At 51.9% G+C, this 280,739-nt stretch overlaps 6 protein-coding genes and 1 pseudogene across 26 annotated transcripts in view; 3 read left to right on the top strand and 4 right to left on the bottom strand.

Annotated features, from left to right (window-relative positions):
- CAMK2A (calcium/calmodulin dependent protein kinase II alpha) overlaps positions 1–58,979 on the bottom strand; it is a 65,572-nt gene extending 6,593 nt beyond the window's left edge. Inside the window, exons 1-17 of one of the 2 annotated variants that reach the window (XM_026008688.2) lie at positions 58,451–58,979; positions 42,017–42,111; positions 35,077–35,136; positions 28,138–28,192; positions 27,191–27,256; positions 26,998–27,070; positions 24,008–24,110; positions 22,599–22,682; positions 22,374–22,468; positions 21,001–21,123; positions 20,539–20,622; positions 19,020–19,062; positions 16,552–16,592; positions 11,897–11,929; positions 10,852–10,900; positions 4,228–4,303; positions 1,700–1,794 (exon numbers count right to left, since the gene is read on the bottom strand). In XM_026008688.2, coding sequence (XP_025864473.1) covers positions 1,700–1,794; positions 4,228–4,303; positions 10,852–10,900; positions 11,897–11,929; positions 16,552–16,592; positions 19,020–19,062; positions 20,539–20,622; positions 21,001–21,123; positions 22,374–22,468; positions 22,599–22,682; positions 24,008–24,110; positions 26,998–27,070; positions 27,191–27,256; positions 28,138–28,192; positions 35,077–35,136; positions 42,017–42,111; positions 58,451–58,512 — 1,237 coding nt within the window. In that variant the 5' untranslated portion in view covers positions 58,513–58,979. The remainder of the gene's footprint in view (positions 1–1,699; positions 1,795–4,227; positions 4,304–10,851; positions 10,901–11,896; positions 11,930–16,551; positions 16,593–19,019; positions 19,063–20,538; positions 20,623–21,000; positions 21,124–22,373; positions 22,469–22,598; positions 22,683–24,007; positions 24,111–26,997; positions 27,071–27,190; positions 27,257–28,137; positions 28,193–35,076; positions 35,137–42,016; positions 42,112–58,450) is intronic. The other variant, XM_026008694.2, reaches the window with a different exon arrangement.
- Positions 58,980–65,139: 6,160 nt separating this feature from the next.
- ARSI (arylsulfatase family member I) lies at positions 65,140–71,812 on the bottom strand. Its single transcript, XM_026010627.2, has 2 exons — positions 71,106–71,812; positions 65,140–67,438 (listed from the first exon to the last, which is right to left on the bottom strand). The coding sequence occupies exons 1-2, from the start codon at positions 71,423–71,425 to the stop codon at positions 66,031–66,033; spliced, it is 1,728 nt and encodes a 575-aa protein (XP_025866412.1). The 5' UTR covers positions 71,426–71,812; the 3' UTR covers positions 65,140–66,030.
- A 49,019-nt stretch (positions 71,813–120,831) lies between these two features.
- Positions 120,832–158,648, top strand: TCOF1 (treacle ribosome biogenesis factor 1). Of its 12 annotated transcripts, none has more exons than XM_026008659.2 (28): positions 120,921–121,157; positions 123,618–123,673; positions 126,543–126,688; positions 130,324–130,397; positions 131,150–131,336; positions 131,947–132,017; positions 133,722–133,952; positions 135,198–135,407; positions 135,624–135,845; positions 136,009–136,176; positions 136,338–136,520; positions 136,691–136,942; positions 137,033–137,242; positions 141,166–141,303; positions 141,466–141,651; positions 141,724–141,915; positions 142,077–142,217; positions 144,335–144,445; positions 148,610–148,796; positions 150,067–150,200; positions 151,665–151,778; positions 152,123–152,360; positions 152,834–152,916; positions 153,359–153,518; positions 155,346–155,897; positions 156,413–156,510; positions 157,487–157,530; positions 158,166–158,648. In XM_026008659.2, the coding sequence occupies exons 1-27, from the start codon at positions 121,050–121,052 to the stop codon at positions 157,511–157,513; spliced, it is 4,479 nt and encodes a 1,492-aa protein (XP_025864444.2). In that variant the 5' UTR covers positions 120,921–121,049; the 3' UTR covers positions 157,514–157,530; positions 158,166–158,648. The 12 variants fall into 12 exon arrangements, with proteins under 12 accessions (XP_072612987.1, XP_072612989.1, XP_025864444.2 ...); XM_026008651.2 differs by having other exon boundaries at positions 152,831–152,916; XM_072756885.1 differs by having other exon boundaries at positions 120,926–121,157; positions 135,624–135,719.
- Positions 158,649–159,297: 649 nt separating this feature from the next.
- Positions 159,298–167,996, bottom strand: CD74 (CD74 molecule). Of its 6 annotated transcripts, none has more exons than XM_026008593.2 (9): positions 167,652–167,996; positions 163,941–164,113; positions 163,672–163,751; positions 163,081–163,143; positions 162,323–162,418; positions 161,924–162,011; positions 160,712–160,903; positions 160,169–160,231; positions 159,298–159,909 (listed from the first exon to the last, which is right to left on the bottom strand). In XM_026008593.2, the coding sequence occupies exons 1-8, from the start codon at positions 167,726–167,728 to the stop codon at positions 160,182–160,184; spliced, it is 819 nt and encodes a 272-aa protein (XP_025864378.1). In that variant the 5' UTR covers positions 167,729–167,996; the 3' UTR covers positions 159,298–159,909; positions 160,169–160,181. The 6 variants fall into 6 exon arrangements, with proteins under 6 accessions (XP_025864378.1, XP_025864387.1, XP_025864395.1 ...); XM_026008602.2 differs by having other exon boundaries at positions 159,298–159,759; positions 167,652–167,949; XM_026008610.2 differs by having other exon boundaries at positions 159,298–159,467; positions 167,652–167,949.
- A 17,753-nt stretch (positions 167,997–185,749) lies between these two features.
- On the top strand, positions 185,750–186,515 carry LOC112928738 (glutathione S-transferase P pseudogene; annotated as a pseudogene).
- A 3,886-nt stretch (positions 186,516–190,401) lies between these two features.
- RPS14 (ribosomal protein S14) lies at positions 190,402–197,373 on the bottom strand. Of its 2 annotated transcripts, none has more exons than XM_026008580.2 (5): positions 197,073–197,373; positions 194,462–194,612; positions 193,125–193,286; positions 191,521–191,597; positions 190,402–190,520 (listed from the first exon to the last, which is right to left on the bottom strand). In XM_026008580.2, the coding sequence occupies exons 2-5, from the start codon at positions 194,608–194,610 to the stop codon at positions 190,453–190,455; spliced, it is 456 nt and encodes a 151-aa protein (XP_025864365.1). In that variant the 5' UTR covers positions 194,611–194,612; positions 197,073–197,373; the 3' UTR covers positions 190,402–190,452. The 2 variants fall into 2 exon arrangements, with proteins under 2 accessions (XP_025864365.1, XP_072612984.1); XM_072756883.1 differs by lacking the exon at positions 197,073–197,373 and adding an exon at positions 196,494–197,064.
- Positions 197,374–218,691: 21,318 nt separating this feature from the next.
- NDST1 (N-deacetylase and N-sulfotransferase 1) lies at positions 218,692–278,637 on the top strand. Of its 3 annotated transcripts, none has more exons than XM_072756882.1 (16): positions 218,692–218,829; positions 247,647–248,546; positions 253,947–254,441; positions 257,360–257,447; positions 258,860–259,014; positions 259,641–259,826; positions 261,527–261,655; positions 262,453–262,635; positions 263,619–263,715; positions 264,935–265,058; positions 267,158–267,332; positions 269,450–269,620; positions 270,285–270,394; positions 272,127–272,229; positions 273,236–273,351; positions 278,412–278,637. In XM_072756882.1, the coding sequence occupies exons 2-16, from the start codon at positions 248,034–248,036 to the stop codon at positions 278,419–278,421; spliced, it is 2,655 nt and encodes an 884-aa protein (XP_072612983.1). In that variant the 5' UTR covers positions 218,692–218,829; positions 247,647–248,033; the 3' UTR covers positions 278,422–278,637. The 3 variants fall into 3 exon arrangements, with proteins under 3 accessions (XP_072612983.1, XP_072612981.1, XP_072612982.1); XM_072756880.1 differs by lacking the exon at positions 278,412–278,637 and adding an exon at positions 273,974–278,253; XM_072756881.1 differs by lacking the exons at positions 218,692–218,829; positions 278,412–278,637 and adding exons at positions 219,009–219,151; positions 273,974–278,253.
- Positions 278,638–280,739: the final 2,102 nt, after the last annotated feature.

Here is a 280,739-nt window from a genome sequence, read left to right as displayed (position 1 = left end):
TGGAGCATCAGAGTTTGATTAATCAAGGGGAAAGGCAATTTCCTTCTTCGGAGCTTTTTTGGGGTGCTCTTGGGCTCTGGTTGTCTATAAGGTACAATCAGATTGGGTGCAGGCAGGAGAGAAGTTGTCCAGCTGGCGGCTGCTAACATGCAGGTGAGAAGAGGCAGCCCAGGGCAAGGATGGGGAGGGGTGAGTCAGGACTGGGTTCTGCCACTGACTTTCCAGGTTCCTTTGGATGAGTCACTTTCTCTCTCTGGGCCTCAGTTTCCCCTTCTGGGTGAGGTAGAGTTGGACTAGATCCTTTTTCAGTCACTTAAATGCCACCTTTGGTTTTGCCATCTACCTGCACTTCCTTCATTAAAATATTTCCCTAAATTGGGGCAGCCCGGGTGGCTCAGCGGTTTAGCGCCGCCTTCAGCCCAGGGCCTGATCCTGGAGACCCGGGATTGAGTCCCACGTCAGGCTCCCTGCATGGAGCCTGCATCTCCCTCTGCCTGTGTCTCTGCCTCTCTCTCTCTCTCTGTCTCTCATGAATAAATAAATAAAATCTTTAAAAGGATATTTCCCTAAATCAATACACCTCATTAATTTATGTAAATTGTTTTAAAAGAAAACTGTCTAGTGCAATCAAGAATGAACAGCCAGTATCACAGAACACAAATTTAATCATGAGTCCAGCATAAATGAAATAAAGTTATGTAATTCTAGCTCCATGCTCTTGCCTGCAAGGGATCTGAGCCTGAGACTGCTCTCTCTTTGATGAAGAGGGAAATTAGGAAGTGTGGGAAGAGGTGTTTAACGAACGCCCAGCTGAGCCTCTGCTCCTGACGAAGCCAGACGTAACGAAAGAGAATTTAGAAAGGGACCAACTTCCTCACTGTGCGAACCAGTGCCGTTTCCACATGTGCCAGAGATCATCTTTGCGTCGGCTCAGCGGCACATGCCTCCCTTCGGGGTACCCCTGGGAATGCCACCTCTCAGGGCCTTCCTCTCGGTCCTGAGCTGATAAGTCTAACCTGCACGTGCTCTGTTTCGTCCCTGTCTGACCCCTGGCCAAGGCGAGACGTGGACACAGGCAGAAAGCACTCTGGGTCAGGCCCAGCCTCAGCCCCCTGACAGCCCCTGCTTGCAAAGCTGCCAGGGTCTCTCCCACAGAGGAGAGGCCGAGGAAGGACAGACATGCGGACAGAGACCTAGACAAACAGGCAGGGGCACAGCAGTGTGAGCTCGGCTCTCCTCCTCTTCCCAGGACTGACCACCTACAGGCCTAACAGCCCACCAGCCAGCTTGTGGCCAGTTGGACAGTCAGGGTGGCCCCAGGCATCTAGATGGCTGTGATGGGGTGCATGCCCAGCAGGAAGGCTCTCTCATCCGTAAACCGGGAATAAAGGCCCTCCCCTCGCCCTCCCAGGGGCAGGGGCAGGGGCAGGGGCAGGGGCAGGGGCAGGAGAGGGCTGGGAGGGCTTGTCACACTTGTCCCAGGTCCCCATCCTCAGCCCCAGGAGGGACAGCTGGCAGTCGGACGGGCCCGGGTTATGAGAGGGAACTGAGATGGTACCAACCCCTGTCCACACGGGATCTTCCTCTTCGCTGGCTCCTGAGCTGCCCCGGGGGCCCTGCCCGTCACCCTGCTGTGCCATCCGGCAGGACATGGAACGCGAGCAGACAACAGGCACCCCAGAGAGAAGGGATTGCTCACGGTTTTCAAAATAGAATCGATGGAAGTCCAGGCCCTCGACCAGGTTCCCCAGGGCCTCAGGTTCGAAGGCTGTCATCCCAGGGTCACACATCTTCCTGGGGGAGGAAGTCAGAAGAAAGAGGGGTCGGGGTGGCCTCTTGAGGCCACCCTCTAACTCCAGGGGCCTAGACTGGAGGAGGGTGGGCCTGCCACATTGGAGGCATTGTGCCCACCTCACAGAATCAGTGGAGCCACTGGGTTGGAGAAGGGCTTCCAGACTGTACCTTGAGGCACCCACCACCCACTTGTGGGTGCCCATTTAGAACTAGGAAGCCTGGCTTCCAGTCCTGGTCCTGCCACTCACTGGCTACGAGGCCCTCAGCAGGTGGCTTCACATCACCCAGCAAGAGTGCCACGAGGGTCGTGAAGCTTTGTGCGTGCGTAGCCCTCAGGCACTGGCTGGGCTAACTCGGCCCCTATGCTCCGCTCCAAACCGCATCTCCTGGCCCAGGACAGAAGGGCCAGAGGGGCTTTTCCCAGTTTGCTTTCCTGGGGTGGGGTGGGGGACAGGTGGAGGTAGAGAGGACCTTTCCTTCACATGAAAGTAACTTCTGCTCTCAGAGCAGGCACGTCCCTGGACAGGTGCATTTTGCTTCTTTAAAGCTTCTCCTTCTATGGGAGCCTCAGTTTCCTGTTCTGTCACATGAGGAAAATAGCCTCCCAGGAAGTCATGCTTGGGAGGAAGCCGTATATTTCCAGCACAGAGTTCCCTCCCAGGTGTCCGCCTCTTAGGAAACCTTGGCAGCCAGGCCGAGGGAGGAAAATCTGCCTCCGCCATCCCCAGGCCTCTGGGATCCGTGGCACAACACAGACCCTGGTAAAATGACAATGAGGTCCAGGACAGGAAGGACCTCGGGAGAAGCAAAGATCCCACCCTGGGGGGAGGAGGGAATGAGAGGCCCTGGAGGACAGGCACCCACGTTGTCTGAGCTGGACATTGTGGTGAATGCAGGGTGCTCTACCCCTGCTCTTCTCTGACTGTCCTGTCCACGTGACCTCAGACAACTCAGCACCTCAGACTCTCTGAATGGATTAGCTGGAGGCTGGGAGCTCTGCTCAGACCGTATGAGATGCTCAGGACCCTTCAGTTCCAGAATCCTTCAAGGTTGGGGGTCTGAGCTCCAGGTGTCCGGGAGACTGGATGCCCTTCCCTGGAGAGGCCCCTCCCCAGGAGGTCTCTGGGCCCCCTGACTCTGAAGGGACTCAGAGGTCCCCTGCTCCAAATCCATTATACTTCTAGGGATACTGAGGCCCCGTGAGTGAAGTTTCACAGGGCCAGACTCAGGATACCTTAGGCTCCAGAGGTCATGGCACGGGGTCAGAACCTAGGGTAGGCTGCACAAGCCAGAGAAAGGGACATCACAGAGGTGGGAGGGGGGGCCCCAGAAATGGCACGGTGAGGGGTGGGAGGTTTGGGAGTCCACAGAGGCCACCTCTCTTTCCCTCCCTCCTGGCTGTATCCTTCCAGAGATATTCTCTGGCTCTTTCCGCGGCTGATTTAGCTCTTTTGAGGGCTGGCTGCAAGACCCGTTTCACGGCATGCTTCTGTGCTCTTCTGCTTTACCCAGGTGCACACGTGCACACACACCTGTGCACACCTCTTATGCACACAGTCACAGACGTGCATGTGTGGACAAGTGCATGCACACACGCGTACATGCGGTCTCAGTCTCACACCTGTACCTTCCAGAGTCTTTGTTCCTCCGACAGAAGCAGTGGATTGCTAGGGCTTTGCCACCTGCTGCTGCTGAAACCCTCCCACAATTAAAATGCACCTGGCCTGCAAAGCCTTTGGGAGACAAAGGCTTCCGGAATCCTCGGCTCTCTGGGACCTGCTTCTGCGCCAGACCAGGCAGTGTGTGGGTGGTCACTAGAGGGCGCTCCAGCCCAGCCTTTGCACACAGCCGCCCCTTGAAAGGCTGGTCCAGGTGGGCAGGGGACATCTCATACCATCTGTTTCATTTCATGTTATTTTTGGACACCCGCCCTTATTCCCCCAGAGGATTTAAGGTTCTGTTTTGAGGTTCTTTGGCTCACCCCTGCTCACTGGAGGACACACCCTATGGATTCCTGCCTGCTCCTGCCCACCTGAGGTCAGAGGCCCGAGGAGGTCCAAGGTGAGGAGCAGGCCCATGCAGCAGGTCTGAGGAGAGGCCCGCCTCCCTCCCCTCCTTCCCCGCTCATCTCCTGCGGAGGCCCATGCTGCGGTAGGGAAGCAAAGGAGTTTTGTTGGAGTTCCTCCTGGGGAACAAGACATGAGGAGGAGGACGAGGAGAGGGAGGACCGAGATACAGAGAAGTATTGTGAACAGAAAGCTTCATTAAAGCATACAGTCTGAATGCAACACAGAAATAATGAGTTCAGTCTGACTCACTGCACATGCAGAGGGAGTGAATGAGGGTCAGAGATGAGGACCCCAAAAGTTAGCCGTCAGTGCCCCCTGCACAACAATCCAGGCAGGACATGCAGAATGGACCCAGCCGACTCACGTGTAGGACTCAAAATCTCCATTGCTTATGGCTTCAATCAGCTGCTCTGTCACTTTTATAATCTCCTGTTTCCGCACTGAAAGGCAGGAGGAGACACAGAGAAATGATAGTAATAGTAACGAAGCACCAGCTACCATTTTCTGAGTCCCTGTCATGTGCTGGACCCTGAGCTGGGACCTGAGGGCCTCGTAGAGACGGTCTCAGTCAGCCTCACGTCATCCTTGGGAGGTAGGTAGCATTGCTCCCATTTCACAGAAGCAGAAACTGAGGCCCAGCATAGGTGGGAAAAGACAGGGAAATCCCCCTCAGCTGCAAAGGGCAGAGCCAGCGTCCCCGTTGGCAGCTTTCGCCTCAGTGAAGCAGGCATGGCCGACGTTCTGACATTAGGCCTGATTTGAAGCCAGGCTGACTCCAAAATACTCTTCTCTGTCCCTTTGTTTTGCCACCTGAATCAAAACCAGGTCGACAGTGGTGGTTGTCACTAGCAGCCACAAAGCAGGGGCTCCCTCTGGGCCCACACTGGGGCCCCTAAGGAAGGTCTTAGGGCTGACTCATCCCTTAGGTCTGGGCAAGCTTTTTGCTCCATTTGGGTGCCTGTAGGACTTGGGCACTGACTGAGCGGTTCAGCACTTTCTAGGCATAACGAATCCCAGTTGCTGAGACCTGGCCTCCCCCATCCACCCCTGAAACACGACGAATAGCTGGTCTTTCTGGTAGAGGTTTAGGTGTCAGCTTTTGTATTCAATGTGCGCTGCTCTGACCCCAGTTTTCCCATCTGTGGAGTGGAAACAGCACCACCTCTCATCCCTTCAGTGCCACACCCAGACTTGAGCACCGGACTTCACGTCTATCCCACACAGGTCCCCTCAAGCTGTGCGACAAGGACACAGGGCTGTTTCCCGGACCATCAGGTGGGGACAACGGCACCCCCCTCCCAGTAATGGGGTAATGTGGGATGAGGCAATGTCCACACAGCGCCTGGCACCTAGTAGGTACACATTTTAAGTGCTGCCATTTCCTGCCTCCTCCTATACAAGTTGCTACACCTGCTCCTCACAGACACCCCAGGAGGTTCGCGGGGCCAGTGCCCCTCCAATCCGATGCACTAGGAGATGGAGCCGGGTGTCCTGGCTCCCAGCAGAACTGTCCCACCAGAAGCCTCATGTGGTTCCCTGGAGCAGGCTCTCCCCACCATAGCCCCAAGCTTCACTTCAAACCCAGGCAGCTGGCTGGCCTCCGGAGCAGCTCTGGTGAGGTCCACGGGCACGCTGCCATGTCTCAGTCTGGGAGGGAGGGAGGGAGCACGCCTGGCTGAGGCCCTGTGCTTGACCCTTTCCTCACCACTCCCAGGACCACCCCACCCTGCCTGATGCCAGGGAGCTCACCGCAGGCCCAGATGCACACAAAATCCTGCACCATCCAGGCTGAAGGAACCTTTGGGGACCAGGGACTCAGCCTCCTTTTCAAACTATGGGGGTAATGGAGGCCTAGCAAGGGGTTGACTTGCCCAAGGACATAGACTGTCTTGATGCAGAGTCTGGCTCCCACCCCAGGGCCCTTCCACAGGACTCCCACACCCCGCATGCCCCCTGACAGGTTAGGCCCATACACTTGTCTGTTTCCCAACTCAGATACGTGCTCCATGGAAGCTGGGCCATGGCTGCCCTCGTCCCACTGGATACCTGGACCAGGCCTGGCCCCCACAGGCATTCATCACTGAAACAGCAAGTACACCAGGCATTGTGCCATGCGCTCAGCCTGCAGAATCTTGAAGCCTCACGGCACAACTTCATGTGGCTGTCACTTCCATGTCAGAGATGAGCAAACTGGAGGGGAGAGCGGTTGACTGGTCTGCTGTCATGAGCTGACCCCCCAAGCCAGCGTTTGTGGCTCCAAAGCCCATCACACACTCCTCAGGGCAGGGGCCCTGTGCCCAGCATGGCTCTTGGCACACGTGGGCGCTCCGTAGACACATAGGTCACCATCTTCAATGTCAGTAGCACAGTGAGGGGCTGAGTCTTTATCTCCTGGCTTTGCTAAGATTTGCCAGGGCTGGGAATGAGCCTGTCTTGGACTACGAGCTCGGCTGGCTAACTCCAGGGCCTTGCCTGGGGCGGGGGCAGAGGAGGCAGGAATGAATGAATCACTGGGTGGACTGAACCAGGGCCTGGGGCTGCTGTCTTCACACTGTGTGCTGGAATCTACTCAGTTGCCAGGTGGTCTCTGTCTCTAGGAGCCCAAGAGCCTGGCCTGTTGGCCGACAGGAGACGCCTCATTCCACGCCCACGAAGACTCGAGGTGATGATCCAGAGCGGGTCCACATGCTCCTGGCAGGTCATGGGACCTGCGCCACCTCCTTGCTTTCCCAGCACAGACTTCGAGATTCCTTCCAGCCTGACATCCCACGCACCTGTGCTTAATTAATGCCCTAACTCTTACGGGCTGCAGCTCGCTGCCGCCTCAGAGGCTAGGAAAGCAGCATGGATTCTGGAGCCGGACTCCCTGAGTTTGGATCCTGACTCTGCTACCAAATAACTGTGACCTTGGGCAAGGTATTTGCTCATGCCTCAGTTTTCCTCTATGCATAACGGAGCTTCTAACAGTACTTACTTCGCAGGGTGGTTCTGAGGACTGTTAAGGATGCATCAGTAGAAAAAAACGAACACATACATGGTTCTCATAAGAACCATCTATTGTTCCAAGCCCTTTCTATCAACTCATTTATGTCAATAATGATGCATCGTATAAAGCATTTAGGGCTGTGCCTGGCACTCCGTGAATAAGAGCCATGATCATTATCATCTGGAAATCTCTGAATTAGAAGTTCTCTCTGAGGACAGCCTCTGGTCTCTAGCCAGGGCAGGGATGTTTCCCAGCAGCCTGATATGCAGCCTGACATGCTGTCTGGCATCTCTCTCCCTTTTTACCCACCTCCTTCTTCCTCTAAGTCAGACTCTCCCCTCTGAAAGCCCATTGTTATAATTCTCTTCCCCGTTCTGCCTTCTGGGGCCCCAAGGTGTGCACCTGCTTCCCCAGACCCTATGCCCTCCCCCTCTACTAGGTTTCTCTTTCTAGGGCTGACAGCCTACAGGATTGGGTTTGCAGAATCTGACTTAAGCTGGCCATCCACTCTTTGAGGGTCCTCAAGCTATTTAAATGCCTCAATGTGGCTTGAATACTGCAGAATATCAGGTCTGGAGGAGCACTCTATTCCCTCCCCAATTCTGGACACTATGCCTCTATCAATGCATCCAGAAACAAGGCCTTAATTGGCTGTGTCTTTAGCCACTCAGGACATCAAGTCTGCCAGCAGTGGGAATCTAATGGGCAGAAATCTCCCTATCAGCTTCATCTCTGGGACAGAAGATCTGGGAATCTGGTGCTCCTTAGTTCTGGAGAAAATCGCTCTGGTTTTGGGTCCCTCCCTTGCCCTCAGCAGTCCTGTTGCTGTGTGAGAGATTCATTCAACAACTTCTCGGTAGCCACTTCTGGCATTTCTCATCTGCCAGGTGAGAAATGCCAGGTGCCACTCCCTTCAATCCAGGAGTGCTCCCAGACAGATGGGAAAGCGGAGGCCCCAGAGAGGTTAAGGTACTGTCTGAAGGTCACACAGCATGTTGGGGCTAAGATGGGATCGACATTCCTGACCGGTATTTTCCCAGAATGTCTCTGCCTAGATTCGGCAGCTCTTTGGGTTGGGGAGGAAATTAATTTTTTATGGAGCTGACCAGTAGGAGGCAGGAAGTGGGAAGGAAGCCTAGCAGAGCCCTGTGCAGCTCAGAGGGCCAGAGTCCTGTGCAGTAAGCCCGAGGTGCTCTGAAATATTAATGTCTCTCTCTGTGCTCAGGGGCAAATGTTCCCTAGAGGGTGACATTTCTAATTAACTTGAATGTTAGGTCAGAATCCACCCCACCAGCTGCTATTCTCACTTAGTGAGCAGACTTAACAAATTAACACCAGAAAATGGTTTTTTTGAAACTTACTCTGAGGCCTGAAGAAGCTAAGAAGCTGAGGCACAGAGCTCCTCTCTCCTGCCAAACACAGGGATGAGCTCCTGGTGGAGCCTCTTCCATCAGACATGCCTTTTACATGTGGGAGACTGAGGCAGGGAATGGGGATCCTGGTTCTGCCATTACTAACCTGGATGCGCCTGGGCCTGATTTCCCCTTTCTGGAAAAGGGGCACAGCTCAATGAACACTTTAGACTTCACAAATTTCCCCATCCTGATCTCTCTAGAGCAGAGGATGGTGACAGCAAATGTGGGGCCTCAGGGATGCCACCCAGAGCCAATACTCCAGGTGGAAAGTGTCTTCGATGGGTCATATTTACATTTACAACACAGACAAATTTTGCATACCTTTCCAAATATTTCTCTAACATATACCATCTGTCTTAAAATAACCTTTGAGTAACATGGATGCTCCATAAAAATTTCATGTGGCTTCCTGTCATTCAGCTATAAGCTCCAGTTTGAAAAAAAAGAAATTAAAATGTGTTAAACCATTACCAGTGCCAAATACTGTGAGACCATTTTATACGCAGCCTCTCATTTCATCCACACAGCAATCCTGAGACTGATACTGTTGTCATCTCTTTACTAAAGGAAAATTGTGGCTCAGAGAGGTAGAGTAAGTTGTCTAAGGTCACCCAGCAAAGGGACTGCAGTGAAGAAGCACAGAGCCAGTTCACCTCTATGATCCCTGTCTGCTCTGAGACCAGCATTATGAGGCCACAACGAGTCTTTTCAAAATCTCAGTGCCTCTGTCACAAGGACAGAGAGCATCAAATATGGGGAAAGTCTTGGATATGCCGTGTCTGGAGCCACCACAAATCTATGGAATCAGAGTCCACAGGCACAGGGCTGGGAATGTGGTTGGAAAACTGTACCTGAGGGACTTAGAATGCACACTTGACCCCAACAGGGAGTTTTTCTTCAAGATAATCAGTTTTTAAAGGTTGTCCCTAGGGACACTTGGGTGGCTCAGTGGTTGAGCGTCTGCCTTCTACTCAGGGTGTGATCCCGGGGTCCAGGATCAAGTCCTGCATCAGGGTCCCTGCAGGGAGCCTGCTTCTTCCTCACCCTATGTCTCGGCCTCTCTTCTGCGTCTCTCATGAATAAATAAATAAAATTCTTTTTAAAAAATTAATAAAGGTCGTCTCTGGTGCCATCGTGCAAGACCGATTTGCTCTAACGCCAGGCTGTGGTGCTAGAGTGACCGCCCCCGCGCCCTGCTCAGAATGACCACATAGGGACACACACAGGGTGAGGCCGAACTTCCAAGGCATCTGGGCAGAGTCAGGAGGTAGTCACGGTGTTCAGTGTGTCAAACTGCCTTTAAAGGTGGAACTGCAACTGTGTGCAAAAATAGCTGTTACGTAATAATAAAATGCTCTTTGCCCCTCCATTGTACTCTTTTAGGGGCCAACATCTAAACAGAGAAATGTCTACCCTGGTACAGCTGCAATCCCTCCAGGTCAGTGGTGCCTTTCTAGGTTGGAGAGACTCCCCAGGTGTCTCCCACACGTGCTGAGTGTGAGACACCCCCCACCCAGCCCCGCCCAGGCTAGTGTCCCTATCCCATGGGACAAGGACGGCGGGTGTCGGCAGAACCACAGGACATCACTAACTCACCCAAGGATTTGGTGTCCCCTGAGCAGACAGTGACACTCACCCTTCCTCCCCCAACTCCAAGCATGCTTGCCACTCACCGAAGCCTTTGAGGAACCATTACCAGGTGGGCCCCGGAGCCACACTGCTCCAGGATTCAAATCCTGATTCCACCCTGTGAGGTAGGGGACCTCGGGCCAATTTATACAACCTCTGTTTCCCAGGCTGTAAAACAGGCTTGATCACAGAACCTACCTCCCAGCTCAGGTAAATGTAAAGCGCACACCAGGTGTTCCACAAAAGGCAGCACTCTCCGTGTCACCGTCCTCATTCGTTCTGCTCTTAGCTGGTCATAGTTATCTGGGCTTTTGCTCCTTCATCCATCAGAAACCCTTTGGGGACTGTCAGCCACTGGCCACAGTAACCCCTGCACATCGGGGTTGGTCTTGGGCAATGCTCCTTGTACCCCAGTCAACTGGATTTTCTGAATTTTTGCTTTCTCTTCCTTTCCTATCATCACTTCATGTTTCTAGGATCAACTCATTTTTTAAATTAATTAATTAATTAATTAGTTTTTAAAGTAAGTTCTATGCCCAACCTGGGGCTTGAACTCACGGTCCCAAGATCAAGAGTCTCATGCTCCACCAACTGAGACAGCCAGGTGTCCCTAAAATCAACTCGTTTTTTGGAAAATTCAAAAAGAAAATGTACATACCCCTATGACACATCTGTGACTTGAATATGTCATTTTCCCCCAAAAAAGTGTACTAAACTACCTACATCACCCCACAATAAGAAAAGTCTATGTGCACACCACTGGTGGACTGAGTACCTCACGCAGGGAAACAGTGCCCTGCAGTGTGCCCAGTCTGCAAGGGGCTACAGCCGGGTCTCTGCGGAGGAGCAGGACACACGGTTGGCAGGCACTGGGGCCCTTTCAAGCCGGAGCTGTCAGTGAAGGGGGCCTGCCAGGAGGCCCGGGGGGCCCAGACGCTGAAGGCAAGGCCCCCCCTACCTTTGGTGTCTTCATCCTCAATGGTGGTGTTGGTACTCTCTGAAGATTCCTGCCAAAGAGAACACAGGAGCCGGTGAGGCCCAGCTGGCAAGCGGGACGAGGCACGGCCAGTTGGGGGGGCTGCCCCTGCCCCAGTTGCCTGATGCTGCGGCCCGGTTTCTGTAAGCCTCACCGGCTCTGCCATCCAGATGCTGCACTGAAAACCCTGCCAGACTTCCGAGCCTAAGGAGGGGAAGGGCCCAGCTAAGCAGGTGGCTGGTGGCAGGGGGCGTGGATGAAGGGATGGATGCAAGGAGAACCCTGGCCTTTCTGGAAGGGCTGGGAGGGCTCCCCGGCCCTGTCTGCTTGAGGGAGCAAAGAGGGGGTGTGGAAGAGCAGAGAGGCATATGGTGGCCACAGGACAGGGAAGGAATACACACACTGGCAGAGAGGAAGAGAGAGAGGTGGGGAGACCCAGTGTGAGAGAGGCTGGGCCTTTCAGCGGGAGAAAAACCACACACCTGGGGGAGACAGCCATGGGATCAGAAGAAGAGGGATGTGGGCCACCATGCCACCGCCGGAACCCCTAGACAGAGGCAGGGGCTGGTGCCTCCTCTGCCACCGGCGGGCCCTGGGTAGCGTCGAGAAGCTCAAGATGGGCCTCTCTGGCGCCCACTCCTTTGGCCAAACCAAGCCCCCCCTCCCCACTCGCCGCAACTGGCACAAATCAAGCCCTGAGATGAGTTCCAGAGCAGAGGGCGGGGAGAAGCAAGAAGCCAAGGGCTGGACGTGGGATGGGCTTCGAATCAACCTGCGTACCTGAGGGCGTTCTCTGGTCTACCTGCCAGGCTGCTGGTCTGGGCCATGGAGTGGGAGGTGTCAACAGAAACACGCAAACAACACGCACACGCAACACACATGTTGTCACACAAGGCACACGTACCAAGCATGCCCTGAGCACCCTCTCCCCCGCCCCGGGTTCCCAATGCAGCCTGCAGGAGGGAGGCAGGAGCGAGGGTTCGAGGCCCAGCATTTTACCGGCGTTTGGGAGACGGCGGACACTCACCATTAACTGAACGCTGGAACTGGACTTTCTTTTCTGGAAAAACAAGGAGAAGAGATGGGACAGGAAAAGACACAGAGTGAAAACGGCAGGGAGCAGAGAAACGGCAGGGAGCAGAGAAACGGACGACAGGGGGAGGTTTGGAAGGATGATGGGCCTCAGGGTCATCCTCGACAGTCCCTCCCTTGCCAGCATGGCACTGGGGCAAGAAGTCAGGGCCGTGAGCAAGAGCTGCCCTCGCAGGGCTGGTCCTCTCTCAGCCCGAAGCTCTTGTGGGGGGGCCTCATGCACAGCCACCTGGGGCTCACCATCTGACCAGCAGCTCCAGGCCGAGCCTCCCCTGGACCAGGGCTTCCTCTACACCAAGCCCTGATGGCGGAAACAGATCCTAGGTTTTGGATGCCAGTTGCCTAAGGCCTCTGGAAGCCAAAGCTCTGACAGGACAAAAGGCTGCTCAGGTCTTGAGATGAGGCCCAGTGCCTCCTCCTAGCCTCCCCATGTGTCTCTACTGAAAGAGCCCCTCTCCTGGTTTGGTTGACTGTCATAGTCACTTGGGAAACTTGTCGAAAAGAAACATAACAAGGCCCCCTCAAGGGGTTCCATAACTAGATCTGGGGTGGGGCCTGGGCATCTGGATTTTAAACAGTATCCCCAGGTAACTTCAAAGCAGGCCTGGGTGTGGAAACCAGTCCTCTAAGTGGCCTTTGAAACCCTGCCTGTGGTCCCAGCTTCCCGGCGACAGGCCCGTTCAGCTCCTGTACACTGATCGAGAAACTGAGGTATGGCCAGATGCACAGCTGGGCCCTGCCATCCCTCCTAGTCCAGCTTTTGGAGGATTTGCAGCTTCGTTTGTATTATTGGCTGTGGAACCAAGGGAAGGAGAGAAAGAGAGAGGACACCTGCAGACTGTCTTCTCGTTCTCTCACTCTAAGCTGGGAGTCGTAAAGACCAGCCCTCAGGGAAGGCTGCGGGTCTAGGACTGGCCCTTGCATTGCACGCATGGGAGGCGGGGGCCCAGAGCCAGGCAGTGACCGCCCGAGGTCTCCCAGCTAGCCGGTAGCGGAGCAGAGGCTGGAACCCCCGAGGGCAGGCTTTCTCCTCCATCCAGGCCTCCAGGCTCCAGGCCTGAGTGCTCTGCACAGGCTCGTCCTTCCGGACGCGCTCACCTCTGAGAGGCCTGGAGGCTGTTCTCTTTGCTGTGCTGTGGGGGGAGGAGCAGGGAAAGGACCTGAGATGCCCTCAGGGTGGGCCTTTGCCCTGGGGGAGGCCCTGGCTATTCTCCTTAGGTCTAATTCTGGGCCTTCTGACTCTAAGATCCAGAGCCTCTGAGGGCCAGGAGCCTCCCACAAACATAGCAGAAGGGGCTCACTGGGCGTTGCCTGGCGTCAAGGCTCCGGGTCCCTACATCTGGATAGACAGTGTGAGTCCCACCGCCAGCAGCCTGCAGCCAGCCCTAGGTCGGCCTCACTTCCGGCCGGGCACAGCGTACGTAGGAGGGGATAAGCCCTCCCAGCTCGCCGTCAGCAAAAACCTGAGGAACACAGGGGCCAGGGTTCCAGGCGGGACACGAGGAGGGAACACAGAGCAGAGACTGCATCAGATTCGAACATACAGTGACAGGATGGGACATGGGGGAAAGGGGTCACGATGGCACGGATGGGACACCAACAGGGGGCAGTGAGTGGGGTTGAGGGGTGGGAGCAGTCGGCTGCTCCTCAGAGAGTAGGGGCTTAGAGGTGGCTGGGAGGGGGCCGTCACTCCTCAGTAACAGAAAGACTCCATTTCCCTGGATCACGGATGATGACGATACTAATCATAACCCCATACTGACCGGGGTCTTTCACCAAAAGTAGAGTCACATCTCTCAGAACCATGTGGAAAAGCATGGTTCTAGGGTCAGCGAAGCCGGTAGAAATAGAGTCAAAATTAGTCTCGAAAGCCCATAAAGTACAGTACTCTGCAGCTCTGCTCTCCAACCAGCCCATCTTCCCTCCAGCAATCACTGGGCCTCCAGCTAAGCCTCCGACGAGGTTGGTGGTGTCTCTAGGGACCAAGCTGTAAGAAGAATACGCACTTCCCCATGGGGGCTGAACATGGATAGGCTAATGGAGGGCCTGGTGGGACTCCCCAAGGCTCACTCCGGTGCGAGCCTTACTGGCCCCAGCGAACACCTGCCATTCTCCCCTCGTACAGATGACCCAGGTGCACAAAATCGATGACCCAGGTCTCCAAAGGAGGGGAAGATGGGACTCTGCAAACCCACGGCTTCTTGGCTTGAGGTCCAGCATCATTCATAGTGAAATACACAATGGAACCCCCTGCCCAAAGGGACATATTACAGGCCGGGCTCCCCAAATCCTGGTTACTGTCGTCTTCCAGCTGGACTTCCCTCCTTCTCCACCCCCATAAAGAGCAAAGAGACGGTCTGGCCAGGAATAGCCTTTGGGGAAACTATTCTTCATCCACACCTGTGCCACCCTGAGAAGTCACTCGGGGTCTGTTCTGCTGCTGCAGGAAAGAGTGGCTTTCTCTTCTGCTGTGCCCACTGGTAAGCCCTGCAATGACTGGCCAGAGTTCCACCACGCTTGGTGATGCCCTTGCCTTCAGGTAGCCTCTGCCTCCTAGCCTTGCCTGGAGAGGAGCCAGAAGAGAGCTTCACCCCAAGACCCAGCCTGAAGGAGGCCCTGACCTCACATCCAGTGGCTGCATGTCAGCCCTTGCCAGGGCCATACCTAAGAGCCAAGCAGATGGCGTAGCCCACCCTCTGCCCCCTCCTCCTCCACTGATCTGGGCCACAGCACACTGGCACCTGTGGCCTCTGTCCTATACTCTCAATATGATTTTTTTCCTGGGGAACCCAGCACCCCCAGTGTCTACACACTATGGCCAAGAGGGCCCCAGTTGCTCCAAACTGGGCCAACCTCAAATTGCACATTCCCCCCATTACCCTTTCCAATTAGACAGGGGATAGAATTTGACTCATGGGTAATCCAAAACAGCAAGTAAACCAGAGCTCAGTTCTGGACTCCATCATAGGATTTGGGATAAGCGTGGGTTAACTTTATAAACTGGGTTGGCTTTAGATCTGTGTTGCCAAATACTTCCTTGATCAAACTTTGTTTTCAAGAGGAATCTTACTTGAAAGTCCAATCTAGAAAACAGAAAAGACAATGCTGACTAGCATCTCATGAGCATGTATCCCACACCAGTACCCCTGCTAACTCCTCAATGCCTATTATCTTCCTTCATCCTCACAAATAGCCCTGGGAGGTGGGAATCCCTTTTACCCCCATTCGATGGAATGAGGAAACACAGGCTCAAGGGATTCAAATAACCGGCTGAGGTTTCCAGCTCCGCTAAGTCCGCCCTGGCTCCCTTAACCACTGCGAGGTCTGTAACACGGAGCTGCTCTGGCTGTAGTGGGCGAGCGAAGCCCAGAACCTTCTCTGCTCAGCCTCCTTACTATCCTATTCTACCCCATCCGCTGCCAAGGGTGCCTCCCCAAAACGTTCAGACTCCAAGAAGTTCAGTTTGAAAACCACTGACTTTGGCTGATAAACAAATAATTATGTATTCTTCAAGTACCCATGATGAGAAGGAAAAGGGATTAGAGAGAGTTTTATTGCCTTTTTCTTTTTCTTTTCTTTTCTTTTCTTTTCTTTTCTGTTTTTAAAGCTTAAATCTTAGAAATCATGAAGTCTACCCCCCTCCCACCGCATCCGTTGTACCTATGAGGAAACTCAAGCCCCTGGAAGGCTCAAAGCAGTGGGGAGGCCCAAATCCTGCCCTCAGCCAGTCACCCAGTCCAGACCCCCTCCCATGCAACCCCCAAACCAAAGCCAGTGGCCTGAGACCATAAATAGCACTACAATGAAGCCATGAAGCCATCAGCCCACCTGGGTGGCTGTGTTTGGACAGCATCCCACACCTTCCAGCATCCTGGGCATAGCCCAGCCCTGAGGCCCTGGCCAGTCAGGGCTCTGAGCCCAGAAAAAGGCAGGGTCTCAAGAGAGGAGAACCCACAAGGCAAGCCAGTGGCAGGGGAGAAGGGAGGTGCAGAGAGGGGGGGCAGGCCCCAGAGAGCAGAGGGAGGAGAAGAGAGAGGTGGGAAGGAGGGGTCAGCAGGGTGTGGAAAGAAGTAGCTCGGGCATCAGGGGTGGGGATGGAGGACAGGCCTGGGTCGGGGGAGGAGGGGACTCTTGGCACTGAACCGGCAGGCCTTGACAGGGGAGGGTGGGTGTCTCTGAATCCCAAAGCCAAGAGGAGTGGCTATCCTTCCTCCATGGGCTTTGTGGGTTGGACTGGGGTGCGCACGGGGTCAGGGGTCACGATCAGCTCTGTCTCTTCATTGTACCCTCACTTTCCAGTCCTCCCATCCCGGAGAACCACAGAGATCTCCTTCAGACCTGCCCCTTGCCTGGGCGCCCACCCTATCCCCAGGCCACCTGCCTCGCCCATCTGCTTTAACGCGCCCCCTCCCCCTCCTGCCCCCGCCAATCCTGGGGACGGCCCGGGCCACACGACGGACGACATCTGCCCCATCTGCCCGGAACACCATGGGCAAGGCCTGGGCCTCGCCACAGCCCTGCAAGCCAGGCCCTGTGGGCGGAAACGCTGCCGCCCGATGCCGGCCCTGCCAGGCCCCCCGGGGGGCTTACCTTCACACCATCATTCTTTTTGTTTCCTCCACTCTTCCCTCCTGCGAAGGAGAAAAAGTAGAGGGTTACCAACACCAGGCAGGGCACCGAGGCCCACAGGGTGAGGAGCAGCAGCATGGGCGCCGGCGGACGGCACGGAGCCGCCTCAGCGATCCGCGGGACACCTCCTCCTCCTCCTCCTCCTCCTCCTGCTCCTCCTTCCTCCCTGGCGCCGAGGCCTGGGGGTGCCCGCTAGGTGGGCCTGGGCTCCCCGCTCCTCAGCAAGCCCCAGCGTGCCCCTCGGGCCCCATGGGTTGCAGGAGGTGACCGATGCGTCCCAGCCCCGTGGGGTCAGTGTCTCAGTCTGGGGATTCCCTCTGGATCCCGGTCACCGCCCGGGCTGGTGGCGGCCAACCCGGAGGCCTGGCTGCCTGGCCCGGGGCTGGCTTCTCCCTCCCCACCCCAGCCCCGCTCTAATTTTAGCCCCACGCTGCTGCCGAGGTCATGTGTCAGCCCTGCCTACTCACTCTGGACAGCTGCGGGCCTTGTTTTGCCGGTGAGGAGAAGCAGATGCCCCGCTCGGGGCCCACCCTGCCAGAGCACCCATCCCCTCCAGAGGCCTCCTCCCCTCAAACTTCAGAGCCCCGCGGCTGGGCTGGCAGCTCCGTGGTGGCTGGGAAAGGCAGAGCAGCCCTCGGGAGGCCCCGCCTCTGTCATTCCTCTTTCTCTCCCTCCTTACCTCCTGGCCAGAGCCCTTGGAGAGGGCCGCACACGGCCAGGAATTGGCATGGATGCCCAGCCCTGCCTAGCGTCTGGCATCTGGCTGCTTCAGACCACAAACAATTGCCTTACGTTAAAGGAGACGGGGTATCTCTAAAGTGCTTAGCACAGCACTTGACCTGTATGCAGTAGATGCTCAGTAAATGTGTAGCCACTGTACGTCCTCCTCCCGGTGGCCTGGGGATGGTGAGCCTGGGAAGAGGGGAGGCACGGGACCTGGATGCCCCAGAGGCTCTCAGGGACAGGCTCATGCTGGCCCAGCCTCCCAGTCCCCCTCACAAGTCCACCAGTGACCCTTCCAGGCAAGTTTCCCTCTTGCAGAGTAAATGCGGGGGTGGGTGCCTCTGGATCCCGAAGCTGAGAGGGATGGCTGTCCATCCTCTGTGAGCTTCGTGGGCCGGGCTGGGGTGTGCAGTGGAACAGGGGGAGTGGTCGCCCCTCAGCTTCAAGGGGGCCCTCTCAGCTCCAGCCCACGACTGCAGGACTGCAGGTTCTGTGAGGTCACGTGTTCTGAATTTCAAGAAAAGACAGAAAACTGGGTTTTTCTGTGAAATCTCATTTGTAATTGCTGGGGACTCTTTTCAAAAGCACCACTGTTTTAAAAACACCTCTGGTCCCCATGAGCCCATCAAGAGATGGAAACTGACCCACGGGCACCATTTTGGGAGCTCTGAGTTTCCAGGGGCACTTCAGATGTTAAAAAAAGATTCTGACTGTCTGGGTGGCTCATGTTTCAGTCGAAGGAACTGTAGGATCCTTGTCTGGGGAGAATGCGGTGGGGCGAGCCCAAATCTGAAGCTGCAGAGTTCTCATGCCTCTGGGTCTCATTCTTCCAGCTGGTTAATCTGGCAGGTAAACTCCCTGCAAAGTCAGAGCTTCCCAGACCGACCCCTTGCTGTGGAACCGGCCACATGTCCACAGCAGCCCTAGCTGGCTGGCCCAGCAGCCCCAGTCAGAGGGCCCCTCGGGTGAGCTTTGCTATATCTGCTCAGCTGCCCTGTCAGCTGTCCGGTCTCCCCAGAGAGAAGCCTCTGGCAGGGGCTGGCCTGGGTGCTCTCCAATGTGCCAAGGGGAGCTTCTTGCTAAGCCATGACACTAATCCCTTCCTTTTTCTCTTTGGGGCTACACGCTGCAGGTCGTTGGGTACTCCCTGTCTTAACCAGTCGGCTCTGGCCAAGGCCAAAGGCTGCTACCCCGGGCTCTCTGATGACCCATCTTGCTTAAGAGCACTTGCTCTGGGGTGGTGCAAAGCTGTACTGAAAGCAGGCTCTGCCTCTCTCTCAGGCCCCCACTGCCCTGTCACAAAGGCCACCTGGGTGAAAGCATGGAGACTGTTGAGTACAGGGCTCAGTACCAGCAGCAAACAGGAATATTGCTACTCCCTGGCCCTGGTTCAGTCCTCCCTGGACCTATACCCCAATATTCGGGAGGTTTCCCTTCGGGCTGGCCCAACCTGAGAATCCCAGCACTGCTGGGAGGCTGGGGAGCCAGACTCAACCTCTAACCCTTCCTCGTGGGCCTTTGGCTTGCTGACCTTTCAGCTCCCGCCATCTCTGGGTGCAGGGGACCCAAGCCCCCAGTCTTAAAGTCCTCTGTAGCCCTCACTCTTCCCAGGCTCCTGGCCTGAGGCTCCATAGATATCCGACAGGGCGATGCTCCCAACAGACCTGTGCAGGATATATTTGGGACTCTGAGGTCCTACCACCTACCAGAGAAGTTCCTGGTAGCCAGCATAGTTGTGAGGATGGCTCCCTGCAAAGATAAGGAGGGGGGTGGGGGACAGGAAGTTGGAGGGAAGAGAAGAGACAGAAATGGGGAAGGGGAAAGGAGGCAGGTGCTGCATTGAGACACAAAGCCAAAGCCCTCTGCCCTGCTCATCCTGTTGCCCTCAACCCATGGCCCAGAGACCATCCCTGCCTCCCTGGGGAAATCGGGGTGAGCCAGGCCTGAGCTGGCACAGCTCCTGGGACAGGGCCATCCTAGCAGCAGATATTAATAGGTTCCAGTGACCTGGCCAGAGGTAGTAGAAGGGCTCGGAGACACCTGTTGGTGGGGACTTCTAAAGGCCAAGGACGATAGACACTGCCCTCCTGGGGCCACCCTCTTCCCCCTCCACCCAGGCACTCAGTACCTTACTTCACCACTAGTTCATCTTCCCCAGGGCTCCTGGGCTCACAGCCATGGACGGTTGACATGAGAAAGCCTCTTGTCTCAACAAGGGGCCCAAGGATGGTCCTCCTGGTCCTGGTGCTGTCTGATTTAGACAGTCTCTGAGTCTGACAGCCCATGATTTTAGGACATTTTGAGATACCCTCTGTGACCATTCCCCGTGGGGAGGTGGAGTGGGACTTAGTTCTCCTGGCATCAGGCTGCCCACCACCCCCTTGGCCCATGTCTCTTCCGGAGCCACCATGTCAGGCCTGGGAGCAGTTGGTGAGAAGGTTCCCAATGAGCTGGGGCCTCAGGATCTGTCACTCAGCATTCTGACAGCTTCTCTGTTCCAGCAGGCTGGAACCCCCTCAGTTGCTCTTCCTACCTGCTCATGGGGTTCCTGGCGAGGTCTAGGCCAGGGGGGTACCACAGCCCTGGGAGCACATACAATCTGCTTGAGAGGCAGCTCCTGGCCAACCTGGGTCCCCTTGAGGCTTCCTCTGGGCGGTGACCCCGTCCCCGTCTCTTGGCTTGTCCTCTCTAGTGCTTGGCAGCAGGACCTCTTACCCATCCCCCACCTCCCAGTCTCCTGCCCAGTCCCATCTCACCGCCTAGAACCTCTCACCAGCCATGCTGAAACACTTAGAGGCCCCGTATGGGGTCAAGCTCATGCTCCCAGACTTCTGCATGAGCTTTTCTCTCTGTGGAACATCTGCCCACTCTGACTCTACGTGGCTAATGCCTGCTTATCCTTCTGGACGTCCGCCTAAGTGCACCTTGCCCAGCAAGGCTTCCTGGGATGCTTGCCCTGGTCCTTCCAGACCCGGCTCACGGCCCTGCTGTGGTCACCAACAGCCTCAGGGCGTGCCCCGTCACAGCACTCACCACTGCCCCTTAATGTCCTGGTTCCTTGTCTGTCCTTTCCACCTGCTCACTCCCCAGCCCAGAGAGTCGGTGCTCAGTAAGTGCTCGTTGACTCAGGGAAGGAGAGAACTTGTGAGTGAGTCTCTCGGCCCCTGTGGAGACCCAACCAAGCTATGCCATGTCCGAGGGCCATGGAGGGCGAGCACCTGTTACCTTCAGTTTTCTCCTGGCGTTGAACTTCTTCAGGCAGTCCACGGTCTCCTGTCTGTGCATGCAGGAGGCCACGGTGGACCGGTGCTGGAGGAAGTGGGGAGAGGTGTGTGAGTGGGAGGCAGGCCCTCCCAAAGGCCCTTCGGCAGGGCGTCTTACAGAGCTGTGGTTGGCATCTTAGGGGGGACAAATCTTTGTTCTAGGGGACATTGTAAATACGGCAGGTGCTTGGCATCCCTGGCACCAGACATTCCATGCCAGGAGCACCCCCAGTCAGGATGCCAACACAGAAGGTCTCCCATTTCCACTTCCCCTTGAGAACCAGAGCAAGGTAGCATCTCCGGATTAAGCCACCTTGACCCTATACTGGGCCTGAGGGGCCAGGGGCAAGGCCAGGATTCCATGGAGGTCTGGACCCTGGAATCTGGAGGCGCTCCTGGTAGGGCCCTGCCGAGGAAGGCTCACCGAGATCCAGGGGTGCTTGAGGGCCTCAGCGGCCGTGATGCGTTTGGATGGGTTGATGGTCAGCATCTTATTGATCAGATCCTTGGCTTCCGGGGTGACGGTGTCCCATTCTGGTGATGGGAACTGGAAGGGGCAGAGGGGCCAGGTTTGCCCAGCCTACCCCAGGCCACCCCTGCGATCCCCCAGCCCCTGACTGGCAGGGGAGCAGGCAGGGGTCCTACTGCCCATCCACTGGGCATCCACAACCAGGAGGAGTTGGGATCCTCAATGCAGGGGCCCCTCTGGAACCAGAGGAGGGTCAGGGTCCTTTGCCCCCAGGACAAATCAGAGCAGCAGCCAGAGGGGAAGGAGGCCTTCCTCTGTTTTCCTGAGGCTGCGCCTTATCTGGGGAGCAGTAGGCCAGTGGTTATAGGCCAGACTTCAGAGTCAGAAAGCTTGTACCATGAGCAGCCTGGTGGCTCAGTGGTTTAGCGCTGCCTTCGACCCAGGGCATGATCCCAGTCCCACGTCGGCTCCCTGCATGGAGCCTGCTTCTCCCTCTGCCTCTGTCTCTGCCTCTCTCTCTCTCCCTCTCCCTCTCTCTCTGTGTGTGTGTGTGTGTGTGTGTGTGTGTGTGTGTGTGTGTCTCATGAATAAACAAATAAAATCTTAAAAACAAAAAATAAGGCTTGGTCCAAGTCCTGGCTCTGCCTCCTGGTGTGTGATTTTGGGCAAGACATGTGACCCTCAAGCTGTCCCTAAAGATATGAGGGTTCAATATGATATAAAACACATAGCACATGGCTTGATAGAATCAGCCTTATTGAAAATCAGCATAGCTCAGTCATTAGAAACACAGACACTAGAGCCGAACTGCCTGGGTTCAAATCCCAGCTCTACCATTTCTTAGCTATGCTGTGCAGGCAGTTATTTAACCTGTCTGTGCCTCAGCTTCCCTTTCTGTAAAATGGGGGATAATAATCTTATTTATGTCATAGCTGGGTATGAGGATTAGCGCTGATAATGTAGAAAGCATTTAGAAGAGTGCTGTGTTAGCTATTATTATTTGTGTGTGTGAGAGAGGGAGGGAGAGAGGGAGGGAGGGGGTCTGGCTTCTGGGGCCTACCTTCTACCACTCACCCCACTTTGGTGATGCTTCTGCCCTTTGGGGCCCCAGGCTAAATGCCATCACACCAAGGCCCAACCATGAGGTGGGGTCGTGTGCCGTCAGCCCTCAAACTCCACCCACCCTACAACTAGAGGGTGGCAGGGGGCCTAAGTGGGTTGGGAGGGCAGGAGGGAGACAGCTTAGGTCTCTGACCTCCCTGGTATTGGCTTTCACCAGAAGGGACACAAGGGACCACAGGGAGGCCAGAGAGAGGAAGGACACTCACATCATAGGCGCCAGCTTTGATCTGCTGGTACAGGCGGTGCTGGTCTTCATCCCAGAATGGGGGATACCCAACCAGCAGAATGTAGAGGATGACCCCTGGGGAAAGGACCAGGAGAAGCCTCACCCTTCTGTGAGGAGGAGCGACGAAGAGAGGAAGAATGGGAAAGGAGAGGGCACCCGAGGGGCAAGCACCCAGGATGGTGAGAGGGCTTTGGGATGGACTCACCACAGGCCCACAGGTCCACGGGTTTCCCATATGGGTCCTTCCGCAGCACTTCTGGGGAGAGGTATCCCGGCGTCCCTGCGAACCCTGCTCCCCAGACACACAGACAGGCAGACACACACACAGAGGTTGGCATGTAAGCAACCTAGAGCAAGATCCTGCTGGAAGAGGGATGGGGTTGCCCTGGAGATGGGGAAAACACTCCCCGCCTCCCAGAGTGGGTCAAAGGCAGGAAGCTCTGGCCTGGCAAGGCAGCAAAGCCTCTAGACCAGGGTGGACAAATACACAGTGCACCTGTCACCACCCCCACTCCAGAGCCTATGGCAGAAGTCATGGATTAATCCCAGAATCCTTCTCGTGGTGTCCTGACTCAGCATCATACACTTCTAGCAGCTCTCCCGCAGCCACTATCGAGTGCTGGTGCCACTCTAGACAAAATGTCCTTGCCATGCCCGGAAAGACTGAGCAGAACCCTTGCCCGCGCCCTACCCTTCTAGGAGCTGGGCCTGGGCTAGCAGGAGGCCTGCCCCTAACTCTGGTTTTGCCCTATGTCCCCTGGGGAGGCCTCTTTTCCCTCAAGGCTTCAGTTCCCTCATCTGTCAAATGAGAGATTAAGGATTCCTCCTTTTACTACCTCCCAGCAGTGTTTCGAGGATCACTTGAAATAAACGGGCACCCAAAGTACTTTAACAAGTAATCATAAGAACAGGCACTATTTATTGTGTGTGTGCTCAGCATCGGGCTGAGCATTCCACACCTGGTCTCATTTACTCCTCACACAGCCCTGAGGACCCACTGTTATCACCCCCATTTTACAGATGAGCAACGAAGCCTCAGCAAGGTGAAATGACTCGCCCCAAGTCACACACCTCCTGAGTGGCATAGTCGGAACTTGAACCCAGAGCTCTGGCTCTAAACCACTGATCAATAGCACCCACCAAAAAGTTTTCCTTTTTGAAAAGAACTCAATTATGTCAAAATCTCAGAGTACGCTGGCTCTTCTGAGCTTAAAGGCTGGCTCTGCCGCTTTTAACTTCCCATGAACTCTTCCAAGTTTCTTAGCCTCTGTGTTCCTTGTTCGCAAAGTCGGGACCATCGGCTCTGGCATGGCACCCAGGGCGTTAGGGGAACCCATGGAAGCCCCCAGCCAACACTGGTGGCATGTGCGCATGCGGAGAAGCCGTGTACTGTTTTGATGGTAACCGCATCCCTGCCCCTGACCCCCATGGAGATAGGATGGGCAACACCCACCGACCAGAGGCTAAATGCGGTGGGACCTCTGCTCCCCGAGCCCCGGTTCATGCAACAGTCATCTCCTGCCTGTCCCTGCTGGGGCAGGGGGGCTCCTAGAGCTCAACAAGTCAACACAAGGCTGGTCCCTGACACCCCTGCCGTCCCCTGCCCCCACTCACCGAACCATGCCTGCTGCTCCCCTTCTACCTCTATGGCCAGGCCAAAGTCCGCCAGCTTCACTGCTGCGCCCTTGAGCTTGGAGGCCAACAACAGATTCTCCGGCTTCCCAGGACCAGAGAAAAGAGGGAAATCGGGGAAGAAAGAGCCAGAGGACAGTGAGCAGATTCAGAGCCTCACCTCTGGGGCCCTGAGCCTACAGGACACAGAGGGACAGCCCAGAGGTACCCTGACCCCACCTCCTGTCCAAGCCACAGGACCCTGAGCTTCAGCCCCCAAAGAGGGGAACACCCTAGGGCATGCAGGACAACCTGCAACAGGACAACCCTTTCTCTACCACCCATCCCCTCCTTCGCCTCTACTTGGTTTGAGGCTGAGGCTGATGCAACGGCAGGGAACTGGGGTGGGGGGAGCCACCACCGCAATAAGGAAAAAGGAGTGACATTTATTGTGCCGCTACTGTGTGCCAGCCACGAGGTTGAGTAGTTTGCATATATCACCTCACTTATCACCTCAACAACATTATTGGCATTATTATTCCCGTTTTCCACAGTGGCCTCCTGCATTCCCTGAAACTGTCATGCTTGCTCCCATCTCAGGGCCTTTGTACTTCCTGTTTCTCCTGTTTGATCTGCTCCTTCTCTGAGTTTCACAAAGCTGGCCCATTCTCTTCATCTGCTCCTACCTTCATGTCACCCCCCTCAAAGAATCCTTCCATGACTAAAGGAGGAGCCCCCAGGTGTCCTCTGTCTTAGTGACTGATGGTTATGTTCACAGATATCACAATTTGTAAGTTTTTCCCCATGTGTCTATGTGCTTGTTTATTGACTGTCACCTCTATAGACAGTGAGCTCCTTATCTGTCTGTCAGCCACTATCACCAGCACTTAAGGCAGGGGGCAGCTCATAGCAGGCACTTAATAAGTATTTGTCATACGTTTAAAGATGAGGAAACTAGGGCAGCCTGGGTGGCTCAGCGGTTTAGCGCCGCCTTCAGCCCAGGGTGTGATCCTGGAGACCAAGGATCAAGTCCCACGTCGGGCTCCCTGCATGGAGCCTGCTTCTCCCTCTTGCCTATGTCTCTGCCTCCTTCTCTCTGTGTCTCTCATGAATAAATAAATAAAATCTTAAAAAAGAAAAAAAATATGAGGAAACTAAGGCCCCCAAAAGTTGTGACTTGACCAAGATCACACAGCTGATAAGGCACGGAGCCAGAATCAAGGCCAAGTCTGGCTCTGGAGCCATGTTCTTAACCATTCTGGGCTGAGAGATGGGGGCCCCATACGTGCCACCTGGCCTCTGGGGACTGGAGGACAGCTGTCTTCTGCTGGGTGTGGAGAACAGGAAATCCCCTGCACAGGCCAGAGGGGAGTCGAGGTGAATTCTGCACCTGGGTAGTCCTAGCCTATGACCCGGCTCCGCCACTTCCATGCTATGGAACTTGGGAAAACCATTTCACTTCTCCGAGCTTTAGATTCCTCTCAGAAAAGTGGATAAAGCCCACCTCATGGGGTGGCACATGGATTAGTCATGATAATCCACGTAGGGCACTTGTCAGTGGCCCACACCACATGCTCCATGAGCATTAGCACGGCTTGGGGTGGGAGCATGGGTTCTGAGTCCCTGGAGGCAGCTGATTTCCCCTGACCCTCCCTTCCCACTGGGACTTCTGAGAGGGGCCCCACATCTGACCTCTCACTGCCCAAAGCTAGGCAAGACCCAAACAAATATAGCTCCATCTGCCTGTCGTGAAGGCCTCTTTTATCCTCTGGGGACTGTGTTCCCAAAGTGTGCTGGGTCTTGGTAGCCGCCCTGTCCTGATTTGATGAATATGCCACTAATTAATCTATCCAGAGTGGCCTAAATTTGTGCTGCCTCTCCTCCTTCCTCCTCCCGTGCAGGGGCTGTAGCTATAATGGGAACAGGCCCTCTGGGAGAACTGCCCTGCCATCTGGCCAGGACCCTCTTGGAGGGCACACTTGCCTCCAGGTCTAGACTGAGCCCTAGGGAGCTCCCCTGTGACAGTCAGAAGTGGGTAGGGGTTCTGGGCAGAGCACTGCATCCCAGAGATGGACCTAGACCTTCTGAAGGATGCCCAGGGGGAGTGTCCAGAGAGGGTGTCCAGGCTGAGGAGGGCCTGGAGGTCCCGTCCAGGGTGGGTATGGAGGTACAGCCTGCAGAAGACTTAGGAGGTCCAACAAAGCTGCCCAAGTGGCTCTGGGGCTGCTCTGGGCTGGAGGCTTGATCTGTATGGCCACCCCAGGAACAGGATCTGGGCTCAGAAGGCCGGGCTCCATTCCTAGCTTAGGCACAACCGAACTGCATATTCTTGGGCAAGTCCCTTAGGCTCTTTAGGCCTCTGTTTCCTGCTCTGACAATTGGGGGTAATTTGTGAGCTACCAGGCTCAATGCCTTGAGGCTCAGCCAAGAAGAGCTAGGAGTCCGTGCTGACTCCAGGCAAGGCCAACCCTCGGTCACACATCTGCTTAGGCCTGTCCTTCTTCTCCTTCGGGTGGGAAGAGGAGGAACCCTGAGGGCCCCAAGGCCTGTTTTTCTTCTCCCCCCACCTGCCAGAGACCCAGAAACAAGAATCACAGTGCCTCTGTGCACCAGGCTGTGCACAGGCTGTGCTGTCTCCTTTGACATCCTCGGCAACCCCAAGCAGACGTTGCTATGGCAACCCCACTGTAAGGATGCTGAGGCCCTGCCACCAGAGATTGGCCTAGCTGGGCCCTGGACCCTGCCGTAGCTGGCCTTGGCAGCCGAACTACATCTTCCCTGGTCTGGCCCAAAGCACATGGGCCTGGGAGTCAGGAGATTGGATCCCAAGCCTAGATACTCCTCCCTGCACTCTCATCTAAACAGTGGGGTAGATATTCCCTGCCCACCCGACTCAGGGGATTTAAAGGCCCCTGGCTTCACAGGTGGAGGGCAGGGCAGGAGGCAGAGGGGCAGGCTCCTGGGTGAGCCGCACCCTAGGATGGGTCACTCACCTTCAGGTCCCGGTGCACCACACCCATCTGATGGCAGTGCAGCACGGCCTCCAGGATTTGCTGGATACAGTGGCTGGGGACAGAGAGGGAAGGGTCCCCGCGTAAAGGCAGGCATATCCTGGGAACCTGGGAAGCCAGTAAGGGAGACACCCCGCCCCCCTGCCACCATTGCCAGGCCGCACCTGGCACTCACCTGGCATCAGCCTCACTGTAATACTCCCGGGCCACGATGTCCTCAAACAGCTCCCCACCAGTAACCCTGGGGAGATAGGCACAGAGTCACCCTCCCACAGAGGCTCCACGTATTGCCTCTTCTGGAAGAGTCTCCAGGAAGCTAAGGGTTGGGGGTACCCAGGGACCTCGGAACCTCAGACCAAAGAGAGGAACCCCAGGGACCCTGGTGGGGGCCTCCTGCTACAAACCTCTTCCTGACTCCAAGCTGACCCTTCCATTGACTTCCCTCCCTCCCACCACTTGCTCTGCTCTCCCACTGGGTCCAGGCTGGAGTTAGGACAAGGGCTGGAATGCTTAGGTTCCTTAGGCTCCTGGAAGCCCAGGCACTGGGATTTTTGTTGCTGTGTGTTTGTTTAATAAAATTTATTTTTTAGAGTATCTTTAGGCACACAGCAAAACTGAGCAGAAGGCATGGAGATTTCCCATATACCATATACCCACACATGCAGAGCCTTCCCCACTATTAACTGTTTTTTTTGGTTTTTTTTTGTTTTTTGTTTTTTGTTTTTTGCAGATGGGACCAGTGTCTTCATTGAGTTTCTCTGCCAACCCAAGAACCTATCATTTCATTGTTTTTCATTCAGTTGACTGGCTTTCAAAACTTTAAAATTACTCCAAAAGGAAACTGTATCTTGCCACTAGACATGGAAAGCCAGCACCATTGGCCACAAATAGAAACAAAATGATGTGACAAGGAAGTAACAAGTGTGTGTTGGCGTTTCAGGGAGACCCACCTGCACTGTTTGGGTGGCAGGCCTACCACATTCGGGAACCTTCTGTCTCAGAGGAGGGAATTCAGCCCAGCAGGGGGGGCATTTGGGAATCAGGCCAAGGGACCCAGCTAGGTCATCCCTGCTCAGGCTGCCCCTAGTGCCCTCGTACATCCCAGGGTGGGCCCAAACTCACAGGTCGAAGATCAGGTAATGATGTCCCTCCTCAGAGATGCTGTCGTGAAGCCGGACTGTGGGAGGGGCCCAGGCAGCCAGTTAACCTCCAGAAGCTGGCTTCCCGCCCGCTCCTGCCCTCTCACCTCACCCCTCCAACGGCCAACATTCCAATTTCCCAGTCACTGAGCACAGGCTAGAGGACAGGCACTTTGACAAACGCCAGGTGAACGAATGATGGCTCACTGACCTTGGGCATCATCAGAGGAGGCCCAGGTTTCAAGATGAAAGACCCCTCCCTGCTTTGGTCAAAGTCTGGCCTCTTCCTTCCTCCAACCCTCAGCCTCCTTGCTGGGCAGGCTGGCATCATGGCAATAACCTGTGGCTGGGGTCTCTGCCACTTGCTAGCTGGGTGACTTCAGGCAAGTTGCTATACCTTTCTGAGCCTCTCATTTCTTCCCTGGACAATGAGAATGAAACTCCCGGACCTGCAGACTCATTGTGAGAATTCCATGAGGCATAGTCGGTGTCTACCCAGTGCCGGCCTGAGGGAAGAACCTGCTGTGCATCCGGGTGTGAGATAAGCGAGCCCGTGGAGGTGGGGGGACAGCGGTCCCTGAGTTAGGCGTGCTGAGAAACTGTCACCTCTTCATACCTCATTTACCAAGAACAGAGCTCCCAAAATTACCCCTGAGATTCTGGAAAGAAGGGCCCAAGGCCGGGGGGCTGATTCTGGGGGGTTGGACCCTGCCAGCCAACTGCATTTTCTCCTGGGACTGCTTCACATCCTTTCCTGAGCCACAGCCTAAAAACGTCCACAGAGTGGGGTGTGTGCTCAGAGAATTAGGATACGTTGCACAGCAGAAGATTACGCAGCTGTTAAAACAACACGGCAGTTATGTATCTCCCGGTTCAAAATCATCTCTGAATTATGTTGTTTGGTAAAAAAAAAAAAAGCAAAGTACAAAACAGCATGAGTAGTACTTTTTTTTTTTAAAGTTGTGTTTAAGCTTATGTCATAAGCTTCTCTGGAAGGATACAAAAAAGGTGGGCATTGAGGTACCTTGGGGAGGGGAATAGGGAGAGTAGAGGTGGGGGGTTGATGAGACTATGTTTTCACTGTGAGCCCTGGTGCCATCTGAAATCTTGCCATGTGCATGCATTTCTGACTCAGTATTGAGTCCTCTCAATGGCTCATGGCTCTCCTATCTGCACATAAAGTTTGGAGAAGCAGGTATCAAACACACCAGAGTAGATATCTACTACGGGAGAGGAGAGAACATGGCCAGAGATGGAGAAGGATGGCAAGACAAATTTTTTAATTTTTTATATTTTAAAGATTTTATTTATTTATTCATGAGACACAGAGAGAGAGGCAGAGGACATAGGCAGAGGGAGAAGCAGGTTCCCTGCGGGGAACCTGACGCAGGACTCGATCCCAGGACCCTGGGATTACGCCCTGAGCCAAAGGCAGATGCTCAGGTGCCCCACAATTTTCTTTAAGATTTATATATTTAAGGGCTGCCCCAAAAAAGATGTTTTAAATATATTTTATTCTTTTTTTTTTTATTTATCTATGATAGTCATACAGAGAGAGAGAGAGAGAGAGAGGCAGAGACACAGGCAGAGGGAGAAGCAGGCTCCATGCACCAGGAGCCTGACGTGGGATTCGATCCCGGGTCTCCAGGATCGCGCCCTGGGCCAAAGGCAGGCGCCAAACCGCTGCGCCACCCAGGGATCCCTATTTTATTTTATTCTTAAGTAAGCTCTACACTCAATGTGGGGCTGGAACTTATGACTCCGAGATCAAGAGTCACGTGCTCTACCAACTGAGCCAGCCAGGTGCCCCTATTTGAAATATATTATATGTACGGGTTTATTTGTTTGTTTGTTTGTTTGTTTTTCTGAAATATATTGTAAAGCAAAACTAAAAAGCAGGTTCCATAAGAGGACATAATATATAATCTTCTTTAATTTTTTAATCAACACTTTAACATAAAAAATTTCAAGCTTCCACTCAAGTGAACACCCATGTACCCACCACTTAGCTTCTATCATTAATCTTCTCTTATACTTGTTTTACTACGTTTGTAACCATTTCCTCTATCTATTAATCTATTTCAATTTTTTAATGCATTTCAGAGCAAAAGTAGGCTTGGTTTTTGACCTGTATATGTGTGTGTTTTGAAATGAGCATCCTGTTTATTCTGTGTGCCGAATCTGGCAACCCTGTATTGGTACCCTGGCCAGGTTCCCTCCTGTAAGAGGGTACAGCCATCCTGCAGCTGCTGGGAGAGCTGGCTGCTAACCGCTCACAATTACCCCCCTTCACTGGAGAATTGCCCCCTGTGGCTGGAGCCACCTAGTGTACAAGGTTATCTGCAGCCTTTGGCCAATGACTGACGTGCGGAGGCAGGGTCAGTGCAAAGGGCCAATCTCCTTGCCTTAAGGAGGGACAACCCCTTAACCTGATATGTTCCAGAGGCTTCCCCACTGCACCCTGTACACACACCTGAAATCAGGTCAAAGTTAGACTTGACCTCAGGCCACATCCTTGGTCAATTCCTTCCCTTTTTCTATCCTGCTTTACTCCATCCCTTGCAGGTCTCCCCTGGAAGCACAGCCTCACTAGATCACAAGCACCTGAATCCCTGCCTTAGGCTCTGCTTCTAAAAAACCTGGCCTGAGACAACATGTATAGAAACACTTGAGAAAGCACAGATATCATATATCCTATGGAAATATGTATCATACAATATTAGCTCTAAGCGGCAAGGTTATAGAAGATACTTTAAAAATTGTTTTCTCACTTATCTACAATAAACTTGCATTATTAGTCTATCAAGATGAAGTTTTTAAAAAGACCCTTTCCCTGAGGTACCTGGGTAGCTCAGTAGTTGACCGTCTGCCTTAGGCTCAGGTTGTGATCCCGGGGTCCTGAGATCAAGTCCCACATCGGGTTCCCCGCAGGGAGCCTGCTTCTCCCTCTGCCTATGTCTCTACCTCTCTCTGTGTGTCTCTCATGAGTAAATACATAAAATCTTAAAAAAAAAAAAAAAAAAAAAAAAGTTCTGTGACTTCTGCCTAAACTTCAAAAAATAAAAAAATAAAAAAGACCCTTTCCTTGGGGAGTGGACTCCTTACTGTCTACTCTGTTGTAGGCAGGCATATATGTTTTTAACATCTCTTTCCTGAGTGTGAGAAGCTCCAAGAAGCCAAGCTGTGACCAGAATCATCTCAGAATGGGCTTTTAGAACAGGGTCAAGAGCCATTTGAGAAGAGCTCCATCAAGACTAGGGTCCTTGATCCACCCTCTGGCCAGAAGCCTCAGCTCCTTTAGAGAAGGTTCTCAGGGTTCGTAGAAATGGACAAAACTGGGGAGAGGGTCCTTTGGTGCTCTCACTCAGATGGTATTTTTATGCTGATTCAAAAGGCTGCCCCTCCGCCTGGTGGCTCAGTCAATTAAGCATCTGACTCTTGATTTTAGCTCAGGTCATGATCCTGGGGTCCTGAGATCAAGCCCAGTGTCAGGCTCCACACACAGTGGGGAGTCTGCTTCAGGATTTCCTCTCTCTCCCTCTGCCCTTCCTCCCCTCAAATAAAGATATAAATCTTAAAAAAAAAAAAAAAAAAAAAAGGCTGCCCCTCTAAGCATCCAAGCAAGGGGAACACAGGCTGGATTCCAGCCCCACCTGCATAAGGGCACTGGGGTGAGCTTTAGTCGCTGAGAGGTGACACCATCACAGCCCAGAACCCAAGAGACAAGACACATAAAACCTCCCCTCCCATCAGTGAAGGCTACCCTGAGAAAGAACTCAGTCCAAAGCCGAAGAGGAAAAGAAAGATTCAAGAGCCACCACAGGGTATGAAAGGGTCTCACCACCTCGCAGAGATTGACATGCCTGTGGTCATTGAGCTATGCTGCCCGTTTTTGACTTTTTAAAAATATTGCCATAGATCCAACAAATCTGTAACCTAGTTTTCATGTGTATAGCTGGGCTCACGAATTTCTGACATTCCTTTCATATTTCCAACAGTGATGAGTTTTTTTCTTGGAAATTGAAGGGTAATGCTTGTTATTGTATCCACTGCCTCCTGACAGCACATTCCTGATGTCCACTTGGGAAGCTAAATGGAGTGGCTGGGAACCTGGGCTCTGGAGTCACTCTTGCAGGACTCACCTCCAGCTCTGCCTCTTATAAGCTGTGTAACTTTGGGCAAATTAGATAGCCTCTCTGAGCCACCTTTCCTACCTAGGGTGGTAACACCACTGGCCTGCTTCGTGTGTGTGTGTGTGTGTGTGTGTGTGTGTGTGTGTGTGTGTGTGTGTGGCGGGGGTGGGGTGGGGGTTAATGGATGATGCTCGTAAAGCCCTCAACACAGTGCCTGGCACCAGGAAGAACTTGACAAATGGCGACACTGTCATCTTCATCACTGACCAGCCTCACTTCACGTGCCCACCCCACATCACCTGCTAAACTCTCAGGTTATCCTCTGTTCCCCGGGGTGGTCTTGAGAATCGGTCCTATCAGCAGGTGGTGATGGTACGGAGTGTGGGACACTGCCCCTGTCCCATGTGCACAGTACAGGTGGACCCTCCTGTGCTGAGCCAGGGCCTCCCTGACCTGGTCCACTTTGGGCTGGGCAGCGGCCAGGAAGCCTGGCTAGGGTCACCAAGCAGGCTGACTAGGACTCAGTCTGGCTCCTCCTGGCACAGACTTGCCTCTTGGATTCTGTGTCCACAGCTGTACCTCTTTGCCCTTCTTCGGGCAGATTATAATCTACTTAGAAGTGGGATGCTTAGAGCCTTGGGAAGCAGCACCCTCCAGGGCCCTTTCAGCCCTGTGATAGCTTTGGGGTTCATCCCTAGATCTTCCTGGTCTGGGGCTCAGCTCTGCTCTCTACTTCTCGGTGCATCAGCCACCCCACAGCCACCCCCGCCCCGTCCCTGCTCATCCTCAGCCCCCAGCAGAGACCTCGGCATGTGGTGGGGCCCCAGATGCCCTTGCCATAGGTGAAGGAAGGAGTGAAGGCCTCAATGATGGTGACGTCGGTAAGGCGGGTAGCTGCCATTCCTGAGACTTTACCACGGGCCAGGCTTGTGCTAAGTGCTTTCCTTGCAATTTCTCATTTAACCCGCCCAACAGTTGTACAGGGTGGCTGCCTACCATGATTACCCTCATGAGCCTGTGCACGCTCAAACACCTGGTGAACAGCAGAGCTGGCATGGGCCCCAGGTGCAAACCCATTCCCTCAACCACCATGTTAAATACCACACCCCAAACTGGTGACTCAGAAGAATGAGAATCGTATGAAGGTTACATTTTCAGGTAAGGTTGTTTTGTGGAAAGGTGTAAACTAAGGAAAAAGAGGAACAGCTTCATGACGATAGAGCATTTACCTCGGGACTGTCACAGTGCTGTGCTCTAACTAATCACAACCCTATGAGGCGAGTATCATTGCCCTTCTCCAGATGAGAAAACTGAGCTTCAGAGTGACTCAGCAACATGTCCGGGGTCACACAGCAATTAGGCCACAAACCCCCAGGATTTGAGCTGCAGTGTGTCAGCCCCAGAGCCCATAAGGGACCGCTCCCCATGTATAGCGGGGGTGGGGCGGTGAGAGGGAGAAGGAGGCAGCATTGACCTGAGTCAGCTGCAATGTGCAGCAACACACACACTTACACACACGCCCTCCCCGCCTCCGTCCTCTGGGGCTGACAGCCTTTCTAAGAACCATGGAACTTGGTAGTCGAGATCCCTCACAATGCCTTCCATCACACAGCTGGGCAGGTGGAGGCCCCGAGCAGGACAGGAGCTGCCCAGGGCCAAACAGTGAGTCTGCAAAGCCGGTCAGGGATCGGGGTGCTCCCCAGCAGCCGCCTTGCTGCCCCTCCTCTGATTCTGGCCCTGGAGCCTCTGGCTGCTGTTTGCACAGTTCTGTTCCCCTCCCTGGGCACAGGGAAGGGGAGGTGCCTTTTGGGTATAAATAGCAGATGGAGATGCTTCTCTCCAGCAGGAGAGTTAACCCTTGGGGCTCTGGGCACAGAGATGCCTCCTTCCCAAGGGCAAAGGCGTGGTGGCTGTCAGAGTTGGAATATTCCTTAGAGAACACCTAGGCCTTGCTCCTCAAAACATGGTCTGTGAACTAGCAGCGCTAGCATCACCTTGAAGCGTGTCAGACGTGTGAAATCTTGGACCCCACCCAAACCCACTGAACCAGATCTACCTTTTAACAAGATCCCCCAGATTATGCAGAAGGCATCTCCTTGTGAAGATGGGGGAAAGTGGCTCAGAGAGGGCAGGGCTCCTACCCAAGGTCACACAGCCATTCCCCGACAGAGCTATATCTAGACTCTATTCTTCTTCCCGTCCCCACCCCACCCCCTCCAGCCACTCTGCCTCAATGCAGAACCTTGATGGGCAGGGATGCAGACCCCCCAGTCATGCATGGGGGAGGCAGGGAGGCAGGCAGTGATACATGGTCAAGGCCCGGCCTCTCCCCTGTGGGCTGTGCTCACTCTACCCCTGGAGCAGGGGCCACCTTGGAGCCTGCCACTGGGGGCAGGGGGCAAGCAGGCCGCTGGTCTAGGTAGGTGGGCAGGCCACAGTGCCAGGCTGACTCGGCTTGGGGTAGGTTTGGGGAGTAGGCCACTATGGTCAAGGCCAAGCCTGGCCTATTTTCGTCTCTCCCGGAGCTTCAAGAGTTTTCCTGAAACAGCTTTTCTGAAGGAGGCTGCTGGCAGCGTGGGCTAGGAGGAAGGGCCCCTTCTTCACCACCCCCCCACCAAGCTGGTCTCTGAGAAATGTGGAGACCATTAAAGGCACCCCCTTTCCCATCACTCCTGCCACCATCCCCAGAGAAGAGAGCAGCTGCCCTCCTAGCCCCAAACGCCCACCAGCTCAGGCAGGGCACAGGGCCAGGCTCTACCCACACCCCCCACTCGTCCCCCACAGCTCACCGATGTTGGGGTGTTTCAGCAGGCGGCAGATGCGAGCTTCGCGCTCCAGCTTCTGATGGTCTGAAACACAGATGCCCAGGTGAGTCCCAGGTGAGGGAGGAAACTTTACCCACTCCGCCCCTGCCTCTTCATGGTCGCTTATGATCTGTACACCCCAGGGCAGCCCCTGGGCCCCATCTGGGTAAGCTCGCCTTTCTGGCCGGGCCCCTGGGTTCTCCAGGAAGGCAGTGGGATGCAGCAGAGGCCTAATCATGGGGAGCAGGGTGCAGTGCCTCAGAAAGTCCCTTCCCCTCTCCAGGCCTAGGTCTCCAAGGCTCTCAAGTGAGGTGCCTCCCTGAGCCCCATCCACAGAGCCTGGAACACCCCCTCACGGCAGGTTCCTGAGGCCCCCGCCTCCAGCCCTTTCCCTCACGGGGCACTCCAGCCAGACTGAACTGCTAAATGACACTTCTCCAGACCCACCCCCTCAGCCCTCTCGCTTGGGCTTGGGGGCCTTCACCCATGTGGTTCTCTCGACTTAGAACTTTCCCTCTCAACCTCCCACCTGTCCTTCACTGGCCATCACTCACTCACTCCTACCTATTCTAATATACCCTCTCCTGGCAGCCTGTCCCAACTGCCAGGGTGGTAAGGGCCCCTCCTCTGTGCTCTCAGGGCCCCTGGACAACACATGCTACTTTGTCTCATGGGTATCTTTACCCTTAGGGGCAAGAATTTGGTCTCTTCTGTACCCCTGGCATCTTCCCAAATGCCTGACACGTAGTAGGTACTCAAGAAATAATTGAATTAAAGAACAAATCATTGAATGATGAACCTTTCTAACGGAGTGCATATTTTCTCTACAGGAGAGGAATTGTATTAATTCACAGAGGCCACCTCCCTTACAGAGGACTCCAGACCAGGGACACTGAAAGCCCCAAAGAATCTGCAGGGTACAATCTGTATGTGGCCGCATCGGGGCTTACCCAGAGCTCCCACACCTGCTTTCCAGGACTTTTGTCCAAGCCCCCAGAGAGAGAGGCCTTGTTCAGGATCTGACCCCATGGTCTCCGACTCTGAGGCTGCTGGGAGCAATCCTACTCGTGACCCTCTTCGGTCCTCCCAGTGACCCTATGCTGTGAGCACCACTGTCCCCATTTTATGCACTTCTCAATTTCCCTTCTGGTGCTTTTCTCACAGTTTCATAGTTAATGCCCTAATTTAAAAAAACAAAAACAATACAAAGGGAGCCCATAGAAAATTTACCATGTGCCAGGCACAGTGCAGAGCACCCATATATCCATCTCAAGGTCTCACAACGACACTTTTGAGGGAGGTGCTATCACATTCTGGCTTCACAGAGGAGGAAAGAGAGGTTCAGAGAAGCTAAGTACCTGGCTCTGAGTCACACCTGCAGTGATCAGAGGAGCCACACTTTGTACCCAGGCAGTCAGACTCCAGGGGTGAGCTTTCCTGTGCCTCTATGCCCTGACTCATCGCCACCACCTCCACCTGCTCCCAATTTCTGAATGGGAAAATCGGGGCCCCTAGGAGGGAACTCACATAGACATTCAGAAGCAGAACCAGGACAAGAACTCCCGTCTCTAAAGAGCCCCTTCAGAGTGGGCAGCCACCAAGGAGGGCAATAAGGACGTAGAGAGCCCCAGGCCTCGTCCCCAGGCAGCCAGTTTTCCTTTCCCCCTCCCCTCTATTAGAGCAATCACTGGCCATTCTTCACAGGCTGCAGAAGCCAAGAGCAATCTTGAAATGTGGCTTTTTTGTCAGCAGAGCAGTTAAGTTCAATCCTCTTTCCATAGAGTAGAAGCTCAACTCACCAGCTGAAGGTGGGCTACAGGCTGGGGAAGGGGAGGATATGGGGGACATGCCCCTGGCCCCCCTCCCTCCCAGCCTCCTTCCACATCCTCCAGGATAGCAGGTTGCCAGTTCCCACACAAGAGGGCTGCCGAGGGCTCTCAGCGGACTGAGGATGGCTGGATCCCCCACTGGCCCGACACCCTGTCCCTCACCCCACCATCCCCAGCAGAACCAGAAACCAGGCGGGTCAAGTGGGGCCTATCAGAGGGGGTTGGGGGCCTTGTGGCCCAGGTTGTACATGCAGGGGATGAGAGATCCAAATGCAGAATTCTGATGTTTTCGCTGCCGTGTGAAGTCACCCAGGAGCCCAGTTAAGCTGACAGCATTGAAAGGACGCGCTGATCACAGAGCCCCAGACTTGGGCCTGATGGCCAGCCCTCGCTGCTGGAAACGCCAGGAGCTGTTTTTATAAACCTGGCAATCATCTTGTGCATTGTCCAATCACACTGCATTGCAACTTCCAGTGCTAAAAGCATTAATTTGTTGAATTTATGTAAACATATATGTTATCCAACAGTTTTTGTAACTCTGAAATGTTTTCGTTTTCTGACATGCCTCAAAGAAAGTAAGGACTGTGTTTCTCTTGACCTCTGAGGCCTTGCTCTGTTATGTAGGTAAGGAAACTGAGGCCCAGTGATAAGGAACAGCCCCGTTATCAAAGTCACTCAATAGGGTACATTAGAACCCAGATCCCTGGGGCGTCTGGGTGGTGCAATCAGTTAAGCGTCCAACTCTTTGTTTTGGCTGATGGTGAGATCAAGCCCCGCATTGCTCTGCACTCAGCACGGAGTCTGCTTGAGGTTCTCTCTCTCTCCCCCTCTCCCCTCCCAGCCGTCTCTCTCAAATAAATAAATAAAAATAAAAAATAAAAACTTAGAGCTCTGAGGAACTACTCCTAGATGCTCCCCTGACTCCAGCCAATAGTCTTCTGCAGCCAAAGACATCTTATTAAAATGTGAATTAGATGCTGTCACTCCTCAGCATCAAACTCCCCAATGTATTTGAAATCCAAACTCCTCACCACAGCCAGCCAGAACCAGCTGGACCTGCCTCATCTTGGCCTTGGAGCTTCAGCCACAGTGGCCACCTTTCTGGCCATAGGCACACCAAGTCCCTTTCCACCTCAGGCCCTTTGCACTTGCTGGGCCTTTTGTCTAGAATGCTCTTCTCCTGGGTCTGCTCATGGCTGCCTCCTTCTCAGGCAGGTCCAACACAACATCACCTCCTCAGAGAGCTCCCTTGGCTTTCTTATCTAAGTGTCTCTCTGGCCCCATCACTTCCCCACTACCCTGTGTGGTACCTCATTGCTACCTAAAGTTACCCAGCTTATGTATACGTTTAATGTTCTTTACAGTCTTCCTCCCTAGAGAACAGGTGCAATGAGAGCAGGACCTTGTCTGTCAGTCACTGCCATACCCCAGGGCCCAGAGACTCTAAGCAGCTTGTCCAAAGTTCCATCACTAAGCAATGGCAGAGCTGGGATTTCAACCCATGTTCATAAATAAATGCTATCCTATATTGCCTTCCATTCTCATAATTAATTGATGAAGCAATCCATTCAGCTCAATATAGTCCCACAATGGTGAAAGGCCTGATGGATGCCTCCTGCCCAGGTACCTGGGAGGATTGCTCTGATGCCCACTATGGTGCCTTGTGAACCTTGTCCCTCCTCCTTGGGGGCGGACCCAAGAGCTTGGCAGTCAAAGGCGAGTGAAAGTAAGGTTCAGTAAGGTTTGGAGTGAGGCTCCTAGGTGCAGAGAGTGCCAAAAGGGCCGGGCAAGACAGAGTAGAGCATGAGGGCAGTGCCATTGGACAGCCTGGAAGGCTCTGCCTGCAGGGCAGGGGCAGGGGGAGGTTGCATGGGGAGCCCTCCAGCGGGCAGATGGGCAGTGGGGCTCTGGCCAGAGGCAGAGTAACCAGGGGAAGAAACAGACCTTCAAGTCTTGGAAGAGGAAATGTCCCCACCCTCTAGAAGGCCTCAACAGGGCTCCTGATCCTGGGAGGTTGGAGAAATAATCCCAAGGGCCAAGAGTGCAAGGCAGGGGTAGGGAGTAAGATGAGGAAGGCGGGAAGGATCTGTCTCCCTGCCCCCTTCACAGCATGGACCTGAAGCTCAGGGGCAGCCTGAAGAAGCTCATGCCACGCTTCTCAGCCCATGTCCTGGGACTGGTTGCCTGGGAGCAGAGGAAGTGACCCCTCAGCACTCGGTGGACGGTGGGTACCATGGAGGCCTCTGTACCCCCTGTGACTCGCTCCTGGCTGCACCATTCGCATCCACGTGCCCAGCCATCCCTAAAATGTTAATGATCTTTGTGTGCTGGGTGAGGATCCGGCTAGGAAGCCTACAGAGCCCCTGGCAGGGAGTTATCCCTGAGCTTGGACTAGCTATCATAACCGCTGATGGGATTTTTTAAATGCAGGAGCTTGGCCTCACCTATTGACTCCAACCCTCCAGGGTGGAAGTAAGGCAGCTGCATTTTTTGTAAGGCTCCTTGAGGGGATTTGGCAGGGCCTGAGACAGGCAAAATTTTTACTTTCCATCCCATGCCTTTGACTTCTTGGAATTGTGTGTACTATGAGCCTTTTATTTAAAAAGAGTAGTTTTAAAATACATGCCAAAAAATCTCTTGGGTTGGGGAGCCACTCAGCAAAAGAAGAGGCTGACCCGGGCTGGGGAGGGGAGCCACAGCTCCCTGGTGTGAGGGGAGGACTGACACCCCGGGTGGGCCAGGCCCCCACTGGGAGCTGCCAAAGTCACCGGGAGTGCCAGCAGGAGAGGCTTAGGGTATGTTGCCAAATATTCAGCATCAAAGTGCTCCCCACCCCAGGCACCATGAGTGGCAAACAAAGAAACCTGCTAAAAGCAGCTCTGCTCCTCCTCTCCCGCTGAGGGGAAAAGCGTTGGCAGTTGGCAGACTTCTTTGAGAAGGTTCCCCTGAGAACCTCCCCACTCCCACCCTTGACACTCACCTAGGCCTGAGCCACCTCTCTTGAAGGATGTCAAAGCCTCTACAAATTGCCGAAGACAGAGGACTTGGTGATTTCCTCCTGGCACCGCCCAGTCTATACTGCCCGAGGAATGCTTAATCACCTTCCAGAAAAGAGGCAATGCCCCTTCCATTGTCCCCTGTATACATCTGTCTCTATCTGTCACTGTGTGTGTGTGTGTGTGTGTGTGTGTGTGTGTGTGTGTGAGAGAGAGAGAGAGAGAGAGAGAGAGAGAGAGAGAATATGAGGCGGCGGGGGGGGGGGGGGCGGTTTGCTCTGAGAGTGCAGTGAACTGGCCCAAGAGCTCCAGCATCCAGGGAGGACCTTGGCTCCTGACCCTTCCTCATTTTGAAGCAACCTCAACCAGTCACCCCAAATTGTGGCTCTCATCTTGCCCCAGCTGTATCGCAGTGGTTGGGACATCTCCTTTGATCGCTAGAGACATAAAGCACAGAGAAGGCTCCAGACTACCACTTGTCACACAGTAAGCAGGGCAAATCCCAGCATCTGGACCTAAGGCAGAGCTGCGGCCTCCCTACCCACCCTGGCTCCCTGCCTGCTCCTGGCTCTGGCTCCAGACTTTTCCACAGGTGTCGTCCTTCTGCACCAGCTTTCATGCTGAACGGGTGCCATTGTGGCCCCAGGCCCCCAGAGAACCACCCTCCACACACCCAGCCTCTTCGCCCTGTAGGACACTGGCTGCCTATGGGGGAGTTCAGTAGCTACAAGGAAGCGCTGGGCTCCCAGAAACACTGAGCCAGTGAGATGAAAAGCAGCAACGCCGTCCAACACGGGGCCTGCTGGGAAGCCTGCGGGGGACCGTGTGAACATCCTGTACCAGCCTCTGTGAACCCCACACCTGCTGCGCCCCAGCTCAGACACAGCTGCCGCCTGTGCCAGGTAAACACCTGGACACTATGCCATCCCCGCATGTGATGTCTCCCATGCTGACCCTAAACCGGCAGGATTTCCTCCACCCCAGGGGGTCCCCGAGGCAGCTTAGACACTCTTCAGAGCCGGAATTGGATTTTTGAAGATAACCTTCCCCAACTCACTGACCGTGGTTACTATCATTACTGCTCTAACCACATGCCAAGGGCAAGAATCAAGGCTCCTGGGCAGGCTTTCCAAGTTCCAATAACCACCCAGATCACCAGGGTATCTTATTAAAATGCAGATCCTGATTCCTTAAGTCTGCCAACAAGAATTTGCATTTATAACAATCCCCTGATGATGCTGACACTGCTGGTCTTATTACAACTTCCAAACTGGAATTACCTGGAGATTTTTCCCAAACCCAGGTCACACCCCCACACTGACTAAGTCACAACTTCCAGGGGTGGGGCCCAGGCATCAGGAGTTCTTGAAGCTCTCCAGGGGTTCCAGGGTGAGGATGGGTTTGGGAGCCACTGTTCTGGGGAATATTTAGGGATGAGACAGCAGACTGGGGTGGCTGAAACAGAACGTACCTGGAGTTACTGGACAGTGATAGAGTGCTGAGATGTGTTAGGTGCTGTCCTAGGTACTGGGTATAACAGGGAATGAGACCCATCCTCACCATCTTGGAGCTTATCTTCAAGATGCATGTTAAATACGGGATCAAGCCAGTAAATGGGATAAGTCCAGGTTGGGGTAAAGCCACAAATAAGGTAAACAGTAATGACAGATACAATGAGGGAGACACCCTCAGATTTAGGGATCAAGGAAATCCCTCAAAGAATGTGACATTGAGCTGAGACCCGGAGGTTGAGAAAGGGCCAGCCTTGTAAAGAGCCAGGAAAGGGAATGGTGGGTGCACAGGTATGGAGATGAGAAAGGAAGCAAGTGGCAGAAGGGCAGGGAAAGGAGTCCCACCTGGCACCTTACCCTTCACCTGAGTGGGAGAGAGAGCGAGCCTGGCCTGAGAGGCTGTGACCTCCTGCCTAGATCCCCCAAGGAAGGAAAATGGAGGGATCTGTTCTCATAATACCCACAGGAAGAATGATCTCTCCACTGCAGCATCACCTGGGGACAAACCCAGGTCCCGGTTCGTTCTAAACCAAGGTGTAGAGGGAAGAAGTGCCCCAGAGGGTGGGCACGGCATGGATCTGCCACCTACCTCTGGCTGAGAGCTTTTTGGTGTTGATGATCTTAGCAGCATACTCCTGGCCAGCCAGCACCTTCACACACCTGCGTACCACTGAGAAGGCTCCCCTAGGAGGACAGAGAAGGCGAAGGAGGTAAGGAAGGGTCCAAGGGAAGCATTGCTAGGACATGCCAAAGTTCATGCATCTGTACCATGCTAGCTAGGGAACCCTCCTGCAGGGCTGCTCAAGCTCCCAGGGGCTGCTGTGGCCTGACTCTGGGACAGGGCAGGGCTGGAGACCCAGGAGAACCCCTGCTGGCAGATTACGAGGGCCTTGGCCTCATGAGAGATGAGCCTCCCAGGGTTGTAATAAGTTGGGCTCACCAAGTTCTAAAACATCAGAATCTTCTACCCATTTTCACTTATTTTCCACTGTACACAGTGTTCTGCTTTGACCAGTCAGTCTTTATTCTTACCTTTAAATTTCTTATTGCCAAAAGAACGCATTTTATGAGAAAAAAAAAAAAACTCTTCAAAGCCAGTTATGCCATGCCTTGCACAAAATGTGGTGAAATCTAGAAAAGAGTGTGTGTTATCCCTCTGTTTATTCCTGAACAGAGGGCAATGAGGGCACTGCGCACTTCTCACAAACTTTCTAGTGAACAAAAGGTGCCTATTCTTTTTTAAAAAATAAAATAAAACATAAATATTAAAAAAATAAAAATAAAACATCAGAATTACGTAGTATCAGAATCACAGAATCCAGGTCTCTGAAAGATTTTAGTTTTCCATTCTTTGAGTAGGTAACACATCAACATGGTTCAAAGTTCAAAAGATACAAAAATGTAGATAGTAAGAAGTCTCCCTCTCACCCCTGTACCCTAGTCTTCAAGGTCCCGTCCCCAGGGACAGATGGCATTATCAGGTCCATGAGCATCTTTCCACAAATACTCTCCCCCACACAACGGGTATGGCACCTTGCATGCTGTTCTGCACCCTCCTTTTTTCAGTAAATATTTTGCCGGTACTCCTTCCATACTGTAATATGAAAAGCTCCTCATTATTTGATGTCCTATAATTTACCTCACCAGTCCCCTATTGATGGGCAATTAGGTTAGTTCAGTCCATATTACAAAAAGTACTGCAATGACTGATCTTACATGTGTGCATTAGAATTACGTTGCCCATACGTGCATGTGTCTGTGGATAAACTTCAAGAACTGTATTATTAGGTCAAAGTGTAGGTATTATTGGTAATTTTGATAGATGTTGGGAGATTCTCCATCTTAGAGGTTGTACCAACTGACTTTCCCTAATATGTGAAGGGACCACCTCTCCCCTTGTCCAAGGTGTGTTATCAAACTTTCTTATCTTTGCTAGAGAGACAGGTGGGAAATGGTGACTCAGTGTATGCTTGATCGTAATTCTCCTACTGAGTGAGGCCGAGCATCTTTTCACATGTTTTAAGAGGCTCCTGGGACTCAAAGTATTGGTGGTTGGAAAAAAATTTGGGGCGAGAACTGTGAGTTTCAGTGCTTACATGGGTACATTGATTATTGCCATGTGGAATGTGGCCCACTTCCCAGATTATTCAATTTTTCTTTTTTAAAAAGATTTTATTTATTTATTTGAGAGAGAGAGAGAGAGAGCATGAGTGAGTGGAGTGAGAGGCAAAGGGAGAAGCAGACTCCCTGCTGAGCAGGGGACCTGAGGTGGGGCTCAATGTTGGGCTGGATCCCAGGACTCCAAGACCACGATCTGAACCAGAGGCAGCCACTTAACCAGTTGAGCCACCCAGGCTTCCCAGATTGTTCAATTTTTCAATAAAGCCTGAAGTCTGGCTATTTATGTGAAATTTCCCAATTTTTAAATACTGGCATCTTATTCTAAAAAAAACAAAAACAAAACAAAACAATTTGACCATAGTGTCTCATCAGAAAACCAAGTGTGAGGGTGAGATCTCACATCTCAGAACTATGCCATACTTCCTACCTCAAAGGTCATCTGGTGCAACTCCTTTATATCACAGAGGAGGCCCCTACAGAGTCGGACACTGACTGTAGTCACTGCCATTAGCACCCTAACCGCAGACTAACGGCAAGAAGCAAGTGTGTGGGCAGGTTTCCTCAATTTTAATGTGTATATGAGTCACCAGGGTGTCTTATTAAAACACTGATTCTGATTTCTTAAGTCAGGAGTGGAGCTCAAGACTCTGAGCTCCACTGTAGCTTAGTGTAGACGGCTTACATAGCTAGCCATGGGCAGGGCCAGGCCTAGAACTCAGTATTTGCACTCCCCCACCAGGGGAGCCTGCCACATCTAGGTTCCTGACACGGCCATGCCTCATCACATCCTCCAAACTTTGATGCCCTATCCTGAACACGAGGGCGGGTGCAAGCGCAGGAAGCCTGCAGGCTGGCACAGATGCCCTCTTTGCACACACCCTGGCATGGTGTCCCTCGTTTCATGTCTGAGCAGCATGAATGGAGCAGATGGAAAACTGGAGAGGGATGAGGAAGAAAGAGCCAGGTGGGTGCATGAGACCAGGAAATGTCAGAAAGCACTAGAAAGCATTAGACTATCCACTGGCACTAGAATTCCTGGGCAAGTGGATAGCCTCACACAGCAATGGACATTCCCTGGGGTGTGCACCCTTGCTGTCCTTCCCCCACCCCACCTGCCCCAGGAAAGCAGCAAGACCTGAGTCCCCCTCCCAGAGGAGCTTCCCTGTTAAGGACTCCCTCACCAGTGCTCCCAGAGCACTCCACCCGTCCCTATCTCCACCCTTCCCCATCTAGCCCAAGATCCTTTGGGATCTCTCGTCCTGTTTGTCCCTCCACCTGACAGTAAGTTCCTGCGGGGCCAGGACTTTGACTTTCTTCTCCACAGCCCTGTGCCCTGGTGCCCAATGTCTGCTACCAACCAATAGGGCCTCCATGAATGTTACTTGTAGAAGCAAGAAGCAGATTGAGTTCACAGTGAGAAACATAATGACACAGGGGAGTGGATTTTACAACAGGGTGTTGGGAATAGGAACAGGAATCTGAAGAAGGTAGGGCATAACCGGTCTCTCTCTCTCTCTCTCTCTCTTTTTTTTTTTTTTTTTTTTTAATATTTCACCTACTAATTCATGAGAGACACAGAGAAAGAGAGAGATGGGCAGAGACACAGGCAGAGGGAGAGGCAGGCTCCATGCAGAGAGCCCGATGTGGGATTCGATCCTGAGTCTCTAGGATCAGGCCCTGGGCTGAAGGCAGCGCTAAACCACTGAGCCACCCAGGCTGCCCTACAACCCATCTCTCAAAGGCGCCCACCGCACCCAGACAGGGGGATGGACCTGAAGGCCTTCAGGTTCCTGCCCAGCTGGAGGCCACGATTCCCAAAGGGCCCAGGGGAGAGAGCATTTGAAGTGGCCCCTTCTGGGAAAGGTTGGAGAGCTCCCGTGAGAGCAGGAGCCTGGAAGGAGAGGGGCTGTAAGCTCCTGAGAGCAGAGGCTGGGTCTTGCCTCACTCCCCAGCAGCTAGCCCATGTTCGGTCCAGAGCTGGAGTTCAATTAACGTGGGATGGAGGGATGGAGGGGTGGTGGGAGGAAGGCAGCGAAGGAAGAATGGATATAATTTTTCCACTAAAGAAACAAATTTTAAGTAAAAAGTAAATAATGAAGTAAAATAATTCCATTCCAAGCAAAGATCTTAGACCAATGGTTATCAAACCAGCTGCTTTGGAATCCCTGCGGGGATATTAAAAACAAAACAAAACACATGCCAGGGCCCTACCCAGACTTAACCAAACCAGAACCTCTGGGCAGGGGCACAAGGGATCTGTATTTTTGTTTAACACATGGTCCAGATGATTGTTTCCTTCCCGCCCGCCCTCTGGGGAAGACCTGCTAGATGCCCTGACATCAGCACTGACGGTGCTGTCACACGCCACTCTATGCAGGGACGCCTGACAGCCCCATGAAACTGGGCTCTGCCCAAGGAGCTGAGGACCTAAGAGCCACATCTATAAAACAAGAGAAGGAACATTTGCTAAACTTCCTTCTCAGAACACAATGCCAAGCTTTTGTATAAATCTTAGCTTCTAACTAGGGGTCCCTTTTTTAAAAGATTTTATTTATTTATTCATGAGAGACAGAGAGGCAGAGACATAGCCAGAGGCTCCCACGGGGAGCCTGATGCAGAACTCGATCCCAGGACCCTGAGATAATGACCTGAGCTGAAGGAAGATGCTTCACTGACTGAGCCCCCCAGGCACCCCTAACTAGAGGTTCTAACTAGGTTCTATCATGGGGAGGGAAGCTCCAGGGACCATGTACCCACTGAAGGACATCCTGTGCCTCTGAGAGTAGGTATGTGCATTTTTTTCTGGGGCAAGGATGCATAGCTTTTAGCAGCTGCTCAGAGGGAGGAGTTTATCAAAACCAGTTCAGAGCTACTGATCCAGAGGGCACCAGCCTCTCAGGTACCCAGAATGTATCCTCCTTTTAAATGTGCACCATAAGCTCCTTCTCGACCACTGCAGCACTGCAGAGCTGGAACTAGGATCCCCATTTAACAGATGGGGAAACTGAGGCCTCAAGCAAACAGGAATACTCCTAGTGGGTCTGTGAAGAGGATCCAGGTCCCCTGCACTTGTTCTTCTGACTTCACCAAAGGCAGGAAAGTGTGACCCTCAAGATCAGGGGGTTCTGGGCTCACAAAGCCCTGTAGTCTGATTGTGACATCCTCAACTGTGATACTGAACTTGACACTTCACCTCTGTTTCCTTCTGCAAAATGGGGGCAATAATAGCATCTTCCTCCTGGGTTTGCTGGGGAGATCAAGGGAAGTAACACAAGCGAAACACTGCTCACAGTGCCAGGTACATAGAACATGGGGCGAGCAAAAGACCCAGGTCGGGGAGCCCCTCTTTCTACCTATGCAGCCTCAGGTCTCCATCCACAAGTGGGGAGGTTCATCTCTGCCTGCCATAGTGCTGGGGGTCAAGGGGATGGGGGCAGGGGCAGAGGAGAATCTGCAGCAGAAATGAGACTAACCTCCTCTCTCTTGTAGCTTTTGCTTTAAAAAGGCCTATTTCTGCATTACCATCCTGCATGAGCAAGTGGCCACAGCCTAGCAGCCTTGGCCAAGAACAAAAAAATCCAGCCTAACCCTCCCACAGCCCTGAGATGACCAGGTGGCCTGCAGGTGACCAGGCAGGAGTTTGGAGACAGCACAGGGCAGAGAGGAGAGGAGAGCAATGTAGGGAGCTCAGGGTGGAAGGGACTGATGGGGTGTGGAGAAGGGGTGGTCCTGAGAGAAAGGGATGAGGTCTGCATGTGGGAACCCAGTGTGAGTGTCCCTGGATGGGTTCTGGGAGGGTCTACGAAGGTGTTCCTGGGTTCCAAGGGGTCAGGAGGGCATGTCTGCCCATGGCTGTGCATGAGCGGCCCAGTAAGTGCCCTGCGTATGTGATTCCATGAGGCTCTGGGTGTGGCAAGGCACAGGTGCATCACCCTGGGTATGAAATATCTATCCACGTCAGCAAGCAGGTCACGGAGTGTGGGTAGGGAAGGGTGTGTGTGAGAGACAGACAGACACTGGAGGACCAAAATCTCAGCCCCCAGCCCTTGCTAGGATGTCACATGGGCCTTGCTTTCTTTCTTCCGCAACATGGGGGTGCGGGTGGGAATGAGGCTAAATAGTACAGACCGCTTTTCCATCTGTAATATTCTATACCAGGACATTCTGTGATGGTGGAAATAATCTGTGTTGCTCAGTGTGGCAGCCACTAGCTTCATATAGTTATGGAGCACTTGAAATATGGCTAGTAGGACTGAAGAACTGAATTTTTGACTTTATTTCATTTGAGCAGCCGTATGTGGCCGGTAACCACCATACTGGGTAGTGAAGCTCTGTGAGGATAAGAACAGGCCCCCCCAGAGTTCAGATCGTGGTGCAGCCACTTACTGGCAAGCTACTTAACCTTCATAAGCCTGTAAAATGTAAATCAGCATAGTACCCACCCTGTGCAGTTGTTTCAGGGATTCAATGAGATATAATAAGGTATGCAATGGGTTTAGCACAGTCCCCGGAGTCTAGTAAATGCTCAAGAAACAACGCCTTTTATAGGCATCATTATCTACGAAGTGATGAGAACAGCTGGCATCATCAGAAACAAAATGGACCTTGTTTGCCAAGCTCAGGGAAGAGGAAAGCCAGGGGAGGAGGTGGTGGGGGCCTCGGTGAGGAGGGGAAGGGGCGGCTCCCCTGTGTGTGGGCACTTGCAGGCACGGAGGCCCCGCCCTGCCCTCCAGCAGACAGATGGAGAGGGCATGGGGAGGGTGGGTCCAGCACGGCTGAGGATGTGGGAACGTGCTAATGGGCCGTGAAAAGCAGATTCACACTGGGAAATTGCTTTCTGGCTGCCTGGCAGTCCCGGTGTCCTGGGAGTTGCTGGCTGTCAGCCCGCAAGGGGGCTCACCACTCTCTCTGGCCAGTAACAGCTCAAGATGCTGACATGGAAGCCAGGTGAGCACCGGAGCATCCGATGGGGGAGTTGGAAGACCTGGGTCCTCACCCAGCTTGGCCACCAGCTTGCTTATTCTCTGGCCCCTCATTTTAAAGATGGGGATGAGGACCCGCAGCCACACTTCCTCCTGGGCCATTTGGGAGAAGTGTCTCCTGCACAGGGATGGGAAGAGTTTCCTGCTACCCAAGACTGCCTCTGGCCAATTTCCTCTAAAGTAAACCTCCTCACCTTTACTCTGAGCTGCCCAGAGCCCAGGGCAGACCCCTGGGTCTCAGCAGATGGAAGACTGTTTATGGGGGCCTTCTGGAGACAGCACAGTCACCAAGCCCACCCTCCTCCACTCTGGACTCCTTAAGGATCTGATTGTCCGGGGTTCTGACGATTATTAGGGTCTTCTCTTCACTGGCCGCGTCCTCACACACACACAGGTCTCCCTTATTCTGAACAAACAAAAAAACATCCTGCTCCCCCAGTTTTTAAAATTAAAAACCAAGAACCTTTCTCTCAACCCAGCAGCTTGGTCCACTTCCCTCCTCCCTCTTTGCTGCCAAACTTCCAGAAGAAGTGTCCGATATCTGCTGCCTCCTCTTTCCACCTCCCACGCTCCATGAACCCACCACAATCTGGTGCCCACCCCCGGGCTCCTTGGAAGAAGCTGTGCCAGGCCTGCCCACCCCATGCCCCCCCAGCCCCTGCAGCCCCAACGGGCCTGATCCACTTTGCCAGCCCCACACCAGGCAGCAACCGGCCCCACGGACCTCAGACTTTGAAGCCTGTCCTCCCTTTCATTTCTAGGTGGCTGCACTCTCCCTGGCACCCTGCCTTGCTTTCCCTACCTCCTCTCCCCGCCAATCACTGCTCCCCGTTCTCTCTCCAATGCCCTCTTACCACTTCCCTCCATCCCCACCACCTGGGCATCAGCTGGGAATCCCCGGGGAGGCTCTGGGTGGTCACGAACACACCTAAAATTTAAATGAAATGATTCTATGTCTGTGCATTATTCTGGGCAGAGGATGCATATTTTCCATCAGCTTCACAAAGGTTTCTGTGATCCCACTGCCTCTGCAAATGGTAAAAGCCACGGACCATCACGTAAGATTGAAATCTGCTTCTCTACAGCCCTTTCTCTCTCCAGAATTCCAGTCCTAAGTTTCTTTTTTAATTTTTTTCCCAGTCCTGAGTTTCTAGCCACTCACCATCTTGCCTGGATGCTACATGGCAGGCAGCTCATAATCAAAGTCCGGTCTCCTCAGGAAAGTCTCCCCACTCTCGATTAAGATACCTAAGCATTCTACCTCTCTGAGACGAGCTGGGGTGATTCCAGAAAGTTCCTGGTAAATGCAGGCAGACCTGTTATCTGTGAGAGGATTACCATCCTGAACCTCTTGATGGTCAGAAAGTCACAGCCCAGGTTAGCTGATCTGATTACTCAGCAGAGAGCAAGGCCTAGGGGTAAGGAAGCCAGAGCAGAAGGAGTCAGAATGCTCTGGGCTGGCCCCCAGAGCAGCTCCACTGAGGGGCCAGGGTGTGGGCCATGTGTGGTTGCATGAGGAGCTCCTGTGCCCAGTAAGATCTTCCCATTGAGGTCCACCCTTTCCCCATTTCACAGATGAAGAAATAGGCCAAGACCTTGAACCCAGGACTCCCAACTCATTGTCCATTGCTGTCTCCAGTACCCATACTCTCAGATGGGCTTTAGGGCCAGAGGGGTCTGTGGGAAATAAGATACACATTCTGTAGGTTGTTGTGAGTATGCGTTTTTCAGGGGGAAAGTGCCTGTGGGTCCTATGAGATTCTCTGAGGGCTCCTAGATTTCCAGAATAGTTAAAAAGCTGGAGTCAGATTTGCTGAGAAACAAAAGGGATATACTGTTTCCACAGCATTGACCTTCGAGGGCTTTGAGCAAATCCCTTCACCTGGTTGGCCTAAGTTTGCCCATCTGCGAAATCAACTGTGGCTCATTTTTAAACCCGCTCTCTCTTTCTTCTTATGTATTTCTTTTCAAGCAGCAATGCCCTTTTATTTTTTTTAAAGATTTTATTTATTTATTCATGAGAGACAGAGAGAGAGAGAGAGGCAGAGACACAGGCAGAGAGAGAAGCAGGCCTCATGCAGGAAGCCTGACGCGGGACTCGATCCTGAGCCTCCAGGATCACAACCTGGGCAGAAGGCAGGCGCTAAACCGCTGAGCCACCCGGGCTGCCCGCAATGCCCTTTTAAAATAACAAACAAAACATAGCTATGCAGGTCCCCAAATGGCAAGTAAATCAGAGGACATAGAGACTGTGGGAGCTGGAGACCCCATTTGTTTGTTTTTTTCTCTTTTCTTCCCAGTTCACCACAGCACTACTGCCCAGAACTCCACAAACTACAACGTTTTACAGCCAGAAAATTCTAGGGCCTTATTACTGTAACCATACTTCTCCCTCCTCCCATCCCCGGCTGCAGCCACCCACTGCCAGGCTTGAGAAGATGCTGCGGGGACTCAGTGTCTTTGAGCTGTCCCCCACCCCACAGGCCTGCCCTATGCCAACCCAGCAGAAGTCTCGTGGGGGACACAGAAGGCCTGGGAACCGGAAGATTCTGTTTGCTGCAGGGAACATTGAACCAACAGAAGTCCCAACATATTTCTTGTTTTGGCTGCGCACAGGTTTTCTTGAATGGGTTACAAAAAGGGAAATTGGAAAATTTTCAAAGACCTTGGAGACAGGACCGGAGGAGACAGAGCAGGGGGAACACGGAGGGTCCGCTTTCTTCCCGGGCTCCATGCACCTGCGCGCCCTGAGGGCTTTCAGAGGCCCAGAGAGAGAAGCTCCAAGGGCATAAAAGGGCCAAGCGCCAGACTGGAAAGGGGCTAGAGTGCCCTATTCTTGCGTGTCATTGGCTTGTGTGACTTCGGGCAGGCCCTGGCCCTCTTGGGCCTGAGTTCTCCATCCGTAAGACAGAAGAGCACCCTTCACTCCAATGTTCTCTGTGAGACAGGATATTCTGGCCCCTAAACCATCTCCCACTTCATGCTTACGGCATCGCACCGGCGAGGGCAGGAGAAAGATGGGGTGAGGGAGGACTTGAGCGGGCGCACGCCTGCTGTCAGAGCGCTTCCTACCTCCCGAGGCCTGTCCAGCTGGGAAGGGGGGCGGCGGTGGAAGGGGAGCCCTTCTGATAATTCGGAAGTCCTGCCTGTGCAGAGCTGAACTCTGCCTCCCTGGTCCTCTATACACTTTTGGCTCTGCTCAGGACATGCCTGCGGAGAGGAGGGGAGAGGACACCCCCCACCCCACTCCACGGGGTCCCTTCTTCCCACTTGAGTCCTCAGCTCCTCAGTTTTCTCTACTTGACTTGGCTCCCAGAACTTTACCACCCTGCCTGGCCCCCTCTTAGAGTTAATATAGAAACAGTTTTTAGAATTCCTTCTAGGCCCTAAGCATCCAAAAGTTGGGGGCAGGCTGAAGAAGCCTAAAAAGAGTAGGACCCCCAACTTCCCCAGGGCAGATGTGCTCCGTTAAAGTACACACCTCAGAGCCTTTGCCTTTGCTGTTCCCATTCCGAGGAACACTCTTCCACCCTCTCCCTTCTCGTTCATTCTGATTCAACCTCCAGCTCCCCGGTGTCACCTCCTCAGGAGAGCCTTCCCTGATACCTAGTTGTGGTCTCTGCATCTCATAGCTCCGTGATTGTGCTCATAGTCCTTATCTAGCATTTAAACAATAACTTCGGGGGATCCCTGGGTGGCGCAGCGGTTTGGCGCCTGCCTTTGGCCCAGGGCGCGATCCTGGAGACCCGGGATCGAATCCCACATCGGGCTCCCGGTGCATGGAGCCTGCTTCTCCCTCCGCCTGTGTCTCTGCCTCTCTCTCTCTCTCTCTGTGACTATCATAAATAAATAAAAAATTTAAAAAAAAATTAAAAAAAAAAAAAAAAACAATAACTTTGGGCAGCCCGGGTGGCTCAGTGGTTTAGCACCTGCCTTCAGCCCAGGGCCTGATCCTGGAAACCAAGGATTGAGTCCCATGTCGGGCTCCCTGCATGGGACCTGCTTTTCCCTCTGCCTGTGTCTTCCTCTCTCTGTGTGTGTCTCTCATGAATAAACAAATAAAATCTTTAAAAATATAAATACATACATACATACATACTTCTGGGGGCACCTGGGTGGTTCAGTGGGCCAAGCGTCCAACTCCTGATCTCAGCTCAGGTTTTTTTTTTTTTTAATATTTTATTTTTTTATTCAGGAGAGACACACAGAGAGAGACACACAGAGACCTAGGCAGAGAGAGAAGCAGGCTCCTCGTGGGGAGCCTGATGCAGGACCTGATCCCAGGATCCCGGGATCACGACCTGAACCAAAGGCAGATGCTCAACCACTAAGCCAGCCAGATGCCCCTTAGCTCAGGTCTTGATCTCAGGGTTGTGAGTTCAAGCCCCATGATGGGCTCCACGCCTGAAGGGATTTAATTAATGTCTGCTTCCCACTGGGCTGTGAGCCCCAAGGGGCAGAGACTACATAAATCTTGCCTGTGGCACCTCCTGGGCATGGCCCAGGGCTGGAAGCAGAGAGTGGGCTCAGGAAATACTTGTTGCATAGATGCAAGAGTCACAGACATGTTTCTCCTTTTACGTGACCCAGAGGCCTTCAACCATTACTGGCACAGGTGCCTTGGGGGCAGTCACACCCTGCAAGGACCTGGAGGGCCTGGGCTGGGCCTCAGCAAGTGGGGCTTGCTCTGGGGGCTGTGCCAGCCTGGCCTGGGGTGTCAGAGGAGCTCAGAAGGGCGGCATGCATGCAGGAGAGGGTGGACTGTGCCACAGGGACCCACACAGAAAGAGGGAAAGGCAGGGTTGGGGAGCATGTCCTGTGCTGTTCCCACTCTGAGGAACATGCAGAAGCCCAGTCAGCATCATTTTGCTTTCCCTGTACTGGGGGGTAGACTTGTGCTGGATGCCCTGTGTGTGGGAGCCAGTGTGTGTGTGTGTGTGTGTGTGTAACAGGATGCAGGCATTGCATCCCAAGGCTCTGCCCTTGCCTCCTGAGAAGGCCAGGTCCTCGGACTGCAGGGCTGCTGGCAGCAGTGTCACTGTGTGCTTGTGCAGGGAGGCAGGCGGGCAGGAGGGATGCTCGGCAGAGTGTCAGTGTGTCTCAGCCTGTGTGGGGGTGGCTGTGCGGGGGTGGAGGGCTGCGGCATGCACCAGAACATGTGCGTGCCTGCCGCTCGCTTGGATGGCTTGGAGGGGGAGGAAGGAGAGCCTGTCCCCTTCCCTGTTCCTGCCACCCCACCCCCACCCCACCTTGAAGACCTACCCCCACCCCCCAATGCCCCGACTTCCCATCCTTGGCCTTTGGCCCCTGCATGTGACCTGGTCCCCTACCTCGACTTTAACCTCTCCCTCTGGCCTGGGGCTATTTCTCTCTGGGTGGTGGTTTCACCATCCAGGTTATAAATAGACAGTGGATTGGTCCTTCCAGTTCTGATGTTCTGGGAGTCTAAAGGGTAGCACCTCTAATGGGGCATTTTGGCATCTGCAGAGTTATTCTGATCCCCATTTCACAGGTGGTAAAGTTGGGATCCTCACAGGGTGGCCCAGTCAATTACAGGCAGAGTCATGATTAGAAAATAAGCCTCAGCTCAGCATCCTCTTATCCACAAGGCATGGACCCCTCTTCCCTAGTAGCGTTCCTCAGACACAGCAGCAAGAGGGGTCCCTCTCAGGAGCTATCTCCCGCATACACAGGGTGCTGGACACCTGCACCCAGACCCTTCCACCTTCTCAAGCCTCAGCCTGCTCCTCTATCAGATGGGCAAGTAAGCTCTCTGCCCCCTTCAGAGCTAATGAATGGAGAGGTGCCCCAATGGCCACAAAACTCTGTGAATGTGAGAGGCTACTAGAAGCAAAATGAAAGCACACCCTCGTCATTGGGTGGTATATGGGTGCCCAGGTATTCTTGCTCCCCAACATTACCCCACTGAGTCTCCTGACAGCTCAGCCAGAGAAGGATGGGATTGCTGAACACATCTGGCAGATGTTAGAGCTCGTATCCTATGAGAAAACCAAAACACCTGGGACCCTGGGACTTCAGTGTGGGGAGAACATCTGGGCCCCAGGTCCCCCAGCCCAGGCCCAGATCTTGATATACACCTTCGGGGTAAGAGCGGGCAAGAGGCCCCGGAGCCAGCTCTCGTCCACCCTCGGCCCCCTGGGCGGTCCCTGGAACCCCCATCCCCAGCTCAACACTGCCCTTGAGTCAATTTCAGATCCCAGTTTCTAGAGAAAGAGTGGGCTGCACGCTCTCCAGTCGCCCTCCCTCCCTCTCCCTCTCTCAAGTAAAATCTCCTTCCAAGGCTTTTTCTGTACAACTCGGTGATTACACAGGCTGCAGGGCAATTCTCTGCCTCCCTAACCTCTCCTGGAAGTGGGATGTAAAGCCCAGAGAATGTCAAAGGCTGGAGGAGGCCTCCTCCTTCTCTGCCTCCTGGAACTTGACCCCTTCCCCCCTCCCATCCTGGCCTTCGGAGAAGGTGGGTTGTGCCAGGAGCTTTGGCGCAGCTGCCCAGACCCACTCTGACCACAAGCTGCCATTACTGCAGCCTGCCTCCGAACAAGCTCCTGTGCTCCTAAGGTCTGGCTCTTTATTTCTCTCATCTCCTGGGAGAAGGGAAGGTGGGGGTCAGGGAGGAATGAGTGAGCTAGTCTCTGAGTTCCACTTCAACCTTCTAGGAGACCTGGAATCAAGACCCTGGCTTACCTAAATCACATGCTGCAGTGGGACCTTTGTCCCTTAGCATCAAGGGCCCCCAGAAGCCCCTGTCCAGGGCCCGAACTCTGGACCACACCCCACCAAGCTGGCTGCCCAGCAGGTGAGAGAGGTGCATCTGCTCTTACATCCATAACTAGCCCTATCCTGGGTTCCTAGGAGGCCTGCAGTCACAAGCCAGGCCTCACTGAGTAGGATGCCAGGAAGCCCTTGACAGGCACATGCCCTGCTCTCCAGCTGAGCAGCCTAGGGCCCTGCAGAAGGAGGGCCGAAGGCTCCCCTGTCAACTTGGCAGGACCGACTGCCCGGCCCTGGAGGTAGGCTCCTGGAATGGGGGCTCAGCTTCTGCGTGGTGACTGCAGTGTCCCAGCCGGCAGGGACTATGGGTTCACAGTTGAAGGCTGGGCCCTGCTAGCATCTTCCTGGCTTCTCCCTGCAGAAGAGGAGACGGGTCGGGCTCCTCCCCCAAGCCAGGCCAACTCCAGACAAAAGGTAAACATGTGGCAGGCCCCAGCTGCAGGCTTCAGCCTGCCTAGCCCTCTGACAGCTATGATCCCAGCAGCAGTTCCTGCTGAAGGCCCACTGTGTGCCAGGCTTGTCACCATATCTTCACGCGTGCCAGGTTATTTCATCCCCACATTTTATCTCCAGACCACAGGGGGAAAGGATGCCATCATCTGGCCAGCGTCACAGAGATATGGGTGGCGAGCTCCAGAGCCTGGGCCATGTGTTGGGTGCTGCCCCTACCTGCCCCACTGGGTGCCTGGCCTAAAGCTGCCGTGTAGAGCAGGTGCCCCGCTGCTCAGCGAAGCACCCTGGCCTTTTTAACCCGTCGGTGCTTTTTAACAGCATCAGAAGCGTGAGGCCTCCTTCTTTCCAGGACAAGCATCCTTAACCCTAGGCCCATCCATTGCCTTCCTAACGTCCTGCAAGCTCCTGACGTTGCCCGCAACATTTTCGTAGGCTTGTGAGTTTCTCTGGAGAATGTAGACTTCGACTTTCATCAGATTCCTGGAGGAGTACACGACCTAAAAAAGGTTAGGAGCCCATACGGTTCTAGAAAGAAGAGGTCTGACATCGATCAGACATGGATCGGCCAAGCCGGCCACCCTCGGTTTCCTGTCGTGGTCACACCAGGGCCCCCTGTCCCCTGGAATTCTTTCCCTGCCCTGGTCCTGGCAGGCAGTGGGGTTGAGAAGGCTCGCGAAGGCTCTCTGCACCAAGTCGCCCCCACAGGACCCAGTCTTCATGATATCCTTCTCCTCTTGGGGCAAAACATCACTTTTATTTTCACTTGAAGTGCCTGAGTCACATCTCAACTCCATTTCACTGCACTCTGTGACGCAGCCCTCCCAGCACCGAGCCTTGGTCATCCCCTGAAAGGCAGCTCCCAGCTAACCAGGGAATCCTTGCATTCTGGTGGGCACTGGAACCCCACTGAGCAGGGTAGCACGCTCCAGCAGACAGCTACCGCCCACCCTGGCCCCCAGCACAAAAACACACTCAGAGACACAGAAAGTCTGAAGACAAGAGTGACCACACGTCTGCACATGGGTGTGTGTTTGTACAAGGGACCTGGTGTGTACCTGTGAGTGTCAGGGTAGCCTGCTATGCGATTGTGTGTGTGTGTGTGTGTGTGTGTGTGTGTGTGCAGGCAGTCTACTGTACACAGCCGCAGGCCCACCTCCCACACATATGCAGACACCAGCATGAGCTCACACATGCCTTCAACACCCACACTCCTACCAGAGCCTTTGGCCCAGGCCTTAACACGCATGCACATAAACCTTCCTGTGTGCGTGCCCCCCCCATTCCTCATACAAATGTGCATAGCCAGACCCTAGAGGAACACTACTGTGCCCAAGTCCCACTCAGGCATCCTTGCGCAGACATATTTGCACATACCCAGACCTCACACACATTTTTCTGCTGACATGCACACAGCTCTGAACTGCCATACATGTGTACACACAGTGACGCATATTCACACCTTCACTCCCATGCCATCCGGCCAATGGTACCCCTTGGGTCACTTGCACATATTCACACTTGCAGGCTTTAAACATGATGCACACACCGGCACCTCCTCCTGGTGCACACACGTGAACTTGCATACTCTTTCATAGCACGCAAGTGTACCCTAGAGTCAGTCCCTACACAGCACACATCAAAATGCACACCTGCATGTACATATCCGGACCTCACACTGGCAGCTACTAACAGGGCCCCTCTCCCCTGCACCCCTGCTGCTAGAGCAAGGACCACCCTGGGCACTGGAAACGCTTTGCCCAAGGGGCAAAATCTGCCTCACAACTGTACCCCTACCCTGATCCATCTCTGGAGCCTCCACAAACCTAGCTGGGGGCATCCAGAGTGTTCTCCTGATGCTCCACAACCTACTGGACTATGCAAAGGGGCTCTTCTGTTCCCCCATCCTCCCACCTTTCTCTCCACACCAGTCATCAGGGGCATAACATGAGCTCTGGGGTTGGACAACTTTGCCAGGTACCATGAGCCCCTGCAATAGCAGTGCTCCCCCCAGCTTGCCTGATTGCCCCTCTTTGCCTCTCAACACCTAGGAAGCCCCATCAGTCACTCGCTTATTCACCCCTGCTGCTGTACTGATGCCCTCTCCAAGAGAAGCTGGGGGAAGGGAAGAAGGGAGGGAGGGATGGAGGGAGGGAGGGAAGAAGGGAGGGGATGGGTTTTCAGGAGAAGTTGGCTGCTCTGCACCCACACCGTAGGTGCCTAAAGTCAAGAGGGACTACCTGGGAGATGTGAACTCTCTCCCACCAGAGGTGTCCAAGTTAAGGCCAGATGGATACCTCAAGAGAAAGTCAGCAGGGGGTTCTGGCCCTGGACTCAGCTGACTGGGAAGATCCCTCTCTAACCCTGAGTTTATGAAAATCTGTGTGTGCCCAGTCATGTGCTCTCAGGGATGTGAGTGTGTGTATGTGTTTGTATACATGCGTGCACACTGGCATGTACCATCAACCCTTCACCCCTACATGCACACTCACCCGGCCGGCCTTGGCACATCTGTGCACCCGCAAACATGCCGACACCCAGCTCTGGGCACTCTGCACAGTGTCCCCAAATGCATGCAGCCTTCTCCCTGTGTATGCACAGGAAGCACGCAGGTGCACACCCCCTGCCCGTGACGCTGACCCCCTGCACCCTCCAGAACTCTCTGAGGTGCAACTCACTTTCCCAGTTCCTCGAAGAGCTGATACTCTTCTGTGAAGCGGGTGCAGGTGATGGTGGCCATCCTGGCGCTGGGCGGGCAGGCGAGGCGTGCGGCCGGAGGACCAGGACTGGGGCTCTGCTGCTCTGCTCCCGGAACCGGGGGCCACTCGCCTGCCTGTGCTGCCGAGTGCTAACCGAGAACCAGCTTGACTGACGAGCCCGGGGCTTCTGAGCAGGGCACTGTGGCTGCTCACAGCCTCGCGAGCCTTCGTCAGCATCCAGGTCCCCATGGCAACCACCTCCGAAACGCCCTGTTCCCGTTGCCCGGGTAACTGCCTCCCCAACACCTGCCTGCCTTCCACTGCGAAACCTGCTCCCGGACGCCCTGGCCCTAACCACACACAATACTGCAGGCCCATGTGGGCCCAGGGCGGGGGGACCCGGCACCCCCGAGGTGATGGACTGCAGGAGGGGCTTGGGGAGGGGGAGAAGAAGAAACTTAATCTACAAGTGATCTTCTCTCTTCCCACCTCCCCCACCTCCAACTGTGGGTCCCTTGTAGCAGACAGGATGGGATTAAGTGGGGCAAAAAGGCAGTTGCCATGGTAACGGCCAGTGGGTGCCACATTCTGGGATGGTCCCCAGGAAAGACAGGATGCAGTTACCCTGGCAACTTCATCTCCTCTGGAGAGACAGGTATTGCCCCGTTGCCCTGGCAACAGCCGGGTTCTAAGGTTTACAGGAAGCGATGGCTAATTCATTGGGATCTCTCTCCCAATGGATCACTGTAGTCTGTAACTGTCTCTGCTCCCCTCTATATTTTGTTCTTGCCTCTGCCTCTGTCTTCCTTATGTTGCTCCCATTCTCTGCCACCTTGTGCATCATGCTGGCACTCTAGCTTGAGCGACAAGTGCAGAGGGGACATCAGGATTCTGGAGGGAAGTGCCCTGCCTGCCCGCTCACCCCCACCTCTCTCCTCCATCCTGTGCCCCCAGAGGGACCATGGAGATCTGGCCTCCTGGGGCTCATGTCCCAGTTTCTGCTTGTGCTTCAAGTCAAGGTGAAAGAGGCGGAGGCAGCAGTGGGGAGGGAAGCATGGCCTGGCATGGAGGGGAGTGGCCATGGGCCTGTCCTGAAATCCTCATTCCCATTCTCCCTGCCAACTTCCACTCTTCAGGACAGCAGCCAAATCCATGGCCCCAAGATCTCACCCAAGCCCTGGGGGGTTCGGAAGGAAAATGGCTGGAGTTTAAGGATCTGAGTTCAACTCCAGCTCTGACGTTTATGAGCTGTGTGACCCTGGGAAAGTCACTGCCCCTCTCTGAGTCTCCAGCACCCTTTCTGCAAAAACAGAACAAAGCTGCCACTGCAGAGGAAGGCTGTGAAGAAGGAGTGGGCTAAGGGCTGTGGAAGCCTTTGGGAAGTATGTAAACATGAGGCCTCTTTTTAGTTTCTGGAAGAGGAAATGGAAGGTCTAAAGTAGGACCATGACCACCCCCATCACTCTAGCTTGGACTGAGAATTTAACAGCTCACCAGGCTGAGGTCTGATGCCAGCATTTACCCACAGTGAGCCCAGGTGGGATAAAAGGATCCAGGATCCCAACCCTCTGAGTTGCTAACACACCCCCTCTGAACCTCCAGATTGCCTTCATGGTCACCTCCTTTCCTGGACATGTTGTCTGCGTGTTGGTAATCCCCAACCCTAGCAGGTACCTGGCTCACTATGTTAGGTCCAGGGGCCCCCAGAAGCCTCTGGGTACTCTCTCCCACAATTTTGCCCCTCTTCCTGGGCATCAAGGGTAAGAGAGAATGATAGAATGCCTCTCCTGAGGCAGGATGCAGCCACTTCTTCCCTGGAGAGAAACGGGAGGGAGGCCGAGGGGAAGGAGAGGCGAGCTAAGGAGGAGGGGTAATGGCTTAGCCACTAATTGCACCATTACCACCTTCAGAAAAAGGAAAAACCACTCAGTTTTGTTTCTGCGCACAATATGCTTCCCGCTCCTGCCGCCAACGTTGCAATTCAGAGGCAGAGAAGAGAGGCCTTTGCTCGGGGGCTGCACAGCTGGTGGGAGCGGGCTGGGCACAGAAAGCCTTTCTGCCAGAGGTGAGAGGCAGATGCGGGAAGTGGGGGGAAGAAGGACTGCACGGCCACCTCCCCCCTAGACCCTCTAGCCCTTCTCCGGAGACGGCTTCCACTTGTGAAGGTGTTGCAACAGCCCTTTGAGACCACTGAGGCCACCTCAGTCATTGTCCGGGAGACTGGAGCAGGACTCTACCATCTATAGGCTGTGGGACTTTGGATGAGTAGCCTAATTTCTCTGTGCCTCAGTTTCTTCATCTGCAAAATAGACTTGATAATATTCCCTACCCCCAGGGCCGGGTAGGATGAAATGAGATGAGCAGATGATCACAGAAGCTGACACACTGTAAATGCTCAGAGATAAGAAATTATTACTATTAAGAGATTAAGCCCTGCCTCCTCTGAATCCTGGAGGCACACACCACCATCCTTGTTCCTAGCCCTTGTTCCTAGCACCATTCTCTAAGTCCCCACTGGAGTGGAGTTCCTGGTTTGAGCATCACCTGACCCCAGCCTGGTCCACAGCAATGCCTATGGGACAGAAGACTGGGGCTAGAAAGACAGGGCTCACGAGATCTCTAGCTCACTTAACGTTGCTTTAGAAATTAACACATAAAACAAATGGCAGATGTACCCTGAGGCTGTATTAATGGGAACCTGAAGTTCTGAATGGAGGAGGTGATAGTCCTGCTCAGCAGGGAGCTGGCCTGACCACCCCATTCCCAGCTCGCCCCATTCCCAGCCCCCACTTGTGAAACGAAGCAGTCTCAGAAGCCAGCAGAGCACCTGGTAGAAGGTTAGGAGGTCGTGCCCTCAGGTCTCAGGAAGAGGGTGGGGCGGATGAGAGGGACGGAGGTTAATGGCCAACTCTCTCCCTGTCTCTGACAGGGACCATGGAGGTGGTTTATGTGGCTTCCGGGGGCAAGGCCAACCAGGCTCCAGACCACTCTGTCCTGCCCCCCATCCCTCCCCACCCCGTCCCTCTGTCTGTCATCCTTCCTCTATCTCCTCTTTCAGCTCCCCTTTCTCCTCTCCTTCTACTCTTTCCCACTTTCCTCCTTCCCTTGAGCATTTTCTTCTCAAGCCTCCCTATCCTTCCTGTTCCTTTTCACCTCCTTTCTTATTTCTACCTCCCTCCCTCCTGCCTCTTCTCTCCTTCCCTGGCCTAGACCCTGTGCACAGGAAGGGGGACGGGGTGGGGGGCAGGACAGGCAGGACCTAGTGGCAGAGATGACTGGAGAGGAGGAGGGATAAGACCAAAAGGTCTCCTTGGCAACTCTCACTTATACACACACCCCCTTGGAACCTTGGAGAGCTTAACTCAGGGGTGTGGGCACTGCCTCGGACAAGCACCCCCATCCTGAATGTGGCTGCAGCCCTGCACACCAGCTAATTGACTGCCTCCCCTGTGCCTGCAAGGCTGGCAGCTGTGCCTGGTGGTGGCGGGCAGTGAGGAGCCAGGCCTGCCTCTGGGACGCGGAGAGAATGAGCTGATGATTGCATGGGGGCTGTTCCTGCCAGACGCCCCACTCCCCAGGGCCATGGCAGGCATGCGAGCCAGCACGTGTGCTCCCATCTGCAACAGGCGTGAGGTACTCAGGAGCTGGCCTGCAAAGCCCCAGGCTAGTGGCCAGGGGTGGGAGCGCTGGAGGTTGCTGAGCACAGTCCTGACATGCTAAGATAGGGCACGTGAACACAAGCTATACCCATGTATATGGGGTGGGAAGGAAAAGACTGGGACCTGGGCCAAGTTCCTGGGCCATGGTGGCAGTGGGGGTACTGGGGGGAAGCAGAGCCCTGGTAGCATTGGGACAGCCCACTCACATCCCACCTTCCAGAGCCCACACACATACCCACACGCGCATGCTCAGGTGCCTCAGGGTCCTGCAGGGCCTGGGCAAGTGCCGCAGAAAACGTGCCATCTGAAGGGTCCCCACGAGGCCTGTCCCACTAAGGGCAGTGAGCGTGGGGGACAGAATCGGTGAAAAAGTGGGCCAAGAGAGAAGGGCTCCTGCAAAGGGTCTAGGTGGAGGGTGATTTGGTTAATTAATGGCCGTAAGTAACGCCAGGCTTATACTTGGGAGGGAAGTCAGGGGTCAGGGAGCTGCACCACGTAGGAGGCACTGCTTGCAGAGCAGAGGGAAGCAGGGAGTCAAGGGACCGAGGGCCATGGCTGCTGGACCAATGTCACAGCACAGCAGAGCCTGCATCAGAGGACCCAAGTTCAAATCCAGCCGTTGGCTACGGGTATTCATGGCAGGTCTTTTCCCCCTGGGGCCTCCACTTCCTCCTGAGAAATATGGGGACAAGATGTTCCTTCACTGACTCCAAAAATATGAAAAATAGTTATTTCTGCCTTAGAGCCAGGCCCTGTGCTCAGCATTCTGCACAATTTATACCTCACAATATATATCTGTGCAATAGGTTCAGCCGCTGCCTATTTTGCAGAGATGTGACGGGACTTAGCCATGTACAGTCTGTGTGACTTCTACACCTCCGACCTGTGTTCTTTGGCCTGCATAAAGGCTGGAAGGGCCCTGACAGATGGAGACCAAGGCCCAGAGAGAGGAAGCTGCCCTCCCTTGGTACCAGAAGTCAGGGGCAGAGTCAGGATATAATCCAGAATTCTGGACTCCCAGAACAGTGCTCCTTCCCTTCCCTTGCTCTGCCCACCCTCTTTCTGGCACTGCAGGCCTAAGTTCCAAGGTAGCCAGGAGGTACCAAGCGAAAGGAAGAAACACTGTCAGGCCCAGGATGGGGCTCAGAGCCCTGCCCCTCCAGTCAGATCTGGGGCTCCCTCCTGGTTCCCTGGAGACTCATCATCCCTCTCCAGGTTGGATAGGGACACCCCTGGCTCTAACCTGACTGCCTGACCAATCTGCTGCCGTCTGATCCAGCCAAGTGGGAAACTGAGGGTCAGTCTGGCATCTTTAGGTTCCACTCCATCTGATCTGTGACCCAAGGGGCCAGAGCTGCCTCTAGACTACCTCCCTCCCACCCCACCCCACCGCAAGTGGTACAGGCATCTGCCCAGAAATGCCAGCCAGGGGTCTTATACAGAGTCCAGACCCAGGTACTCTGACTGGGGGGAACTCGGACCACAGGAGGCAGGAGGAGGTGGGCAGGACCCACGCTGTCTGCTGGAGAGAACAGAAACCACAGCAAGCAGACTGGGCCTCTCATCATAACACCCTAGTCCTGGTGGCTCCTTACCCCAAAACCTTCCACCAATCTCAGCCCTGGGCCAGCTGCCCACACCCTGGGTAGGCAGGCTTGGGGAGGGCTGGACTATGGACCAGGTTGCAGGCTGAAGCTTCAGTGGGGCTCCTGGGCTGTCTGCTGGGTCCTGGGTTAGGTAGGACTCTGAGCCAGGCAAGCTCTAGGCTGGCTTTAAGATTAGACTGCACATCCTCCCAGGCACAGCCCCTAGCCCTAGAGCTGGACTCTCTATGTTTGAAGCCAGGTTAGCCATAGGGGGTAGGCCTTGGCATCTAGGGAACAGCAGAAAGGGCCTTTTATGGTCCTGCTCGTATGGCCCTAAAGGGCAGGGGCCCAAGAAGAGAAGCAGGGTTAGAACTTGAAGTCAGGCCACGTAAGGCAGGCCCAACACACCAGTCTCAGGAGAGGCTTCCACTCAACTGTTGCAAGCCCGGAGTTGCAGGGGAGCCCTGGCACCATGCCATTCTGGAAGGGCACAGCCCATACAGCCGGGAGAAGCACTCAGTAGAGCTGGAGTACCCTGGGTAATGGGCAGACTATGAACAACCCATCTGTGGAATATGCTGGGCCTGGGACACCATCCCCATGGACGACTTCTTCAGGACTTCCCTCCTAAGCAGGCAGAAATGCCGGGGGTGGCTGGAATCCAGAGACCTCAGCCAGTCCTGGCCCCTGCCCCCCACAGCCCAGGCCTCAACATCCTCCAGGGGTGGTCAGGGTTGGGGGTGGTGCAGAGGATAGGCCCGGGACACAGACAGTCACCTCTGCCCTGCCACCCCAGGCCAGACTCGCTGCTGGGCTCAGCTACCACTGCAGAGGGCATGCAGCTCTGGAACCCGTACCCAAACCCCCTCCACTGCACCGCACCTACCCCACCCCACCCGTCCTGCTCATCCACAAGCTGACGAGTCCTAACAGGCCTCCTTTGCCAGTGACAAAAATAACTATTTTCAAAATTCACAGCAGGGCTTTCGCCTACACACGCTGCACCGACTGGAACCTGAAGGTAGATGTGCAGGGTGCAGCGTGTGCATGGAGGCGCGCTGTGCAGCGAGCAGGCCCTGAACAGCCCCCCCCACCCCTCCTCCCACCCCTCAGCCCATGCCCCCCCAACACACACACACAGGGGTCCCCAGAATGACCAAGAAGGAAGGGCTCTTAAATCATCCATTGTACACAGGGGGACACTGAGGCCCAGAGAGGGCCTGGGATTTGCCAGAGGTCACACGGTGGGCCTGTGGCAGGACTGGATCGGAACCCATATGTTCTGCTTCCTGGCCAGACTGCTAACCTCCTCTCCCATTCGCTGAGTCAATGGTGAGCTCATCCTTGCCCTCAGGATGCACACATGCGCGTGTACACAGGTGGCACTCCAGACCAAGCTCACAGACCGCACTCCAGCCCTGGCTTCCGTGTGACTGCATTTTAATCAAGTTAACGGGCTCCTCCACAACCCTTACCTTAGCCAGTTCTCTACAGCCCTGTGAGGTAGGCAGAGCAGGGGCTAACATTCCCATTTGCAGATGGAGAAATTGAGGCCCAAAGGGGAAGGATTGGGTCCAAGGTCAAAGCAGCACTCAGTGGCCTGTTGGCCAGGGCCTCTTTACACAGCTGTTCCCATCACCCTTGATCCTGCAGCAGCTAACAGCCAGGTCAATTCTCTGGGTGCTGGGGGCCAGAAGGACAGCTTTCCCCAACATCCCCCAGTACGAGTCTGGCCTTGGGACTGGCCCAAGCCATGGGAGGACCAGGAAGGGCAGCCTGCCTCCCTAGACCTCCACCCTCAGCACTCAGAGGATCCCTTAAGAGTGGCCAGATTGCCATGTCTCTGCTAGGGGCCAGGCCTAGAGAGCTGCCTCCACATAGCCCCTCACCCAAACACCCAAGCAGTACCACAGAGATGCAGGGTTCAAGGGTGAGGCCTTAAATGAGCTGGGAGGTGGCAAGGTCAATGGGAACTCCATCATGGCCTCAGGTACCAGGTTCACACAAATGGAGCCACCAAGTCATTAGAGCTCATTTACAGATGAGGAAACTGAGGCCTGGAGAGCTCACACGGGCCACTTGAGGTCACAGAGCAAGTCAGTGGAGAGCCAGAGAGCCAGTACCTGGAATCCAGGTACCCCAATCTAGTTTATTCTTCCCCAAGTCAACTCCCCACCCTTCAACTGAGAGGCACTATATGCCCTCCATTTCCCTGCAGATGGGGACTTGACCTCAGACCCCTCCGTGGGGAGGGGCAGGGCCAGGCTTGAATGGAGAAGTTCATCTAGGGGGAGAGATCCTTGCCTCCCTCCCATCAGATCCTCTGGGACATTAGCCTGGTGTTGAGTTTTCGAAAAAAGGATCGAAGCTTGCAAATCTTGCATTTTTTCTTGCGGCGCCCTCGGGAGAAGCTTCGAGCCCTGCCTGCCTCTTCCTCCTCTTCCTCCTCTTCCTCCTCACTGGCCCAGGGCCCCCACGCACCCCCATTGAAGTCGGGATGGGCCCGAGGATTCTCGGCGGGGTAGCGCACAGGGATGGCTGTGCGGTTATAGTCCACCAGACGGGCCAGCAGGGCCCGGACCACGTCGGGTCGCTGGCCAGCCAGGTCCTCCCGTTCGTAGGGGTCGGCGCTGATATTGAAGAGCCACACCGCCTGGCGGGCGCTGGCCATACGCTCGAGGTTCCACCAGCTGCCCGGAAAGGCGGCCAGCGTCTGCGGCGGGATCCAATCTCCGTAGCCGGGGTCCCCTGTCAGCAGCTTCCACTCGCCCACGCGGATGGCGGCCTGCACGGCAGTGTTCCAGATGCCAAAGCCAGCCTCCAGGGAGCCGTGGCGGGCGTGGTTGTAGAGTGGGTCAATGTTGTGCAGGATCTCTGTGCGCGGCGAGGCCCGGCCCTCACTGATGGCCGGCCACACGTCGTAGCCGTCTAGCCCGTCAGCCGCCGAGGCGGTGCCACCTGCCAGACCCACCAGGGTTGGGTACCAGTCAGTGATGTGCACCAGCGCCCGGCTGGTCCGGCGCTTTCGCTTGAGCAGGGGGCTATGGACGAAGCCAAGGCCGCGCACGCCACCTTCCCAGTATGTGCCCTTGCGTCCTCGCAGAGGCCAGTTGCTGCCCCCCGAGAAGGTCTGGCCACCATTGTCACTGGAGAAGATGATGACGCTGTTGTTGTAGAAACCATAGCGCTTGAGGGCCGAGGTGATGTTGCGCACTGCTTCGTCCATGCAGGTCACCATGGCTGCGTACTTCCGCCGGGCCACGTTGCCCATGGTGCGGTAGCGGTACAGGTACTCACGAGGGGACTGCAGGGGCGTGTGCACCGCCTGGAAGGCCACATAGAGGAAGAGGGGCCGCCGGGGGCTGTGGCTAGCTAGGATGTGGCTGACACGCTGGGCATAGAGCATAGTGGAATACTGGCCGCTGAGCCCCCAGGCCACGTTCTCGCCCTCGTGCAGGTCAAAGCCACACACCCCGGGACCATCACAGTTGTCATAGGTGTAGTAGTCCACATTGCCCGTGAGCGAGCCCAGGAAGGTGTCGAAGCCCCGGCGGGTTGGCAGGCACTCCTTCCGGTAGAAGCCCAGGTGCCACTTGCCCACCATGTGGGTAGAGTAACCTGCCTCCTGCAGCTTCTGTGGCAGCGTCACCTGGTCCAGAGGCAGGCAGTTGGGCTGCCGAGGGCGGATGATGGAGTGCTGAAGTCCTGTGTGGATCTGGTACCTGGGTGGGGAGAGGGCACAGGTGAGCCACAATCCACTGCTCTGGCCAACCAAGTCCCACTTCTCTCCCTGAGGTGGGCTCTGGCCCCAGCACTTCCAGCAAACCTACAGTAGCCAGCAGATCTCATCACGTGATAAGCACTTCAAATGCATTATCTCATTGAATCCTCGAAATCAATTGAAGCAGGTATTTACCGTCATTTTACAGAAAAGGAGATTGAAGCTTGGGATGGTTTAAACCACTCACCCAGGATCACGCAGCTAGGAAGATGGGGAATTAAGAGTCGAACCCAGGTTAATCATGACAACAAAATAGTAATAGCTAATACCAAGCACTCTCTGGGGCCCAGCATCGTGCTACACTCCCTTATATGAATTATCTCACCAAATTCTCACTGACCTAGGAAGTACATGCATATCATTATTAATCCCATTTTCCATTAAGGAAACTGAGACTCAATAAATTAAGTCACTTGTCCAGTGATTCAAACAATAAGTAACTGGAGCTGGGATCTATATCGCAGGTGGTCTTCAGAGACTTCAGAATCCCAAAGTTCTAAGCTACTAACTTGCTCTGGGGCCTAGAGCAAGTCCTGCTCTCCCAGACAAACTCCTACTAACTCTTCAAAGCCCAGCCCAAATGTTCCCCCTCTGTAAAGTCTCTCATAACTCTCTCAAAAATGAGTCACTCTTGCTTCTGGGTTAACATTTAGTAAACATGATCACTGTCCTACTCGGCCATGGAGTTCTCCTCAGTTGTACATGCTCTTGGACCCAGTGATATGTAATGGGGCTGTCCTTTACTCAGCTTTGTATACTTGGCATTCAGTGGATATCTAAAGGATATTCAATGACTTATGGAATGAATGAATGAATGGAATGAATGAATGAAACAAATGAAGAATGGCACTCAGAGGATTTTAAAGGCAGAAGGGACCCAAGTCAAATTCTATTTACCTTGTCTTAAAAATACAGGTCCAGGGGTGCCTGGGTGGCTCAGTTAATCAAGTGTCTCACTTTGGCTCAGGTCATGATCTCGGCAGGATCCTGGGATGGAGCCCGAGCCAGGAGTCAAGCCCCACATCAGGGTTCACACTCAGTGAGGAGTCTGCTTGTCCCTCTCCTTCTTCCCCTGCCCCTCCCCCTGCTCATGCTCTCTCTTTCTCTCATTCTCTCTCCAAACAAATAAATAAAATCTTTTTTTAAAAAAGAAAAACACATATCCAGAGGAGGGGAAGGGTCCTGCTCAAAGTCACTCAGTGATCAGGGGCAAAACCAGGACTTGAACACAAGTCCAAGCAGAGTCTGAACAGACTGTTTTCCAGCACATGAGGCTGCCACATATCTCTTGCCCCATAGTGGCCTCGGTTTGCTCATGTAATGGGGTGAACTGCGTAGAACTCTGAAAACCTTCCAGTTCCCAAATTTTATTAGACCAGTTTTCATGTGCCTACCTACCAATCCATGTGGCCCCTGGATCTGGGTCACTCACCCAGGCTAATACTTTGAGGCAGGAGTGAATGGTTAGCAGAATTCTGCATTCCTCATCTATTCATTCAAATCCCTTCTGTGGTCAAGGCCCCCATGTGATCTGCTTATGGTGTCCAGCTTTTACTCAAGTCTTGAAAGCCCAGAGTAAATAAGAAGCCTGGAACTTCACAAGGGTCTTAGAATCCCACACCTTTTTCTCACCCCAGGGGAATCCAAGTTAAGCCAGAACCAGAATACCTGACACCTTTAACCCAAGCATGAGAGTGAGCTCTCCTGTTTTTGGTTTCCTTATCTTAATTAAAGCTGTTACCATTGTTAGGTATCATTAACTACTATGGTCGTTTTCTATTTGCCACATATATTATTTCATTTAATCCTCATCAAAAATCTACAGGAAGATTATGATTATCCCCATCCTACAGATGATGAAAGTGAGGCTCTCCAAAGCATAGAAATGGGCCCTACTGCAGACGACAAGCAAGCAGCAGCTCCAAGCTTTGAACCCAGGTCTACACAACTCATGCCCAAAACCTCTCGGTGGTGCTGGCTCCACAGACCTCAATCAAGCTAACGAATGATTTAGATTTAATACAGGAAACACCCTACGGCCGGGTAGCGGCGGAGCCTCTTCTTAGGGCTGGGTACCACGGAGCACTGGTTTGTAAAGTGGGTGGGCCAGCTAAGAGTCACCGAAGCCTGTCTGCAAGTGAGTAACATGAGAAACACCGGTCTCTCCAGCTTCACCAAACACGACTGGATGCATTAACAAACACTAATGAGAGTAGTCAGCATCAGTCAGATGGAGCCAGCTGCAGGGGGCGGAGGGCAGACGCTGCCCAGCCACGCTCGGCTAACTTCACAGATCAGGGGGTTGGAAGGCTGCCCTGCTGGCTGCTCATTCCCCTGCTCGAACTAAAAGTCACCTCTTGGGAGAGAGACGCTAACTTGTGCACAATTCTTGGGAATGCAGATTCATCTTCCCTCCTCTGGGGGTTAGTCAACACTTGGTCTTCATGAACCGCCACCACCAACGCCCCCACCCACAGCACGTACACCAGCCCCTCTTGCACTTCTCCAGTTCTCTCTCTGTCCTGGAGCTGAATGCTCTGTGCCCGAGTGAAGGAAAAAAAGGTACCTATTTGACTCCCAGCTCTGGGACCTCTGCCAACCACCTGGCCTCTCAGCCCCCTCTCCTCCAGACCCTAAAGTTGGGGAGAGGCATGAGTAGGGCCCTCCCTGACTCCATGCCTCAGTTTCTCCCACCTAGGAAACAGGGAGAGCCAGGCTCTTGTTCCTGAGATCATACTAATGGCTTTTGGGTGGAACTTAGAAGAAGGCATGCCTTGGACCCCATCCAAGGAGGATTAGCTTCAGCCTTGCCAAAGGATTTTCTCCTAAGTGGCCAGAGTTTGCCTTCCACACCCCCACCTCCTGTTTCCCTGCTCTTTTAATCCTGTAATCCCGTCGCCTTGCCTGTGGACAACTCCTTACAGAGAAAGCAGCACGTCTCTTTGCGGCTCCCAGCCAACTCGGGAGGATTCCGCAGATGAAAAAACAGAGGCTTGGAGAAATGAAGTAACTAGCCAAGGCTCCATAGGTCACGGCATCCTGTGTGTGTCTTTCTGCACCACCTATACTTCCTTGGTTTCCTCTCCATGCATCCATCAATTTGGGGACCCTAATCCCTCTGGTGACATAGAGGCTGCCATTTATGGACAGCCAAGCAAGCTACACACAACTCATCCCATCCTCACCACTCTTTTCCAGGATTAAACACTGCTCTCCACCCCATTTATAGAGAAGTTAAATGAGTTGCTCATGGCCTCAGGGTCTGTAAATAGAAGCAGCCTTAAAACTTAAGTGTCAGAGATTGCCATGTTTCTCTATTTCTCTAACAAAGGGATGACCAGATGTCTCCTTCACATGGTGTGTAGTGTGTGTCCTAGAACATGGGAGGGAGGAGACCTCAAAGATGATCCAATCCATTCAGTGTACAGTTGGAGAAACTGAGGCCCAGAGAGGGCAAAAGACTTAACTCATGATCACACGGGCCACTGGGGACAGAATTGGCCGGGTCCTGGTTTCCCAGGTCCCATACTGTGGACTCAGAGGAAACCTACAGACCGGATTTATTTGGGGCTCCCTCCGCCAGCCCCAGCAGCCTGGGTCATGCCTACCTGCCAGTGAGAAGTTGGCTCCGCGAAGGCGTGCAGATGGGCTGGATATAATAATTCTCCAACTTGACACCCTCGGCTGCCAGCCGGTCCAGGGTAGGGGTCTCGATATCTGAGCCGTGGTAGCCCACGTCGTGGTAGCCCTGGTCGTCGGTGAGGATGAAGATGATATGGGGAGGCTGGGGTGGAGGGGCCGAGGGCTGCTCCAAGCCGGGCTCCCCGGGCCCGTCGGCCACCAGGCTCGGCTTGGCCCAGTCCCAGGACAGGTAGCCGAAGCTGAGCAGGCTGACCAGCGAGAGGCCAGTGAGGGCGTGCAGCGCCATGCCGGCCCGCGCGTCCGCCTCGCGCGCCCAGGGCGCACGGCCCGCACGGCGCTGGACGGTGCCGCGGCCCGGGGGGCGGCTCCGGGCTGGGTCCGGCACCGGCGGGCGGCCCTGCGCGGCCGCAGCGGGGCGCTCCGGGGGGGTCAGGCCCGCGCCGAGCTGCCTCCCGCCGCCCGCGCTCCCGCTCCCCCAGCTCAGCCGGGCCAGCCTGAGACGCGGCGTGGCTGCTTCCCAAAAGTGCTCTCCACCATCCTCCGGCTCTCCCCTTCCCACTAGCCCTCGAGTGCTCCCGCCTCCTAATTTCTCTCGCCTCTGCTTTCCCTTCCTCCCCCTCCCGACCCTCCGGGCCCCCAGCCCGGCCTCTCGCCCCGCCCGGAGTCCCGAGAACAGTCGGGCTCCCCGCAGGGAGGCGGGCAGGACCCCGACCGGGAAGGGGAGGGAGGCTCGGGTTGGGCGGGCCTGGGGGGGACACCGCGGGAGAGAATGCGAGAAAGTTGTAACATCTGCCGGGGCTGAACCCCAGGTGGAGGGGCGGGACGTGCAGCGGCGGCTCCGCCCCCGGGCGGGAAGCCCAGGCCCGGTCGGCCCTCTGGCTCCGGCCCCCTCCCGGCCCGGGCCGGGACAGGGAAGGAGAGGGGCTGCTTGGAATTCAGTGGGACGACTCCGGCGCGGCCCGGTCAGACGGTCCTCCATCCGACACTCTCAGCATCTCTGCGTGCCAGCCCTGGAAGGGACGCTCATAGTTTCCTATTCCAATCCTGTCTTTCTACAGTTGGAGAAACTGAGGCTCTGGGATAGGTGGGAACTCGTGTAAGTCACAGGGCATGTTAGTAGCTTCTTCCCTGGGGCTCAGTGGCTGCTAGAGTGACAGTAGAGGCAGCAGTGGAGAACGGGAACGACTTGAGCAAGGACCTGGGGCTGGAGAGATCTGGAAACTAGATTCTGGCCTTTGCCAGCTTCTCTCCCGGTGTCCTCCCCTCCCCCTCTTCATTCTGAAGACGGAGGCTAGAGCGCCAGCGCTCAAATCCAGGGGTCAGGGGCTGTTGAATGCATCTTGTATCCACAGAGTCCAGAAGCTCAATCAGCACATGTTGCACGAATGAATGAATGAATGAATGGGCCTCCAGCATGGGTGCAGGCCAACTCCCACCCGAGGAAATCTCCACAGCAGAGAAGGCATGCTGGAGGGACTCCTGGGCCAGGCAGGTATCATAAAGGAGTAAAGCAGGGGGATGGCCCTATTGCCAGAGGAAGCAGGGGCTACAGTGAGCCAAAGACCACAGCCTTGGGTCCAGCTGACCACTGTCATGCAAGAATGCAGACCAATGTTTCCAGATCTCCTGATTTTCCAAGAACACCAAATCCAGATTATTATGAGAAATATTCCAACTGTTAAGTGCTAGCAACTAATTTAAAGCAAATGTAAGCGCTGCACGGGCCAACTCAAACCTGAGTAATATGTTAGGCCGTCGGGCGCCTTTTGCAACTTCCACTCTACTTCATTGTTTTCCCAAGTTTTACTAGGCTACATTTTTAAATGGGAAAACTGAATTAAACAAAACCAGTTAGGCATCCTTACTACCAGGACTTCAGACGTCGGATATGCTGACCTCCAGGAGGGGAATTGGCAAAGCTGTATTTTCCAATTTTATTTGACCAGGGCCCTCCTTTTCACAGGGCTTCTAGAAGGGCCGGTGTTTGGGGTACTTAGGGAAACAAAGACTGCCCAGGTGGGTCTTCTCTGCTAGCATCTTTCCCCTGCCAGCATTCTGTCATGATCCCTTCCCTCTGCCTTAAAACCACTGTGTGTGGGGAAAGAAACCAGACCTCCAAAATAGCAGCCCGAGTGAATCCACATTTTGAAATGAGGGCTGCGTGGGGCCGGCCGCTCCTGTTTGCTCAAAGCCCCATATTTAGGGTGACCAGATTTATCAGAAGGGAAAACTGAGCCTGTTGTTCTGGCAAAGGAAATGTTGAGGACAGACAGGAAAAATACAGCCTCCTGAGGGAAACGCTGCTAAAATGGTGCTTCCAGAGGCTTCAGCCTGAAGGCTGTCCTGGGGGTCAAAGTGGGACAAGTCACAGGAGGTCAGATGGACTTGGATTTTTGTATTCTTTGCATTGTCCCAGACCTCCATCAGGAGGATGTGGAGAAACAGCACAGGGAGAAATGGCAAGGGAGGTGGGGTGGGGATGTAGCCTGGAAGAAAAAATGTCTGGGTGGGGGGGAAGCTCACAGCCTGCAGATCTCCTGGGGGCAGGGGGAGGTGGGGTTGAGGAAGGGGGTTAGGGAGCATCCTAGCAGAATTTCTAAGAGTTCGAGACTATGGGCTCTGACATCAAACTGCTAGTGTTCAAATCCTGCCACTTATCTGGGGCCAGGCCTTGGGCAGATTATTTGGCCTCCCTCAGCCTCAATTTCTTCTTCTTATAAAATGGGATAACAATATACACGAGACACACTACAGTGTTCAGTAAAGTGCCAGCACAGAGTAAGTACTCAATGAATGTGAATGATTATGATGATTGTTTTCTGTGGTTCAGGGAGAAAAGACCAAGTCCTGTGGGTTGACCATTACTGGGAGGCAGATTTCAGGCCAATTTAAGGGGTTACTTTTGTAGGAAATCTGTCAGCTTTCTTAATCAGAGGACGGCAATGATGGGTGAATCACCGTGTGGAGAGAAGTAGGTGGCACTCTGGGGCCCAACTCGTGTTCCCCAGTATTCATGTTTAAGGGCACCCTCAGTACTCCCCCAAACCCATGGTGGCCTCAGGGGGCATCAACCCCCTCTAACATTCTAGGGAAATAACTACTAACCCTCAACTCTTAATGCCATCACACAGCAGGGCTAGGCTGGAACATTTAAGCCTGATGTTTCCAAAGGCTCAGGGATGCCAGTGGGGAAATAAACAATGAGAACGTGAATCCAGGTCATATCGCTGTTGAGATGTGACTCACTCATCTTCCCTTTACAGGATGCCTACCCACCTTCTTCCCTGGGATAACATCTGTCGGCCCTACTGCCACCCAGATGGACTCAAGAACTCCAAAATGCCTCAAGTTCAGTCCCAATAGGTAGGTCTCAGAGAAGCAGAAGTTCCCTCTTGAGCTCAGCTAGCTTTTGCAGTTTCTGTCTCAGGACCCACCTGTTTCCAAGGAATGACAGCAGGAATATCTGTCCCCTAGAGACCGGGGAAATCTGTCCCCTCATTCACACAGGTGTGTGCCTCCCCTGTCATTCACAAAGAGCAACTGCATTAAAACAGTGCTAGAAATGTAACATCTGCACATGAAATACAGATCAGATACGGCAGGGGTATAGTGTTGTTAACTTCCCGTCAGATTTCAGAAAGCACTGAGCTCCCCATTACTAGCACAATGCAAGAAGAGCAGAAAGTGCCATTTATCTAGGAGGTTAGAGAGATTCCAAATTAAATTGGGGAGCAAAATCGAAAGACTTTGAAAGTTCTTTCCAACTTGAAAATGTTATGATTCGGATTATTTATCCACAGAAAACTTGTGAGGGTGCAGAGATATAAAAGTGAAAAAGTGGGTGAGTCTGTTTTGTGACTTTGTCTTTCATTGCTATGTGTGGGGTAGGTGTAGGTGTGTGTGTGTATGTTTGGCCATCTTTGAGCTAAAATTAACTTAGTACAGATATTATTTTCTTCTGACTTAATTGACCTTGGCAAAGATCTTTTTTTTTTTTTTAAGATTTTATTTATTTATTTGAGAGAGAGAGAGAAAGAGAAAGGGAGCATAAGCAGGGGGAAGGGCAGACAGAGGGAGAGGGAGAAGCAGACTCCCCACCAAACAGGGAGCCCAAATGTGGGACTCATCCCAGAATCCAGAGATCATGACCTACCTGAGCTGAAGGCAGACACCCAACCAACAGAGCCACCCAGATGCCCCGACCTTAGCAAAGATTTTATGCACAGGTTATGCATGCATGCATGTTGTCCTCTGGAGGTCAGTTTGTGTAGGTGGGGCCAAATCAAGGATCCAAAAGGTAACATAGAAGGCCTCTGAACAATCAAACATGTCACAGAGTTCGATCCCTGGACTCAGAGGAGAGCTTCTCTGGCCTTCCTCACTCCAGGCCTACTGACTCTTGCTTTGTGTGCAATTCTTATAAGGCTCATGATTTTGTTTCCTAGGAATATTGGAAGCAGTTCAGAAGGAATGGATGAGAAGGTGGCTTGAGGCACTTGCCTGTTTTATAGTAATACAGCTTCACAGTGAAAACATCAGGGGCAAACAAAAGAATACACAGAAAAATTGGACCTGTAAATTCCCAAAGCCTGGGATTTTGGTGCCATTTGGTGCAAAAGCCAAGAGCTGTGTCCACCTGAACAGATCTGGGGGCACCACCAAATCACAGCCAAGCCACAGAAGGGCATGAGGCATCATCCTTCAGTGTTTAAATTCTGTTTAAGATCCTCTCTTCAAAAAGGCTAGAGAAGGCATCAGGAATGTTTTAAGGTTTCTATCCAAGATGGTTACTTTGACAGGTTCATGGTGTAAGCTCAGCTTCCCCTGTAGAGCATCCTCCCCAAAGATGCAGGCTCAGGCGGCAGTACTGGCTGCAGTGCATTCCGCTCTGCGTTCTATGGTGAGAAGGATGCCAGCGCCCTGCAATGGTGCTGGATGGACGTCAGGCTCCCCAGAGGCAGGCCCGACTCCTCCCCCTCCTGCCTCTCCTCAGAGCCCATGGATAACAGCATTACATTCCCTGCACTTTAAGCTCCTCGAGCCCCGGGAGCTGGAAAGGGCATGTAGCGTGTGGCACCCAGGAATGAAGCACACCAAGTGGGAGCACGAGATTCTGCTTCTGCACCCTTGCCAAGAGTTAGGCCATATCCTCCTAATGAGCCATTTCCTGATTCGAAAAATGCCTCCACAGGATTTCCTGGTCGTCTAGTCTAGTGGCCACTGGTTCTCACTTTAAGTCACACACTCGACTAGTGCATCATGAATTACAATAAATCAATGATCAAAGGTAAGGTCAGAGGTGTCTAAGAAAGCCATGCTGGCCGCATCACAGAGACTGTATTGCCCACCTGGATGAGCTATGCTCCCCAGTGGGTGCCAAGGGGGCATCTGATGCCTGGTGGTTCTTGCTAGTCATTATTTGGGCAAAATGGTTCTGGGACGAAGAGCATTTTCCTCCTTGATGCTGGTGCACCTCCTTTTGCATTTCTGGAGTGGGGTGGGGGAACACACTCCTGACCCTTGCTTCCAGCCTTCTCGGCCATCTCACTGAGTCCTCATGTTTTAGCATCGGGATCTCCATATCAGACATCGGAACCGAGAGTGGCAAGAGCCAGGGCACCGTAGTCGCTTGCCTTTAACCCTTCACGGGGCCCCAGTCCTGGGCATTTCAATGGCTCCTTTCTCTGGCGCTCAATGAAACATTCTTCCGAGCAGATTATTGAAAGCAGAGCTCTAGGTCCACAATGGGCGCTCTGTGCTCACAGCCGCTGCCCAATCTGTTTGCCCAGCTCGACTGCGGCCTCGCCTCTCCGCACACTCCCGCCCTCCGCCGCCCGACCCCGGCCCCACCTCGAGGCCAGCTCAAAGGGAAGCCGTATGAAAGGACTTGTTCTCCACCTTCTCAGAAGTTCCCGCCTTGGCCTCTGCCAGCCTTGGGAGGAATTAGCCCGATGGGACCCAGGCCTGCCTCCGGCCCATCCATCCGGGGCTCTGCCCACTTTTATATCTGGAGATTTCTTTTCTTTTTTTGAATATATATTTTATTTATTTATTCATGAGAGACACAGACAGAGAGAGACAGAGAGAAAAGCAGGCTCCATGCAGGGAGCCCGACATGGGACTCAATCCCGGGACTCCAGGATCACACCCTGGGCCGAAGACAAGGCACTAAACCACTGAGCCACCCAGGGATCCCCCTATGTCTGGAGATTTCTGTCCTCACTGGTCAATGGGTTTCTCTCTCTCTCTCTCTCTCTCTCACACACACACACACACACACACACACACACACACACACCAGGTGGGACTTTCAGAGAAAGAGATGAAGCCCCAGAGAAGCAGACTGAGATCTGGGGTCACTCGGCTGATCCAGAGATCCAGAGAAGTAGAGGGGCTCCAAAAAGCGAGGGTGCCAGGCTGCCCACTAGCATCCCCTCCCGGGTTCAGGGAAAGAAACAGTTCCCCGAGTGAGAGCCCTGGAGTTGATGGCTGTGCTCCAGCCTAGCCCTGCCATTTGCTAGCTGTGTGACTTAGCTACCTGAGTCGACCTCTTAGTGCCCTGGTTTTCTTATTTGTAAAGCAGGAATAATTATAGTAGCTACCTCATCAGGTTGTTGTAAGGATTACAACAGACAAGGCACGTGATGCTCTTAGCATGGTGCCTGGTGTCTAATCAGCTCTCATGAAATAATAGCTGTTGTTATTATTGTTACTATATTTAGATTCTATTGTCATTGTACTTAGTCTATTCCTACAAGTGCAGAGCCCTGGGAACAAAAATCAGCATTCCCTTGATCAAGTCCTTGTTCTCTTCCAAATTTTTTTAAAGATTTTATTTATTTATTCATGAGACACACACAGAGGCAGAGACATAGGCAGAGGGAGAAACAGACTCCATGCAGGGAGCCCGATGTGGGACTTGATCCTGGGACTCCAGGATCACGCCCAGAGCCAAAGGCAGATGCCTAACCACTTAGGCATCCCTCTTCCAAAATTTTCAATGGCTGGCTACTCACTGCCTATAGTAAAGGGCTCGAGCTCCTTGGCTTGGCTCTCAGGGGACAAAAACTTGATTCCCTCCTTCATGGTAACAGTCACTAAAAGTGTAAAGGGTGGGATCCCTGGGTGGCGCAGCGGTTTAGCGCCTGCCTTTGGCCCAGGGCGCGATCCTGGAGACCCAGGATCAAATCCCACATCGGGCTTCCGGTGCATGGAGCCTGCTTCTCCCTCTGCCTGTGTCTCTGCCTCTCTCTCTCTCTCTCTCTCTCTGTGTGTGTGTGTGTGTGTGACTACCATAGATAAATAAAATAAAAATTAAAAAAAAATAAAAAATAAATAAAAGTGTAAAGGGTAAATGGGTCCTCTCGCTGCCATCTGTGACTGTCCTCATCTACTATATTTGGAGAACCTGGCTTTTAGCATCAATATAAGGAAACCCTGCCTGGCGGGAGAAAGATGCTGAATCAATACCAAATTGAAATTTGGAGGTCGTAATAGTGCTATAATAGCTTGCTTTTAGTGAACACCCACTATGTGCCAGGTGCCGTGTGTGACCATATTATTTCACTTAATTCTCGTGCAGGCCTATGGTGCAGGTAAAATTATTACCATTATCTGCATCTTCCAGATAGAGAAACTGAGAAGCAAAGAAAGGGTAAGTAATTTGCCCAAGCTCACACAGCCAGAAAGCTATGTCCGAGCCAGGATTTGAACTGGCTGTTCAAACACCTGTTATATTGAATATGCCACGATTCACTCTCCTGTTAGAGACCCTCAGTCTGTCACAAGGCTTCACATACAGTTCCCCCTGTGCCCTTCGGTTCCCCCTGTGCCCTTCGTGGTTAGATGCCAACTCTCTCAGTGCTTTGGCATCCCCTAGGGGTCCCTAGGGGTCCTGGGAGGCACCCTCACATCCTGGGTAGAACTCCACTGCTTGGCCACTACTGGCTTCTGGGCCCATTCCCTGCCCTCCTCATTCTCTCCCTGAGGTCCCAGTGCCTGCTCCAGTGGCTTTGGGACATCCCGAAGTCCTCTGAGGCAGAGGCTTCCCCTGGCTGCCTGTCTTCTAGGAACCAGATGTCACCTGTCAGCTCTGCCTCCCTGTGGAGCACTAGCCAGTCTCCCAGGGCAGCAGTCTTGCTGGGTTTTTCTTCTAAGGGACAGTGCAGCCCAGCCCCCACTGCCTCCTGGCCCTGGCTAGACAGCTCCAAGCTGGGGATGCTCACTAATGACAGGGATGAGGCTTGCCTCTGTTCCTATGGCAACTGCTGCGCTCCACTTAGTCAATCACTTTTTGAAGCTCCTGCTGGTGTGAGAGTTATTTTGCATAGACATACTTAACTCTTAACCAGGAACTCTGCACTGGGTCTTTAGATCCTTCCAGATCGCTTATAAAGTTGATTTTCTCTTTCCTCCCTTTGTCGAAGTCCCTTTATCTTTAAAGCTCAGCTCAAATCCCACCTCTTCTAAGAGACCTTTCCGGGTCTCTCCCTCCCCGTGCGCCTCCCCAGGTGGAGTCAATCTCTTGCTCCCCACACTCCCCTGGGGCATGTTTATGGCTCTCTTAGATCACAGTCTTCTGTTTCACAGTTATTTATGTGTCTCCTTCTGAGCCCCTGGTGACTGATCAGCCCATAGTAGGTGCTAAACAAACATTTGTTTGAATTTATTTGAATTTCCCTTTCAGGGTTTTAAAAAATTACTATTATTAACAGTACAGACCATTACTAATAATCCCTATGCTTGTAAAATTATTTACAGTTTATATATAGCTTCATGCTTGAGGGCACTGCTTTAAACCCCAGCTCCACCCTTGCTAGCTCTGTGACAGCGTACAAGCCTTGTAACTGCTCTCAGCTTGCTTCTCATCAGTAAAACGGATTGTTGTAAATATTAAAATAAACGTGTAAAGAGTTTACTTAGCACAGGGCCAGATGCTTGTGATGCCTCAGTAAAATGTTAGTCATTATTATAACTCATGGTCTCATTTGGACCCCACAAGAGCTCTAGGATGAGAAGTGCAGGGCTTTTGTTAGTGTCACCAAGGGCATGTGAAGAGGATGAGGCTCCGAGAGGGGATGTTCTGCCTAAATGTTCAGACCTTATTCGAGTGCTGCAGTGGGTACTTGTTGTCAGCTGTGGGGCCTTTCCATCTCCCCTTTCCAGGTCATGGAACCTGGATTTCCCTTTGCAGAACTACTCCTTCCTACTGGTGGGTCCACTCTGAGGCAGGCTTGGATAATCAGTGTCAGATGTCCCTAGCCACAGTGATTAGTTCAGGGATGGGCAAGGGGACCCAAGTCTGAGACTCACTTCTGAGATTTTTGTTTGAATTTCTGAGAACAAGATTGTCTCTTTGCTGCTGGACTGTAAGCCTAACTCTCGGCTAACTCTAGGGGCTAACTCGAACAGAGAGGAAAGCCAAGTGCAGAGGTGAAGACAGATTCATTATATTGTCAGCTGAGCCGAGGAATCCCAAAGATACAACAACCCCTGGACTTTGGCAGTGGGAACGGATACAGTCCTTCTGTCTCATGCCAGGTTGTGTTGGTATCTGCCATTTGCAGCTGAATGAGTACCAACCATTGCAAATATACTATGTCGTCCACACAGAGATCAAGGATCTCTCTATTCCATTCAATCACATGACAGACACTTCTGGAGTACTTACTATGTGCCACCTACTTCCCCGGGCTGACACTGTAGGAATGGATTAAGACAAAGCACCCAACCCTCTTGGAGCAGAGGTCCATTGTCATCCCTCTTGACATAGGAAGAAACCAAGGCTCAGAGAGGAGGACACCCCCAAAGTACGTGTCCTTCAAATGATTCAGGGTGCCATGGTTCCAGATGAGGCTGGGTAGGAGCTGGGGCAGGCAGCTAGGACTGGCCAGTCACTGGTACGAAGGACTGGTTTAGGAATTCATGAGTTTTTACTCATGCCATGTCAAAGCAGGAAGGTTCTGGACCAAAAGCAAGAGGTTGGATACAGAGGCTGAGACTCTAGTCCCCTGGGTCCAGGAGTCTGGACAAGGGACATTTTCCTAGGAATAGTGTGGCTCTGAAATCTGATTTGGTTGATTCCCATGCTCCTGGCTGATTGGATAGCCTCTCCTCTTGGGCTACAACTCTGATTAATAAGGTCTCTCTAGCATCAAGATTATCCTAGGAGGAGGCTGCTTCTTCTGGGATCTTTCACTATACTTCTCAAAGGGAAAAGCCCACTTTCCAACCCAAGCTGAGGCAAGTTTTTCTCCTCCATCTGATGACTCACCTCTGGGAGAGCCCAGTCTCTCCAGGGCTGGGCCCCTGGGGGAGGTTGTGATGTCTAGAAGTTGGATTTGCTCTCAGCTTGCTTTGTTTGTCTCTGACTCGTCTGGATCCTGCACAGGGTCTGGCATATAATAGAATGAATAAGTTTTTCTTAAATGGATGTTTGTGGAGTTTTGTTTGTTGGTTTTTTTACTCATAGCAGAGTTTAAGATGCCCATCCTGAGGCAAACTGACTGTGAAACTAATACAGTTTAAGCTTCAAGACCCTTCCCTGGCACAGGCCCCACTCTAAGCTCTGGGAGGGGCCCTAGCAATGTGTTCACATGGTCATGTGCTTCTGTAAAAATTGCACAAGTCATTTTAACTGTAATCAGTTGAGATCACTCACTTTTTCCACTCTGCCCTCCTTACTGTCAGACTTTCCTTATGTCAGATGGCTTTAGAATGGCCGTGGCATTTTTTGGGATCTGGCTAAAGGGAAGTTGCATTTAGTTTGCATTTTGTGGCTGTCTAGGTTTTATGAATAGTTAAGTCAGCTATTTCAGGATTGAAATGTCTTGAAGGACCCCCTTGCTGTCTACTGAGCCCACTTACTTGGCATAAAGACACAGAGGTGAAGGCTCAGAGTTGCATGGTGACAGAAATGTGACCTCCAGGACCTGGTGGCAGAACTGTGTGTGCTGGAAAGGAGGGACAGTTTGAAATCCAGGAAGCTGGAAGCGAGGCTTCCAGCCTAGTAGATAGTTCTTCCAATGATCAGGCCTTTACAATGGTAAGCAGACTTGGTGCTCAGAAATACTTAGACAAAATGGAAGTTATTCCCTGTCGAGAATATTCTCTGTAAGACAATGGATACAATGATAAATGTACCACAACCCTCCCTTTCTTTTGTGTTGTTTATGGCTGAACTGTGTCCCTCTGAAAAGGTATGTTGTTATCCTAACTCCTAATACCTCAGAATGTGATCTTATTTGGAAATAGGGTCTTTATAGAGGTAGTCAAATTAAAACAAGGCCCTCAGAATGGGCCCTAATCCAGTATAACTGGTGCCCTTATAAAAGGAAGAAAGTTTGGATGTAGAGACAGGCACACAGGGAAATCCCAGATAGTGATGAAGGCAGAAATCACGGTGATGCTTCTACAAGGCAAAGAATACCAAAGGCTGCCAGCACACCACCAGAAGCTACAAAAGGGGCCTGGACCAGATTCTTTCTCACAGCCCCCAGAAGAAACCAATACTACCAATATCTTGATTTCAGACTTCTAGCCTCTAGAACTGGGAGACAGTACATTTCTGTAGTTTAAGCCACCCAGCATGGTACTTGGTTATGGTGGTCCCAGTAAACAAATACCCATGGAAATAGAAGTTGCCAGAAGACCTGTGTCTGTAGACCACAAACCTGGGGCAATAGCACATACAGTGAGTACATCCAAGTGTGAAGTCCCATGTTTCATGCATTCCAACAATCACAAATCAAAAGGAAAAATTCAGTTAACCATGCAAGAAGGAAGAGCTAATTATCTTTCCACGAGTATACCTAAAATGGCACCTGTAGCTTCCCTCCATCCTCCAAGACCTACGCTGTTTCCACCATCTGGAACTTTCTCTCATTGTCCGCAACTAGGACTTCCCTACCTCCACCCCCAGAGCCTCATCCTGTTACCTGTGTGTGCTCCCCACATCATATTTAGAAAGCAACCAGCTGGGCTCTGCTCCTATGGGCCCAGATCCCAGATTTGAGATTCTAGAGAATTAAAGGGTAGAGTGGCCTGAACCCCATCCCCCCAAACCACCCTTCCTCATCACTTTTCACTCCTTCCCTGAGCCCAGAAAACCAAATCAGAGTTCTTTCCTCTCAGACCCTGAAGGAACAGTGCCTTCATGTTTGGCCCCAGGCGAGCATTCTCAATTACTCTGGAAAGGCCATCTAAACATTGGCGATTCTGCTGGGTTTTTCTTTCCACCTTTTCCTCCTCCTTCCCCTGGCCTGGCCTCCAGCCTCTCTTCCATATTCCCTGCCCCACAGTGTCCTCAGGGGAACCCAGCCCTCTCTTCCCCTGCAACCCACTTCCCACCACGCTTACCACCAGCCTGCTCTCTCTTATCAGACGACCAGCCCCAGTTGTTTTTCTTAGACGTCAGTCTGAGGCTCTTGGCTAAAGATGTAGGGAGAAGCAGAGGGAACTCCAGGGTGGTTGGGCTGCAGGGTCCAGGCAGGGATTCAGTGGCTCACAATGTACAGGGTTCTATCTAGAGCACCTTCGGGTACAACTTGACTCATCAAGATCCTGGACTCAGCACTGAGAAGAGGGGATTGACCAGGACCCTTGGAATGACAGAAACCCAACTTGCCAGCTTAAGGCAAGAAGGGGGAGTTTTTTGACTGGTGGAGCCAAGTGGAAAGAGATGGGGAAGAGTGGGACTGCTGGGATGACTTGTGTTCTTCCATTTTAACCTTTGTCCCTCTGTGGATGTCACTTTTATTCTACCGGGCTCGCCAGGAGGAAACTCAGAGACACTTTATTGGCCCAAGTTAAAAAGTCCCAGAGAGCTCACACATTACTGATGGGGATGTTCAAAATGGTCAAGCCACAGCGAAAAACAAAAGTCAACATAGAATTGCCTTAAGACCCAGCAATTCCACTCCTAACCATATGCCCCCAAAGAATTGAAAATGAGGACTTAAACGTATACTTGTGCACAAACATTCATACAGCGCTATTCACAATCGCCAAAAGGTGGAAACAGCCCAAATGCCTTTCAGCGGAAGGATGGGTAACCAAATTGTAGAATATTACTCAGCCATAAAAAGGAATGGAGATCTGATGCATGCTACGGTGTGGACGAGCCTCAAAACCAGTACGCTGAGTGAAATAGGCCAGACACCCAAGTTCCCATGTTATATGAGTCCATCTGTGTGAAACAGCTAGAATAGGAAAACCCATAGGATGCAGATTGGTGGTTGCCAGAGGAATTGGAAAGAGGAAATGTAGAGCAACTATTTAACTGGCATGAGGTTTCCTTTGAGGTGATTGAAAGGTTTCGAACCAGATGTGGTGCTTGTACAACATGGAATTGAATTGTTGACTCACTTTTAGAAAGTTAATTTTAGGTTGTATTAACTTCACTGTGATAAAATTTAAAAGCTTCAGAGAACTCTCTCGTTGGCTTATCTTGGGTCAAGTGCCCAACCTAGCCAACCAACAAGGATCAGGGGTGGAATCTACAAAGACAGGGCAGCTCTCCTTAGGGTCACATGGTTGCAGTTGGGCAAAGTTACATTTCCTGAAGAGGTGGGAGACAGGGCACTCTTCTGGGAAAATGAAACTTCAGTTTAATAAATGAAAGAATGGCCAAACATCAGGGCTAAAAGAGAATCTGGAATTACACTGTTTGGTGGCTACTAGTTAAGTATGGCCCTTTAGATTTAAATTAATTCAGTTTCTAAGTGGCACAAGCACCTTTCAAGAGCTAGTGGCTACAATATTGGACAACATAGATATAGAACTTTTCCGTCACTGCAGAAAGTTCTATGGGACAGCAATAATCTAAAGGTAATAGAGTCCAACCCCTTCATTTTGCAGGTGAGACAAATGAGACCTGAGGAGGAGGGGACTTACATAAATACACACAGCAGTTTAGGACCTTGGCCAGAACCAACACTCAGGCTTTTTAACTCCTATCCTGATGATGTGCTTTCCCTAAGGTGGCGCACACTGTGGTGTGCTATCTCTCCTCAGGGGGTTCTCAGCTTCATGGGAGAGGAGACATGCTCACAAGAATGACAGGGCAGCCCTTTTCATTCCTTTCACTGATAGTATTGAGAGGCTACGGAGGGCCAGGCACCCAGTCACGCCGGGAAAAGCAGTGTACGCCACAGAGAGGATGATTGGCAAAAGGCCACACAAACGTAGGGGAAATGGAGATGAAAATTTTTTTTTTTTTTTTTTGGAGATGAAATTTTTAATTGGAAAGAAGCTCTAATGTCTTTCTGTTTATAAAAGCAACATGCTCGTTGCATGCAATTTAGGAAGGCTTCAAAAATATTAAGGAAAAATAAATATCACCATAATCTTCATGACTCAGAGATTGTCATGGTTAACATTTTTATATATATCCTTCTAGGCCTCTTTTTTCTCTGCGTTGCCAATTATAGACACATATATATGGATCAAAATGCATTTTATACGCTTTATTCTGTCTCCTGCTTTTTTCGCTTAATATATTTTGTACATTTTTTATGTAATCAAATGTAGATTCATGTCATCATTTTTAACATCTGTGAGAGATGAATTTTGAATAGAAGGTTCTGCAAGGCTACTTGATGAAGTGGCATTTGACCAGGCCCTTGAAGGATCAGGAGGCAGATAGTAGCCAGGGCAACCTCAGCAGAGGAGGCAACCCAGACGAAAGTCAGATCAGTCCCCTCTGCCCACAAAGCTGGCCATCGATAGATGAGGGGATCGAGGCCCAGAGGCAGAGCTTAATTCTATCACGGTCACGTGTGAGTTGGTGTTAAGGGTGAGATTTGAGTCCAGGACCCTAGCCCTTCATCCACGGCTTCAACATCCACAAAGTCCAGCCCAGAGTCCCCACCCCCACCCCCACCCCCATGAGCACTTGAGGTCCTGTACCACCTGGTTCTTGTTCCCTTTCATTGTCTTAATGACAGATGACAGCCCATCATGGATCATGCCGTGCATCTGCTTCATGCACTGACAGGGAAATTGAGGCCCACAGGAGGAAGGGCTGTCTGGATCACCACACTAGAGGAGAACGATCACTTTCATGGAGACAGCCCGCATGCATGTCAGGCCACGAGCTGGGGTCTGGCCTCCAGCCCACCTGGGGACCCTCTCCTCTCCTCCTGAGGGCTGTGCCTGCGCCACCCTGAGTCACTGTGAGCCCGCTGTGAGTCAGCAGCATTCCTGGGGGCTGACAGCACTGCAGTGCGGCCGCGGGCCCTGCCTTGTGCCTCGGTGAGCCTGGCACATTCTCCAGCGAGGCCAGAGAGTCAGCCAGATGAGTGGCCTCGGGTCACGGCCGACAGCCTGGGAGCTGACCTGTCGGGGCCTCAGGGATTTGAATGACTCAGAGAAACCCCAGCGGCCTCTGTGCTGCCTGGGAGCCAGGCTCTGACCCCACACGTCCTCTCTGAAGGAGACTGGGGTGGAAGGCCCTGGCCACTGTCCCAGCTGGGAGAGGTGGTGGGGAGGCAATGAGAAGATTCTCTGACACCCTCTCTACCCAGATTTGGGCAAGTCACTCCCCACCTCTGTGTGCAGAGGAGGATGTCAGGAGCACAGGCTTTGCCATGAGACAAGCTTGGGTCAGGGTTGAAGCCCCAACTCAGCCTCCGGCTCACATGTGACTGTGGCCAGTTACTTAACCCCGAAGGCCCACAGCAGGACCAAGTGAGAGTGCATGGAGGGCACTTAGCACAGGGCAGGACACAGAGACGACGCTCAAGAATTGGTAGCTATTTTTTAAAAGTTTTTATTTACTTATTCATGAGAGACACGGAGAGAGGCAGAGACATAGGCAGAGGAAGAAGAAGGCTGCCTGCGGGGAGCCCGACATGGGACTCTATTCCAGGACCCCAGGATCACGACCTGAGCCAAAGGCAGATGCTCAACCACTGAGCCACCCAGGCACCCCAAGAATTGGTAGATATTATTAAGGCAGTCAATATTATCCAGGGTCTTTTCTGGCATTCTCCTTTTATGCATTCGCCGATTCACTCATTCATTCACTTAGCCAGTGTTCACTGAGTGCCTCTGAGTGGGGACAGAGCTTGGAACAGGGCTTTCCGGGGAGGGGAGGTCACCTGCTAGAGGATGTTCATGGTTAAAGCCTTTGCTGAGCCAAGAAAATACAGACATTGACCACCACGGTCTCTGCATCACAGAACTTACAATCTACTGGGGAAAAGAGAGACCATACAGTTATATAGATAATAAAAAAGGAAATTACAGATATATGGTTGAGGGTGTCTAGGGAAGCCCACGCAGATGGCATGGCCAAGAGGTCTCTTGGGGCTGGGGGTTGAGGGGTGATGTTTATGCTGAGACTTGAGGGCAAAACCATGAAAAGAAGCCAGCCTTGTAAGGAGGCTGGAGGAGGGCCTCTAGGCCAGGGCAAGAGCAAAGGTGAGGACCAGTGCCAGAAGGTCTGTTGGGGGAGCAGGGCAAGGAGGTGCATGGCGCTGCAGTGAGAAGGGGAGTGGCTGGAGAGGACAGGGAGTGTCAGGGCCTTTCAAGCCATGTGAAATGTGTCTCTTTTTTCCTAGAGGCGATTCCATGCCTCTGTAGGCTGGGGTTCCAGGCAGGGCAAGACCCCCCAGTGCCTGAATCAGAACTAAGCTGGCAAGAGCTTGGCCACTTTCCCACGGGGGCTGTCTGTGCTATGTCCAGGCCGCTGTGATTCTCAGCCTTCCCAGCGCCAGCAGGACCCTTGGAGGTCAGCCCCTCCTCAAGCAGGGAGACCACAGCAAAGCCACCTGGAGGCTATTTCTGGCGGGGGGCCGAGCCCTCCAGCTGCATTCCAGGAGCAAATCGGCCTCAGTAGTTGGCCCTGAGGAATGCAAAGTCCACCTCTATCCTAGACACAAGGAGCCTTTTCTCACCCAGGCCCCCAGGTTGAGGATTCTGGGGCTGGAGGTCGCCTGATTTCTGCTATTCATGATGAAGACCTTTGCAGAGCAGAGAAAACACAGCCATCAGAGGCCCAGCACAACACCTGCAGCCCCCTCCCCTGCCCTGTCCAGGTCAGGGTCCTTCCCTGCCTCCTCAAGTTCAATCACACTGGCACTCAAAGACCTGCATCTTCCTTGACTATTCTAAGCAGGGATGACAGCCATAGACCATAGATCATCTCCTGAGCCCACTTCATAGGCAGGGAAACTGGGCCCAGGGACCAGAAGGGGCCACCCAACTGGATAATATGCTACCATTGAGAATTTGTTATGTATCAGGCAGTGTGGTAAGAGCCTAACCAACATTTCACAACAATCCTGTGATGTGGCCACCCGTGTTACTGCCATGTTCCAGGGGAGAAACTGAGGCTTAGAGAGGTTCACTTACATGCCCAAAGTCGAGGAACTTCTAAGAAGATGAATCCAGATTTGAACCCAGGCCTTCTGACTCTACAGCTCACTCTAATGTTTTTTGTTGTGTTTTATTTGCTTAAATTAAATTTGTCCTCAAAGGAAACTTGTTACTACTACTACTACTAATGAAAAACCCGTGTTGGGGAAAGGGAAAAATAAATGCAAGAAAAACCAAATAACGTTAGTAGATTCTAACTAAAATCTAAAAATATTGTTGCTGTTCAAAGACCTGGACCTGAGAGGTGCTCTCAATTGATGAGAGAGATCAGAGTGTGTCGAAAGGGGCCAGTGATATGCCAGTACCAAAGGAGGGTTCCTCCTTGAAAGAATTTCAAAGCTAAAATGAGATTGAAAGGAGATTAGCTTTTCGCTGTGTGCTTCCCTGTTATTCAGTGCAGTCTGGCTATGTGGTCCTCATCTGTGCTGTCCAGCAAACGTTTCTGGGTTTCTGCCTCCCGGGCATGGAAGGATGATGCCACCCCATCCCTTTGTGGTGGGGTGGGGCCACATGACAAGTGCTGGTTCCGGACTGTACCATATTATGAGGTGGGGCATTTCACTACTGGGGGGAGGCCCTCCAATGCTCTTTTTTCCAGAGTGAGGGCTCCAGAGTGAGAAGGAGCCATAGTGGGTATGTAACAGGAGTGGGAACTAAGCCGTGTCGTTATAAGCCATCAAGACTTTCAGGTGCTCATTTGCTGCAGCGTCATCTAAGTGTTCTGACTAACATGGCATACCATCCAGAATCATGCCGAAGATGCGGCCCCCTTTTTAGAGTCCACAGCCTCATCCATTGTGCTGTGCAGACACTGGCCAAGTCCAAGCCTTCATGTTCCTGTAGAAGCCATGTCTCTTCCCCTGGGTTCACTACCTTGGAAAACCAACTGTTTCCCCAAAGTGCCCTTGACTTGCTTTGCTTATGCATCTCTCTCCGGCAGGAATGATATCTCCGTATTAGCCAAAACCAACATCATGGTAGAGATATATTGCCTAGATCTGGATCTGGGCTCTGCTTATTACTAGCTATGTGATCCTAGGTTAGTCACTTTGCTTCTCTAGAATGGACTAATGGGAATATTAAAGTACTCAAGTAGAGATAGCAATACAACTCACAGAACCCTTGGGAGGATTCAATGTGTTTCTATCTATAAAGCAATAGAACAATGTCTGGCACATAGTAAGATGTTTATAAGCATTAAACTATCAGCGTGATCCTTGCTTGCTGAAATCCTGCTTCGGCCCTGCTCCTGGCCTGTGCATTAAAGATCGGGCCACTTTCCCCCTGATTCTGAGGGACACTTTGCATCCTGGGTGGAAAGGTTGGAAACCAAGTGTATTAGATTGCCAGGGCTCCCATAACAAAGCACTGCAAACTGGGTAGATTGAAGCAACATAACTTTATTCTTTCATAGTTCTGGAGGTTAGATTCTAAAATCAGGTGTCAGCAGGGCAATGCTCTTTCTGAGATGCTGGGTAGAATCTTTCCTTGCCTCTTCCTAGCTTCTGGTAGCAGCCACCAATCCTTGACATGCCCTGTCTTGTAGACGTGTGACTCCACAATTTCTGCCTCTATCATGTAGCATGATCCTCTCCTTGAGTGTCCACATCCTCACATGGTGCTCTTCTCTTCTAATAAGGACAAAGTTATATTGGATTAGCACCCTACCCCCAATCCAGGATGACTCTATCTCCAATTAAGGTCACATTCACAGGTGCTGGTGTTAGGACTGCAACATATCTTTTGGGGGGAACACAATTCAACCCACAATGGCAGGAATCAGAAGGCATGGCCCTCTGGCCTCTGGTTTTTCCCTGGTGGGTGAAAGGGGGCATAGAAACTGGAGGGAGAAGGTGAACGGGAGCTCTGATCTGGGTACCAGGACACCTGGTCTCTGCCAGCAGCTTCCAGGGTCACCTCGGATACTCCCCTCTTCTAGGCCTTGTTATCCTTCACAGTAAGGTAAGGAAAAGCATGGCCTACCCTCAACCAGGTTCTTATGAGACCCAAATAAGGCAGGGGCTGAGATGATGCTTTACATCCTGGAAATCCATACACAGATGAGAAGACTAGCCATCTGCCTTTGACATCCCTCTCATTCTCTCACCTTCTCATCCTCTCACTTGAGCTGGGCAACGTTACTGAAATGGTAGTTTGTCCACCAGCCCTGTTAATTAAGCCTGCAGGAGGCTAGGCCCTCAGCTCTCCCCGCCCCTCTATCCCCAGGTTTCACATGAACTCATCCTTTCTCCTGTTCCTTAGCTCAGTTCCTTGGCTCTGAAAGTCTGTTTCCTTCCCTCTCAAGTGGGGAGAAGGTTGCTACCACATATGGTTGTTGCAAGGATTAAATTTAGAGGCAAAGCAGTTAAGTCAGCACAGTGCTTGACGCATGGTAAACTTGAATAAACATTCATTAATATTGATTTGATCATCACTGTAAGAAACAGCCCCTACCACATAGATACACAATGTACTGCGACCACCGCATGTCCCCTTAGCTGGGGGCCCTTCATTCGTGCCTTCATCCTGTAGCCTTGGATTCGGCCCCTCCTCAGCGTCATGCCAGGCCTCAGAAAGGATGGGCCTGGTTTATTGGGACATCCCACCAGTTCTGCTCACAGTGTGGCTTGAGAATGGCCCCTGTGTCTTGGATCCTTAGTCTCCTCCTCTGTGCAATGAGAGTATTAGCCTGGGTGATCTCTGGCAGGCCTCAGCAACTTGCTTGCTGTGTGATTCTAGCCCACAGGGGCCCTTCAAGGCAGTTTGGACCCCAGACCTGGAGGGGCTGAGCAAAGGCACAGTGGGCAGAGCTCAGACGAAGGCCAGGACTCCACTCTTTCGCATTCTGCAAAGCCTTCCCTTTTTAGCCTACCTAAAACCACACCTATATACACAGCGCTAATATTGCTTCTCCCTAAAACATTTATTACCTGATATTGTACCTCAGAGTTATTTGGAGCTTACCTTTTCCCAGGCTCCCCCACTAGAATATAAAGCCTCTAATGATAGCACCCCAGTGGTTAACATAGGACTGGGCACATAGTAAAGTGCTTGACATATTGTGAAAGGAAGAGAGGGAAGGAGAGAAGGAAGGAAGGAAGGAAGGAAGGAAGGAAGGAAGGAAGGAAGGAAGGAAAAAATGAAACATTACCTACATCTGTGAATTGAGCCAAGATCACCTAAAATGCCTTTTCTTTCTCACCATTGCTGTTGCTAAGCGATGTCTTTTTGTATTTATCTGTTCAACCAATATTTATTGCCAGCTGGCTCTGCCCCAGGCGTGGAGCTGAGCCCAGGGGATATGGGGGCTATCTCCTCTGGGTCTTACATCCTCTGAGGAAGACACAATTTAACATTTTACCCAAACGGTAAACTAGACTTATGGTCAGTACAGGGAAGGAGAGCAAGGCCCTGTGCAACCCTGGAACTGGTCACAGGCTGGGGGTTGGGGAGGAGTTAGGGAAGGCTTCTCCAAAGAACTGATGTGGGACCTGAGTGGTCAGTCCTGGGATCAGGAGGAGAGACTGGCTCCCTGGTGTAGGCTGTGGCAACCCACCCCCCGCGCCCCCCCTCCCCCACCACCAGGGTCTGGCCTGCTTTCCTGAGGCCACTTGCTCCCTAGCTGCCCAGCGGGACACCCTCTTGCAACCTAGCCAGGACTTCTCTCCTCTGTCTGCACCCCAAGACGACAGATCCTTGCTCTCTGAGCTGTCCCTGCCTTGCTGTGGGCTCAGCTGCCTGCTGTCTCCACAGGGCTCTCCCTCTTTGTCTCCCTTTGACACATGCCAAGGTGTTCCCTGACCTCTGCCCTGCTGCAGCTTGCCAGATGGCCTCCCTCCTCTCCCATCTTACCTCCCCTGCAGTGGCTCTCTGATTCCCCTTCCCCCGTAGCTGGGGTGTAACCCCCCTTTTCTCCCCTGAGTCAAGACCTGACTGACCCCAGGTAGTGTTGAAGAACATCCAAGGAGGCTGCTGTCAGGCAGGCTCCATTTAACAGCAACGACAACAACAACAATAGTAGCAAGGACAACAATCACAAAGTGCTTCCCTGTGACACTTGTCTTAGTAGGTGGTTGAGCAGGGGCTCTGCGACAGGGCTGTGACACAGAAGCCCTCCGTGCCTTGCCAAAGAGCAGGGCCCGACTGTTCCACACCCTCACGTCAGGGCTTCCTGGGGCCAGTGAGTGAGCCAAAGGCCTGCTCCTTTTCCAGGGAACGCAGCTGTGCTCCCTTGTGAGGGTGCAGGATACTGTTGGGAGGCAGTCAGAATCATGGATCTTTCCAACGTGGGGCAGAACCTTGGAGAAGAGAATTAGATAGCCATCCTGCCTTCTTGACATTCCATAAATAATGGTAATTACAACCGGTACCTTTTATTTTTTTTTTTTATTTTTTAATGATTTTACTTATTTATTCATGAGAGACACACAGAGAGAGAGGCAGAGACACAGGCGGAGGGAGAAGCAGGCTCCATGCAGGGAGCCCGACATGGGACTCGATCCCAGGTCTCCAGGATCACACCCCGGGCCGAAGACAGGCGCTAAACCGCTGAGCCACCCAGGGATCCCAACAACCGGTACCTTTTATCTAGTACTTACCATCCCGTGCCAGGCGCTGTTCTCAGCATTACACATGTGTTAGTGGCCTGATCCTCATAAAAACTGTGATCCTCACTTTACAGACGACCAAACATCCCCACAGCTACTGAGTGACTAGGCTGCGGTGGAAGTCAGTCGGCTCCAGAGTCAAGCTCTTAAGCTCCACTGGTATAGCATTTCCAAGTCACCAACATGGCCCTCGCAGCCAGACTCGTCCAGGCTCATCGCTACCCCAGCATGGAACACACGAGGGCAAAAGGACCGGTCATCACAGCCCACGTACGCCCCCAGCCCTTGTCTTACAGACCAGAGGCCTTGTTCACAGTGATGGATCTGGATGCCTCTTAGAAGAAAAATACAATTTTCTTTTCCACTCAACAAGCCCATGTTTCTCTCCCCTACCTCCAGCCCCGGTGTTTATTTCAGCAAGGAGATGGCCTTTGAAGTCCTCACTTCTTGAAAGCTGAGAGGGAAGGGAGGCACGGCAAACATTTCAAAGCATGTCCACATTTTGGTTGGAACGTGGAATTTTTTTAAGGATTAATAACAGTTTTTGGAATCCACCGACCCTGCTGCTTTTTCAAGGTGAAAAAAAATAACCCCTTGAATATCACAGCTGTCGGGTTCTGGTGGGGGAGAAGCCTGCGAGGGCAGGGAGCAGTGCCAAGGGCCTCCGTAAGCAGAACCAGGCAGAGACTGATGAGGAACAGCCCGAAGTGTGGTCTGAGGGGGGGATTTCAGAGATCGTAGCAAAGCCAGAGGAGGAACAACCAAATTGTTCCTAAAGCTCCATTCACTCTGTCTAAAGGATTGCCTTTCACTCCCGGGTTATGCCTTTCCTGGTTTGTGTGATGTCAGGAAGTACTCTCTTTAGGGAAATCGTGACTATATTCAATGATAGCCTTTTAAAAGTGTCTTTAGCAAAAGAAAATCATTGCCAATCCTATTTTTGGCCCCCAGCCTTTAGTTTTTAAATTTTTTGGAATGTGTCTGGTCTATGAAATCCCAGGTCTGAGAGTATAGTTGGGGAAGAAGAACTAGCTGGACCCCAAGTTATCATAATCCAAAGTAGAAATGGGGGGCCTCCTAAGACTCCCAAAGTGCCAAAGAGGTTCGGGGAAGATCTCTCCAGACACAGATCCAAGGAGAAAGGCTTCTTGGAGGAGGAGCTCTAGATCAGGCCAGGAAGGGCAGGGACCACTGCTCACCCCAGGGCCAAGACAGAGCTCCAGAGAGAGAGAAGGAAATGAGCAAAGCCACAGAGGAAGAAGCAGAATGGCCCTGGGGGACACCTGCTTGCCCACAGGCTCCCTCAAGCTGATCTCATGTACTTCTCATGACAACCCTGGAAGAAAGGTACCCCAGTCATCGCCATCTGACACGCTAGGAAACAAAGTCATGGGCAGGGTCACACAGCAAGTAGAGGTAGAGCTGAGTTCTCACCAAGGCCACCTGGCATGACCAGCTGTGTAATTTGTAAGCCCTGAGCACAGGGAAAAGTGGGGCCGTGAATTTAAACATTATTGCCATCTTCAAAATGGCAACAGCAGAACATTCATCCAAGCACAGGGCCCTCCTACGTGCAGGGCCCAGTGTGACTGCGTGGGTCATACTCCCAGGACCCGAGACCTGCCACCTGGCCTGGAGTCTAGCTCTTTATATTCCGCTGCTTTCCATCAGATGGAAGAGTTAAGTTAAACAGAACCAAGACCGACAGTATAACCACATTGTTCCTCGGTGGCTATGTTTGGGGAGCTAAGATGATAGGTGAATTTTTTCCACATTTCTATGTAACTAATTTTTAATACAAGTATAAATTTCTTTAAAATAGAAAAGAAGAGGGTGCTTTGCCTTGTCACTTTCGTGGTTTTACCTATACAACAGGAAGAATTATGGAGTCTCCTGACCATTCTCTGAGCTTTCCTTTAAGGTCACTTGTGGCTACCTGTCAGGACCAGAGTAGGCTGTGATAAACCAGAGCATGTGGACCAACGGAAAGACCACAGCCTGGGAGAGAAACTAGATCTACTTCCTACTCTGTCATGCATGTGCTATGTGGCCTTAGGTAAGCCCCTCACCCTCTCTGGGCCTGATGGTATATAGTAGGGCCCTTTCATACAGAGTGGCCTAAAGATCAATTATGGCAGTGGTCAAGGAGGCAACCCCACCCACCCACCCACAAAGATCCTTTCTGAGTGTCTTCCTTTTCCACAAAGACCATAGTGGGGAGTAAAGTAAGACAGCCTAAGGGAGAGGTGGGGCAGTATAGTGTGCAGAATGCTGAGCCTGCCGTCAGGAATTCTCAGTTGGAGATTCACTAGGTGGGTACCATCTGCCCCTCTTAGCACTCAGAATAAACCCTGAGCTCCTTACCACGACCCTATATGACCTGTCTTGCCAGTCTCATCTGCAGATGTATGTGTCCTCCCTCCCTCCCTGTGACAATCAGCAATCATGCCAGCAGGGACCTTCCATCTGGTTCCCTACTGTGGCTTAATATTTGATGAATAAATATTTGATGAATAAGTGGATGAATGACCATCATGGACCTCCATTTGCCTATCAATGCAATGGGAGTATAGGTGTTACTCAGCTCTGGTCACAGATGCCTTTTCAAATATAGCACAATTTAGGGATTTCCTCCCAGAGACAGTAGAGACACAGAACATTTTTTTAAGATAGATTTATTTATTTATTTATTTATTTATTTATTTATTTATTTATTTATTGAGGGTAGACACAGGGAAAGAGAGAATTCCCAAGCAGACTCCCCACTGAGCATGGAGCCTGAGGCAAGGCTCAGTCTCAGAACCTTAAGATCATGACCTGAGCCCAAATCTGGAGTTAGCTCCTCAACCACCTGAGGCACCCAGACACCCTAGACACACAACATTCTTTCGGAGAGGGTGTCCCCAACCTCTTTGAAACTTACGTCAGATTCCCTGATCTTGCTCTGAGGTTTTCAGATTTGGGAACAGAAAACAGTGAGATCAAGGGGCTGTTCCTTTGGTTCCAAAAGGTGCTCAGTATTTGACACTCCCCTTTCATGGCCTTTGGGTTTCCTCATTTGGAGGTGAAGGTACCCCTTGGTGCTCCCTCTTGCTCCCGTCCCTAACTCCGCAGCCCCCTTTCAGTCTGGGTTCATTACTCTTGCTCCCTGGTTGGCCACCCTGGCTCCTTCTGGCACTGTCCCCTCCTCTTCCAGCCACTGGGATCTTAAGATAGCAAACTCGGGCCCCCTGGAGAAATAGTCTCCCTTAATACTAACATAGTCCCCATCTATAAAACCTTTCAACTTCATAAACTCGTAACTGTAGAAATCTGTCCAAACATTCCGGGGCGGTTGTAACTATTGGTGTTGGCTTGCAGACCTAAGCCGAGCTGCCAGGGCTTTAATGAGGAAATACTTAACAGTCCTAGCCCAGGGTGACGGCCAGGGAGGGCGGGGAGCCCGCTGATGGGCGCCAAGGAGCCATGAGTTGGCCCCCAGGGCACAGTGGATAGGACAGGCTATGGAGCGTTTTCTCAGAAAAGTGAGATTGACTTAATCCTGTTACCCTTTGTGGGTGTGGGCGGAAGAGGCGGAGATGGGTCAGGACAGCTGTCAAGAGCAAGAGCTTAGCCAGGGCTGAACTTTGGAGCTCAGAGCCCCGTAGCCAGACAGATGAGAAAGGCGCTTTCTCCCTCCCAGGCTCGGCGCGCTGGCTTTTCCATGATTAATGTGGAGAGAATGGCTTAGACGCTTCGAGGGCCGCCTGTGGGGAGAAGTGGCCCTTTCTTCCCTCCTCCTCGGGCGCCTGTCTGGAGGATGGTGGGCCGGGAAGGGTCAGCCGTGTTGGTGGGGTCTGCGGCAGGCTTGCCTGGAACTGGTGCAGGATCCACATCGCTGAACACCCAGTCCCCACCACCCCCCACCCAGCTCCCTGAAGAAGAGGGGGCTGCTGTGGCCCCAGCCAGGCAACTACAGAGAAGCCCGTGGCATTTCCCCTCCCACAAGCCACATGAAACAGCTCTCAGGGGAGAGGGAGAGAACACACTTCAGAAGTGGGTGTGAAAATCTGAGCCTGGTAGATGAGGTGCCATCCAAGACAAGGGGGCGACTCTGTGGCCTCGGAGACTAGTCTGAAGGAGTTCCCTTGGGTCTGGTCACTGGGAGAAAGGGCACACAGGCTGTGTGACAAGAGGAAACTGCTACCCCACCGCACTCCTACCAGAGGTCCCCTCCTCCTGCACTTTGCTGTGCGGACAGGGCCACAGTTTGTACCTGCGGCTAGTGGGCAATTCTATAAGTCGGGTACCCAGAGGTACCAAACCACCAAGCCAGAGCAGCATACCTGACTACCCCACTGGCCCAGCCTGTCACCATACCTTGGAGCTTCAATTTTAAAAGGCTATGGCTTGGGAGAGCCTATAAATTCCAGGTACATGAAGAAATGAAAGTCACTGTCATAGGAGCTGAGGGATAGGGTCTTTCCCAAGAGAGTGATGGATTGCTTTTCCCTTCATTGCATCAACAGCTCTTGAGACCTTGAGACAGGACCTTAAAAGGTCCTCCAAGACACCCATGGGATAGAGCCCTATTCTCTTCACAGGTTAGACCCTAGGAATTATACTTGAAGCCCCAGGGGTCAGGAAAAGCATTGTTTAGGTTTCTGACTAGGAAAGGAAGAAGAACCTGAGGCCCCAGAAAAAAAAAAAAAAAAACTGAATTAGATCATAAAATGGATTTTTCCCTTGGAGGTCCTCTGGCAACAGGCTGATTTTACAGGTGGGACCTCTCCAGCTCAAAGAAAGGAGAAGATTAAACATGCCTCTGACTCCCCCTCACCCCAACCCCTGCCACACCACAGCACTGCATGATTCCCTCTGCCCAGGACACCTGAACGTGAGACACCTCCCTTTCCCTTCCTCTGCTCCCATCTCTGGAGAGGGCCAGGCATGCCATGACCATGCAAACACTCCCCCAGCTCCCAGCAGAGACTGGGCTTGGACCAGAGGAGTTTCAGGGACCTCATCAGAGCTGGGGGTGTTGCAGGCAGGAAAGCAACAGATGTAGGAACAGGAGTCAAGAAAGCTGATCTCTCTGCTAGAAAGCTGTGTGACTTTGAGGGGGCGCTTCTTCAAATATCCCTAATATTTGAAGAACCCATTACATTTGACAAGGCTCTTTCACATATGTTACCTCATTCTATTCTGAATCCCCTGGGGGCTCAGTTTCCTTGCATCAAAATGAAGGGATTGGACCTTCAAGGCATTTTGTCTCCCATGCTAATATTTTGCTTTATGGTATCTGATACATTTTATTGTTCGTTTTAGGATTATGATGCTAAGATTCTGCATTCTGGGATTCTAGAATCTTTGGCTTCTAAAATTCAATGGTCTTTCGTTCTGGGAATATATGACTTTTTTGTTGCATGATTGTGTATGTCACTGTTTCCCAAGTTTCTATCGTATTGGTACCACCTTTACCGCCTAGGCTATGTCTGCATACCACCTGTATTATTATTCATTTAGTATTTTTCCTTAAATAGACTCTTTTTTAACTTAAATAAATGTCTTTAAAATGGAAACTTTATATCACTACTGCAAATGGAAAACCAGTCTCACCTGCCATAAATAGGACCTAAAAGTAAAAATAAATACAATAAAAACAATGTTATTAAATTCTAACTAGATACTGTTGCCTGCCAAAGGCTCAGAGCCCAAGGCCTGCTCTTAAAAAAAAATCTATTTTTTTTTTAGCACACATGCATGGGCGCACGCACACACACATACACACACACACACACACACACACGAGCAAGCTCAGAGAGGTATTAAAAACGTGTTAGCATCAAATTAAAACAGTATAGTGAGAAGGACTTGAAAATATCACTGAACTTTTCATCTCCTTTTCCTTAAGTGTTTGTGTGTTTGGTGCTGGCCCTGGACACCACCTACGTTCATTGCGAAGTGTGTCCCTTCAGCATGCAAATCACCTCGCTCAATTACACATAGACAACGGAACCTAGAATTCTTGCCTTCCAGGCCACACATTGTCCAGAAACAACTGTCCACAATTTGTTCAGTTAGTTTCTTCTCTTCTGAGCTTTGAGCCAAGTCCTCTTTGCATCATTACAAAACCAGGCTCTCGAATTCACCTTGGGGCTTCCCTCTGCTCATCTCTGTCGGGATTCAAAGAAGCTAGAGGAAAAAAAAAAAAAAAAAGAAGCTAGAGGAAACTTTGAAGCCTCCCACCTGGAGACAGTGGCTCCAGAGCCAACATCAGGACTCAAAAGCCCATCTGGCAACAGTTGGGCCTACGGTGATGCCTTTGCCTCCAGGACAGAAAGAGGAGGTGCAGCCCGGGCTGTGCTGTACCTCCAGGGTTAGGGAGGGTGGAGGCTGTGGGAAGACTCTGGTGTGGCCTACACACCCCTGCAAGTTCAAGGCTGGGCTCACCCTCTTTGGAGCTGGCTACAGAGCTAGGGTGGCATCAGGATGGGCACTGAACCGTGGGCAAGAAGACCCAAGTCATAATCCCCCTGCCACTGCTGGCCCCATGTGGGACCCTGAGCAAATCCTTTATCCCCTGTGCAGTCACTTCCTCACTGTAAAATTGGGATGGACACACTGGCTCTGACTATCACTTCCAATTACTTATTGGGTGACACTCTATCTTAAGCATGTGTTCACACTTAAGTAAATGGCTGCTGCTATTATCATTAAAAGAGTAATAATTATTACTTGAGCCTCATGATTTGTCAGGAAAGGGTAGGGTGGGCAGTGATTTTCTCATTGACAAGGTCAATACATTGAAATGTTTTGGTACACAGAAGCACATCAAAAAATTGATAACAGGGCATCTACCTGGGTGGTTCAGCAGTTGAGTGTCTGCCTTCAGCTCAGGGTGTGATCCCGGGGTCCTGGGATCGAGTCCCACATAGGGCTCCCCGCAGGGAGCCTGCTTCTCCCTCTGCCTGTGTCTCTGCCTCTCTGTCTCATGAATAAATAAATAAAATCTTAAAAAAAAAAAAAAAGGAAAACTCAGTTTAAAAAAAAAAATTGATAACAAATTCTATTTCCCTCCTGCCAGTCTCCTGGTGCCTAAGAGCAACATCAGTCCCTAGACTGAATTCAGTTTCTGGAGCTGGCCACATGAAAACTTCTCCATGACAGTCACTTTGACCCCACATCCAAGGTAGCCTCTTTTTGACCAACTCCAGAGCAATTTTTACAAAGCCAGAGCCATCTTCCTCTCTGCTCCCTTCACCCTATGGGCATTCTCACCTTTTGGCGTCTGTCCTAGCTCTTGCCCTCTGCCGGGATGCCCTCCTCTCTCTGCCTTATTTGATCAGCCCCTCAGGGCCAACCTCAGAGACCTCACTGATGGTCCTGGCTGGACCACTGGTTCTCCTTCTGGCTTTGGGTAAGTCCCATGGCTGTGCCAGGTCTTAGCCTCCCTGTACGAAATAAAGCATTAAGCATGTCCTCCAAGTTCCTCCCAAACCTAACATTGAGAATGGTAGATGCTGTAGTGCCCACCACAGGAAGGATGTGATTCTGGCTACTTGAACTCCCTTGGCTTGTTAATGACCTGTCAGGCTTGCAGTCAGGAGAGTGGGGACAACTGGCTGTATGGCCTGTGAAAGTTAATAGCCATCACCGCAGAGAGTGTAGGCAGCCAGAGGACAGGGCTACACCTGCATTTACTGAGCCTCACATCTTCAGCCCAGCACAGTGCTCAACAACAAAGATGCTCAATAAATAATTAGCAAATGGATACACGTATGTTTGAAAAGCAGTATGGTAGGTATTATTAGTAAAAACTGAGGTTGGAGTCAGATGCAATCAAGCTAGAACTCCTTAACCATAAGCTTTAAAGAGAGAAAGCCCCTGACTAACGCTCCCCTTTGTGTTTGCCTCCAGGCTCAAACACCTGCATCAGCCCAGTCTAGAGGTGTGGGGGCAGGGGGTGAGGGGAGAGAACAAGAACCCAATAGCTTATTTTAACTAACTAGAGGAAACGTCACAACTACAGGCAACCTTACCCCACCCAATATTCATTTGTTTATCTCAAAAACATTTCTTGAGAACATCTGTGCTGCTGAGGCTGCAGAGAGGGTTGGAGGGATAGGCATGGATAGGATCTGGTTCCTGGCCCCAGCTCAGAGAGGCACTTTTTGTATGACCTTAGACAAGTTTCTTCATAGTAGTCTTATCTCCTCATCTCTAAACTGGGGAAGTTGGACTTGATGATATCATCTAAGGATTCTTTCCTTTCTTAATAGTGATCAAGCTGCAGGTCCCTCTGCAGGGAAGGAATGGAGATTTTCTTAAGGATCTAGGAAGTTGTCCATGCATTAAGCATTATCCGCAAACTAAATACACGAAATTATAACTCATCTCCTTGCATGTGTGTTGGAGCGGGATGGCTAATGCACTTCACAAAAGGGGCTTCAACTTTGAAAGGTAGAACCTCTACCAGGAATCGCCCTGTCTCCCTCTGGTCCTAACTAGCTCGGAGCTTACAGTTTTGCAAATAAAATAGAATCCAAGTAACTTGACTACAAGGCAAGAAACAGACATGGGTTCTAAAGGTTCAGAGACAGACAAGACTTCAGTGACCTTTAAGGGGTCCCACCCCACTGAGAATCTGAGAAAAGGACTAACTGCCACTGGTCAGGATGTCCTCATGCACCAGATTTTATGTCCAATTACCTGGTGGTCACAGGTCTCCTGATTTATCTCACAGACCTCAGATTAAGAATTCTTTATTTAGAGAAACCCATCAACAGACATCAGGCAGGTCTGGAGCAAATGCCTAACTTGAATTCTTGAACAAAACCACCACGGAGGTTATTAGGAGAGACTAGGGCCACACAGGGTCCATGCCCCTGGGACTCGGGGGCAGAGGTTGCTGATGAGGTAGCAAAGGGGGAGGGGGAGGAAGCTTAGATAAAATAAACCACGAGCCATCCTCTCTGTTCCTTCTACTAGACAAAGCAATTCTTTAAGCTGTTCTAAAAGACCAAACTCATAAGCTTCAAAACATAAACAAGCAGAGCCTCTTAAATCATTGGGGAATTGTTTATGAATATAATTATTGGATTACATTGTCTGCTCATAATAAAGAGAGACTGAGCTGAGAATCCACAACCTCTGTGATTGGGTAGAGAAGGGCAGAGAATCAGGAAGGGTCCCCATTGGGATGAGACCCCCAAAATGATCCTGCTCACAAGTAAGACCACCAGCTGGAAAACTCTGCCTCCTTGCCATGAACATGTTCCTTGGAGTGCTAGAAACCTGATGGACAAGCAAGATTTTTCAAGTGAAATATGCTTTTGATCCTTAAGTGGTAATGATTTGGAAAGTCACAGCCACAGCCGCCAACACTAACAATTACACCCAGCAGTCTCATGGCCTAGGACAAAGGACCCAATGGCCAAGTGCAGTTTGATTGAGGCTGCCTGGCAGCTGAGGGCTCAGACCCCCTGAGTGAGGGTGGGGGCGGACTGGCTGGGGAGGAAAGAGGAAGTTCAGGCTGCTGAAAACCGCCTTCTCCCACTTTGCAGTATATCTGAATTGCCTAAGCTTTTTATTACCACGCAGGTTCTGATTCAATAGATCTGGGGTACACCTGGCAATCTGTATTTCCAGCAACCTACCAGGTAATGCTGATACACCAGTTCTCAGGCCATGCTTTTATAGCAAGCTTCAAGGGAATGGCCATGACAGCAGAGCATGGCTAAGCCCATGAACTTCGGAGTCAAGTAGACCTGGGTTCAAATCCTGACTTCCCCATTCCACTAACCACTAACTAACCTCAGTTACTGAGCTTCCTTGAAACTCAGCTCCTTACCTGTCAAATATGAGTTAGAGGCAGGATTATTTGTTCATTCAACAAATAGGTATTTAGCGTCAACTCTGTGTCAGGCTTGGGCAGGCCCCAGGGATGCAGGGGTGAGTCAAAACAGGGCCCGGTTCGACAATCTTAGAGATAATGGTTGTGAAGTCATCAGCACAGGGCCTGGTACATGGTAAGCACTCAACAAATGATATCTATTTTTATTAGGAGGGGGAGGAGTATCATCCATTTTAAGCATCCAGGGGAAAGAATGCTTCTGTTAAATGCTGACTGCATAGAAAGATTTGGAATTCATTCTGTGAACCAGGGGACCCAGATGTGAAGAGTATACAGCCCCTGCTCCTTGAGGAGCTCCTGGTTTTAGTGGAAAGGTGGGTGTGTAGCCTGAGTGGCCCCAGTAAGCCACCCCACTCTCCCCGATGGTACACGTCAACATGAGTTCATTCACTCTATTCTCACACTTGGTCCTGGCCACCAGCCTCTGCTCACTTCTCCAAGCTGGCACTGCTTCTGTCTTGATTGTCACACCTCAACTTTACTCTTCTTACTCTGCCAGCCAGACAGCCCGTAGACCTCCTACTCAGAGCCGGGCACCACTCTGGGCCTCCCTACCTCCCTGGCTAGGGGGCCATACCAGTCAATCAATCCAGACACTGAACAAACAATGATGTCGTGGCATCCTGAGATGGAAAGTCACAGACTTGGCCTGCTCTGCAAATCTTCATACTATCCTCAAGGAAAGGCCTAGCTGGGCTGGGATAGGTTTGATCCAGAGGTTAGAGTTCTCAGAGGAAGGAAAGGCAGCTTGCTTCCAGGTGGGCTCAGCTTGGACACCTGGGTCTGGGCCTCCCTGTGCCTTCTTCCTGGTGTAGGCTTTGCTGCAGTGGGGTTCTAAGTCAAGGCCAGAGAAAAGGAACAGGGGGACATTTCAAGGAATAGCCAATGACAGGAGACCCAGAAGCAGCCCCAACCTTCAAATGAACTGCAAGTGACAGGGCCTCTTACAAAACCATCAGGGGCAGTGCTAGGCCTTGGGGACACAGTGAGGATCAGGGCCGAGCCCCTGCCCTCATGGAGCTTACAGTCTAACCAAGAAAGCCTACGTGCTGGCACTCCATCACTGCTCGGTGGGCGCTGTCAGGGGGGCAGCCGTCAGCCGTTCTTCCCCCGAGGCAGGACTTCAGCGGAGACCCATAGGAGAAGGGAGGCCAGGAGGGCAAGCATTCCAAGATAGATAAACAGCTCACGTGCAGGCTGGATCAAGAAGACTGGTCTGTAGGTCAAAGCCACAAGTGTGGGAAATTAGCATAGTGAGGAAGGAGGCCAGGGGCAGACCACAGGGGGTTGATCTCTCCAAGGAGCTGGGGGCTCTTCTGAGGGCAGTTGAGGGTTCTACGGTACAATTCAGCAGTACAATCATTCATCCCCTTTTATGGATGGGGAAACCGAGGCACCGAAGAGCAGTAGGTCACTGGCCTGAGGTTACACAACCAGAAAGTGGCAGGGCCAGGATTCCATTGCGGCAGTCTGAGGCCAGAGCCTATACTCTCAAGCACATGGTTAAGTACATCCACAGACACCAATACACGTATGTTAAAATTTAAAAAGAAAGAAAGAAAGAAAACTGTACCCCGGGCACTGGGCTCCGCCAGAGCCCATCCAGGCAAATTCTATTTAAACCCACTTAACAAGGAGCCTCTTAATGATCTCATTAGCCCGGACAGGGCCCTTAGGAGACTTGAGGCCAGGCCCTGCTTTAAATGGGGCTCCTCTGAAGTGGCCACCGCCTGAAGCGGCCACCTGAGAGGGCGGGCACAAAGCCAGCCTGCGAGCCCCGCACCCGCTGGGGCAGGCGCCACGGGGCTGCTGGCCCGGTGCGACTCGGCCTCGGTGGGGCCCAGGGCGCCCGTCGGGTTTCCATTAGCTCCATCCCAGCCACCCTGTCCGCAGGCTTGTACGGATGGGTGGTCTGGCTGGCCACAGACTGCTCCTGCGCCATGATGGCGGCAGCCGGGAGCCTGTGGCCTTCCTCAGGCTTCACCCTCTCAGGGTGGGACTTCCGGCTCCCTCAGCCCTGGTCTGGCTCATGACCATGCCGGGGTCCTCCGTGACCCCAGACTCAACCTCCACCCTCTGTATCCCTCATTTCCTTCCGTCGGTCCTCCTGTTTTCCGGACTGACCGATTCTGATCTCTCCATGACCCCCTGAGCTTCCGGGAGAGTTGCCATGGAGACCCCGACCAGACAGTCCCCCATCCACATGGATGTCTGCCTCTCTGGGCAGCTCTGGGTCCAGCATGAAGGGCGAGGGTCAGCATCCCGGCAGGGCCATGCCACCTTCCGAGCTGCCCCAGGAAGGCTCAGAGTGAGTGACCTTCTGAGAAATGAGCACCTGGCCAATTGTCCCACCGCAGGGTGCAAAATCCAGACAGGCAGAAGGAACTGATTCACCTTTCCAGAACTACATGCCGAGGCCCTCCCAGCAGGCTGTGGCTGAGGCCCCTGCCTATTAATAGTCAAGCAGCTGTTTGCCTCCCTGAATGAGACTCTTTATTTGCAAGCTGCGTTGACAAAACAGATCCCGCTCCTTCCTGCCAGCAATATTTGGGGATGCAGGGGCCGCAGGGAGATGTTCCTTCCTTCCAGGGAAGTTGAAAAGGTCAGTGCAGGAAGAGACCTTAGTGGTGACCCCCCTCAACATTGAGGAGGCCGAAACTAAGCCCGTTATTACCATCCTCTCGGCCCCCTCCCTCAGTCCTCCTCCCATGTTCCCAGCATCAGCCAGGGGCCCCATTCCTCCTCAAATACTGCCTCTTGGATAATCTCCCCCTCCTTTGTCCCAGCCTCAATCTAGAAGCTTCCAAGTCAAGTCCTTGGGTGACTGCGTCCCTGCTGACATCCAGGACTCATCTTCTGTGCCCCCAGCCCTTCGATCCACTGTGTCTGTGACTGTGTGTTCTCGCTGAGCTCCTGGCCTTTGCACATGCTATTTCCTCTACCTGGGGCTCTTTTTTCCTTGCCATCTTCCCGTGTTCAATGGTCCCTTACATCTTGGTCTAAAAGAGACCAGGAAGCTTTGTCTCCTGGTACCCACCTCAGAGTGCTTTCATGCTCTGCTGAATTTACCCCCTCAGCTGAAGTTCTAGGAGGGTAAAGTGAGGCCTCTTTTTTTTCATTGCATTTCTCTGACAGCCATAAGGACACTGTACGACATAGAACTAAACCAGAGGGCTTATAAATTTTTTCTCCTTCCCCAGACCTCCACAATCTGATCAATCACTCAACCCTATTAATTCAACCTGGTTAAGAACAGGTGCTATGGAAATGTCGGTTTGAATCATGGTCCTGCCACTTACCAGTTGAGAGACCTTGGGTAAGTCACTTAGCCTTGCAAAACCTTAGTTTCCTCACCTGTAAAACAGAGCCAGCCATCGTGCCTGCCTCGTAACATTGTGGTAAGGAGTCAATGAGATAATGCTTGTAAAATGTCTAGCCCAATGCCTGACATATTCAGCAAATGTGAGCTGCAAAAATAACTTTCAACATTTTGATTTGAAGCAGAATCTCTCACCCGTCCCTGCCTCCCCATTAACTACCACCCATGATAGTTGTTGCTGCACAGCACATGCTTTGAGAAATGCCTGTCTAGGCTAACTCCCCTGCTACTGAACAGGCAAGGCGTGGAAGGAACAGAGAGAAAAGCCATGAATCTAAGGGTTAGGTACTGTCACATGCCTGCATCTCTGCTTACTGGCCAGGGTAGCTGAGCCTGTGGCCACCTGCTGGCCCAAGAGATTGCAATGGCTGGCCTCCCAGGGAAAAACCAGGCACCAAGGAGCTGGCTGTCTTCATATCAGAACAGCCTAGGCATGTGTTTTGGGTCCCCAAACCCCCCAAAGTGCCCAAGGAATGTTTTTGCCAGGAGTTAATGGACTTTGTTCCTTCTCTGCCTGATGAGGGTAGAGAAGGGCTGATAGAGGGTTAGGGAGGAAGGAGGCATTCATTCAAGCCTTGGAGCTGGCGCTCTTTGCTTCCAAGAGGTTGTTTGCTTGCTCCTCTAAGCTTCAAAGCCTTCTTAAATTGTCTTCAAAGAGTGAGCACTGATCTCTGCCTCCTACAGGACTTTTCAGTGCCCAAAGCACATTTACTTCTATGAGCTCACTGGGTCTCTTAGCTGTCCTCCCTGTGAGCAGAGAGTAAGGCTCTCCCCAACTTGGCTGATGATACATTTGAGGCCAGAAAAGGCCAAATGCCTTGCCCAAGGCCACAGAATGAGGACGTAACCACGCCGAGGCTGGAGCCCGGATCTCCTGGCTTCCCATCTAGCACACTTACCTGGCTGTTGTTCAAGATGAGTAGCTAGCGGAATGCTCTCTAAGCTCTTCAAGGCCTGGACCCTTTAAGCAAATAGCTCTAGGCTCCAAAAACATATGAAAAGATGTTCAACCTCATGGGGATTCAGAGAAGTACAAATTAAGACCATTGTGAGATACCATTTTACACCCACGAGATTGGCAAAAAAATAAGGAGCCTGACAATACCAAGTGTTGGCAAGGATGTGGGTACTGCTGACAGGAGTGTCTGTGGGGATAAGTGATTCAGAAAACCATCTGGTATTATCTTATAAAGTTGATCATTCACTTTCCCTACAGCATAGCAATTCCACTCCCAGGCATGTATATTCCAAGGTATGTATACATGAATGCTTATCATTTGGACCACACTGGTTATTAAAATTTTGAAATAAATTCAGGCCAGTTGGTAAACAGCTGCTACTCTAAGTCTCTGTCCACCCAGCCCCTTTACCGTGTGACCCTACTGCCCCTCCCCATGTTCTGGCTGCCCCAGCTCCTCTCCTGAGGACCCTTCCAACATTCCCATGATCCAGCAACAGTAAGGTTAACACCTAGCCTCTCATAATACCTCCAGGACTAGGTTCCAGCTCCATGGTTTTCATTCTGGTACTCGGTGCCCTTACCCTTCCGGTTGTTTGTTATTATTATATACACCCCAGAGAAACTCTTTTTCACATGCACAAAGAGAAATGCACAAGTTTATTCATAGCATCAGTGTTCTTGGTAGACACAAGAGCAACTGCAACAGCCACAATAACAAATCAACTATAAATAACTTGATGTGCGTGGACGGAAGATGCCCATCTGAGCCTCATCCTTCTGTTGGGTCTGAGAAGTGCTCAGAGGCTCTGGGCAGATGAAGGAGACAGGTGGGCCTTTCAGCGGGGCCCAAGCCCCATCTGATGTCATGTTGGATAGCAGGTACTGAGCCCTCATTTCCGTGCCAGGTGTTACATTCCTTAGGGTTGTATCTTACTTCCCAGCTGAGGCGGCAGTTACCATGCTTCATTCCATTTCACAGGGAAGGAAGCCGAAACATAAAGAGGTACAGTGGTTTGCCCAAGGTCACACACTGTCAAGCTAGAGTTTGAGGTCACATCTGTTGGATTCCAAAGCCCAAATTCTTCTTCACCACTGTGGGCTCACTGCCACAGAGTAGGGGCTTCTGGGGTGTAGGACCTGCTCTCCTCAGAATCCCCAGCATCTAGCACAGAGCCTGGCATATGGAAGATGCTCAGCAAACAGAGACTTGATACCACAAATTAGTCAATCAGCCTGTTGTGTCCGACCTCAGCCTCTGGCCTGGCCTTGCTCCTGTCTGGTCCCTGAAATCCAGGCCAGAAGGTCATGTATCCCTCCAATTCTGCTTCCAGATCTCTTGACTTTGAACCTGGGCTTGTTAGCCATGTCTCTGGGAGAAGCCCCTCCAAATATTTAAACACAAAGAACTGGACTTGGGGCACCGGGGTGGCTCAGTGGTTGAACGTCTGCCTTTGGCTTAGGTGGTGATCCCAAGGTCCTGGGATCAAGTCCCACATCAGGCTCTCTGCAGGGAACCTGCTTCTCCTTCTGCCTATGTTTCTGCCTCTCTCTGTGTGTCTCTCATGAATAAATAAATAAAATCTTCAAAACAAAAAACAAAACAAAACAAAAACACAAAGAACTGGACTCTAGTTATGGATTCCTTTATTTTTTAGATGTTGATTGAGCACCTACTACATGAAGTGCAGAGCTCAGCTTGGGAGAAACAGCACTGACCAGAAATCATCCTTGCTTTCTGAAGCTCTCAGCCTGTCCTGGGTGACCCAACCCTGAAACCACATCCTCCCAAAGAGCGGGTGCTGAAATGAAGCCCATGTGCTTGGCTTAGTGGCCCTTCAACCGGTCAAAGTGGTCAATCAAATTGTCTGGCACTGCATCACTTAGTTGGGTGTTCTGTCCCCACATGCCTCCTATCTGACCTTTTGCCTGAGAAAGAATTTGTTTTTGCTCCGGGAAGAGAGGTAGAGCTATGAAAAGTCCAACGTGCTCATTTATTTGTTTGGTTTCCTTAATTTAATCTATTTAACAAATAAAAATAAAGATAATGTGTTTGCCCAAATAGTGACAGGCTCCACCTGATGTGTTATTATGACACTTCTGGAATTAAAATCACACCACTGCGGCTAATGACCTCGGTGCCCAGGGCAGTGGGGAAGTGCCAGGTGGGGTTAGGTTCCTGAGCCCCCGCCACAGCTCTACCAGTAACTGATGTTGGAAAACTCATTTGGCCTCTTCAAGCCTGTTTCCTTCCTTTATGAAACGAGAGTTGAAGCCGCTCAGAAAGACAACTTTCACATTCGCTACCTCATTTTGCCGTCATGATATCCTATGAGGAAGTCTCTTTGGTCCTAATTTATCAGTGGAGAAATGAAAGCAGAAGAGTCAGAAGAATCCAGATGACTCAGCCAATAAGCAACAGAGACAGGACCTCAATCCCGGCTCCCAGTCCCTGTCTGCCATCCTCTTGTCTTCACCAGGGTTTCTCAAACTTGGGAAATGGACATATGCCTTAAAAAATTTCTCACTGACCTTAAGAATATTTCCAGAGACCTTAGGGATCTTACAGACACAAAAATAGAAGAACCTTCTCAGTTTGATCTTTGTGGAAATCTTGGTTTGTGGAGGGGGCTGTAGCATCACTGATTATCCCAGTGCCAAAGCGATCATAAATGCAAACACCAACACAGGTATAGTCACAAGACCATGCGACATTAACAGGCAGACATCCAGACAATCCAAAAATATTATCCTTAATTGTTTTAGCTTATCACTGGAACAAACACACAAAAAAATTAAAGTCTAAAGGAACTTGTGGGGAACCCCACCCCCCCAATCTGAGATTCTGTAAGGCTGCCTTCACATTGCCTGAAAACCCCTCCCAGTTCTAACATTCTTTGAGTTTCCCTGGTAACCATCTGCTGGTGGAAATGACAATTAAGCTGTTCAGCTGCCTGGTTCACTTAGTTCCCCCATTATGGCTCCGTGCCAGGGTCAAGAAGGCCTGAATTTACCCACCTGCAGTGACATGCCAAAGGAAGAGGGACCCTCCCAAGCCCAGGGATGAGTCTCAAAACACGGAGTCCGAAAAGCCTAAACCTGGATGAACATCATTCATTTCTCCACCACCCCATCCACTAACCCATCCGTTCTTCAAATATTCACTCCTGCCCGTTATATTCTAGGTCCTAAATTTGGGAGAGAGAAGATAGGGTGGAAAAAAAATAAGCAAAGTTTACCAAAATGTATATAATGTGCTACTCTCAATGTTATATAAATGCATATATGTATATACCCTCCAATAACATTGCTTCCTCCTGGGCGGCTGGGGAGAAGGGTGGGAAGCTGGGAGACTTTTCTCCACATCCTCTTTGTACCTTTCTAGTTTTTACATCATGTGTGTGTATTGGTGATGCCAGAAATAAGTTTCAGTTGTAAACAACGCTCCTGACTGCCATCCCAGTGCTCTGGTCACTTGAACGGGCCAACCTCTCTGTGATGGTGGTATTGGTGGTGGAGTGATTTAGGGTGAGCAGAGTGAACAGTAAGCATCTTCTGGCCTTACTCTCCACGGGCTCTGTGGTCTTGTCCAAATGGCTGCTCACCCCAGAGGGTTCTGCCCACCTCCCCCCCAGGCTTGACCCTGCCCCAGCAGGGTGCTGGGCCCAGGATGAATTGCTTGGAGGTAATGGGGGTACCCCCCTGCTGTGGCCTCAAGAGACCTGTCTGTGTGGGCTGGCATGTGGTCACATATGAGTGACAGTGACCGGGCACATGTGCTCTTTTCTTTCCCCAAATATTTTCCTTGGAGCCTTCAGATGCTCTCCCAAGCCTGCTACCATGGATAATCGGCTTTCAGCTGCCGTGGTGTGCATCCTCCCGCCTCTCCCACAAGATCAGGAATGCAACTCCATACCCGCCCCTCCCTCAGGAGTCACCTGACATGGGCTCAGGACCCTGGGCCAGAGTGCAAGGGGAGGAGTGGTGAGCCTGGATTCCACACACCCGGTTCCTCCTGAGACCTAGCCAAGTTCTGAGATGTAGTTAGATTTGAAGAGAATGGATCAATCCCTTTGGACCAGAAAACATTGGGACGTCCATGCTAGATGGGCTTCAGATGGCAGCCTCTCTGGAGACTCTTGTCAATGAGTCCTTCCCCTCTACCTCCTGCCACGGCCTTCCTCCTTCCAGCTTCACAGCATCCCTGAAGCTCGAGACTGTCCTTATCCCTGTTTTACAAGAGAGGTGACTGGAAACCAGTGGTAAAATAACTTACTCCCAAGTTCACCACACCCGTAAATCTCTCAGGAAGGAATTCCAAGCTGGCCCAGCCCGGGAGCCCATTCTCTTCCCACCCCAGCACAAGGCCTCCTACGGAGGGCGCTATGCCGGCAAAATGGCCTCTGCCTACCACAGACTACAGAAGCAGAGGGAGAGATTGACACTGTAATTATCTTAAAATGTAAAAATCCTTGTGCATCAAAAGACTCCATAAATAAAGTGCGAAGACAGGCCACCGACTGGCAGAAGGTAGTAGCAACAGGCCCAGAATTCGAGCTCCCACAAATCAGGAAGAGCCACACAGACAGCCCAATGGAAACATGGGCCAGAGATACAAAGGCAATTCACAGGAGAGGAAATGCAAGCGACCAGAGAAATGATGAAAACGTTTCAGCCCCACTGATCAGAGACATACAAATTAAAAACACCAACGAGAGGCATTTGGCCCCCATCAGAACGGCATAAATTCCAAAGTCTGACAATTGCTAGCGTGAGTCTGGATGTGGAACGACAGAAGCTGGCCAGCCCTTCAGATGCAGTCGGGCGGTGGCAGTGGGGGACGGGAAGAAGCTCCTGTGCCCAGGGACCCCTCCCCAGGTGCATGCAGGAGATGTGTGCAAGGACATTCATGGCAGTGAGACTTGGATCATGAAAAACTGCAACCAGCTCAAATGCCCATCGACAGGAGAATAGATTAATAGATTGTAGTACATATTTACAATGAAGCGGATTAGAAAAGTGGCAACGTATGGACTGAGCTCTGCACACAACTCGGATCACACAACGCAGATAAATTTCAAACAAAATGTTGAAAGAAAACAAGCAAATTGCAGAAGGCTATGTACAATATTATATCACTTACAAAAACTTGAAAAAATCTGCAAAGCAGTACTTTGCATGTTTTATGGATATATACATATATAGCATAAACATAAAAATATGTACAGGAAAGAGTCATGCCAACCTCAGGGAACAGGGTGGTGACTGTCTCTGGGCAGGAGGGAGGGGAATAGGCTGAGACATTCTGACTTATTGGTGATGTCTTTTTTCACAACCTAGGTTCCGGGAACATGGGAGCTGTATGTATACGTACCTATAGTTTTCACATATCAAATGTTTAATTTTTTCAAAAAACAGGGAGCCAGACTGTGGCTCCCAGGTCAGTCGCCTCGCAGGTCACAGATCACTGTTAGAAAATCTCATCTGCAATTTACCCCTTATAGCCATTGCTCCTAATTCTGTTCCTTGAGGATCCCGTGCGATTGTGTAGGCTGGCAAGTGCAGAGAGGAGGCTGCATCTCCCAGCCACCCCCTCCAGCGCCACCCCCTCCACCTCTCGCCACCCCTTCCAGTCTTTAAAGCAGATGGCTGTTCAAACAGCATGTTCTTTTCTGTGGAAAGTCCTTGAGAAGCCCAGACGCAAAGGAGGCTCAAAGAAATCCCACCACATTTGTCAGTGGAGTTCTCTCTGCTAACCACGGACGAGGCTCAACAAGGGATGCTCAGCGGGAAGAACTGAGCTGGGCGTCAGGACATCTGCTGTTGATATGCTGGGTGACTCTGGGTAAGCGACAACCCTCTCTGAGCCTTGGTCTCGCCACAGGAATGCCAGTTAAAATGTGTGGTCCAGTGTGGTGGTTCCAAACCTAGAAGTATCAGAATCAACTGGCGAGCTTTTGAAAGTGTTGAGGCCAGGGCCCCGATAATCGCAATTGCCTTAGGTGGGGCCCTGGGAGTGCATTTCTCTTGAATTGCCAGGTGATGCCAATGCACTGGCAAGTTTGGGGATCAGACAGTCATTCCAGGTTGGACATTCACATATGTGAGAGAACTCTGTCCACGCCGCCTTATTTTCTCTCCCCACCCCCAGTGCCTTCCTGTATCTTTGTTAATCATCACCCTGAATAGTTGATGCCAAGCAGGGTGCTGGGTGAGAATGAGGGAGCAGATGAGCTTCCAGAATGCGGCCCCTCTCAGCCTCCCACTCCTTAGTAACCGCAGGGAAGCTGAGAAAGAAGGCGGGGAGGAGGGGCAGGCACTTGCACCCCCCCACAGGTGGAGGAGGGTCTGGTGGGGGGACATGGCCCATCTGCTGAATTCCCACCCCTCTGTTCCAAGGCCCAGTGGCTGAGCTACTGGAAGTGGTGCCTCCCTCCCTGCCCCCCATCCTCAGCAAGGGCAGGGAATCACCACAAATCACAGAGTTCTAGAACATCCGTCAAAGGCAGACCCATGTTTTCTCGATGGAAGCCATTCGCGGCCGCCTTACCACCTGTACTATTATTTAATTGCTACTTTCTTTTACATTGACTCACTGCTTTTTTTTCTTGAATGTCTACTTTAGCCCCATTCTAAGCAATAATATCTGTGAAATAACAGGTTTGATGTGCTAGTTATTTTTTTGTCGAATACACATTAAAATAAATACATAAAGATTTCCATTTTAAAATGTCCATCTATTTATCTCCTGAAGCCACTCTGTGCGTCACTGCGCTTTCAGAAACACGGAGCTGGTCCAACCCTCTCCACTTACAGAGATGCAGACTGAGGCACGAGGGACGAGGGGGGGCTGCCACAGGCCATACCACAGGGATGGAACCCCTTATCCCCACAGGTGTCCACGCTGGAGATTGGGGGGGGGCACCAAAGGGCTTGTGATGGGGCCAAGGGTACCCTGGTGACCTTGACCTTTAGGGAGACCTTTCTTTGGTGGTGCACTGCCCCCTCCTGGTGGGCCCTTCCGCAGTGTGGCTCCTGGGAGGAACATCCAGAACGGAGGGCCTCCTCTGAAGGTGTGAAGCTGAGGCCTTCAGTCAGGGAAGCCATCCCTGAAGAGGTGGTATTCGCACTTGGCTCTGAAGGGTGACCAGACAAGGCCAAGCTTGAGTGCCTATTAGGAAGCTGTGATTCGTCCTCAGGGTCAGTGGTTGACCCGGGTAGGGGGGAGATTTGATAGGCCTGAGAGAGAAGTGATGCCAAGTGCAGTGCGGAGAACACAGGGGAGGAGAGAGTGGGGCAGACACAGCTGGAGGGAAGAGAGGCGTGAAGCGGGACAGGGCCTCGAGCCCCCGGGACCTCACCAAGCTGATTCCTGCCTCGGGGGCCTGTTTCCTTATCAGTGAGAAGAGAGAGCCAGGCGTCATGCTCTCTAAGGACACTTCCAGCTCTGAGAAATAAAACCACGTAAATAGGAAATTATGCTGATGAAGTTGTGAATCGCTACACCCCTTTGGCAGTTAATTCTGCTTTAGCTATTAAAATAAACCAGAGCATCCCCTCTGGCCCACTTTCATTCCATTCTACAGAAATTAAAGTTCCGGTCCGTAAGGATGTGTTTAGCAGGGTGTTGAGAGCAGCACTGTTGTATTAGCCAGAAGAGAAGTAAGTAACCTGTCCTGTGCTGTCTCCCACTCTGTCACCGGGAGTCCCCCTCCTCCCCGCCCCCCTGCAGGCAGCTGGCCTCCATCCAAACCTTGCCCCTCACCCATTAGCTCAGAGCTCCTGGCCTGGGCCTTACCTCACCTTCCTTCTCTAGGAACAGGGCAGGGAACCAGTAAGGTGCTCCATAGGGTGCTCTGAGGGCTAAACCCGTAAGTGTGGGTATGCCTCGCAGCGCAGCGCCAGCTCACGGTAGGTGAGCTGCCACTCTTACTCAAAAGGCTGCAGCAGATCCCAGTCTCTGGAGAAATGGCTCTGATATGTCAGTTGGTGAAAAAAAAAGCGAGTTGCAGAATTGTGTGTTTAATATGATCCCCTTTTGTAAAGCAGAAAAGAGAGATGAAAACGGGGAAATGGGAAGGGAGGATTCAAGCCTTATGGCAGGGTGTCTGTGTTTGTCTGAGCCCGGAGGGAGAATGTGAAGGGACCTGACACGGGACCCCAGAGGTTGCTGAGGGTGGGGGTGGAGGGATGGGGTGTTAGAGGGTAGGGAAGTGGGCTGGGAGTGGATGACATGAAGGACCAGCTTTGTCTTTATACAGCCCTGAATCGTTTGACTAATGACTTCAGGATTCACTTTTAAACCTTTTGTCAATCTTTAAAATCTCCAGTAAGGGGATCCCTGGGTGGCGCAGCGGTTTAGCGCCTGCCTTTGGCCCAGGGCGCGATCCTGGAGACCCGGGATCGAATCCCACGTCGGGCTCCCGGTGCATGGAGCCTGCTTCTCCCTCTGCCTGTGTCTCTGCCTCTCTCTCTCTCTGTGTGTGACTATCATAAGTAAATACAAAAAAAAAAAAAAAAATTAAAATCTCCAGTAAGATTGAAGAAAAAAGAAAGCAAGAAATTGTCATCCCAGAAGAGGGAAGGAGGCGGTGGGAAACCTACTGGCCCAAGTGACTTGGCCCAGGGAGAACCCATTGTTACAGTAGATGAAGGGGCCGTCTTTGGGTCCTGGGGGCAAAGGCAGCCTTCCCAGACAGGCCCCTCTCTTGAGAGTTCCAATGCCAGAAGGGCCTTTGTCCAACCTCTCCAACCAGAAGAAATGTTGAGGATCAGAGAGGTCAAGAGACTGGCCCAAGGTCACACAGCAGAGCCTGGCCAAAAAAGGGAGTTTCCTGACTCCTGGCTCAGTAGCTTCTCCCCTGTATCATGCTACCTTCCACTCTGTGCAGCAGCCATCCTGCTGGGAAAAGAAGGTTATAACGTCCCACCAGCTTAGCTTCTTTTCCCTCTGTTGATAGTCCCTCCTTCACTCATTTCCTGAGTGCCCTCACTGTGCCCTGCTTGAGAATTCAAGATGACTAAGTCATGCTGCTTACCCGAGAGGCACTCACAGTCGAGTGGTCTGGAAGCTTCTGCCTTCTACCACTAACAAAGACATCTTTTTCTAACTGGTAAAAAAAAAAAAAAAAAATGCTCAGAGGCTAATTTTTTTTTTAAATGCACTGTTTTGTTTGCTGCTGTCTTAATTGTTGCCATGTTATATTTTATCAGTTTAATGTTTTAATTTTGTGCTTGGGCCCTGAGGCAATTCAGTGAAGGGTATGATTTAGAAAATCAAGGAAATAAAAAAATTGTCCACAGAAGAGGCAGCCTCCCAGGAGCCAAGGACAAAGCATAAGTGCCTAAAATGAATTTTATTAGGAACAAAACAAAAACAAACAACCTGTTGCCAGACAGAAGGTATTAGACCATCCTGGTTTTGTTTTTGCTTTTTAATTTAATACCGGTTCTTCATTTTTCTCCAAGGTCAGCCAAAGACTCATGACCCAGTACTCTCTCCATTGACTTCTAGAAGCTTCCACATTTCTGCTTCTGGGCTTGTACTCACAACATGTGCCTTACCTGCTCTGCCCTCCTTTCTTCCTCAGAAGACAGACTATAACCACCCTTGCATTTGCCAATATTTGTTGACTGGGGTTAGGGATAACACAGCCAACAAGACAACCTCAAATCTGCCATAGGGGAATTTATTCCCTACTAAAGCATTCATTCTCAGTGAGGGTGATAATGCCCCAAAGGGGTGAAAATCAGTTTTTGGAGGGGTGAAAAGAAGCTTTTATTTACCCAAATATTTGTATGCTCATCAGCCTGTTGACTTATCTCAGTCGGTGGCCCATCCGGCCACCCAATCAGGAACCCAGGCTTTGCCATCATTTGGAGTTGTCAACTGTCTTCCAGCTCAGGCTGCTGGTTATCAACCTCATGGTAGCCCAATCCATGGTGGCTTCTGCTTTTTCCCTGAAAATTGAGACTCCATCTGTCTCCACTTTCCTCCCTGCCCAGTCTAGATCCCGGAGCCCAGAGACTGAGCATCTATCTTGCCAACATTTAGACCCCTGTGCCTCTTTTCCTCACCCATCTGGCAAAACCCAAGGCCTCTAGATAAACCCTACTAAGTACTTTCCCCCTGCCTGCACCTGGGTAGGTGAGCTGTGAAGGAGGAAACCTCTCAGTGAGATGGGATAGGACACACGTAAATTAACAATCACCAGCTTCAACTGGGTTGTCAACATTGTCAGGCAACTGGGGATTTTGTGGGCAAGTTTGCTTCCCAAGTCGGAATGCTCATTCTCCTCCTTCCTCCAGACTCTTCACCACCTCTTCCTCGCTCTCAGCAGAGGACCTTGCCTCCCACTTTGAAGAAAAAATAGAAGCTCAAGATGAAATCTCCCTTAACATCCCACTACAAACCTACATCTACATCTGCACCCATCCTCTCTTTGTTCCTTCTTTTGGTTCTAGAGAAGTCATCCCTCCTCCTCTCCGAGACCAACCCCTCCACCCACATGCCTGATCCCATTCCCTCTTGCACATGCTCCTGAACATCACTTGCTGATTATCTCCCCTATTCCCTACACCCCTAATTAATCTCTCTCCCCTTGATCTGCCTTTAAACAAACCCAGCTCTCTTGCACCTTATAACACACCTCCTCTGACACACACACTGACCCTGTCACATTGTCTCTCTTCTCCCCTTCATACAGAAACTTCTCAAAAGACTCACTGCCTCCCTTACCCCTCCTTCACTCAGTAGACCACTGCCACCTGAACTTCTCCGTCACTCCAAGAAGTAGCACTCCCTAAAACCATCAACAATTGCCACAGCTGTCATTAAAACAAAGCTCACGGTTCCATCCTCATCCCATCTGACTTCTTAGACCATTCCCCATGGGCGTGCCCCACTTTCCAGAAACTTTTCCCTTGCCTTCCTTCCCTACACCCACCCTCCTGGGTTTTTTCCTACCTCTCTGTTTGCTCCTTCTTGGCCTTTGCAGGCACATCCTTGTCTGTGCAGCCCTACCCTGGGGGTACACCTCAGGGCTCCCTCCTGGGCCACCTTCTCTCCTCTGTCCGTGTTCTGCTCCTTGGGCAACCTGGCCCTCAGCCACAGGCTCAGCTATCATCTCTCTTCTGACAACTTCCCACCTTCTTGTGGGTCTAAACCCAGGCTCCCAAGTGCCTACCCGACATCTGTACTCTATGTCTCAAAGGCATTCCAAACTCCACCTGGCTAAAGTGGAACTTGTGCTTTTCATGCCCGCTCCCCCTTGTCACCTTTTCCCTGCTCTGCCCCCACCCCAGTCCTCTCCAGTCTCCCCTTTCTCAGGGAAAGTGGCTGCCTGCCAGGCTGCACAGAAACTTTGCAGTCCATCCGATGACACTCCCTCTGCCTTGCCCTCCATTCCAACACATCTCTATGACGACTTTACTTCCTGATGACTCTGGAATCTTCCACCACTCTCCACCTCTGCTGCCACCAGCATCGCCCTATTAAATTCTGCCTGGATGCCTGCCTGCACTCCTAACCCTAACTTGTCTTCCGGCACATACGCATATGTACCCTATTCCACTCTCCACTGGGCATTCACACAGGTCACATTAAAATGAAAAATCTATCCTGTCCTTCGTGGGCCTACACTGTCAGTGGCTTCCTATCATGCTTAAGATGAAAAGAAAGATCCTTAACATGGAATTTGCCTGTGTCCACCTTCCACCTTCCTCCATCCCCCTGCTTTTCCTCTACACCCTGCTACCAAGCCCTTTTCTCACCTCTTTTCTCTTGCATGGGTTCTTCTCTCTACCCCGGGGGTCTTCCCACACCTTCCACCCAGCCATTCCTCATCCACACATAGTTCGGATTTCCTTGCAAATATCACTTCCTCGGAGAATCCTTCCCCAACCCCCAAGAAAGGATAGATACCTCCTTCCTGTTAAGTGCTTTCACAATAATGGCTAGCATATATATAGGCACAGCACTATTGTCAGACGCTCTTCTGCTTAGAACTCAGTTACTCTTCATGACAACCCTGTGAGGTAGATATTACAATGATCTCTATTTTACAGATGAGGAAGCTGAGGCACAGAGAAGTTATGTAACTTACCCAAAGTTCCCTAGTTAACAAGAAGCAAAGTCAGAATTTGAACCCTAGCTGTGTGACTCCGCACAATATTTACTGTTCCACAAGAAAACTCAATGCTTTTCCTCTCTGCGTGTATGCACTATTTGTAACAATTTGTAACTTCCTACACTGTTTAGCATGTGTCTCTTCCTTCAAACTCTAAACTCTGTTGGGGTGGAGACTACTTCATCCCAATAGTAGGTACTGAATAAATATTTTACTCAATGGCTAAACTCAGGTTAGTCTCCTCCCTCTTTCTTCCTCACTGCCTTTGGTCACCTGGTCCTATCCCTGTTTCTCCCTGGAAAAGGAGTTCTTAACTCTAGGTGATTCGATTATGTGCTTATCCATGTCCTAAAACTGGTTTGAAAATGTTATGTCACATTCAAAATTTTCTACAGCAAAGTCTAGGTGGTTCATGCTGTCTTCAGTTTCTCAATGGGCCCATGAAGTTAAAAAGAGCTGATTCAAATATTTCCCAGCCTACCTCATCCTCTCCCTGCCAACCTCCCCTTGACAAGTACAACAGCCTCACATCTAGTTTTGTTCTCCACAAATCCACCCTCCACATTCTGATGATAGCAATCTCTTAAAAACACAAACCCGGGTCACCCTCCTCCATAAAACCAGTCAGAGATTATCTATCACCCTTGGAACAAAGTGCAAGCTCTGCCTAGCAGGAGAGGGTGCTGTGGGGCCTGTTTACTTCTCCATCCTCCTTGTCCTTACTCATCGCCTCTTACCCACAACTACAGCCCACCAACACAGACTGGGTTCTATGTTTGGGCTTCCCAGCCTATACCAGGGCGATTTCTCCCGTCTACATACAGGCAAGTGCCCTCTGCCTGGAATTCCAGTCCTCTCCCCTGCACCTAGAAATTCCTACTCCATCTTTAAGCCTCAGATGAGATGCCTCTCTGGGGTCAGGTGGCCCTCCTCTGTGCTCCCCAGGCTGTGCCAGTCCTCGACAATGCGCTCAAGGCATTGAACCACAGTTGCTTGGTTACCAGATCTCCCTGTGAGCTTTGAGGGTAGCCACCATTTCTTATCCATCTTTTCATCTCTCCATTCTAGGTGAGCAGTAGCCTAAGGTATGGTGCTCAGAAACGATTTGTGCAGTCAATGAATAATGACAAATAGTCATGGATCGTAAAAACTACGGGAAGTGAATGAATGAGTGGGTAACTGGAAGCTCGGGACCCGAGAGAAATGCAGATTAACATGTTCAGAGATGAGTAAAACCCTATCGCGGCCGTCACAGCGAACAAGGAGGGCAAATCCCTGCGGTGAGCAAATCTGCAGGGTTTAAGAGGCCGGGAGGCGGGACCGGCGGGACCACGCCCTCCCCCGCCAATGGGAAGCCTTGTTACTCGCCAAGCCTCCGCCCCTTTCGGCCGCCGGGGCGGGGCCGGCCGCTCCAGGAGCTAAGACTACATTTCCCGGCGCGCCGCGCGGCGCGGGAGAAAGAGGAGCCGGAAGTGGGGCGCGCGAGGTCCAAGGGCACGAGGGAAGTGGCGGGCGGGGACCGAGGGGGGCGTGCAGGTGAGCGGACAGGCCGAGTTTCGCCGGCATGGCCGAGGCCAGGAAGCGCCGGGAGCTCCTTCCCCTCATCTACCAGCACTTACTGCAGGCGGGCTATGTGCGCGCGGCGCGGGAAGTGAAGGAGCAGAGCGGCCAGGTAAGCGTGCGCGGGCCGTGTGCTCGGGCCGCGTGCAGGGAGGGCTGGAGAGCGGCTGCCTGCGCCCCCTCCCCTGGCGGCCTGGCGGCGCCCAGCGCCCGACCCCGCGGCGCCCCGGGGGGCGGCCGGGGGTACTGAAGGAGCCGCAGCCTCTGCCGCCCTGTGGCTCCCTGTCCTGGGCCTCAGTTTCCCCAGCCCTGCAGTGGGCGGGCCGGGGTGTGAGATCCGACGCGCAGGGCTTTGTAATTCCCGCGCCCCTTACCTCCACCCCCTTCCTGGTAGTGGCGGTTTAAAGTTTCCCAAGTCCCGGCCACGTGGCTCAGCTTGGCCCCGGACGGCGGGGGGTGCTGGAGGGTCGCCGATTGCGACCGCACCCCAGGGAAGGGGGAGGAGGCGAAAGGGAGCGCCAAGAGGAGGGGCCAGTGGCCCCTAATGGAGCTGAAGCTCAGGCCCTCATCCCTCCCGTACCGAGGTAGACAGCTCTGGGATGCGAGCTTGTGGTGGAGTCATTGCCTACTTCATTTTTTTCCCGCAGCTGTCTCTGGCGCTCAGGGTGCTGGTGATAGAAGGCTGAGCAGGTCCCCCAGCCCTCCCAAGGTCTACAGTCTTGAATCTAGTAGGGGAGGTGGGCACAGATCAAAGAATCACAAAGGTAACTGTACACTTAACACGTTAGGTGCCAAAAATGAGAAGCATAGGGTGATAAGACAGGGATGGCAAATTGCCCACGTCAGGGATACCCAGCATTGCTTTCCTGGGGATGTGGATGCTGATTTGAGACCTAAGAGAAGGGAAGTGGATATTCCCGGCAGAAGTGCAAATGCCCTGAGGTCGGAGGCAACTTGTTGCATTTGTAGTGGCCTCTGGAAAGTCCATTGTGGCTGAAGTGTGGAGTACAGGGTGACAGAGCAGGGAGCTGGCTGGAGCCCTACTGTAGTTAGTTGGGTCTTCATCTGAGGAGTAGTGGTAAGCCACTGGAGGGTTTTAAGCTGGCAAAGTGGATATTGACCAGATTAGTCATCCCTTTGGCTGTGGTGTGGGGTCTGGTCCTGATGCATGGCTCCCAGAATCTCCCTAAAGGGTGATGGGCCCTAAGACGTTATTATCCAAGCTTTTCTCCACCCTCTCGACCTTGATTGCTTTCTTACTCCATTTAGATCACTTAACAGGTAAGTGGGGCAAGAGATAGTACCCATCTTGGGGCATTTGTCTAGGCGAAAGTATCCTGTATCCTGTCCTCATGGAACTTGTACTGTAGCAGGAGTAAATGAACAAATATTAAAAAAAAAAAAAGAAGAAGAAGAAGAAGAAGAAGAAGAAAGTTAATGATAGAGTGTGTCAGGTGATCTTAGGTGTTAGCTATAAAAATAAGGCAGGCAAGGAGGATAAAGAATATCAGGGTTCAGTTATAAATAGGAGGATGGGGAAGCCCCATTGAAGGCCTGACATTTCACCTGAACTTTCACCTCTGAGAAGGCAGAGACTACCTGAAGGAATTGAGGGAGCAAGCCATGTAGTTATCAGGAGAGCATTCCAGACAGAAAGAGTAGCAAGCCCTGATGGGGTGGGTGGCCTGACACATTTGAAGGACAGTGAGGAGGCAGGTGTGTCTGGGGCAGAGCAGAGTGAAATTGGTGATTGGAATCTGTATTATCAGCTCATGTGCAGCCCGCTGGCTAGAATACCTCGTTCAGGCCTGATAGCTTCCTACTAGGCGGGTGCTCCTCTTATCCCCGTATTATAAAGGAGCCTGAAGTTTGAAGAGGTGAAGAGATCAGCCCAGCCAGTTAACAGAGGAACTCTACCTGACTCCATATGCACCCTCTTGGCCATTCTGCCCAGATCTCAGATTCTCAGATGCTGCCCTCACCTCACACTGCTCGCTCAACCTCCCTGGGGCACTCGACACCCTGAGTTCTTGACATTTACAGAGTGGGTCATCTGGCCTCGGCTCCACCGGGCTGGATTCCACCTGGTTCCCTCTGCTTCTACCAAGAAACTGGCACCATTTGGTTCTAGTCTCTTCCCAGTGGATGAATGGATTGTGGTCGTGCCTCCTGGGTGCCTTGGATGTCTGGGCTGTGGTTTGTACGACCCTGGGAAGATCGCCCCACCTGGCCTGTAAAAGACTTGAGAGGTCAGGGGTGAGAAGAGCCCTGTCTTGTGGCCTCTAAGTGTGGAGAGCGCCAGGGAAGTTGGGGGCTGCTGGATAAATGCTAGCCTGGAACATTCGAACTCCAGTCTCCCAGAGGTCCCTCTCCCTAACATGTTATCTTAAAAGGTTTTATCTGGAAGTACTTACCCTCCTTGTCTCTGGAAGGTTTGAGTGGTACTAACATGGCCAAGCAGACCTATTTCTCAGATCAAAAAGCCTCCCATGAGGTCATGGAGAGTTGGGCCCAAGGAGGACCTGTATTGTCCTAGGGGGTTAATTGCTGCTTTCTTTTTGCTTCTCCACAGAAAAGTTTCCTGGCTCAGCCTGTGACCCTTATGGACATCTATACTCACTGGCAACAGTAAGTCTGGCGGGTCTGAAAGAGTAGAATAGGGACACCCCAAACCATCAGCTTGAAATAAGCTAGGATGCTAATCTGGTCTACAGTCTGGCTGCGTAGCCCACTGTGGACACTAGTATCGCTCCTGAGAAGCCAGGTCACAGGTATGGGTGTCTGATAGTGAGAGAGGTGTGATCAGTGCTAGTAAGGACCCCAGCTTTTCAGTGGCTTGTTAATCATTCAGTCACCAAACATCTGTTGAGTACCTACCCAGTAAGTGCCAGGTCCTATTTTAAGTATGGAGATACTGTCCTGAGTGAGACAGACATGGTTCCTTCTCTCCTGGATCTGACATTGGAGTCAGGGAAGTAGGCATGCATCAAAGATTGAAACAAATAAATGTAAAGTTAAAATGGTTGTGAAGATTATGAAAAAGGGCCCAGTGACAAATCCCATAAACAAGTTAGCCAAGCCTCATTTGGGCTTTAGGGGGAGGTTTGGGGGTTTGGGGGGGGGTTTCCCTGTGGTGACCTTTGATTTAAGGGCTGCAGAGAATGGGGGAGTGAACGAGGCACTAGGTCTGGAGATGAAGGTGGAGCAGACCTGGCAGGGGAAATTGCCGATATAGAGACCTGTAGCTGCAGCCACAGGATAGAGGAGGTTGGACAGTTGGCAGGGCCCATCCCAGGCAAGGCCTCATCATCCATGGTGAGAAGTTATGTCTTTGCCCCAAAACCAGTGGGAGCCATGAAAGGGTGAAGTAGAGACGGGTGAGATCACTCTGCAGGATGGCGTGGCTGGTTGCGGCTGTGGACACCATCATCCAGGCAAGAGCTGATGGGGCTTGAGACAGGAATAACAGAGGGGTAGAGAATCAGACAGTGGATTCCAGGAATATTAGGGGACGAGACCAGGAGCTGTGGATGGTCTGGAGGGGCAGTCTTGTTGACTCCTGGTGCCTGGCTTGTGCACCTGCATGGAAGGTGGGCCTGAGCATGGAGCAGGAAGCCAACCCAATTTAGAGGGAAAGATGGAGGGAAAGGGAGGAATGTTGAGTGTGAAATGTCTGTGAAACATGCAGAAACAAGGAAAGGGGGGATAATCCAAGGACCTGTCAACAGAGGAATGGTTTGAGACGGAGGGAGGGGATAATCATTCTCTCTGTGAATTGGCCTGACCATAGTCAACCAGGGGAATGGAGTGAAGGACTTGCTGTCATGTCCCATGAGGAATGATTAGAAAATCCTGAATTGTCCAGGATTGACAAGAAGACAGGCAAAGGGACAGGTGATGTGTCTGTGCATCTCTGAGGACAAAGGGAGTGGGGTATTCTCCGGGGCTCTGAGAGACTGAAGTGGGACCCAGAGGTACCGCTTTAGGGAGATGGGTTGCAGCTTCTGAATAGAAGCTATCCAAGAAGGAGGTAGGCTACGGTTCCCTGTCCTCAGTTGTGTAAGTAAAGGCAAGAATGGTGTGCAAGAGATCCCAGCTTCCGGGGGAGCTAAGGTCTGTGAGGGCCCTGTCAGCAATCAGTTCTTGCTGTCCTCTGCTGCTAAGAGCACAGTACATGCCCACACTCCCTCTCCCTCACCCTCTTCAGCGTGCCCAAGTGTCTGGATCTTATAGCACTTCCTTCCCTAGAGAACCACTCCAGTGAGTCCTTCCTTGTCACTGGTCCTTTCTGTGGATGAGGGGGACTGAATGGAATGAGGACCTCACACACCCACTAGAGGCAGCCTAGCCTAATGGTTCCCAACAAAGTTCAAACCCAGGGGCTAGCTGTATGACTTTGGGCAAACTTGGCTTCCTTGTGTCTATGTCTTCATCTGTAAGATAAAGATAGTAATAGTAAATAAGGTGCTAAACCTGACCATTGGAGGCATCCTCCCTACCGCCATGCCGCCCCCCAAAATTTATTGAGCAGCAGCTACTGTGAGCCAGAATTGTTCTTGATATACGTGGAACTAACCAGAGAAAAATCCCTGCCCTTGTGAAACTTACATTCTGTTGGGAGGAGAGGGGCAGGATGAATTGATGTGTAATAAATGAAACCTAGTTTTCAGAGGAGTCTCAACAAAGTAGCCTTCCTGGGAATGAGGGATCCACATCCCAAACTATGGCAGAGTGTATCTATCCCAGCTGGGGAACATGGGGCAGAGACAGTGACACCACCTCAGGGTGGGAGGGTGAGGTCAAAGGGATGGTACTTGCTCAACCAGCTGAGTGCTTCTCCTGCCCATGCCCCCAAACTTACTCTGACCCTGAGCACAAGTCACTTAGTTGATAGTTTCTTGAGATGTCTGCTACAGGCTGAAGATACATAGTAAGCCAACAGAGGTTCCTGCCAGCACCACTCCCCTCCTCTGCTAGGTTTGACCACGTGGTGGGGGAGTCAGGCAGGAAGTAAGTAGAATAACCAGAGAGAGAAAAGTGCTCTGCAGAAAATGAAACAGGACGGCAGGGCAGAGAATGTTGGGGGGCAGGGGAAGGGCCTTTGAGGAGGCTGTATTGGTGCTGAGGCCTGAAGCACCAAAGGACCTAAGGAGAGTCTTCCAGAAAGAGGGCACTACAGGTGCTGCAAGTTCTGGAGAAGGGAGAGCCTGGGTGGCTCTTATGAGCAGCCTACAGGTGCTGGCACATTCCCACTCAGTGATTGTTAGCCACTGTCATTATATAATATTATCAACCCTTCTTGATTATTTTGAAGACTAATAGTCATAAAAATAGTTTATGAAATGGGTGAAGATGCAGAATACAAGTATATTACACCGTGTTTTCAAATTCTGTATGCAAACTTCCTTTGAGGGAGGAGGTGGGTGTCTTTCTTTTTAAATCTCCTGGAGGTGCCCTTGCCACCTGGTTGGTATAGCCAGTCACCCTCGTCCTGCAGAACCTCAGAGGTTGGCCAGAAGCGGAAGGCAGAGGAGGATGCAGCGCTGCTGGCTAAGAAGACCCGAGTGTCAGACCCCATTAGCAGCTCAGAGAGCTCAGAAGAGGAGGAGGAGGAGGAGACAGAAGCTGAAGCCACCAAAACCAGTAAGAGTCCTGCATGCTGGGGGAGGCTTTGTTGGTGTGGGGGGCAGTGCTCAGCCCAGGGCCCTGCAGCTCTGGGGAGCAGGCTTTCAGATATTGGATTGTTCCAGGGGGAGAGTCCACCTCCAGCTTCTCCTCCAGTGAGCCCTGGGAGGACCAGGAGCTTTCAGAGAGAAGATTGGAAGCGTCTCACATACCTTTTGCAGTATTTAGTTGAGCCCTTTCTTGTGCCAAACATTGTGTCCTAGGTAATGGAATTCTGGTGGCGAACAAGAACAGAGCTGGGCCCTTACAGTCTAATTTGGGGTACAATAGCTATGTTGTTATAAGCCCCTGGATGCTTCTGATAAAGATGGAAAGAGGCCCACATTTGTAGAAGATCTGCTGGAAGGATCTCAGAGGACAGCTAGCAGGCACCTCTTCTGTGTGGCCTCTGGGCTGCTGGAATAGGGGCTGCTCTTCCTGTTGTTTTGAAGTTAACACAGGCAAGGTGTTCCCAGGGGCTCTGGTTTCAGAGCTTTGGCAGGGGTGACCCCGTGAGGCCTCTGCAGCCCCTTCTCCCCAATTCCTCAAGACAGTTTGTGCTTCAACCAACATAGTTGTAACTCCACAGTGGAATTGTCCTTTTTCTCTGCAAGGTTACTGGGCTTTACTTACATAGAAGGTAATTTCTTGGTTTTTAAACGTATTTTCTGATTGTGAAAGAAATACAGGATTCATCATAGGCTATTCATTAGAGGGTATATGAAAATTACTGGTTAAAAAGGCAGGAAAAAATTACCCATATTCTTGCCACCTACGATTTGGCAAATTATTCTTCCATTTATTTTTCCTGGGCATTTTTTTTTTTTCTGGACATGTTTTTAAAAAAATTCAAAATCATATTGAACATATATCTTCTATTCTTAATCTTTTATTTATTTTTTTATTTTTTAATTTTATTTTTTTACTGGAGTTGAATTTGCCAACATATATAACACCCAGTGCTCATCCTGCCAAGTGCCCCCCTCAGTGCCCATCACCCAGTCACCCCAATCCCCCACCCAGCTTCCTTTCCACTACCCCTTGTTTGTTTCCCAGAGTTAGGTGTCTCTCATGTTTTGTCACCCTCACTGATATTTTCACTCATTTTCTCTCCTTTCCCCTTTATTCCCTTTTACTAATTTTTATATTCCCCAAATGAATAAGACCATATAATGTTTGTCCTTCTCCGATTGACTTATTCACTCAGCATAATACCCTCCAGTTCCATCCACATCAAAGCAAATGGTGGGTATTCGTCGTTTCTAATGGCTGAGTAATATTCCATTGTATACATAGACCACAGCTTCTTTATCCATTCATCTTTCAAGGACACTGAGGCTCCTTCCACAGTTTGGCTATTGTGGACATTGCTGCTGTAAACATTGGGGTGCAGGTGTCCCAGCATTTCACTGCATCTGTATCTTTGGGGTAAATCCCCAGCAGTGCAATTGCTGGGTGGTAGGGCAGGTCTATTTTTAACTCTTTGAGGAACCTCCACAGTTTTCCAGAATAGCTGTACCAGTTCACATTCCCACCAACAGTGCAAGAGGGTTCCCCTTTCTGCACATCTTCTCCAACATTTGTTGTTTCCTATCTTGTTTATTTTCCCCATTCTCACTGGTGTGAGGTGGTATCTCATTGTGGTTTTGATTTGTATTTCCCTGATGGCCAGTGATGCAGAGCATTTTCTCATGTGCTTGTTGGCTGTGTCTGTGTCTTCCTCTGTGAAATTTCTGTTCGTGTCTTTTGCCCATTTCAGGATTGGATTGTTTGTTTCTTTGCCATTGAGTTTAATAAGTTCTTTATAGATCTTGGAAACTAGCCCTTTATCTGATAGGTCATTTGCAAATATCTTCTCCCATTCTGTAGGTTGTCTTTTAGTTTTGTTGACTGTTTCTTTTGCTGTGCAGAAGCTTTTTATCCTGAGTAAGTCCCAATAATTTATTTTTGCTTTTGTTTCTCTTGCCTTTATGGATGTATCTTGCAAGAAGTTGCTGTGGCCAAGTTCTAAAAGGGTGTTGCCTGTGTTCTCCTCTAGGATTCTGATGGATTCTTGTCTAACAGATCTTTCATCCATTTTGAGTTTATCTTTGTGTATGGTGAAAGAGAGTGGTCTAGTTTCATTCTTCTGCATGTGGATGTCCAGTTTTCCCAGCACCGTTTATTGAAGATACTGTCTTTTTTCCAGTAGATAGTCTTTCCTGCTTTGTCAAATATTAGTTGACCATAGAGTTGAAGGTCCATTTATGGGTTCTCTATTCTGTTCCATTGATCTGTGTGTCTGTTTTTGTGCCAGTACCACACTGTCTTGATGACCACAGCTTTGTAGAACAACCTGAAATCTGACATTGTGATGCCCCCAGGTCTGGTTTTCTTTTTTAATATTCCTCTGGCTATTCGGGGTCTTTTCTGATGCTTTCTTAATCTTTTAAAATTATAAATGCAAAACAAGTTCACTTTGAACCAATATGAAAGCATGTGGGGAAAAAATGAGAGGTTTTCTATCCTACTATCCTGGTTCCCTTTCCCCCGCCCCTTTAATATATCCTGGCAGGTAGCTTTGAAACCTCCCTTTGCATCTCTGCTGACAGCCATGCATATGTGCGCAAGCCCCTATCTAGGCACTATGTAACATAAAGCTTGGCCAATTTTATACTGACCGACGTTTGACGCTAATGAATTTGTATTTAATGAATTTTATTTAGTGATATTTAATGAATTTTCCCTGTGCTAATGGGATCAGGATTATCCTTTTTAAAAGAGTCCCTGTTGAGAGAAGCATGAGGAAATATTTGTGGGCAGCGTGATACAATGGCTGGCATTTTCTTCAGAGTCCTCCTTGATGAGGAAGGGTGCCAGAGAGGCTGCTCAACATCACATTGGCCACAAGTTGGTAATGGCTGGGGCTGTATGGTTCACTGTACTTCTCTCTACTTACAAATGTGTCTAAAATTAAAGAGAGAAGGAGATGGAATTAAATGCCCAGAGGAGAGTTAGACCATGCAGTTCATCTCCTCAGTGTCCTCTCTGGTTCATAGCACACCCTAGAAATATTGCCTGGTCTGAGGTCTGGGGAGACAGTACCTCCTGATGTAAGAGCACCAGGAATCTAGGTCTCAACATCTAACTAGTTCCCAGTTCCATGGTTTAGCTGCCTTTCCACTAGAAACTGTTGACATCCTGAGCAGCTTTCTCTGTGGTCTTGGGGCTGGCTGGCCTGCCACTGTCCCTGTCCTGCTAGGTGGCCCTTGGGCTGTGGTGTGGTGGCCCGCCCTGAAGTCGTGCCATGCCATCGAGTGGTATGCAGCCCAATTGTGAGCCGGCCCTTTTTTCTCGTGGCGTCTCAGGACTCCATGGGGGATATGGACCCGTGGCTGTTGTGTTGCCCAGCTCTCGCTCCTTCTGGATGTGGCTGCTGTCTCCATCACTCCCACTCCCACCTCCAACCCCCCCGCCCCCAGCTCTTTTCCGTGAGTCTGGGCTCAGCCTCCCGTCCTCATGCTAGGACCAGGCAGCCATTCCAGTTGCACTGTTAGGTGAGCTGAGACCTGTTGGCTGTTCTTAAATGAGAAAAAGCTCATCTGCCTCATCCCATGGATGTTCCTATCTTGCAGCCCCAAGACTAGCGTCTGCCAACTCCTCAGTTCCAGGACCGGTTTTGCCATCAAGCACAAAAGAAAAAGGCGTGGTGAGTAGGACCAGCTCTCGCCTATGGGAGTGAATTGCCCTATAGGGGGACAGTCCCCTGCGTCAGAGAAGGATAGGGTTGTGGGTAATTGCCCAACATGGATTCAGGTGTTAGCCTTTATCACCAGTTGTGTGATCCTAGAGTGTCTCTTTACTTCTCTGGGCCTCCGTTTCCTTTTCCATAAGATGGGGACACTGCCCACTGCTCTGGACCCCTGGGCACAATATGCATCTGTAATAGCTCCCTTCCATCCCCCCACTCCCGTCATCCCTGCATTGCCTGTTCAGCCAACAACTTGTTACTGATCCAGTTATTTTCCAAGCACTGTGGGAGGCAGTGGGGGCACCACAGCACTAAGACACCTGTGGTTCTGAAAGCTCAAAGATCATTTTCTAGACTGAAACCACTTAGAGAGTGGAATATCATTTGCTGGTAGTCCATAAAGCACTGTTACAGACACAAAAAGGACGTGTCCCTGAGCTGCCTGGCACGCTAGCAACCATGAGAAGTAGTGATAGGAACCACAGCAGACTGCTGGTTACCGCTTAACAAGCGACTGCTGTGTCCCAGGAACTGTAATTAGGCTTTCTCCCTGCCTCTGTGAGGGCAGGTACCACTGTCAGCCCCATCTTAAAGATGAAGAAGCAGACCGAGGGAGGTAATTTGCCCCAACTCTGCACGGCTGGGAAGAAGTGTATGCTCATTGCTAAGCAGGCCGTACCCAGTGTGTCTGTCACTCCTGTTCTTTGTAGGCAAAGACCAACAAAGCCAGCAAGATGGTCAACTCCACACCACATCCGGCCTCTGGCAAGGCAGTGGCCCACATTCTGTCTGGGAGATCACCCAGGAAGTCTGCAGGGCCCTCGGCAAATACCATCCTGGTCTCGGAAACTGAGGAAGAGGGCAGTGTCCCGGCACTCGGAACCACAGCCAAGCCTGGTGAGCAGCCCTGACATCTAGACACCAAGCCCCCTGAATTTGGGCTGGGGAGGCAAGCCTTGGACACTGCTTTATCCAGCTCTGGGACATTCTGGAATTCAGAAGTCTGTCTCCATGGCAGTAAGAGCCCCATGCCTTGATAAGGGAGGGGTCTGCTGCAGGGACATGTCAGGCTTTGCCAGGGGAATTGGAGCAGCCTGGATGATGATGGATCATTTTCTAGTTTATTGTGCGCAGGTGGGTACAGGCCCACTAGGGCGGCTGAGACGAAACTGAGAGGCCTGGGTTTGCCTCAGTTTCTCATGTCAAACAGGCGTTTGCCCTGCCTGCCTCAGTGTGATGATGGAGGAAGATCTCTGAGCCATCCGATGCTGGCTTATGTGTGCTAGGACCTATTATAACCCTTCCCAGGGCCACAGAGACTTGTATGGGAACACAGGGATACGAGTGGCATGCGCCTCAGCTGTGGGGCTTCAGGAAAGGTGGAGCTGAAATGCTGCGTGGGAGAGGCAAGCACACAACACCTGCCTCTCATTTGCTGGCTTGGCGGAGTGCTGGCGAGGGGAGTCTGAAGGATAGGTGCTCAGTCCTCTCCCTCTTCCTCCCTTAGGAATGGCATCAGCCAACCAGGCCGACAGCTCCAGCGAGACCTCCAGCTCCAGTGATGAGACCGATGTGGAGGTAATTGCCACCATCCTCAGGAGTTGCCCTCTGCAAACCTTTAACCCTCCCAGACGCCTGGCCAGGGCTTTGCACGCCAGCGTGGCCAAATCAATTCAGCAAGTGTTTCAGGGGCACGGGGAGCTGGAAAGGCTGAGGCCTGCAGAGCAGAGCCAGATGCTGCTCGTGGCACCTCGGGCGTGAAAAAGGTCTAAGGTTGGTGGGGAGGGAAGGCTTTCTGGGAGAGGCAGCACTGGGAGGCCTTGGTGCACAGAGGACTCACCAGGAAGGGGTCTGAGGGAATAGTATTTAAGTGGGAGGAGCTACACAAGCCAAGGCCCAGATGCAGGAGGGTGGCCATCCTGCCGTGTGGTCAGGGTGAGTTGGGTGAGGGGTTCTGGGCCTGCTGGTCAATGCCAGGCCTAGGCATATGGTCAGAGATGGTCAGATGTTGGGCTGGGGCCTCCTCTCTTCCCCGAACTGTGGCCAGGGAGTCCTCTCTTAATGTGTGCCCAGGCCTTGGGAGTGTAGTGGCAGGCGGGAGTGCGTGTTTCCCGCGGCCATGGGGATATGGAGGGGTCCCACAGGAGTTTGCCTGCAGTGCAGAGGAGATCACAGGCAGAGGCCATGTTCTGCTGTTGGACCGTAACGACCACCAGGAGGCACTGGGTTTTATTCTAGCGTCTGTGAGAAGCCATTTCAAGGTTTTAGGGAGGCAAGAGGGCCTGATCTGTGTTTGAGAAAGATGGCTAAAAAAAAAAAAGAGAAAGATGGCTGATCGTGGCCGGGGTTGGACGACAGGGCAGAAAGAAGGTATAGTAAGACTATTGATGCAGCTGGTGGCGGGTGCCAGGCCTCCTGCTAGAAATAGAAAGGTGTGTGGAGGGAGGGCCAGGAGGATTCAGGGGTGGCTTTATATGGTGCCCAGAGTACTTCTCCCTTGCCTCCTGTTTCACCCAGTAACTGAAGGTGGAGACCTTACTCCTGTCTACCCCAGGCCACTCCCCACGTTTCACCCCATCAGGATACAGCCATGAGGGCACCCCGGGTGCCCATCCCTCCTAGCCCTGCCAAGGGAAAGGGGGCCACTCCTGGCCCCGGAAAGCCAGCAGTCAAACACACAGCCTTGGCGGGTCAGGGGCCAGCACAGAGCCCTAACAGCAATGAGGAGTTTGTGATTGGGGAGATGGCTGCCCCAGGAACGCAGGGTCAGGCGAAATCTGATGAAGGTAAGGGTAGGGCACTGCCTGTCCTGGAAATGTCAGAATTTTAGAAGTCTAAGAAAGAACCCATAAAGGAAAGGAATGTGCCAAGAAGGCTCTTGGTTAAGACTGGAATTCAAATCCTGGCCTCTCGGTCCTTGGGATGATCATCCCAATCAGATACTGTTGTTGAAGGGGCGGACGGGGTGAGGCTCCCAGTTGAGAGAGACTGGACTCTGTGTACTAGGTGGCTGAGGAGCATAGTTTTCGAGGGTTGTGTCCCCAAGGCTACACAGATGTGGGTTCTAGGCATGACTTTTCCCTTAATGCTGGTCTTGAGTGGCTTAACCTCCCTGAGCCTCTTGTCCTTTTCCAGAAAAGGAGTATAAAGACAGCATCTGCCTCAGGGAGTTGATTGAGAATCGGATGACACTAGGAAAGGACTTTGTAAACCATGAAGCCTCTCCTGCCCCTCAGAATCAAAGATCATTCATTTTTCCCTAATTGCACTTTCTGGTTCCAGGTGAAACCTTCAGTAAAACCACCCCAGGTCAAAGCCTCACCAGCCCCTGCCAAGGACTCTGTAGGGAGAGGGGCAGGCCCAACCCCTGGGAAGGCAGGGGATGTGACACCCCAAGGCAGAGGGGGTGCCCTGACCCCAGCCAGCAAGGCCAAGAAGCCAGAAGAAGACTCAGAGAGCAGTGAGGAGGAGTCTGAGAGTGAGGATGGGGCCCCCGCGGAACCACCCCACCAGGTGAGGCCTGGGGCCGGGCTACCCCTTGGTGTCCCTGGGACTCCCCTGGCCCCTGGGGGCCAGCCAGATGGCTACGTGGTGAGCATCTCCTCTGCCAGATACAGACTCACCTTGGGGTTTGGGAAGTGGGAGCTGGGGGCGGGAGTTAAACAGCACTGGCAGCTGGGTTTGCCTCAGCCAGCCGTGGAAATTATCCTAGACGGGCTGCTTTTCACAGGGTGATCCTGCACCCTACCCTGTCAGTAACTCCCATGGACCTCAGTTTCCCTGTCTTATGAATAGGATATGACCAGCTGATCTTATAGTGAAGGGACTTCAGTTTTAATTGCCTGGTCCTCTGGCTTCTCAGGCCAACTCATGCCTTGTTAGCTAACAGGAATCCTGTTCATTTCCATCTGCTGGGATGCCCTCCCCTGGGCAGGTGGCCAGGGCTCTGGGCACATGTGAAGGGAAAGCAGGGGGTTGGGAGGCTATTGGGGTGGGAGAGCCAGGAGGAGGAAGCATCAGACCTCTGTGGGGAAAGGCCCCACAGTCCTGAGCTGGCCAGGGGAGACGGGGGGGGGGGGGGGGGGGGGAAGGCCTGCTGCATCCTGGCCCAGGCCGGGTGGCAAGGGGGAGGTATAATAAATGTGGTTTGTTTTGCTGGGTGTTAAAGAGGAAGGTTAAGTGGCGTGGGCTGTAGAAATGGCGATTAAAATCAAGTGCTCAGGGAAGGCCTTACAGAGACATCAAGGACCTGAAAGGGGGTGGGGGTGGGGGGGCATGTGCTACATGGACATTTGGATGAAAGTCATTCTGGTAGGGAGCACAGCAAGTGCCAAGGCCCTGATGTGGGGGGGTGGGGGGGTGTCCCACAGGATACAGCAGTGGGCCAAGCTAGACCGGGTGCCTGTGCTCACAGAGCTATCCTGCTGACGAGGAAGGCCAGCCCGGGGAGGTTCTGACCCCTGCCTATGGGTGACTTGGGGAGGAGCACAGGGGCATCAGGGAGCACTGCCAAATGAACTGGTGTCTGTCTCAGACCCAGAGGAGGAGGCAGTGGTAGCCAAGTGAGATGGGCAGGGCTGCGAAGGCCCCTGGAGTGAGAGGGTGAAGCTGATAGGCCAGGCCTGAGCACCAGTCAAGTCAGAGAGTGAGGGGAGAACCAGGGGCATCTTGTGGGCCCCAACAAGGCCTTGGCTTTGTCCTAAAGTCACCACCAGAGGGTGAGGAGAAGAGGAACAAACCACCCTTTATCTTTACTAGGTGAAGGCCTCAGAGAAAATTGTCCAGGCCAAAGCTGCCTCGGGTCCTGTCAAGGGGACCCCTGGGAAAGGGGCCACTCCAGCTCCCCCTGGGAAGGCAGGGCCTTTGGCTGCCCAGGCCAAGACTGGGAAGCCAAAGGAGGACTCAGATAGCAGTGAGGAGGACTCCGACAGCGAGGAGGAGCCACCAGCTGCCAAGACGCCACTTCAGGTGAGGCCTGGGGAGGGAGAGTGCATGCAGCCCGGGCCCCTCCCCAGAAGGCCTTCTGAGACCTGTTCTGCCCCCTGCACGAGCCCTGGACATGCTCAAAGCTCTGCCCTTTCTCACCCGTGGTACGTGTGGCATCCTTTGCCCTCTCTGGATTCTTGTGTCTCCTCATGTCCACCTTCTGGGCTCCCTTCCCTGATTCCATTTATCTCCTTCCAGGTGAAGCCTTCAGGGAAGACACCCCAGGTCAAAGCTGCCTCAGCTTCTGCCAAGGAGTCCCCTAGGAAAGGGGTCCCTCCAGTGCCCCCCAGCAAGGTAGGGCCTGCAGCCGGCCAGGCTAAGAAGGGGGCGGGGGAGGAAGACCCGGACAGTAGCACCGAGGAGTCTGACAGCGAGGAGGAGGCACCAACAGCTGTACCCCCAACCAGGAGCCCTGTTCAGGTGAGGCTGCAGGTGCCCCTGCTCAGAGGACCCATCTGTTGGCTTGTCCTCCCCCTCCGCACCTGGGCCCCATGCCCTGCATTTGCCTTCCTCACTTCCTGTCTCCCCTCACAAACAGTCCCCTGTGGGCCCCTGCCCTGATCCTGTATTTTGTTATTCCCAGGCAAAGCCCTCAGGGCAAAACTCCCAGGTCAGAACTGCCTCAGGTCCTGTCAAGGGGCCCCCTCAGAAGGCAGGGCCTGCAGCCACCCCAGTAGGAAAACAGGAGGAGGACTCAGGGAGCAGCAGCGAGGAGGAGGAATCAGACAGCGAGGGGGCAGCGCCAGCCCAGGTGAGGCTCCTGTCTAGAAGGCTCTTCTCCTCCTCGGAGTTGGTAGCACTCTCCCACGCACACACCTATACACACCTGCACTGATTCTGCTTGCCCGCTCGGTTTCTTGTGTCTCTGCACACAGCCATGCTCCTCCCCTGATCCCGTGTGTCTCACTGCAGGCAAAGTCTTCTGGGAAAATCCCCCAGGTCAGAGCTGCCTCGGGTCCTGCCAAGGGGCCCCCTCAGAAGGCAGGGCCTGCAGCCACCCAGGCCAAGGCCGAGATGTCCAAGGATGACTCGGAGAGTAGTGAGGAGGAGTCAGAGAGTGAAGAGGAGGCGCCTGCAGCCATGGCTCCAGTCCAGGTGGGGCCCAGGAGCGGCCGCTGTGCAGCCCTACCTGAACCACCCCCACCACTCAGCTCCCCAGAGAGCAAAGGGGAAGGACGGCAGCAGGGTCCCACCCGAAAACAGATTGGGGGGGGGGGTGTTCTGAATTCAGGCTCCTCTAGTTTCTGACTTCTGCTTCCTCTCAGGCAAAATCAACTGTGAAAACACCCCAGACGAAGGCCTCCCCAAAGAAGGGCACCCCCATTACCCCTACACCTGCCAAAGCTCCCCCAGTGCGAGTGGGCACACCAGCCCCTTGGAAGGCGAGAGCAGAAGCTTCTCTAGCCTGTGCCTCGTCTCCAGCTATGGCGAGGGGCGCCCAGAAGCCAGAGGCCTCTTCAAGCAGCGAGGAGTCTGAGAGTGAGGAGGAGACTGCTCCCGCCCCAGCAGCAGGACAGGTGAGGCCAAGTGTATTCAGCTGATTCAGGGCCAGAGCTCATGTGGCCACTTGGGCACCTGTGACACATATCTCTTCCCTGTCATTCCAGGCAAAGCCTGTGGGGAAAGGCATCACCGTGAAGGCTGCCTCCACACCCACCAAGAGGCCCTCAGGCCAAGGGACTGCCCTAGCACCCCCTGGGAAGGCAGGGCCTGCAACAGCCCCAGTGAAAACTGAGGTGCAGGAAGACTCCTCAGAGAGCAGCGAGGAGGAATCGGGCAGTGAGGAGGCTGAGGAGGCGGCTGCGGCTCCTGCTCAGGTGAGGCTGAGGAGGAGCCAGCCCATCCCACCCACACCAGAGCCCCAGGGCAGGGTGGAGGAGGGGCTTTTGTTGGCAGCCTTCACCCAGCCTCCTTGCCCACTTTTCATTGTTTCCTCTGCCTGTCAGAGGGCGGGGTCTCCCCCTGGCCTTTTGAGCTTCCATTGAGATCCCTTATGCCTTCCACAAGCTCTGTTGGGCACCCCATCTGTCAGGTGCTGTTGAGTCTCCCCCTCTGGGAGCCCCAGCCTAGGTGGAGGCGTGGGCGTGTGCACAGGTTCCTCCAGCAGGGTGAGCCAAAGCTGAGAGTAGAGAGCCTGCACCTGGGCCAGCAGCATGGCAGGTGATAGCATCTAAGGATTTCCAGCGAGGAAGACCTCCTGGAGGAGGTGGCATTGGGAACTGTGGGCTGAAAGAGCTGGCCAGGTGAAATGGAGTGTTCCAGTCAAAGAAACTAGCCTATGTGAAGTCCCAGAGGGTGGGAGCATGCTTGGCCTGAGTAAACTGCCCCAAGCGGAGCATTTTCGTAGGATCACTGGCAGGGGCAGATAGCCAGGGGTTGGAGTCAGGATGCCTGGGTTCAAATTTCTGCTCCGTCCAGTGATGAAATCCATCCAAGACCTTTTGTTTACTCTTCTGTAAGTTGGGAATCAGCCTTCACAGGATTGAGAATTTAACGAGATCTCACCTGCCACACACAGCAAGTTCACTCATCTGCCACCCTGAGGGTGGGCCGGGCTGATAGGGAACAGAATCAGGAGTCCCCTCCCAGCCTGGAAGAGTTAAGTTGGGAAGAGTGAAGATGGCTAACACCCTGTACTCACTCACCATTTTATTATTTGTAATTGTCACACCCCCCAACCCCCCGGCCATAACCACTCAAGAGATTAGTCATTTTTCCCCCTGTACCAGAGCATACATTTTCTATGGATTTTTTTTTTCTTGTCCTCTTCTCACTGTTGCCTTGTGGGACCCAGGTTCCTGTAATTCCTAAGTGCCTCGTGAGGTTTTGACCTGTGTGTGAGCCCTGCTGGTGTCCCAGCCCAACAGCTCCTATCACATCTGCAAGCTACAGACACATTCCAGACCAGTGCCTGAAAAGTTTAATTGTACTCATTGCTTAAGTATTTGTCTTCCCATCCGAGCCTCCCACCAGTACCATTAGACGGGGGTTCATTTGCTTTGATTTCTGGAGGAGGAAATTAGAGTTTAGAAGAGTTGTTTGCTGACCTGCTTCAGCCCAGCCAGCCAGTGAGAGTCCAAGCTGGGCCTGGGCCCCAGTGTGCCTGCCTCAAAAGCCTTTGACTTTCACATATCCTTTTACTATATCTTGGCCCAGACTTTTCCAACCACAGACATGATTCTGCTCAGGGGCCATTCCCTCCCCCCTTCTCCCTCCCCCCTTCTCCCTCCCCCCTTCTCCCTCCCCCCTTCTCCCTCCCCCCTTCTCCCTCCCCCCTTCTCCCTCCCCCCTTCTCCCTCCCCCTTCTCCCTCCCCCCTTCTCCCTCCCCCCTTCTCCCTCCCCCCTTCTCCCTCCCCCCTTCTCCCTCCCCCCTTCTCCCTCCCCCCTTCTCCCTCCCCCCTTCTCCCTCCCCCCTTCTCCCTCCCCCCTTCTCCCTCCCCCCTTCTCCCTCCCCCCTTCTCCCTCCCCCCTTCTCCCTCCCCCCTTCTCCCTCCCCCCTTCTCCCTCCCCCCTTCTCCCTCCCCCCTTCTCCCTCCCCCCTTCTCCCTCCCCCCTTCTCCCTCCCCCCTTCTCCCTCCCCCCTTCTCCCTCCCCCCTTCTCCCTCCCCCCTTCTCCCTCCCCCCTTCTCCCTCCCCCCTTCCCCTCCCTCCCCCCAGTATAGCAGCTAATCCCTCTCTAGGGGCTCAGATTTATAGCCTGATGCCCTGTCAGAAGATGGTGCATTGCCTAGCTTCAGAAAGCCTGAATTGCCTCCACTGAGCCAGGCAGGTCTGATAGGAGTCTTGTCTGGAGGATAAGAATAATTAAGTCTCTGTTGTGGACTTCCCGTGAGGATGAAATGAGAATACTTGTATGGCCTCGCTCTCAAAATGCTGTCTGTTCACGCTCAGTGGGTCCCACACTGTTCAGTATTGCTGGGGTCAAGTGAGTCAGATGGCCTCTGGTCTGCTCAGATCCCCCAGCCAGCTCAAAGGAAACCTTCCATGAGAGAGCTGAGGTTCAAAACAAATTAACAAAGACTGGAGTGCTTCTGGAAAACCAGATGTGCCAGAGTCTGAGGAAGGAGGTGATTCCTGATTGAAATGCCATAGGAAGAGAGCCCTGGTGTCAGAAGGGTGGGGCAGATGGTCAGTCACCATGTGGTGAATGGCGGAATAAGTGCTAGGGCACCTTTGGAGCCTGACTTTGTGTTCTATGTTGATCTTACAACTTGGTTACATTTGCTTATCTGTTTTCCCGACTTTTGTAGATTCCTTAGGATTTTCTATATTCAAACCATGTTTTGTATGGTTTTATTTTTCCTCTTCAATCTAGATGGCATTTCTTTTTCTTGCCTTGCTGCACTGGCAATACCCTCTAGTACAATGAAGAATAGCAATGGTGAAAGTAGACACCTTTGCATTGTTTCTAATTTAGGGTATAACAATCATTCTTTCACTATTTAGTATGGTTTTAGCTCTAAGTTTTTCAAAGATGCCGTTTATCAGAATGAGGAAGCTTTTTTTTTAAGATTTTATTTTTAAGTAAGCTCTACACCCAACGTGGCGGGGTAGGGGGGGGGGGCGGCGTTTGAACTCACAACCCCAAGATCAAGAGTCACATGCTCCACTGACTGAGAGGGCCAGCCAGGTGCCCCACTGGATGACTTTTCTGTGCTGAGCACATTGGCTTAGCCAGACACAGTCTATGCTTTAGAGGGCTTGCTTTCTTAAAGTCCCAATTCTTAGTTTCACTTGGTCTTGTGTGGATGAGGAAAGCTGAGCTATGGGACAAATCAGTGATCAGATGACCTCTCTGAACGAGTCAGGGGCCTAGAGACACCACCAGATTCCTCATTTTGCTTTTCATTAGCAGAGTTTGATTTCACACATCTGCCAGCGATCTCCCATCAAAGATTTTAATTCTTTGTTGCTCTCCTGTCTGTGTTTGCTTAGATGCCCTGAGGGGGGTTTGGGAGGATCCCTTGGCTATCAATTAAGATTAGGTTAAACTGAAGAAGAAAACCTCAAATAGCCATGATTTTCTCTATTCTGGCATCCTGAGTACCTGGCTCCTGCTTCATAGACTAAAATGGCTGCTAGAGCTCCAGCTGTTACCTCAGCATTTCTTCTATCTAGGAGGAAGACCACCCATGTTTTCTACACATATAAGAAAGTCAAATGGTGGGGCACCTGGGTGGCTCAGTGGTTGAACATCTGCCTTCAGCTCAGGTTGTGATCCTGGCTCCTAGGATGGAGTCCTGCATTAAGCTCCCTGCATGGAGCCTGCTTCTCCCTCTGCCCCCCTCCCCCCCCCATGAATAAATAAAATCTTTAAAAAAAAAAAAAAAGTCAAATTGTATACTTCGATTCTGTTAGCCAGAAGTTAAACTAGCCACCTAGCTGAAAGGGAGCCTGGAAAACACTTCTGCTCTGGGTAGACTCATGCTTAGCCAACACAAGAAAAGTGCTCACAGTAACAAGTTTAGGCGAGTGCTTGTTATGTGCCGGGAACTGTGACTCTCCCATTTAATCCTTATGATCCTTATGATAATCCTGTGGGTGGGCCTTGTTAGCCCCATTTTACAGAGGAGGAAACTGAAGCCCAAGGAGATCAGTGATTTGCCCAGATGCACACAGCTATTAAATGGAGGAGCAAGAATCCAAACTCAGGCATTTGACTCCAGAATCAGTGTCCTTGGCTAACTACTCTGCTGCATCTTACCCTCTCCCTTCTGCAATTCCTATTTCTCCTTCTAGGTGAAGACCGCAGTGAAAACCCCTCAGAGCAAGGCCAACCAAGCTCCCACCAGAGCAACTTCAGCCAAAGGGGCAGCATCAGCTCCAGGAAAAGTTGTCAGTGCAGCTGTTCAAATCAAGCAGGAGTCCCCGGCCAAGGCAAGTGGAACCAGAAGCCCAGGAGAGGCTGGAGGTGGGCTGAGCCCAGACAGGCCCCCTTGCACAGGTGGGAGGGACTTCACACTCACACCATGGGAGGGCTTAACCTAAATGGAGCTGTGCTACCTACTTCCTTCCCTAACGCCACTACCTCTTATTCAGGTAAAGCCACCGGCAAGAACCTCCCAGAGCAATGCTGTCTCAGTGAGGGGCCAGGGCGCCGTGCCAGCTGTGGGGAAGGCAGTGGCCACAGCAGCCCAGGCCCAGCCAGGGCCAGTCAAGAACCCAGAGGAGGACTCAGAGAGCAGTGAGGAGGAGTCCGACAGTGACGGGGAGGCCCCCACTCCGGTGAGGTCCGGGGAGAGTGGAGAGCAGCTCTTGCTGTCCCTCCCTCCCCTAATTCTATTTCTCTTGCTCTAGGTGAAGCCCTCAGGAAAGACCCCCCAGGTCGGAACTGCCTCAGCCCCCAGCAAGGGGCTGTCCAGGAAAGGGGCCACAGCAGCCCTTCCCAGGAAGACAGGAGCCGTGGCCACCCAGGCTGGGAAGCCGGAGGAGGACTCTGAGAGCAGCAGTGAGGAGGAGTCTGACAGCGAGGAGGAGGCGCCGGCCCAGGTGAGGCCTGATGAGGAAGCTGCTACCATACGAGGCCTCTGAGCTGATACCACCCACTCCTTGCTCAGGACTTGGGTGCAGGGCCAGGTGAGGAAAGAAAACCAGTTTAAAGCTGTGGCTCCTGGGTCCTTAACCAGCTGCTATCCTCCGTGTCTCCTTAGGTAAAACCTGGTATAAAGCCTCCCCAAACCAAGGCTTCCCTGCTGAAAGGTGTCTCAGGCACTCCTGCATCTGCCGAGGCCTCCACAGCACGAGTGGACACCTCAGCCCCACAGAAGGCTAGACCAGCACCTCCTGCCAAGGTAAATGAGGCTAGAAATCCCGGATGTCACTAGGAATCTCAGGTTCCAGGGGATCCTGGGGGGCTAGAAGAAGTCCCTTCCCTCACCTGGGCCTGGGACCGCAGGTAGGCATGTGTGTCTCCCCAGATGGAGCTCCGCTGGTGTGAAGCCTCAGGAGTGAGGAGAAGGAGGGAATGAGGAACTGGCTTTTATCTGGATGATTTTCCCTCTGTCCGTGTGCAGAAAGCAGCAGGAGCGACTATGTCCTGCAGGAGTTCAGGGAGACCAACTCTAGGATTCAGGGGGCTCATGCGTGTGCTGGAAGTGATTTACACAGGCCTGGTAGTCAGTGTTTAGCCTGGGTGTCAGGAGAAGCTGAAGAGGGTGGTGGCTGCTAAGGCAAACTGGAGAGCTCTGGTCCCATCTAGGAAGATGGTCCCTGTCAGCTCCAGCGCCCAGATGTGCCCCCTGTGTGGCCACATCTTCCTTTCCTGTGCCAGGCTGAGCTCCATCCCCTCTTAGGTTTGTTTTCTTCACGAGTAAAACTGCTCCTAGCTCTGACCTCTGCCTTCAATGCATCAGACCAGACCAAGTACAAGCGCTGTGTCTCGCTGGTAGAGATAAAGGGATGAAAGATGCTGGCCCTGCCCTTGTGGGCAAGATGAAGTAGCTGGCTTATTGGAGAATATTCTGGCCGTGCTCTTTGCTGGAGCTGGGAGAACAGGTCTCTTAGAGGCCAGAAGAGGTGCTTGAGCGGAGCCTGAAGAGCAGGGGTTCACTAGACAAAAAAGTGGAGCTAGGCACTCCGGGGCAAGGGATGACTAGGGGGAGGGAACGTGAAGTCAGGTGGGTTCCACAAAGGCCAGCCATCCTTTGGGCCTCAGTTACTTCTAGTTGCTTGTTACCGGTCACATTTACAGAGGCCTACACATCAGACTAAGACACAAGGGTCCCAGCCATGTTCAGACAGTATTTTGGGGTTTCTTTTATGTCTTAAGAATGCCCTGATCCAAGAATCCACTTATCTGCAGGAGAAAACCTAATTCCCAAGGCTTAAAGGGCATTGGTTACCTCATAATGCACAAAGCTTTGGGGATAAAGGTGGTTCCTTGGGTGCGACATCATTGGTGACCCAAATTTCTTCCATCTTTTGCTCATTGTCCTGGCAGGGCTGCAGCACCTCCACAAGAGCTAGGAAGTCCCTCAGCTGACCTCCCTTCCCCCTTCCCCTCCTCATCCAGATCTAAGGCATGTGCTTCCCCCCTACCCCCCACAAAAAAAAAAAAGCCGCTCACTGATAGGGGCTTGTGGTTCTGTGATTGGCTGGGAGAAAGGGCCACCTCCCCCAGAGCCTGGTGGGGGGGTGGTGCTTATCAGAGTCAGGGTTCTGTTAACGAGGAAGACGTGGGGGCATGGGGGCACGGGCACGGCTGTTGCAAGGTGCTGCGGTGTGCGTTGTAGCTGACCCATTTAAAAAGTAGGAAATGACATAAATCAAGATCTAGCAGCTCTTGAGAAATTAGACTCGGGCAGCCTGCATGGCTCAGCCGCTGTAGTGTCTGGACTCTGCCCCCGCCCCAGGCTCCCCTGAGCTGGTCACCACCAGTGCCTATCTCTCCATACTCTCCTCTTCTGGCTCCCTGATTCAGCTCTTGCCCAGCCAGCCCCCCTCATTTATTCCTGGCCTGGTAGGAGGGGTGGCAGCCTTGGGACACTTCCAGCTGGGTCTAGCTTTTACCTGGGGGTGCCACAGCCGATGTGAGCGTGCTGGCACCACTGCCTGCCCTCTGCAACCTAGTCCCAGGCTGCTGTCTCCTCTCATTCAGAGGCCTGACCAACAGCACTCCAGCCCTCAGGTTTGAGTGGTGGCTGGTGGCTGACTCCTACGTCCCTTTCAAGTTCAGAGCCAACTCTGGAGGGAGCATTAGCAGAATGGAAGCCTGTGTTTCCAGTGGCCGTGGCACATGCCTGCGACTGTCCTCCTGTGCGTGTAGTAAGGGGCTGTGCTGCTTTCCGTGGACAGCCGGTATACGTGAGGGTCCTTGCTCACTGGCCACAGTTTCCCCGCCCTGGTCCCTCAGGTGTGTTCCCCCTCAGCTAATGGCTCCTCTCCCCTACCCATGTGCTTGTCCCCTCAGAAAGAGGGGAGCTCCAAAACTGCGAAAAGCAAGACCCAGGCCCCAGCACCTCCGGAGAAGAACGCAGAGGGGTCCTCCGAGAGCAGCGACGAAGAGCTGCCAGCCACCCAGGTATGCCCTTCCTTCTCTTTGGGACACTGCAGCTCAGAGTAGGGCAGCAGGGCCTGGGGAGGGGGCTAGGGAGGTGGAGGGCGAGGGCAGATCTTTGCCATTTAAACAGCACTTTACGGTTTCCTGGTTGGTTCATTCATCCTCGCAGTAACCCCAGGAGGTAGGCAGCAGAGCATCATTGAACATCCAGGCTTCAGAGCCAAACCATGTCGGCTCAGTGCTGGCTCTCCCAGCCACCAGTTCTGTGACCCTGGGCACACCCCAACCATTCTGAGGCCTGGATATTTGCATTGTAAGCAGGCAGGGTAACTGTCCTCCCTCCCGCATCCGGGCACGGTGTGCTGCCTGAAGAGGAGCACCTGTCACTGCAAGAGGGCACGTGCTGTGGCCCATTTGATGCATCAAAAATCAAAGCCCAGGGAGTTTAAGTCAATTCCCCAAATTGTCATGACTCAGAACAAGCCAGGTAAATGCTGGCCCCTGGCTCCTTGTGCCTCCCCTTCCTGTCTGGGGCTGGGAGGCTTCTTTGCAGAGCTTGGCAGAAGCCAGTGGGCACGACCGGGCCCTCGCCCCAGTGCCCGTGGCGCATATTCACATGCTCTGCTCCACCCGCCGTCCTCCCCTGAGGTTGGGACCAAGGCCACCTTGTCTCCCCAGCTTGCTAAGTCAGGCCTCTGGGTGAGCCCCACCTGTCCAGCAGATGGCAGTGCCCTTTGTCCTGTAGCCCCAGGTGCCTGGATGTACTGCCAGTCCCATAAGTACCACACCGGTGGTGTCTCCGTAACCATCTCCCTCAGATTCCACACCACGTGCTGACCTGCCCACCAGGGAGGTCAGGTGCTTGCCAGGGGTGGGGTGCTCACGCCATCCTCCTGTTGGGAGCACAGGTTATAAAAATCCTAATGAACAGCTCCATCTAACGCTGTCAGCCACTGTGTGCCAAGCACTGTGCCAAACCCCGTACCTCCTTATTCTATTAAGTACCCACAACATCTCTCTGAGGGTAGGTCCTTCTTTTATCCCCATCTTAAGGAGGAGGCTCAGAGAAGTTGAGTGAACTAATTGCCCAGCATCACCTGTCCAGGAGTAAGCGGGCAGATCTGACATTTGAACGCAGGCCGTCTGTGCTGTGCCTGCTATCTGCACTGTCCCCTCTCCTAGGAAAGAGGAAGGCCAACTGGGCCCTGCCCTCTGGCTGGCCGGGCGCCCTTAGGAGGCCGCCGCCTCCTCTGAGCAGGATCGGGACAGCTGGGAGGGAGGGGGCTGCCTCGCCCTGCTTTGCGGGGGCGGACTAACACAATTAAAATGAACATCATGCTTAAGCTGAACCGTTTAATTGGTACGTTAGTCCTGAAGATTCTGGAGTCCCTATTAAAAAAGAAGCAGGAGAAAAGTTGGCGTTCTGTGCCTTTCCCTAGGAGGATTCAGGGAAGACGGCGCAGCCTAAGGAAACTGCAGCCCCTCCTCACTGCTGGGGGATGTTTAGCTCCTTAATCCCCAGCTCAGTAATTATGATTATTATCACTATTATGCATTTGTCAGGTACTTCTCTATTGACAAGTTTCACTCTGTTATTATTAGCCTATCAGTGGAGAAAACGGATGGATGCCAGGGTAGTAGGCAGAGTCTCGGGCTGGGAGGTGGAGGTGATTGTGGCTCCATTCCCAGGCTCCCTCACTGTGCCTCAGTCTCCCCAGCTACAAAGGATGGGCCCCAGCCTCTTTCTCTGAGAGATACTTCAGGGGGTGGTGTTCTGTGGCTCAGCCCTGTTGTGCTGGCATTATGAACCCCAGAACAGGGTCTGTGCTGGGGTAGGTACCATATTAGTGTGTTAAGTTGAAGCCCTAGCATGGTGGTTTCTGGTAGGAGCTCCTGTCTGGTGCCTGGAAAGCTGACTTCCAGCCCAGCTCTGGCACAGTTTGCTGGTCACCCTGGGTGTGGCCACTTGCCCTCTCTTGAGCCTCAGCCTTCTCAACCCGTGGAGTGACATTCCTTGGGGGCCGGTGAACCACAAGGCTCCAGGCCCACCCCTGGGCAGTGGGGTTTCCTGGCCCCTTAGGGTGGGGCTGGCCCAGGACCTTTTAAGCAGCCCCGAGGCAGTTCTGTGAGGGGCTCTCGGATGCCTCCTTGGCTCTGTCCCTTGCCCCCAGAGTTAGCCACCTGGGCTGGTCAGCTCCTCACTCCCAGCCAGCCCCAGACTGGAATGAGGGCAGAGTTGGTGAGCCGAGCTGTGACAAGCTCCCCGCTCCCCCCGGGGTTGGTGGTTCAGGAGGGGAGCCCCTGCACCCCCTGTGGGCCCTGGCTGTCTGGTGCCTGCCGGGAGGTCCGGCCAAGCGTTCAGGCTGCAGCAGCTCCCTGTAAGCCTTGGTCACCCCTGCATGTGCTGTGCTTTGCAGTTTTCAAAAAAGCACAGCAGAGCCCCTCTGGTGAGCGAGCCCGGGTTGAGATTACTAACGGCCCCTCAACAGGTGGGAAACTGGGGCTGAGGAAGCCCAGGGGCTGGCCCGCAGAGGTGGGATCAGAGGCGGGTTTCCCCGTCTCCCTGGGTCGCATGGCCCACTTTTGCACGATGCCCTGCCCCTGTACCCCTGTCGTGTCCCTGCCCCCGGACGCCAGGCCTCCCGCGCCACCCCCAGCCCGGAGGCCGTGTGGGCAGGTGGAACGGGGGGAGGAGGCTTTTGCTGCTGAGCTGCTTTTAACATCCCAGACGTTATTGTTTGCCGCGGTGGGTTCGGTGCCTCTCCTCGTCCCCGACAATCTGTTCTTCTGTCTTTCTCACATATATATAGATCCCCCCCTCCCTCAACTGTAAGCCTTCTCCCACTTTCCATCCTTCTCTCTTTCATCATGTGGGAAGGCAAGCTCTGGAAGCGGCAGATCAGAGCAGCCGCGGGGGAGGCCGTTTGGCAAGGGTGGGAAGGGCCGCAGCCCAGCAGAGCTTCCCCCCTCAGGCGGGCGCCTCTCTGCTTTACTTTTCATGCTAGCTCTCCCACTGCCCCCTGGGCCCCGGAGGTGGGCAGGCTGGTGTGATGGGCGAGACCGGGTCCCAGACGTTGGCCTAGGGCAGCTTCCTGCCACTGCCCTGTGTATCCGCCACCCCCCCCCCCCCCCCCCGCCAGGCCAGTGAAGGGGGGGATCTCCAACAAAGTCTGACCTTTGAGGACAGGAGATGCAGCCTCATCCAGCTCCCTGGCTCCGTGTGTGCGAGGTGCCCTTGCGTGCAGTAGGCATCTATCCACCTGAGCTGTGACCCCGACCTGGTCCGCAGGATCCCAGGGAGCGGCCGCTTTCTCTCTCTTTTCGTGCCTCACTGGAAGATGTAAAGCCTGCCCAAAGATAGAACAGCATGAAGAACCCCCACGTGCTTCCCCAGCCTCAGCGGGTCTGCACTCGTGACCAGGCTTACTTTGAGCAAGCCCTCCCTTCCTTCCCCAGCAACCCTGGGGTACTTTTCTTTTAAAGGACAGCCACCGCACAGCATCACCCCCTAAGAAACTGGCCTGCACAGTGTCCCCATTTCCCAGATTGTCTCGTGAATGATGGTCTTTACATCTGGTGTGTTTAAATAAGAGTTCACACGGGGCCATTGGGTTCCTTAAGTCTTCACCTTGGTTTTTCTCCTGTGCACTTTGTTTTGCTGAAGACACTGGGTCAGTATAGCTGAGTGGTTGCACCTTAGGCCACAGCTCAGGAGGCCACATCAGCATCTCTTGGGCAGGAGCAGCTCAGTTACACACAGTCCCCAGCTGAATCGTGTGTAATGGTTGGGCAGCTGAGGGCTGTGCTGCTTAGAGCACCCTGCTTGGCCAGCGTCTGTCCCTGAAGTCAGCCAGAGGCAAGAAGGCTGCACTGGTTCTTCTGGCCCTGGCTTCACTTCAGTGAAACTGTGCGACCCTGGGCAGCTCTTCTGGGTGTCTAATTTCCTCCCCCAACCCATCCAGGGGAGCTAGTACTGCTGACCTCAAGGGACCACTGTGAGCTATTGTGTGGGTCTTAGCAGGTGCCTGGACTAGGGGTGCACAGGGTGCCATGGGCAGCCCGAGTGACCTCTGCCTGCCCTGGGTCCCCTGGACCCCTTGCCTTATAAAGCCCCTCCCCAGCTTCCCCTTTGCCTGGCCAAGCCTTTAATCACTGGGGGGGTATGTTTTGTTTTTGTTTTTCAAGGTGATTAAACCCCCTCTGATTTTTGTCGACCCTAATCGTAGTCCAGCTGGCCCAGCTGCTACCGCCACACAAGCTCCAGCTGCAGACACCCCGAGGAAGGCCCAGGCCTCGGAGAGCACAGCCAGGAGCTCCTCCTCCGAGAGTGAGGATGAGGATGTGATCCCCGCTACGCAGTGCTCCGTTCCTGGTGAGCACAGGCCCACTAGGCTGGGCTGACTCTTGTGCCACAACTGCCAGGCTCCCCTGGGAGGGCTCGCCAGCACACACACATGTGCACGCTCAAGCCCCATTGAGGCTGCTGGCTGAGTTACCCGGCACGTTGTTGGCCAGGAGGGGCTTGGGGCCAGGTCTCTGCAGCCTACATTGGTTCATGCCGATGAGGAATTACCTCTGACCTCTGTTTCCAGAGGAATATTTGCCAGGACTTTCTCTGCCAGCTCCAAGGGGTGGAACCACACCAGTGGCTAGGAGCTGCAGATAGTAGGTTTCTACGTAATCTAAAGAAGAGCTTTGTAACAACTAACCGCCTGCCTAAACGAGGAAGGGTGCTCTGAGGTGGTGGTGAGCCTCCCAGTCCTGGTGGCATGTAAAGTGAGTCAGGGTAGTCTAACCAGACGTTGTAGGCAAGGATTCCATCTGTCAGTGGGAGACAGAGCTACATCTGGGATTTCTTTGATCTCTGAGCATCTGTGATACTCCCAGTGCCATCAGGAAAATGGCTAATGTTGTCCTGATGCTGTGAGGATAATACCTGATTTTGGTAGGCTCATTTAATACAGAATAACACAAGAGAAAATGTCAGTATAATCCACTCTCTGGAATAATGACTGACATTTTAGAACTGTCAACTTTACAAAAACTGGAGCTATATCTGTGTTTTTGTCGAGGTCCTACTGGGCACATATGCCCCTGGTTTTTCCTTGATGTACTGTGACGCTACATATTTACTGCGTGACTCTTGCTGGCTACAGAGCAGTCCTCGGGGTGAGCTTAGTGTGGTTTATGCCGGCAGTGCTTTGCTGGAGGAAGTTAAGGGCTTCATGGTTTGGGGGGTTATCACCTACAGCACTACATTGAACACCCGTCACTGAGTCTTTGCAAATGATTGTGATATTCTTAGGAAGACTTCTGAGAGCACAGAAGGTCCCGTTTGGTAGCAGTGCTCCCCATCATTGCTCAAAGTGCTGGCCTGGCCAGCTGAGAGGCAACATTGTCTAGGCCTGAAGTGTGGGGAGGGGCCAGGAGAAATTCTGGGGTCACTGCCATAGCAGTCCTGTGATCTCTGAGCTGGTGACACAGAGATAGTGACAGCTCCTGCCTGTGAGGCTCAGGGAGGTGGGGGGAGGCAGGCTTTTGCTGCAAATACCGTGAGCATTGGGCCACGTCCCCATAAGGGCTGGAAAGTGGGGATTGCTACTTGGGTGCCCTGACTTGTACCCCATCCCACTCCATTTCAGCCGGTAGAACCAACGTGACCCCACTCACGGCCCACCCAAGGCCGGCTGTCAGAGCCAGCACTGTTGGGGCCAGCAGCGGTGAGGCGTCCGGTCGGGTGTCAGAAGGCAAGAAGCAGGAGGCACCCATCACTCAGGTACCTAGCAGGCAGGGGAGGGCTGTGCAGGCCACCTGGGGGCAAGGTACCTCCCTGCCCCCTCCGCGCCACCTCCCAAAAGTAGCCTCCCCTTGTGGCCAGCCCTTCCCTGGCTTGGTTGCAGGCCTGAAGCGGCTCCCGGGTTCCTCTGAGGTGTGAGGAAGAGCAGTCTGGGAGCATGGCACCCAGGCAGAACCAGGGCAGCTCCACGTGTCCCTTGGCAGCCGTTCCAGTGTGGTTGTGCTTTTGGTCTTTTTCTCTCCTGGTTCGGAAATGCCGCGAACAAACCTTGCCCTTTCTCAGTGTGGATAACATGACTCCCTGGCTTTCACTGTTTTCAATGCTTTTCTGCTAGGCCTTTGCCTAAGTCTGCAGCCTGAACGGGATAGGGTTAGAGGCTCACCGTGTGAATGGCGGAGCTGAGTGCTGCTCCTCAACAAGACTGTTGAGGCCTGTCTAGGGTCAACAGGGCCAGAACCCAGGTCTCCTCACTCCTGGTACACAGCTCCTGGGCCACGTGGGTTAGTTTTCCTGTCCCATTGTGTCCCGTTCCCCACCACCACCAAAGAGGGCAGGATGGAATGGGGCACCTCTGTCCCAGAGGGGCTCATCATGAGGTGCAGCCCAGGAGAAGCTGCCTGGGAGCACAGGTGCCATGGGTAGCTGTGCTGTGGTCACTGCACCCAGCAGCCTGCATCCATTCGGCCATTCAGCCAGCAGATGGTGCTGAGCATCTGCCCGCGCCAGGCACTGACGATGCAGAAAGAAGACAGGGAGTCCCTTCCCTTGTGGGCCATGAAACAAGGAAGCCAAAAAAAATACCTGAGTATTTTGGGTGGGTGCTTTGAAGGAAACTGAGTATAAACTAGAGAATGATGGAGTAAGCTGTTTTAGGAAGGATGGGCAGGAATGGCCTCCCCATGGAGGTGACATCAAGGCTAGAGAAGTCCTCCAAGCCAGGGAGTCCTCCAGGCAGGGGAGCACAGGTGTTGGGAGCCTCTGGGGAAGTGCTGGGAGGGCCTGGGGGGTTTGCAGGGAGCCCTGCCCCGCTCTTCCCATTCTGGCTCCCTGACTGGTGGCAGATGTGGGAAGCCAGGCAGCATCAGGGGGACCTTTGAGGAAGTTGTTGCAGCCACCAGGCTAGAGACTTTTCCCCAGTGCAAGCTCAGATTGAGTTGAGGGGCCTTGGGTGGGACCCAAGCTGCTTCCCTCCACTAGGCTAGAAGCTGTCTTTGGATCCTCTGAGAACATCATGATCACTTAGAACCTGAAGCCTGGCCCCATTTTCTGCCCACATGTGGCAGTATCCCTGTGACTGTCCCTCCGTCCCCCACTCTCAGCCCCATGGCTCCTTGTGCAGATACATACAGGCCCCTCCTACCCCAGCCAGGATCTGACCAGGGCATGGCACAGATGGCATCCTGAGAACCTGAGAGTCTCAGGGCTGCCTGTGGCTGTCCACAGGTGGCAAAGAGGAGCCCTGCTCACCTCCCGCTGACCCAGGCTGCCCTGAAGGTCCTTGCTCAGAAAGCCAGTGAGGCCCAGCCTCCTGCTGCCAGGACCCCGTCTTCAAGTGGGGTGAGCTGGGGAGCTGGGTTGGTGGTGAGGCCAAGCCCTACCCTGGAGGGGGACAGCAATCAAAGATGACAGAACATAGAAGGGAGGGCCCAGGCAAGGCTCAAGTCCCGGCACTGACCTGCCCTGTGAGTGTAGCATGCACACGTGTCTCTTCCCCATCCCCACCCCTGCTGCCCATTTGAGCATTTGTGGGAAGGCTACGAAGTGAGGCCTGGGTGCAAAGCAGCTAAGCGGCATTTGGTCCTGAGGTGACTGGGGTGCTCAGTTGCACCAAGTCTTAGTTAGTGCCCTTCATTTATTCTTCTACTCTTTTTTTTTTTTTTTTTTTTTTTAAACCAAACTAGGTTGACCATGCTCTGGGCACACTCCCTGTAATGAGTCCTCAGATCACCCCTGTGCAGGCCAAGGTGACCAACAAGCTCAAAAAGGCCGAGGTCCCTGCAGTCGAGCGAGCCACAGCCACTCCTGCGGGACACCCCAAAGCCAAGGCCTCTGAGACCTCCAACGACAGTGAGGACAGCAGCGGCAGCTCTTCAGGGAGTGAGGAGGATGCTGACGGGCCCCAGAAGGCCCACAGGCAGGGTGAGGGTCCCAGCAGGAGAAGGCTGGGTGGGCCCAGAGCAGGGGAGTGGTGGCCGGGCAGACCCCTAAGCTTGGGCCTCCACTGTATATCTCCTTGTTCTGCAGCGTCTGCCTCATCATCCCGTGCTGGGCCTCAGTTTCCCTCCCCCTCCATGAGGAGGTTGGTCTACATGATACCAAATACCTTCCAGCTCTGCAGTGTAGCCACTGCTGACTTTTTGGTATCAGGCTCCCATTCCCAGGGTCATCCCGCCACCCCACAGAAAAGCAGGGCCACCTAAGTAGGGCCTCAGGAATTAGGAGGAAAGGTTTTAGCATTCAGGTGTCTTGCTTAGAGGGCTGTGAACAGCCATTGACCTTGGAGGGAGTCATGAGAGCAGGTACAGCCTTGGGCAGGAGGGTGAGGGATAAAGCAGAAGGCTCAGGCCATCGTCCCAGGGCCTCCCAACAGCTGACCTGTGCTCTCCCAGTAGGTCCGGCCCCCTCTGCGACAGAGACCTTGGTGGAGGAGACCACAGCAGAGTCTAGCGAGGATGAGGTCATGGCACCCTCTCAGGTAACTGCGAGGGAGGGGACTGGCACCTACCTCGGGGTCTTGGGGTGGGGGTTCAAGGCCACCCCCAGGGCCGCGTGTCAGCATAAAGCCAGGAGCCGTGGACTCCTGGAGTCTGTAGCAAAGACTTGCCTTGACTTTAGAGGCGTTCCAGAAAAAAGGATATTTTGTAACAGATGGGATTTCTTTAAGGTTATCCTCTGTACAAGGCAAGCGCTGGTGATTTTCCGTTCGCGTTAGTAGTGAGAAATTGTCTTCTTAACTGTGCCCAACGAAAATCTATATTAATTTAAATGGTGCAGGAGGTACCTACAGAGGGCTCAAGTGCTCACCACCTGGCCCCATCTCTGGGGCTCTGGGGATGGCTTCTTCACGGCAGGCCCTGCACTGGAGGGGAAGGGGGGCTGGGCAGGATTCCAACCTCGTTCACACTGGGTTTCTTCAGTCTCTCCTCTCAGGTTATGTGACCCCTGGGCCAACTCTGGCCAACTCCCAGGCTTCAAAGGCCACTCCTAGGCCAGACCTCAACCCGTCGGCTTCCTCTACTTCCACCAGCAAAGATGCCCCAGATGGCAAGCAGGAAGTGGAGCCCCAACACATAGCAGGTACTGTATCCCCTAAAACAAGTGAGTCAAGGGCCATAGGAAAGACACAGTGGGACACGAGGGACAAGGCACTGGGCCCCTTCTTTCCCTCCCACCAGTATGGTCCTGTCTGTCGCAAGGGCCTCTCCAAGCATGGCCCGGGGCCCCTTGCCCAGGTGTCTGGCTCTTACAACCTGGGATGGCCTGGAGGTCGGGTTATCCAGCTCTGTGGGACCCTGGTGCACCTGATAGGGTGATCCCTACCTTAAAGCGGCCTTGGCTCTCTCTAGATGTCCCCGCTGACTTTCTTTCCTAACAGACAGACTGCTGGTATGGGCTGTAGGAACTCGGACAAAAGGCAGGAGCCATTTGTGGAGAAGTCTCTAGCACATGGCAAAGACTCCAGGTGATGGCCTGGCTTGTCATAAAGCCTCAGGACCCTGGCCACTCTGGGCCTCTGTGTCCTAACCACACAGTTCAGGGGAGATCCATCCAGTCTGTGTCCAGGCATGGCACACACAGCAGTCACCTGGTGTCTGGGGAGCAGACCAGAGTACTGAGGTCACCCAGCCTGGGGCATCCGCCGGCCCTGACTTTGCCAGTGCTGAGGGACAGGAATCTCCGACCAGCATGCCTGGGACAGCTCTGGGCAGCCCCCAGCTTTGGTGTTCTAGGGTGTTTGTCGACAGGAAACAGAGAAGTGGGCTGCAGGGAAGGAGGTTGTAGCACACAGGCTCAGCTTCCCTCTCCAATCAGCACCCCCAGCCCTTGGCCAAGAAGCACCAAAGGACTGAACTGGGCCTCCGTCTGTCCTGGGACCCCCTCTACTCAGCCTGCCATGTGTGCCTCCCCGAGCTCCCCACAGTCCTGGAGCCAGAGCGGCTGGAGATCCCACCTGGGCCCCACCCTCTGCAGGCACAGTCCCCGACCCCGGGACATGGAGCAGGGCAGCAGCTGGGCATCCTTCAGAGCCCAGCATGGAGGCACTCTTGTGTCTGTGGAGACCTACTGAGTCACCTGGGAAGTTAGGGGCGGCATTGGGGCACTGCCGATGTCACCCCACCACCACCGTCGTTGACTTTAGCTGCAGCTCCCGGTGCTGGGTCAGCAGAGCTCGTTTTCCTCCCCAGCATTCTTTGTGAGAGGCGGGTGCGACAGGGAGACATTTTCGAGGGGGCTGTGGAAGGTTTTTTTCACACGTGTAGTCAGCACACAATTATCAAAGGAGAGCAGAGGCGTGGAAAATTCTAAACAAAGGCTGCACCAGAAGTCACTCTGGCAGGCAGCAATCCTGCTGAGTCAGCCACCACGTGTGTCTGCGCCATGCCCATCGCCCCTTGGCTGCCTTGTCCCCTGACCAGCTTCTGTCATGAGTCTCTGACTTAGAGGCCTCACCGTTCATCTAAGTCCTTATTTTACAAACAAGGAGACTGAGGCTGTGGGAGGAGTGCGGTCCCACAGCAAATGGTGGTCGGCAAACCTAGAAGTCTCTTGCTTCCCAGCTCTGGACTTCTGGCTGGACAATACCATCTCCTGTCCGACCTTTCATTTTGTTGATAGATTTTATGCCCCTTTAATATTCTAGAGTCCTTTTCCATGTCCAACCTGACTTAAATTTTTAGTGCAAGGAGACAAAAGAGCTAAGTTAAAGAAAAAAGCTCAGTTAGAAACTGCTGGAAAGGTGTGGGCCAGGAGACCCGGATAGGGCAGAGTGACCACTGGCCCGCCCTTTCCCCGTCTGTACCATGGTCAGAGGAGGTTGACTGGGTCCCTAGACCCCCTTGGTTCTTAGTCAGTGAGCCTGTTTCCCGACTCCCTGGTCCGTGACCCCACGTCCTCTCTCCACAGGCAGGAGAGAGGCTGATGCCATGCCTCAGAAGCCCCGGAAGCCCAAGAAGGAGGCCGGGAGCCCCCAAGCCTCGACGCTGGCCCTGCAGAGCGACATCAGCCGACGCCTCCTGAGTGAGCCCTGGCCCCTGAATGAGGCCCAGGTCCAGGCCTCGGTGGTGAAGGTCTTGACAGAGCTGCTGGAGCAGGAAAGGAAGAAGGCCGCCGATGCCGCCAAGGAGAGCAACAGGAAGGGCCGGGTGGGCCGTAAGCGGAAGCTGTCGGGGGACCAGACAGCAGCCAGAGTCCCCAAGAGCAAGAAGAAGAAGCAGCTCGTGGCCGGGGGAGGCGGGGAGGGTGCTGCTGGCTCATCAGAAAAGGCCCTCAGGACTCCCAAAGGGAAAGCCAAGAGAGATGGAGCAAGCAGTGACATCAAGGAGAAGAAGGAGAAAGAGTCTCCTGGCCCTCTAGGGGCCAAGGAGAAGCCGGAAGGGGAGCCGGGGAAACTGAAGGTTGAAGGTGGAGACCAAGGCAACCCAAAGATCAAGAAGGAGAAAAAGAAATCGGATAAGAGTAAGTGGCGGGCTGCAGGCCGGAGCAGATTTCCAGGCCCTTGCTGAGGTCAGCATGTGATGGGGGGTGAGGGGGCGGGCAGGTTCAGCAGGCACGGAAGGGACAGGCTGAGAACTGCTGGGGGTGGGATGATAGTGGCAGAGCCAGAGCTGGATCCCAGAGTCCCCAGCAGGTGGGCTGAGCTGCCAGGGAGATGCGGGCTGCCACAGGGTGCGGGACGTGGCCTGCTCCCAGGTCCTCACAGTGGGTGTCCAGTGAGCACGTGCACTTCAGCTTCCTGCTGTGACCCAGACACCTAGATGGCAGGTTCCCCTTGGGGCTCTCAGGCCAAGGCAGGAAGTCACGGAGGTCTGTGGGCTTGTATTTTGATGGATCCCCAGAGTGTGGGGAGAGCCCGGGACCTGGCATTGGGAGGAGTGGTTTGAGGATCCCTTGAGACCAGCCTTGTGTCCCTTGACATTGACCCCACACACACAAGCATGTGTTTACTTAGGGGGGTTATTTTCTTATCTTAGAAAAAAAAGACAAGGAAAAAAAGGAAAAGAAGAAGAAGGCAAAAAAGGCCTCAACCAAAGACCCTGACTCACTGTTCCAGAAGAAAAAGAAGAAAAAGGTAGCGTGAGTTCCTGAGGGGTCTTCAGCCAGAAGAAAGACCCACACCCGGTCCCCAGGGTGGATGTGATCAGCTCCATCCTGTGCATGTCAGGGTACCCATGGGGCGGGCCAGACCCAGTCCCTGCCCCTTTCCATTCTCAGGTGCCAGGGTTTGGGGGGCCCGTGAATTGTGACACAATGGAGAAGCTGGGTGGAAGGCAGGTGCCACTCTGAGGAGGGACATGGTCTGTGTGTGTAGAAGCCATGCAAGTGGCCCCGTCTGTCTGTGAGGTAGAAGGATGTTCTTGGGCTGGGTGAAGACAGGAGGGGCAGGGGCAGGGAGGCCAGCCGGGTCGGCAGAGGTGAGAGGAAACAGTCCCTGGGTTGTATGTATCCCAGCTGGCCGGGTATCCTCCCTGCAGAAACGTAATCCTCTGCCTTTTTTTTTTTTTTTTTTTTTTTTAAGATTTTCTTTCCTTGAGAAGGGAAGAGAGCATGCAAGAGAGAGCACAAGCCAGGGGTAGGGCAGAGGAAGAGCTAGAAGTAGACTCCCTGCTGAGTGAGGAACCCAACGTGGGGCTCGAATCCAGGACCCCAGCCAGGATCATGACCTGAGCCCAAGGCAGAGGCTTATACCTATTGAGCCACCCAGGCACCCCCACTCCCCTCTGCTTTATGGGTTCTAACGGCTGATCGCCAGAATAGGGGAGCCTCCACACCTTACATGGGTGCAGTTCTCACTGTGCCAGCAGGGCCTCAGCTGTGTTCAGAGCTGGGCATCTGTTGGCTTCAGAGTCCTGGGCTCCTTCCTGGGCAAGTGGGGCCCCATCCCTGCCCTTGGAGGTCCCTGTATACCCACTATCTGTTGGGGGGAGCCATGCGTCCTCAGGAGAGAACCATCGCAACTGCTCCTGGGAGGAAGGGGTGGGCAGCATGGGGGGGGGGGGGCAGAGATGCTTCAGGTTCAAGAGCCTCTCGTACTTCTCTCCTCACAGAAGAAGACAGCAGAGCAAACTGTCTGAGGGGCACAAGGCGACAGGTATGCTTCCTGGCCTGGAGATCTGTAGTGAAGGTGGGAGGGTAACTAGCATCCGGCGGGGTCCCTGGGGCCAGGCAGGGAAGGCGCAGGGGCTCAGGAAAGTAGTTCCATCCCTCAAGGTCAGTGGGGCTGGTGAGCTGATGCCAGAAATCAGAGCTGCAGAGTCCGAAGGCTCCAGAATGGCGATGGCAGTGACCTACACAGTGCTCGCTGGGTGCGGGCACTCGGCTGGTTCCTCTTTGTAGAGGAGGAGAGTCTCGAGGTCAAGTACTGCTCAGTGGCTCCCCACCATTGTCCACTTTGTCTTCCTTGTGACTCTCTAACTGGAGGGCATTCCTCATGGGGAGGAAGGTGGTTTCCTTGGGGTAAGCCATTCTGATGGAGCTGGGCTTTCTGGGTGGTGGTGAAGGGGCTGACTGGACCCCAGCAGCCTCCTGGGAATGGGGGAGACCCAGAGCCCGCCTGGCTGGAGCATGAAGCACTCGGCCCGGTTCCTGGGACATGGTCCAGGCTAACATGCCCACCGCTGTTGATGGTCCTCCCTGCACCAGAGACACCAGATTTTGATTTGATTTTCTTCTCCTGGGAGAAAAGGGTCAGGAAATCTTACATCTGGTTGTGTTTCCTTCACCCAGGGATTTCTTAGCCAAGTGGTGACCAGCCCCATGCCTCTGCCCTGTGCCCACCGTGGGCTGGAACTGAATCTTTAGCTTCCCCCCTCCCCAGAAGAGGCCAGCCAGCCACAGTGTCCACGCTGGCCGAGCTAGTGAGCCCTGCAGAGGCTGGTCCGAGGAGGAGGAGAAGCTTCCAGCTCCAATGACTGGCACTCACTGACTCCGCGTCTGACTTCTGTCCTGACACAGAATGCTTCATAGAGATGTGTACAGTATATATATATTTTTTTAAGAGACTTGACCCTCCCCCTTCAAACTGACACTCCCAGAGGCCTCGGGACCTTCCATCCTTTGACCTGCAGACCCAGCAAGGCCCAGCCTGCAGCTCCTCCCATGTCCCTGGTCTCTGGTCTCTGGCTGATGCTGAGGCTTTGTCCTCTCTGTTTTTCACGTTTTGTTTGTGGTTTTTTGTAACAACTCGGAAAATAAAAGGCTTGAAGGAAAGGTGTGAGTTCCCAGCGCATCTGGGACAAGTGTGTTACACTTATTCTTGGAAGGGAGAGTCTGGCTGGCCCTTGGAGGTGAACAAACCGTGGCTCAGGGTTTGTTCTCAACTACACATCGGGGCTCTGGGACGCTGTGGTGAGTGGAACAGACAGGTTGCCAGAGAGCGAGACTCTGCAAAGTGCCCCAGGTGCCAAATCTGTGTGGGGAAGGCTTCCTGGAGGAAATGGCATCTCAGCTCTGGAGGACCTCATGTATCGTCATGGTCGGTTTGTTAGAGAGGGCCAGGTGGATATCCAGAGGCAAGAAATGGAAAGGGGGGTGGGTTTCTTTTTTTTTTTTTTTTTTTAAGATTTTATTTATTTATTCATGAGAATACACAGAAAGAGAGGCAGAGACACAGGCAGAGGAAGAAGCAGGCTCCATGCAGAGAGCCCGACATGGGACTCGATCCCAGGTCTCTAGGGTCACACCCTGGGCTGAAGGTGGTGCTAAACCCCTGAGCCACCCGGGCTGCCCTGCCTGCCCCATGGGCATCTTGGGTTGGGCTCCCTGCACTGTGACCTCCCACCCAGACCACTGGTTTCAAGGTCTCGGTTATCTCCTTGGGATAAATGAGCCAGATCCCAGTAACAGTCGGAGCCAGAAGTGTTCTACTCACTACTTTTATTCTCAGCCCTGAGGGCCAATGACAAGCTTGGCTGCAGAGAGGGAACTGGGGGTTGGCAGAAAGTGAGGCATCGCTGTGGAGAGGCTGGTTCTTCCTGGGTGAGTGTTGCTGGAGAGAGGGAAGGGGTGGCTCCTCCCCAGCTGAAGAGGCTAGAAAGGCAAGGCCGAAGGGTCAGGAACAGCTAACGTGTTGGGTGTCAGGGAACACTGTCCTCTCTCCCTGCACCTTCCATCTTGTCCATGGGCCTGGGTCTTGGGGCTCCAGGTTGGAGGATGAAATGGGAGTCCGCCTAGCTCTTGGGCCACCTCCTTGGGCCACACACTCCTGACAGATGGGGGCTTGGGCAACAGAACGTTCCTGCATCGTTAAATCTGTGCTGTTCTGACATGACCTGTGTCCCAGGATGATGGAGAGCCAGGTGCCAGGGTGTTGTGGAAGGAGCTGCAGGGTGGGAGATAGTGAGTTGGGGGAGCAGTGTGTAAGGGAAGGAGAAGAAGGGCTAGGGTCGGGGGATAGAAGGGAGCAAGGAAGCAGTGGCCATGCAGCGTGGGCTACGTGCTGGCATCCGCATCTGCTGTTCTCAAATGATAGCTAAAGAGAAGAGAAGCAGCAGGTTAGGGTTGGGGTCGCCTGTTGTCCCTGCCCCTTCCCGGTATCCTGGGACCTCAAAGCAGTTGAGGACTCTCCACCCCTCCCGTCCCTAGTAGTGGTCCTCAGGTGTGAAATGGATGTCTGGGGAAGGTTGGAGAACAGCCCGGAGTCAGGCCGTGCCAGCCCTCCATCCATGAGGGATTCGGCCCCTGGGGGGCTAAGCTGCTGGGGACCAGATGACCCCTGCAGGGGCCCTTACCTTGGCCCAGGTCCTACTTGGCCATGCCCAGCCCAGATGACAGGTCTTCCATGTCCAGTGGCTCTGCAAGAGAGCAGCAAGTGCATTTGTCACTTGGCAGTCCAGCTTCCCACACCCATTGACAAGGGGCCTGGGTCATCCTTCCCAGCCTGGCCACCAGCCTCATGCTGGGAGCAGGTGCCAAAGGGCAGGACTCTTGTTGGATGGCAGCAACCAGGTGTGGTCGGGGAAGGCCAAGGGAGGGAGTGATGACGTGAGATGGGTGGGCCTGCGGGCTCCTGGGTGCACCGTGGGTGGTGCACGGCTGCGGGAGCGTCCGCGATGAAGGATGGGACGGAAGGACAGATGATAGGTAGATGAGTGGATGTAAGGAGAGGAAGGATGGATGAGCAGATGAGCGCACAGGCAGGTGATGAAGTGGATGGACAAAGCGGCAGCTGAGTGGCTGCCCCCGCCGACCGGAGCTCGAGTGTCCGGCCCCACGTGTGCCTTCTTGGTCCTTCTGCTCCTCTGACACTCCCTGGCCGAGTAGGCACTGCTTACCACTGCAGTTATGGTGCCCGTGGCTCCTGGTGTGGGGGACCTCGGTGCCGTTGGGGAAGACGCACCAGCAGTAGCCGGTGCTCCCATAGCACTGGAGCGGCTTATAGTTGCCGTTCTCGTCGCACTGGGGCCTGAACGTGCCAGGGTGGACATCGGGGATGCGGCTGACCTCCTCCTGGCACTTGGTCAGTGCTGAAGCGACAGGCATGGTGAAGACACAGTGAGTGAGCGGGCCCTGGGCCAGAATCTCAGCAGAACCAGAGAGCCACATACCACTGCTGTGGGCCTACGGCCTTCTGCCCAAGTGGCTGGACTCACTCTACCCATTGCATAGATGGGGAAACTAAGGCAGGGACCAACAAGGTCTGAGATCAGAGAGGAAGTGATTGGCCATGTGGCTAACTTATCCCAGAACTCGCTGATTTGTGGCCCTCAATGCCTATTGAAGTTTGGATTTATACCTGTGACTCTTATTTTCAGGGAAAAACAATAGGCATCTTGGTAAGTCTGAGCTTTTGTTACTAGAGTTATCCAAGTACAAATGGGGCTTTGAGGATTTGTAGAGGATTCATACATCAACTGGGAGTTAGTCAAGATGGCCTCAAAGGTGCCTTCTATGAATCTATGATTAGAAAATTAGAGGCCTGTGCTAGGGTGGGCCATTGATCTTCCCCTTCCAAAACTGAAGCCCAGAGGGAAGACACCTGCCTAAAGTTGCGTGGCATATTAGTGCCAGGATGAAGACATGGCACTCTTGAGACTTTAGGGCTGAAAATCTTAACATACATTGTCCACAAGATAGAAAAACCCCACGTCCTCTTGTCTGGCACTTGCTGGCTGTGTGAGCTCGGGGAGGTCCCTCTGAGGGTGGTGGGGTCCTGAGCCCCGCTCAGCCACCTCACTAGAACCAACGCAGTGCTGAGTGGAGAAGGTCGTCGTGACGACACCTGGGATATCTCAGGTCATTTTGCTCCAGTCCCACTTATGCAGTGCCATCCTCAACAAGGGAGGTCTTCCTCAAAAGGGAGAACTGAGGAGGAGCAGCCAAGCCCAGAAGGAACAGGCAGGAGAGACAGGAATAAGAGTTGAGAGACACGAGGAGTCCCGGTGCTTGGATCTGGGAAAGCTCTAGGTCCTAACCTCTGCAGCTCCAAGGGAGCCCTGAGGGAGCTTCCAGAAACCCTGGCATCCCAGGTCTCCTGCTCCCCATACCTTTTAGTGGAACCTCAGTGCTCTTCTTCTCCAGGGAGTTCTTGCTCATTTCAAACAGGAGCCACTGATACATCCAGTTCTCAAAGACCTGATGGGAAAGAGGCAGGGTCAGACTCCAGAGCCCCCTCCAACCCTGCCTGGCTTTGCCCCTGGGGACAGAGATGGAGGATCCAAGAGGGGACCCAACACCCCAGAGTCCAGCTACAGCCTGGTTCCCTCCTAGAGACTCATGGGCTTGCATCAAGGCAGTTCCTCAACCCCAGGCGCTCTTCATGTCTGTGGCTTTGTTGGTGCTGGTGCACCTCCTCTGGCTTCCCGAACCACCTCCTACGGCGCCTTCCCCAGCCCTATCCTAGGTGTCAGGAATGAGAGGGAGCCAGCGCAGGGAAAGCTGCTGACCTTCCAATCCAGGGTCTCCATGGTGTTCTTAAGGTGTTTCAGGTTCTCGGGGAAGCTCCCCTTCAGCTTTGGGTACACCTTCAGGGGGTCCGCCTCCTGTGGGGTAGCAAGGCAGGAAGGAAGGTTCAAACAGAGCTCCCTGGCAAGGTGAAATGTGCAGCCCATGTTCCCCTGGACCTCTGCATAATGGAGCCAAAGAGTGGGGAGGCAGCAAGGGCTCTCCAGCTGCTCTGCTACATGATCCCAGGGCTGGAAGTTTGGAGACCCGGGTTCCAGACCCGGATCTACCCATGAAGCCCCAGTCTTCTACTCCTTGCAAACTCCCACTCACCTTTCAGGTCTCCCCTCCTCAACACTCCCTCCCCTCCCCCCACTCAGTTGGGTCCTGGCCTCTTTCCTCACAAAGCTCTCCGCATGTCTGTGTTAGCCTGGGACTCCCATGGGGTTGGAAGCAGAGTCTGATTGCTTCCCAATGTGAGCCCACAGCCTGGCACAGGGCCTGGCGTAGAATAGATGCGCAGCAGAAATTTGGGCAGGAAAGATGGGCATCTTGAGCAAGTCACTTTCGGGCTGTGGGCCTCAGATTCTCCAAACACTCAACAAAGCAGATGGCAGGGCTAGACTCCATATGACATTTTAAGGGCCCCACTGGCATTCTTTCACTAATCTGGTGAGCCCAGAATGGTGCAGACCGTGGAGCGCACTGTCATGGGCACCCCGGGTTGGGCAGGCAGGACCACCAGCCAGATCCAACTCACCAGAAGCAGGTGCATCACGTGGTCCTGTGTCATGTTGCCGTACTCGGTGGCATTCTGTGTGGGCTGTGGAAGGAAAGAAGAGGGGGTTACTAGTACTGACCCTCAGAGGAGGGGTCCTGGAGCAGAGCCAGCAGCTGGGGTCCCAGGTGCTCAACAGGATCAGGCCCATCTCCGCCACCTCCAAGTGTGAGGAGGAGGACGAGAGCTCCAGCAAGTCACTTTACCTTACTGTGGCAAGGTCCTTACTGGGCAAATCTGCATAAGCTTTACTGCCCAGGGCTTTTTACCTACCTGCCCAGCAGATTGTTTATGACAAACATGACCCTATAGGACATCAAGGACTTTGGGAAGGGAGGGGGCTGTGAGATGCTCTGCAGAAGCATTTTGTAAACATCCCAGGGATGGGATGTTCTCTCCAGCCCGGGAGCCCTCCTCTTCCTCAGGCGGGCTCTGTCCTCCTCCAGCCATCCGTGCCCCCACCCCTCAGCTGGGCCTTTCCTGGCACGGCTGTTCTCCCCTGTCCCTCAGCACCTGCCCTGCACCCAGACTAGATAACACCTCCCCGTTCCACCACCCTGGGGTTGTCCTTACCCCCTGGGGCAGGCTTTGAATGGGCAGCGCCTGCATCATCATGGGAGTGGCCACCCTCAGCTTGCTCAAAGGCTTGGGAGCTGTGGGAACAGGAGGTACAGTATGAGTGTGGCCCAGTGCTGGCGGGGAGTACTCAGATCAGGGACCAGATGAGGGTGTGGAATTCTAGGTGAGAGGGAGGAGACAGTGGGTCCGGCTGGGGGCAGGATGGGGTCTCAGAAGTGAAGGATGATGAGTGGGGGAGGGGAGGATGGAGGGGAGGCACGCACGCTTGGGAAGCTTCATGCGCAGGCTCTCCAGCTGCAGGTTCTGGGAGGTGACCGTCAGCTTGTCCAGCCGGCCCTGCTGCTGGTACAGGAAGTAGGCCGTGGTGGCCTGGCCAGCCAGGAGCAGAGCCACCAGGACAGAAAAGCCTGTGTACAGAGCTCCTCGGCTGCACTTGCTGTTGGGGAAAAAGAGGTCAGAGGAGAGTGCAGAGGCGGCTGCCCCAAGGACTGACCGAGAGTGGGGCAATGCCCCCCCATTTCCATCCGTGCCCCCTAACACACACATAAGCACAAACAACAAGTGCAGTGGCCATGCAGCCTGAAGACACTCCCCCAGCCCCATAAATCCAACCACTGCTGCTCCTGCAGGCCTCCTAAGCACAGCTGCCCCCGGACCTAGGAGGAGTGGGGAAGAGCCAGGGACAGAGAGCCCTTGTCCATTCTGGGTCTCTGTCCCACCTGTGTACCACGGGGTCTGCCAGGGGGTCTCCTGAGGACAAGCACTGCCCTCAGGGGAAGGAGGTACCCCCTACCTACCCTACGACTACAGGGAAATTAGAGAAAAGGGAACTAAGTGGGACTGGACAGCAGAGTGGGTGGCCCACCTGAAAACGAGAAGTGTGGCCTTGACATTTTAGGGGCAGGCAGGGGGCAGTGGATGATGTCAGCTGGAGCAGAGTCAGGTACCACACCCTCTGGGGACACATCCTCCACTCCTCACTCTCCATGTCTTTGAGCAAGTCTCTGCCATTCTCTGGGCCTGTCATGTGGGGGCCTCTCACCTCAGCAATTCTAGGATTTGGTGTTTTCTTCTTTGAAGCAAGATCTGACTGCGACCACAGAAGTATTTCAAATGGTACTGTCCACCCAGGGGGGTTCAGCAGGGGTACAGTGCCTGAGCCTGTGTGACCGGAGAGTGTCTCATATTCCCTAAACGAGTTGGCTGCACAGGGAGGGGTGGCCAGACCTCAAACACTCAGTCCTTGGAGCAATTGGCCGAGGATACAGTTTTGGGGGCACGTGAGTCCCAGCTCCGGGAATGTAAGGATCCTGCCCCAGGACCCTGAGAGTTCCTGGCCTCTTCTCCGCCACCTCACCCTAGGGCTGGGGCTACTAGAACTCCGCTAGACACTTCAGGATGACACTGCACCCCCTTACTCCAGGAACCAACAAGGACAGTTCAGGAAACCCTAGGAGATCCATCTGCCTAGTAACTCATGACATCACACACATAGCTCATTCTCATTGGCTCTCTGCTTGCCAGTCCCCTGCGTGTGCTGGGCCAAGGTCCAGACCAAAAGATTGTTCTGTGAGAAGAAAGCAAAAACGCCACGTGGAGAAAAGGAGGAGACCAGGCAGGAGGGGAACCCAAGTACCACTTCTTGGCCTTCCGCAGGAACAGGGGTGGCCTGGCCTCTGTGAAAGTCCACCCAAGCCTGGGTCTTGCTTGGGTTCAAGCCCTCCAGCTCATTACCTACATGCTCACCCCTTCTGCAACCCTACACTCAATCTGGGTATACTTTCCACTATTCCTTCTCTGAACCTCAGTTTCTCATGAGGTCTAAGAATCTGGAGAGTCACACTGGAGATGGGACCTAGAGTGGAATCCTGGCTCTGTTACCCCTTTAGTTCAGGGACCAGGGGCAAGTCACTTAACGCCTCTGAGTGAGTAACTTGAGGTAGGAACAGCTACCCAATGGGTTGTTATATAAAATAAGATCATGAGAGTAAAGCTCTTCACTCCATACCTAGGTACACAGTCAGCACTGAGTACTATTCTCAGGGGAGTTATTTGTTAACTTTAGCGTCTGGTATCCTTCCTCTTTTTGCCTCTTGAATGCGGGCCTTCCTTCTGGTTCTGGATGGCTGCCAACTCTTGCCACCTGTCTCTTCATTTCCTCCTTTCCATTGCCTCCTTCTTGAATAAATAATAATAATAATTGGCTGAAGTCAGGAGCCAACCAGAACTAGCAGGAATCATGATGCAAGTGTTGTGAGGCAGAAGCGTTCACAAAGGGGTCTGAGAAACAGGCTCAAGGCTGGCATGGACTGAGCACACGGGGCCAGGGCCAGTTTCAGAAGCAGTAACTGAACTCAGGAAAACCAGGCAAGGATTTGAGGAGGGGGCACCCTCTCTGTACCCTGAGATCACACTAGGTCTGCAACTCACCGGGTGGCTCTCCCTGTCCTCTCTGAAAATCCTGCCTCCAGAAGGGGGCCAGATGGTAGGGTAAACTCACACTTTGAAATCAGGCCAGTCCTGGGTTCAAATTCTGACTCCAGCATTCGCTGTGATAACTTAGGTAAGATGCTAACTAACAAAGCCTCAATTTTCTCTTGTGTAAAAATGGGGATAATATAAGTATCTGACTCATAGAGTTACTGTGAAAATTAGGGTTGGGTTTTTAGCACATAACTAACCATAGGAATTACTAAGTGTGGCTGAGGACCAGTGACAGGTAGTCCGTGAAAGGGAACTATTAACAGGACCAGTGTCATCATTGTTTTTATTATTCCTGAGACCCAGAGAGATGCAGTGATTTGTTCAAGTCACATGTGGCAGTAGCAGAACCTGGACCAGAAGCTAGCCCTCACAGGAGAGTCAGCCCTCCTAGCCCTGGGATTCCTTGGGATTTTCACAGATATACTCTAATGGTCTATATCTGGCCACTTGTTCCCCAGAATGCAGTTCTTCATGACATCTCTGAGTGTTTCTCCCAAACCCCCTTTCTGCCTGGCAACAGTTGACGTCACGGCTGTAAGTCCCTCTAATTTGCAAATGACTTTTTTTTTTAATTTAAGATTTTCAGGTCATCTCCACACCCAACATGGGACTCAAACCCCCAACCCTGAGATTAAGAGTCGCATGCTCTACTGATGGAGCCAGCCAACCCCCTCAATGTGCAAATTACTTTTTTGAAGATTGGGGAGAGTGGGGCCATGGGGTAGCTGCATTCTAACCCTGCTTTTTTTTTTTTTTTTTTCAGGGAAACACCTGGATAAGACAATCCTGGGGCTGGGAGAGGGGTCCCAGGGTCCTCTGGATGGCCGCGCTGGCCCCTTGCTGCAAGGGAGAGGGACACAAGGGACCGGGCATGACCCACATCAACCTTCAGTCCCTTCTAAAAACTTAGCCAGAGTCCGGCTTCCCTTTCCTGACCCCTCCCGGCATCTCTCAATCCCTCCTGTAATGGCGGACGTGTCCATCTACTCGACAGACACCTGCAACTACCTTCCCCGACACAAACTCAGACGCTCAGCCATGGTGGTTAGGGAGAAACTCCGCTGTGATGAGCTGCTTCCACCATCCTCTTTGAGGAACTCTGTGTCTCCATCTAGGATCCATAACACTTTTCCAAAGGTTTCTAACCTAGTCCAAGGTTTCTAACCTAGGATTTGTGGTTCAGCATCAGGGGGTCTGTGAGGTCCCCCAAATTGTGTGAGACCCTAGGGAGAGAATCCAGGGTTCTCTTGTGATTTTGAGAAGAGCAGTGTATCACGCAAAGAAATGTAAAACCCCGGCCTCAAAGAAGCCCCCTCATTTTACAGGAGGGAGGACAGAAGCCAAAGCAGGCCAAAGACTTGCTCACAGTCACCCGGAGTCAGGGCCGGAATCCGTCCCTCCTGTGGCTCCCCGTCTAGTCCTCCTGCGGCACCTGGGCACATCTGTGTGGCCCAGGATTTTCCGTGCTCTCTCCTGCGGCTCCCACATACCTCTCTGGGGCACCAGGGCGCTGGCCCAGCATGGGTAGCTGCTCATGGTTGGAGATGAGGTCGCGCTGGTCTTCCATAGTTCTGGCCTCTGGTCTTCCCCACGCTTCCTGCTGCTGCTGCTGCTGCTGCTGCCGCCGCTGCTGCCACCACCTGTGTGTCTGGGACCCTGAACCCCTGGCTCACCTCTTGAAGTTGGAGCTGAGGAGGGATCTGATTTGTCCACAGGAGGCCACTCCGCCCACCTCGTAAAAGTGGAAGTGAAAACCCCAAAGCTGGAAATACCCCCCTTGGGCAAAGCTGCCTCTAACAGGACAGGATGGGGAGGCGGGGGCTCCCCAGGCAGGTAGAAAGGCCGGCATACTTCCATTGGCTGCTCAGGACCGGCATCACTTGTTTCTGGGCAGACCTTTGGATTCATAAGGCACTTTGGATATTTTGAGAACAGGCAAATATTCACCCCTTAGAAGGAAAATCACTTTGAAACAGAAAATGCCTTTGTCTCCCCTTCTTCCCCACTGATGAGTGGATGCAGAAGGTGGGGGGGGGGAATGATGGGCCCAGTGTCCCCCATGCTCCTTTCTAACTTGAGCATTTTATGAACCTGAGTCCTGGTTTTAAGGTTCTCGTACTAATATTTGCTGCCACTTACTAAGCCTTCCTTTGTGCCAGGCACGGTGCTAATCGTTTTACATACTTTGTTCATTTTTTTTTTAAGATTTTATTTATTTATTCATAGACACAGAGAGAAAGAGGCAGAGACACAGGCAGAGGAAGAAGCAGGCTCCATACAGGGAGCCCGATGTGGGACTCGATCCCGGATCCCCAGGATCACAGCCCAAGCCAAAGGCAGACGCTCAACCACTGAGCCACCCAGGCGTCCCTACAGCCACACTTTGAGGCCTGTTTTATTTTCTCTTTATTTATTTATTAGGGAGATACACTGAGGCTTTGAGAGGCTCCGTGCTGGCCCAGGATCATGCATACCAGAAGTAGGGAGTCTGTGTTTACACTCTGCTCTTCTGTTATGCTGATGTCCAAACCATGTGGTTCAAATTCAGGACAGTGGAGGCCTCTGCGAGGACCTGGAAAGGGGGGCTGGTGGAGATTTAACTGTGTTGGCAAGGTTTTACTTCTTACTATCTGTGGCTTACCTACCATATTTGTTTTATTAATCTTTATGTGTTTTGTGTGTTTCAAAATTTACATCAATAAGTTTTTTTTTAACAATTTTTTTATTTAAAAACTTTGTGGTTTAGGGGCATCTGGGGTGGCCCAGTCAGTTAAGAGTCTGCCTTCAACTCAGGTTATGATCTCAGGGTCCTGGGATCGAGCCCTGCATCAGGCTTCCTGCTCAGAGGGGAGTCTGCTTCTTTCTCACCTGCTCCTCAGCTTGTGCTCTCCCTCTCGCTCTCTTTCTCTCAAAAAAAAAAAAGAAAAGAAAAGAAAAGAAAAAAAGGCAGGGGCACCTGGGTGGCTCAGTGGTTAAGAGTCTGTCTTTGGCTCAGGTCGTGATCCCGGAGTCCTAGGATTGAGTCTTGCACCGGTTCCTTGCATGGAGCCTGCTTCTCCCTCTGCCTGGGTCTCTGCCTCTCTCTCTCTCTGTGTCTCATAAACAAATAAAATCTTTAAAAACAACAACAACAACAAAGTTGCTGTAAAGATTAAATGAACAAAGTGTTGCTGTAAAGATTAAATGATTAAATTCTATCCTGGGATAGAATCCCACCATCAGGTTCTCTGCGAGGATCCTCCTTCTCCCTCTGCCTGTGTCTCTCATGAATAAATAAAATCTTTAAAAAGCAAAAAACTTTGTGGTTTGTAGATTCAGTGCATCTTAGATTTCAAGAATCAAGGGAGATAGTATATGTATTTTGAGGGGAGGGAAAAAGAGCAGACGTGGTCTTCAATGCACCAGACCTGAGTTCAAATCCCAAGTCAGAAAGACCCTAACCGCATGACCCGAGGCAGTCCCTTGACCCTTCTGAATTGGTTTTCTCCTTTGGAAAAGAGGGACAATAATACTAAACTTGCAGAGTTGTAAGATTAAATAAGCATTTACGAGCACAAAGCCTGGTACCATTCTTGAGATGCTCAAGAAATGAAACTGTTATTCAAATATTTACTAGGTAAGATATCTTCTACATCATCAAGACAAATAAAATCATGTATCCATGCAAACTTGAGCACAGGGACACCTGGGTGGCTGAGCGGTTGGGCAGCTGCCTTCAGCTCAGATCATGACCCTGGGATCTGGGATTGAGTCCCACATCTGGCTCCTGCAAGGAGCCTGCTTCTCCCTCTGCCTGTGTCTCTGCCTCTGTGTGTGTGTGTCTCTCATGAATAAGTAAATAAATCTTAAAAAAAAAAACAAAAACAAAAAACTTGAGGGCGGCCTGGTGGCGCAGCGGCTTAGGTGCGATCCTGGAGACCCAGGATCAAGTCCCATGTCGAGCTCCCTGCATGGAGCCTGCTTCTCCCTCTGCCTGTGTCTCTGCCTCTCTTTCTCTCTGTGTCTCTTATGAATAAATAAATAATCTTTAAAAAAAAAAAAAACCTTTAAAAAAAAAAAAAACTTGAGCACAAATGTTCATAATAGTCCCAAACTGGAAACAACCCAAATGTCCTTCAACAGGTTACTAGATAAACAAATTGTGGCTCATCCATACAATGGAATACTACTCAGCAATAAAAAGGAATGAACTATTGATACACAACCTGGATGAATCTCAAAATAATTATGCTATATGAAAGAAACCAGAAAAAAAGAGAATATGCTGTAAGATTCCATTTAGATAAAATTCTAGGAAATACAAACTAATTTACAGTGATAGAAAAGAGATGAGTAGTTACCTAAGGATTTGGGGGGGGAGTGCAGGAAGGGATAAAAAGGAGGGATGACAAAGGGGCACAAAGAAACTGTGAGGGCATTCTCTTGATTGTAGAGCTATTTTCATAATGTATGTATATGTCAGAGCTTGCCAAATTATGCACTTTAAATACATAAAATTTAATATGTGTCAATTATATCTCAATAAAACTATTTTTAAAATAAGACTTTTAAAAAATCTTTCTTAAAAGACTAGTGACAAAGAAAAATACTGTATTTCAAAGGTCTCTATAAAGAACATAAAAATTCAGCCTATGAGACAGGAGAAAAAATTTTTAACAAATTTATTTTTATTGGTGTTCAATTTGTCAACATACAGAATAACACCCAGTGCTCATCCCGTCAAGTGCCCCCCTCAGTGCCCGCCACCCATTCACCCCCACCCCCACCCACCTCCCCTTCCACCACCCCTAGTTCGTTTCCCAGAGTTAGGAGTCTTTCATGTTCTGTCAACAGGAGAAAATCTTTACAAATTATATATCTGATAAGGGTCTAATGTCCAGAATATATAAAGAGGTATTAGAACTCAATAGTTACAAGACAACCTAATTTCAAAGGGGCAAAGGAATTCAGTAGATTTTTCTCCAAAGATGTATAAATGGTCAATAAGCACATGAAAAGATGCTCCAACATCATTAGTCATTAGGGAAATGCAAATCAAAGCCACAATGAGGTGCTACTTCACACCCACTATGATGGCTATAATCAAAAAGACATACAATGGCTCAGCGGTTTAGCGCCATCTTCAGCCTGGGGTGTGATCCTGGAGACCCAGGATCGAGTCCCGCTTCGGTTTCCCTGCATGGAGCCTGCTCCTCTCTCTGCCTGTGTCTCTGCCTCTCTCTCTGTGTGTCTCTCATGAATAAATAAATAAAATCTTAAAAAAAAAAACACACACACAATAAAAAGTGTTGACAAGGATGTGGAAAAAAACTGTCAGCTCTTGCTGGTGGGAATGTAAAATGGTGCAGCTGGGATGCCTGGCTGGCTAGGTCAGTAGAGCATGTGACTCTTTTTTTGTTTTTTTTTTTAAGATTTTATTTATTTATTCATGAGAGACACAGAGAGGGAGAGAGGCAGAGACATAGGCCAAAGGAGACGCAGGCTCCGTGCAGGAAGCCCGATGTGGGACTCCATCCAGGGACTCCAGGATCACTCCCTGCGCGGAAGGCAGGAGCTAAACCACTGAGCCACCCAGGGATCCCCAGAGCATGTGACTCTTGATCTCAGGGTCATGAGTTTGAGGACCACAATGCAGGAAGATTTTACTTTAAGAAATAAAATAAAATGGCACAGCTACTTTGAAAAACAATTTGATAGTGTCTCAAAAAATTAAACACAGAGTTACCATATGACCCAGTAATTCTGCTCCTAGATATCTACACAAGAGAAATGAAAACATAGCCCTACACAAAAATCTGTACACAAATATTCATAGTGCCATTATTCTCAATAGCCCAAAAGTGAAAACAACCCAAATAGCTACCAACTGATGAGTGAATAAAACGTGGCATACCCATATAATAGAATATTATTTAGCCATAAAGAGGAGTTAAAATCTCAACAGAACTGTTGTTTTTAAAAAATAATGAAATACTGATTCATGCCACAGAATGTTTGAATTCGGAAAACATTATGCTAAATGAAATAAGCCAGCCATAAAAGGCTATATATTGTATGATTCTATTTCTGTGAAACGTCTAGAATAGGCAAATCCACAGAGAAAGAAAGTAGATTAGTAGCTGCCAGGGGCTGGGGGAGGGGGAGGGGGTAGGGGAGGGAGGATACAGAATGATTGCTAATGGGTACAGGGTTTCCTTTTGGGGTGATGAAAATATTCTGGAATTAGATAGTGGTAATGGTTATACAACTTTGTGGATATGTGGAAAACCACTGAGTTGTACAATTTTAAAAGCTTGAATACAGTGCTATGAGAATTATAGCTGAATTTAAAAAAAGATTTCTTGGTAAGGATGGCTAGAACATGCACATAGCTTTGCTTCCTCTCTCAAATGACTTTTTTTTTTTTTTTTGTAAACTATAAGAACAAAGAGGCCAGAAGAGAAAACAGCAGCAGAAGTTTGGAAGCTGGAGAGCATGTATGGACTAGTGGTAACTACCATAGCAGACCCCAAAAAACTAAATTTTAAACCTGCAGCTAGAAAAGCTGAGAAGCCACCTATTTACATGGAAGAACAGGCTCAGGAATTGGGAATTTAGGTAACTGGGTGGGAGTAAAGGTGGGACTAAGAAGAGGAGGATTGGTTGGAAGTCTGTTCATGGAACAGTTGGATATCCCTTTCCTCTCAGAGAAGACTGGAAGTTTATCCCCAGGCATAGTAAAGGGCATAGGCTGGTACTAAAGCTAAGAGTCCCAGCCTTCTCCCCCCACTCCCCCTCAGTTCTCAGAATGCTAAAAGGCAGGCCTCTCCTTCCAGGTAATACATGGAAAGATCCTTCTTTGGAGAACATGACCGTACCAGTAAGAATGACCTAAATATTCTGACATTGGGGGTTCCCCCATAAACAGATAATGCTATAGGGAAGCCCTCAGTGGATAAGCCCTATTCATAGAGTACAGCATCCATTTGGTCTTTTAGACAATCAAGGATCATAGAACCTCTGAAGAAAGCCTCCAACATAAAAGAGAATGAACTAAACAAATAACCCAAACCCCCAAAAAACTCCATGGAGGAAACAAATGGCTATGACTAGCCCTAGGGACATAAAATATGATACTGTACCCATGAAAGAAGAATAGGATGCTATAAAGATATAAATACTCTTAGAAGAAAAACACAGCTATTGAGGATTAAAAGTACAAGGGCAGATATTAAACAACTGGTAGATGGAAGATAAAGCTTTTTTAAATCTCTTAGAAAGATAAATTTCCTACAAGGATAAAAAGAAAAATCAGAAAGAAGAGATAAGAGAATTAAAGACTAGTCTGGAAAGCCCAACAGTCAAATATCAGAGTTCAAGAAATAAAGAATGGAAAAAGTCAAGGGGAAGAAATCATCAGTGAAATAATTCAGTATCATTTTCAGAACTCAGTTTCCAAATTGAAAGGGCCCAGTGAGTACCAAGGAAAAGGCATAAAATAATTTCAAACAAAAGGACATCATGATTGAGGTTTCAGAAAAATAGTGACAAAGAAAAGATTCCACAAATTCCAAATTTCCAAAAAGGAAAAAAACAAATTATATACAAAAAGAAACAAAAAAAAAAAAAAACAGGAATCACAATGACTTTGGACTTCTTAACAGCAACCCTGGAAACCAGAAGATAATGGAGCAATGCCCTCAAAAGTCTATGGGAAAATGATTCCCAACCTAGAATCTTTACTGAATCAAATTATTAAACACATTAAGGATGTCATTAAAATATTCTCAGACATTCAATGTCTCAAAAATTTTCCTTTCTCAGAAAACTTCAGGAGGTTATACTCTACCAAAATTAAGGAGTTCACTAAAAATAAGAGAAGATCTGGGACATGGGAAATGAAACTCAACTTGTGAGAGGGAATGGGGATTCCCAGAAGGGTGGCACACAGAAATTCTAGGAATAAAACAAAACACCTACATCGGATCAGGCCCAAAGGCTCTGAAAGATAGCTCTTCAACATGACAAACTTGATAGAGAAAATTTAGATATTTTTTGAAGAGTATGAGATTAAATTGTGATAATTTCATAGAAAATGAAGTAAATGAAGGAACACTTATGCACTCTTGGTGGGAACATGAACTGGTGCAGCCACTCTGGAAAACTGTATGGAGGTTCCTCAAAATTTAAAAATAGAACTACTCTATGATCCAGCAATCACACTACTAGGAATTTACTCCAAAAATACAAAAACAGTAATTCAAAGAGATAACATGCATCCCTATGTTTATTGCAGCATTATTTATAATAACTGAACTATGGAAGCAGACCAGCTGTCCATCAACAGAGAAGTGGATAAGAAGATAGAATAGAAAACAATGGAATATTATTCAGCCACAAAAAATTTAAATCTTGCCATTTGCAACAACATGGATGGATCTAGAAAGTATAATCCTAAGCAAATACGTCAGTCAGAGAAAGACAAATATGATTTCACTCATATGTGGAATTTAAGAAACAAAAGAAAATGAGCAAAGGAAAAGAAAAAAGAGACAAATCAAGAAACAGATTCTTAACTATAGAGAACAAACTGATGGTAACCAGAGGGGAGGTTGGGGATGGGGATAGATGAAAGAGGTAATGGGGATTAAAGACTACACTTAGCATGATGAGCCCTGAGTAATGTACAGAATTGTTGAATATTATACCACTGATACTGGGATCCCTGGGTGGCGCAGCGGTTTGGCGCCTGCCTTTGGCCCAGGGCGCGATCCTGGAGACCCGGGATCGAATCCCACGTCGGGCTCCCGGTGCATGGAGCCTGCTTCTCCCTCTGCCTGTGACTCTGCCTCTCTCTCTCTGTGTGACTATCATAAATAAATTTTAAAAAAAAAATTAAAAAAAAAAAGAAAATATACCACTGATACTAATATAACATTGTATGTTAATTGTACTGGAATTACAAGAAAAAGAAAAAAAACTTAAAAAAAAAAAAGAAAGGGCACCTAGGTGGCTCAGTTGGTTAAGTGTCTGTTTTTGGCTCAGGTCATGATCCCAGGGTCCCAGGATTGAGCCCTGCATCAGGCTCCCTACTCAGTGGGGAGCCTGCTTCTTCCTCTCACTCTGCTGCCTCCCACTGCTTGTGCTCTCTCACTCTCTCTCAAATAAATAAATAAAATCCTCTTTTAAAAAAAAGAAAGAAAATTAAGTAAATGAAAAACCAAGATAATTATTAAGTGTTGGGAAAATGAAAGTTATATAGGAAATGAATAGTAATCCTAGCACACTGTAGCTCAAATTGAATGCTGTATACATTGTCATAATATGGTAAACTTTGAATGCTAATTATACATAACCAAATATAAAATAGAGGCATAAGGGATGATGAGAGGACAGAAAGAGTGACATAGAGGGACAGAGGATGAAAAAGGGCTAAATCTTCATCTTCCACTGTGAAAAACCAGCCAGATAATATATAAATTTAAAAATCAGGAAGTAATACCAGAAGTCATTCAGAGATATGGAGATAAATATCAAAAGAATTAGCTAAAAAATATTTGAGGGACACCTGGGTGGCTCAGCAGTTGAGCATCTGCCTTCTGCTAAGGACGTGATCTCGAGTCCTGGGACCGAGTCCCACACTGGGCTCCCTGCATGGAGCCTGCTTCTCCCTATGCCTCTGTCTCTACTTCTCTCTCTCCTGTGTTTCCAATGAATAAATAAATGAAATCTTAAAAAAATAAAATAAAAGTAACTTTAAAAAAGTTTGAAATAGGAAGGTGAGGAAATGCTATTTTTCACGCAAGCCTTATAGATGTATTTGATTCTTTAAATATGTAAATTTGTACCTTTGATACAAAGTAAAACTAAATTTAAAAATAAAGAAAAAAATGTATCAAAGTCAATTGATTCTAAGCTGATTGTGAAAACAGAATGGCAGTCCAAATCCTCTCCCTTATGAAGCAACTTTAGGCTAAGGCTGAGGATGACCCCAAAGACCAACCTGGCCTTGCCCAGAGGGGGCTAGAGGCTAATTCTAGCCAGGAGGGTGGACTCCAAACCTGAGTTTCCCCAGGGTAGGCAGGAGAGGGGCTCCCTCCATTTTTCTAACAGGGTAAGAGGTCCCAGTTGTCACAGGCCCCACTGCCCAAGGAAGGAGTCCTGTGCCACCTGTCTCCTTGCATGGGGGAAGTGAGATAAAGTGATGGAAAGCAGGGAAGCTTGGTATCTGATACACCCTTAGAGGGATACAGGTTAAAGCAGGATTCATCTCCCCCATTGTTCAGGTGGAGAAAGCTTGGCTCAGAAAGGGGAAAAGAACTGGCCCAAGTTTGCACAGTGCTGAGACTAGTCCTGCAATTAAACAAAAGAGCTCTGGGCAGACTTTCTGTATTCACATCCAAGTTCCAATAGCTGGATCACGGGGCAGAGGAAAAGAAAATACAAGTAGGTGTGTTGGAGACATTTTTTTCCAGAAAGCAAGGAAATGCTTAAAGACTACTGGGATATGTCAGGATCCAGGATGTGGAGCGACTGGGTGGCTCAGTTGGCTGAGAGTCCGACTTTTGATTTTGGCTCAGGTCATGATCTCAGGGTCATGAGATAGAGCCCCACATCAGCTCTGTGCTCAACGCAGAGTCTGCTTGATTCTCTCCCTTCCTTCTCCCTCTGCCCCTCCCCAGTGCTCATGCTCCCTATAAATACATACATACATACATACATACATACATACATACATACATAAAATCTTTATAAGGAGACTCCTTAAAAAAAAAAAAAGATAGATCCAGGATCCAACTTGAATGGGCACCTGTTAGCCAAATAGGGGACAATTTCAGAATCAATTAGAATAATTTAACTTGCCTCTTTAGAAGAAATTAGAGTTCAATCCCAGTTGATAAAGAAAATTCTTTTTTACAGAAGAATGCAAGAAAACTAACATAAAATAAAAGATAGAATTAGAAAATCACCTTTTTATAACTCCAGTGTAATAGCTGGTTCAGGCAAGAGCCACCCATGGATGCCAAAACCACGAGTTCAAAGGTTGGAGGGGGACAGGATACCCACACACTGTAGTATCATCCCGAAGGTCCTTGCTGGTTGCAAAGAGGGAAAGGCACTTTACAATGATGCAGTCTTGCTGTCACCACCAAGTGATCAAACTTAGCATTAACAACAGTGGGACAACCCTACATTATGTTTCCTAATGGGGTGTAATATTCTGCATCAGGTGAGAAATATCTTTGCTAAAAAAAATCATTAACCTGAATTTACCCTTAAACCTAAGTTCCAGTTTATAGTAATTAGAGGGATAGAAGAACAAGTTAAATGACACTATGAGGAAACAAACAAATTCAAAGACAGTCTGCAAGACAGTGACTGTTATCATTAAAGAGTCAACGCCATGAAAAAAGTGTGTGTGTGTGTGTGTGTGTGTGTGTGTAGAAGGTTTTATATTTTAAAAGATTAAAGAAATGTAGGAGTACCTGGCCAGCTCAGTCAGTGGAACATACCACTCAATCTCAGGGTTGTGAGTTCAAGCCCCATGTTGAGTGTAGAGATTACATAAAAACTAAAAAAAAAAAAAAAAAAAAAAAGATGAAAGAAATGTAATACCAGATGCAATTTGTGAATCTTGACAAGATTCTGGTTTGAAAAAAAAGCTATAAAAAGACATTTTTGAGAGATTGAGGAAATTTGAATCTGGATAGAATATTAAGAGGATATTTGGGATTTATTGCTTTTCTTAGGTGTGATAATGAAATTCTTTACTATAAGTGAATATCTTTTTGGGAGCTGAAGGCTGAATGAAATACTTGGAGGTGATATGACATGATGTTTGCAACTTACTTTCAAATAGTTCACAAAAAAGATACAGATAGATAATAGATAATATTAACAATAGTTGGCTATAGGTGGTGGGGTATAGGAATGATCACTTTTCTATATGCTTGAAATTTTTCATAATAAATGGTTGGGAAAAAAGGCAATTGTATACAAATCCTATATAGGAACTGTGTTGGGTGCCAAGAAGACACCACATTCTCATCACTGTTATATTGACACTTGTGGGGATAGTGGGCTCTTTCGCAGCATAGGCACATAATATGTGCTGTAATCTTTGTTGGACTTTCTCAGTAACTATCAAAAAGTTTTTTGGTCTTTTTTCACAGGAAAAAATTCCAGCTCTACTACTTACTAGATGTGTGATTTTAAGCAGATCGCTTCCTTTTGCCTCCATTTCCTCATCTGTAAAATAGGCATACAATAGAATCCATCTTATTGGATTTCTGGGAGAATTAAATGAGTTAATACACATGTGCCTGACACAGAGACTAAGTATGCAGTAAAATTTCGGTAGCTCTATGATTTTTCCTGAAAACTTGCTAAATCTGAATCAGGGACCCTGTCTGTGTACAGAAACTTGGAGCTGCTAAGCAAAAGAAAGTAGCAAGCATGTTTGTTTGAGCATGTTTATCCTCCCACCTGGGACCTTCCTGGGAGTCTCATAGTGTACACGTCAAGCTGGTTAGTTGAAATGCCTCCCCTCCCCTGGTCTCAGTACTCCAGGCTCCAGAGGTATGAGCCCCTGCCAGTTCACTTGGGAAAGCCTGGGGGTGGAGTCTTCCAGGACATCAGGCCCATGCTGTTCTCTTCCTTCGTCCCTAAATCCCTGACAAAGAAGAGCTGCCCCAGGTGGCAGGCAGGCAGTGCATGTCCAGCGCTGTCCATACCACACACGGCCCAGCCATATTTTGGTGTGGGGCTTCAGAGGATCCTAGTACCCTTGGGCCATGAACACAGAGCCAGGAAAGGGGCTCTTTGTGGGGATGGAGCAGATCTGGGCTCCAGTCTATCTGCTACAGACGCTCCAGGCAAGTTACTTACTTTACTTCTTTCATTCACTCGTTCAATAATTATTTATTGTACATCTACTTTGTGCTAGACACTATCCTGGGTATTTGGGCTTTATTAATGAACAAAGCAGAGAACTATCTCTGCCCTTACAGAATTTACATTCTACAGGAAGATAAACAAGTAAACTATATTGTTTGTTAGAGAGAGATGAGCAAGCTGGAAAAAGGTATTGCTGGGGCAGGTGGATGAGGGCAGGTTTCAGCACTTTATAAGGTGCTGGGATGGGCTTCACTGGCAAGGCCAGATTTGAGCATAAGCTTGAAGGAGGTGATGTAGTTTACCAAGCCCATGTCTGGGGAAGAGGGTCCTCAACAGAAGGAAAAGCCAGGGCAAAGACCTCATGGTGGGGATGTGCTTGGTATGGCCGAGGAAGAGCAATGAGGCTAGTGTGGCTGGAGTGGAGCCATGGAGCTGGATAGTGAATGGACGTAAGGTCAGTGATGTATGCAGCCAGACACTGCGGCTATTTTCATGACTTTGGCTTTTACTCTGAGTGGAAATATCAAGAGCCACGGGAAGTCTTTGAGCACCGGAGTGCTGTTATCTAATTGTGTTTTAAAAGAGCTACTTGGAAAAAATAAAAATAAAAAATAACATAAAAAATAAATAAAAATAAAAAATAAAAGGGCTGCTTGGGCTGCTATGCTGAGAATCTGCACAATAGGGACAGATAATCTCCACTGACTCGTGGGACTGCTCTGAAGGTCTAAGGAGAGCCTGGATGGAAAGCACTTTGTAACAAAAAGCCCTGAATATAGTCCAACACTTCTGGGAAAAAGAGACTAGCTATTCTGTTTCTTCCCACCTTACCAAAGGCACAATTGAGCAAGGAAAGGATTTGACTCACCCAAGGTCAAATGTTCTACAACCAATTTAGGATCTGGAACTCCCAGACTCTTCTCCCAGGTGCCATCTGGCAGGTAGGTAAATAGCCTTTGGACTTGTGATCTCAGCTAGTGCCTCTGAACAGGACTGACTGAGTAGTCCTCCCCTATGATTCAGTCACCCAACAAGTATGTGCTAAGCACCGGTTCTATGCCAGGCACTAGGATACAACGGCATTTGAAAATACCTGGTGAAGGGATCCCTGGGTGGCGCAGTGGTTTAGCGCCTGCCTTTGGCCCAGGGCGCGATCCTGGAGACCCGGGATCGAATCCCATGTCGGGCTCCCGGTGCATGGAACCTGCTTCTCCCTCTGCCTATGTCTCTGCCTCTCTCTCTCTCTGTGTGTGACTATCATAAATAAATAAAAATTAAAAAAGAAAAAAAGAAAATACCTGGTGAAGGCTGAGCCCCAGTCTCTGGTGGCACAGAAGTCAGATACCAATCAGAGACTAGGCGACCAGTGGCTGGAGTTAAGCTTAGGGATCAGGAGTCAGTCTGTGGCTGGGGTCAGGTCACAGCATGAAGCTGGAGGCAGGGAGACCAGTTAGAAGGCCGTAGTGAAGTCAGACTAGAGAGGCAAGGCCTGGTGGAGCCTACGGCTGGGAGCATGGAATAAAGGGGACGAAGAGTAAGAACATCAGGAGGAAAGTCCACGGGACTTGGGCCAGTCTGGATATGGAGAAAGGGGTGGGACCAAGATGCTGCTGAGCATTCCTACGTGGGTGACAGGGAAGATGATGTCATTCACGGAAATAGGAAGTCCTTAGCACATTTGAGGAATAGAAAGAAACGGCATACGTCTGAGCATTTTGAGCAAGGGGGAGAGTGGTTTCAAATGTTCATGGGATAGGCAGGGACCAGATCATGCAGGCTTGGGTGTTAGTGGGTATTATTTCAAAACAGTGGGAAGCTAGCAGAGGGTGAGAGGCAGGAAAGGGCTGCTTTTGGTTTATGTTTTAAAATGATGTGTGGCATATAGATTTAAGGGGAGCAGGAATGGAAGCTTGGAGACCAGTTAGGAATGAAGTAGCTTAGGTGAAAGATGGTGATTTCCGGTGGTGGTGGAGATGGGGAGAAGTGGATGGATTCCATAGCTGTTTTGAAGGGAGAGATGTCAGCACCAGCTTTGGGAATGAGATCACTGATGGTGCCTGCGTTTGGGGCACAATAGATGGTGGCATTCATCAAGATCGGGAAGATGGGAGAGCACATTCTGTGTCAGACAGCCGACAGCCTCCAGAGTTTGGTTCTGGCTATGTTGTGTGACACCCACATGTAGACATCCAGTAGATGGTTGACAGTACCAGACTGACACTTAAAAAGAGTGAACATAGACATCTGTAAATGATCAACTCGCAGATGGTTTAAAACCATGGGACTAGGGCTGACCTCTGGGGACCCTCAACATTTAGAGACTGGATGGAGGAGCAGCCCTGACCATGGTGGAGGAGCCATCAGGAAGAAGCAAAGCCAGGAGAGGGTGCACTCACAGATGCCAATAAAGGAGTGGAGGAGGAGTGTTAACTGTGTGATACCGCTGCCAGGACAAGGTGGAGGAGGAGGCCTGTTGGGCTTGGTCACGTGGAGGCCATGGGAGACGAAGACAGGAGGTCAGTGAATTGGGTTGGGGGGTGACTGGGCAGAGAAGTGGTGCCAGCATGCAGGGGGAGCAGGGAGGTGGGGGGGCAGCAGTTGAAGAGGACTCAGGTCACGGTTTTTGAGTATGTTTGTGGAGGGGAATGACTCAGGAGGGAGTGGGCAGGGGCTGATGGTGCTGAGGGGTCCTGCCGACTCCTACACAGTAAGTCCTGAGGTGCTTCCGCAGAAGCTGCCCCTCCAAGCAAGGCCGCTCTGTCACCCAGCCTCCTTCCCAGTGCCTCCCGTTTGTGGCAGCCAAAGGAGCTCCTTGACACGTCTCTTCTGCTCCTCGGGACTCAGCTGTCCTGCTTCTGCACCGCAGCTCACTTCCCAAGTGCTGCCACCAACAGCACCATCCACTGGATTTGAGGAAAAAGTGGCACTTCCTGAAGTACACCAAGGCCTTCAGTCCTGGCTTTCACTCCCTTTGGTGTCTCACCTCTTTGAGTATAACTGACTCCCACATGGTTTCTCATTGTATTGTCACAACAGCCCTATGAGCCTCAGGGAGATAATGAGATCTATAAGTAGGCGCTAAGCGTGCTGGTGAGTGGCAGGGACTTGAACGCAGGTCTGAGTTATCTGCAGATCCCATTCTCTTTTTTTTTTTTTTAAAGGACAGTCTTTTTTTTTTTATTTTAGATTTTATTTATTTATTAATGTGAGACACACACGGGGGGGGGGGGGGGGAGAGAGAGAGAGACAGGCAGAAGGAGAAGCAGGCTCCATGCAGGGAGCCTGATGTGGGACTCGATCCCGGGTCTCCAGGACCACACCCCAGGCTGCAGGCGGCGCTAAACCGCTGCGCCACCGGGGCTGCCCCTAATTTTTTATTTTTATTTTTTATTTTTTATTTATGATAGTCACGGAGAGAGAAAGAGGCAGAGAGACATAGGCAGAGGGAGAAGCAGGCTCCATGCACTGGGAGCCTGACGTGGGATTCGATCCCGGGTCTCCAGGATCGCGCCCTGGGCCAAAGGCAGGCGCCAAACCGCTACACCACCCAGGGATCCCTAGATCCCATTCTCTTAACTACCATGTCATGCAGCCTCCACAGACCTCTTACTCACTTCGGCCAGTCACGGTGAAGACCATGCCTCCTGTACCCCTAATTCCCATGGAATAGATTTGAAAGGCAGATGGGATCCTTCCCCCATCTTTGTTTCATGGCGGCAATTTCTACAATTACTCTCCAGACAAGCTCAGTATCAGTTCACCAGGCTTCTGTCCTACCCAGGAATGACCTCTTTCGAGCATTTCCTCACATCCCTGATGTTTACATGCCTCCAGGGACAGAGAGCTCACTACCTCCACGAACAGCCTATTCTAAGCAGTATGATAGCATAGCTATCCAAAACACGGGCCCCAAGCTTTGCGCAGTGGCAGTATCGGAGCCAATGAGGTTTATCCACGGAGTGATTATTGCTAATCAAAACACGGACTCCAGGCCACATTGCTGTGGGTGAATCTCAACTCTGCTACCTACTAGTGTCCAGTGCCTCAGTTTCCTCATCTGCAAGTGGCAATGATAGTTGTACCCACTTCCAATTGTGATTATGAGGATTAAGAAGATGCTACATTTAAGCTGCTTGGTAAGCATGTAATACATCTCAGCTATTAACATCATCATCACTGTTTTTCCTGAGGGAAAGCTACAGCTTACCTTACTATAGTCTCCACCCATTGGGCCCTTGGAATAGAACCCTCTTCGGCACTCTCCTGCGGTTCTGCAGTTCTCAATTTTCATTTTCTCCTGACGCAGGGTTTGGATTTGTTTTTGTTTTTAGGGTTTTTTTTTTTTTTTTTTTTTTTGTAAGCCCAGTTATTCATCATGCAAACATGGTTTTCCTGAGATTATTTCTCCTTGACAGAGTCCCTGGTTGTTTGCCAGGCAAGCTCAACATTGCCAAATACATAACTAGGGTGGGAGAATGATAGCTGAAGGCTTTGCCTCCTCCCCTGGTAGGCCCTCTTGTTGGCTCTCAGGCTTTTGCACTCCCTGGATTTGGAATCGTGTCAGTGGGGGCCCATAACTGCATATCTACCATCAGGGCAAGATTAGGTGATGATGAAGAGCCCAGATTTGGGAGACAGACAGAGCCAAGTTCAAATTCAGACTTGTCTGCTTATTTGCAATGTGTGATCTTGGCCAAGGCACTCTGTCCCCGAGCTTGAGCTTCTTCATCTGCAAAAATGAGGATAACCACCTTGCTTACTTCATCAGGTGCTATGAGCATGAAGACAGTGCGTATAAAACACTCAGCATAGTTCCTACCTCAACATGTGCCATGAATATTCTTAGGGCTGTGTTGTCTAATAGGGCAGTCACTAGCCACAAGTGGCAGTTGAAGCCTGAAATGTAGCTAGTCTAAATTGAGATGTGCTGGATTTCAAAAACTTAGTATAAGAAAAGAATGTAAAATATTTTAATAGTTTTCATATTATTATGTTGAAATGAAAATACTTCGGATATATTGCATTAAATAAAATATAATTACTGTTATTTTTTCTACTTTATTAACAGGTTTACTAGGAAATTTGAAATTACATGTGGCTCAGTTTTGTGGTTTGCATTATATTTCTTTTGGACAGTTTACTATTACAGCTGAGCTTTTGTTGTTTTTGTGGGGGTGATGGTGGTAATGGTTGGGTTTTTTCTTTCTAGTAGAGGAGAAAAAAAAATAGTACAACTGGTTTTGGGGTATTTGAATTTCAGCAGCTGTACCTGTCTCTTATAGATGGTATTTGAGCTGCAAGGGCTCTTTGGAGATTAAGGAGATCCAATCTCCTCTGTAAAGATGGGGAAACTGAGACCTACTCACAGGCCCATGGGATACGCCTAGGGCGGACCTCAGATCAGAACCCAGACTTCCCCATTCCAGCAGGCAGCTTCCTGTTAGAATGATGCTGCCACCTGGTGGTCACCCATGAGTGAGTGCTCTAACAAGGAGCAAGACTTGGCTGCCATCTACTTCCCCTTTCTCTGCAGAAGCTAGGACAGGAAGATCCTCTTTCTCCACCTCCTTGCCAGTCTGCCTGTGACCGGCCCCAGCATGCCAGGGGTATGAAGTGTGCAGGATTAAATCCCAGCTCTGTCCCTTTCTCGCCATGTGCCCCTGCACAAGTCACTTATCTCTGATCCTTGGTTTCCCCATATGTAAAATGTGGATATTAACAATACTTACCTCAAAGTGATTACATGAGGCAACACCAGTAATTTGAGTCAGTAAATATCGACAAAGCACCACCACTTATGCACTGTTCCTGGTACTGGGATATAGCAGTGAGACTAAAAAGTCCAGTGGTTTTCAGGGTGTGGTCTTTAGACCACAGATAGGCAGCAGCACCTAAAAGTTTGTTAGAAATGAAAATCTTCAGGCCCCCATCCCAGATCTACTAAATCTGATACATGCTCAAGGTTGAGAACCAGCAGACTTAGACACATAGATGTATGTATCGGGTGGAGTTGAGTGCTATGAAAATGGCAAATAAGTGGTTAAATATCTTGAGAATAATAGCTGGAGGGGGGTGGGGTAAGTATGGAATGCTAACTGATCGGTGGTCTGGCCGAGCCTGTCTGATAAGGTGACAAGTTCCAGCAGAGATCTGAAAGCAATTATTTAGAGAAAAGGTTAAAGGGTATGCCTTTTGTTCTTCCAGACACTTCCTATATTTATAGTAAGTCCTGGGGATATAATACAGGTGACTATGGTTAATATTTCCAAAAGATACTTCCTGCAAATTGCACACACAGATTCTGCTTACATCTCATTGGCCACAACTTAGTCATATGAACCACACTTAACTGCCTGAGGAGTCTTTTTATTTTTATTTTTTTAAGTAGACTCCATGCCCAGCATGGAGCCCAACACAGGATTTGAACTCAAAAGATCAAGAGTCGGATGCTTAGCTGATTGAGCCACCCAGGTGCCACTGAAGTCTGATCAACCGTACATCTAGCTAAAAATTGAGATTCCTTTTTACAAGAGAAAATGAAAAAGAAAAAGCATACTGGGAAACAATGGTCTCTGCCACACTGAGAGATTCTGATGTAACTAGTTTTTAGGGGCCTGGTTTATACTTGTATGCCTCCAATGATGGGGGGATTCTTATCTCACAAAGCAGTTTTATTCCCTCTTTGAACAGCTCTTTTAGAAAACTCCTTGATAACTCAAGTCGACCTCTCTACAACTCCTTGCTGACTGCCACCACCACCGCCACCCGCACTGCAACCATGCCACCCTACACCATCATCTACTTCCCTGTTCGAGGGCGCTGCGAGGCCATGCACATGCTGCTGGCTGACCAGGGCCAGAGCTGGAAGGAGGAGGAGGTGACCATGGAGACCTGGATGAAGGGCTCACTCAAGGCCTCCTGTCTGTATGGGCAGCTCCCCAAGTTCCAGGACGGAGACCTCACCCTATACCAGTCCAATGCCATCCTGTGACACCTGGGCCGCTCCCTCGGGCTCTACGGGAAGGACCAGCAGGAGGTGGCCTTGCTGGTTGTCGTGAACAATGGTGTGGAGGATCTCCACTGCAAATACGCCCTCCTCATCTACACTAACTAGGAGGCAGGAAAGTATGTGAGGGCACTACCAGCTTACCTAAAGCCTTTTGAAATGCTGCTGTCCCAAAATGAGGGGGGCCAAGCCTTCATCGTGGGCAACCAGATCTCCTTTGTGGACTACAACCTGCTGGACTTGCTGTGGATTCACCAGGTCCTGGCCCCCAGCTGCCTGGACTCCTTCCCGCTGCTCTCAGCCTATGTGGCCCACCTCAGTGCCAGACTCAAGCTCAAGGCATTCCTGGCATCCCCTGAGCATGTGAACCGCCCCATCAATGGCAATGGGAAGCAGTGAGAGCTTGTGGAACCCTGGGTGGGAAGCTGAGGAGCTGCCTGACTTCCTTTCTCCCTGACCAATAAAATTTTCAAGTGAGAGAAAAAAAACAAAAACAAAAAACCTCCTTCCAAAAGGCCAAATCCTACAACTTTAGGACTACACATGATTCATTGCCCCTCCTCCCCAAAACAGATTGACCAATATTAAGTGTCTTTGGACCACTAGGGTCAATGGCTCCCCTGAAGCCATGTCTTGGGAAAGGTTTTCCTGATCTTGCATTAAGAGATTGAAAATGACCTTGATAGTAACCTCTTAGATGAGAGGGAGCCACATCATCCAGGTCAATGAAAGTTAACTGGAAGGCTAGTGCTCTCACTCAGGCACAACAGGAAGGAAGCAAAGCAGGAACGTATTCAGTTCTAATCCCATTGGACTTTTGTAATTTCTTTTTTAAGATTTTATTTATTTACTTATTCATGAGAGACACAGAGAGAGAGGCAGAGACCTAGGCAGAGGGAGAAGCAGGTTCCCCCCACAGGGAGCCCAATGTGGGACTCAATCCTGGACCAGGGCTCATGCCCTGATAAAAGGCAGATGCCCAACGACTGAGCCACTCAGGCATCCCTGTTTTGTAATTTCTTTAGATTTTGCAGTTCAGTAATTCTTTCTTCTCTTGGCTCTAATCTGCCATTGAACCCATCCACTGAATATCTAATTTCAATAACTAATGTATTTGGTTCCTTTTCAGACATCTGATTACTTTTATTTTGCCTACTTTTGGGTTCCATTGGTTCTTTAAATATTTCATATGTAGTTGTATTTTGTTAATTCTAACGTGCAGTCTTTGTGGTATATAAATGTTTGTTGACTCGTTTGGGTACCTATTTTCAAGTATTGGTATCTTTCTTGGGGGGAGGAGGGCTCCTATTTGGTTGAACCTTATCTGTGGGAACCCAGAGGGCCTCAACTGTGGTTCTTTCCAGACTTGCTTTTACTTTTTGACTAGAGCACAGAACAGTCCTACTCAGGACTAATTAGCCCAATCTCAGGACTTCTGGCTTATTGTGAAGGTCAAGCTCAGTGCCCTCATCTGGAGGCTGAGGACTGAGTTAAGGGCAGAGCCTAAACCTAACTTCCTGGCACGGACTTGGTATTTGCCAGGAGGGCTACCCCAACTTTCTTTGCCTAAGAGCTCTGTGTTCCCTCAGCCATTTCTTATTAATGGACTTTCCCCCTCATTTCTTGAATGCCCTTGGAGATTTTTCTTTTTTTAAGATTTTACTTATTTATTCACGAGAGACAGACAGAGGCAGAGGCAGAGGGAGAAGCAGGCTCCTCGCAGGAAGCCCGATAGGGGACTGGATCCCTGGACCGTGGGATCAATCTGAGCTGAAAGCAGATGCTCAACCACTGACTACCCAGGAGTCCCTCCTTTATTTCTTTGAGGCACAGGAATGCATATACTTATGTTATTGAGGATCCAGAAAGGCTCTTTAAACTATCTAGTTTATAGAATCTGTTTAGTTTACAGAAGTGGGAAGCCCGCTCACCTATTCTTTCAGTGATTCACTAAACAAATCATTACTGAGCCTATACTTTCGAGACTGGGCTGAGGGCTGGGGTCGGAGACATTGAATGAGACCTACTTTGCCCTCTCAGAGTTCACAGGTTATTGGGGAAAATAGGCTATTAGAATGCAGGGGAACAGTGGTGGCACGTGGGAAATAGGGGTGCCATGAGAATTCAGTGAAGCACCTAGAGGGGCAGTCAGAAGGGGGACTTTGAGAGGGATGAAGAACTGACTCCAACAGATTAGCAGAAGACAGTGAGGTGGGGTGGGGGAGAGATGCTGAAGGAGCCAAGCTGGAACATGAGCAGACGACTGAAGGGCCAGAGAATTGAAAAGTGAAGGGAAGTAGGTATGACTTGGGCAGAGAGAGGGTTGTGTGTGGCTGGACCAGATAACGAAACATGTGGTGTAGGGGTAGGTAGGGGCCAGAGGGGAGACAGGGAGGCTTGTTTGAGAGACTACTAGGAGCTCAGGACAGAGAAAGGAGGCAGGTGGGCAGTAGGGACCATTTCTAGGGTCCTGGTTGAGGTTGCAGCTGTAGCTCATGGCATCAGGCTCACCTGCCAAGGCTGGGCTCTCATGATCCGTGTCACAGGTGGGCGATGGCTCATCCAGTCCTGCCCTGCATGCCTGTGGCCAACAGACTGCTCTGTTCCAACCCAAGCTGCGCAAATTGGCTCTCCTTGCAAACAAAACCCTGAAAGGAACTGCTTTCAAAGACCTGACTGACTGCATCCCTGGTTACCAGGAAACAGCAGGACAAGTTGCAAAGTCCCATCACAGGAAATAAAAAAGAATGCTCTAACAACCGCCAGCATTTTTCCACCAGGATTCCAGCCAGCTGTCATTCAAGCTCCTTGGCTTGAATTCCTTAAGAACTCAACAGGCATAATACCAGTAGCTTCTTCAGAGCCTGGCACTGTGCTCAACACTTTAATCTTATTTTTTATAACCCATGAGGCAGCCTGTTATCATGGGAATTTTCATTAAATGGCCGAGTGGTTATTCCCCTCAAGGCGCAATCTCAAGTTTACCATTTGAGGGTCTATACACCATATCCTGCCTTAGAAACCAGGCTGTGTTAAGTACCTTCATTCATTTCCCTCACATTTTTGCTTTGTAATCTTAAACTTCCCCAAAAGTTATAAATATATGGCTTTTCTGTATGCCACTCATCCAGTTTTCCCTAATATTATCTTACACTACCACAAAACATTTGTCAAAATTAATAAACTAACAGTGGTACATTACTAATTGAACTTCAGGCCTTACTCGGATTTTTACCAATTTTCACACTAATATCTTCTTTCTGGTTCAGGATCCAACGCTGCCTTTAGTTGTCTCTGTAATCTCTGGTCTTCTCTCATTTTTCATCACTTTTGATGACTTAAACCCTGTATTTTGCAGAACGTCCTCTAATTGTGTTATGGGTTTTTAGAAAGAGTACCATAAAGCTGAAGCGCTCTCATCTCCTTGAAGGAGTACAGCTGACCCCCGAACGACATACAGGCTTGAACTGTGTGGGTATTCACATATGGAGTTTTTTGAGAGTGCTGTAAATGTTATGTTCTCTTCCTCAGAACATCAATAACTTTCTTCTCTCTAGCTCACTTTATTAACCATCCAACAGTGTAGCAGCCACCATCACAGGGCCCTATGCTAATCTTTTGCAGAACACTCCGTACCATCTGCTGCCACTGGGTCCTCGGAGGTGGATGCAAGCTTCCGGAGAGCAAAAACTTTTTTTAATCACTGATGAAAATAGGGCTTAGTGTGTATTTGTGGGGTGACTGAATCTCTATGTACTTTATGTACTGATGTGGAACAATCTCTAAGATCTGCCAAGTGAGAAAAAGCAAGATGCAGTAGAGTGTGCTCCCAATTTTGCACAGAAGGTGTGGGGGGCGAGTATACACCCACATGTGTTTATATATGGCTCAAGTCTGGAAGCCTCCTCTTCTGCTCAGACTACACTTGGCTCAACAGTTTCCACTCTGCTCCGGCTCTTTAAGAATTAGTCCATTTTTGGAACCAACATCTCTGCTTTCAAAACAAGGTCTCTAAGGCCTCGATCGGCTTAGATGATGGAGGCAACAATGCCACAACAAGCAGCGTGGAAAAGACCAACTGCATGCAGCACCGGTACCTTACCTCTCCTTAGGCTAGTCCTCCCAGGAAGCCACTTCACAGAACACAGGCTCACCCTGTCCAATGTCAGGGGCCTAACCAATCCCTCCCAGGTTCCTGTTCAGCAAGTTATCTACATCCTTTCAAGTAATATATCTACTAAATGCCTCCTGCTTTGTCCTGTACCCGTGACTGCAGGTCAGTCACATGCATGCCCTGGTCATATGGAGTTAGGAGAAAGAATCAAATATCCCCAAAGGAGAGAAGACTAGAGTCCAAATAGCTTACACAAAGGCAATTTATTAACAGAAAATAGTTTGAAGAATCCTGTTCACAGACGGCGACCACGGCGACCCCCCTTCCTGCGGGTGCTATCGGAGGGGATGGGGGTGACATCCTCTGTGGGGAGGAAGAGAAAACATCATTACCTAGAGATGGATGGGAAAGAGTCCAGGCCTCCCTAGACCAGTGGTCTAACACACCAACAGTCAGTCCCGCTGCTCCCCACATGAATCTTCAGTATATAACAGACATGGATTGCCCCATCTGGTGCTTCTTCAAAATTTCTAATGTGGTCTTAACTCAGTTTTCTGAAGGGAAAACTGAGGGTCAGAAAAGGCACTCAACTTACATGATGCCAGAAGCAAGTGGGAAATCAGCTTTCTGACACCCAGCCCACTGACTCTCTAGTGGAAAGATTCTCCTAACAGGGGCAACTAAAGACTCCCTCTTCTCCAATAGATAAAAAGTTGAAAATATTCTGAAAAAACAAAACCTTAAGATTTAAGGAAAAGGTCAGAACACTAGATGGAAGGGTGCTACCATGGGCACAGAAAGAGGGATTAACACCGTCTTAGGAGCTCTAAGGGGCCAGGAGTTCACAGGCATGAGGGGGCAGGCATTACAGACATAGGGGACTCATTGGGATTCTCAACCATGGGAGTTGCTGTTCCCTGCATTCATTTTTCATCATCACAATGACTGGCATGCTCTAATACTTAGTAGGCAGGGACCAAGGATGCTGATGGTCCTATAATTCGGGGACAGACCATACAAAATGCCAGCTCCCTTAAGAAACACTGAAAAGGGGAGACAATTCATCTCCCTTCAGGTTCTACCAGCCACTGACTGTCTCAAGCCCTGCACAACCAGGCAGTGTGGGAACAGTTCAGAAACCAAACTGTGCTGTCCCAGTACAGAAAGGAAGGTCAGCATTTACATCAAAGTGGTAGGGGTGCTTAGGGAGAAATTGTCACATGGTGCCCCTTGAGACCCCCATCAACAACCCAACCTGCAAATAGTCCTCAGACCAGGTACTGCATCCCAATGGTACAACACAAGCATTCTGGGGTCAATGATTCAAAGCAAATCCAAGCGCTAGCTAGAGGGGGGTACTTACCAATCCGCCCAATCTTCATTCCTGAGCGGGCAAGGGCTCTGAGGGCTGACTGGGCCCCAGGTCCAGGGGTCTTGGTTCTAGGAAATGAGGATCTACATTAAGAAAAGCTTTGTCCAACTTGTCAGGGGTTCTTTCTAAGATCCCACAACCCTCTAGTTCAGGAATCTGCAACTTTTTGTAAAGGGCCAGACAATAAACACGCAAAACTTACTGGGCCATGTATGCTTCCTTTTCATACTTTCTGGCCCACGGATCAGTTTGTGCTCTGCTCTGCCTGCAGCCCATTTAAGGGACTGTCCTTCTTGCCAAAGGCTGTAAATTTTTTTTTGGTGATCTGTCCATTTCTAGCTCCTCCTTTCCCCCCAAACCAAGACACTAGCATCTCTCCAGAGGACCATTTTATCGGGTCTACTGCCCACACAGAATTTTTTTTTTTTTTTAACATTAAACTCTATGCCCAACATGAGGCCTGAACTCATGACCCCAAGGTCAAGAGTCATGTGCTCTGTTACTGAGAAAGCCAAGGGCCCCCTTTACAGCAGTCATCTTTAAAATCCCCAATCTCTTGAGCACCTGGGTATCTCGGGTGGTCAAGCGTCCAATTTTTTTTTTTTTTAAGATTTTATTTATTTATTCATGAGACACACAGAGAGAGGCAGAGACAAAGGCAGAGTGAGAAGCAGGCTCCATGCAAGGAGCCCAATGTGGAACTTGATCCCAGGATCACGCCCTGAGCCAAAGGCAGATGCTCAACCACTGAGCCACCCAGGCATCTCAAGTGTCTGACTCTTGATTTCAGCTCAGGTCATGATCCCAGGGTTGTGCCGAGGATGGAGTCTGCTTAAGATTCTCTCTCCTCCTGTCCCTCTCCCAACTCCAGCCTCATGTGTGCTCTCTCTCTCACAAAAACAAAACCAAACCAAACCAAACCAAACCAAACCCCAGTCTCATCAAGTCATTACTATTAAAAAGTTCTTATGCTCCCCCCACCCTCTTTGGCTAAAGTCCAAATCCTTACTGCTTCAAGATCTAGCAGGAACTTGCTCCTCCCTATCTCTCTGATCACACTTCATGAAACTCTTTCCCATAGATGTGCCAAGTTCATTCCCACTCAGACCTTTTCCCTGCAGGTTTATCTGGCTAGAATACTCTCTCCCTGCCCTTCCTTCACTGGACTAATTCCTGGCACAATATTTAGGTCTTAGATGAAATGACACTTTATCACTAACTCCCATCCCTCACACTGTACTTCTTGCTTCCCAGCACTTGCCACAAATGGAAAGCACACGCTCCCCTACTCAGGCTGTTTAAAGTCAGATTCTCCTACCAGCCTAGGCATCTCTACACAGGAAGAGTAAAGGCTACAGATGACTTTTTCCATCATTCTTTTCTAGTGCCTAGAACATATCAACTATGCAGTTCAGTGCTCAGTAAACACCGTAAGTTGGGGAGGGAGGGAGTAGAAGCAGTGGTGCAGCAATCAACTACAAAATACAAACACAAAATGTCTTGTGCAAAGTCACAAAAGAAAAACCAAACCTCAAATCCAGGTGCTCTGGCACCCATGCCCAGGGATCTCACCATCCAGCCCCTGCCTTATGTACCTATTTCCTCCTGTGGCTCGGAGTTTAATGTGGAGAGCAGTGATGCCCAGCTCCTTGCACCTCTGGGCTACATCCTGGGCAGCCAACATGGCAGCGTAGGGAGAAGACTCATCTCGGTCAGCCTTCACCTTCATCCCACCAGTTACACGACAGATGGTTTCCCTGGGAACAAAAGCTCACAGTCATTTCTCTCATCCATCAAGGATCCTGAGTGCTTATCCCATCCTACTGAGTAAAGAGTGCCACAGTTCAGGTATGGCAGAGGATGAAGGTCAACTTGAACATGTATCATCCTTTTTCTTTTTTAAAGATTTTGAGTACAAGCAGGGGGGAGGGGTAGAGGGAGAAGCAGACGCTCTACTGAGCAGGGAGCCCAATATGGGACTCAATCCCAGGACCCTGGGATCATGATCTGAAGGCAGACGCTTAACGGACAGTACCACCCAGGCACCCTGCACACTCCTTTCTAACAAGATTGCTGTGGGTCCTGCCCTGATGGGGTTCAAAGGCTCTAAATAACTGAACGTTGTATTGACAATATAAATTTACCTTTGCATTTAATCCTACCAATTACAGGAAGCCAGAGTGCCTCAGAGGTTGAGGGTCTGCCTTTGGCTCAGGGTGTGATGCCAGGATCCAGGATCGAGTCCCACATCAGGCTCCCTGCATGGAGCCTGCTTCTCCCCCGGCCTGTGTCTCTGCCTCTCTCATGAATAAATAAATAAATAAAATCTTAGGAAAGAAAAAAATCCTCCCACTTGCTCGATGAGACAGGCACTATTAACCTCACCTTATATGAGAAAACCAAATTTGAGTGACTTCACACGTCACTAAAACTTGCTAATAACAGCCAGAACCTGTATGTAGAGCAGACTTCCTGTCCACCCCTGCTCCTACAAAGTATGAACAGATTAACGATTCAAGAATTACACTTTAGAGAAAATGAGTGGGAAATGATCAGAAGAGGGAGACAGAACATGAGAGACTCCTAACTCTGGGAAATGAACAAGGGGTAGTGGAAGGGGAGGTGGGCAGGGGGTTGGGGTGACTGGGTGATGGGCACTGAGGAGGGCACTTGACAGGATGAGCACTGGGTGTTATACTGTATGTTGGCAAATCGAACTCCAATAAAAAAAAATACAAAAAAAAAAATCTCTCTCATAATCCAAGTGCCTGGTAAATCACAATATTTGTGGCCAAACACCCAAACACATTTCCTTATCTGAACATTCTATTTAGTTCTTCTAAGAGAATCCCATTAGCCACCCAGTTCCAGGGGCATTTCTTCCCCCAGACCCTTGCCAGTGTGGTCTGTGCCTCTTCACCCAGGTACTCACTTGCCAGAAAGATCAGTGACATGGACAAAAGTGTCATTGAAGGATGCAAATATGTGGCAGACACCAAACACATTTTCTCCTTCAGCAACTTGAGGTCCAAGGCTGATGACCTGTTCTTCCTTCTTTTCCTTCCCCTTACGAGGTGCCATTTCTGAAAGGAGGAAAAGAATCCAACTTTAGTAATAGACGAGATGTTGCCACAATCTTCTTCCCGGCTATCAAAGGAAATCTCCAAGTTTTGCTCCTCTGTGTCGTGTCTCCCTCCACCCTGATCTGTATAATCTCATCCCTGCCTAAAACTCATTTCTCCCTGCATTTAGGGGGCTTTTAATTGATGGCTGAAAAAGCAAAGTACTTTGAGATAACCCTTCTCCTGAATTTACCAAAAGCTCAGCTCATAGCATTTATAGGAAAGCAGCTTAGAGTTCTAGCAGCAGATTGTAAGTAGCCCTCAAATTTTTAAGAAGTGGGCCTCAAAAGCATGAACATCACACTGGCTTCAGTCTCTGGAGACCTTTAAGTTCAACTGACCACTCTGCAAATCTAGGCCAAGCAATCATCCCTGGGCCTTACTGCCCTCAGTATACCTCCTGAGGAATTGCTGATAACTTGTTCTTGGTGACATAGCAAGTCAGCTGCAGAGCAGAGAACCAAGTTTAGGGATTCCTGGTCTACATCTCACAATACTTCTGAAGCCAGGACTGCTTCTGGTTTCCTGCCCTCCCCTCCACCCCCCATACCATTTACAGTTTAGGCTCAAAAAAGACTGTAAGACCACATCCAAAAAGGTTAGCGCAAGACCAAGGCCAATAGCCTACCCATAAGTGGTGACACCTGCTGCCTAAACTCTGCACCAATCCCTTGGCTTAGAATCAAGGGTCCCTTACCCACATATCCCTCTAGCTCCATCCCCTATTCTATCCTGTGTTCCACCAGATCCCTCCAAAAGCCAGTTTAAATGCTATCTCTCATCCTCTGATAACTAATCTCCCGCTATCCTCCCACAAACTGACTAAAACCAAATTCTTAAACTTTTCCTAGAATGGAGCACTGAAGGCAATATCCAACATCCTCTTGGAAGGCTAAGAGAAATGCCCCATCCCCGAAACTCAATGTCAGCGAAACCAAGTTATAACTCTAATCTGACGAAGCCGGCAATGGAGGTGCAATTACACGGTCACAGGCCCTGGGGGAGGCAGACACTAGAGCAGGAGGAAAGCAGGTGAGGATAATAACGTGGGACCAGGGATCCCTGGGTGCGGCTCAGCGGTTTAGAGCCTGTCTTTCACCCAGGGCGTGATCCTGGAGTACCGGGATCGAGTCCCGCGTTGGGCTCCCTGCATGGAGCATGCTTCTCCCTCTGCCTGCGTCTCTGCCTCTCTGTGTGTGTGTGTCTCTTGTGAATTAATAAATAAAATCTTAAAGAAAAAACAAAAACAAAAAATAACGTGGGACGCTAGGAGAGGACCACTTGGCCATCAAAGCCTCGGCCCTCCCGGCCCTCCAGAGAGTCAAGATTCAGAGCAATTTCCTAACGTTTTCAGAAGACAGGAGACATCAGAAGGGCTGGGTGACTTAGGCTGTACCCCTCCGGAGGGCAGACGCGGCCTTGCCCAAGTCTGTGAGGCCAGGCTGAACCTCAACACCAGTCCGACGCCCAGGCCCCATGAGCCGCGCGCATTCCAGAGCTGGAGCATTCACTTCTGCTGCTCTCCCGGACGTCCCCAGGGCCTTCCTCACGGGTCTAGTGAGGGATCGCAGGAAGCGCCACCAGCGCGGGCCTCGGGTGTACCCAAAGGTAACTTCCCGCGCCCACATTGGATCCAGCAGAGCCAGAACTGTGAGGAGGGCGCCAAGGGCGCTCACAGGAAGTGGAGCTTCAAGCTCTGCCGGGAGGAGCCCGGAAAGACTCCGGCAGATCTCAGCTGAGGAAGCACGAACACCAAAGCCTCCAGCGGCCCCTCCGCAAATGCCCATTTTCCCCAGCCCGAGGCGCCCCAGAGCGGTGCTGACAACGGCCCTCGGAGGTCACCTGAGATTCACACACAGCGCTCAGCCCGCGGCGATGCGCACTCCCTGCCCCCCTTCCGGCGTGGGGCAGCGCGCCCTAAGGCTCCGCAGTCACCGCGACGGAGGGGGCACCCAGCACCGCGCCGTTCTTCCCGATTCCCCCCGCGAGCTCCTCACTACGCCCCTAGGGGACCGGGGCCGCGGTCAATCCTGTATCCCCAACGAGGAAACGCACTAGATTATCCGGGGTCGGGCCTGGGGCCGCCCAAGCGGCTGGCGGAGTACAAGTGACAGGCCACGCCCGACGAGGGTCCCCGCGCCCTCGCCACCCCGCCCGCTGCGCGGCCCCTACCGGGGCCTTTCCGGCTGGAGCCGTAGCTGCACTCACTCCCCTCACCCCCACTTCACAGGCCCCTCCTGGGGGGAAGCCCGCCTCCTTCCGAGACAAGGCGCGCCCCTCGGGCTGCGGTGGGCCGGCCGCGCCCCTCTCGCCCGCACCGCACTCGGCTGCCACCGAAGCCCCCCAGCCCCACGACCCCAGCCCCGATGGGCGGCCCCTGCCACAGGATGCCACTCGATTGTCCTCGCCCAGGCCTCCTACCTGCGCGTCTTCTTCAGACTCCGCTACCGGAAAGAGAGAGCGGGAGTGGGCGGGGCGACGGGTCACGTCCGCATCCCCGGAAGTGTACGCCTGAGGTCACGCCGCGAGGCCGGCTCCCGGAAGAAGCCCGCTTTGAGCGTTTCCACGGAGTTGAAGACTCGCCCTCGGGAAAGGCGGTCCACTTAAGAGAGCACCAAAGGAGGCGATGTCGCTGCGAGCGGGTCGGCCTCGGAGGCTGCACGAAGCAGCGCCATCTACTGAGTGACGCGGACCAGTGTGCAAAGATAGTCGCGGCCGCGGCTAGACGGACTTCCTGTATCCTGACCCCGGGCCTCGTGCGCCCGGGGGCAGCAGCGCTCCTCGTGGCGTGGAGGGTAATAACAACAACAACCGCGATCATCAGAGACTTGGATCTCCCACGTGCACTCGGCAAAATAAGAAGTTATTCCCTATTTATTGTATACTAGCTCGGGCTGAGCAATTTATATGCATAGCTTCATTTAATCCTCACAAAATTATCAACTAGATAACGGTTTTGATTTCTCTTTTTACAGATAAGGGATCACCGAGATCACACATTTGTGGCTGATTTAGAATTCTGACTGCAAAGCCCATATGTTTAAAATAGCCACTTCCATATATCTCTCTAACATATGGAAGAGAGAATGTATAGATGGAGATATGGGGAAGGGCCGAGAAGTAGGTTGTGTCTGTCTGTATGTATGTGTGTGTGTGTGTGTGTGTGTATTCTGAATGGAGCCATCAGAAGGTTTTGAGCAAAAAAATGACAGAATCTGACTTCTGACTTAGTAAGATCATTGAAGATGCTCTGTGGAGATTAGACTCCCGATGGGGGTGGAGGTGAGGGGCTAACATAGAAGGAGGGGTTCCGGGGAGCCCTGGTGGCTCAGCAGTTTAGCGTCGCCTACAGCTCAGGGCGTGATCCTGGAGACCTGGGATCGAGTCCCACGTCAGGCTCCCTGCATGGAGCCTGCTTCTCCCTCTGCCTGTGTCTCTGCCTCTTTCTCTCTCTCTCTCCTCTCTGTGTATTCTCATGAATAAATAAATAAAATCTTTTTTTAAAAAATAAGGAGGGGTTCCACTTTAGAGGGGAGAGATATTAGTAGCTGAGACTCAGGTGGCATCAGTGGGGGCAGAAAAAAGCGATCAAAATTTGATTATATTCTAAAGATCCAACAGGATTTCTTGCTAGATTACACATGAGGCACAAGAGAAAGAGAATTGTCAAAGACGATTCCAGCGTTTATGGCTGGAGCAACTGGAAAGATGGTGTTGCCATCAGCTAGGTTGGAGAAGTCCGAGAGTGGAGTAGGTTTTGGGGGGAAGATTGGATGCTCAATCTTAGGTCCGAGTTTAAGGCGTTTTTTGCACATCAAAGTGGAGATGCCAAGGAGGTTTTTGGGATAGATGAGTCTGGAATTGAGGAGAGGTGTCTTCAGCATCTAAACATTACTGGAAATCATAAGACTATTGATGACCACTGAGGGACTGAGTGCAGATAGAGAAGATGTCCACGGACTGAGCATCAGACCGTTGGGATAAGAGAAAGTGATAGCCAAGGAAAAAGAAGCTGAAAACGGCAAGATGGGAGGAAAACTGAATATGGGGGAGGGGGTGTCCAGGAAGCCAAGCGAAGAAGAGGAACTAAGGAGAAGGGAGGAGGTAGCTATGCCACAGCACGGAGGGGCAGATGTGAGGTGGGGCTGAGAATGTGCATGGATGCAGCAACATGGAGGGCACTGGGGACCTGGACAAGAGCAGTTTCAGTGTGTGTGTATCAAGGGAACGTTTGAATGGAGTAGATTTAAGAAAGAAAAGTAACGTGTACAAAGGACAGGATGAGAGATGAGGAAATGGGCTCAAGAGGTTCTTTCGGTTTCTCTTTTTATTCTTTTTTAAAGATTTTATTTATTTCTTCATGAGAGACAGAGACAGAAAGAGAGAGAGAGAGAGGCAGAGACACAGGCAGAGAGAGAAGCAGGCTCCATGCAGGGAGCCTGATGTGGGACTCGATCTTGGGACCCCAGGACCATGCCCTGGGCCAAAGGCAGGCACTAAACTGCTGAGCTATCCAGGGATCCCCTCGGTTTCTCTTTTTAAAGGTTGTCTTGGGGCACCTGGTGGCTCAGTCAATTAAGCATCTGCCTTCAGCTCTGGTCATGATCCCAGGGTCCTGGAATTGAGTCCCACATCATTGGGCTCTCTGCTCAGTGGGAAGCCTGCTTCTCCCTCTCCCTCTGCCTCTTCCCCAGCTCATGCTCTCTCTCTCACTTTTGATCTCCCTCAAAAAAAATAAACAAAATCTTAAAAAAAAATAAAGGTTGTATCAATAACATATTTGTACACTGTTGGGAATGGTCTACTAGCAGAGTGAAAATTTGATGAAGGCGCTGTGTCCTTGAGCAGGTGAGATTTGCTGGGCTTTAGTGTCCACAGGAAGGAATTGGCTTTCCACAGGAGCGTGGGTAGTGTGTCTGTGCAAACGGGGGAGAGGGGAGATGCTGCAGGGCAAGCGTGTGTCGGGGTGGGAGCTTGAGTGTTCTCATCGGGGAAGTAGCACGAGGCTGGAGATGGGTGGGGGGGAGTATGGGAGGTTGAAGGTGGGAGAAGGCTTGTGATGGCCACTAAGATCTAGGGCACTAGAGGAGAATTCGGAGGCAGCATTATGGGCCCACTTAAGGTTGGTGGTTGCTGTTTTCTCCAGCCCTGTTCAGCTGCACAGATGCAGCCACGGCATAAACAGAGCGTTGGATTTAACCAGAGCTGTGGTTTTGTCGAGAGAAGAGAACTCGAGAGAGTGGCAGGAGAATGAGGGTGAGTGTGCAGGAGCAATGATCATGACCAAGCATGCCATTGGAGCTGGATGGCTGGGGTCATGAGAGCATTCAGGGGCTAAGGGACACCATAAAGACCATGGGGCCAACCAATCAGAGGTCCTGATGGGGCAAGGGACAGCTGAGACAGCTGGAGTCAATTACCTGATGATACTTTGGGTGCAGGTCAGGGGCCGAGGGGCACGGAATTGAGATGTCGGTGGAAAGAGGAGTCGCAGGCACTGGTGACGACCATGGGAGGGAGTGGCTCTTCGTAGAGAAGAACAGATCAAGGGCCCAGAGGCCAGGGTGATAGCATCCTCTGCGTGAATACTGAGAGGACCAAGAACTAAAACAGGATAAAACAGGAAGCGACTGACTGAGAGTGATCCTGAGTCCAGGGACAGTCCTTAAGGGTGGCAGGATGGGACCCAAGGGCTGGTAGATGTCTTCACCGAAGTGGAGTAGCGCATGCTAGCTACACATATGCGGTGACAAGATTCAAAACTGGTGCCCTTTGTGTGTGTGTGTGTGGGGGGGGTGGCCTGGAAATAACGAGAAGCAAGAGGACAACATGCCCACATGCTGTGGTTCCTACCTCGCTGCCACAGGCTGCGGAAGAAGAAAGGGGAAGCCATGGGGAGGCCTGCAGGGAGATGCAGCATCCTTGGGGGAGAGCCAGATTTTCTAGGACAGGATGGGAAAGTCCAGAGAAGACACTGAGAGAGAGGAAATCCCACTGCTGATGGCCTGGAATTCCCAAGGGCAGAATTCCAGAAGGCTCTGAGGAACCAAAGGAGAATCGAAGGCGGGAGTGGGGGTGGGGGACCAAAGAGGAGCTACCAGGGCCACACGGGGACCAGAGTGGCAGCGACAAGGGAGGCCCTGGGTGCAGGGTGGCAGGCGAAGGCAGCAGAGCTTAGTGACAACGCTGCAGCTGCCTGGTGAACAATAGTAGCAACAATGGCCCCTATGTTAATTGCACACTTACAGCACGACAGGCCCTGTACCAAGCCAGGTGCCTGTAGCATCTCACTGGTCCTTTCAATCACCCTTGGAGGCAGAATTTTTTTTAATTCCCCTCACTTACAATGGAGGAAACAATCAGCCAACAGCCATCAGTAGTAGTGACACAGGGATCTGAGCCCAGGTAATCTGGCTCCAGAGCCCCGATGTTTTAAATCTCCAATCTGGGTGTTTTCTAAGTATCTGTTGAGTGAGGAAATGAAGAATAGGGAATTGCCCTGAGAAATCCAAACCCAGCCCTTTGCTGGGTCCTCCAGCCCAGGCTGGAATGCTCCATACTTCCCATGTCTAGCAAGAGTTCTTTTTTTTTTTTTAAGTTCTTATTTATTTGACAGAGAGAGTGAGAGAGTACAAGCAGGGGAAGAGGGAGAAGCAGACTCCCCACTGAGCAGGGAACCTGATACGGGGCTCCATCCCAGGACCCTGGAATCATGACCTGAGCTGAAGGCAGACAGACGCTTAACTAGCTGAGCCACCCAAGCGCCCTAACAGTTCATACTATAATTTGCTCATGGGTTCCATCCTCTGCTCCCCTTGGAGACAAGTTTTGTGACAGGGAGCAAGGGAAGCATGGGAAGAGGAAGCTGTGGCCCAGAGAGGGTGAGCTAGTTCACCATAGACACACAGCCAGGAATCAGAGACCCGTTGTAGCCCAGTGGGCACTAGGGCTTGGAGGTGGGGCGGGGCCCAGAGCAGCTCCCTGTGTCCTTCTTGGAAACCTCCAGTTTCTGTCCTCCACGGGCTGTGACCTGCCTGCTGCTGATGCTCACAGGACTCACTCGTGGTTGAATGTGCAGGCCCCGGGCCCTCTGAGCACTTACCCTGCAGAGGGAAGCATCACAGGGCCTCTGTCAAGGTCTCTGTTAAAGGAGGAAGATGGGCAAGAAGCATGGCATATGTGCAGCAGGCTTTGCAACAGGGCGGGAGGGATGTCTGTGGGGGGCAACAGAAGGCTAGTCTAGCTTGGTCAGGGGCCTCTGGGCAGGTGCTGTTTAAATAGAGGCCCAGAGAGTGAGTAGGGGCTAGGGGTCAGCCAGGACAGGGAGAAGAGGGTGGGGGAGGATTCCCAGGCTGAGAAAACAGCTTGTGGGAAGGTCTTGAGTCTACGTAAAATGATAAAATGTGGATCTACTTAGGATCATTTGTGGAGAAGTTCTGTGTGGCTAGAGGGGAGGGGAGGGTGGGGGGTGGGCTCCCAGATTGAGGGGTGAGAGGCTAAGTGCCTGGATGGGCAGTCCCTGTGTGTGCTGCCAGGCCCAGCTCTGCCCAGGGAGGCAGTCCAAGGCAGCGGTCCCAGGGAGCCGTAACAGGACGCCCCCCCCCGCCCCGCCCCTCTCGCCCCCCGCCCCTCCCAGCCCTGAGCGGATCAGAGGGGCTGAGAATGCCTGCTCCCGCCTAGGTTCCCCACTAGATGGCGCATGATCCCCACACTGGGGGGAAGGACCGGCCTTGGCTGAGGCTAGTGTGGGGGGATGCTCTTGTGTGAGGGACCCGCTCCTCTGTTTCTGAGCCCAGAAGTTGGTTGGGGGGTATGAGTGTGAGTCTGTGTGTGTAAATCTGTACTTCAGTCAGGACATCCACCTGGGACACGGTCATGAGATGGCCTTGGCAATGTAGTCTCCATTTATGCCTCATCTTATCCCCAGGACCTCAGATTTTTATCCTCATTTTCCAGAGAGGTAGCCAAGGCTAGAGAAGGTCAGGAACATGCCCAAGGTCTGGTTCTAGGGGCTGGTTCTGAGTGGAGTAAGTGGTTAGAGGTGGCTGCCAGGCATCCCAGATCTGAACCTAGGCTCTGCACTTCACCATGCTGCAGGGCCGGCTTTCAGAGCACCTGCTCGGGGTCACCCTGGAGGGAAGAGCAAGGCAATGGGTTGAGGGTACCAGGATATGGATTCTGGGGCATTTACCCATTCAGCACACTTGTGGAGTGCCTACTATGTGCTAGGCTCTGTGCTAGGTGTTGGCAAGCGATAAGGCAATGGATAGCACAGACCCAACACAGAATCTAGTGGCAGAGACAGCCAGCTGAAATGCTGTGAGGGAAAGAGGCCAACCCAGACTCCAGATGATCACAGGGCTGGCCTCATTCTCTTGGAGGGGGGTAGGGACTGGACTCCGAGGAAGAGACCCGGAGGGTGAGAAGGCACAACCAAACACATAGCTAGAGTGAGGGCTGCCAATGCAGAGAAAAGCTTGAAGGAGGGGGCAGGCAAAGAGGGGGAAAGAGGTAAGATCATCCAGGAAGCCAGGAGCTTGGTGGGTCCTGGTGGGGAGGGTGCCATGGAAAGGCAGCCACGAGCTTGAAGCAGGGTATGGGTTGTTCTGATTTGTGTATTTCAAATTTCACTCTGCCTTCATTAGGAGAATCAGGTAAAGATAGTCATGCAGGTGAGAGATGGTGGCTCGGAGCATGATAGTAGCTGTAAGGATGGGAGGACTGAATCCAGATCCGAGAGCTACTTTGGAAGTAGAATCTATAGGATTTTGAGCAGTGAGTGCACAATGGGGCAATTTACCAAGGTGGTGGAGCCCGGAGAGGTCATGATTTCTGTGGAGGGTGGGAAGCTCAGGCCCTTGTTACTTTTGGAGCTCCCTATAGGACCTCCTAGTAGAAAGATGGGGCAGACAGTTGAGGCTCACTGGAAGGTCTGGGCTGCTGATGTAACTTTAGGAGCCTCTAGATTGTTCTAATGTCGAGGGATTGGGGGAGGTCACCCAGCCCGCAGTCCAGGTGGCTTACGAATGGAAGGTAGCAAGGGCCCCATCACAGCAGATGTGCAGAGGAGCCTGCTGTCAATCACAGCTGCTGAGAAGGGGAGGCCTCTTTGAGGGAGGTGGAATGAAACGGCCTCTGAGGGTGCCAGAGACCAGGACCGGGTGGTCCTGAGACGGTGTGGAGGAGTTGGACATGCTGACCTTCTCTTTGTCTGGTTAGATCCTCCTTCTCCATGGCACTCCCCCCACTGCCATCTGGCAGGGCCCAGAGGCAAGACCCTGAGGTGGGGGTGGGGAGGCCAGCCTCAGGGACAGGCTGTAATTTCAGCTGGGGGCAGGGTTCCTGAATTTCAGTGCCACCTGGTGTGAGGTTCCTCTTTCTGGCACCTCCCCATGATCGGCTCTGCTGACAGTCCCTCGTCCCCAACCACAGCTACTCAGCTAGCTTCCCACCTGGAAAGGCATTGAGTCAGGTGGCACAGCATGGGGGGCATAGGGAGGGGTAATTGGAGGGGGCTTCCAGGTTTAATTAGTGGTTGTGAAGCCCTGGAAACTGCATCTGAGAGCACCCCACCCCCACCCCCAGACTTTCATCTTCAAAACTTCCCCACCAGCCTGGATGAAAGGGCCAGGGAGGGGCCAGGTATTAATAGTAATTATTAGTTTCGCTAATAAAGAGAAGAAACAGGATTAACACCAGGCCTAACTTGTTCTCCCCTCTTTGTCTACCTTCTCTCCTTCCTCTGGCTCTATGTCTCTCTTCTTTCCTCTTTCCTTCCTTCTCTATATTTTTCTTTCTCTTTTATCCAGGCCTTGCCACTTCTGTGTGTCTTTGTTTTGGGGCCTCAGGATCCTGCCCTTCTGGGTCTTACCGGATCTTTCTGTTGGGGCATCTGGGGCACCAGGATATTTGGGGAGCCCCCGGTGCTTGTCTGGGTGGTAGAAGGAGAGTGGGAATAGATGTGGGGGTGTGTGTATGTATGTGTGTATTAGGGTGTCTGTGTCCATTAATTCATTCATTCACTGTTTTACAAGTAGTTCCTGAACACCTACTAGAGGCCAGGCACTGGATTGGGCCCCAGGAGTTCAATGATGAACAGGACAGATTTGGGCCCTGCCTGTGGAGCCAACATCCAAGGGGAGAAGAGGAACAACGAACAGTAAACTGACAAGTACATTCGAGGTCACAGATCGTCATGCACAGGGAAGGGATGGTGGCCACTTTAGACTGAGGGATCAGGGAGGTCTCCCCAAGGAGGTGGCATTTGGGCTGAGACCTGAACATCGAGGAAGACCCAGTTATGAGACAAGATTGGGAAAAGGATCTGTGGCAGGGAGAACAGCCCTTACAAAAGTCCTGAGGTGAGAAAGGGCTTGGAATGTTCAAGGATGAGATAGGAGGGTAAGGAGCAGGGAGCTAGATTTAGAAGGGGAAAGTGAGCAGAGCTGGGCCAAGGCCAGTGCATGGGTGTGCCCCCTGTGCACTCACACCCCCTGGTGCACTCATACTAGGCCCTACACCTGTTCAAATGCTCTGCTGTCACTGTCTTGAAATTCTTATTTTTGAACAGGGGTTCTACATCTCCATTTTGCACTGGGGGAGGTTGGCAAAAGAAGTGAATGTCTGTGTGTAGAAATAAGAGGGCTACTTGGCTGGTGTTTGATTGAAGGAAGGAAAGAAGGAGGGGAAGGGGGAAGAAGAGAGGGAGTAAGTGGGGAGGAAAGGAAGCACTGTGCACATATGTGTGAGCTCATCTGTGAGGCTGTCGCAGGACCACATTAGCCTAGACCAGGGGCTGCTATTACGTGTGAGGGGGCTCACACTCAGATGTGACCCCAATGTGTCCCCAAAGTCTGGTGGTACCTGTCGCCAGAGGGGCTCCCAGGAGCTGTGTGTACCAGGCCTGAAGCAGCACCATGATCAGGGAGTGAGGCCAGGCTCATCCCAGGCCCCACTTTGGGAAACAGGGTGACTCCTCCACTTCAGATGGAGGCAGCCCTGTCTTGCCTCTTAAGACTTGAGACTTTGGAGCCAGATAGAATTTGAGTTCAAATGTGACTTTGACACTCTGCCTGGTGGTTACAAATAACTGAACTTTGAGCAGGTGATTTGCTTCTCCAAGCCTCAGTTTCTTCATCTGTAGCATGGGGGTCACTACTTAAAATTGTTGAGGGGATTATAAGAGAAGAGTTCTTGGCCTAGTCAGCTTGGTAAATGTTGACAATAGTAGTTATTATTGCCATACAATCTCTGGAGCCTTGGGGAAACATTTGCATCTGCCTCTGAATGCCTGCATAATCATGAACAAGCACCAGGAGGATTCTCCTGGGCCTCAGTTTCCTCTTCTCTTAAATTGGAATGATAACAATCTAACCCATCTCTAACCAAAGTGGTCAGGACAGAACTGTGTGATCTCTGTGGAGCGTCTCTGTAAACTGATGTGTATTGTTGCGTTGTTGGCATATTCCTGACCATTTGGGAGCAGATTTTCTACAAATCTGCCCACCTGGAGAGAAAAGCATCCCTGGGTTTTTGGCAGCGCAGAAAACTCAGTCCCTGGATTCCCAGCCCTGAGTTATCATGCTCATGCCGGAAAGTCTGCCTGAGAGTGAACCTCAAGTTCAAGATCTGCATTTGCACCAAGAAGAGGAAGGTCCAGAAGCTGCAGCAGGGAAGGGGGAGGATGAGCTGAGGCAGAACAAAGGAGCTGGAGCCCAAATCCCCATGGCCTTGCTGCCTGCCTCCCTCTAGGCAGCAAGCAGCCGAGAAGCTATGAGAAGTTGCCTCTGACAAAGGGCCCGGGTGACAGTGTTGGAGTGGGCCGACCGCCACTTTATCTCCCCCATAAACTCCCAGCAGCTGATTTGCAGGTTCCTGCAAAACTCATGGGGAGCCCAAAGGAGCACCAGCCCGGGAAAGGGAACCCCTGTCCCGGAGGAGTCCTGGTCAGGGGACCCTGAAAGGGAGAGTTCGAAAGGGCCCTTGGCCATCTCTGAGCAAAGACCAGGAGCTCTGGGTCCATGCCTAGGGGCAGCCACCACCCAGCAAGGTGACCTTGGGGCTATTTAGCCTTTCTGTGCCTCAGTTTCCCCATCTATAACACATTACATCTTCTCAGTGCTGCTGGGAGAACTAAGTGTTCTCAGGTCCTCGGCAATACCTGACACACAGTGAATACTTTAACAAACATTTGCTGCTATTATATTCTTTAACAGATGAGGCCACCCAGCGAGTTGTGACAGTCTGTCAGATATGCTGATAGACTACTTCAAAGCCCTCCTCTAAATTTGTTGTATTTTTGGCTGGCAACAATCATTCATTCGTTTATTCAGCAAGTATTTATGGAGCATATTTATAGTAGCCAAGCGTGGCAGATAGGGGGCCCCCAGGACTGATTGGTTCCTGGAAGGGCATTTGGGCGAAAACTAACATTTATTCAGCTTGAACCACGGGCACAGTTTCCGTGCGCTCAGATTCCCACGAGCCTGGAGATGGGTCTTTGCCAATTAATAGCGGAGATCGTCCAGGTGAAGCCACAGGCACAAGATCACATGGCTACTCAGTAGCAGCACTGGGACTCACCCCAGGCTCATTTCACTCTAAAGTTTACGTTTTTCTGGGGCACCCAGATGGCTCAGTGGTTGAGCATCTGCCTTCGGTTCAGGTCATGATTCTGGGGTCCTGGGATCGAATCCTGCATCAGCCTCCCCACAGGGAGCCTGCTTCTCCCTCTGCCTCTCTCTGTGTGTCTCTTATGAATAAATAAACGAAATCTTTAAAAAAAAAATTGTGCTTTTCCAAATCTAGATTCCAGGTCTACCTTCCAATTGGCCCTCCCCTCCACACCTGGCCCCTGCCCCCACTTTGGCACAGCCACACCCCTAGAGGCCAAAGGTTGGGCTGTTTTCTGCCGTCCTCTGCAGCAGGATCTTTGTCATTTCCTCCCCGGTTCTCCTGACCATGCAGAGCAACCTTGGGGCTTTCCTCAGAGGGGAAACCCGGCCTGGAAGCAGCCCATGGAAAATGTGGCTGCGGGTGACTCCTAATGTTTGTCTCCTCAGCTGCAGAGTATTTGGGTGCCAGGGGCCGGGGCAAGGTGGGGGAGGCTGCCCAGATGGGTGCAGATGGGTGATCCCCCACGGGCAGCCGGTGGCAGAGATCCAGTCCCTCTCTTGGGCTCTGTTGCCTGAGACAGGTCAGAGCATCTCTTTGGGCCTCAGTTTCCCCACCTGGAGAAAATGGAACTGTAACCGAGCTCTAGCACCAGGCCCTCTCTGCATGGCATTTGGGCTGGGAGTTTAGGTGCTGGTGGCGGGTCTTGTCCAACTTTCCTCTTGCACTCTCGTGGGGCTGAAATGGGACTGTCTGTGGCTGCAGGAGGACTCCGAAGGGATGAAGAGCTAGAGGACGTGCAAAATTATGTGAAAACCTTGATCATAAAACATAACTAATGATTTTACTGTAATGGGGCCGGGCAGATCATCGTCGGCTGAGCCCCTCAAAGTCCAGCTCCAGCTTCTGCCTCACCCAGACTCCCGCCCAGACCCAAGCCCCCAATCCCCAGGCCCTCTGAAGGACCCGAGAGCCTGGGGGCCGGACTAGAGCCAGGGGGTCTCTGGGCCTGGCATGACAATCCACCAACCAAGTAGTCATTCACCTGGAGGAAACACCTGTGGGGCCTTCCCGCAGCTGCCCTGACATCTTGCTGTGCCAGGTTTGCACCTTGGCTTTCCCTGCAAGCGGAGACAGGAGAGGGAGCTTGGGAGTAGGAAGAGGAACCCCGTGGCTAACCAGAAGGCATCCTCCTGGCAGAGCACAACACTTGCCTTATGCCCAGATTGGGAAACCCTTTCTGCTCTCTGGTTTCAGTTTCCCCATCTGCACAACTCATGACCTCAGGGAGCCCTCCTGGGTCTCCTAGCCCTAGACAGTAGGTTTCTGACTTCTGCTCTCCTCGGGGCTCCTCCGGCAGCAGCCTCCAGCAAATGGAGACCAGTTCCACCCTCACGGCCTCCAGCTGGGGTTTTCACCACACTCCCCCGCTCCATCTGCTGCAGTAGCCCCCATCCCCAGATGCTCTCCAGAGTGGACAGAAACGAAGGGAGGGAGGCAGGGGCATGGCTCCTCCCCAAGAAGATTCAAAGGCAAGAGTTTCACTTCCAGGCTCCTGTGCATGGATGGAGAGATGATGATGCGGATTGATGGCTGGTGAGGCAGCTCCACACAGACAGGCCAGCACCCTGGGCCCACCGGCACGCCCACCCCCTCTGCCACTGGCTGGGCCAGATGGAGAGGGCAGCCGAGGCGAGGGCTCCCTGCCCCTCACTCCCCAGGGACTCTGCAGGGGCCTGGATATCTATCCACACAAAAGACATGTGGGGGCAAGCCTTATCCACAAGCAGACTTGGGGCAGACTTGGAAAAACATTCAAATCTGGTGGAATCACTATTGTAACCTTATAGAACCATAGGATGCTGCAGAATTCTAGAATCTTGGAGGCACAGCATCCTAGAGTTTTAGAAAATGAGGCATAGATTTTAGGTTTCTAAACCATTGTCCAACAGTGTAGTCACTAGTCACATGTGGCTAGTGAGTACTTGAACTATGACTAGTCTGAATTGAAATGTGATGTAAATGTAAAATATCAATGGATTTTGAAGATTTGGTACAAAAGAAAGAATTTAAAACATCTCATTAATAGTGTCTTTTTATATTAATTGCATGTCAACATGCTAATAGCTTGGGTATATTGAATCAAATACGATATATTGCTGAAATTGATTTCAGTTGTTTCTTTGTATTTTTAAAAATGTGGCTACTAGAAAATTTAAAATTCAAGGAGTGGCTTGCATCATATTTCTAACAGACAGAGCTGTTCTAAAACATAGAATCATATTTTAAAATCTCAGAATCAGGGGGACCTGGGTGGCTCAGTTGGTTAAGTATTCAACTCTTGATTTTGGCTCAGGTCATGATCTCAGCATCATGGGATCAGCCCCATGTGGGACTTCATGCTCAAGGAGGAGTCTGTTTGAGATTCTCTCCATCTCCCTCTGCCCCACCCCCCGCATTCCCACATGCTCTTAAATTAATAAATAAAACATTTTAAAAAAATCTCAGAATCATGAAATTGTAACATTTCAGAACCTTAAAGTGATAGAATTTTAGAGCTAGATTTCCAGATCTTTACACTGATGACAGTAACTCTCAGAGCCTAGAAGAATCTGAGAATTTTGGTCTTTCTTTCACCCAATATAGGGATCCTTCTATCCCATCCTGACCAGTGCTGACAAGCTTCTGCCTACCACTTCTGGTCACCTGCCAGAAAGTTCCCTGGAGCCAAAGCTACTGGACTTCTTGAATGCTATTTCTTCATGTTGGGTGGGATCTACCGCCTGCCCTTTTTCTACCTTTGAGATTGGTTCCCAGAGCACCTTTCAGGGCCTCCCAGACAAGTCCGCATGAAAAGTGGGGAGTCTGAGTCCTGTCCCTCTGCCTCCCAGGCTGCTCTCTTGTAGACTGCAAGGCTTACCTTGACAACTGTTCCTAAAGGTGGACTTTAAGTACCCCCAAGCAGGAACCTTCAGCTCCGGATGACCCTCTATGCTTCCCCGTCCCTTAGCAGAACTGTTCCTGGGATCCCAATAACAGAGGAGAGGGAGTCCTTCCAGCCTCTCTCAGTTTGTAGATTGTCCTGTCTGTCCATCTGGATAACTGGCCTGTACCTCATGGTCTCGACCCTGCCCTATTTCCAGCTCCAGATAGATGGGGGATGGGTGGCTACAGGCACTGGGGCATGGGGTGGCACAGGAATCAGGGGGTTAATTTAGAGTGCCCCGAATCTGCTTGAAAGAGACTCTTAGCGGAAGTAGGAAGAGGCTTTTTTTCCAACAGAATCAGGAATTCCAAGGCAGGACTAAGTGGCAGTGACTCACAGGGCCTCAGCAACACACAGGAGGAAGATCAGAGGTCAGAAAGGGAAGGCTTCCTGGAGGAGGTGGGACTTTTGAAGGAAGGGGTGGGAGTTGGAGTTACGAAGAGGTAGAGGTAAGGGCATTCTGGGAAGACATGGCTTGTGCCCAGGCCTTGAGGGGCCCAGGCTGCCTGGAGTAGAGGGGTCAGAGGTGGGAGGGCCACGAGGGTGGGTCAGCTGGCCGAGGACAGCCTGTGGGTTAGCTTCTGGGGATGCATGTGTACAACAGAGAGAAGGAATTCCAGAGTTAAGGAAAGTAACAGTAACAACTATAGCTGTACATGGCCTGGTGCTAAGTAGCTTCCTGATATCTCATCTACCCTATGAGGTAAAAGTAACTACATTTATTCTACAAATAAATGATTGAAGGCTTGTTCAATGACAGGAAGAGAAGGCTGACCTTGGATTCCAACCCTGGACAGTCTGGCTCCCAAGCTCTTAAGCACTGGATATGGAGGGTGGTTGGGGGAGAAAGGAGGTAGGTGGGGGTAGATGGTGACTATCATACCATAACCACAGGTTATGACTGGGAGTGAGTGGGACTATGTGCAGTGTGTGCATGGGGGGAAGCATCCCTGCATATCCCTCACTCTTCTCTCCTTCAGCCCCACTCATCTCAGAACAGACCCAGCCCAGCAGGTGGGTGTGAAGAGGGGCCTTGGAGGGACACCTGGGTGGCTCAGCAGTTGAGCACCTGCCCTTGGTCCAGGGCATGATCCTGGAGTCCCAGAATTGAGTCCACATTGGGGTCCCTGCAGGGAGTCCGCTTCTCTCTCTGCCTGTGTCTCTGCCTCTCTCATGAATAAATAAATAAAATCTTAAAAAAAAAAAAAAGAGGCCTTGGAACCATAAAACTTCTAGGCTTATTGGAGTAGATCAGCCCAGACAAAAGTCTGACTGCCATGCTAGTCACTGAGCCAACGTCCCACCAGGTCAGCTCTGCCCCCTGCCCCATGATGGCACATTTGCAGGGGCCCAGGAATGGTATCTACACTTGATCCTGGGAGTCCTTGCCTGGCTGGAGCTTCCTCTTCAATTTCTGTTACACACACAGCAGGACAATGGGGGAAGGCTGCCAGGCAGGGTCCTCCCCAAGTCATCCTATGTCACTGGTGTTGAGGCCAGGCCCTGCTCCTCCCTGGACCTTGGTTTCTCCATTTCTGTAAGGAAGCAGATCAGATTGGCTCAGGAATCATAAATCAAGAAGCCAAGGGGGCCCATGACGCAAAAATTGGGGGGAGGGGCAATGAGGACAGGAGAGCCGAACAAAGTGGGCTGGGTATATGTATGGAGCAGTGGGACCAAGGAAAATGGGACAGCAGCCTCCAGACCAGGTAACCTAGACCATCTCTCCCAGCTTCACTGAGGCAATGGCAGGGGGCGGGGCTACTGGGATCCTGAGCTTCAGTTTCTTCAACTAAAGAATGGACATCATAATGCTTAACCCTACCCCAGTGGAGTGGTAAGAATGAACTAGGACAATTGATGGGAATCTTGGAGAGAAATGCTCTTCCCTATTGATGAATACAATCTTTTTTTTTTTTTTTAAGATTTTATTTACTTATTCATGAGAGACACACAGAAAGAGGCAGAGACATAGGTAGAGGGAAAAGCAGATCCCTGAAAGGAGCCTAATGTAGGACTCCATCCCAGGACCCTGGGATCATGCCCTGAGCCAAAGGCAGACAGACGGTCAGCCACTGAGGCCCCCAGTGCCCTAAGAGCAATCTTTTGATTTGAGTGGTGTTAGAAGTATTTAGCTCCAGGGAATCAGTTGAAGAGAACTGAAGAATGAGGAAGCCAGGGAGTGGAGGAGTGGATGAGAAATGGCCTGGAGGTAAGGGCAAGGTGGTGCAGAGCACCCCTGACCGCAGCAGAGAGTTTTGGGAAAGAACAGGCCCTCCAGGCCCTTGGCACCTGCCATGCTGATGGCGGCTGAATCTTCCCACTCGGCTTGCCAGGCTTGAACTCGGCCCTGGACCCTGCCCTGCCCTCAGGGGACTTTGAGCCCTTGCAGTGACATCATTTAGAGACCACACGTCCTTGTGTGTTTTTCTTTCACCAGGTCGTAAATGGTGCATGACAATGAACACATTAAAGAGGGACATTAAGCTATTTACATTTGTTTGCAGAAGCCATTACCTCCTGGCGTGAGCATTGTGAAGATGTTCACCTCCTTTGCTGTTCTATCTGTTCCATGGTCAAGACGAACCCACCAGGGACTTGGAGGAATGCGGGCAGGTGGCCTGCAGATCCTGTGTAGCCGCAGCTTGGCATTTTTGCTAGCTGGGGGGATCTCCTGCTGGTTAGCCAAATCTCCATTTTCCCATCTGCAAAATGGGGGTGAAAAATCTCTACCGTGTCTACTTCTCAACCTCTGTGTGGTCCTCAGGACTTGGTTAACAGAATGAGAAAATGCTTTCGGAAACAAAGGAAAAGTAGGATACTTGAAAGAGACTGTGCTAGATGAGCCAGTGGTCCTTGGTAGCTCCGGAGAGTGAGGGATGGTCTGGGGAAGGCATAACATGCATCTTTAGGTTCTGTCTGAAACAGGAAACCTGGCCCCAGATGTGGGACAGCTTTGGAAACCAGCTGCAGGTACTCTCCAAGGAGCAGCAGCAGCAGCAGCGATGAAAGTGGGTTTATAGCAGGGAAGGGTGGGAAGGAAATGCCTGGAAGGGAGGGAAGGGAGCACGGAACCCAGGTGCTCTTGGATGACCTGGGGGCTCATGGCTCCTGGGCACCTGGGAGATGAGGTGAATGCTGATGAAAACCCAGTTTTTTTGTTGGATGGACCTGGATTGGAAACCTCCTCTGCCACTCCTGTCTGGCTGATCTTGGCAAAGTTACTTCACCTTTCTGAGCTTCGTGCTGTCTGGGTTGCTGAGTAACAAACAGAAAGCCGGTGGCATGCGCCAGAGCAAGTCATGAGTGGCTCTTAATTGCTCCTTGTCCCCCACTTCAGACAGTCTCCGGTTGCTTTCAGAATGTTTTATAGCTATTGTTCATCCGAAGCATGGTTATTCCACCCATTTCACAGATTTTCTCCTTTATTTGTTAAAGAAATTATCAAGATCTGCCAGGAAGAACTCACTGTGTGTGTGTGTGTGTGTGTGTGTGTGTGTGTGTGTGAGAGAGAGAGAGAGAGACAGAGGGAGGGAGAGAGAGAGGAGGGAAGGGGAGGAAACTTACACCATGTGGTCAATGCTGTAATTACGGTGACTGTATTCTCCAAACCACAGATGAGGTCACGTGGTCAGACAGAGGCTATTTTCTGCCTTCTCTCGAGTCCAAACATGAAATCACATGTAGTTACACATTCATTGAATCACCTTTTATTTTTTTAAAGAAGCAAATGACATGAAATTTGGATTGTCCTTGACAAATCCCACTACAGTCCTGGAAAATCACTAAATCCACGACTGAGGCCCATAAAGTGCCCGGGGAGGAGCAGGAAGACTCCCTGAAGGAGGTACTGCTTAAGTGGGACCTCGAAGGCTGAATAGGAGGTTTCCAGACAGAGAAAGAGGAGGTGATGAGGTGTCCTGAATGCCCTCAGGACAGGACTTACCCTTCCTGCTCTAAAGACAACCCTTCTAGGAACTGGGGATGCTGGCTGAAGTCAGCAACTGTGTCTGTTTTCAGTTACTTTTCACTTTCATTGTTCCAAAGACCCCCGGGGAAACAAAATTGTTACAGGCCCGTGTAACAACATCCTACCATTGCATTGACTTGTCCTCTCTAAAGTGGACTATGCATTCCTCCTGCACAGGGGCCACCTCTTCTTGTTCATCTGTGTGTCCCTCTACTTGTCCTCCCCCCTAAGGATGGCATGAGGCAGACTATCGGAGAGGTACTAAAATGTCAAATAGGAGTACCTGGGTGGCTCAGTCGGTTAAGCATCTGACTCTTGATTTCAGCTCAGGTTTTGTCTTGTTCGTTTGCTTTTTTTTTTTTTTTTTTAAGATTTTTAATTTATTTATTCATGAGAGACACAGAGAGAGGCGAGACACAGGCAGAGGGAGAAGCAGGCTCCACGCAGGGAGCCGGATGCGGGACTCGATCCCAGGACTCCAGGATCACTCCCTGGGCCAAAAAGAGGTGCTCAACCCCTGAGCCACCCAAGAGTCCCTCAGCTCAGGTCTTGATCTCAGGGTGGTGAGATCGAGCCCTGCCTTGGGCTCTGGTGCTCAGTGGGAGTCTGCTTAAGATTCTCTCCCTCTCCTTTTGCCCCTCCACCATGGCATGGTGCTCCCTCTCTTTAAAAAAGAAAAAAGTCAAATAAGTAAATGAATAAAGTACAATTGATGAGCATTTTGTAGGTAGATTGTATATATTTGGTGCTGAATCTGTTGAATTTCATTTCACGTGTTTCGTTAGCAAATGTGAGTGAGTTGCCTACGCTCTGCCTGGTGCTGAGTGGGGTGGTAGGGCTCAGGGGCATCTGAGACAATTGAAGGCCTCCCCATATGGAGCTCACATTCCAGGGGGAGAGATGGGCAGTGGACAAGTAACTACAACGGTGATGGAGAGGGGGATGTGGCACAGAGACAAGGAAGCCTGATTTGGATTAGGGGTGTAGGGAAAGCCCCGGGAAGAAATGAAATTTGACTTGAGACCTAAAGGATCACAATTAATGTGTAACATTTATATATAGTGTTCATCATGTGACAGACACCACCCTGAGGGCTTTACATATTTAATTCATTTCATTCTCACAAAAACCCCCGTGAAGTGTAATATTATTCTCCCTGTTTTAGAGATAAGGAAGCTGAGCACAGAAACGTTGACAAACAGGCCCAAGGTCACACAGCTTATAGTGGAAAGGCCAGCATTCAAACCCAGGAAGTCTGCTGAGTCCACACTCTTATCAAATAATTAGGTAAAAGGGAAGGTGGGGCATACCACTAAGGATAAGAGGTGAGGTTGGACATCAAGGTACAGAATTTATCCTAAGATCAATGGGAAGCCATTGGTGGTTTTAAGAAGGAAATGAGCACGGTAAGGTTGCATCAGAGACAGAAGAGTGGGAGGGAAGGAGAGAAAGCAGTTAAGAGACTGTGTGTGGATATGGACTATGGCAGAGATAAGATGGTGGCTTGGGCTAGGGTGGCAGTGGTAAAGAAGAAGAAATGGGGTTGTATTAGATTAAAAACAAACCTGAAGGCAGAACCAATGGGACTGGCTCATGGATGAGATGCTGGACAAGGGGCTGGTGTCAGATGTCTGGACTGCACAAGTGATTTGGGGACACAGGAGGAGACGGAGAAGCGGATCTGGACGGAAGAAATGTATTCAGCTTCTCACTTGTGGAATTGGATAAAGATGACCTTGGGACAGCCAAGGGACATATCAAGTGGGCAGTGGAGAGGCCACCTGGGGCTGAGGAGGGGGTCTAGGCAGGGGGAGTTGTCAGCACAAAGAAAGTCCCTGTAGCTCTGACAAGTGTAGGTGGTTCCTAAAGGAATGGAGGAGCAGGACATCTTGACAGCCATCCTCAGAACTTTCTGGGGTGTGGTTAGAAATACAGGCCAGCTTCATCTAGTCCCATGGAGGCAAATTCCCTGGGTGGCCTGGGGCTTGCCTCCTCACAGGCTTTCTGGGTGACACTGAGCTGGAAGGCCTTGAGGCCAGCTTGGTGAACAGCAATGCTGAAGATGTGAAAGAGTAGGAAGAGGTAGCTATCAGTGATAGGGGGTTACCCCAGTTCACTGTCTCCCACCCCCCCCCCCCCCACACAAATGCTTTGGATTTGCAACTCCATTGATGTGATGTCAGATCTCAATCAGCTTGGGCAGGAGGATGGCTCTGTGACCTGACTGGCCTCCCTTCCCCTTGCACAGCATGGCTCTTACTACCTCCTTCACCTGCTGAGAGCCTTTTTGCTCCATCAGGCCCTCAAGATAATGGCCGACCTGCAGAGCTTCTCCCAAGAGGTCACCTATCATCTGCTCCTAACCCACCTCTCCAGTTTTCTTGCCCATTCTTTCCTTCCTGCTACCTCTATCCTTCTCCTCCTGCCCCCTGCCTCCCACCCATGTGACACTCAGCTTTTCCTGAGCATTTTCCATGTGGCCTTTGCACGGGCTGTTCTTGTGCAAAGCATGTCCTTCTCCCCACCCCAATCCCACTCATTCCTTCTGATTCTGCTCTGAGGCTGCCTTTCCCCAAAGCTCCCCCATTCTGCCCTCCTCTTGCTCTAGGCCATAGCACTCGCCCTGGGCCTCCTCAGGAGGCACTCAGCTTTGCCAGCCCCTGAACTGTGAGGGCGGGGGTGGGGGGTGAGGGGGCATGCCGATCATCTCCAAACATGCCTGTATAATTCTTGAGTGCAGACCCCAGTCTCTTTCAACCCTGCTTCTCCCTTACCGGGAGCTCAGGGCCTGGCACAGAGAAGATGCTCATGGGACTTCATGTGGATGGAAATGGTCTTCTAAAGCAGAGATTAGCATGAGTAAGTTTCTAGGAGGCTTGTTTATCCTGCCTAGGACTCAGAGCATCTTGAAGGACTTTTAAATCATTGACCACAGGAACATAGATCACAAAAGGTAATTTGCTGGTGGATGCCGATTTCCCAGGCCAAACTGGTGGCAAGGCTGAAATATGCACTGAGAAACCACGAGCCCATCTTTGAACATGGCCTGCAGTTTGGGCCTGTGACCACCACTGTTAGGCTCATTTCTGCCTGATGGTATCCACCCAAAGCTGTCACTTGGGCACATGTATAGGAGTCAGGCACCCAGTCCTATCCCCCAGCACCTCTTTGGGCCTCAGCATCTTTTTCCCTCTCAGACAGGAGTGCGCTGGCTGAAAATCCCTTCCCCCCCAGCACAAAGGGACCCTTTAGGGAAATACTCCCGTAATTCCAGCTTGGCTTTTCTACCTCTCTTGGCTCTGCTCTGGCTGCTCATAGGCTTTTTGAGCTTTGTTCCTACAGTTAATCTTGAGCCTCAAAAGATCCTTAGGAAACTACCAATCTAGTATTTTCCGAATTTGCCCCAGCCTCACCCTAGGTCCACAGAGTCAGGATCTCCAGGGGAGGGGCCTATTGATCCACATCATCAGCAAGTTCCTTAAGGCTCACTAATTAAATCTCCCCTCCCCCTGCCCCATCTCTCATTATTCAGGATGGTTCATAGAGGGCAAAAAGCCCCCCCTGCCTAGAGCAGTGAGATCTGAGCACAGTCTCCACTCAGCTCTCTGTGAGACTCCCAGAAATCATCGCATCTCTCTGGGCCTCATCCGTTTAAAGAAGATGACAACGATAGTCTTGCCTAACTTGCAGGGTCCTTGAGATGGGTGAAGTGACCCTGGGGATGGGAAACTGAGGCTCAGTGAGAGAAGAAATCCTTACAAGGTCATCCACCGCTTCATCCGCCTGTTCTGCGCCAGGCAGGCGCTGGGGATTCAGCCGGGAACAACTTGTTGGGGGAGATGACATCCTAGTAAACAATGAGCCCAGTAAATGAACCAGATAATCATGATAAAGGGACTAAAGGGGTTTTCGAGAGTCAGGGCAAAGGTGGGGTGGGGAAGGGCCTGCCCAGGAGCTCAGGAGGGGTCACCCTGGCAGAGACCTGGTGGTGGGGAGCCGTCCGGGGAGGCCCTGGAGGGTTGTCATAGGCCCAGCGGCCGCAGAGCCGGAGGCCCCCTCGCGCCGGCCAGGTCGCTCCCGGGGTGGGGGTGGGGGTGGGGTGGGGGTGGGGGCCCGGAGGCGCGGCGGGCGAGGGTCTTTGTCTCCCTGGTTTTCTCCGAAGCCTCTCCGACCCCCAGCGCTGCTCCCTCTTTGACCTCGAATAACTTGTTGGCTTCCCCCGGGCTTTGTTTCCCCGGGGTCGGCGCCTCCCGGACGCCCGGCAGCCGCCCCGGGCCCTCGTGGGTCCCGCATCTGACGCCCCCGCCCCCGCCCCCGCCCCGGCCCCGGCCCGGCCCCCGGCCCGGCCCCCGCCCCGGCCCGCTCCGAGGCGGGGGTCAAAGGCAGCCGCGTCACGTGGTCGCCGAGCGGCCCCGAATCGGCCGGGGGAGCGGAGGGAGAGCCCGGGGGAAGCCGAGGACCGGCCCGCGGCAGCCCCGCCCCGCCCCCGCCCCCGCCCCGGGCGCTCGCCGCACGCCCGCCGGCCGCCGCGGCCTGGGGAGCCGATCTCGGGCCGGCACCACGCTCCATCACGGGATCGAGCCCCGCTCCCGCGGCCGCGCTTCGGGGAGGTAGGCGCCGCGGCCGCAGGGGCGCAGGGGCGCAGGGGTGCGGGCGGGCGGGCGGGTGCGGGTGCGGGTGCGGGGCGGGTGCGGGCCGGGGCGGCCGGGGGCGGGGGCTGGGCGGGGGCGGGGGCTGGGCGCCGGCGGGCGGAGGGGCGGGGCGGGGAGGGGGCGGCGGCGGCGGCGGGGAGCGGGGAGCGGGGAGCGGAGCGGTGCGAGCGGCGGCGGCGGCGGCGGCGGCGGCGGGGGCTGACCCGGGGCCAGAGCCCGCGGCGCCCGCACGGCCGCAGCACGGAGCGCCTCCGCCCCCGGGGCCGCCCGGCCTGGCCAGGTAAGGGGCTGCGAGGCCCGGGGCCGCCGTCCCCTGCCGCCGGGGCCGAGCCGGGGCCGAGCCGGGGCCGAGCCGGGCGTGCAGGCCGCGCGGGGCCGGGCGGCCGCGGCGCGAGTTCGGTGCGGGCGGGCGCCGGGCGGGCGGGCCAGGCTGCGGGGCCCGCGCACCCCGCGGGAGCACAAAGGGTGGGGGCGGCGCGGGCCGGGCGGGGGCCGGGCGGGGGCCGGGGCGGGCGAGGGCAGCGCGGCAGCTGTAGGTCACGGATAATGTCACTCACGAGGAATGCCCCCTCCCCCCTCCCCTCCCCGAACAGGGGAAACTTTTGTCCTGCGAGGGAGGGGGCTAGAGGCCGGGCCCCCGCTCGGGCTCCGCCAGGCGGCCCGACCGGTTTTCCCGGGGCCGCGCGGCCTGGTCTCCAGCTCCCTTCCTCCGTCCGGCGCCGGGAGCCGCGGGTCCGAGCGCTGCTCCTGGCCGCCCTGGGCCGGGCCGGGCCGGGCCGAGGTCGGGGCGCCGGTGGCGCGGGCGCGGGACGGGCCGGGGATCTGGGCACCGGGCTCCGGGCTCTGCCGCCCGGGACCCGAGCACGCAGGCCGCCGGGAGCCACGCCGGCCCGGGATCCGGAACCCCACCCCCGCCGAGCCCGGGCGGACTCCTCCCCGCCACCCCCAGCCACTCCGAGTGGCCTCGGCAGCATCCCCCCCCCCCCCGTCGGAGGGGGGACCGACCTGGGCGGCTGTCACCTCCCAGCTCTGTGACCTTGGGCTGATTCCTTACCTTTCCCTCACCTCGGTTTCCTCACCTGTAAAATGGGGCAAATCGAGTATACCTTCTAGAACAGGGATGAAATGAGAACCTGTGGTGCCTCAGTCACGGTGGCATGCTTGTATTCAACAAGTATTTACCGCATGTTTCCTATGTGCCAGGCGCTGGGCTAATTGTTTTGCATACATTTTTAAATCAATTCTCCCATTTTACTATTGATCACATTTCACAAAGGGAGAAACGGAGGCACGAGATGGTAAAGGTCACACGCATGGGAAGTGGCGGAGCTTGGACTTGACTCTCTCCCCCAGCCTTGGCCTCAGCTACAGAGCTCTGTAAGGTCCCGCTGTGACTGAGCTGACACTGTCACTTGCAGTTGAAATTATGAGGACACTTGTCCCCTTTCCCTGTTGCTCTTACCCCCAGGTGATGCTCCTCCTGCCTGGTACTGGTGCAGGGTGAGCTCTTGTGCCCTGGCTCTTGTTATTGTGCGCAGCTGGAGCAGAGGGGAAGTCCACTGGAGCCTGGGCCTGGAGCTCTATGATGGTCCAACTTCTGTCGCTGCCTGGGTCCGTGGCCGGAATGCTCTCCCAGCACGAGTGGTGCAGGGAGGAGCCGGTCTCCCTGGCTCCAGCTAGGGACAGCTGGTGGTTTTGTCAACAGGCCTCTCTCCAGCACCCAGGGGACGGCAGAGCCTTTCATCTCCGTTCAGGCCAGGTCACTTTCAGATCAGCAGGGGGCAGAGGTAGGGCCAAAAAAGTGGAGCCCTTGGGGCAATGAGAGACATAAGGCCAAGGGATTTATATCCCAAGTGTCCTCTTGTGTGAATCATCATCAGGGTCCTCCTTATTGCTAAACATATGGGCTCCTCTAGGTGCTCCAGCCCCAGAGGTCCCTGAGGACAGTAATGGGGACAGACTTTGAGCCAGTGTCGGGATTATAGAACCCTATTGGAAATTGCATGTGTATATGGGGTTTCTGAGCCTAGGAAACATTGTAGGCCAGTAAGTGAATGTGTGGGGTGACCCAGACTTCCACTGGCTTTAGTGCCTTGTGCTGGCTCAATTTTTTAGCATCTTACGACTGCTGATCAGGCTCTGATTGGGGGCCCTGAGTAATTTTCTTTTTTAAAGGAAAACAACTTGCTAGTTAATAAATGACATCTTAAAACAATGGAGTAGGGTAGGTGATAAAAGTTCTTGGGAGATGCAAATTTGTGCATTACTGCTGCTCCGAGGGCTGTGCCAGCACTGCATCTGGGATTTGCAGGGTCTGTAGGCCTTTGCTAGACTCCACGAATAGGGGGCCCTCCTGCGCTGGCAGATCACTGTCAGCATGTAGGAACAAGAGTAGTGGAAATTCCACTACTAGCTGGACTTTGGCGGGACTCAGAAATGTGGGGCAATGAGTGGAGGGGCTGGATGACCGGAAGGAGTCCTGAGGGGTGGGGATGACCCTTGACATGTGGCCAGATGGTCCTTATCATCACGATCAGAGCAGGAAGAGAGGCCTCTGGGAGAATCAACAGGTGAAGGGAGGGAGCCAGCAAGCAAGAAAAGATAGGTAGCGAGCCTCCTGTCAACAAGGAGCATGCAAGAAACAATTTTAAATCACAAGTTGAGGATGCGGTCGAGTATGGAATCATACACTGGGGGTTGGCCCAGGGGTCAACTGAGGGACCCTGCATCAGAGAAATAGAGAAAATAGTCTCTGGGCTCAGCAGCCCTGAGCTCTCTCTGCTCTGGGCTTTGGGCCTGCTCGACCTGTCTTCCATACTTGGGGACCAAAGCAAGGCCTGCAAGTCCCTAGAGACTGGGCAGACTTGTACTGGCTTGGAATTTGGTTTTGGGTATGGCTTGAAATATCTGGACTGTTTGGAGGACTTGGACGTGCTTTACGTGAAATGGAACATTAGGGTAATTTGTTAAATATGTATGGAAACTGTCTGCGGAGTGGGGTGATGGGGAAATGAAATGGGATGAGGTGCCGCTTGTTTCTCAGTGGAGAGACTGCTGGTCTGGTGGGGGAGGGAAGACAAGGATCACTGATGGTAAAGAGGCAGGACGTGGTCAGTGATAGATGGGCTTTGGAAGGTCAGTAGAGGGGAAAAGCTCTTTCGGTTGTTGATGTCGGCAGGGCTTCCTGGGGGAGGAAGTGTTTATGAGGATGCACGCTATGGGAAGGGGAGCAAATGGGAGGCAAGATTGGGTTGTAGGGAGTTTGCAGCATCCTGCTCAGAAGTTTGGATTTTATTCTGTAGCGGTGGACAGGGCAGAGGGTTGTAAGCAGCTCACTGAGTCGATGCCTGTTACTGTGTCTTGTGCCAGGCTCCTTACAGACGGCCCATTGAAATCTCACAGTACCCCTGCAAAGTGGCTGCTGCCGCTAGGAACCCCCAGCCCTGTCCCATTTTCAGATGGGGAAATGGAGGCTCAGAGGGGTTGAGTCACTTATAGAACTGTATTGGAACGCAGGCTGGAACTGTTTCTGCCCTACTGTGCTGTTCCAATCAGAGGTCATTTGGTCAAAGATGATGGCAAGACTGGTAGTTTGAGACCAGTTCAGAGATGGTGCTAATTGTGGTCCAGCAGAGAGCTAACCAAAGCCCAACTCAGACCATGGGATTGAGGAAAGGAGGGGGCGGCTGCAGGATTTTCTAGCTGCCTTGGGGATCAGGGTCATTATAGGTGACCTAAGGTTTGGGGAAGGACCCTAAAGTGGCTATGTCACTACTTTCGAACCCCTGTGGGGCTCTCTGGGAGCAGAGGACATAGTCTTTTCCTGTGTGTTCCGAGGGCAGAGATAGCACCAAGGGTAACAGGAGGCTAACAGGAATAGGATGCCTGGGGAGGATGTAAGGGCTCCATTGCTAAAGATATTCAGTTTGACAGGAGGGTGGGAGAGGGTGTAGAAGGAGTGTACCAGCAGGGTCAGGGCTGGGTGACCTCTCTCAGTTCCCTTTTTCTCTCAAGAATCTCAGCAGCTGGGGTGGTGCTCGGCCCACTTCCACCCCCTGTTTTTCTCATAGCTCTTCAGAGTGGTCCCTTCCTGTGCTTCTTGGGAAGTTCCCCATACTTGCCTGGCCTGCAGTGCTCTCCCTGGGAGAGTCCTTACCCGTGGAATCCACTTAGCACAGCTGACCTTCCAGGGGCCCCTCGGGGCGTCTGGATCAGCTGCCAGAGCCCGGGATGCCGGGGACTGTGGTTTCACAGAGGACTGGAAACCCTCTGCTTCCTTTTCCCAGTCTGTGAAATGGGTTCAGTCTCTCTTTCCTCAAATATGTGGAAAGAAGGCTGAATCATGAATCAGTCTGAATCAGTAGGAGTTGGAGGGAAGGGCTAGTGGGTCTGAAAGCAAGGGGTGGGAGGGCTGGGGCGGGGGCAGGGCTATCCCCCTCCTTCCCTGCAGTAAAGGTTAAAGCAGGGTCTCCTGGTCTGGTGGCAGGAAGAGGGGGCAGTCACCAGGAGAGGTGCTTTCTCCTGCCTCTCCAGTACGCCTACAAAGTTCTGCCCATTAGCTTCAGCTTGGAGGTTTGGAGCTTTGTAGAAGGTATGGACATAACTGTCTAGGACTGTGGCCTTGGGGCCAGAGCCAGACTGCCACCAAAGGAGTCCCAGAGGGAACCAAAGCTCTTGTTAGATGGGGGAGAGTTCATATTAAGTTGCCTCCTAGCCCTTTTAATTTCTACGTGTTCTATTTCTTGATACAGATTGGATTCATCTAACTTTAAAATATACGTTGCAAATGAGCATTTATTTATTTGAGGGCAGAGATGGGAGGTAGCCCATGTTATGTTAGCTGCTGCCCTATCTCCCATGGCCCCTCAACCCTCAAGCAGAACCTGCCTCCTTTTCCTCCCTGCATGTGCTCATCCCTTCCCCAGTGTGCATCTCTGTTCCTGGTGAGGATGCTACACTCCAGTCACCTCCCCTCACCCCCCCCAACCCTTCCCCCACTAGGGCCCAACTCCAGTGTTATCTCCTCCATACAGTCATCTCTAATGCCACAGAGCTGGCATTGCCTGCTCCCTGCTTTGGCATAGGCAGAGCATGTCATATGGCCCCCTCATTGGGCCCTTCACACACCTGGCATTGAATTCTGATTTTTTAAAGGACATGTCTCATTTCTTGTAGGCTCCATGCTTTGAAGGCAGGGGCTGCACGTGGCCATTTCTACACCAGTGCGGGTAGACAACATTGCAGAGTAGAGTCAAAGGTTGTAGGTTTGAATCCCAGCTATGGCACCATTAGCTGTGGGATCTAGAGGAAATTACCTAAATCTTAAATCCCTTTGGAGCATTGGTTTTCTCAACTGCAAAATGAGGGAAGTAATAGTCCTAGGAGAGTTGAACAGATCAATGCCTTGTCCAGACTAACAGTCCATAAATAGGAGCTCTTCAAAGATAATAGATAGGGTTGTTATTGTTTATACCTAGGGGGTGGCCTGTCCTTTCAGAGATGAAGGGAAGAATCCTTGGAGTTTGAATTCCTGAACTTGCTGTCGAGTAGCCTGAGAAGGCTTGTTCAGAAGAGGAAACTGAGGCCCAGGGAGTCAGGGCAATTTGCATGGGGTGTGGGAGCTGGCATTCTTATCCAGGAAGCCTGACAGGATAACTTCTCTTGGTTACACCTGTTTTTCTTCTCTCCTTTCATCAGGGTGAAGGTGCTCAAGTCTTGCAGGCTCAGTTTCCTCCCTGGTGGCCATGTTGAATGGTATCTAAAACTTGTGCCAATTAATTTAGTCTGGCTGGCCAGTCCTGAGGCCGTCCTCAAGATGAAGGACCCATACCCCAGATTGTGCACACTGGGCTGGAGCCTTCAGAGGCCTCTCACCTAGCCTCCCTGTGCCCGGGGAACGGGGAAAGGCTGATGGCAGGGAGAGGTGACCCTAGTGTAGGCCTGGAGGCAGGTGACTAGGACACAGACAGAGCAGAAGCTGGGAGCTAGGCTCTGGAACCAGACGGTCTGGGTTCAGATCCTTGCTGGGCCATCTCCTACTTGTGGGACCTCGGGCAAGCTCTTTAGTATCTTCATCTGTACGGAGGGGATCATAATTGTCCCCATTGGACAGCATTTAGAAAGATAATGGAGGGTACATGCTTAACTACAAGCTCAGTCCATGTTAGTTATGATTATTATTGCAGTTGGCGATGTTGTTGGCCACGGAGCTCATTTCATCCTCCCAACAGCAGTAGGAGATAGGTGCTAGTATCACCCCCTGTTAGCAGAGGTGGCAACCAGGGCTTGGCAGAGTGGATGGCTCAGCCCGGGCAGGTGCAGACTCGGCTCGGGGGATGACCATTGCGGCCTGCTGATTTCTGAGGGGCTGCTCTCGCAAGATGAAGCCGACTTGTTCTGTGAGGCCTGGAAGTGAGGAAACATTCAGAGCTAGCTAAGATGGATGGGATCGTGTCTAGAGGTGTGGAGCAGAATCCCAGCGCTCACGTGATTGAGCCGTGGTGGAGACTCTGGCCTCATTCACACCTAAAGCCTGGCTGTGTGAGGTGGGGTGGGGATTCTCATCACCCCCAGGCCGGCCATGGATCCACCTGTCTGGGCAGGTCTGCGGTGGCGGGCAGCGGAGGTCTGCTGTAATTGCGCAGTGGCAGCCACCCCTGGTCTGCGCTACCTGCCCAGGCAGAGGCCAGGTGGAGAAACGGATGTCATTATCACAGGGCCTTCACTCATGCCTCACTCTCTGCCCGGATTCTCTTCCTTCTCCCTTTAGATCAAGGCAGCTCCTGCTCATGCTTTTACAGGAGTGTTAGCATCGCATACTCATGAGAGCTCTTCTCTGTTCACCAGCACATTAAGTCCATGGTTCTCTAAGTTGTTATCTGGAGGAGTAACATCGGCATTACCTGAGAACTTGCTGGAAATGCAAAATATCTGGCCCCACCCCAGACCTACTGAATCAGAACTGGGATGGTAGGGTGGGGAGGGATCCACCAGCTGGTTTTTTTTTTTTTTTTAAGATTTTATTTATTTATGAGAGAGAGAGGGAGCGGGGGGCAAAGACAGACACAGGCAGAGGGAGAAACAGGCTCCATGCAGGGAACCCGACATGGGACTCGATCCCGGGTCTCCAGGATCAGGCAGCGCTAAATCACTGAGCCACTGGGGCTGCCCCCACCAATTGGTTTTAAGAAGCCTCCAAGTGATTCAGGTACATGCTAAAGTTCAAGAGACACTTGGTTAGATAATTTCAAAAGAAGAAGAAGAAGCTTCTCTCCTTGGGCCCTCAGCATACTCAGACATTCAGCAAATGTCAAAGACCCAGAGAAAACCCAGTTTCTCTCTACTCTGTCTTCAGGAGCCACCATCTTGTAACAGCCTCCCATCTCCAGAAAACAACCTTATGACATGGTAATAAGGTTCAGTAGAATTCCAACCCAATTCTAGGAGACAGTGCTGGGACCACTTGAGGAAGGCAGGATCAGGGGACTTGATGGGTGGGGAACTTTGTGGGTGGCAAAGGTAGATGCCAGGAACAAGCCAGCTATGTTCTGAGGCTGGAGTCAGGCAGAGAGCATGGTCCTGCTTCAGAGAAGCATGTGTGCTGGGGACAAGGGTGCATGTACGTGTGTGCGATTACAATGGTCATTTGTGGTCTGGGAGGGCTAAGGCGCCTTAGCTATCACCAGTCTAGTGCTTCTGAGCGTCTCAATAATTTTAATGATGATGATCATATAATTACCAGTCAACATTTTTTGAGAACTTATCAGTGCTTACTAGGCATAATCCTATAAAGCAGGCACTATTATTGTCCCCATTCTTTAGATGAAAATACTGGGCAGCTCGGGTGGCTCAGCCCAAATTCTATAGAATTCTATAGGGGTAAAAAAGAAAAAAAAAAAAAACAGAATTCTGTAGGGGAACTTAGAAGCATGATCTCTTTGAAAGGAGGAAAGTGGGGGATTGTCTTGGAGTTTTCATTTATCAGGCACAACTTAGGTTGTTTTTTTCAAGATGCAAGAATACATATAATATTAAATGAATTAGGTTTTGGCAGGGGTGATGGGATTGTGTTGGGATGATTAGGGCTGAAGCCTCTGCACTGGGGCCTCCACTGCAGACACTGTCATTTTTCCTGTCTCTTGGATGGCCGTTTGAGGCACATAGAGACTTACTCAATGCTGAGTTCAAGATGCCACAGCCAGGGCAAGGGATAAAAATCAGAGAGAGAAGAATGGGTCTCCTCTGGTTCTAGCAGGAAGGGTGGGAATGGGGGTCAAGATCAGGAGCCCACTGTCTAGCCTGCTGCTCTGTTCTGTCTTGGTGTCCCCAAGGAGTCCAGGAGCTAGAGGGCTTTCCTGGCACAGCGTGGGAACCTCTTCATTTTTCAGAGGGAAACCAAGGAGTAGGGACTTGCCCACACAGGGCCACACACGGTGTCATGATTGGGACCAGAACCCGGAGTTCTCTTGGTTCTGACCAGGGAAGGGTTTGTTTCCTGAGAACTGTCCCTGTCACCAACCTCCCCCGCCCTGTACATTAGGCAGTCTGGGTAGCCCTAGCCCTTGAGGTGGCCCAGAGCGACGCTGGGGGCAGTGGCGGGTGTGTCTTGGGCAGAAAGCTGCCAAAGAGAAGGCGGGGCGGCCTCCAAGGGAAGAACACCAAGAAGCCTGAACCCCAGACGGAAACCAAGTGTGTTTTCTAAGTCCTGAGAGGATATTTGGAACAATGGAAGGAGGATGGGAGAAGCTGGACTATAAAAAGGGCTTCTTGATATCCTTTAAACAACAACAAAAAAAAGTAGTAAAAAAAAAAAAAAAAGTATTCTTTAGGTTTGACTTTTGTTTCTCTGAAGGATGTTTATGTAACTTCCTGAGAACAGGATCCCAGGGCTCAGTGAAGCTTGTCAGATGCCACTGTTTATATACTCAGGGCTTTGAGCTGGGAAGGCCTTGATAGGGTGGTCTCCCCATTTTATAATTGGTGGAACTGAGGCTCTGAGAGGCAGGAGGGGCCTACCTGAGATCACGTGGTGAGACAGCAGAAGTCTCGGCACCGGGGCCTGGGTCTTCTAGAGTGTTGCAAGGGGCTGTCGTCTCGACCCACTACCCCCTGGGCTCCGGCTGGCGTGGAAGCGGACAAGGGCTGTGGAGGGGTCCCCTTGGGAAACACTCAGAGCTGTGGAGTTAGAGCAAGGCCGGGGCTGGTCTACGGCAAGGTGGGCTCACCGGATGGTGACTTGCGTGGTGGGCAGGAGGCCGGATGGCATGCTTACTGATGCCACCCCCGTCCAGATGCCACCGCCCAGCTGTGCACCGTCTGCCCAGCAGCTGGGAGCTGTGAGTCACACCCAGTGGGTGCAGAGGCGAGGGCTATTGTATGTCGTGATTGATTCTGTGATTGATTCTCCCAGCCCTGAAGGGATGACTCGGCCTCCAGCCCTGGTTCGCACCCACGCCTATGCACTTAAGCAGCTGTAGTTTAGGCTTCATGTTTACAGATATGAGGCATCTCAGAGGGTTTGGGGAGAGTCCTCTTCCTCTGCCACCTCCTGTCTCTCGATCCTGAGTATCCTATGATCTTGACTCATCTATTCTCACCAATGCAGGAGTCTGTGTGCCCCTGAGATCATGCACAACATATTGTCGGCATTTCTCTGCATTCTTTTTCTGCACAGAGAGTCTGTAGGTTTCATCAGGTTGTCAGAGGACTCAGTGTCCCCCCAAGTGCTGACAGGAGGGCAGGAGGCTGCGTGCATGTACTGCAGTGAGAAGGTTGCTGACGAGGCAGCGGGGTTGTAGTATTCCAGGAGAAAGTAGCCCAGGGGCAGCAGAGCACTACGGTTCAGGGTGCAGTCTCAGAGGTCAGTGTCAGGTTCTAAATCCTTCACTTGGGAGCTTTGTGACCTGGGGCAAGTTGCTGTGTCTATGCTTCACTTTCCCTGTCTGTAAAATGGGAGTAATAATAATAGTTTTCTCATGGTAATCACTTGGTAAAAGTGTGCTATTATTAATTAGTTCCAGCTCGTAGATCCTGTTAAGTGCCTTATCATGGGGTCGTAGTCTCCACCTGTAGCTCTGTGCTCTGTTGTTCTTTCCAGGAGCTGCAAGGAAAGTGGGAGAGCAGGGGTAGATAGGGAGGGAGGGAGAACCCTCTCTGTATTTCCCGGACTCTCTAACCCAGGCCTTCCCTGGTGCCTTGAACGTGGCTTTATCCTGAGGCAGGCTTATGTAACCAGCCAGGCCTGGCCAGGCAGGACACGATTCTTAACCTCGTTTTGTCCTCCATTGTCTCTTCCTCTGATGGAGCTGTTGCATTAGCTGACCTGTTCCTCAAGCTCCAGGGATGAAATCGAACCTGTGCTGTGCCACCGCCAATTGATTTAATCTGGAGGTTTGCTGGGCAGGTGGCCCCTCCTCCTGCCACCTGGGGACAGCCTACCCCTCCCCAGGATTCCCTCCCAGGAGTGCCCTGCCCTCCCTATCCTGCAGCCCACACCAATCCTTCTCTCCACTCCCACCCCACACACCCTGAAGCCTTCCCCAGAGATTTCAGCTGCCGGGAAGTTGGCTTCCACTGAGCTTCACAGCATGTTCTGTGTCCCTTTCAAGAAAACAGAGGCCACAAACTGGCAGGCCACGTCTGCCCCATGGGCATGTTCTGCTTAGCCCATGTCAAAACTTGAGTAAATTGCCAAGAGGAGATTTTACCTAAAAAAAAAATCCCAATTTCTGGCTTGACCTCACAAATTGGCAGAGCGGAAAACCTTGAGCCTGAGCTCTTCGCACACTTTCCTGGTCTTTTTGGCAGTCTGGGCATCTGAGTTTGTAACCCTATCCTGAAGGCACTGACTGCTTTATCTCCTGTGTTATATGGTGTTGTTCCTCGTCCATCTGCTTTGTGAGCTCTTTAAAAATGGTGGAGGGTGGTAGGGGGCTGGCTCATCTCTGCTCAAAGCATTGTGCTCAGGCTCAGGCCCATGTACACAGCAGGAGCAAATTAAGTGTTTATTTTATGAATGAAGGTGTGGCAGTGGTCCCCCCACCCAAAGCTGCAAAGGTTCCATTTAATAGAGGGCTCCAGATCAGCCTGCCCTGTGGCCCTTGAGTCCTCCCAGATAAGCTGTGGCTGCTTAGCCACTGACCCAGGCAGCTTCTTAAGCTGTGGATAAACAGTCACTGAAAGTGTTGTCCTTACGCTGCAATATAACCTCAGAGAGGAACACTCCACCTGCAGCTCTGTCTCACGATTTGCTTTCCCAGGGGGCTTGGAGGGGTCTGAGGAGGGAGGGAGGTGGGGAATCAGCAGCCCCCAGATGGCACCAAGTCCAGACCTCTACGTCCTGGCGGGGACAGGGGGAAGGGGATGGTCATCAGTTCAGGTGTTTCCTGGACTGGGCCCCCTTTCGAGCCTTTCTCTGCTTTATTCTGCTCCTAGAGCACATGCTTTATCTATCAGCTCCTTTGTCCAGCTGTCTGTACATCCAAAGTTTATTTCACTCTTTCAGTTGAAATCCTGACCATCCCTGAGACCAGCTAAGCTATCTCCTCCTGGAAAGGGTCTTGGCTGAGAGGTTGTGGTTATTCTGGGTACAAGCAAACACTGGGAAGCTTATAAAAACTGCATGTAGATCTCTGTCCCTCATCTTTGGTTCCTTTAGTCTAAGGTACAATCTCCCTCTTCTCAGAAGGTTCAGACGTGGGGCTCTGTAGATAGGTTTTGGGGACCCTGTCTTAACTCATGAAGCCCAGGGCTGGTAGGGAAGACACCCCAGGTGGCAGTTGGGCTGTGTGGCATCAACATGCCCCTTTCCCTCTCTGGCTTTCTCTTTTGCCCTCTGTGTGCTAACATACTGGGTTCCTTTCGGTAGTCATGGCTACAAGGGCCTTATGAACCATCCTTGGAGAGGATTACAGAGGGGATGAGCACAGGTGCCAGTGTCTGGGTGGGGGTGAGGCCAGGCCCAGAGAGCTTTCACATATTTCAGGTAATTATGGGAGAAGCCTGGGTCAGAGTGGGCAGGGGCTATACCTGGGGTATCAGGCCCCACAGGGAGGACCTGAGCCCAGAGTAGCTAGAGGTCTAGCCTGGCCACAGGCTGAGGGGTACTCCACTGTGTGGTCCTATGGTAGGCAATCTAAGGCTTCAATGCAGGCCTGGATAAGCTGCTTACAGATGGGTAAACTGAGGTGCATAGAAGAAGGGACTCTTCCAGTGTCGCACATAAGAGTGTAGAAAGTCAGGCCCAGATTCAGGTCATCTGACTCCCAGGCAAGGCTACACTCCTCAGTCCCTACCACCCTCTGCAGGGTCAATGCCAGATCACCCAGCTAAGACAATCGTCTGATTGTCTGGGTCGACCTCCAGGCTATGGCCTGGAAAAGTGAAGCCACCATCGTCACAGCCACCCTGGAGGCATGAAACCGGTTGGGTGTGCAAATTATCCCTCATTCTCCATCCCATTTTTTGTTTTGTTTTGTTTTGTTTTTCCTTAAACTGTCTCTGATGGGCCAGCCTTCTTGGTGCCCGTTTCCGCCTGGCACTGGGCTTCATGCTCTTTATTCTGAAAACAAAGCTTCCTTCTGATGGCCCTGCTGCAACAGGAAAAGGGCAGGCGTGGCACTGGGCTGCCCTCCTCCGCCTCCTCTTGCTGAGAACATGGGACAACCTTTGTCAGATGCTGGACCCAGGACCCAGCAGCACGGGGGCGGGGGGGCTGGGAGAGCAAGCAGCCGAGTTCCTGCTCCTGCTGGTGGGTGGATCTGCGGCTTGAGCCCAGCTGTCAGAGCCAGAAGTTCTCCCCCAGTGGCCAAAAGGGTGGGCAAAGATACCAGACAGGGACCAAGGTAAAGTCTTGCTCTTGACCAAGCAGTCGGTTGTCCCAGAACAGGATGGAGATTTGGCCAGGAACTGTTCATGTGACAACCCTCAGGGTTTCAGCTGGCACCAGGTGATTGGCCTCTAAGTGACACTGGTCTCCAGGGGCTGCAGAAACCAAAAGATGCATTCAGATGAGGGAGGCAACAGTCCCTCATTCAACTATGTTTTTTTTTCCAAGCATTTACTTTATTCAGGCACTTTTTCTTGTCCTGGGACATGGCAGTGAACAAAACAGATCAAGTCCCTGTCTTGGACTTGGGGCTGACAGTCTAGTGGTAGTGGGATAGAATCAACAGAGCAACAAATACTAGTTCAATACTTGCTGTTTGTCCGGGGGCAAAGGGTGCCTGGAAGAAAAATAAAGCTTGGTTGGGTGAGAGGACTGACTTGAGCAAGTGGTTCTGTTGTGTTTGGTGGTGGTGGAAACCTCTGCTAAGACAGCAGGCTCCATGAGGGAGGGGGGAGAGGGAGCCCCCACATATCTGGGGAAGAGCATTTCAGGCAGAGGGAACAGCAGTACAAAGGTGACAGGGAAGGTGTGGAGTGTATTTGAGGAGCAGGAAAAAGGCTGGTGTGGCTGGGATGGGAAGAAGAGCCATCCTGGGCAGGAGATGGGGCTGGAGGGAGCATGGAGGGGCAGACAGTAGGTCCCTCTGCCCCCTTGAGAGGTCTTTGCTGTCCAGCATGAGTGAAGAAGGCAAAGCTGCCGAAGGGCTGGGGCTGAGGTCACACTTGCTTCAGCACACATCTGGGAAGGATCGAGTGTGCCACCACCTGAGAAGAGACTGGAAGGTGGAAGCAGGATGCCTGGCCTGGAGACTCCCACAGTTACACAGATGTGGAAGGGCTCAGTGTGACCACTGTGCAGGAGGCAACCAGAGGTCAGATTCTGGATCGATTTTACAGGATAAGCTGATGGATTAGGCATGGGGGGTGAGAGGAGGAGGTGTCCACAGCAAGGATTCTGGCCTAAGGGACTAGAGGAAAGGCGGCAGTACAAACAGGTTTGGGAAAATAAATGGAGATTTCAGGTCAGATGCATTAAGTTGGAGCATTGGCTGGAGTGGAGGGGTGCTTGGGGAGAGATTGGTCCCCAGCCTGCATATTCCTGCTGTCAAGGGGGCGATTCCTGCACGGGGCTGAGGGGTACCCTCCTGAACTCTGAGAATCTGTTCTCTAAGAACAAATGTTCCTTGGACCGTTCCTGTTCTTTTCTCTCTTTGCAAACCTGCTCCTGCTTTTCTATTTTGAGGGAAAAGGCAGATTCTGAGGACTCATTGTCATGGTGGTCCCAGTCTTTCTGCCCAGCGTGGCTCTTGTGGGGCGTGGAGGGGAGCTCCGGAGGCCTCAGGCTTTGCCTTGGCTCTGCTGCCAATAGAGAGAGCTTTTACTCTGTGCCTTGGTTTCCACTCTCGTACACAGAAGGGTTGAGCTGGCCCCAGAGTTCTGAGGGGGGCAAGTGTACTTGGGGATGCTGTATCGCACAGTGGTTTAGAACTTGGGCCTGGAGTGCAGGTATAGCTGTGAATCCATGCTCTGCCCCTTGGCTGTGAGACTCTGGGCCAGTGATGTGATCTCTCTGAGCCTTAATATTCTCACTTGTGAAAATGGGCCAACCATCTGTGTCAGCGTTGCAGTGAGAGTTAAATGAGAAAGTTCATACAAAACACTTAGCAAAGGCCCTGGCACTTCCCATACCCTGTTAACAACAGGCTCTTAGTAATAGTGACCTATGTAGTTGGTCAGGTTAAGGGGTTTTGCCTGGTGGCAGGAGGAGCCATGGAAGGTCACTGAGTATCAGCCTGTTACAGATGTGATTTGAGGGCAGCCGTGAGTGTAGAGACTTGGCCTGAGTCCTCTTGGTAAGTCCCTGATCCCTTCTACCTGCCAGAGTGAGAACTAAGGGCAGGCCCTACTGGACTTGCCTGCCCTTCTCTGGCTGAGGGTCTTCACGGACTTGGCATGAGCAGCCTCCACCTTGCATAGGGTCCCTTGGGGATGAAGTGATGATTTCCCATAAGTTCTCCTACAGGTTCTCTTGTCTGTACATCCCAGTGGCTGACCTTAGGGAATGTAAATGCGGGGCTTTGAGGGGCAGGTGACATTGAGGGGACTTGAGTTACATATAGGGCTCTGCACAGAGCCAATGGGGGCAGGGCAGGCCTGGAGTGGCATTCCACGGGGCACTTGACTGTGCCCTCAGTTCCTGGGCTAGGTCCAGGCTGGGTGGTGCTTGTTCCAGTGGAGCCGTGGAGAGGTTGACAACGGGCGGAGGAATGTGGCCCCCTCAAGACCCACACTTCACTGGTGCCCAGGCATGCCGGCTGGGCCCTGGGCTTTTGCAGGCCTGTTTCTCAGCAGTTGAGCCATGCCAGGAGGGCCAAGGACATTTTAGAGACCCCAGGGCTCACAGCCAGGCATTGCTTGTTTTCCCAGGGTCCAAGTGTTTTTGGGGATGGAGGGGGGCTCTGGAGATAGTCCAGGGACTTTTCTTAACAGCCAGTAAATTGAGATCCAGAGAGAGCAAGGCACTTGACCAAGGTCTCACAAGGCCGCCTTCCTACTATCTGTCACCTCCCTCCGTTCCCATGTCCTTTGCTTAGACTCCTGGCCTCCTGCCCGGATGTTTGTAACAGCCTCTGTCTTGTGGGCTCTCTGAGAGCTTTGTTTGTCTTCCTATTATCATACTCTTGCTGTAACCTGCCAGGCGCACATGCTGTTTGAGTGTGTCTGGTCTCCTTTCCCCTCGAGTCCTAGACAGAGCAGCGTTGCTCAGACATTCTGAGCTTTGGCCCCAGAGCCAAGCTCTGTCACTTCCTAGCATGGGGACCTGGGGCAAGATATCCACATTTCCAAGTCTTAGTGTCTCTGTGAAATGAACCCAATAGTACTTAGTTTAGGAGGATGATTAAATGAGATAGTATGTGAAGTGCTGGATATAATCCCTACACAGAGTAAGCTCTCAAAACTGGTCATTGCTGTAAGTGCTGGTTGAACTGGAAGTCAAGGGCATGGGAGGAGGACAAAGCTCTGGACCAGGAGGCAGAGATGTGGGCTCCAAGTTCATTCTCAAATACTGCCTCACCATGTGCATTTGGTGACGTCACTCCTCTGGGAACCTGACTTTTCTCTCATTTGAGAAAGGCCGAAGAAATGCCCACTATGTTCTTAAAAGATTTTCATGTGACAGTAAAGTGATGGCTGTGAAAGAGCTTTGCATCTGTGTAGTGATTTATAAATGGCGTGGCAGTGGCTGAGGTGTGCTGTTGGCGATGAAGGCACTGCAGCCACCACCGTGGACGACTGGCTTGGCTAGAGGCTGGTCGGTCTGCAAATGCTCAGCGCCCACACCGGCTTCCCCTCCCTGCTTGCCTGTTCCTGGCCCCGACCGGCTTGCCTTTCACATTAGCCTCACCATCGCACACTCAGAGACGTGGGAGGTGCAAAGACCTGATGGCATCTCCCAGGCCCTACTGGGTTTTGGGTTATCTGTGGCCAATGCCATGGAATGTAGGATTACAGCCAGACACTGGTTCAAATCTCAGCTGAGCACTTCCCCCCACTGGGAACCTTAGCAAGTTGCTTGACTTCTGTGAGCCTCAGTTTCCATACTTGTCAGATGAAGGCCTAACGAAGTGGACGCCAATCATCTAGCAAAGGGCCCAGCATGTGGTGAAACAGGGGGGTTGTAGAATGTGTCTTCTGCCTGGAGCGTGGGGACTGATGGGTTTATGGATGGCAAGGAGTGGGGGCCATCATGCCCGGTTCTAGGGATGAGCTGCAGGGGTCAGCTGCCTAGCTCGGAGCTCGGAGGGCCCTTTGGAGTCATCTGGCACCATCCATTTTGCTGGTGAACAAAGTAAGTCCTGGAAAGGAGCAGGTGCTTGGTTGAGGTCACTAGCAGGTTAGAGGACAGCTGAGCCTGGGGTGAGGCAAGTGAGGTGCCAAGAGGCACACTTTAGGGAGCCCTCAGTCTCAGGTGCCACTAGGAGATGGTGCTCACTCTCAGCACTGGGCAGGTACACGGCAACACCTGGGAAGGGGTGCCTCCTTATGGTTTGTGCCTGCTGCCTCACTAGCCAGGTTTAGGCCTGGACCTCCAGTCTGCTCACCCTGGGAACTGATCCCCACGCCTTGGAAGTGCAGGAGCACCTACGATGCACCTTTTAAACGTCTTGCTGCAGCCCCTTGGGCCCCTTTAAAAGGAATCTGTAATAAGTAGGTCACCGGTGCTTTTTGCTCTGTCTGTGCTCTCTAGTGTATGTGTTCCAGAGAAAGTGAGGCCCTCCCACCTGCCTCCCCCCACCTCCTGCCCCTTTCCCTGCCAGCTGTGCTTCCCTGTAAGCGTGGTGAGCCCCTCACACATAATGCATGCTGGCGGTGGGCTCCTGTTGTGGTGACAAGCCCCAGCAAGTCTAGAGGGATGAGGCCACTTTCATGCGTGCCCTGAGTGAAGCCTCCCTGGCCTCAGCAGGCCCGCACTGTGCCCACCAGGCCTCCAGGAGATTAGGGAGCTTCTGCAGCTCTAAGTGACTCAAAGCTTTCCCTTCCTTTTTGTTGCCGCCAACACATCCAGCTTCCCTCCTCTCTGGCCATGGAGCCTCGAGCCTTTTCGGTTTCCGTAAGGCTTTCCTGTCTTACGGGCAGCCTTGTCTTGGGGTGTCTGTATGGGGCAGCTTCCCCATCACCACTGCTGGGCCTGCTGGCTGGGCCTTAGGTGGCTGTGAAGGAGTAGCCAAGACCTTTACTCCTTGCAGAAGTTCTCAGGAGTTACTCAGGGCTGCAAGGGTCCTGGGCCACCCTTGTATTGTGACATGAGGGGACTCGGACCATCAGCTCGGTCTCCAGCCCCAGGCCCACACATAAGGAAACTCCGTCTTTCTTCCCTACTACAACTGTGGGGGCCTGAAATTCTGCTATTAGCAAGTTGTTTTGTGCTTTCCTTGGTGTCATCTAAAAAGGCAAGTACCCTTGCAAGTGGATGGTCTTGCACACACGCTGCTGAAGAGTGAGCCTGGCCCTTTCCAGCTGCGTGTGTGACCATGGCCTGGTTGCTTCTCCTTTCTGGGTCACATCAGGCCCTTTTAACCCAACACCTCAACACACTGGCATGGCTTCTCCGCCTTTCACATTCTGGCAGTTACCCCTTTTCCTCCTCTGCTGAACAGGGCAATGGGAAGGACCCAAGCACTGAGTTAGGATGGGGCCAGGGCTCAGAAGCCAGCGTCACGACGCTTTGACCACCAGCTTGGCCTCGGTAGAGGATGTCAGGCCTTCTTTCTGTTCTTCTCAGGATGTGCGGGGGACACTGAGGTCTGGAGTGGGGAGCACCTTGTTTGGATCACATAGGCAGTCATGCAGAGCTGCAACTAGAAGGTCTTGCAGGCGCTGTGGGCTCCTCTGACGCTGGTGGCAGCCTTTCTTGAGAGCATCTAGAGAGCCCATCAGCACGAAGGTCAGGGACGTGCTTTCTCCCCTTCCGTGGAAGGCACCTGGCGGGGGGCCTCTGCCTGCGGTGGGGCCCCTGGGTGTAGGGCAGAGTCCGGCAGGACATCCTCTTTCCTAAATCCAGGAGGGAGGGGCTGGTGGCCTGCAGCAAGGAACATGTCAGTGAGGTGCCTGGAGGCTTCTGGGAGGGATCTCCATTGGTGGCTCAGGGTGCCCTAGGGCCTCCCCTCCCTCCCTCCCTCCCTTCTGGGGAGGGAACTCGGCTGAGAGTAATGCCATTTGTCCTAGCTCTGGGATTAGGTGCGGCCGCGTTAAGTGAAGAGTGTGTAGCCATTAAAGGGATGCAGTGAAGGGAAGCGGAGCCCAGCGCAGCTGCCGGACGTCTGGTGGGTCTTGTCATTCTCTCCCTGGCCATCCCATACCCTCTGACCATGGCCCCTAGTCCCCTCCTTCCTGTCCAGTCCTCCCAGGTCTGCCTGGACATGTGTGTGTGCCTGTAGTGCTTGCGTGCTCACAGCCATATGGGGGAGGGGTCCGGGGGTGCTGGGGTGGGGGCAGCCTGGCCCCCAAGCCTGGTACCGGGTCCTGTCTGCCTTTGGGACCAGGAGCAGGTTCCTCAAGTGTCCTAGCCCCTGGGGCCGCCCCAGAGAGATGGCTCAGGATGGACCCTGCAGATTCCTGGTGGAGTAGAAGGAGGTGGTGGCTGAGAGATGGGAAGGAAGGTCTCAGTTTCTCTTGTAGCTTCTTTTGGGCTGGGCAAGTCTGTGAACTGGCCGGAAGCCAGCAGTTCTGAGAGTTAAAGATTTACTGCAGGGCCTTTGAGGTAACTGGAATGGTGAGGTCCCAGGGTGCTCAGAAGTCACATTCATGACTTTGATCCTGTCTAGACTGTGAAAGCCACAGCTTGTCAAAGCCAGAAGGACCCCTAGAAAGTTCCCAGGTTTTTAATTTGTCATATGGTGGGGGCCGGACACAGCCACCTTGAATTTGTTTGGAATGTGGTATTTGTCTGTGGGGAGCTCACTAAGAGCTTTTATAGACTTTCATAGGGTTCTGTAACCCCAGGAGGTCATAAACTTCTGATCTGGTCCAACCGCTCATTGTCCAGTCGAGGAAATAGAGGCTAGATGTAGGGAAAGGTCTTATCCAGAGGCACATAGGGAGCGAGTGGAGTGGCTGGGACATGGATATGGACTCCAGGCCCACATGGATTTTGGCTTTTTTTTTTTAAGCTTTTTAAAAAATATATTTATTTATTCATGAGAAACCCACACACAGAGGCAGAGACATAGGCAGAGGGAGAAGCAGGCTCCCCGCAGGGAGCCAGATGTGGGACTCGATCCCAGGGCTCTGGGGCACGACCTGAAATGAACCACTGAGCCACCCAAGCGCCCCAGATTTTGGCTTTTGTATCAATGAGATGGAGGCCTCCTGAGAATGCCTGCTTCTTGGAATCTCTCAAGGGGGGCACCCGGTGACCTGGGGTAGGTATGTGGAAGGATGGGATGGGGGCAGGGGCTGGCTGGCATTGCCCAGCTCCTCTTTGGGGGTGGCAGCGGGGGTGGGGCAGGTGTTAGGGCATGATAAGCTTGTTTCTACTTTACTGAGAAGAAATGGTGAATACATGAGGTCATGATGGTACCTGGAGTGCACCAGCCCCATGAGGCATGCTGGTCAGTTATTGTTCGAGTTTGCTCTCGAAGTTGAGATCTCCTATTTCTTGCTCTCATTCCTGCCTCTGTCTCTTCTTGCTTCACATGGAGACTTTACCTGGGCAGGGAGGCAGCCCCCTTTCTCATGTGGACACCTGCTTGTCAGATGCCAGAGGCCCTGGGACAAGGGAGGGTAAAGACCTTCTGGCTGAGATCTTGCCTTCCTAGGAACCTGTGCTATCCTTCTCTGCCAGTGAAGGCTTTCCCATCCGTGGAGAAGTTGCATCAGCCTGTGTTTAGGCAGCTGGGGCTGGTCATCTGCAGGAAGCCTCCCTCTGGACATGCTCTAGGCCACAGACCTGGGTTAAGAATGGTATGGAATGCTGGGCATAAGGACCATATAGGGGTTACCAACAGTGGCTCTGAGGTGGGCTGGTTCAGGGTCATCCGAAGCTCTGCTTCTGCCCAGCTGTGTGACCTTCAGTCAGCTGCTTGCCCTCTCTGAGCCGAGGTTTCTCCTTCTGTAAAGTGCATATATTAGTGACCCAACCTCTCAGGGTGTGAGAATTGGGTGTGATAGATCAGGGAAAGCTCTCAACACAGTCCCAGCATGGGACTGGTGAGTTACCAGGAGCTCAGCCAGTGCTGGCTGCTGTCAGCGAGGGAGGTTATGATATTTGTTTGTTTTTTTAAGTTATGATATTTGCAAGGAAGTATCATTCCATTCCTTTTGAGTGCCTATGATCTGAGCCTAAGAAAAATAGGGATGGATCTGACCCTGTCATAGATGGATTTGGGGGTTGAGTGGAGAGAGCCCTATTTGGGGAAGCTTCATGGGCTAGAGAGGAGCATGCTCTGTGATGGGCCTATCCACCATGGTCTGTGTTAGGAGCTTCCGTGGGACTGGAGGGCAGCTGGTCCTGACCTGCCTTGTTCCTAACTCTGCCCCTCCTCACAAGCTGTCTTGTTTGTTTGCTCGGTAAACCCTTTCTTCAGAGCTGGTGCAAAGGTAAACTCTCAACTCAGGCTCTGTTGGAGGAAAGACAAATTCTCAATAAGTGGGGTCTAAGTTCCTGAGGTTTTTTTTTTTTTTTTTTTTTTTTGGTTGAGCATTCCCTGCTGGGAAACCCAGAAGAACAAATCCCAGGTTGGGAATCTGGGAGTAAACCAGGACTTTATGCTTTGTTTGCTTGTTGATTGACGGATGATTTGTGAGTCTTCTTCCAAGATGGATCAGGAGAGGCTGCTTTTGATGTTAAAGCACACATAAAATGGATGAAAACAGAAAGAACATCATTCAAAGGGAGCAGAGAGTGGGGTGTGCAGAGCAGTGGTATGTGATAGCATGCCAGGTGAACGCAGAGGGCCCGCGTTGCTGCAAAATGACAAGCCCAGGCTCTGGAGCTGGGTGGCCTGTGTAACATCCCAGTCACCCACTCGTTAGCTCTGTGGGCTGGGCCAAGTTGCAGGCCCCCTCTGGGCCTCACTGTCCTCATCTGTAACATGAGAGGAAGGTAGGTCATGGTGCTGTAGTAAGGGTTAAATAGCATGTAGTACAGACCTATTGTGTCCAATAAATCGAAGTTCATATTACTAATGCATTTAGCTTGGAGATTTCTCATAGCAGATCCAAAAAGGGGAAGGTAATTAATTGGCAGGCGCACATCTCTCTTGAGCACCTACCATCAGGTAGGAGATCCCTTCTGCTTTGGAGAGCTTTTGGTGAAGTTGGGGGACCAGTGTTCTCCTTCCGAGAGCAGCTGGCATCTGGCAACATGCATGCGGCGTCGCACGGTGGGACACCGAGCAGGAGAGCTTGCCTAGGACTTTGAAATACAGCGGAGTCCAACTCCAGGCTGAGGCTGGCCTTGGGGGAGGTTGGGCAGGGTTTTAATGGACAAGAAAATGGGTCAAAGTAGGTGGGGGTGGGGGCAGGGGATCCTTTTCTCTCTTGGGCTCTCAGGGCCTCCACCAGCTCACTGCAGGGTGGACTGCACACTCTGCAACCCTGAGACTCTGAGCCAGACTGCCGACAGTCCCTTGGTGGCGGCCCTGGACTCTGGGGTGACTGATGGGCAGCAGCTTGGCCCTCAGCCAGGCAGCACTGCGGGCCTGTGGGGGATGGGGTGTGCAGTGAATTCCAGCAGAGGAAGGGATTTGCTTCTGGTTCGGCCTCCCAGGGGTGTAATTGGGCTGGAGAAACTCCTGCACAGCTGGGAAGCAAATGTGGAGGATTTTCTTCTCTGCGCCCGTACATGGTGGGTGGGGCAGTCTGAGGCAGGGTGGCTGGTGGAGCTGGGCGGTTGTGGGGTGTGGCTGGGTGGTGGGTGGTGGTGTGATTGTGCTGGGGGTGTGACCGGCTGGGAGGGGCTGGGTCAGCTGTGGGGAGTGGCCCTGGGATCGCACGTGGGGCTCCCAGCGCCTGGGCCCACAGCCACCCCTCCTCCCCCAAGCCCTGGTGCCCATTCACAGACTTTTGAGACTGTTTGCTTCCCACTCCATACTTGCGCCTGTGGCCCAGATGGCTGTGATGACACTGCTTGAACAGGTCAGCACCCTGTGAGTTTGCCTGTGCATTCGTGTGCATGTAAGTATGGGGATATGGGGACAGTGTCAGGGATGCCCCAGATGGGAAAGAAAATCTGGCCTCGGTGAGTACATAGGGCTGTAGGGACCTTCCCACATATACCCTGCAGCAGCGTCACACCAGAGACAAAACCTCGCAACCTGTGAAAGCCTCACCCATCTTTAGTGCCCAGTGCCATGCTTGGTGCCTACTGGTGCTCACTAAGTACAGAATGAGGGGACGGGGAGCGGGCTGTCTGCTTGCTCCCAGCTTCTAGTGTGGTCTGGATTCACTGTGAATTTGATATGTGGCCTTCGGGCAGTTGCTTCCCAAGCCTCAGTTTCCAAATCTGTTAAATGGCTAATCATTTCATTAGCCCATAGCACCATATGCCAGGCCCTGAGCTCTTTTACACACGCCACCTCTTTTAGTTTCAGCAGCAGCCATGTGAGATGGATAAGCAGTATAAAGCCTGTTTCACACCTGGGGAAATCAAGACTCAGAGAGGTTGAAGGATTTGCTCAAAGATCACAAGGCTGGTAAATAATGGAGGCAAGGTTCAAGCCCAGGCAGGCTGGCTCCAGTCTCAGCCCTTTACCGTACCGCTAGCAGCTAGCACACTGCTACCTCTCAGATGGTTGGGATGCAACAGAATGGCATGCGCAGCCCTTCACTGGAGGCCTGCTGCATGTAGTGGGTACCAAGTACATGAGAGCTGGTTATTGGGTGCACCGCACCAGGAAAGGCACAGGAAGCTCAGCCTCAGAGAGCTCTCGGTCTCACTCCTGGGGTACACCTTTTCATCCAGGGCAGAGCTGGACCCTCTTCCCAGTCTTGATTTCTAGACAGCTTGGTCTTTGGAAGGCCCTTGGCCTCTGCCTCCTTTCTCTTTAGGTTTTAGAGAGGATGGTGAGGGAAGCAGAGCATTTTGGGGTGGGGGGGGTGGGGGGGTATAAGGAGTGACTTTCAACTCCAGAGCAGTGGCCACAGTTACCGTGGTATTTCCCGAAAGTGCAGCGTTGCCATGGCATCTCCATGACGACAAGAGCATCTCATTCATTATCCCCAGCACCTTGGCAGGGAGAGCTGATCCTAGGGCTGGGAGAGCGCAGTGGGAGCCTGGCCGAGGGCTAGAGGCCTTGGTGGCTGAGGCCCCCTCCTGCTCTCCCCCGTCGCAGCCAAGGTGTCCCTGCCAGGCTCTGGAGCTGCCTCTCTCCTAGAGTCTAGGTTCAAATTTCAGTTCTGCCACGGGCTAGCTGTGTGATTTTGGGCAGGTGCTTTAACCTCTCTGAGCCTCATTTTCCTCAACTGTAAATGTAAATAGTGACAGTAGTAGTTATAAGGCTTAAATGAGGTAAGGTGTGTAAAAGTGTTAAATAAACCCAGTGCCAGCCTGGTGGTAAGTGCTTGATACATGTAGCAGTGAAAATAACAATAATGATGATTATAATGGTATCACTGATACTATTTTTATTATAGCTGCCCCCTTGGAGGGACTCCCTGTGGAGGAATAAAAGACCAAATTTGAAGTTAGGAAGGAAACCTATTTGAGTCAAGATTTAGCGGTTTCCTGTGTGACTGTGTCAAGGCATTTCACTTTGCAGCCTCAGTCTTCTTATCTGTAAATTGGGAGTAATAACAACTCATTATGATTCATTCATATCCTGAGTACTCAATTAGGACGACCTCTGCCTGGGGAGATCGGCAGGGCTTCCATGATGAATCAGACTTGTCCCTGCCCTTTGGGGCACCCAGGCATGTGGGGAAGGAGAAGGAATGAAATTAGTATTTGTGGAGGGCCTCTGTGCACCAGGTGCCAGGCAGGGCCTGCCCCGGCAGAGGTCAATAAGTCCTGGTCCCACCCTGGGACCTGAAGGCTAGGGTGCGGAGCTGTGTATAGAAACACCTCAAGTGGGATCCCTGGGTGGCACAGCGGTTTGGCGCCTGCCTTTGGCCCAGGGCGCGATCTTGGAGACCTGGGATCGAATCCCACATTGGGCTCCCGGTGCATGGAGCCTGCTTCTCCCTCTGCCTGTGTCTCTGCCTCTCTCTCTCTCTGTGACTATCATAAATAAATAAATTAAAAAAAAAAAAAAAAAAGAAACACCTCAAGTCTATGGTGCATGGACCTCATGCTCAGGTGCACCCAGGGACTGGGCGGGAAGCCAAATGAAGGAAGGAGGTCGGCTGTGGGACCATGTTAACTGGAGAATACATGCCTCAATCAATGCTGGCCTGTGAGGATGTGTGCCCAGTGTCAACTGAACATGTTCTTTTTAAAGAAAAGTTAGAAGTTCTAACTTTTATGTGAAATCTCCTGATTTTGAAATACCGATAACTAATCTCAAATTTAAGAAAAATGCTGTGCAAGCCAAAGAATGCACATTTGCGTTCTGTTTTAGCCTGGGGTGGGGGTGGGGGGTCCTGACTTTCCCATCCCGAGCTATGGAGTGGGGATGGGGCCAGTAGAAGCCTGAGGAATGGGTGGATGGGGATGACTTCAGAGAGGTGATGACATTGGAACTGGGGTCTTGGAGGATGAGTAAGTGTCCCAAGGGGGAGGGGGAGGCATTCCGGCAATGGGAAGTTCATTAGCAAAGGCCTAAATGCATGACCAAGATTGGTGACTGGTTGGGCGAGGCTGGAGTTTAGGAAAACTGCTGGCAAAGTCGGCAAGACTCAAGCAGGCCCAGGGCAGCAGGGTGGGGGGCGGGGGGCGTCGAGGCCTCAGCCTCCAGCTGTCCTGGAGGACTTGGTGGCTCCAGGGGGATTAGAAGCCCCCCAGTTTTCCATCCTTGAGTACAGGGGCTCTGGAATGCAGGTGGGTGTGGAGGGTCTTGAATGGCTGCCTCTAGGCCTTCAAGGGGGCTGCAGGGGCAGAGGGCACGCAGTGCTGGAGCTCCTCTAGCCAGCATGCTGGTAGCTGGCACTTTGTACAAGAAGCAGCATCTTGCCTGCCCCCCACCCCACCCCCAGAGTATTATTTAGCCTTCTCTGGGGCCTGGGGCTAGTTGGCCCACTCTCTTTCTCCCTTTACCCTCTCCTGAGCCCAGGCTTTGCCATGGCTTTCTCCCTGGCCTTCTGGCCTCTAACCATCTGGTTCCTGCTCCTCTGTCCATCTCCAGGGAAAGGCCACGGCCTCTGAAAATGGCTATTTGGGATTCTGAGGACTGGCTGTCAGAGATTAGAGAGAGAGCCTGGAGTTGGCTTCACCGTGCTTTCTGGGCTCAGTTATTACCCACATTGTGGCTGACCCTCATGCAGTGCTGGGTGCCAGACATGGTCTGTGTGCTTTATATGTATCAACTCATTTAATTTTCAGAACTCTGGGAGCATGTCAAACTTTGCTGTTTTACAGATTAGGAAATTGGGGGCACTGAGAAGTTAGATAACCTGCCCAAGATCACACGGCTCCTGGGAGGTAGTGCTTGGGTTTGAATAAAGCTGCCGGCTTCCGGTCTTTGTGTAACCATAAGGCTTTCTTAATGTAGGGCTTTAGGTCCATGGGTGGGTTTGAGGGCATGAAATCTGGACTCCTTGAAATTGTTTCAAGATTTTCCAGCATATATGAATATTTTTTATAGGAAAATGTTGTCAGAGTCCCACAGGGGTCTATGACCCCCAGATGCCTGAGACTGCTGGTTGCATCATTAACAGTAAAAGTCTGTTAATGCAATCGACTAAGGGCCAGTGATCACAGCACCCAGGCCTGCAGGGGAAGCACGATTGGGTGGCCGGAGTGGCCAGGTGCCCCCAGGCATGGCAGACAGGGCATCATCCAGGTAGCTGTACCCCTCTACCCACTGTGATCAGGTCCTAGCCCCAAGGCCAAGAGGTGGGGCTCACTATGGCCACAGGGCAGAGGGCTACCCTTATCAGTGGGAAATAGGACTGCAGGTGCAACCTGGGAATAAACAGGCCTGTCACCTCAACCCTCCAGCCTCCGGCCAGGAAACCTGTCCCTTCTTGCCCTGCTCTCAGCTAGAATTGCAAGGAGTCCCTGGAAATTTCTGCACAGTCCCTTATCTCCAAGTTGAGGCATGTACCCTTCCCCATTCCTACCCCTGGCCAACTAGCACTTGTTCTTCTGGTCAGTTTAGGTACCACTTCCTCCAGGAAGTTTCCGTGATCTTCCCCACTTACAACAGTGTTAAGTGCCCCTGAATTCTCTCAAATACCCTTCCCCCACTATCACATTCGTCCCGCTGCATTGTAGGTGCTTGTTTTCTTGGCTGCCTTGGGTTCCCCATGTGCTGGCACATACATAGTAAGGACTGAATTGAAGAATATCAGCAGCGGAAGAGCCCCCTGAGATTGTCTGGCCCAAGCTCCTCCCAAACAGGCTGGAAGCCCAGAGGGGTTAGGGCGTGCTCCTCATCACATAACATGTCATTGGCAGAACTGGGAGCAGCACTGGTATCTGAGACATATCCTCATCTCATTTCACACTCCTGCCTCTTGCTTCTGAGCACATCTTTTTTTTTTTTTTTTTTTTTTTTAAGATTTTATTTATTTGGCAGAGAGAGGGAGAAAAAGAGAGAGCATGAGCAGGGAGAGTGGTAGAGGGAGAGAGAAGCAGACTCCCTACTGAACAGGGAGCCGGACATGGGGCTCAATCCCAGGACCCTGGGATCATGCCCTGAGCTGAAGGCAGATACTTAACTGACTGAGCCATCCAGTGCCCCTGAGCACATCTTTTAAAAACATTTGTTTCCTTATTTTCACAAAAATAGTAAATGATTATGGTAGAAAATCTAGGAAACAAGAAGAAGAAAATAAAAATCATTCAGATATGATAATTTTTAACATTTTGGAGTTTTGTTGTTGTTTGGATTTAAAACCAGTTTCTAGCTTATGCATAACAATTTTAAGCGGAAATATAACCATGCATTCTGTTTTATAAATGTTTTCTACAGGGATCCCTGGGTGGCTCAGCAGTTTAGTGCCTGCCTTCGGCCCAGGGTGTGATCCTGGAGTCCCGGGATCGAGTCCCACATCGGGCTCCCTGCATGGAGCCTGCTTCTCCCTCCACCTGTGTCTCTGCCTCTCTCTCTCTCTGTGTCTCTCATGAATAAATGAATAAGATTTAAAAATAAATAAATAAATGTTTTCTACTTTAACAACATGTATGGCAATTATATTTCTATGTTAGTAAATGTCCTTCTTCCATATCTTGTAAAAGTTGTAAGCAGCTGCCGGGGATTCTAATCTGGTACTTGCATCATAGTTGCTAAGGACAATCTCCTGTTGTTGAGCATTCACTATTATAAACAGCATTGGGATTTGGATTCTTGTGGGGAAATCATTACACACTTCTGGAGTTACAACCTCTAGGATAATAAGTTCCTAGAAGTGCAGTTTTGGGTCTCTGGTATGTTGTGCCAACACTCAGTGCACTGGATCTTGGGCCTGGGAGGGATTTTCAAAATCTTCACCCCCAGTTCTGGGTCTGAGGCTTCCATTGTCTTCCTGGCTGTGCCTGCCCAGACCCTCGCGCCTTCTGTCCCTGTCCCCATCCCTCTCTCTCTCCTGCTAGCCTCCAGCACTCATGTAAGGGAGACTGGGGGCTGCTATTTGGGGTGAGGAAATTGGGGCCCTAGTATAGTGGATGTGGGGTGCAGTCTTCATTTACTCCCCAGTGAGACGAATACAGGTGGCCTGCTCTGGGTGGGGAATGGGGCTGAGCAGGACCCAGGAACCCCAAGTTCTGGCTGCCTGATGAGGCTGCTCGGCCCATTCAGAGAGAGAAATGTGTGGGAAAGCACTGTGGGAGAGGAGGAGACGGCAAGGGTGGGGTGTTCAGCTGCAATTTAGAATTCCACCCCTAGCTCCCAGGCCTTGCAAAGGTTTGTTTCACTTTGTCCTCTCTGGACCTGGGATTTGCTTGGCCTAGTCTTGGACTCTGATAATTATAATAAATATCAACCACCGTCATAGACACCATATGCTCGGTATTGCTCTAAGTGATTTATACACATCATACACCTTAGGGGTAGGGACGTAAGCCCCGAACCTCTTGTAAGGCAGGTACTATTGTCAGCCCTTTTTCACAAGTAGGGAAACTGAGGCTCAGAGAGATCATGTGAAGCTTGTGTGAAATCACACAGTCAGGTTGGGCAGCAGTACTTGAGCGTGGACTCGTGAGCTCAGGTCCTGTGTGTCCACAGTCAGCGGATCCCCCGGAAAACCCACACTCCAACTTTTCACCTGTGGCTCTCCTCTTCCCTCCACAGCCTTGGCCCCAAGGGCCCCACTGAGTGAGCGGCATGTGGCACCCCCGGGCCTGCCCAGAGTCCTTCGGCCCGCTGCCCAGCACCCTCAGGAGGCCCTGACGCCCTGGGGGCACTTCTGCTGTGCACAGGACCACGTGGGGCTTTGCCATGGTGACATAAAGGGGCGCGGAGGAAGGAAGGAGCGCGACCGGCCTGCGGACTGTGCCCCTGGCTGGGAGGAAGGGCCGGGGGCCCGGATCTTCCCCTCCTGCTGCCCACCGAGGGCCGCGCTTGCTAAGCGTCTGTGAATTTGTTGGCCAGTGGACGACTCTGGTGTCTCCTCCTGCGTGGGGCCTGGGGGTGGCCAGGGCAGGCGGGCCCCCGGCGGCCGAGGTCTCGGGGGCCAGGATGCCCGCCCTGGCGCGCCTCCGGAGGCTGTGTCGGCACGTGTCCCCGCAGGCTGTCCTTTTCCTGCTGTTCGTCTTCTGCCTCTTCAGCGTTTTTGTCTCGGCCTATTACCTGTATGGCTGGAAGCGGGGCCTGGAGCCCTCGGCGGACGCCCCCGAGCCTGACTGTGGGGACCCGCCCCCCGTGGCCCCCAGCCGCCTGCTGCCGCTCAAGCCCATGCAGGCGGCCGCCCCCTCCCGCACGGACCCGCTGGTGCTGGTGTTTGTGGAGAGCCTCTACTCCCAGCTGGGCCAGGAGGTCGTGGCCATCCTGGAGTCCAGCCGCTTCAAGTACCGCACAGAGATCGCGCCGGGCAAGGGCGATATGCCCACGCTCACCGACAAGGGCCGTGGCCGCTTCGCCCTCATCATCTATGAGAACATCCTCAAGTACGTCAACCTGGACGCCTGGAACCGGGAGCTGCTGGACAAGTACTGTGTGGCCTACGGCGTGGGCATCATCGGCTTCTTCAAGGTACACAGGGCTGGGGTCCCCAAGCGGTTCATAGCTCTGGCTGATTCTGAGTCCCATTTCTACACTCTATAGCCAAGTGTCTGACTTTTCCCATCTGTGAAATGGGTATAATGGTAGCGCCTACCTCCTAGGATTGTCGTGAAGGGTCAGTGGATGAGTATGTGTAAAGCGCTTGGAACACACACGCCTGATGTCTAATAAGTGCTTTTTAAATATTAGTTTTTATGCATAGCATAAAGTGCATGGCAGGCGGATTGCCTGCTATGCATGGGACTTGGCACACAATAGTCACACGCCTAAAGGAAGCCCTGGGAATGGGTGTGAGCTAGGAGAGGCTTGGTCCCTTAATTGTCATGGCAGTCTTCCTAAGGGACAGGGTGTGTCCTCATTTTGCAGACGGGAAAACCAAGGCTTAGGAAGGTTACGTATTTGAGGCTAGGTAGCCTTTAAGTGGGAGAGCCATGATTTGAACTCAGACTTAGTCTGGGCTCTGGATCCCGGACTCTTTCCTCTTGGCTATGGTGGGCTGTGGCATTTATGGATTTCCTGAACAGAGCTGTGTTGCATTGGAAGAAAGAGGAGAGAGGAATCCCAACAGCAGGTAAGCTGCTCTGGGCTCTGTGGGGCACCCATAATGACTGCTGGGATCAGAGTCTTTGCTGAAAGTGTCATGGAGAAGCTGTCCGTGGGGAGGAGAAGGTTGGAACAGCTGGATTGGGGAATCTAGAGGCTCTGACCAGAGGACTCTCATCTTCAAGATGGGTGGTAGGGACTCTAGGTAGGTGCCTGGAGACATTTGTTTCTTCAGTCAGCAAATATTTACTGTGTGCTTATTGTGTTCCAAGTCCTTTGCTAGGTACCAGAGACAGAGTGGTAATCAGAGAGTGCAGAGTCACTCCTGTCACGGAGCTGACATTTCAGTGCAGTGGGGTGGAGTGGGTGACAGACAGTGTGAACAAGTAAACATACCATGTGGCAAGTGGTGATAAGTACAAGAAGGAATAAAGTTGGGAAAGGGCATAGGGAGTGATGGGTATGGGCAGTTGACACTGTTTTTGCTAGCCAAGAAGGATGTCTTTGACAAAGTGACTGGAAGGATGTGAGATGAGGAGCCGCATGGTTCTCTGTGCAAAGGGCTTTCCAGGCAGAAGTAACAGTAAGTGCACAGATCCTAAAGCAGGTTCTTGGTTGGCATGAGCTGGGAGAGGAGCAGGGGTGGGTCAGAAGTGGCCCATGTCCGCTGACGGGTGCCCATGTGTCCCCAGGAATTCGTGGGCACCCCTGTGCACGGGGCCCTGTGCTTGGTGTAGGGAGGAGCCTGGTCCAGGCGAAGGGTTCCCACCATGTGTTCTTTCATGCATTAATGCAGCAGGATGCTCTGCCACCAAAAGAAGATTTTATGGGCCAAGAAATTGAAGGCCCTTAGAAGTCCTGCAGTAGAGCAACCTGGTGAGATTTGTTCCCCAGCTGGTTTGATCACAAAGCCCTTTATTTCACAGAGCATCCTCTGGGAAATGCTGGCCTGGTTTATGGCTTTTCAGTAGCATAACCTCAGACTGCCTTTATTGTCTGTTTTTTTCTTTTCTCCTGGACTCTTCCATTCCCTGCCATGAACTTCATTAAGTTTGATTCAGAGCCCCAGGCCTGAAGAACATCACAATGGCTGACATTTATTGAGTGCTCACCCAGCACCATGCACTATCCCTGTGCTTTGTGTGAAGAATGAACTCACCTAACACTCACCCTCCATCCTCTGAGGCTGGTGGATATCATTCTGCTTTAAGAGAAAAAGAAACTGAGGCAAGGAGGGATGAGGAAGTGTGCCTCCCCTCATCCTCTAGTAAGCACAGATCCAGGATTTGAACCTGGGCAGTCTGGCTGCAGAGGCTTTAGTCGTAACCACTTTGTGATGAGTCCAGGGCCTCAAATGTGGCTTATGGAGTAGAATTTACATTAGCACCCAGAGCTTCCATAGTCTCTGGAGACCAGACAGTGGGCTGTGGTCACTGGGCACAGTTGGTACACCAGAGCTTGGATCCCATCTAGCCCCAGTTCTTCACTCTACAGAAGGTGAACATGAGGCCCTAGGGAGCAGGGACAGGCTCACAGTCTTACTGTGAGGTTGGTGGAAATTCCAGTCTTCGTGCTCTTCCTACCATATTGCTTAAGACCAGACCCCTCCTTGGTCTTGAGCAAAGGCCTGTGACTTTCTGCTCAAACAGAGCCATCTGGTGGTTAAGCTCCATCTTTTGGCTCTTTCCACAAGGCCCACGTCTGTGCTGTGCATTGGGCTCGTCAAACCCAGAGGGTTTGTGGACTCCAGAAGCCTGGAGACCCACACTTTCCAAATCCCACCAGTGCTGGATTCCCAGGTCAGTGTAAGAGCAGGGGCTGAAAAGTCGAGACTCCGGTTCAAATCTTTCCCACTGGGACAGGATATTCAACCCATCTGTAAAGTGGGCCCTATCATAGCACCTCCCTCACTGGGCCATGTTGAAGATGCAGTGGGTGGTACCCTGAGCCACCCAATGAATGGAAGTGTCTTGCTTTGTCATCCCATGTTCAGCAAACACAGCCGGTGGTCACTTTTGTCTGTCTTGTGGCTCTAACATGCACCCCTATGAGGTCCTTGAGGGTGTTGGGGGGGCAGATCTTCCTTGGTCACCCTGGTTCCTGCAATTGTCCCAACCTCCTGACTCCAGGGCCCCTCTGCCTGCATGAATCTATTGGGAGATTTGGTGTCTCTGGAGTGAGTCCTCGGTGCTGAGGAGCAAGAGGGGTTCCTTTCTGGTGGGCTGAGGCCCACTGTAGGGGTTGGTCCCTGGGATGCTGAGGCATACTCTCCATTCCCTTCCCCAACTGGCTCCTTCCATTGCCGACTGGGGTGGGTGATTAGCAACTTGGCTTTCTCCCTTCCTTCATGTCTCCCCACTGGGCAGCTGGCTGAACCGCCAGCACCTGGCAGTCAGCTCAGGAACGGGGCTTTGAAATGGGATCCCCTAGTGCCTGCAGTCCAGTGTGGCCTCCCCGGCCACAGCAGGTGATGGACAGGGCCTGAAATGTCACTGGACCCCACTGGCTCTGCCCCCACATAGCCCAAGTGCTGGCTTCGTAGCCCAAGCACTGGTTTTGGGATCCAATGGACCCTGGGGCCGGGCGGAGTGACCTCTCGGGCTGGCGCTCTGCATTGGGTCTTAAAACTCAGGCTCAGGAGAGGGTGGGGCATGGGCAAGTACTGGTGTGTGGAGGATTGAATGCACGTTCTTTCTGGCATTTTACAAAGCCAGAGCCCTGCAGAGCCTTTGTGGGAATTTGAAACAAGCGCTCCTGTGTGGTGGATATTAGCAAAGACACCATTTAGGCAGAGGCAGCTCCACTTGGGGCATGTGGCTCGGCCCCTCAGCTGAATATCCTTGGGCAGTGCTCACCTGGCCGGCTCTCCTGGATGGCCTGGTATAACTCTCCTACCTTTCTCTCCAGACTCCTTTGGTGCCCTCCTTTGGTCCCCTTTGCTTTGCCCCACCCCACTCATTCTCCACACCGAAGCCAGATGGATCTTTTTAAAATGCAAATTGGAGGCTGTCATCCCTCTGTTTGAAACCCTTTGATAGAGTCTTTGATGGCTTCCTGCTGCCACTCCAGTCCTCTGGGGTCCCAGGTCTGGCCCTGCCTGACCTTTCTGGCTCATCTCCTCCTCTCCTTCTTGATCGCTCCTCTGGCCTCTTGCTATTCCTTGAGCCCTCTCCTTCATCAGAGCCTTTGGACTTGCTGTTTTTTGAATGGGACTCCTACTTTTCCCTAGTTGATACTTATTCTTTAAATCTTAGTTCAAAAGTCCCTTCTCCAGGAAGTCTTCTTTGAGCCAGCTGACTATGGCCAGTTATTGACTCTTCAGGATCTGTGAACTTGCTCTGTGTAGCATGTGCCACATTGAAGTTTTGTTTTTTTAAGATTTTATTTATTCATGAGAGACACTAAGGAAGAGGCAGAGCCATAGACAGAGGGAGAAGCAGGCTCCCTGCGGGGAACCCAATGCGGACCTTGATCCCAGGACTCTGGGATCACGACCCCAGCCAAGGGCAGACACTCAACCACGGAGCCACGCAGGCATCCTGTCATATTGAAGTTTTATATTTATTTCTGTGATTTTGATTGCTGCCTCTCTTCTCTGCTTAATTTTAAGGTTATGAGGGCAGGAGTCACGTCTGTATTGCCTTACTATATCCCTGGCACTTAACATAGTACCTGGCACAGTAAATAGCTGTGGAATGAACAAATGAAACCCGTATTGAATATCTGTCAGGTGCCAGGTACTAGGGAACTGTTCCTTTTTATTCTTTCTAAAACTCCAGCTAACTCATGGCTCAATCTGTTAAGCATCCAACCCTGATTTCTTTTTTTTTTCTTTTTTTTTTTTAATTTTATTTATTTATGAGAGTCACAGAGAGAGAGAGAGAGAGAGAGAGAGAGAGAGGCAGAGACACAGGCAGAGGGAGAAGCAGGCTCCATGCACTGGGAGCCCGACGTGGGATTCGATCCCGGGTCTCCAGGATCGCGCCCTGGGCCAAAGGCAGGCGCCAAACCGCTGCGCCACCCAGGGATCCCCCAACCCTGATTTCTAACTCAGGTCATGATCTCAGGGTTGTGAGATGGAGCCTCTCACCTCTCTCTTCTCTCCCTCTGTCCACACCCCCCCCCCCACCTGTCAAAAGAAAAAACAAACCCAGTTAGCTCATCAAACATGTGTTTGCTCCCACTGGGTATCAAGACTGTTTAGGGCACCGGGATCCAAAGGTGGAAATGATACAACTCCTGCCCTCAAGAGGGCAGACTGGTGAGAGAGAGAGACTCTGAACAGAAGATAATGCAGTGGCCAAGGTGATAAGTGCTGCAGATGAGGCTCTAACCTGGTTCCAGGGAGGTCAGTGCAAAGAAGAGTGTATTTGCTTTGGGTTTTGAAGGATGAATAGGAGTTTGTCAGGCCAAGAAAATAGAATGGAGCTGACACAGGGATAAAAACAAATTGTGCTATATTCAGCAGCAGGTGGCTGGGAGGGGGAGGGATGGTATGAAGGAGCAGGAGCTATGAGTCTAGGGAAGAGGACGACCTGGGCTTCTGGCTTTGGTCAGATGTATTATTATTACATCTGTATTATTGTATTATTATGCCGGGCGGAGCTGGGTTTGTATGTAATGTATACATTACATTGTATTATTGTGCCGGGCGGAGCTGGGTTTGCACCAGCGCGGTTAGCACCGGGCCCGGGATGCAATAAGGCTTCCGTGAGCGTTAGAGAATACTGTTGACATGACTGTTAGCGGTCCCCACCTGAGGGTCTGCGGTCCCTCGGGACTTCTGGATCTGACAGCTCTGCTCCCTTCTCCCCACCCTGGCTGCAGGCCAACGAGAACAGCCTGCTGAGCGCGCAGCTCAAAGGTTTCCCCCTGTTCCTGCACTCCAACCTGGGCCTGAAAGACTGCAGCATCAACCCCAAATCCCCACTGCTCTATGTGACGCGGCCCAGCGAGGTGGAGAAGGGCGTGCTGCCCGGCGAGGACTGGACGGTGTTCCAGTCGAACCACTCCACCTACGAGCCGGTGCTGCTGGCCAAGACGCGCTCCTCCGAGTCCATCCCACACCTGGGCGCGGACGCCGGGCTGCACGCCGCGCTGCACGCCACAGTGGTCCAGGACCTGGGCCTGCACGACGGCATCCAGCGCGTGCTCTTTGGCAACAACCTCAACTTCTGGCTGCACAAGCTGGTCTTCGTCGACGCTGTGGCCTTCCTGACGGGCAAGCGCCTCTCGCTGCCTTTGGACCGCTACATCCTGGTGGACATCGATGACATCTTTGTGGGCAAGGAGGGCACGCGCATGAAGGTGGAGGATGTGAAGGTATGGCCAGGGGAGGGGGTGCCAGACAGGTTGGGGTGGGGGGTGCCTGACAGCCTTCAACCCTGGGGATGCCCCATTGTGGGTTCCCTGTCTGCCTCTCCCCAGTGCTGTGAGCACCCCCATCCCGTTTCCTCGGCCAGGTGGTTTTAGTAACTGTTTGACTAGACAAAAGTGTCACTGAACATTACATAGAAGTACTGAATATAGAAGAATTTTGCATCTGCCAGGTGAAGCTCAGAAATGTACACGCAGAGGGAGAGACCCGGTCACTGAAGCTATGCAGGGTTGCTTATCTGCCTTTTAATCCAGAGGCGATTTTTCACTCTTGAAAATGTTTATGTCAGTTCCAGAGCTCCCACAGAACTTTTGAAACAAGAATTAGAGCTTGAATCATACATGGACATATTTTCACTGAGGTCTATATAAATAGTGGAGTGCATGTGTTTATTTTAAAAAGTGTTTACCAAACTAAACTGCATGTAAAAGCATTTTGCAGACCACGAAATTTTACACGCATGCAGCACTACTAAAGAGAAGCCTACAAATTAAGACCATTAAGTCGGCTTTAAAATGCAGTTTTCATCTAGTCTCTTATTTTACTGCAAAGTTCTTTGCAAAGAAAAAGACATAACTAGCGTATGCGGGAGGGTGTGTGTGGGGGGGAAATCAGTACTGGTTGCCACAAATAGAGGGCAAGGACCACAGTAGATCCAAGGAAAACAAAACCAAGGGATTACATTCTATAGAGATACTGCTGCCTGTTGACCCTGTCCTCCCTTAGGAGATTAGCAAGCGTTAGGACATATTAACACCGACTCCTCTTTGATGTTAGGATTGCAAAAGAGACTTCTAAGAGGAGGGCTTTCCTCCCAAGTGAATCTGGTTGTGGGTACTGTGTCCCATGTCCTCCTGAAGTCACTGTTGGGGTTCGCCCCAGAGCCCGGGAGGAAGGCCATGGGAGCGTTAGTCCTCCTGCCTGGGGCAGGAGTGAACGCACCTCCAGAGGAGAAGAGCGTGGCAGGTGGTGTTGGGGAGCAGGCGCTGTCTGGAGAGTCAAGATCAATTTGACCCTTAATTAACTGGAACTCTTGGCCACATCCCTTCCCATGTCTGAACCTCAGTGGTGAACTGACAAGAGGGGCAGATGGGAAGCTTTCAGGCTGTTCCTCCCCATCCCACCCCAGGGGTTCTACAGAGGGACATCTGCAGACGGGCCAGGCTTTGAGTCCTCCCAGCTTCCATCTTGTGGGACAGGGCAGTGTCGCTTTGATCCGCTTTACACGTTGTGTTTGCTACTTGAGATTTCGCTTCCTTGAGGGCCGAGGGCCGTCCTGTTGAAAGAGTTTTAAGACTGTTCCTTGTGGAGGCTCTCCAGTTCCTGATGCTTCATGCGATGCCATAGCCCACGTCTAACACAGCAAATTGCTCTGTTTTCTACTTACGGTGTGCTTCCCATTCTCTCCTGCTGTAACCTCAGTGTTTGCTGCCTGTCCAGCTGAGTCCTTGAGACTGGTTCAGGGTTGATCCCGCAAGGAAACTAGGCTACCAGGCTCACTGTGTCCCTCTTGGGGCCTGAGATTGCCCTGCTTGGTTCTTCTTTTCCTCGCTTTTACAGTGAGAGGGATGAGAGCAGTTTGGAGCTATTTCTGTAGAAGAATACTAACAGCGGCACCCTCTTCCGTGTGCTCAGCTCAGGGTAGACTGCCAGGTGCTCCTCCAGCCAGGGTCCCATTCGCCTTAAACATCCTTGTGGGTCTGAAAGGGCAGAGATTTTCCTCCCTCCCCTGTCCCTTAATCTCAAGCACAGGCTGCAACTAAGCCTTTCTTTCAGGGACATGAATGTCACCTCCTTAACTTGTACAGTACTGTCCTGCACTGCAGTTTAGGCCATAGGGGCAGCAGGTGCTTTTTCAGGGCTGGCAAATCCAAGCTCTATGCTTAGCCCTCTCTGTATTGCCTCAGCTGATCCTCAGCAGCCCCATGAGGTGAGCACCATTGCAAGTCCCATTTTACAGAGGAAGGCACTAAGGCTCAGAGAGGTGATGTAACATGCCCAAGGCCACACAGCTAGAGCATGCTTGTCTGTTAGGTAGTGCATGTCCTTGGTAAGATGCTGATGGTGGCCCCAGGAAGGCCAGGACTTTCTATTTGCAGACTTGGAGTCTGACGGCTGGCTCTTCTTGCAGGTTTCTTGGCAGCCTTGTGCATTGTATGCAGGGTGGGGACTTTTGGAGTCCTGACTCCAGAGTATAAGTGTGTGTTTATTCTACAAGCGTCCACATCCCTTCTTTGGCTTGCCCAGCATGGCCTGTGCCATGCACGGGGACAATGCGTGGCTGGGTTCACAGTACGTCTCTGGAAAAATCATGATCCTGGGACATCAGCCTTGCGCTCACTGGGAGAGACCCTCCATGTTTGCCAGACTTAGATACAAGGCTCACAGTGGCCGTGACCATGCACCCAGCCATGCCACCATTTCACATTACTTACCAAAATGTCGGGCAGTTTGACACGCAGGGTCTCGTTCAAGCACCTGGAGAGAAATTACCATCTGCATTTCATACTTGGGGAAACTGAGGCCTCAGGCAGTCACAAAGCTTTCTGGAGGGTGCATAGCAGAGCCGGCTGGAGCCAGGTCTTCTCTGGCCAGGGACCTAGTGCAGGTGGCAGCCCAGGGTTGGCTTCCTGGATGTGGGACCCTGCACTCAGAAGGGACCTGCACGAGGTTAGCACTCTGCCATGGGCTTCTTGACATTTAAATAGTTTTGGAGCCAGAGCCCACATTTTTATTTTTTGTGGGGCCCAGCAAACCTTGCAGGTGGTCCTGCAACAATAGGATCTTTCTGGGCCTTCAGTGGGAAGAACAGGGAGCTCCTGGCTTCCGCCTCACCCACTTCCTCCTCCTCTGCCTCTCCTAGGCCCTGTTTGATACGCAGAATGAACTACGCACACACATCCCAAACTTTACCTTCAACCTGGGCTACTCAGGGAAATTCTTCCACACAGGTAAGTGGGCCTGGCTCTGCCCCCACGAGCAACTTCCAGGGGCCCTCAGCAGCTGGATCCTTGGAGTGCTGTGCCACAGGGGCAGCAGGTGGGCTGATGGACCCACATTAGGGCCACATTGACCCAGTTGGCCTGTCCCTGATCCAGAGCCCACAGAGCAGTCACGGCCCCAGGCAGAGGGCATTTGGGGGCAGCAGTAATGCAACAACAGCCCTCACTCATCCCTCCCTGTCCTTCAGCCAGTGCTGTCTTTTGGGGTTTTTTTGTTTGTTTTTTATTTACTTGTATTTTTCTAAAATATTATATTTATATATTTGACAGAGGGAGAGTGCACAAGCAGGGGGAGTAGCAGGCAGAGGGAGAGGGAGAAGCAGGCTCCCCATGGAGCTGGGATCCCGATGCAGAACTCGATCCCAGTACCCTGGGAGACAACAGACACTTCACCAACTGAGCCACTCAGGTGCCCTGGACTGTGCTGTCTTTTGGGGGCATCCTTTTGTCGCCCCTTCTCCACTGTCTTTTAAAATTATTTGTCCTACGTCTGCTTTAAAAAGTAATTGATTGGATTTGAAGAGCATTGCAGAAATATGTAGCATAGAATCGGAGAATGCCCTATAATTGTTCCTGCCCCAGAGATGGCCGTTGCCATTTCACTTTCAAGCCTTAAGGGTCAATGTTGAAGGTGTAGGTTGCCTGATTCATTGCCTTCCCTCCTGTTTTGGGCTCTCCCAAGTTCCTCACATGCTGCCCTTCTGGGCGGGGCAAGAGGGAAAGACCCCTGAGTTGTCATCTATAGGAAATGTTCCCTGTAGCTGCCTTCTGTTTGGGTCACAGTGTGGAAAGCCTCTCTTGAGTTCTGGGAAAAACCCGAATACTCTGCAGTTGTGGGGAGAAAGGGTACAACATGGCACCAGAGCCAAATAGGACCAATACTGGGTCATCTGTATACATTTTTCACATTCTCGGCCCTCAGCCTATCAGAGGTAGTGTTAGTCACAGTATGAGACAGGATCAGGCATCCCATATATATATATACACAAAGACCTGCTCAGATTGTGAAGTAAAAGACAAATAGCAAATGGCCCAATAGGAAAGCAGGAATAGTATTAGAGAAGGCATGTGAGAGTTGGGAGAAACCTCTGGGATCGTTGTCTTTGAACCATGGATGGGTCCCCAGGGCCCAGAGAGGAGAGGGACTTGGCCAAAGTCACCCCTTGAGTGAAGGCCATACTCTAGACCAGAACGCAGGGCCCTGGACCGGATGCTGCTCCCATGCTGTAGTTCAGGTACCCCTCCCTAGCAGCCCATGAGTGGGCTGTGCCCGAGTGCTCCGGTCCCTGGGCGCCAGCTCAGGCTGGAGAGCCTCCCGGCGGGTGGGCTGGGCTGAGCTGCCTTTGGTGCTCTGGTTGTAGGTACTGATGCTGAGGATGCCGGGGATGATCTGCTGCTGTCGTATGTGAAGGAGTTCTGGTGGTTCCCCCACATGTGGAGCCACATGCAGCCCCACCTTTTCCACAACCAGTCGGTGTTGGCCGAGCAGATGGCCCTGAACAAGAAGTTCGCTGTCGTGAGTAAGATTCTCTACAGGGCAGAGCTGGGTGGGCCAGGGGCTGGGCTGGGGGTTCTGGATTGCTGGCCTCTCGCTGCTTTTGCAGTTTCGTCTGACAGCATTTTGTTGACATCTCTATAGCCACTGTCTCTCTGAAGCCTCGCAGAGACCCCAAGAGGTGGTTGTTGATATTCTCACTTTTAGATAAGAAATCGAAGCTCAGGGAAGACCACACCCGCTGGGAGGAGGTCCAGCCAGGCTCTGTCTCCGGGCCGGAGTGGGAGGCTCAGGAAAGCTGCAGCTGGTACTCAGAGAAGAGGGAAGGAGGCCCGAGTAGGGGCTCAGCCTGGGCCCACCAGCCAATCAGAGGCCACGAAAGGCAGGGAAAGCCCCTGTCCTGGCCCCCCACAACTGGGTGCTGGAGGGCATGGCCACAGGCGGTGCTGAGGGCCAAGAGCCCCGCAGCTCGGTCAGGTCAGGCCCTCCCTCCGATCGGGGGGCTCCTTTCCCTCCCCTCGCCTCAGCTTTCATCTGTAGCACCAGGGCAGTCTAGCCTCTGATTTCTCTCCCATTCTACAAAGGGGAAACAAGAGCCAGTGGGGGAGGACCCACACACTCACCTGGCCCTGGCTTCCTCTCCCCAGGAGCACGGCATCCCCACAGACATGGGCTATGCGGTGGCGCCCCACCATTCGGGGGTGTACCCTGTGCATGTACAGCTGTACGAGGCCTGGAAGCAGGTGTGGAGCATCCGCGTGACCAGCACAGAGGAGTACCCCCACCTGAAGCCGGCCCGCTACCGCCGTGGCTTTATCCACAACGGCATCATGGTGAGTGGGCCCCGGCAGCCCGAGAGGCACAGGTGCGCATGCTGTCTGGGGAAGCAGGGTTTTGGCGGATGGGTTAGGGGTTTCAGGCCAGGCTCTGCTGCCCCTGTCCGGCATCCAGGCTCTCCCCATTCCAGGGAAGGTGGGCTGCTGGTCTGGCCCTTTCATGAACTCTTTTTTAGCTTTCATGATGGGGGATCAGGGGCTGATCCTTTTTAAAAGGGCCTCTGGGAACAGGCCTCTGTCTCGTTCATTTGCTTGTTTAAACATTTTTAATGAGCTTCTACTGTATGTCTGACCCTTTTCTAAGCAGTGGGGATACAGAAGTGTACAGAACCAACAGAAGTCCCTGCCCTTGTAGACCTGACATTCTAGTGGCAAGAGGCAGACAGTGTGCTCCTAAAAGTGTGGCATATGTAACGTATGGTCAGATGGTGTGATGATGGGGCCATGGAGAAGAGTCAAGCAGGGAAGGGAGGTAGGGAGTGCCAGAGGAGAGCAGAAGCTATTTTAAATAAAGTGATTAGAGGGCGCCTGGGTGGCTCAGTGATTGAGCGTCTGCCTTTGGCTCAGGTCGTGATCCCGGGGTCCTGGGATTGAGTTCCGTGGGCTCTCTGTAGGGAGCCTGCTTTTCCTCTGCCTATGTCTCTGCCTCTCTCTGTGTCTCTCATGAATAAATAAAATCTTTAAGAATAAATAGATAGATGATAGATAGATAAGGTGATTAGGCAGGGCCTTCTTAGGAATGAACCACGCTGTTACGTGAAGAAAAGTATTGAAGGCAGAGAAAACAAGTGCAAAGGCTCTGAGGTAACCTGTGTGTTGAGGACCAACTAGGAGGTCAGCATGGCTGGAGGAGACAAAGTGGGAAGCAGGGAGACCAGTTGGGAGGCCACTTCAGTCTCCCAGATGAGAGAGTGGTGGCTCCATGAGGGTGTAATGTTGGGATGTGATCAGATTCTGGACTTATTTAGAAGGTTGGGCCAACAGGATCTGCTGGTGAGGTGGATCTGTGGTGAGGTGGAGGTGGGGTGTGGGGGAGAGAGATGAGTCAGGATGACGCCAGGGTTGGCCTAAGCCACCAGAAGGATGAACTGTCGACAGTCCAGATGGGATATGTGTGGGAAGGCCAGATTTATGCTCTCATCTGTCCATCTATCCACGTGTCTGTCCATCCATGCATCCCTCCTTCCACTGGCCTCCTCAATATCAGGCATTCGTATTTTCTCTGGGGATGAGGTGGTGACCAGACAAGCAAGTTCCCTGCTCTCTCGGAGTGCAGTTTTATGAGAGGAGACAGAGAAGCAACAGTTAAACCAGTGTGTGACTGGGAGCATTCCCAGGCAGGTTCTAACGCTGTGAGGGGGTTGCAAGTGTGACTGGGAGGACTGCTTTGCAGAAGGTCAGGGACCCTCACTGGGCAAACATTCTCGCTTGCCTATCTCTGTGACTTTTGGGCCTGCTCACTTTGTTACAGAGAATAGTGTTGAAGTATGTAAACTGGCAAGGGCTGTGGGCTCACTTGAGGGGATGTCGTAGGCTGCAGGAGGTCTATGGGAGAGAAGACCCCCAAGAGTGGGGGCTGTGTAGTCACACAAGAGGCTGCCTTTCTGAGGAGGTACCCTGGCCCTTCTCCTGAGGAAGGGTCTTCTACCTCCACCCATGGCTGGAGATGCCACAGCTGTCCCCTGCCCCATCCCCAGGTCCTCCCGCGGCAGACATGCGGCCTCTTCACACACACCATCTTCTACAATGAGTACCCTGGTGGCTCCAGTGAGCTGGACAAGATCATCAATGGGGGCGAGCTCTTCCTCACCGTGCTCCTCAATCCTGTGAGTGCTCCATAGCCCTTGGCTGGTGGTGAGGGGCTGGTGCTGGACAGGCTGTCTGTGGCCGAGGCTGGCTTTCCTGGGCCTGAGGAGAAGGGGTGGCAGCAGGTATGAGGGCTGGGAGTCAGGAAACCCACTCTGCACCCCTGGCTGTGGCCCTGCTCTGCTGTGTGACCTTGGGAAAAGAATCTGAGTTGTCTTTTCTTTTTCCTTTCAGAATCTCATACTTCAATGCAATAGTGTGAGCATTTTTGTCTGTGTTCTCTTTCCAGTCTTTGTGTATGTGTATAAATATATGGTTGTTTTATACTCATATACACGGTGAATCATCAATCTGTAAACTATATATATATATAAAATATATATTTTTTAAACTATTCATTTGAGCTTTCTGGCTCTCTCTTTCCTTATCTGTGAAATGGAAATAATGATTCATGCTTTAATAGTATTAAGTAGATACCAAGTGGTAATGTTATTCAGCTTTATGTGATAACTGAGTACTCCTGTCTTCCATGAACACCCCACCAAAAAAATACAAAAGAACAACAAAATGACTGCACAGTAGGTCAGCTTCCTATTTCAGGGTTGTGATAGTCGATGGTCCGTCAGCCCTGGGTTCACCAGGCTGTGCCTTGGCCAAGGTCACACAGCGAGTTTGTTAACGGCACTAGTGAACCTTGGACTGGTCATAGAGTGACTCTGTAAGCTGCAGCAAGACCAGAAGAGTCAAAAGTGGGGTGGGGCTGTGACCTCCAGATGCTGACCAGCCCTGTCCCCCCACCTCCCCTCCCCTGGAGCAGATCAGCATCTTCATGACACACCTGTCCAACTATGGGAATGACCGCCTGGGCCTGTATACCTTTAAGCACCTGGTGCGCTTCCTGCACTCCTGGACCAACCTCCGGCTGCAGACGCTGCCCCCAGTGCAGCTGGCCCAGAAGTACTTCCAGATCTTCTCCGAGGAGAAAGACCCGCTCTGGCAGGTGGGTGGGTGGGGTGGTGGGCCGGGTGTCTTGTTGCAGAGATGGAATGCCCACCACTCGCAGGCACACATGCTAGATATGGGCTCGGGCCTCACCCCCTCGTGCTGTCTCTTGAGCGTAAACTCAGGTGCGCACTTGCTCACCAGCATGGGCACACTCACTTGTTCTCACACACAGGTATGTATACACTTCCCACACAGACCCACGTGCATGCACACTCACACATACCTGAAAAAGGACTACAGAACTATATGTGAACATAGTATAGATCAAGTGCAGGTGAAAGCAACTGCATGCCCCAGTTAGACTCTTAGATCATCCTTTTTGTCCCTTCTCACACTAGTAGGCTCTGTACCATGGGAAAGGGGGCTGATGGGAGGGTTTTGGCAGGCAGTTCTTGAAGAAGTCTCCCCTGGAGGCTGTCAAAATCTGGAAACTGAAGCAAAGCTGGAATTGAAACAGTCTCATGATTCAGACCAGGAGTCCATAAACCATGGCTCATGGGCCAAATCTGGCCTGCAATCTGTTTCTGTCAATAAAGTTTTATTGAAACCCATCCACACTCATTCTTGTATGTACTGTTTATGGCTGCCTTCATGCTGCAACAACAGAATTGAGTAGTTGTAACAGAGACCCGATAGTACCCCAGCCTCAAGTAGTTACTAAGCACTTACCAAAAGATTGACTGAGCTCTACAGAAAAAGTGTGCTGACCCCTGGTCCAGACACAGCTTATCCAGTTAAACTCAACAAGGGCCCATGAGCTTCTGTTATGTGCTAAGCACTGGACTGAGTATTTTTCTGGGACTACCCAGAAGTGGTCCCTGCTTGCTGGCAGCTCAGTGTCCTGAGGGGGGGGGTATGTCAAGGACACATGTAGTTATTCCACCTGGTAGCACTGTAAGAACCATGTATCCATGTGCAATGAGAATCCATTCATTGGGTTTGCCCGTTCCCCCAACATTCCTTCCACTATTGTTTTAGGACCCCTGTGAGGACAAACGCCACAAAGACATCTGGTCCAAGGAGAAGACATGTGACCGCTTCCCAAAGCTCCTCATCATTGGCCCCCAGAAAACAGGCAAGTCTCTTTGCTCTTGGACAGCATCCCCCCCTGCCTGCTGTCTCAGCCATAGAATTTTGGGGACCACCTTGCCCTGGTTCTACTCCCCAACAATCTACCCCCTTTTCCCCAGGAAGTGAGAGTGAAGTTGGGATGAACATGAACTGCCTATCAGTATGGAAGTGGGGAGGGGTGGAGGTGGGTGTAGAATATTCCTGTCTGTCCTGAACCACAACCTTAGGGAGTTCTCTTCTTGGGAGTCTCTGAGTCTAGGCAAAGAAACCCAGATCAGCTGTTCTGCACATTTGAGCAGTGCCAGGCAAAACTGGTTCAGTGCAAAGAGGACTGTAATCAATTAGTCATGTCTGCCAGAGGTGCAAGAGGGAGGAGTGGTGATATGGTTGCTAAGTATTTGCTGTCTAGACATGCTGTAAAGCATGAATGCGTAATCCCATTTTACAGATAGAAAACTTGAGGCTCAGAGAAGTTAAGTGACCTCCCCTGACACATTCAGTTAGAAAATGACAGATCTGAGTCTTGAACCCTTATCTCTCTGACCCCCAAAGCTTATACTCTTAAGGAAACTAAACTCTATAGTCTCCTTCTCTTCCAAGACATCTCATTATGCCATACAAACCAGACTCACACACAGGAAAGGAATGAATTCTCTAAAGGAGGGGGTAGGTTCTATACTGTCGAGTAAGGCAGAAAGTGTAGGTAAGGGAAGGATGCCCAGAAGAGAAGGCAATTGAGCCAAATCTCTTAGCTCTTCACGAATTTCACATCCACAGACTGCAGGGTCTGGGGCAACCTTTTCCCTGAGCTCCTCCCACATATCAGAGGACAGAGGCCCAGACCTGGAAACCATCTAGTCCTGAGATTATGAGATGATACTAATGGACTGGACATGGCTTCTAGAGTACAGGGGTGGGAAGGATTCGGAGGCCAATTTCTTGTGTAGTGTTTAGAAATGCCATGATTGATTAGTGGTGTCTACAATGGAGCCAGGAGTGGGAGGTGCCCACACCCATGCCCCGTATTTGCTGTCCTGGCTTTCGTAAAATTCTTTGGTTATATAGATGAAGAAACTAAGCCCCAGAGAAGGCAAGGGACTTTCCCAGGATCTCCCAGTGAGTCATGGAGAGCTGGACACAGAACCAGGATCTCAGACTCCCATCTTTGTGTTCTGGGCTGGGCCTTCCATCTGCCTTCCATCAGCTGCCTTCCATCCTTGCAGGCACCACGGCCCTCTACCTGTTCCTGGGCATGCACCCGGACCTCAGCAGCAACTACCCCAGCTCAGAGACCTTTGAGGAGATCCAGTTTTTTAATGGCCACAACTATCACAAAGGCATCGACTGGTGAGTGGCCCTTTCTGACCAGAGCTGGATGGGAAGGCTGTCATGGAGTCTGCCCTGGAGAAGGTCTTCTGTGGACACAGCAGGAAGCAGCTGGCACTTATTCTCACACAGCTAAAGTTCCTGTAAACAGGGACAAAGCTCAGTGACCCCTTAAGTCATGACGTTGGAGCCTTGTCACAGGCGGGACATTTGATGAGGAAGCCCTTTGCCCTTTTTCATTACCTTCTGGGGTCAAAGACTGCTGGAAGTGAGAGCCAGCCCATCCCTTGCTTGCAGGAAAATAGTCTGAGTCCCAGAGGAGGCTAGGGACTTGCCCAAGATTGGGGACAGAGTTGGGGACAGAGCAGGGGCTAAGATCCAAGTGTTCTCACCCTGAGAGCTGGCTGAACTTTGTCTGACCATGGAGCAGGAGGTGTTCTTGTGAGTCCTTCAGAGGCGGCTTACTAGCCTTTGAGGAGTTGCCAGGGGAAGTGATGGAAATTGCAGCTTCCCCCCCAGAGCCTGTCACCCAAGGATATGGAGGGGAGGCTTCATGGGGACAGTTTTACACTCCACTTATTTCAATTTGCATCTTTCCCTACAATTCACCTCTTTTTAGCCTATACGTGTATTACTCTTGTTTATTATTTTCATGTCAGTAGTTTACCTGGGTAGAGAGATTAGAGAGATTATGGGCATTCTTCTGTTTGTATTTTTCTATACTTTTTTCCCTCTCTCATTTATCTATCATCTGCCTACCTAGATGCCTACCTGTCTGTATCTCTAATATGTCTACTATCTCTTGTCTAAAACCAGTGTAGCCAGGTGTATCACTGGAAGTCACCGTCTCTCAGGTTTTAGGGAGGTAGTATGGTAGGACACTATACATTTAGCAACACTTCCAGCAGCACCCCATTAGCAGGTGCCCCACCAGCAAGTACATGCACTAATATGTCTATAGAAAAGTCTGTGAATCCTTCCACTAGGATTAATACATCAAGTTTTGCTGCCAAATGGCTTTGCTATAAACTTGAGGGGGGAAAGCTTCTGTTTTTAGAGCTTTCTCAATTTAGGTATCACACACAATGGACTATGGGCATACAGATGCTATTTCATAAAGAAAATTCAGAAATACACCTGAAACTAATGTAACACCGTATGTTAATTAGCTGGAATTTTAAAGAATAATAAATAAGAAAATTCAGACATAGGAGAGAGCGAACAATTCCTCAGCTCCATTCCCGAGATTTTGATTTTGTAGATAGGTGTAGGGTGGGGTGAGGAATCTCCGAAGCCCCAAGGTGGTTCCGATAAAGGGGTTCCTGGTACCTCCCTAGAGTAGCCCTGTCTCCCAGGATATAGTAGGGATCCTACACCCTTACCTAAGGTGGGCCATCAGGCTTTGGCTTCCATGAACCCCTGAAGTTGTACCACTATTTTGCATGAGTAGGTGCCCCTGGGAGGCTCTGGAATGTTCATTTAGCTTTCCGAAATGAGCCAAAGGATTGGTGTGGAAGTCACTCTGGGTGGGATATGGGAGGCTCATCTGGAAAGCCGTCAGGCTGATCCACATGAGGCCAGTGGAGAAGTGTGGCTGGCCGAAAGTGACACACACACACACCCTATGCCCCCACACCCCCCACCCCCGTCTCCTGGTCCACAGTGACAGTGTTGAAAGCGCCATCCTAGGTCAGGAAAGAGATCCTGTACTCTAGAGGCAAGACAGGGCACTCCTCAGGTCCATGCTGGCTCTTCCTGGGGTCAGAGGTGTCCCAGTTCTCCCCCTAGAGGCAGTAAGTTGAGCCCTGTCACTTTAACTGGAAACATCTGGTTTAGGATTCAAAGACACTCCACCTGACCCCATCCCATATTTTTACAACTCATATCACTTCTATAAGTCTTGACATCCTCCTGACTCCAAAGTACCCCCTGAAAAGCGTTGGATTCGAAAAAGTGGCCATTCATCTAGAATCCTGCCTGAAGCAGGTCCTTGGGATTAATGTGCCCTGCTTGCTTTCTGAAATGCTACCCCCACTGACCCTCACCCTCTCATAATGCGTTCCTCGGGCCCCCTTCTCATGAGTCTTGCCTGTGAGCTCTTCTCTCTGGGCTTCCTGCAGGTACATGGAGTTCTTTCCTATCCCCTCCAACACCACCTCCGACTTTTACTTTGAGAAAAGCGCCAACTACTTTGATTCGGAAGTGGCGCCCCGGCGAGCAGCTGCTCTGTTACCCAAGGCCAAGGTCCTGACCATCCTCATCAACCCAGCGGACCGGGCCTATTCCTGGTACCAGGTGAGCCGGGGCTGGGGTGGAGCCCTGGGTAGGGGGGCATGGGGCTCTGTCCACAACTCAGTTACTCATGTGTTCATTCAGCAGGTGTTTACTAAGCACCTACTGTGGACCAGCCCTAAGCTAGGCTTCTGGAATGGGGTGGTGGGTAAGACCAGAGTCCTACCTCCACAGTGCTTCTAGCCTAGTAGAGGAGACAGGTGGAAATCCATGTTGCATCCCAGCCTACAGTTAACCTACTTATCCTGCCAGCTTCACTGGGGGTTCCGCCTCTGATTCTGACACCAACAAGAGGTGGAAGCTGGTTCTACCTTGATGAAAGTGAGATTTGGTGAACAGTGATCATACTAACTGGCCTCCTTGCTAGATTCTGGGTGGGTTGAGGGTAGGGATTCAGAGAAGGATAAGGCATAGGACTCCCCATTTATAGTAGAGGAAACACCTGATCAGATAAAGAAGTTACCTGATTCTTGTCTGTGCTAGAGAGGGTATGACTCCTAACTCCTACTTGACTATGTAAGAACTAGAAGTTTCTTTAACTTCAATGACCTGACTTAATTTCATCTGAGCACCATTCCACTAGGCTTATGGAAAAGCCTAGGCTCAGGCCTTCTGGGGGTTTCCTCCCCTGTCTGCCAATCTTCCTGGGTTTATGATCCAGTGCCAGGGTATAGGGGGAAGACCTCCTCAGTCTGGCCACTTTCAGCACCTCCCTGCCACCCTCTGTGCCTGTCACTTCTTCTCCGGAGCCTCACTGCTGTCCACAGTGCCGGCAGGGGGCCGGGTACAGACCCTACTTGCTCTCTTCTCTCACTGCCCACCCTTAGCTGTGTGAGCGTGGAGGCTCAAGAGTGACCCCTGCTGGGCAGGCTCCTGGTCTCTGGATGCCAAGGGCCTGTGACATTATTGTAGGTGCTTCAAACATGGCATTCACCCCTTTCTGGCTCTTTTCTTGTCCTGTTTTAGTCTGTTTGGACGGCTATTAACAGTATGGACTGGGGGCTTAAACAAGAGGTTTATTTCTTACAGTTCCGGAGGCTAGAAGTACAGGATCAGGGTGCCAGCGGATTTGGTTCCTGGTGAGATGGCTCTTCCTGACTTTTAAACAGTTGCCTTCTCACTGTGTCCTCACAAGGCAGAGAGGGAGAGGGAAAGGGAGAGAGAATGCAAGAATGAGAGAGGGAGAGCACCAGCTCTCTGGTGTCCCTTTTTTTTTAAAAATTTATTCATGAGAGAGACACAGAGAGAGGCAGAGACACAGGCAGAGGGAGAAGCAGGCTCCATGCAGGGAGCCCGATGTGGGACTTGATCCCAGGACCCTGGGATCATGCCCTGAGCCAAAGACAGATGCTCAACCGCTGATCCACTCAGGTGCCTTCTGGTGTCAGTTCTTGTAAGGGCACTGACCTCATCATGGTGGCCCCACCATCATGACCTCATCTACCTCTGATTATCTCCCAGGCCCCACCTCCAAATACCATCATATTATGGGTTAGGGCTTCAGCATATGAATTTTGGGGAGGGGACACAAAGAGTTAATCCATAAAGGACAAATTCTCACTTTAGTGTAAATGGCTCTTAAGTCCTTTCTAATGTTGCTAAGCTCTACTTTCAATGAAAAGAGTACAAGCTGTGAGCTCAGGACCTAGAGCAGACATTGATGTCTGGCTGGCATTTGAGAACATTGTTTTATTTTTATTGTATTTATGAATGGTTACCTTCTTTATGTGACAACTGATTCTGGTTTTCTGTTTATGGAGGCGATAGTGAGTTTGATTTTGAAATAGTTTTATGTGAATAAGAGAGATGAGTCAATATAAATCAAAGTACACTGACATTGGCACACACAGGTGGCTTGTGGGGGTGGCAGAAATAGGAGAGGCAGTGAGTGGATGACCCACATTTGGAAACTCTGATCCGATCCAACTCCCATCTTGCAAAGATGGAAAAACTCAAGCGCTCAGGGGCCATGACTCTCTGAAGTCAAAGAGGATGAGAGGCAGATCCGGGTCTTGAACTGAGGGCTCCAGTCCCGGGTCTTCTGGCCATTTCACAGCTGCGGCCCCAAGACCTTTGTGCCTTCCATGTGGTGTACTGACCGTCCTGTCCTTTCCCTGTAGCACCAGCGCGCACACGATGACCCGGTGGCCCTGAAGTACACCTTTCACGAGGTGATCACAGCTGGGCCCGACGCATCCTTGAAGCTGCGTGCCCTCCAGAACCGCTGCCTAGTCCCCGGCTGGTACGCCACCCACATCGAGCGCTGGCTCAGCGCCTTTCATGCCAACCAGGTAGCCACCTGTCCCGGACCCTTGGGAGGGCACTCACAGCTCTGGCTTGTGACAGCTAGCAGAGAGCTACAAATCTCTTTTGTCAGCCACGGGGCCAGAAAAGCCCTCATTGGCCAGCTAGACCTTTGGGGTCTTTGAAAATTTCATTCGTGTTTATCCCAAGGCTGATGGATGAGAATCCCCTCAGCCCTTGTCCCATCATAACAGGTTCTGTGTCCCTAAGGGGCCCCGGAAAGTCCCAGGATAGGCTACCTTCCTGGGAAGGGTGTGGTGACTTAGAGAGAGCCTGATCCAGGAGGTAAGCAGGACCAGATCACATGAGGCATTTTAGGGAAAGCCTTGGAGGGTTTAGGTAGGAGAGTGATGTTGGGCCAGAGGCTTAGAGGGAGGCAGAGAGGGATACGGTAGGATTGTGAGGGGCAGACAGGATTGGGGTGATAGCTACATCTCTAGGAGAGGGAAGCTGGCAGAGAGCAGGTCGTTGGATTGTGGAAGCCTGAGGTGTGGGGACTGCTCAGAAGTGGAAGAGGAGGCGGAGGCTGTAGAGTGAAGAGTCCCCAATTTGTACCATGGCTGCTGACCAGGAGACTGGGAACCTCTTTGCCACTAGCGTGAACACTGGAGTGAACACAGATCATCCTTTTCCCTTTTCTCTTTTCTCCAGATTCTGGTCCTGGATGGCAAACTGCTGCGAACAGAACCTGCCAAAGTGATGGACACAGTGCAAAAGTTCCTTGGGGTGACCAACACTATTGACTACCACAAAACCTTGGCGTGAGTATTGCCTTGGCTTTTCAGCAGGGTGATTTTCTGAGCAAGCACCTGGACCAAAAAGCCAAAGTCTTGAATGATGGTGGGAGAGACCCAGATAAATTAGAGTTAGTGAGTGTTAGAAAGTGTGTATGTTCCTGATGGCTGTTTAGCAGAAAAGCTAATATTAATATGGTTTGAGTCATATTAACAAAGGTATCAACTCAAGAAAAAAAGAGGTGATAAATATGTGAGTTCGACCTCTGGGGTTTTCTTCTCAGTCTGTCCTGAACATGTTCAGAATCTTTTATGGAAGTAAGTTAGATTAACATTAAGCTGCCCCAGTTCCCACAAGGGTTTCTTAGCATTAGATTATGATCTAAATATAATTTCAGGAAAGGAAACTATAAATATTGTCAATGGCTGATAATCCCACTCACTCAGAACCTGGTATAAGCGCACTGGGAATGCCCTTCCAAGATGAGTAGAGGCCAACCTGTGTTGCAAGAGCTCAGGGCCCGGGAGTGGTGTCTTCTAGTGCCATGTTATATGGACAGGTGACTCATGCAGCTGAATGGGGAAGGGGGGAGGGGTCTCAAGAGAGGGAGGAAAAAAGTCACCTTCCCTGGCTACCTTCTTGAGAAAGTCATGCAGCAAGAATGTTCCCTTCTCACTATCTTGGAAGTTGAAGGTGAAAAAGAGAAACAGTCCTTTCTTTTACCTTGATGCAGACAGGAGCAACAGCTACAGATGTTGGGCTATGGTATCAGAGATGCCTGGTTAGGATCCCAGACCCATTACTTCTTTAACTGTGTGACCTTGGACAAGTGTTTTAGCCCCTTCAGACCTCACCTTCCTCATCTGCAAATTGGGGATAAAGGTGATAGATAACTCCTACCTCCCAAGGGTCACTGTATTGAATGAGGCATGCATGTGGAGCTCTTAGCTCAGTGCCTGGCATGTACTGATGCTCAAAAATTATCATCTTCATCCTCATCATCACCATCATCTTCTTCCTCCTTTATGCCTACCCTGTGACCCATTCAGAAATCCCTGTCTCCCACACCTGCCAAATATGAACTCTGTTTTTCTGGCTGTCCTCATGCCCAAGAAGCTCCTACTGGTTCCTGATCTGGGGTGGAATTCTGATGCCAGTGTGCCTCCCCTCTCCTTGGTGGCTTCAGATCCCATCTCCTCCCACAAAAAAACCTTTGACTTCCAATCCTAAAGGCAGTCTTGCTCTGTCACTTCTGAAATTTACTCCCAAAGCCAAAACTTCCCAGTGATGGACATGCTCAAGTACAACTGCAGACACTGCATTTCTTGAAAAATAGATAATTTATTGAAACACGCACCCAGAAAATCCCACTAAACTTTTTTCCCCTTTTGGGTTCTTGGGTGAAAAACGTTGCTCGGCCCCGAGTAGGAGAATGCTCAGGGAAGATTTCCCCAAATCCTGAAGGAAGGCACATGTTCGTGTTGTGGGGTTGCTAAAGGGCCTTGGGCTGACCAGCCAGAACAAGAAGAGATTCAGAGCATGTGAGCTGTCTTCGGCGAGGAAGAAGGGGGCAGGCGGGTTTAGTGTAGCCCATGGGCAAACCCCAGCCCCACACATCCATCTATCTGTGGGTTCCAGAGCGTGCTTAGGAGAGTGGGTTTCATGGTCTAGGCACTGCCACTCTGTGAACATTGCCTTCAGGTTGGAAGCGGATGGGCTGGACCAGCTCCCATCCACAGGCTTTCCCCACCTCCACAGGTTTGATCCAAAGAAAGGATTTTGGTGCCAACTGCTTGAAGGAGGAAAAACCAAGTGTCTGGGCAAAAGCAAGGGCCGGAAATACCCAGAGATGGACCTGGATGTAAGTGGATACACTGCCTGTGGCAGCTGGATCACTGGAGGGGGTCCCTGACTGGCGGGGATTCAATCTCCCCTTTACCCTGCACCCAGCGCCTTAATGGCCTTGGCATTCCTTGGCATGCATGTGGAGCAAGGGGGGAGCATGGGGTTCTTTTTTTTTTTTTTTAACTTATTATTTTTTAAACCTTTTTTTTTTTTAAGATTTTATTTATTCATGAGAGACAGAGAGAGAGAGGAAGAGAGAGAGAGAGAGAGGCAGAGACATAGGTAGAGGGAGAAGCAGGCTCCATGCAGGGAGCCTGATGTGGGACTTGATCCTGGAGTCCCAGGACCTGGACAGAAGGCAGGCGCTCAACCGCTGAGCCACCCAGGGATCCCATTGGATGGGGTTCTTAAAAAGGAGGGAATATCAGCTGGGACATGCGGGTTAGAAATGATTTAGTCAAGTGAGTATTTATTACCTTGTGCCTGGGGCTGAATGCTGTGGGCTTTGAGGATGAATGGGGCATGTTTGTTGCCTTCAAGGGACTCTTAGTCCAGGAGGGAAATAGGCCACACACACCCATAAGAATACAAGACAGGCAGCGCCTCAAGCAGTAAGAGAGTCGCGCTCAGTGCTAGGGGAATTCAGAACGCAGAGGTGCTCCTTGTGGCTGGGAGGGACTCTGGAGTCGGGGTGCAAGGACAGGGCAGCATTGGGACCGAGGCTGGAGGGCTGGGTGTTCTCGCAGGAGACAATGGCACGTCCAAACGATGGAGAAGTCACACGCTGTGACTTTCAATTGTCCTGATATTAATCGATTCCCCCTTGGCTCTCCATCACAAGGATTTTGACCTTGTGTCCTGCTATATAGGAGTTTTCTTTCAGAGGCCACCTTTTTGAAGAAGATGGTGAATAAACTATAGGTGGGTGGGTGGGCGCTGACAGAGTGGCGGTTTCACAGAGAGGGGGGACCCCCCTCGGAATCCGCGCCTCACCGAGACCCGAACTTTCCTTCCCGTTCCAGTCCCGCGCCTTCCTGAAGGACTATTATCGGGACCACAACATCGAGCTTTCCAAGCTGCTGTACAAGATGGGCCAGACCCTGCCCACCTGGCTGCGGGAGGACCTCCAGAACACCAGGTAGCCACGGCCGCCACAGCCAGACTGAACGCTTGTGACGGCCTGGACGGCCTGCCGCACGCTGAGCCAGACTGACCCGCAGGGTGGGGAGCTGGGCCTGGGCTGGCCGAGCACTTAGGAGCAATACTCAGCGGAGGCCCAGGCAGGGCCAGGAGAAGAGGCCAGGCGGGTCCACAGCGCCTCAGAGCATCCAGTGCTGGGTCTGGGGCCTCCAGGACCTCCCTGGCCACCAGAGGTCCATTCCGTTCGCGGCCTTCCGTGGGGAGGCCCCTCCCTGTTGGTGGAAGGGCCGCTTCCTGGTAGGAGGGAGTCTGCGAGACTCCTTTTCTGTCCCTCACTGTGTTCTACCAACCACGCCCTCCCCTTCACCCCATCAGCCCCTGCCCCGGCAGGGTATCCCCTCAGTATTAGCTGCCGTATTTTCCCTGTCCTCCAGACAACAGGGGGAGGAGCCCCACGGGGCTTTTTGCCAAACGGGAGAGAGAGACGGGCGCTTCCCTGTTTCGAGCCAGGCACTTCAGAGGGGTCAACTGGGTACCCAGAGTCACGAGGCTGGATGTGGGGGTGGCAACCTCTGCACACATTCTGGTTAATCCCTTCCCATCTCACCTGCTCTTTGGAGGAAAGAATCGCTGAGTCCTACAGCATCGACCCAGTCCTCAGGGCCTTCGTCGGGACCCTGGGGCGCTGCCGTGCCATCGGACCCCGAGACCCAGGCCTCCTTACCCCTGTTCCTCACCCTGGGATAGGACGTGTGGTATTTCCTGTGGTAAAAGGCTGAGGCGGTTCAGGAGTCTGCCAGTATCCATGTCCCAATGTACATATGTCCTCCCCATGCCCACCCCCAACCTTGGCCCCTGGCAGACCCTGGGCAGAGTGGGTGAGACTGCCACCCACGCCTTTGCCCCAGCTACCTGTGGCCAAGGGCTCCTCGAGACCCACCCCCATTAACCCCCCAAATACTAAGAAGCTAAAGTATTTTAATATTTTGGTTTTTTTTTTTTCTTGGTGCCAGAGTTTATACCCTGGGTGCTGGGGTCGCACTGTGTTATATATATATATAATGTGTATATATATATATTATATTTTTTTTGGTTGGGTTTGTTTTTAATTCAGTTGTACAAAATGGTGGCAAGCCCCAGTGTCCTATCTCAGTGCTAGAGAACGGGATGGCAGGGAGGGGAGGGTGAGGTGCCCCTGGGAGAGGTCTCTGTTCCCTCCCCAAGTGTCGTGGCTGCCCTGGGGCTTCTGCAGCTGAACAGAGGTGGTGAGATGTACAGGGAAGACCTACTGTCTCCAGGAAACCTGGCTCCATGAAGCGCAGTGACCCTGGAGGAACTTCGGCCAAAGGAAACAGCAGGGCTGGGGTGGGAGGCTGGGGGCCGAAGGCAGGCCTGTCCCCTCCCCCTCACATGGTGCTAGGTTGGGAGCTGCCCTGGGAGCTGGGCTGCCCACTGGGACCCACAGAGCTGTCTCCAGGCCCCCTGCAGACCATGGGATCTCGGGGCTGTCTTCCGGTTAGGGTCTGCTCCTACCCCCTCCATTAACAATGTGAAGTGACTAAGGCTGGGCGCCTCTCCCCAGCCCCTCCCACTGCCAGTTCAGCTTCCAGCCGACATCCAGGAAACCCTTTCTGGAGAGCCTTGTCTTGTTCAGAAGACTCTAGCATCTTGGGGCTGGAAGGGTCCTTTGATGGGTATGGAAACAGGCCCAGAAAGGCGAGGCGGCCTCTCGGGCCAACGTCTCGGAACTGGGTGCGAGCAGGGCCGAGAATTGAACTCGAGGCTCCTGATTCTGAGTCCAGTGCTCTTCTTCCAATGCCACACTGCCTCTGAGCCCATCCTGGGGACCCTGCTCTGTGCCAGGCTCCTGTCTCTCCCTCAGTCACCCCCGTGGTCATTCCAGGATAGGGGACAAACCACTCCTTCCCAGCCAGGGTGCCTTTGAGCCTTCTCAGTTCCTGGTCTGCGTGTGCAGTCCTGCCTTGCTCTCCCTGAGAGGTCCTCCCCCGTCTGCACGGGGCTGGCTCTGTCTGACCTCCGAATTCGTCCCCTTGCCTCAAGTTCTCTGCCAGCAGTGGAGAAGAAAGGCGGATACTCAGTGGGACAGCTGCATGTGGGTTCATGGTCTCCCGAGGGAAGCCTTCCTATCGTGCTTCTCATCGGGGCCTTTGAGCCTGGGAGCCCAGTGTCAACCCCGCAGGGGATGAGGAACAGAGTGTCTGGGGACGGGATGGCATGCCTGCTTGTACACTCGGGAAGACTTGCCAGTGCCGTGGAACCAGACTCACAGAATGGGGCAGCGACTTCCATAGTGCAAACCCCGGGCCTCATCTCCGGTCTTCTGGTGAGGGGCTTGGGCTCCGTGGCCTGTGCAGACCTTACAGCTCCCTCTGTGTCTGGACACCTGCCCCCATCTCTGGGAGTTCAGAATGGCTGGTGGGCGGGGAGCTCCATTTCTCTTTGCCTCTGGCCCGAGGAAGGAGCAGGCAGGTTTGAGACCCCGTGGGACCCTGTGGGAGCAGAGGAAATATTGGGGAATAATGTTGTACGGGCCCTTCTGGGAGGCTGGGGTTTTGACCTGCCACAAGTTCTATGTCTCTGTGGCCACTGCTACTTCTTCCCTTCCCACTAATGAATCTTGCTCGTGGACCCACTGCCAGGACCTGTAGATATTGGGGTGGGGGGACAGACATATCCCTCTAGGGGCTCAGCTTCTGAGCACACAGATCCTCCTCATGAGAGGGGCAAACCAGAGGGCAGTGGGTACAGCATCTCTGCATCTTCAATGTTCACTAATTCACTGTACTTGGCCAAAAAAAAGAGAAAGAGAAACAGAAAGAGATAGAAACAGCTTAAATCATGTAGTGGTCTCCACCATCCATTCTCTCGTGCCTCCGATGAGCCTTTGCCTGGGGCGGGCACAGGTAGGATGGTCTCCTGCAGCTGCCTCAGTTACTCGGTGTTCTAGAACTGCCCGTCATGCAGGCATCTCGTGCTTGGAGCATGAGTTTAAAGATGGGCCTCTCTCAAGCCTGTGAGTAGGAGCAGCCAGTGCCTCTGGGGCCCAGCTGAGGAGCAGCCATCTGTTCCCAATGAGGACAAGTAGGCTGACCCCCAGAGATTGGTGGCCTCAGTAGGAGCAATCCCCTTGGGTTCGTTATTGAAATAGCAAGTGAAAACATGTTGTACCAATTATTTTATTATGAACATTCACTCTCCTCCATCTAGATTTAAAATGAACATTTTGCCACATTTGGTTTCTCACTCTATTGTTTTTTCCGAGAATTAGTTTAAAAATAAGTTGCACATACCACGAGACTTGACCAAAATGCCTCCACCTGCATCCCCTAAGAGTTAGGACATCGTCCTACGTATTGGCCTGTATCACACCCAAGACAACAGTGATTTCCTAAGAACAGCTGCCATTCAATCTATATTCGCTGTTCCCCTCAGATAACTTTTACACCTGGTTTTGGAAGCAGGAACCAATCTAGGTGCATACGTGACATCTTGAACTTTGGTTTTTGTTCAGTCTCTTAAATGCTGAAAAGTCCTCTCTCTGCTCGCTTTGGTTTTTTAAATGATGTTATTTCTGAGGAGAGCAGGCCTGCTGTCCTGTTGAAGTCCCACATTCTGGATCTGGGTGATCATTTCTTCATAGTGTCACAGAATACATCTCTCCAGCCCCTGTCTTGTCAAGGGTTATTTAGGCTGTGTGGATTTCTGCCTTTTGTGCTGACTTTATAATTTTACCCCAGCCTGAGATGCCCCTCTACCATCCCCTGTACCAAGTGCCAAACCAACATGAGGGCTAGGTGGAGCTCTGGGAGCTCTAGGGGAGGCAAGGGAGGCACCTGTTGCAGCTGGCCTGGGCCCCTCTAGAAGGAGGAGGCTGGGCCGGCAGCGCTGGGCCTCCTGGGAAGGAGATGCCTCTGGCTCAGGAGAGCCTCTGCTGCCCCTTCTGATCCTGGCAATGGACCACAGGGCACAAATAGCATCTCTCTCTCTCTCTCTCTCTCTCTCTCTCTCGGCCTCCTGGTTTTTACTTCCTGGAGGCCAGTGGTCTGTGTGCACTGGAACAGAGCCAGGCCCCTGGGATGTACCAGGGAAGGGCCTCACTGGGGAACTGCCTCTCCCAAGCTGTGGTGTAAGGAGAAGAGCCCTGGTCCGGAGGCAGGAGATGTGAAATTTTGTCCCAACTGGGTACAATTAGTAGCTGCGTGATGGTTTTCCTCCCAGGGCCTCGACCTCCCCATTTGTAGAATGAACAGGTGAGGCTAGAGCAGGGGTTTTCCAATGTCAAAGAAGAAAGCAGGTCTGCTTTAGCTGAAGGGAGGGTGGAGGGCCCAGACCCCGCCCTCTAGGCAATGCTGGGTGCCTGGTTTGCAGCCCTGGGCTGGCTGCTCCCCAGGGCCTGCCCTTGCCAGCTCAGGCAGCCAGAGATTTTTTTTTTAGTTCCCACAAAGGGTGGACATGGGCTTTGTGAGGGGTCAATGTCAAGGGCCTAGGGAGACTCTGGCTGTGTTTTATCCTAATAAGTTCATCCTCCTTCTCTCCTTCCTCTCCCTGGCCCTTGAGGAGAATGAAGGAGGAGAGGGTTTTCTATGACTGTGCTAGCTTTTATTATCAGCAAGAGGGCTCCTTTTGTAATTTGTGCATGAAATTCATGTCATTTCCTGGGGAGAGGAGAGGGCTGCCTGGAGAGGGTGGGGGGCACGCTAGGGGAGCAGACAGGTTTCCTTCCCTTGTGGGGGTGGGGAGGGGGATAGAGGGGGTGCTACCCAGCTCACCTGATCAGGGCTCTCAAACCAGCCGTTTTGGGTTGTGTTAAAAGTGGGAACCTTCCTCCATTAATGTACAATCTCGAACTAACTGCTAATAAAGTGGGGTTCTATTTGTACGCACTGGTCATGTCTGTCTGTCTGAACTTTTCGAACGACCTGCAGGGGAGGGTGGAGGCAGGGAGGTTTAGACCACAGGCAGTCTGGCCACCCCTGGGTAGTGGTGGTGGGGGTGAGGGATAAATCATCTTGTTCCTCAGTTTCCCTTGTCTTTCAGGGGTATGTGAGAAGTTGGACTCAGTGCCTATTCCAGGAGAATTTGCTTAAATGCAGATGCCCCGGCTGGACTTCCAGAGAGTCATCTCTGACATGTGGGGTAGGGCCCAGCCATCTGCATTTTAACCTCTCCATGCTGAGGCACCCCACTGTGGGAAACCCTGGCTTTGACCCATCAGTCCTACAGATTCTAATTAATTCAGAGCCCCACCGTCCGAGGAACCAAATCTTTAGCTAAAGTACATGACTCTAGCCCTCCTAGCCTGATTGAGGGCCGAGCTTGAGATTTGGTGGAAGGGGCAGAGCAGAGAGGCCCCAGTCTCCTGTCTGCCACACAGACCTCTGGACCCTGCTCCCTCAGAACCCTCTGTGAAGCTTTCAAACAATGTAAATTGCTGGGCTCCCCCGAAATCCACTCATTCAGAACCTCTGGGAGTGGGACCCAGCAAAGTGCATCTTAACAAACTCCCTGATACACAGGAAGGTTTGGGAATGCTGAACCGGGCCACTGAGTGCGAGCCAGAGAAGGTCCAGAGGAACGTGGACAGCTGCTGAGGGGCGTGTGAGGACACAGCTGGGAACAACTCAATGCACGAGGGCAGCACTTGCAGAGACTTTTACGGTTTGTCAGCTGTGTACCAGGGAGCTTGGTACAGGTCATGTGGCATCACCAACAGTATATGGCTGGAGGGTGTGTTAATGGGAGCAGTTCCAGAAGGTGTGATACGGAGATTATCAGTGGGTCAGTTAAGGGGTCTGGCCACATCAGAGATTTTTGAATTTTAAAATAGTCACTATTTGTTTTTAAAAGAGAAAATTGAAAACCAGGTAAAGGGGTGCTGTGGTTGGGGTACAGTCAGGGTCTAGACTCTCCCCAGCTAATTCCTCTTCTCTGTCCCTCATATTATCTTGGAACCCTAAAATTCTTTGAAACACATGGTGAAAATCCAGCCCGCCTGCTCTCAGAGGTCCCAAAAGTCCGCATTTCTAATAGGTTGAGTGAATAAAGGCACATTAGACCTCTCCTCATCCTCTAATTGAGGAGTCCACTCAAGGAATCTCCTACTCCAGGAGCAGTCTAGGCTCCCAGAAGTAGGCATTTTCCTAAGAGAAGCCCCGGATCACATGCTTAGGGCAGTGTGTTTCATAACAGCTAAATGCTGGAAACAACCTAGATGTCCATCCATAGGGGATCAGCTAAATAGCCTCCAGTATAGCCACAAGCTGAAACAACCTGATGACGTAGTTGAAAATAATTGGCTCAGTCTTCAAGTCCTGCCAGAGAAATTTCTATGAGACTGACCTACTCTGTGACCATTTTTGGAAGGAATGCTATATATAGTGTGTATTTTTCCTGGGAGTGCAGATACATACCTCTCACACCAAACTGACAACTGGTTACTTCTGGAGGAGGGAGAAGAGACTGGGAAAAGGGTGAGGGCTCAAAGAGGACTTCAGCTTTGACTACAGCACTTTTTAAAAAACAAAGATAATCTTGTGCATCACTTGTGAAATGAAAGTCTTAATAACAAATAACTAGAAATGGGTGAAGCAGAAGAGAGCTCTGGGCACCCAGATTGTTGTAGGGGTGATGCCATGAAGGTGACATGGGTGTCCTTGGCCAAGCCCTTGGGCTCCCATCAGAGCTCAGGGCAGTGGGGGGACGTTCTTGCCTTGCTGCAGCTTCCCTGAGCTCTCGTCAAGATCCTGAGCTGAGGACCCTGACTAGCTGTGAGACCGTAGGCAAGTCTCCCCTCCCTCTCTGACCCTCAGAGCTCAGCTCCCGCGTGCTAACAGATGGGGGAGTTAGAGCCCACATCATCAGAATTGGACAACTGACATGGTATGAGACGGACCCAGCTGAATGCCTGTGAAGTTTCTGACAAAAGCATGACATGAATCTAGCCGGCAGATACATCTCTGTTGAGAGACAGTTTGCAAAATAAACTGGCCTGCACTCTAAAAATGTCACGGTCCTGAAAGATAAAGGCTGAGGAATGGTTCAGAATTAGAGGAAAAGGCATCTGGCAGTCACATGTCATGTGTGACCCTGGAAGGGTCCTGGACCAGGAAACAATCAGCTATAAAGGACCCCAGAGGGACCACTGACAAAATGTGAATATGGACTGTGTGGATTGGATATAGCATCATATCAATGTTAAATTTCCTCCATTTAATAATTGTACTGTTATTTAAGAATATATCGTTTTTCAGAAGAAGTTCACGCTCAAGTATTCACAGGTAAAAGGGAGGAAATGGAGCTTCAATTTGGACTTATTCCGGTGCAGTCTAGCACTTGTCCAGCAAGGGGCAGTGTCAGCCCAGCTTC

Source organism: Vulpes vulpes, chromosome 4 (genome assembly GCF_048418805.1).
Source record: "Vulpes vulpes isolate BD-2025 chromosome 4, VulVul3, whole genome shotgun sequence".
Lineage (NCBI taxonomy): Eukaryota > Metazoa > Chordata > Mammalia > Carnivora > Canidae > Vulpes > Vulpes vulpes.
Note: the sequence above shows the minus strand (reverse complement) of the source record. Positions and strands in the feature narration are given on the sequence as shown.

Coding starts and splice junctions, on each gene's coding strand:
- ARSI (XM_026010627.2), bottom strand. CDS start 71,425: ATGGCGCTGCACGCCCTCACTGGCCTCTCGCTGGTCAGCCTGCTCAGC. Junction 67,439..71,105: donor AGCCAACTTCTCACTGGCAG/GTAGGCATGACC, acceptor CTCCCCACCCAG/GTACCAGATCCACACAGGAC.
- TCOF1 (XM_026008651.2), top strand. CDS start 121,050: ATGGCCGAGGCCAGGAAGCGCCGGGAGCTCCTTCCCCTCATCTACCAG. Junction 136,177..136,337: donor AGGGGGCAGCGCCAGCCCAG/GTGAGGCTCCTG, acceptor GTCTCACTGCAG/GCAAAGTCTTCTGGGAAAAT. Junction 156,511..157,486: donor AGAAGAAAAAGAAGAAAAAG/GTAGCGTGAGTT, acceptor CTCTCCTCACAG/AAGAAGACAGCAGAGCAAAC.
- CD74 (XM_026008593.2), bottom strand. CDS start 167,728: ATGGAAGACCAGCGCGACCTCATCTCCAACCATGAGCAGCTACCCATG. Junction 163,144..163,671: donor TTCAAAGCCTGCCCCAGGGG/GTAAGGACAACC, acceptor TTCCTTCCACAG/CCCACACAGAATGCCACCGA. Junction 162,419..163,080: donor ACGTGATGCACCTGCTTCTG/GTGAGTTGGATC, acceptor GCTACCCCACAG/GAGGCGGACCCCCTGAAGGT.
- RPS14 (XM_026008580.2), bottom strand. CDS start 194,610: ATGGCACCTCGTAAGGGGAAGGAAAAGAAGGAAGAACAGGTCATCAGC. Junction 193,287..194,461: donor GTCACTGATCTTTCTGGCAA/GTGAGTACCTGG, acceptor TTTTGTTCCCAG/GGAAACCATCTGTCGTGTAA. Junction 191,598..193,124: donor CGAGCCACAGGAGGAAATAG/GTACATAAGGCA, acceptor CTCATTTCCTAG/AACCAAGACCCCTGGACCTG.
- NDST1 (XM_072756880.1), top strand. CDS start 248,034: ATGCCCGCCCTGGCGCGCCTCCGGAGGCTGTGTCGGCACGTGTCCCCG. Junction 259,015..259,640: donor TGAACAAGAAGTTCGCTGTC/GTGAGTAAGATT, acceptor TCCTCTCCCCAG/GAGCACGGCATCCCCACAGA. Junction 263,716..264,934: donor CATTGGCCCCCAGAAAACAG/GCAAGTCTCTTT, acceptor CCATCCTTGCAG/GCACCACGGCCCTCTACCTG.